Here is a 288,358-nt window from a genome sequence, read left to right on the forward strand (position 1 = left end):
CTGCTCCTGCCTCCCACTGCTGACCCTCTAGGAGCTCGCCAGGGCCACGTTATTGCTTCTGCTGAGAAATGATTACACCTTTATCACTGTGGTGGAACAGAGTGCCTCCAGCGCTCAAGGTCTGCTTTTATAAGAGAAGCAGAGGGTGGTTTAATGTTAGCAAAACAGCCCGGTGCACTCACAGAAAAACCCTCCGTGCAGTTGAAGATGATGCACTAATTACACACAGGCCTCAGCAACGTGGTCTTCTCCTGGCTCTTCAGGGTGTGGTGTTTGCATTTTTCTCACCCTCAGGACCAGTATTTGCATCAATGCAGTCTCCCCAGAAACAAGTGTGTGTGTGTGTGTGTGTGTGTGTGTGTGTACACACAAACACCATAAACTCAGAGGCTGCAGAGTAAGCACTGAAATATCTTCACAGGAGTTCTCTCTCTGAATCTACAATAATTCTACAACTCTAGCATGCACTAGATTTATCAGCATGCACTTGTTTATATGATTTTGTTTTTCAAGTCCCAGGCCCCTTTCTTACATGTGTTGCCTGTCCATATAAGACATTTAAGACTGGGCTGTCCTTGGGAACAGGGTCTGTGACTCCCCTGTCAGGCTAGAGGCACCCTGAAGGCAAGGGCTGTATCTGCCATCAGATTGGAGGCCCTCTGAGGGCGAGAGCTGCACCTCATCCTTAAGGATCCTCCACTCTCAGTGCTGGGTACAAGGCTATGGGCCCAGACACAGTTCTAACCTCATGCAGGGGGATGGGTGGTTTTCCAGCATGCTCAGTTGAGAGGTCAGATTGACAAGTTATTCTCATCTGCTCCTTTGGCAGCCAAGAGTGGATGTGTCACCCACACACTTTGGGACACGAGAAAGAAAAACAGAAGAAGGGAGGTACAGCAAGGGGAATGGGGGCATGGCATCCTCAGACCAAACATCAATTCCCTACCTCTAGGCTTCACTGCCTCTGGACTCCATGTCAGCCCAAAACTGATTTTATCCCCCGGCCAGAGCCCACCCCCTCCCTCTCCCCTGGGTTGGATCTAAAAGCACACACTATCTGGCATCTTTCCCTTGATTCACCATTAATCCTGCAACCCAGAAAACCCTTCCAAGGCACGGATGAGACATTCCTTTTTTCAAAATCCTTATGATTTTCACACACTAAAAGGCTGATGAGGGCAAAGAGTGTGTCTTTCTCATTTATTATTTCATCTCCCAGCACTTACCACCAAGCCAGGCCATGGTATATGCTTAAAAATTTTAATGCAAATAAATGAATGTAATTTTCAGGAAGGACTGCAGGTAGATCTCCTCCTTCTGAGACCTCATTCACCCCTAGGAAAACACTTCAATCCCGTCTTTGCGCTCAGACTCTTGTTGGAGAAAACCAATGTTCTGGGTCTTAGGGCTAGAGGGCGGTGTTCACCTATTGGTACAATCTGGAGTGTGTGTGTGTGCACATGTGTGTGTGTGTGCACGTGTGTGCGCATGCTGGTTTGTTGATGCTGATAACTGGACATTAATAAGCCCTGGCTCCAGAGAGAATTCTAGATGTCCCTCAAAACAACTTAGCTCATCTTCCCATGAGCACCCTGCTTCTTAATCATGCCCAGGAAATGTTATTACGCATACATACTACTGAACAACCAGGTTTATTTGAAGATTTAAGGTTTTTTTTTATCCAGTAAACTTTATTTATATATAACAACAGTACAAATTGTGTCCTTGGCTTGCAAAATAGGAGTGTTTCATATTTACAATAGGTACACAATAATATATTAGAATAACAAAAAAACCCCATTTTATTGGGACATTTTAAATACGTAATTTTCTTACAGTTTTTATTCCACAACACCTATAAAAACAACAAAGCCAGACAGCTATCATTCTATCTTCTTAAAAATATATATAATACAGATTCCAGTGTGTCAAGAAGAGTGGGTTTGGGTAGGAGAAGTTGAGGGGAGAGGCAGGTGGGCTCAGGTCCCTAGTCTCGTGGTATAAAGAGCTTGTCCCTCCCTCCCTGACACACTTGGGAACATCTGCTCTGTAGGGGGATCTACGTTCCATTATGTTCTCCACCTGTAGTGCCAACGTGGAGAGCACACGAGGCCAAAGTCAGGGCCTTGACTGAAATGCAGATGATGCCTCCCAACTCCCTTGCGGCGAGGACAGGAGACGAGGGCTGCACTGCAGAAAGGATAGAGGGGAGAGTCCCTGTAGGGTGAGGGGAATGCAATGGGCGTGTCCACGAAAGGCCCAGAATCTCCAGTTTGCTGACGGGGCTGAGGCCCTGTCTCCCAGGACCTCCCTAAGAGCAAGGGTGAAACTTTATCTTTCATCCCTGGCATCACTGAGCCCCAGATGCTAAAACTTCACTCTTGGGGAAACCAGAAGAAAGGAAAGAGACAAGGAAGAGAGACGGGGGTGATGAAGAGGAGGCCGCCATTTTCTCAAAGCTTGTTCCGGAGGCAAGGCACCAGAAGGCCCTGAACTTTACCTCCCAAGTCCCCCCATGGGACCTGCTTCCACAGCCCTGTGTCGACCAAACTCCTCTGCATTTTCTCATCCATGAAGCCCCCACCCCCAAGTCTCAGTGCTTTCCTGCCTGTGGCCAGGCCCCAGGAGCCTCAGGCAGGACACAGGCTGAGAACAGTGGCCTCCCCCGAGGGCAGCTGCGGGCTCAGTATTTACTGGCTGCAGGTTAGTGGGGACAGGTGTGGCAACGGGGATGCACCTGGAGACTGATCAGCCAGAGGCTGTCAAACACTGTCTGTGCTGCCCAGACCATCGTCGTCCACCTCATCCGCCCATCGCTTCTGCCTCAAGCTCAGCAGGGCCAGGGGCTTCAACTGCTATTTCTCATCCTCGTTTGGTAGAAATAAAGGAAGGTCAGGAGCTCAAGCAGCAGGGGAAGTGCCACCAGGACAGATGGCAGCAGTGGGAATGAGAAAGGCTCTCGTGGCTGGAGGACTGTCCCCAGAACGAGGTAAGGCAGCTGAGTTGGTCAGCTTTCTTCCTTCTTCTAGCTCCCTTTTCATCAAAACTTGTGCCCTCTGCAGGTCTGGGAGGAGAGCTGTGCAGGCTAAGTTGGTGGCAGGAACCAGCAGCCTGAAGAATGTCAGTGTGCTAGAAGAAGGCCCTTCTTGATCTTGTTCACCTGGAGCAGGGCCTAGCAAACAGCGCTGGCCCAGGAACATTCCCTGAAGGAGCAAGTATAGGACATAGCTCCCTCCTGCGAGTGAGGTTCCCAGCGGATCCGTGCCGCCAATGACCGAACCTTCCGCCCGTGGTGGATCAGGGATGGTTCTGAGAGATGCGCTGTGGGGGGCAGTAGGAGGGCAAGCACAGAAGCACCTGTGGCCCTGGTGAGGGTGGGACGCAGCAGCAGGCCAGCTGGAGGGACTCACGCCACCATGACGGACAGCTTGTCCCTCTGTCTTGCCAAGCACATGTCTGGGGTGCTTCTCCTTTCCCTTTTCCAGAGAATTGTCTCTTGTGCAGATCAGTGAAACAAAAAGGAGCCGGATCAGCCTTCGAGAGAGAAGTCCCCCTATGCCTCCCTCCAAGATGGATGGAGGGGAGGAGCTGTGATTTTAATACTTCATGTGGGGGAGGGGCTGTGATTTTAATACTTACTCCTTACACAAGGTCAAAATAGCTTCACATCGGAGAACGGTGAGGAGAGAGGGCAACTTACTCCCTCTCCTCCCATCCCGCAGGGCATGGACTCTTGGTGACTCAAAGCCAAGCAAGGCTCTCCAAGCTTTCACCCTCACGGCCTGACTTGAGTCCATTTGAGTTTTCCTTTATCTTAATTCCTTTCTTAGGGATGTCCCTGTGCCACATCCTTTGCCAGCCCACATTCCCCAGCTCTCTCATGGAATCCTGAGAAATGTGGTCAAGCTTCTGTCAGCTCTGGTGCCTCTCCTCTCCACTGTCCAAGAGGCCATCCCCCCCCCATCATTCTCCCACTCCCCAAAAACCTTCAAGGAAGCATCCCCTGGGGTGGTGAATGGTCACCAAAAGTACCTGCTGGGAGACACCCGGGTAGATGCATAGAGGTCAGGGTCGGTTACGATGCAGCTGAGATGTCTTTCACTTCTTGGTGGAGCAAAGCCTGGGGTGCCAGTCTGAGCAATAGTTTGATCAGAAAACCTTCATTCAGAGCTCAGAAGGCTGGGCTGCACTTTTTTGTGGGTAGCACAACGTCTCCTGCTGACATTCCTCTTGCTCGTATCTCCTTGCCTTTCATCTCCGTAAATCACGGGCTCTGAGCTGATAAGCTTTGGGTACTATGAAGGGCAAACACTTTGGCTTAGTGCAGAAGGCCAGTCATTAGTATTTCTTTCAGGCTATTAACAGGGCCCAGAGAAATTTTAACAGATGTGGATTATCAGAAGAAAGTGGCCTTGGCATGGCTGGTTGTGAATTATAATGAAAACAGCGAGTTTCCTGAGTATTTTGCTGAATGCTTTTCTCTTCCCATTTGTCAGCTGCATTCAGGCAAGAAACCGGAGCTGAGGCGACCAGGCGATGTCTGTTGTGCGGTTAGCACAGCGATCCAAAGCCACGCGGCAGTGATGGAAGCCAGCCCTCAGAGCTCCCCCTCCCCCAGCCCTTTCCTGGCAATCCAACGTGGTCAGCAGAGCCTTTGGAAATTGGAAGTGTTTGGAGGTAAGTCAGGGCACAGAGAAGCTGGGGCCCAGAGTTAATTACAGAGGAAGTGACCCTGGTCTGGTCTCTCTGGGGGTAGCTGGTCCTGTTTCCCAGCGTTGCAGCCCATTGTAAAGTAGAAGGTAGGAAGGGGAGGCTGGTCCTCTCCTGCTGCCCCCCTTTCCATCTCTTTGTCTTTCTCTTGTCCTCCTTCCCACTCACTCCGATGCTGCCTGCAGAGAAGCTGGGGCTGGCTGCTTGGATCCTTGCCAGGGTGGGAGGCCTGGAAACTCTGGTGGCTGTCGGGTCTCCAGGGTCCTGCACCACCGGAGGCGCCTTCCTCTGGGTGCCTCCCACTGCCTTCCATGGGGCCTCAGGACCAGGGCGTGGAACTTTGGTCTCTTTATTTGGAAACTACACGCAGGACAGTTGGTCATCCATGGATTTAGGTGTTAGCAGGAGAGAGAGAAACCCAGTGAGAAGCTGCCCACTTGTCCTTCAAACATGTCCTTTCATAAGGACATGAGAAGCAGAAAGAGAAGCAGAAGAAGACATAACATGGAGACGCTACAGTCATCTCTACTGAGGCCAGTGCTCAGGCGGTCAGAAGCTTCCGCATACAGGTGAAGGGTTGTTTCCCCTCTCTAGGCACGAGAGAATAAAAGAAAGAAAGCACAACAATAAATACTGCAGCTTCTTGAATCTATGCTCTTCAAGTATTGCTTGCTGTAAACAGTGTTTGATTTTTGTTTTCTTTTTAATTGCAAGAAACCACTGGCGGATTGAAGCGGAATCCAAAGCCAAACACCCATGTCCCCCGATCAGCTCCCAAATGGAACCTCCTGGAGGCCCAGCCCATGCACCTGCAGGGTCTTTCCCCAGCGTGCCTGCTTTATGACAGTGACGGATGTAAGGCAGAGCTGCCCAGTGTCCTTGGGGAGGCCAGGTGTCTGATCTGGGAGAGGGCCCCCTTTCCCCCACTTCTGGGAGTAACTTTAGAGAAACCAAAGGAAAAGTACCAAAATCATCTCCTCATTTGTTGAGGTTTGGGTTTAAATAAAACAAAACAACCAAACAGTAGCAAAAAGCATTGGTACTCTATGGACACAGATGTCCTCTGGAGACGAGAATATACAGGTGTGCGCGTGTAAAGCTCAGTTTCCAGTCAGCCAGGTGGAGCCGCGCGATGGCTTTGCCATTTGCGCAAAGTCCCGTCCTTCCCCAGATCTCGTGGCTCCCGGCATCATTCCAGGTCTCACTGGCCTCTCTTTTTGCGAAGTGTTTGGCATCAACTTGTGCTCACTCTTCTCCTCCTCACTTTAAAAAAAAAAAATTCAAGGGCAAGGAAACAATCATTCTTCCCTCCACTTTCTCTCAGCATCTCTCTGTAGGCTTTTCCTGGCATTGGGAACCAGGAGTTATACGAGGAAGGAGGCACGGGGGTAAAAGAAAGAAGGGGGACAGAAAGCAGAATTGAATGAGAGTTGGACGGGATGAACAGGGAGGCTTTTTGTTTTGTTTTATTTCTGGTTTTCCTTTTTCTTAAAAAAAATTAAATAAAGTTCTCATTATTTCCCCAATATACATGGAATGAGTTTTCATGCAAAGCAGCAGTCACAGAGGCAGAGCCGTGCCCAGGCGTGCCTCTCAGCTTGAAGAACCACCTTCTCCGGGCCCCGCGTTGTCCCTCTCGTCCTCGCCGCGGGGGTGGGTGGAGGATGCCCCCGGTCTCTCCCTGCAGGAACTGACTGTGACGGAACTTGGCTGGCGTGGGGAGAGGGGCCCTCCCCTCTCCCCGGGATGGGGTCTCAGGGGACAGCAAGCTTGGGGGCCTGATCCCCGTCACTTGTCCTTCCTTCTGAGATGCCCAGTGTGACAGCCTTCACGGGTCCCTTTTCCCAGGAACAGGAGGCTCCATCTCTCAGCTCTCGATGGACATGGCGTTTATGAGCTGTTCCACCTTGTATGCCAGCCGCTGTCGCCGGGCCTGCTCGTCCTGCTCCAGGGCCCCAATGAGCTAGGAACAAAAGCAAAGGTGGGGCAGACTCAGCATTCGGCATGGAAGAGGCCGTTCTCCAGAGTCCTTCACCCTTCTATCTGCCTTTCCATTCTGCCCCAGTGAATATAACCTTAAATGATGTAAATGATTAACTGAACATATGTATGCTCTATGTACGTGTGTGTATATGTATGTGTATATCTAAAGCATTAAAAACGACATTTGGCATGTAGGACGTGCTATGTGTTAGTTACTATTACTATGACTACATTCAGGTGCAACGTTAATGCATGACTTGTGAATTCTCTGGACCTGTCCTCTTTGAACTGAAAAACAATTACATTATTAAATAAAAGTGTTATTTATTGCATTAACAATGAGGGCAAGACAACGGAAGGCGTAAGAAAGCACTAGATGAATCAGGAGAGGATAGGCTGCCTTCTAAAGGAACGGTGATGACTTTCTGACTCCACGAATGTGTTTTTTGAATTCCCTTCCATTGCAGTTATTTAAGGATGGAGCCTCGCTTCCTGTTTAACCTGCTTTGCCCCGTGTGCGGGTTCCCGTCCCTTCCAGGGCCCTGTCTCACCTCTTCGCTGTACTTGCTGACGTAGGAGTAGATCTCATTGAGGGCACTTAGCATGTTGAACTCCACGGCGTGCAGCCGGGACTGCTCGGCGAGGTAGGCGTTCATGTCCTGGTCACTGATGGCGGGGAGCTTGGCAATGTCTGCGTAGTATCTGTCGTAGAGAGGATAGGCTCCCTGGTGAGGACTTGGCAAATATGTGCCTACATCCACCCTGGCCCCAGGACCCTTGAGAGCATGGGTGTCCCCAGTTGCTTCTGCTTCCTTATTTCTCTTCTGATGACGCTTCCTCTGCCCTCTTCCCTCCAGCTGAGTTTGGGGCCTGGGGACTGGTTCTCCCTAAGGCCAGACTCTGCAGCGTCCCCCAGAGTAGTTAAAAAGCCCAGATTCTGACCAGACTCCTTGTAGCCAAATTCCAGCTCTGCTATCTGCTAGCTGTGTGACCTTGGGTAAGTCACTTTGCCTCTCTGTGCTTCAGTTTCCTCATCAGTAAAATGGGGATGATAATAATACCTACTTCCCAACTCTGTGGGGTATTTTAGTGAGATGATACTTACATCTTTATCACAGTGCTGGGTGCTTCACATGTGCTCAGTGAACGGTAATTAGAATGCTAATGATCTGACCTGAAGGGTACAAAGCTTCCATTTCTTCCCCCAGCAGGAACTTTGGACAAGGGAGAAAAAGGTGAGCATGGGGTCCCGAAGGTACCACAAACATGGTCTTGAGTCCTTGGTCAGTGAAGCCCAGGGGAGGGAATGGAGCAAGCATTCAGGGCCACTGGCCTGTCCTGAGGGTGCTACTGACCTTTCCACCCAGCTCTTGTAGCTGGGGATGTCCTTGGCATAGAGTAGCTTGTTGGAAGGGGAGTCCTTGCCCAGCCGGTGCTCTGATGTTGAGCAAGAGTCCATGAAGGTCTGGGCCACCACAGAGAGGCAGGCGTCTGTGATGCTGCCCTTGTGGATGTCAAATACAAACTGGGGGTTCTTGATCACATTCACCCAGAAGCGCAGAGGGAGGCTGTAGGAAACAGCAGAGCAGGGTCTAAGGGCTGCACTTGGCCATGCCCCAGGCTGTCCACTAACATTCCTCCCTCCCCGACAAATGCAAAATTCTCTCTCGAAGGGTAAGAGAATGAAGTCACAGAAAACTGGTCCAGCTAGGGTGGCTAATTTAGCCTAAGCAGTTACTGACGCTGGGAGAAAAGGAGAGGCATCCTTGTGTCCTAATGCGGCACTGACCCTGTTCTCTAACAACCGAGAGATGGGCGTGTGTGGCTTCCTTCCCTCCTAGAGGTCTTTTCCAAAGGCCTCTGTGCCCCCAGGGAAGCCCAAGTACAGAGGGCTACACAGTTTTCTCAGCGCTTCAAACAAAGCCCCCAGGCTCCCGGAGTCCCCCTTCCAGTGCCCGTGGCCATTGTCCGGAAGGACGCAGCGGCAGCCCCAGCACGGCCTCTGAGCGGGCACAAAGGGCACCACCTGTGCTCCCCGCCCAGCCTGGCTGCCCAGCCCGGCTGCCCAGCTGCTTCCCAGGGCCGGCCCAGCCTGGCTGGGCTGAGGAATGGGCTCCCCTGGGGGCAGCTCTTTCACGACTCTCCCCAGGGCTTTCTCGGATCTGGGCAGGGGCAGAGGGGGCAGAGGAAGCCATTGTTGGCACGCTGGGAATGGCTCACTGGGGCTCTGAGTTTTTCCCACCCCAAGAGGAACTGATCAGTCGTCAGGAGAGTTCTTTCTGCAGCTCGGGAATTCATAATCAGAGGAGAATGCGTTATCTCTGCTCCTTAGGTCGTAAGGAGGATAAGCCCATTTACTCCCCTTCAAAACCAGAACAGCTGCTGTTTCTGCTGCCTTTTCCAACTTGGCCCTCTCCTCCAGCTGCCTGCAGGCCCTTAACTCTTTTGGCTCCTCTGTGGAGTGAGCCCTGTCCTCTGGCTTGTCCTTCGGGCCTGAGATGTTTCAGTCATCCCTCCTACCTCCCCTCTCTCCTTCATCTTCTCTTGACTCTCCTGGACCCTAAACTTTCCCAAATGTCTCAGTTCATGCCAAGTCTTGGGAACGATCAGCTGTGCCCCTCCAAGCCCTTCCATTATGATTTCTGCTTATCTTTCTGAGTGCAACGGGATCACTCACTTTCCTTAGACCTGCAGGGAGCGGCCTGGGCTCAGAGGTGACTCCTCTCTTCCACCCTCCCCTTCCCCTGGCAGCTCTGGAAGCTTCTAATATTCTTTCCTTGGACATTAGGTATCTGAGGTCTGGCTAAGGGGACTCTCCCCACCACAGCTTCAGGGTAGGGCATTTTTATGACTTGGGCCTGGCCAGAAATAGAAGGCACAGAGATGGGGATAATCCAGAACTTTCTCTTGATTTCCTTGAAATTGCCACTCCCAGCACTGGGCTGAGGATCCTCCAAAGCCCAGGGAACAGCCATGGCCCCGGCCCTGGGAATGCAGGCAAGAGGCCTGTCCCAGTGACTTGCCCCGGGGGGCTCCTCGCCCCACGACCACCAGAGCCACTTCATTTCACTCCACTGTGATCAAAGCAGCAGACTCTGGAGGGCTTGGCAACCACAACACCCCGGAAAGGAAGGGGAATATATGGGGCTTGGGGTTGGGTTTTTCCAAAGTGTTTTGCTGGTTGCTAGGACTTTTGATTCCCAAATAACAGCCGGGGCCCATCTGTGCCGGCTCTGTTTTCTGAGGAGATGGCTGACTCCAGACAGCTGTGTGGGCTGTCTGCCCAACCCAAATGCCTGGACCTCCTCTCTCCCCTCTCCGTGCTCTTTCCTGAAGGAAGGTTTTTACCCCGGCTCTTGGCCAGGCCCTGTCTGACCCTGAAAGCCAGTCTTTGGCTTGGTCCAGGTTCAAAACCCAGGAGAGAAAAGTCTTGTGCAAAGAGCCCGTGGAAGCTGTTTCTCCCACTGCTGGGTCTGGCTGCGGAGGTTACTGTAGGGGAGAGAGTCACGCCTGCAGGACATCCTGCCTGCTGCTTCCTGAAAGCCACGGCGCCAGGGTAATCGCTTGGCCTTAAGGGATCGCATTTGCAATGACATCCTCGTAGTTGGTGGGCTCAAGTCTACGGCAGGTGCACGCTCTCTCCCAGCACTGGCCAGTTTCCCCAGGGATCTAAGTTTAATTCAGGGCCTCCCCGTTTCAGGAAGTGCCTGAGATTCTGCTGTGCTCAGAATGCCCCACAATGCCTGGCTGTGAAGCTCGGCCACTAGGTCTCAGACATGGTTCTTGGTGTAGGTTCCTCCAGCTCCCTTCCTGAGAATCAGAAGTCAGGGAGGAGGAGGCACATCCCGGAGAAGGGTCTCAGCCTGAAAGGGCAGAGCTCAAGTGTGCGTGTGTCCTGGTGTGGGCTCTATGCCAGGCAGGCCCCACTTGGCGCCTGGGGACCACGTCGGCTCTGTGGAGCATGTGTTTGTCCTAGGAGCCTTGGGTTACGCAGCCACAGCAGAAAACGGGCTCCCCCCTTCTCCCCGGTCCCTGCTGGTCTCCACCCCCCACAGCTGTGGCCTCACCAGGCTGCAGCTCCCCCCTGGGCTCCCCAAGGGGTTACCAGTTGCTCTTCCAGGTGTGCCGCACATCTGTGTCATGGATGCTGTGTCTGTCTGCCTGCTCATCCAGGAAATCAAACATGTACTTGATGGCCAGGGGGAGAGCGCTGCCCCGGTGCACAGTGCTGAACAAGGTCTCAAACAAGTCGTCCACGAACTTCTGCAGGGTGCCCTGGGGGAGGGGCAGTGGGAGAGTATGAGGTGGGGGAGGGGGGCAGGCAGCAGACGGGCAGACCAGATGGTGCCTTGGACGGATCCTGCCTTGGAAATTTGTCTGCAACGCCAGGCTGTGCAGACAGTGTGGCCAGGGTGGGGGTGGGGCGGGGGATTGCTGGGGAGGTGGGAAGGACTGAATGGGCTGCAGATTCCTGGAAAAAACCTCCTCCAACCTGCAGCCACATGCCGCATTTATGCTTGTGTCCATGGTAGGCGGTTGTGGGCATGGGGGGTTTGATTGAAGACAGCAAGTGCTCTGAGCCCAGGCTTCCCACGCAGAATGAAGGGCACAGGCTGGTAAGAGAGGGTGTGTAAAGAACAAGCCGGAGGACTGGGGCCCTTCCGGCAGCAGCAGGGCAGGACCGCAGAGAGTCTCATAGGAAGGTGTGAGTGTTAGTGGTCTGGGATAAGTGGTGTCTGGGGTGGGGACTGGGCAGAAGGTCCAGCTCCAAGAACACTTAGACACAGCCCTGATCACAGGGCCTTGGAGGGTATCTGGGACATGGACAAGGGTGGGCCTGGGGCCCACAGTTTGCACGTTCAAGAAACACCTCTGAAGGTCAAGAAAATGTCCAACCTTCTGGTGTCTTTTTGTTGGTCTCTTATTAGCATATGAAGCAAAGCAAAACTTGAGACTCGTGATCTGATGGTGTATTTCTGTGGCACTTCAGGGATCAAGGCTGAGATGCCACGGTATTAGAATTGCAGCCACATTTTTGTGGGGTCAGTGGGGGACAGTCCTGGCAAACACGGGCTGTATGACTGCCAGGCTTACAGGCATTCTCTCCTCTGCTAGGGAGGCCAGAAGACAGCTTTAGCTCACAGCTTGCAGCACTGCTGCTGCCTCGCTTCCATCAGCATTTGGGGGTAGATGAGATGGGACAGGGAAGAGGAAGCCTTCTCTTGCATTAGTAGAAGGACTAGGCCTTTATGCTTTTCTTCCCACTGTGGCCAGAAAGTGGGTAGAAAAGGCACTAATGGAGGAAGCTGGCATATCTGTCCACCTAATAACAATAAAACCCCCCAATGTCTTCCTAAGGGGTGTGGGGCTCAGAGGTGAGAGTGCCAGTCCTCTGAGGAGTAGTGGTGGTCCTATGGAGTGAGTTAGGAGGAAAGATATCACTGTGATTTATGCCAAAGGGTAGAGAAGAGTGGTGGCCTGATCTCCTGGGAAGCCTGCCCCAGGACCTGGCCCCGCTTGTCCAAAGGCATTCCCTTGAAGGATGATGTCTTTCTTATGCTGTAGGCCGGGGCAGTGGGGTTGAGGGGGAAGGACACACCTCTCTGAGGAGCCCTCCCTGGACAGGGCAGAGCAAGAATTACCTTGGTGGCCAGTAGCCGGGTCAGGTAGATCTCGGACACCATCTTGCTGCCCCGGTCACCCTCCTTCTGGTCCCCATGGTCGTGGTTCTTCACCAGATGCCACACCTTGACCCCACTCTCCAGGTCTGGAGTGATCATGGGGGCCCGAGACCTCAGGCTGTCGGGACTGCCTGTGTACCTGAAGGAGGAGTCTGAGGAGAAGGGGGCAGTGGAGGCCTGTGAGCGACTAATTGCATCATCCTTGCTTGTAGAATCCTTCTAGAATCCCTGCCCGCCTGCTGCACTTACTCAGAATGAACCAGTTTCATTTGGAAGGGGACCCTTGGGGTTTCATATTGATGGGTGATTTTAGCGATCCTTGGTTGGCATGAGGATAGCCTGAAATCTTTTTGTAGAAAGAGGATCTAGAAATTCTGTGAGCTGGATGGCCCTTGGGAATTCAGGAGTCCCTCATTCCCTGATGCTTCCAGCAAAGAACAATCAATAGGTAAAATGTCAACCAGATATTCTCATGGGGGCTTTGATAAAAGTCTGGATACTAAGGGCTGTGAGTGGAAATGCTCCCTCTCGGGAGTTGATGGGTTCCTTCTTACTTGGGGCCCAAAATATAGAATTGCCTGAGCCTCTTTTGGGGCTGCTGGCTTCAGTCCTGAGGTGTCCTTTAGCTGGACAGCCCAAAGCCTAGTGCTACACAGAACCAGAGGAAACAGAGTAAGAGAGAGTGAAACACCACAACCTCATTGTCCAGAGGGCCCTGGGGGTCTTAGCACTCCTCAGGGGTGGAAGGCCTAGGATGGCCAATTGATTGCCCAAACTGGGACATAACTGAGAGCTAAAGGGGACACGGTTAACAATTCAGTCAAGACAATAAGCATAAACTGGGACTGGGTTATGTGACCTTCCCATCCAGGAGCCTCCTTGGGTCTGGGCCCTACTAACTCCTTCATCAGACCTGGGCTATCAAAGGAAAGGCGCAGGGTGCCACCTGCTGCCACAGCTCTGAGGAGGCAGGCTTCTCTGAGGATGACTGGTCCAGGGAGAAAGGGAAGCCTTTGATCGCAGGCTGGCAGCAGCATGGACCTCCTGCTGTCAGAAGGAACCGTGAATAGCCCCTGGGGGTCACAGAAGACTCCACTGGCTGCCCAGGTTATCTTTCCGGTCCTCACCGTATCTGCTGATGGACGTCCGGGAGATGCTGGCAGAGGCAGGGATGTTGTAGGAAGAGGTCTGTTTGGGGACCAGAGCCACCACGGATCTGTCTGATACCTGAGAAGGGTATGAGAGATACGGTTCAGGTGAATGTTGGTATCTCGGGGAATGAAATTGTCAAGTATTTCTAGAAAGTTGTGGAATAGGTATGGGTAGAGTATAAGGAGATCAGGAATGCTAGAAATAACAATTCCTGCTTTTCAATATGGTCGCTACGTGCTACCTGTGGCATTGGGCTCTTGCAATCCGATAAGTCCAAAGTGAGATGCCCTGTGCCTGAGCTCAGGTGTGCTATAAATGTACAGTACACACTGGATTTCAATGACATAGTATGAATAAAAGCATATAGTGTCTCATTAATAATGTTTATGTGGATTACATGTTTAAATGGCAATTATTGTAGATCAGTTGTGTTCAATAAAACATTGTTAACATTACATCCATTCTGCTTATTTCTACTTTTTAAATGTGACTAGTGAAAAATGGAAAGTTGTACGTGTGGCTTGCACTGTATTTCTATTAGAGGGAGCTGGGGTAACCCAGCCTGCCTTGAGCTTTGTGAGTTACATACAACTCTGCCCATTTTAGAGATGAGGAAGTGAAGCACTGAGAAGCTAAGCAACACCTTCAAGGGCGCACACTTGACACATGATAGAGCCAAAACTTGTCGCCCGGTCTGTCAGGCTCCAGAGCGCATGTGCTCCTCATTGCATCCTAATTTGAGATTTCACTTCAAGACACACTGGTCTGAAGCCCATTTTCCCTTTTAGTTCTGATGTCTTTCTGGCCTGGGTCCTATAACGGCCCAGCCACATTAAGGAGCCTCCCGAGAGGGCAGCTGCTCTTGGGGAGTCACGGAGAAAGAAGGTGTCTTGCCTGTCCTCTGCGAGGGTGCCCAGATTCAGTACCCAGCCTGCGATGAAAGGGCTGATAAATGAGGAGCCATATTGAAGACATTTGGGGCCATTTTGATTTAAGATTACCCTCCATCCAATAAAAACGGAGAATCCTCAGAATTGTGGCGATCCAATTAAACCTCTAACGCAGAGGGAATAAAACAGCTATAATAATGTTATGGGCCATAAAACATTCCTATTAAACCATTTTTTATTTTAACAATTTTTATGAACTTTATAAGTTTGATTTATAGCTGCACCAGTCGTAAAACCATCTTTCTGGGTCTTAAATTGTCAGTCCCTCTCTCCCACCAAAAAAGAATTAAATGTTGGGAAGTCAAACTATAAATGAAAATTAGTGCTAACGAGATTCCCTGATAGCCAGTTTTAGTAGTGATGTTTAATTTCACCCTCCCTATAAATCTGCAGGAGCCGGGAAGTTTTTAAAAATCTCTTTGTTAATTAAGATTATGCAGATTTTTCTCCTGTAGGGGCTCCAAGGACCTTTGACTCCTGGGAGGGTAACAAGAGGGCAATGCTTTGACTTGATGGCATAAAGCTGCAGGGTCCAGGGCTCTTCACAGCATCTGGAAGATGCCAATGCATAGTTACTTCCCGGCTGGGGCAGCTCCCCCGACCGCAGGCAGCTTGCACCATCAGCACCAGGTCTGAAACGGAGGAAGAATTCTCCACTTCGGTCTTTCAGGAACTCTCTTTGCAACTGACAACCTACAAATGATACTTGAAAGAAAGCCTGGCAGGGGCAAGGGTTTATTCTCCCAGGGAGAAAAAATTATGTTATCATTTACGGCTTGTTGTCATCTAAAGGGAGATTCACAAGGTGACTGGAATGACCACAGTTCAAGTCAATTCTAGGTCTCATCACTAAATCTCTCTTGTCCTTACTCTCCATCTTTCTCCTAACCAACAGGTGATGCAAATCTGTGGTCAAGATGCCTGGCTGGGTCTGACCTTGCCTGTGCACTTAATAGCGACACGACTTCAGGAAAGTCACTTAACCTCTCCGTGCCTTGGTTGTCTCATTTGTCAAAGGGGATAAAAGTCATGTCTAGGTTTATTGTGAGGATTAAAGGCATCAGGATACATAAAGGCCGGGAGCAGTGCCTGGTGCCCGGTGACAGTAAACGCTGGGGTCACCGCTGCTACCATCACCATCACCATCACCATCTCCCATAGGGAAGAATAATCCCTGTGGACCCCTGTCACTCAGGGCTAGCCTGTGGGACGTGCCTTGCACAAAGTAAAGCTCCGTAAATATTTGAGGAATGAATGAATACATGAATGGTAAATGACACCGGGGAATTGAAAGTGCTTTGTATGATGAGCACTGTAAGAACAGAAGATTCCATTCTTCTGATTGGGAGTCATAGGAGAGACAGCCCAGGAACAAGCATTAGGGCAGCAAAGACAGAGAAGAGCAGCCCCATTCCTGCCCTTGAGAAACTTACAGTTTGGGGGCATAAGGCTCATTTCTTTTGCACTTTCTTCTTCGGTTCTAGTTGGGTCATTAAAACTCTTCTACAGGATGCATAAAGCCCAGTGTGAAGTTGAGGGGTGGGGTGGGGGTGGGATCAGCAGAGTGATTATAGCTGCTATGGAGTGGTACATAGATCCTGGTGTACCTCATCTGTGGTTTCTAATACTTCCAACCACCTTCACAATTTGGGGTTGTATCTCCACTGACTGATGAGGAGCCCAAGGTTCAGAGACATTAAAGTCACGTCACCAGTGAGCAGGGAAGCAGGGGTTTACATGGAGCTCATAAACTCTTTTTCTTTCCCACTATACCACACTTACTCCATTTAGGGTGGGGGTCCAGGCAGAGCGTCAGCACGGGGAATGCAGGCCAGTAAGGGGATGGAGCCTGGAAGGGGGCATTTGGGGTTTCCCCAGTGCCCCTCTGCTTCCTCTGTGCCCCGAGAGGCTCCCAGCCCGCCTCCTGGTCGTTGGCAACTCAGTGCCAGTGTGTCAGCCCCTCCGCACCCTCCTCACATGAAGCAGGGACAGAGGATGATGTTATTAACCAGGCAATCCCACAGGGTCCTGCTGCCCGCCGCGCTTCCTCTGGTTGGTTTAATTTCCCTCGCTGTCTCTCATTTCCAGCTTCTCTTTTAGTAGTAGTATCATTATTTTTTGAATCCCAACCAGCCTACCTGTGTTTAATCTTACAGAGACCCCCAGCTGTGAGCGGTTACCATGGGAAGCAAGGTGGGTGAGAGCAGGTACCTCTCGGATCTTCTGTTCTTTTGCTGGGATTCTTTTTGACTGTTCATGCAATGTGTCTGCCGGTGTGCTAAACACTCTACCTACTCTATTCAATTTATTCCTCACAGCTTTATTGGGCAGGGATCACCAGTAACTCCATTTTACAGATGAGAAGAATGAGAGCTTAAGCAACTTCCCCAAGGACACCAGCTAGCAAGTGGCAGAAGGTAAGACCCAAGTCCCTGCTTTGTTGCAGGTGAGATGTGTCAGCCGTATTAGAAAGACGTCAAAGAGAAAGTGGCAAACGCCTATCAGCTGTGCTTGAAAGATGCAGTTTTGCTGCAGGTGAAGAGCTACACTCTGTACAGGATAAGCATATCCCGCCCTGCCCCACACCGGTTAAGTCAGTTCCTTAGGACATCTGGACACTCATGTTTTTGACACCTTCTCCAAGTCATGTTAATCAGCAGCCGCGGCTGAGAAGCACTGCTCTAGACGCAGGGAGGAGGTGGAGTGGGGAGATGAGAAAACCCTTTTAGGATTCTGAGGGCCTTACAGCAAACCTTAGAGGGAGGGGCGTTCTGGGAGGACAGGGGTCCCCGGAGCAAAGCCCCGCCCTCACCTGATAGTGCATCAGCGTGTTCAGCCGCTTCCAGTCACCCTCGATCTTGGTGGTGATGTCCTCGTCCTGCAGCACGACCCGGGCGATCCGGCCTTGGCGCCACTCTGGGTGGAAGGTGGTGCAGTAGCAGCGTGAGGGGTGGCTGCCGGGACTGCCCCGGCGTGCGTCCTCTAGGGGCCCGGCAACACCAGCTCCCTCAAGCTGATGCAGTGATGGCGCTTAAGGTGTCTAGGGGCTCTGTGGGGTCAAGGCTGGGAGAAGCGTGGGCCTCCCCAGAGGTGGCCACATCTGAGCAGGCAGTGCCTGGAGAAGTATTTCGCCTGGCCCCTCACCTGGGCAGGACCCAGGCATGCCCGCAGGAGGGGCCGTCTGCCAGGGCGGGGTGGGCGGTGGTGCTTCCCAGCTTCCCATCCTGCCCCACAGCCCAAATGCCCTCCTGGACGCCACCCCCACACTCCAAGGCCAGGCCTCCTACCCAAGTCCATGTCAACCGCCCTCGGCCGCTGGGAGTAGGGCACGTTCTTGTAGACGGCATCGAGGATCTTCTCCTTGACCTGCGTGATGGTGTCACAGTTCAACACCTTCACTGGTATCTCTGGACTGTTCTCATTGTCAGGGTTGACGCAGTTCAGGATCTACAAGTGGCGATAAAGGGGCAGCAAGATGCGAGTTGAAGGAGCCATTTGGGAGAGGGAGTGAGGCCTCGGGACCTTCTCTTACCCAGGCTCCCCCTCCTCACAGGAGAAACGGGTGCCTCTGTCTGTGTCTCAGTGTCTCTCCCCTTCCAGCTGTCTGCCAAGGACAGCCTGAGTCCTTCTGCCCACCCCTGTTTCTCAGAGAACCAGGACTCTACTTTCCAGCCCCCGCTGGCTGTCATCCCGGGTGGAGGCATCCTAGGAGTTTAGGGATGGCTCCGGGTGTTTCAAGCGCTGGCCTCCCACTTCCCCGAAGCCTCTATATTAGCAATCAGCAGACTTCTTCCCTGTAATGCTAATTTCCCCATACCTAATGGTGGGTCATCTAGGGTAAACAGAGGTATTGCGAGTTCTTTAGGCCCACCCAATGAGCTGGGGGAGGAGGGGCCCAGGCTGGCGTACCCTCCCTTGGGGCACTTGGCGTGTCACCTGGACTGGCCCCCAGGCTGGCCTCTAGCCTCTTTATTGACCCCTCAGAAAATGGCTTGTGGTCAGAGGGCGGAATGCAGATCAGAGGCAGGAGGTCCGTGCTGCCCCCCGGGCTTCCCGCCTCCTTACCAGGGTCTTGTACTCGATCTGTTGCCGGATGAGCTTGTCCTCGCTCAGGGAGTAGCGGGCCTCACCCGTGATGGCATCGATGGGGCCCTTCTCCATCTGCTGCTTGATGGCACAGTACAGCATGAAGAGCGGCTCCCCTGCACACTCCTGTGGGCACAGGCAGGGTGTGGGCAGCGGGGTACCAGCCTCCTTCCCTCCCTCTCCTGACCGTGCTCCTAGGCCCGTTTGGCTTTGGGGTACCCGGCCAGGTAAGTTCCTGCTCCTAAGGGAGAGTCCCCATGCAGCCCTAATGGCCAGGCTCAGAGGGGCAGCTCCCCATCCTGCTCTCAACTCTCAGTCCCTGTCCCACTCCCGGTCTCACCTTCAGGAATTTGTGCAGGAGGAAGGCAAACCAATTGGTCAGCATCTTCTCAGCCACGGACTCTGTCCTGGGGAGGCAGAAGGAATGAGGGGCGGTCCTTTACGGAGGGGTCTTCAGGGGGGTGCCTAGCTTGTTGTGTGGGCCAGGGCTCAAGAGAACAAGGGCATGAAAGAACCCAGGGGTGGGAGCCAGGACACTGTGTCCTGTCCCAACTCCACCAGTCACGAGAAGTGAGACCTTGGCCCAGAGCCTTCTTTCTGGGCGTCAATTTCCTGGAAAAATAAAGTGGTACTATGGGTCTGCAAACACAGGTGCCAAGGGCCATTGCCCCAGGGCTATAAAGGACTGGTTATCCCTACCCTCTTCTGGCCTCGGGTGATAAATGGAGTTTCTCCATCCATCTGAGATTTCCTGCATGTCTGAATACTTTATTTGAATATTCAGAAGGTCCCTGGTACCTGCCCCTCCAAACACTCAGAGTCAGATTGCCTGGCTTCAAATCTGCCACACACTGGCTGTGTGATCTTGAGTAAGTCATTTCTCCTCTCCGGGTTCAGTTTCCCCATCTCTAAATAAGGAGGATAATAATCACCACCACCACCACCATCATCATCCTCTGTCCCACAGGGTTACTGTCAAGGCTGAATGAGTCAATACAGGAAAAGTGCTGAGAGTAGCACTTGATACCCGCCAGCTGTGATCACTGCTGTCACGTGGGGTCGTGGATCCCAGCCCCTCAGGTAGTGAGCAGTGCACAGAAGCGTTTAGCTGACAGGGGATCGGCTTCTGTAAGCACTGCCCCTTCGCCCCGCCCTCCATCCCAGGCTGCAGATCTGGGGACCTGGGAAGGAACAAAGTGGCTGTGACAGACCCTCAGTGATGGGGATGCAGGAGGGGTATTTTAACTCCCTGCACGTGGTGCAAATTATACCCTCTGGTTGCAGTAAATCCCAGGCATTTGCCAGGGCTGCTCAGCAATCTGGGCCTGGGAGAGAGTGCCAAAGGCAGAAGAAATTGTAGCTTTCTCCCCTGGCCCCTCCCAGCTCCCTCTCTCTGCATTGTGCCTGAGATTAGCTCTAATTTAAATACAACAGTTCTTAATGAGAGTTTCTAATGCTCAGATTGGCAGAATGGGGGCTCTGTACTCATAAAACAAAGCCTTCTTCCTCCTTCCTCACCTCACGTGGAATCTGGAAGCCTGAGACCTTGCAGAGGAGAAGGTTACGGAGAAGGCAGTGAAATGGAGGTGGCATATTACAAGCTCTACTGCCAGCAGAGCTCCAAAGCTGTGCTGGGCTCCCAGGGGCCTCCAGAGAGGGTGGGCTCAGGAATGCAGGCCAAGGTCTCTGACCCTCTTCCCTGCCAGGAAAACGGCAACCAAGGAGGGCATCGTGGAGGATGCTGGTGATTCCGATCCAGGAAGCTGGGCGCTGATGGGACAGGCAGCACCGTATCTCTAGTCGGGCGTGGGCCAGCAGAGCTCCTGTGATGATGGGAATGGCCTCTTATCTGTGCTTCCAGTATGCTGGCCACTACACGGCGACTGAGCACTTGGGATGGGGCTAGTGCAATGGAGGAACTGAATTTTACATTTTCATTTTAATTAATGGTGACTTGTGCTACTGTGTTGGACAGTAAAACTCAAGATACATAGGGAGGGAGAGAGACTTTTTGAGACAGGTGTTATTAGTGTCATTTTGTTCACGAGGAAACTAAACATCAGAGAGGCCACATCACTGGCCCAAGATCACACAACTAGCCGGTAGCAGAGCTGGGGTGCAAGGTGCGATGCGCCGGGGCCTGTGCTTCCGCACCACGCTCGGCACCTGCAGACATGGCACAGCCGCCTGGACTGGAGGGAGATGAGACTCTGCACTGGGAGCTGCGGGGACGTAGGCCTGCCCGGGGAGGGGCGCCCTCTCATGGGACCTGCTCTAACCAGCCCTGCCCCCTTCATGTCCCTGTTCAGACGCCTCCCCGCCCCGGCGAGGGTCAGACCTCCGGAGAAGCAGCTTGGGGTGGTTCTTGTTCTCCAGGTTCTTATCGATGAGGTCGGAGAGCAGCTGCTTGAGGACATCGGTGGCGTACTCCAGGCGGCCCTGCAGGCCGGTCATGATGAGTGAGGCCACGTTGCCACGGTCCCGCATGGAGAAGCTGCGCTGCAGCTCCAGGGTGCGGATGAAGGTCAGCAGGAACACCTTGTTGTTGAGGAGCTGGGCAAAGAGCTTCAGGGCCTTCTCCACGTGCTGCTGCCCGTTGCCCTGCACCTGGGGTGGGTGTGATGGGCGTGGCCTCAGAGGACAAGCTTCTGGCTCCCCCTGAGGGTCTTAGCTGATGACCATACCAGCTATAGGACCTTCTCCATGACACCTATAATCACCCCACCCTCAGTGATGTAGGAATAGCTGGTCTCTGAGGTCTGTAGTCTGCTCTGACTTCCCACTGGGTTGAGAGGGTTGGGCTTCAGGTAGAGACCTCAGAGATGATGCTATTCATCTGATTTTCCCAAGGGTACAACACAATAGGAGATACCCCATCAGACTAGCTTGGTTTACTAGTCTCCCCTTAATCTCCTCTGCTCTGATTTATTATCTTTGGTAAAACAAACCAAGAAATGAACAAACAAACCCCACAGAATCATAGGTCTTTCCTTAAGCCACCTTAAATCCATTTGGAAATGAGGCAGAATCTTAATTAATTCAGTCATTAATTAAAAAATGACAATCAGCCTTCCCCTGGAATCATCCCAAAGAGGCTGGGTGCCCCCTCTGGCTGTGATTTTCCTGGTCGGAAATATCCCCGTTGTGGTGATGCTTCTTCAAGCTATTTCTCCTCCTCACTCCTGACCTTTCTCCGAGCTACTGGGCCCCATCGGCATTTCCTAGGAAACCCAGGCCCTGCGTCCCCACTGGGTGGCTGGGTGAGGGAGGCAGGTGTTACCTCCAGCTCACGCAGGACGGGATGGTCTTCAATGCCGGGGAACAGGACTCGCATAGCATAGGTCCGATAGTCCAGGTAGGGGATTCCTGATCGGTCCAGGTCGCTGGTCAGCTCGTTGATGTCTGTCTGGAGCTCGGCAAAAGCTATGAAAGTGCAGCGGAGACGGGGAAGCTCAGGAGTGGAATCCAGGCAGGGGAGGGGAAAGGCGGGAGAAGTTTGTGAAGGATGAGGGAAGGGCTGGGTGTAGAGACAGGGGGGTTATAGGGGCGTATCACCAGGGGTGGTGAGATATCTCCAGTTTGCCTTTCTTAGGTGGTGGGCCTATGGGTGATTTTTATACTATTCCCTCCTCTATGCTTATCCTTCAATTTGAATTTTCTTTCTATGCATTGTAAGTATAGTTAAAACAAAGGAAGCACACATGTCTTGGGTCATGCAGGTGATACGGGTGCTAGAAGCAGGTGAGAGACGGTGGTTGAACAGATCAAAGAAAGGCCAGAATAGGCAGCTTTGCTCCCCCTTTCCAAGCAAGAGAATAAATCAAGATGCAAAAATCTTGTGGGGAAATGAAAATCAAAACCACCAAGGGATACCATTTCATACGCATTAGGGTGGCTATTATGAAAAAAAAAATGGAAAAAGTGTTGGCTAGGATGTGGAAAACTGGACCCCTCATATCTTGCTGGAGGGAATGTAAATTGGTACAGCTGCTCTGGAAACCAGTTTGGTGATTCCTCAAAAAACTAAACATAGAATTACCAAATGACCTAGCAATTCTTCTCCTACATATATACCTAAAAGAACTGAAAGCAGGGACTTGAACAGATACTTGTACACTCATGTTCATAACAGCTTTATTCATGATACCGAAAGCTGGAAACAACCCACATGTCCACTGACAGATAAATGGATAAACAAAATGTGGTTTATACACCCAAAGGACTATTATTCAGCCTTAAAAAGGAATGAAATTCTGTCACATGCTACAACATGGATGAACCTTGAAGACATGATGCTAAGTGAAATAAACCAGACACAGAAGGAAGAATACTGTATGATGCCACTTAAATGAGGTTCCTAGAGGAGTCAAATTCATAGAGACAGAAAGTAGAATGTGGTCGCCAAGGGCCAAGGGGAGAGGCGGGTGAGGGATTATTGTTTCCTGAGCACAGAGCTTCAGCTGGGGAAGATGAGAAAGTTCTGGAGATGGATGGTGGTTATGGTCACATAATATTATGAATGTACTTAATGCCTCTGAATCAGACAAGGGGAGACGATTAGGGTGTAGAGATAAGAAAGTTAAAATGGTAAATTATATGTTATATATATTTTAACACACACACACGAGAACACCACCAAAGCCAGTCTTAGGGCGTCCTGACTGCCAGGCTCTTGGCCAAACAGGGGTTTCCCCTTGGTGGCAGGTGTGTCTCCTGATGCCCTCCTCCCTTCTCCTCAGCCCTGGCACCAGGAGGAGCCGTGGCCCACTTTTCCCCAGCCCAGATCTTCCGTTTCATTCAGCAGAGGGCTTGTTCTGATCTTGAAGTTTGCAGCAAAAGGAGAAATGTTTCGATTCCTAATTGAGATGTTTACCCAGAGAGTCTGCTGGGTCCTCAGCCTGAGGGGACACCAGGTACACTAGTCACCCGGCAGCTGCAGTTTCTTGGGAGATGGAAGAAACACAGTCTCCACCATCACAGCCTGGGATGCCCTGCAAGTGGCCTTCAGAGGCTCAGCCTTCAGCACTGGCTGAAAACACACCCTGGGGGAGGGGATGGGGCGGGGCAGGGGGGGGCTGGATGTGCTGTCGCCTTTCTTGCTGTTCAGAGGGCAGCCAGGGAAAAGGAGCTGTCACTCCCATGTGGGGATCGGATCTAGAGTCTGAGGCAACAGGGCCCAGGAGGCTCTGATTGTGGGGAGACTGAGGCCCTGGGAAGGAGAGGAAGGCGGCCAGATTGTGGGAAAGGTCAGGGCACAGGGGGACAGAGTAATGGGATCAGGTCCGGGGCCTTACTGTGGGCATTTTAAAGGCAAAGGACGTTTAAGAGAAAACAGAGGTCAAAGTGGAGCAGGATGGCTTGGGGTGGAAGAGATGGGAACGCAGATGAGAGCTGTTTTAGGGAGGGTGGCTACTAAGGCTGGTGAGGAGAGAGGCTCCAGAAGCAAGGGAGTGCCTCCACTTACCTTCCTTACACTCCAGGGCCACACGGGACTCCAGGTTGTCCATCTGCATTTGGAGCCGCTTGAGAGTGAGGTCGTTCTCGCGAGACTTGCGCTTGTAGGCGATGAGGACTATGATCACGATGATCAGCAGGAGGCTGCCCCCCGCCGCGATGCTGACGATGGCTGGCAGGGTCAGCAGGCTGTCTGAGACGACACTCACCGAGCCGGGCGAGAACACCATGCCACCCACGTGGACCTGCGCGTGGCACACACACAGACGCTGGAGAGCCCTGGGGTGCCGCCGAATCCTTCTCGTTTCAGAAAGGACACGAGAGACCACAACCACACAGTGCAGTCTGGGTACAAAACAACTTCCTGCTTATCATCTGCCTTTCTTTTCTTGTGTTCTTAGCGTCTACCCATTTTAATATAGGACTTTAAGATGAGGAGATGTGAAGAAGGTTGAAGACCCTTTCCTTATGGCGGATTATACATGCAAGGTGAGGCGTGAAGGAGTGATAAGAAGAGGGTTCACTCACCATGACTTTGTGCTGCCCGGTGAGGTTTGGAGGCTCGCAGAGGAGCTGCGTCTCGGATACAGTGACAGCGCACGGGGTCTCTCCAATCAGCACTGTGTAGTTGAGTTTGGCACCTCCAGAGGCAGGAGGGCAGAGGTTTTTGCCCTGTAGATAACAGTAATCTTAATAGGGATAACTGACACACATGCACGGAAGTTAACTGCTTATTTAAAGAGAGATTAAAGAGGCGGGGTAAGGGCAGAAATGCAAAAACCAATGAGTGACTCCATGGTGAGTTTTTGGAGAGGACTTCTAACAGCCACAATTTAGAGAGGAAAAAAAGAAAACAAAGGGAGGAGAGAATGAAAGGGAGGAAGAGAGTGGTAAAGAGAGAGGAAAGGGAGACCAAACAGTAAACAAGTGAAAGTTTGAGGGAGGACACAGGGAACAGAAGTGAAAGCAGTGGAGTAACACACACTTGGATGGATGGTACCCGGGAACTGTGACCGCTTCATATTTGAGGGCAGTTATTATGGCCACGCATGGGGTCAATAAAGGACACGGTTGCTTCCAATGCTCATCAGGACTTTTTGGTCCCAAAGCTCACAAGAACACACAGAAATACTCTCCAGTGTTCCTTGAGAACCCCAAGTGCAAGATATGTCAATTGATGAATCTATATCTATAACCAAGCTCCCTTCCCAGGGAGACGACAGCCATGTGAGCCCATGTGCATCAAAGGGAGGCCAGGCCAGGAGAGGGGTGCTCCGACCATCCCTGCCCATGGCAGGCAGCTCCTACCTTCAGAATGATGGGGGATCCCGGCTTTTGATCCAAGACCCCAGTAGGGCTGAGCAGCTCAAAGGTTGGGTTGGGGTAGTAGATGAACTTGGTGTCATTGTAAATCAGCAAGGACTGGACATTGTTAAAGACGAATCCAAACTCGTCCGGCCGTTCCACGGTGTCCAGGCCGGGTCGGTAGTCCGTGGTCAGGGAGGGTGCCAGGCAGGTCAGGGTGGTGGTGTTCACAACTTTACACACCTAAAGGGCCCAAGAGCGCAGCGTTCAGACAGCCAGCAGGCGATGCTGGGGGGCGCACTGCCCCCCCCCCCCCCCCCGTTTGGTTTGGCCGGGCTCCAGTGGGCTACTTGCTTGAGGAAAAGGGCTGTGAGATTGTCTTTTGTTTTGTTTTGTTTTGTTTGGCAGGGAGGGGTGCATTTTAACTTCATTCATTCATTCATTCACCAACACTGAGTGAGCATGTACTTTGTGCCAAGCACGGTGCCAGGCATTGGGCCATCAGTGAAACAGTCACAGGCTATGGGGGAGACAAACGATGCAACAAGCATTACAGTGCAGTCCTGGGTGAGGGCCTGGAGCACAGGAGGGGCCCCAGCACTGTTAAATGCATGGATGGAGGTGAGAAATGTCCGGGTGGGGAAGTTCAAGGCCCTGTGGGGGCGTCTGTGTGTGTGCATGTGTGCGTGTATGCATGGCCTGAGGCAGGGTGAGGGTGACTCACGGGAGCTTTCCTTTGGAAGAGATGAATGAAATTTAATCTGAAGGATGTATAGGACTTACCCAGACAGGGAGGATGGTAAGGGATCAAGTGCCAGGCAGAGAGAACAGCAGCAAAGGCCTGGGGTGATGGAGCATGGATGTTTGAGGGAAAGATAGGACTGAAGCAGTGTCCTGCGTGCCTGTGTGTGTGTGTGTGTGTGTGTGTTTGTGTATATGTGATGGGAAGCAGGAAGTTGTGAGATGAGCACACGGTAGGTATTCAGTTGATGTTTATCGAAAACAGTGATGGTTGAAAAGGATCCTTCACCTCCTTAAATGTTCTAGCCACGATCTCTCTCTTCTCCGAGTGCCCCCTAACTCTCCACGGGGTGGGGGTGGTGGGGTGGTGGTATAACCGTGGTATTGACACTGAGTTCATAATGTCCTTTCTTCCTTGGTGGACTCTCATCTCCCAACGAAAATCCTAGCTGAGCTGTCCCTGCTTGGCAAGCGTCGTGCCATTCTCTCCTCGGGGGGTTTCATTTGGGTGCTGCCTAAGGCAGCAGCTAGACTGAAGAAACTGCTTCAGGATCCACGTGTGGTCTGCGAAGAAAACCCGGACCCCTCCCCACCTCCTCCTGTCTCGCCCTGCATGGCTGTGTTGGCTTTGGGAGTCATGGTGTCCCAGCAACAGCCAAGGGCATCTGTGAGAACCCTGCTCAAGGACACGCTGTCCTGGCCAGTCCACACGTGTTGTGTGTCTGGCCAGCACACACATACCCGGGCTTCATGTTCGGAAAACAAGACCGTGTGTGAAATTACAAAAAAGCTGACACTTGCACAGAGGTTATGTCAGAGCTCCAAGGCTTAACCCTCCTTTTCCAGAGGGAGTTTAAGAGTTTAAATCCAACAGCTCGCTGAGGGCTTCGTGCTGTGTTGGAGGTCAGTACCCATCCCCTCCCTTTTCCGCTCACCCTTCAGCAGCCCCTTTCACATACCAGCTGGGGACAGCCTGGCATGAGGAAAACGGGGGTGCGGTCCAACAGGTAGAGTTGAGCTGGGGAGTCCTCTGCTGGGCTCCGTGGGGCAGACCCCCAGCCTGAGCACTGCTAACCTGCCTGCCCCATCTTCCTCCCCACTCACTCCAGTGCCCCTGGACAGGACTCCTCTGTGAATTGAGCACATCACCCCCAGACAAACGGCCTCTGTTTGCTCTCTGCTCAGCGCTGCATCGGCACTTTGTCTGCCAAACATTCCTTTGGGTTTTGCGGCCTTCGCTTTGGCCCTTCTCACTGGGGCTGCTTCCAAACCCAAAGGCAGGGGTAGTCCCCAGGGGCTGAGGATGACGTGGGGCCCAAGCAGGGCTGCAGGGGCAACATGGTTCTTTCCCACCACTTTTGAAAGAGAGGGCATCCGGCAAGTTTATGGGCTTTCCATTCTGGGGCCAGGCTTGGTGGAAACTTGCACACCCAGGCCTTTCTTCCACGCTGCCAGCCTGCACACTACAGGCAGGACCTGTCGGGGCTCAGGGCCCCCAGTTCTCGAGAAGAAGGAGTTGCTTCTTAACTCCCTGAAACACTGAGGTCCTAGTGGGTGGGCTGGGGGAACTGCTAGGGGGATTCCTGCCTGGGGTTGCCAACAGAGCCTGGCGAGGGCAGAGGGTGCCCAGGACCCAAGACTTCTCAGAAGGATGCCAGGTGTGGCCTTCTCAGCCCAGTCTTCTCTTTGAATAGCTTCCTGGGGACTAATGCTGCAGTCTTTGGAGGTTGACCTTGTCAGTCAAGTACTCATCTTCCAAAATTCCCTCTGTACTAGACTAACCATGTTTTTTATTTTCTATATTCTGCTGCTTTGACCTCTGGGGCCTTGCTGGCCCTGGAGGGACTGCCCCTCCCCAGGCTGTCCAGTTCCTAGAGAGAGCAAACAAATGGAGGTGGTCTGTGAGCCGCTGGGAACTCTGAGCCTCAGTCTGGACACGGAGTCGGGGCATGGCCTCTTTTGCTCATGGATCAAGCTCTACATTGGGATGTGGAGTCATGTGCTCTCCTAGCCCAAAGAACTGTGCGCATGGTGGGCACTGGAGGTGTGATACAGGTGTCCCCACGTCTCTGGCATGATGGAATGTCAAGCCCACCAGCATTTCACATGGTCTAGTTATGAAGAGTCAGATGTTTGGGATCTAGCTTTGCCCTGCCACCAGTCACCTTCATGACTGGGGGCAAGTCATTACTCCTTTCTGGCCTTAGTTTTCTGAGCTATATAGTGAGAAGTTTGGACCAGATGATCCCTGAGACCTTTCCAGATCTAGCCTTCTGGCAGCCTGTCACTTTGTGTATTTCTGCGTTTCCTAGGGAAGCCTCAAGCATGCTGGGACTGTGTCAGGGATAAGAGGGTAGATTCAACACCATCTTCCCCATCTCCATCTCAGCCTCGTCGATCCCCAGAAGGTCAAAGCAGTAATAATAGTAATTCATATGAAAAATAATGGCCATAATAGCATCTCCTGGACTATAATTATGAATACAACATTGTTTCAGAAAATATTGACTGAAAAGAGGAAGATGCAGCCAGTAGAACAAACTAAAAAATTTATAACAACATAGCAGACATTCTGCTCTTAACAATAGAGAACTTTTTTAACATTACAAAAATCCATAGTGGAAAAAAAATTAAATGACATGGCTCTGCACAGAGGAGTAAAGTGAAATGTTCCACTTGATCATCTTAGCAACCAAGATGGAATTATCTGCAGTGACTAATGTTTATCAGGTGCCAGCCTAGTTGCAGTTTACAAATCTGCAAGGCAAGTCTTATTAGCAGCATTTCTAGCCGGGGAAGGGAGGATCAGAGAGGGTAAATGACTTAATGATGGTTGTACAGCTAGTAGATGGCAGTGTCTTGCTTCTGATTCGTAAATGTCTGAGCCTCTAGCCAGAATTTCTTCCCCCTCTCACACGGACTCTTATCAGACCTCAAAGTGAACATGGCATAAAACAGGGGGCCTTCTGCACCATATCTTAAGCTCAGAAGCCAGTACGTTTATACACTCATTACATCACCTTCTGACAGGAAATCATTATACTGTAATTATAAAAAACATTGTAAGGCCCAGGCGTTCGGGACCATGATTCTGGACTCTGCTCTGGTGGTTGAATGGCCCAGTGCCTAACACAGACCTCATCCCATGGCAAAACACAGACCAGGCGGACCCGTGGTTACTCACATTGACAGATTCTTTGCCGTTAAACTTGACTCGGATCCTTGGCTCCTGAATGACATCCAGGTTGAAGCCTGTGATGGTCAGGGGTGTGTGGCCACTGGAAACAAGCAGAGGCTGGATTAGGTAAAAACCCTTTGAAGCTTCTACCACCTGTCACCCTGGGATCCTTGCAGGAGACGCACTTGGGCGGAAGGGATCAGGCTGCATGGCTGCTGGCCGCATCCCCGCCCTCTCTGTCTCACCTGGTGATGCTCCACTCGGGCTCAATGCGCTGCACCCGCGGGTCATCTATGTATTCGAACTGCAGGTTGTTATCCACGCGGGCTCGGTCGACACTCACGGAGACAGGGACGGGCCCCAGCCCGTTGGACGACGGGGGGGAGACACACACGATCTCGTTCATTGACCGCCTACAGGGAGACCGCAGGAGGGCTATGAGCAAAGACATGGGCCAGAGGGGCAGCCTCTGGCCTGAGAAGAGGTTCTCCCCAGTTGAAGGGTGTGGCCCAGGAATGTTCCTCTGTCCTTTTATACTCTAGACTAGGGAAGATCCCTTAGCAGGGTGGATCAGTGCCTCTTTTTACCTGAGATTGGGAGGGAGCCAATTGGAGAAGGGGATTAGAGGAAATGGGACAGGGGCAGGGCTCCTTGGGCACATGACTATTTAGCCAGTGCTTAGAGTCTGGTCAGTCAGTTAATAAACTGAGCACCTACTATGCAGAGAAACGAATATACAGTCCCGGCCCTCGGGCAGTTTATGGTCCAAGGAGGAGATTTACTGGGCAAGTTGGGTTCTCATCCAGGGATCCTTTCAAAATTCTCTCTGGATTCTTTACATCCCCAGAGTCTCACTGGAATATCTGACAAGCAGTAGGTGTTCAATTTTTTACACACAAGAGATGCCCTGAGGATGAGTCTGTGCTTGGGGAGGAGAGAAGCCCTGCTTCTCAAGTCACCATACTTGATCCTGACCGTGACTGAGAGCTCCTGGCATCCTCCCTCATCAGCAGTTCTCATGGGCCTCACTTCCAAGTATTTTTAGAAGTATTTAGCTCCTATGATACTCATGATACAAACTGACTAGTGGTATATATTTCTCTCCGCAACTGGAACGGTGTTTGGGCCCAGGACATGACACATAACATGGAGATGACGGGGCAGGCACACGTGTGAACATGCACAGGAACATGAGTGCCCAGGCCTCACACGTACAGTCTCCTAGTGCTCCTTCGAGCCCATCTCACCCATAGAACTCGCAGGTCTGGTTGCCCAGGTAAACGGCCACACTGCTCCCAGCCCCGAGGTAATGGCCCGTGATGGTCACCATGGTGCCTCCGGACTCTGGCCCTCGGATGGGACTGAGTGACAGCACGGAAGGGTTCTTTGGGAGGAAGCAGAGAAATGATCACAGCTCAGGTTCTGCCCAAAGGAGAGACCCAGGCTAGACTTAAAGACAGAAGGAGGGACTGTGTCCACACTCAGGGTGAACCCCTTCTAATCCCCAACATGCTCTGCCTACCCTGGAGCTGAGACCCTTTCTAAGAAGAGGGTGTGGGCATATCTGGGGAAGGCAGAAGGGCCACATTTTGCAATTAATTAACTCCCTGGGGAGTCTTATGTTCATAGCACTGATGGGAAGGCAGAGATGACACTGACTAATCTCTCAATTAGTTTACAGATTGAGAACAATTTGAAAATGCTTCTCTATCTGGAGTGTGTACTGATGTTTTTGGCATAAAATCAATAGGACTGAATAAAGCATCCCTGCCTGGATTGGACCACCAAGAGGCTCCTTTAATGGCCCAGGCACAAGTCCTTCTGCCCCTCCTTAAGTATGAGAAGGGCCCGGCAGGGGGCCTGGTGCAGAGACTTGTCAGTAAATGTTAGGTGTGGCTTCCCAGACCTCCACCAGGAGGATGGCCCACTGTTGGCTGGGATTTTCTAGTAAGCTCACTAAATTGTAAAGTTAAGCCTGAAGCCTAAAAGAAATGCCATCTGGCCTAAAATTCATCAGAAAGAAACTGCTCCTGCCTAGCGCGCAGCCAAGTGAAGGGGAAAGTGCATTTAACTGAACACCTACACAGGCATGAACCCTAGCCCGCGTTAGTCACTCACTAGCGATGTCAGGAGAGGAGGGTGGGCTACGTGACATCAAAAGCCCTCCCAGCTCTAATACTCTACAGCTCTCTCTCCATCTAGTCTTTCTGGGTTTGCTTCTCACACAAGACCCTGTCTGTCCCACACAGGAGATGGGGTAGGTGGGCTGCAGGTGTAGGCCATGGTACTTGCTCATCTGAGAAAAGACTGGTATAGGGAAAGGTGGAGACGCTGAGATAAGAAGGCAGAGACTGGAAAACCCAAAACAAGTAGTAAAATGCTTTAGAGAGAAGAGAATTTTGTGGTCAAATAATTTTTCGATACTCATAGCAAGGCTGGTTTGACCCCCTCCGCTGGTGTTAACACTTTTTAATGAAGACCTTGATATGGCAATGTTGGTCAGGCGTCAGAAAAGGGCCTTCAGGGGTCCCAGAAAGGGGTTATTCGGTAGGAGGAAAGAAAGCCTTGTGATTCCACCACCTGTTGCCTGGGTCTGAAGAAGTGTTTTCAGGGCTGAGTGTGTGTGTGTGTGCATGTAACCACACCAACACACAGAATAGCTCGCTCCTGCATCCTACTCCCATGGTCCCGCACACAGACACGCATCCCTGCAGGATTTCAAATGGCTCCTCTAAACTCCCTCTTACAACATCTTTGGCAAAAAAGGAAGCGTGTGGATAAATATAGACCTCTTTAATCAGGTCCCTGAGGCGATCTGTCCCCATTAGGCTGGAACCAGACACAGATATCGCATTGGCGGGACAAAAGGCAGCCCCTCCCCACCCCACGTCCAGGGTCCACTTTCTCATGAAGGCCTAGTTTTGCTTATTGAAAGTGCTCACCTGTGGCTCTCTGGGACTCCAAAGTCTCCAAAGCATGGCTGGTCCTGCATGCAACCCACCAGGGAAAGACAGGCTTTCCCTTTTCTGGTCTCCTACTCTGTCTGTGAGAAGCCTGGAGGCGCCCACTTGGGAAGGCGGGAGGGTGGGACTCCCCTGGGAGAAGTCTGGAGCAGAAATGCAGCCTTGCTAGGAGTCTGTAGCCCAGCACGACACCCAATACTCACCACAAACGTGTACTGTTGATGGGACTTGGTCATGAACTCTGGCTTACACTCGCCAATGCACAGGCGCACGGGCCCAGAGGTGGTCCCCACAAGGGCATGGCCCATCTCACAGACGATCCTGAGGAGAAAGCAAACCTTCCTGTGAGAGACCTGGGGACAGCTGGCATTCCTGCCCCTGCTGGTTCACCCCATCACAGTCACAGTGAATGACGCATCAGTCTTACGAAAGGGCAAGATCAAGACTCAGCTTGCTCAACCATGTGGCTGTGTGACCTTGGGTAAAGTACTTTCCCTCTGAGCTTTAGTGTCTCATCGGTACAGTGAGAGGTTGGATGAGCTCATCTCTAATGTCCTCGAAACGCTAGGCTGTCCATTTCTATGAACAAGCCTGTAGTCTCTGGTTCCCAGTGCAGGGCTTCACCCTGGGTATCGACCCAACATTTGTAGAATAAACCTAATGTCCAACAGAGAGATCTAGGGGCAGTAATTTAGTGCTCTTTCTTGTGTGACAAGCCAACACTGTAATGCTCCCGAAAAGAGGGAGTGAGGACTGATTTGCCAAGCTGATTCAATTGTGGTTTGTTTCCTGCAGTGAGGGACAGATAATCTGGCGAGATAGAGAGTTCCCCAAACCAGAGCTCCTAGCTGAATGGGAGGAGTGGCATCCAATGGCAGCAGGTGAAGGGATGGGAGGTGGATGAGTTCATTAGGACAGCAATCGACCTCAGACTCCCACTTAATCAAGAGGCTGAGCGCACGGAGCTGGTGGGTCAGGCAGTGAACCAGCCGTGGGGTTAAAAGTCACGTCTCACATCAACAGGAGAGCTGGAGGGAAGAGGGGGTGCGGCGCTCTCTCTCACGATGTGCAGATCAATACCCTCAGTGAGGCTTCCCTGGTGCCTGAGATAAGTTACAACAAGCACATTTACAGAATGGTTGCCTTAGCCACAGCAGCCTCTAGGAAGAGTGGAGGATGTGGGAGGAACTGAAGAAATCAGATTCTTGGGGGGACCTCTTGCCTGGAATTCTAAGGTATGGGGTGGGTGGAAAAGGGCCCCACCAGGCTCAGCCAAAGGGAACCCAGGGGACAGATGGAAGGATTTTCTTTTCTTCCCAGCGCCATTTAAGAGTTCAGAGCAGTCTGGTGCCCTTGGTAGGCTGGCTTAGTGGGGAGTCAGAAAAACAGACCCCTCTCCACTAATCCCCAGCATTATCCAGGCACGGTGGGGAAGATCCGTGTTTAACCGAGCGATGCTTATCTCAACAGCTTCTCTAGGAAGGAAGGTAACTAAACAGAGATTTCATTTCAATGTAATAAAACTTGCATTAAACAAATACACAGCGTGCTCACACATGCGGCGTGCCACCGATCTCCAGCTCCTTCATAACAGTTAATCCCAAATAAGTACTTTTACTCCTGGTGAATATTTACTTGACATGCAATAACTGTCTTATTATGTTTAGCATATTAGGTTCGACAAGAAAGTACTGCGTGCACGTCAAAGGATGTTCTCCCTTCCCTTTCTCTGTGAATAAATAAATTAATTATGAACCCACGGTCCAGAAGATGGTGATGATTAATTAGTATCTTACACGTAACTGTCTCCTTAAACCTCATTAGTGGAGCATTTGAGAAGCTTAACTTAAGGTACTGCGAGGGGTTATTTCCATGCTGCTACCTGCTTGGAGTAACAACTCTCCCATCCTGCTTGCTGGGCCCCAGCGCCTACTACTGTTTGGGGTCCCTGCCCTCCTGTCAGGGTGCCCTGAGCTCTCAAGCAACATCGGAGGATTTTCAGCTCTCTACTGGGATTGTGGGGGATGAAGAAGAGGAGTGAGCAGATAAGTCCCTTTCTCTCTCTTCTAATCAGTGCTTTCTGGTCCCTCCCTCACCCCTCTTGGCCACTGTGCTGGAGCCAACCTTGAGAAGAAAAGCAGGAGGAGATCACGGCAGGCTTGAAGTCATGGAGAGGAAACGTGAGAACACGTGAAGGTCATGGGCATATTTACTCCTCTTGGGGCCTGTCTAGGAGAGGAGAATGCCTCGAATGGCCAGTTCAGCTGTCCCTGTAGGGAGTTACCAATGGGCTGGGGCCTCTTGGCACACTGTCTTTTCTAGAATATTGTCTTGCTCAGGGTTCAGGCCCAAAAGATGAGCTTTGCATATCAAGCGCCTGGGAGAGGAGGGATGGCACTGCCCAAGTGTCTAAGGTTGAGTGCCTGCAGCTGGCTCTGAATGTCCCGCCTGGAAGGGCATGATGCAGGGGCCCCGGGGCTGGGCTGCAGGGAGGGCCCAAAGCTGGACCGTGGGTTCCCTTCCTCGGCACTGCAGCCGACTCCTCTCCCCACTGGTGGAATGGGGTTCTGCTTCATCCAGTGAGTGGGAGGGGGCAGCCGTGGGCTGTAGAAGGGTCTGGGTTGGTAAGTCGAAGAACTGGGTGAGAGTCTTAGGAACTCAGACCACATTGTGGAAGAATGCTAATGACCTCTAACTCTTCCTTTTTATTCCTGGGACCCAGTGCTCACAGTGAAGGATGGAGAGGCCTCCTTGAGTGTATTTGTTATAAGCATTTGTCTGAGCTTGAGGAGATAGGGAGTTAAAGGAAGAAGCAAGGGCAGCTCCAGGGAGCAGACAGGGTTTTATTGAGGAATGAGGGTCAGGCCAAAGCAGATTCTGCACCTCAACAATAACAAAAGCTAAAATTTACTGAGCTGCATGTGGCAGGCACTGTACCAGACAGGATCTTGTGTCATCCTCAGGCATCCTACAGGGTGTGTCTTACTGTCTCCAATTTTATAGACAAGGAAGCCAAGGCTCAGAGGTGCTGAGTGACTCATCTGTGGCCACAGTGCTGGGAAGTGGTGCAGCCATGACTCAGATCCAGGTCAACCTGGCTCCAAAGTTCACGCCTCTGACCACTCCACTCCACTCCACTGCCCCTACAATCAGTGGAATGCTCTCTGTGTCTTTTGTGGAAGGGACAGGGTGGACATGGGGGCAGTGCTGGAGTGGAGTTGAGGTTACTGGTGGTGGGAGTGGGGGCGGAGGATGGTGAGGTAGGGTAGACCCAGCTGGGTTCCTAAGGCTCTGAGACGTAACCACCTGCACCCCTCCCTCCCTGGTTGGAGATGACCACAGGCAGGGCTGTGGGCACCACTTCCTTCTTCAGGCATTACAAGTCAGCAAAGTTCCTGTGGTTTAACTTCTGGGGGCCTCCTGCCTCCCTGCCTCCTCTCAGCATCCCTGGTAGCTTAGGCTCCCTGTGTATTATCAGGAGACAACAGCTGGGGATGCTTACAGTTTCTTCTTGTAAAATGAGGAGTTGGACTAAATAACTATCTAACAGTTATTTAGCTTCAACATTTGAAGGCTTGACCCCTCCTGGTGGACAGGGGGCTTCTGAATTCACATTAGTGCCACCAATAAGCTTTCTAATAGAGGGAGTTGCATAGAGGGGCATAGAAGTTATTGTTTCTGACATCCTAAGGACCACAGAATGATTGTAGAGATCTATTTCTACACACCAATTTACCAGGTGAGACATTTGAGGATCACGGAACAAAGGGACTTACCCAAAGTCACACAGTTCATCAACAGCTGAGCTCCTGGCACCCAGCCCAGTGCCCTCACCCCACACTGCACCACCCCCCATAGCCTGCCATAGAGGGTGCCTTTCTCCCCATGAGTGTGCATCCCTGGGGTGGGGAGCACATGCGTCAAGACATGGCTGAGCTCACAGGTTCAGCAGATGAGAGGAAGGACCCAAGCTGAGTCCATCTCCCACAGAGCCCCTGTCCCAGGAAGGGCTGAGCTGCAGCCTCCACCTGCATCTCATCACCCAGGAAACGTCCCGCGATGGAATCATCCGGCCCTCCACAGACCTGCGGGGTGTTGATTGCAGGACTAAGCGGGCCCTTCAACCAACATTAACCTAATTGCTGAGTGATAGATGGCGTGGCACAAGCATATGGTGAGTCATTACCGTGCCCGCTAATCCTGCCCGTGCCTGGGACTCTGCACCGGGCCCATTTAGCCAAGTTCATCTCTCACAGACATCTGTAATGACTGCCTGCTGCTCACTGCCCGGGACGGAGGCTTTCATGATGGTAGCAGACCCTGAAACCTCGAGAGCAGTAACGAGCCTGGCACGGCAGGAAACCAGGGCTGCGTGCAGCCGAGGTGTGGAGCATGCCCGCCGTCTCCTGCCTGCTCCGTGCCCGAGGAGACAACAGGGGCTGGTTTTCCAGGATGACTACTGGCTTCGGCAAGGGCCCCTGGCAGCCATTCGCCTCCCCAGGCTCCTTTTGTATCCTCACTTCCTGTTTTTCTTGGAACTTTCTTCCCTGGGGCCCTGGGTAAGTGTGATGCGTTTGATTTTAAAGACAGAACAATATTTCTTCACGTTCCTATGGCACGTTACAGCCTCCACGTTTTCATCTTACTAAATTCTCCCCCAAAAGCCGTGCAGTAGGAACCATGATTTCCGTTAGGCCAGTGAAGGTTGGAGAGACTGAACAGTTTGCTAAGGTCTCAGGGCTGGCAGGTGCAGGAGGCAGGGCTTAGAAGACCTTTGGATCCCAAATCTCATATGATTTCCATGTCCAGCTGCCCAAGAACTTGCACTTCTCAATTCAAAGCCTTACCCTTCAGTCCCCCACCCCCCAAACCCTTTCCTTTGGAGTCCTGTGGCATCACACCAAGTTGGAGACTTGGCCTGTGTCTCCGGCCCAAGGCAGGTCCTTGAGGCCAAGGAAGACTTGGGGGTCCGTGTGATTGTCTAGCTGGGTGTGGCAGGGCGCTGGGCTCTGTAAAGCCATCTGAGCGTGAGGACCTCTGCAGGCTCCTGCCCGACACCTTTCCCCTCCTCTCCTGGCTCAGAAGCGCTACTTATATCACTTCCCCTTTTCCTGTTCATCATCTCCTTCCTGTAGACCCAGCCAGTCTTCCCCCACTATTCACTCTTTGAAGGGAGAAGGCTGTCAGTGAAGGGTCAGGTCTGCAGGATCTGAAGGTCTGCAGGATCAGGCAGCTCCTTCTTCTCCCCTGCTGGGAGACCCCGAAGTCGGGGAACTCACCCCTCTGACCCTGCCCTGGCTACACTGGAATCATGGCCCCTGATCCAGAAAGCCACAGGCTGATGGATCATGGAATTTTCAGGCCACTCTTCCCCAAGAGTCTTGCCCATGGCTGTTAAGGAATGGAAAGAGGCCTGAACCAAAAGTTAGGAGACTTGAGTTCCAACTCTGCTGCGGCCACTTCTGCACTGAGTGAACGGGGGAAGTCATTTCACTTCCCAAGTCTTTCACTCTCTCTTACTTTATAAAATGGTGATGACAATGTCTACCTCTCAGAGTCCTTACCAACTAAAAGCAAGAGAATGGATGAGAAAGTATAAATGCTGATGAAAGATTTGCCAGTGCCATTTTTCTGGTTGTTACCTAAAGGCTGGCTCTGGGGAGGCTGCAAGGGGTGGAGCCAAAGGAGGGAAACCCTGCTCATGGTCACGCTCCCAGGACCCCCTGCAGGGCTGTGTGCCCAGTGGAACCAGGGTGACTTGACCCAACTTCACATGATAAATCATGCGGAAGGATCGGACTGCTCCCCTCCCTTTCTCCACAGGATGGGAAGCATCACTCCTTCTATCCTCCCGCCTCCAGCAGCCCCCCAGCTTCAAGCCCACCTCCTGCCCACCAACTCCACAGTGGCTGCCACTGCCAAATGAACACCCCAAATTGGAACATAGGTCACTCCCGGAGCCCCGTTCGCCTGTCCACCGCTACATGCCTATTTTCTAATTTCCAGCTGACATTTCCCTTAGTGAAATAAATGAATTTGCTCCGGTGGAGGCCCTGCTCGGGTTAAGCTGCTGTCAGAGCCCCGTGAGCCAAACAAATTGTTGCCCACAGCCCACAGAGCAGGATGCATTCCAATGGGGGCTGGCGGGGGGAAAGGCAGGGGAGATGGAGTCAGAGAATGGACTGGCTGGGAAAGTGGCTCAGTAAGCCAGTGGGCAGGTGAAGACCAACTGCGGGGCAGCATTGCACCAGGAGCCCTGATGCCAGAGGAGCCAGGAAACTGGGAGTCTAACAGAATAGGCTGCTCTAAGAGTGGAGGTGGGCTAGGAGAGAGTCCTGGAAAGGCTTCCGGGAGCGGGGTCCATGGGAGGAGGGAGATGGGAGACAGATCCTGGAGAAGTCCCAGGGAAGGGAGAGGGGAGAGTCCCCCCAAGCTCCGGGGCGGGGAAGAGGGTGGGCCAGAGTGGGCTGGACTCACTGCTCAGCGATGATGTAATCCCCCGGCAGGGGTGTGCAGGGCACCCCAGCCACCTGCACGTGGTGGGCAATCTCGGAGAAGTCCAGGCCCAGGTTCACGCCATGGATGGTCACTCGAGTGCCTCCTTCAGGAGGTCCGGACACTGTCAAAATCTGCAGGAGGGAAATGGGTTGAGGAAACCTGGCTGGTCACGGAAGCAGGGGCTGTGGCACCCGTTTCCCTCCCCACAGGAAGGCTTCGGGATGCCTGGAATCTGGGGGAGCTGAGTGTGTTTCCTCCACTTTTCAACTTACCTAGGATCCCAACATCATCATGTTGTACCTGCTTCATCGGTTCTTATTCATTCATTCAGCCACTTACAAAAAAGAAATTATCAGCAAGTCCTGGCTCAAGACAGTACTTTAATTCACTAGTTGCCTGATGGCAGTCAAGTCACAGAATCTCCCTGAACCTCCGTTCTTCTTAGTTGGGAAGGAGGGTAATCATCTCTAACTAACCTCACCCTGGAAGCTCCCAAACGGAGGGTGTCTGGGAGCATTTTGTAAACTTGAAAGGGCTTCGTAACTGCCATGTGCGATGATTGCCACACCTGACTGCCAGCCTCTGTAGACTTTACAAAGATGAACGGAACAGGAAATTTGCCCTCAAGGAAATTAGTAGTCAAGGAGGAGGAGATAAGGAGGCCATAAATAAGTCTGAGGCAGTGTACACAGTGATAAGGTAGATTCGAAGGAAAAGCTGTGGGAGCTCAGAGGAGTCCCAGATTAGGGACTGCTGTGTGTGTGTGTGGGGGGGGGGGGAGGGGGGGGTGGTGGTGACCAAAGACAGAAAGTATATTTGACATTGTTCCGGAAAAAAAAAAAAAAAAAAAAAATCCTGTGACACGTGCTAGTACCAAAGAGAAACAGCTTTCTGATTTTCCAAATGTTGCTGGCTTCCCAGCAGCAAGGATCATTTATTTATTCTTTTCTTAATTCAGTCACCAAATGCTGACTGTCTGATTTTTTTCTGACCCACCAGGAAAAGGAACTGCAGAATCAGACTCTCCTAAGCTGTACATTTCTGTCTGGGAATGGATCAGGCTCCAGGAAAACTGCAGCTCTTTGGGATCCAACAGATCCCAGGGAATTAGTTCCTACTTTCAGGTCCATAGTTATCCAAAATAGGAGGAAATTAGACATGAACCCAACTGTAGGCAGGAGCATAGAATTTCATAACTGGAAGGAGACTCGGGGAGACTTATTCTATAATCATCACACAACCTGTATACATAGTTATAAGAAAAAGTCCAGGGTTCTTTTCGCTACACCATTAGAAAGGCAAGACAAGAAGGGAGAGGGAGAGGGAGAGTCAAGGAGGGCTGGTCAAGGCCAAGAGTCCACCAGAATCTTCCAGATGGGGCCTCTGGGCAGAGATGAGAGGTGAGTACAGGTGAAAACGCTATTAAAGGCTCAAGAGACTCTTCCCCACTGCTCTCTTCCAGTGATGGGAGCACCATGAATATGGCCACCAACTCAGCCATGAATGCCCAGGTGATAGCAGACAGAGAAGAGATGATGGTGGGGATGAGGCCCAGGGACAGGCCTCCTCCCTCACTGCCCGCTGACTCCTGGGCTCTCATTTGTTGGCTACACAGCCAGGTCAGACACCCACTCCAAGCTCCTGATCTCCCACCCTCTTCTGCAGACCGTGGATGGTGCAGCTCCTTCCCTCCTTCTGGTCCAGGCCAAGAACTCCCTCATCGGGGGCTCATTTCACCCAAATCACCTTGTGTGTGGCTCTGACTCCCTTCTCTGGGAATAATGTATCCCACCTTATGAATAAAGATAAACAAGATTCACGAGATGCATCAAGGAGGGGGGCACTCAGAGGCGTCTCTGTGCACTGGGCCTTGTGGGGACTGGGCGCAGGGGGGCGGGAAGCAGGACAGTTTGGAGAGAAGGGATCTGGCATGAAGACCCGGTAGCCCCGTAGCTTTTCTGCCCCTGGGGATTCTGAAAATAACCGACACTACGTCTTGGCTGTTCCACTCTCCCCTGGTGCCACTTCCTCAGGTCCCCGGGCCTCCTGGGCTCTGGGAGGTGGATACTTGTAATGAGGAACAGGAAAGGGGTGGCCTCCCTGCCCCTGCAGGAGAGAGTCAGGAGGAAGGAAGTAGCTTTGAGCAAATCTGAGCGCCCGGTTCTCCACTGATTGCTTGGAATGAGCATCACTGGCTCCCCTCCCCTCCTCCAGCCACCTGGATGCCAGAAACCCACCTACTGAAAACCCTGACAGAACTGCGGTGATCGGCTTGCTCTCCTTCCATCTCTTTTATTTTTAAAAATACATTCTCTTGTTCTCTGCGGTTAATTACAACCTTTCAGAAAAACTGTGAAGTGAAATCTTTCTGGAAAGCCTAAAAATATTTCCGTCTTGCAGGTAGTGTGTGGGGATTGTACTGGAGGTATTCAGCGGTGTTGGCAGGTCCACAGGGCAGCCTCCTCCTGCTGGAAAGTCTCTGCAGTGTCCCTTTCTGACATTTGAGGGTCTGGGCAGAGACATGGTCATGGCACTTGGGGGGCTGTGGGGTCCGCTTGAGAGCACAGAGCTGCCCAGAAGCATAAGCCAGCTTATACTATTTAGAGAAGAAAGACTTAAAAACACAATATTAGTGGGACTTCCCTGGTGGTCCAGTGGTTAAGAATCCATCCTGCAATGCAGGGGACGCTGGTTCAATCCCTGGTCGGGGAACTAAGATCCCACATGCCGTGGGGCAACTAAGCCCACGTGTCTCACAACTACTGAGCACGTGAGCCACAACCAGAGAGCCTGCACGCCTCAACTACAGAGCCCACATGCTCTGGAGCCTGTGTGCCGCAACTAGAGAAGTCCGCGCACCGCAACGAAGAGCTGGCTCGCTGCAACATTAAGATCCCGCGAGCCGCAACTAAGACCCGACGCAGCCAAAAATAAAATTAATTAATTAATTAAAAAATATTAGCAAGCATCATAATCTTGGTACGAAGACACATGTCAAAGAGATGGGTAGTTTGGGGTGTGGAGATATCAGTCTGATCCCTTCTAATCCGGCTAACAGGTGCTGGAATCCAAACTGGGAGAATTAGCATCCTCACGGGTACTGGAAAGTGCCTGGGGAATGCTGGGTCCATGTGGGTCTTCCCCACACAGCGCACCCTACGTGCTGGGCCACCAGCAGCTGGGGAAGTGGTGAAGGAGTTTGGGGGTCAAAGCACTCAGCAGCCACCCCGCCCTCGGGCTTCCATGGCACACAGTTTCCTCTTTCTTACTTAAGACAAAACTAATGTATAGAGGTCTGGATTTCCAAAACATAGATGAGGTGGTGAGCACTTGATTTGCATGAGGATTCCCAAGGTCTCCATCTGATGCCTTCCAAATCTATAGCGTTGGCTCAGACCTCTCTCCTGAGCTCCATATGCATGTGTCCAATTGCTCCCGGACATCTCGCCTTCCACATGTATGTCCCTCACGCAACTCAAATTTCACCATGTCTAAAAATGAACTCTTAATTCTCCCTCCTTCCACCCCAACCTGATTATCCTCCCAGATCCTCTTTCAAGGTTAATGGGACCACCGTGCACCCAGCCAGGAATCTTGCAAGCATCTCTGACTGTTTCCTTTCCCTCCTCTGCCATGTATGACAAATACAGGGACCATGGGTTCTTACTGCCAGGTGTCTTTTGAACCTGTGCCCCGCTCTGGTTCCAGAGTAGGTGATGAGCAGGGCTGCATCACCTCTCACCCACACTAACTGCAAAGGCCCCTGTCTTCCTCCATGAGATCTGACTTCCTCACATGGCCCAGTGGCCTTTATGAACACATACCTGATTTGGTTACGAGTCCCTTGCTCTAAAAACCTTCAGTGGCTCTGACCACTGTCCAGACAAAGTCCCTAATTCCTGGCCTGGCCCTCCACATTCTGATCTTTGTTACTTCACATCTGCCATCTTACACTACGTCCTCCACGTGCTACCTGGATCCCGGTGGTTCCTAAACACACAACGCTTTTCAAAGATCTCTGCGCCTTCGCCCATGTCATTTGCTCCCCCCACAGCTTAAAGATGAGAGAGAATCAAGGTGGAGGTCTGGGCTCCGCATGCATGCAAAGGAACAGAGGAAGGAGTCCTGTGAGACACACCCCCTGCCACGTGACAGCTTCCGGGTGGCTCTGAGATTATCAGCGTTCACCAGAGCCCTGTCCGTGTGGCGGTAAAATCACGGGCAGCCTGCTTTCCTCATTTCTCTCCTGGACCAAGAATTGAAGAGAGGTTCTAGAAGGGAGGCCTGAAGGAAAAGAATTTATCCTCCAGAGAGGGTGTGAAGAGTATTCTTCAGGACACCACTTCAGACCAGGCAGCGCTCCACCCTGGAGACTGCCTCCAAGGCTCTCTCTTCAAAGCAGTGTTAGATGGCAGGGCACCCAGAAAGCTTGGTTCTCTTGGGAGCCAAGTCTGGCCTCTCCACGTGGGTCTATAAAGAGGCAAACTGGTGGAGTCCCAGACTACTTCTTGCAGAACTCCCAGGAAGGCCTTCCAGATCTGGAAGGAGTTGTGGGGCCACAGGGGAGGGGAGAGCTAACCTCCCGCAGAGGTAGGGATGAAAGGGCAGCGTGCAGTTATAGAGGTTCCCCTGCAGACAGAGGGGAAACTGAGATATGGCCAGGATGGCAGCCGGATCCACACATCTCAGCTTCTAGGTTCAGATGGCCCTCAGGCTGCTGGCTACTCGGGGTGTGAAGGGGAGACCTTCTGATACTTGAGCAGTGTCTGTAGCGGCAAGAGAGTAAGTTCTCAAGTGAGACAGACTTGAATCTGAATTCCAGCTCAGACACTTATGAGCTAGGTGGCCTTCAATCTCAATGTCCTTACCAGAAAACAGGTAACAATGCTTGCCTCACAGGTATGTTGTGAAGGTGAAGTAAGACAACATTTGGAAAGTCCCTGATACGATGGTGGTTTTGAGAGCAGGTCTTGATAACTGGTAGTTTCCTTCTTTGCACTCCTCTTGTACCTGTGCCTTCTCAGATCACAGAAACATGGGATGGTGGTGTTGGAGGCAGCTTAGAGGTGACAGGCATCTTCCTATTTATCTGGAAGGAGGACACACAGTCCAGGGAACTCACAACTTAGGTGGTGGATGGTGGGGTGACCCAAGGCAGAGAGAGTCACTTGTGGGTTGGAGTGAAGCCTGAGCTTGGACCGGGCGTGGCTGTGCTGCCCAGGGCAGGGCTTGGCTTTGGTGTACTCTGGGCTCCACACAGAAGTATATTCTGAGCCAGACATCCCCCTTTTACCCAGAATAAATCTGAGAGGACACTGGCCATGTCTAAAACGGTCTTCATTCTCCCCTTCCTCCCTTCTCGCCGCTTCCTTGCCCCCAGCTATTAGCCCTTCTGGGGTTGGCGTGGCATTTCCCAGTGAACTCAACAGATTCTTTCAGGAAAGTAATTCTGAATGAGACACCCACGCAAACAAATGGTTTCACAGTTTGGGGTGTGTGTGAGTGTGCGTGTGAGTGTGTAGTCGGGGTGTGGAGAGAGGGGGAAGGGAGCTGAAAACCTGTGAAATCAGCTGGGAAGATCTTTAGGTATTGACTAATTTCAGCCCCCCTGCTTTTCAACACACAGTGTGGACCAGAAATCTACCTACATTCTCCTCTGTGGACCTCAGAAAGGAGAGCCAGAAGTAGAGGATGTGGGAGAGAAAAGCCCAAAAGCCGCTGCTGAGTAGGGGTGCAGGGGGGTGACTGAGGGTCTCCCCTAAGTTCTGTGCTGACTCTCACTGTGTGCTTCCCCTTGCTCCCCTCCCAGAGCTCCGGTTCTGCTCTCTCACATACTACACAAGCTCCCCGGGGGAGCTGAGGGTCCCCATGGCTATAGCGTCTAAAGCCCAAGTGCATTTGACCTGTGGTTTCCTCTGCCAGTCAAGCGTGACATTGACAAATGCTTACCCCTCTTGCAAGGCTCTGCTAATGACACCTCCCCAGAAAGTCTTTCTCTAACCTCCTCGGGCAGATTTAGGAGCCCCTTCGCCTACACCTCCGCTGCCATTGGTGAATACCCCCAAGACGGCAATGGCCACCTTGGACTGCAACTGGGTCATTTCTCAATAAGGCAATAGCTATCTTGCGACAGGGACTACCTCACTTTTCTTAGTAACCTGATACTTAGCACACTTCCTGGGACAGAGCAACTGTCAAGAAATATCTCCAGTTCTCTATTACTGGGAAACACTAGTCTCAAGCAGATTCTAGTACAAACTGTGCTCTCGACCACCGCAAGAATGGAGATGCCTACGTGTCGCCTAGGAGTGATGTAGTATTTTCACATCGGAAGCATCAAGAAGTTCTTCCTGTAATCTCTCTAATTTTAATTTAAGCCAATTTCTGCTGTGATTTCTCATCGAATGGAGGTCTGAACAGCTGCCTCCTCATCAAAACTCTTTCAGATGCTGAAGACAGACAGCAATTAAGTCTCCCCTGGTCTGCGCTTCTGCAATTGTTAGCCTTTTGTTGGAAGTTCTTGTTTTCCAGGCCCTTTGATCATTTTAGATGCTTTTCTTTGGACCCTCAGATATGCATGCATCCTCCGAGAGGGTGGGGACCCCAAGCAGGCTTGTGGCTTGAGCAAGGTCTGTTGATTTGCTGCAAGGAAGGCCTGGGCCAACAACTTCCACCAGCCAGGCTGGCCCTGGGCAAATCCCAGAGGGAGGGTGAGCCCTTGTCTTTCCCATGTGCTTTTTTTATTCCCTGGAATTCTTTCCCCTGTTTTAGGCACCTCTCACTCTACTACTTCCCTAAAGAACCCTTTATTTGCATCTTAATGGGACATTAAGTTGTTATTACCTTAAGAGTATTGGCTTTTTGACTGGTTGTAGAATTAAAAGTTTATCTATTTGCAGGATTCAGAAGGAACATGTGGGAAACACATTAGGGCAGAGGGCTCAGTCCAGCAGCCCCTAAGCCCTGTCCCATAAGAGTCACAGACCATGTCTGGATAAAGGTGGCTGGTTCCAGTCCAGGCCATGCCCCTCATCTGCTCACCTTAAGCTTGGGTGAGTAGGCCAGTAGGATGTGGGATGAGGCTGGTACGTGCTGATGGGAGGGGACTGACCAGGAGACTCCTGTCTCCTGCTGGGTCCTCTCAAAGCCACCTGGAGCCCCTGATTTGGGAGCCACTGCCCCACTTCCTCAGACCTCGGACCTGCCAGCAGCACAGCCCAACTAAGCTTGCCACACGCCTGAGCACCCCAGCCAAATCTGTATTCCTGCCAGGCTGTGTCATGTTTGTTTTCTACCGTGGGTGCCGTGACCTGGAAAACAGCCGCCGTGATGCTGCACTCGCCCTGATTTTTGCAGCCGCTAATTGAACAGTTCGGAGGGAACTGTGCCACAAAGCCGCCCAAGGGCGAGAACAGATGCAGCCGATTAATTACAGCTGGGGAGCTCCGAAGGGCTGCACTAGGGAGCAGAGCGGGAGGTGCTGGAGGCCCAGGGGCTTGGCAGCCTGGGGAGTGCCGGGTGGGCCATTCCTGGACTCGGACAGAGCCTTGCAGGGATGGAGTTGGGGCCTCCTACAGATAGATGTTTAAGGGGTCAGAGGAGAACCCCTTCATGGTGGGAGCCTGACAAAGCCTAGCTCCCATCCTAGGGACCCTGTCTTGCTCCGCTTATACCTCCTGCCTAGTAGATACGATGGGAGAGAAGACAGAAACGGGCATCAGGTCCAGGTTACTGAAGATTCTAATAATGATGGCTATCATTTTTATTTTCATTTATTAAGTATGTATCACGAGCCAGGTATTGTGCCAAGGGCCTTATATATTTTATCTCAGGGCTCACAAAACACTATGAAGGAAGTACTATTATTATTCTCATTTTACAGATGGGGAATAGTCTCCCAGAGAGGTTGAGTAACTTGCTCAAGGTTACACAGTGAGTGGTCTATCTAACCTGTGCCTCTAGCCTCCACACCACACCACCTGAGTTACCATCCTCCTGCCCTGGGACAGTCCTAAGGTCATTAGCCATGAGAACTCATTCCCCAGCTTGCTCATGGGTCCCTCTGCGTAGTCCCCCAGCCCCTCTTCCACGGCTAAGGCCATAGTTGCTGCTTTCCAAGGAGCTCTGCAGTTGCCTTTGCTGGGACCACCATTCCTCTGAACTTCTCAGCTTCCACCCTGTGCCTCTCTGACCCTGCCCCTGTGAATGCCCACTCCCCTAGGCCTGCCCCTAGGTCATCTCTCCCTGTGCATCTCAGTCTCCCCAAATGATGCTCAAGGTGGGGACTACTGGCTTCCTTCCCATCTCCACAGCAGGCTTAATGATGAGCTTGGTGCCCACACCATTCTGTCCTCCAGCCCTGTGGACTGAGAGTTCTGTTTGTCTAAGTGAGCCCAGCAGAGAGATGAAGGATGCCATGTGAGTCAAATATGGGAGTTCTAGAGCCCAGTAACTGAGGGTTAACCCCTAGTTCTAAAACTTACTGGCACTATGACTTTAAGAAAGGTATCACACTTCACAGTGCCTTGGTTTCCTCATCTGTAAAGTGGGGCTAATGATAATAGCTTCCACCTCATAAACGTTGTTGTAAGGTCTAAATGAGATAACACACATAAGGTGCTAAGTTAGCAGTGCTAGGTGCCAGGTAAGCATTCAGTGAATGTTAGCTATCATTTTCCTCATTACTATTTTATGATTAAGAAATGTGGACAGAAGCCAGGCCATTTGAGGTCCAGAGAAAAAGTGGCTTCTTTTTTATAAGCGCCCCATGTGGTTGGAGCCTCTGTGTTTGTTCTTGGTGGAGGTCAGGGCAGGGGCAGAGAGCCGACCTGCGGAGGGGAGGTGCTGGGTGTGGTGACTGCCTGGCATGGTGCTGGCTGCCTCTCTGATGGGCCTGTGCAGTTCTTGCCATGTCCCCAGCAGGCTGTCAGCACCATAGACTGTGTTCTTAAGAGGAGATGGGAGAGACTGACATCAGAGCCTCCCAGTGCAGCCAAAGGAGGGGGTCCCGGAGTAGTTGCCCCAGGGTGGAGCATCCCCAACTGATGGTCACACTTTGTATGAAAAGCTCCTGTGTCTGAGATCGGGGTCAGGAGGCTTCTGCCCCAAGAAAGGCCCCTTAATCAGGACAGGCCAGTGAGGACAACCGTGGGTATGTAGACAGCTAATCCTCTCCTGACTAATCCATTTACTCCTTTCCTGTTGCTTAGAGTTTTCCTGGCTTTAGAGGGCAGTGATGCCAACTTTGTGCCTGTAAGTTTTGATCCCAGCCTGGCTCCCAAAGGCACCTGGATGCTGGATCCAAGATGGCAAAGGGCAAATTGTCACATTCTTCTCCAACTTTTTGTGTGCGTGTGTGTATGTGTGCATGCGTGCGTGAGCAAGCGTGTGCACACTCTTCACAGTAGGCTAGAGCCCAGCTGACGAGCTCTGCAGGAATCTACAGCATCGGCGACACCCGCTCTCCTACCCGGCATGAATCCTTGCTGGCTCTGTCTTAGCTGATAGTACATTCAAAACCTAATTGTTATCTCAGCAGAGTAACTCCATTATTCATCCTGACACCATCCCCCGTTAGCTGTTTGTTGTAGTGATGTTATATTAATGAGGCCTGCAAATAAATGAACGGGAGATCAGAGGGCCAACTTGTTTCTCAGGAAAGCTGGCTGACTTATTTATTTATTTGTTGGGAACTCTGCAGCGAGTCGCTCTGGCCCTGGGCAGGTGGCTCCTGGCTTTTCTTGCTGAGATTCGGTGAAGCCTTATAGATAAATCCTTGTCAGTGTTCAGCTTTCTAAACAGTTTCATAAATGCATTTGCATCTGAGAGAATCCAGGAAAAAAATCTACTTTAAAACATTTGGTATACATACTACTATATATAAAATAGATAACTAATAAGGACCTACTGTATAGTACAGGGAACTCTACCCAGTACTCTGTAATGGCCTATATGGGAAAAGAATCTAAAAAAGAGTGGATATGTGTATATGCATAACTGATTCACTTTGCTGTACAGCAGAAACTAACACATTATAAATCGACTATACCCCAATAAAAATAAAATAAAATAAAATTTGGGCAAATGGAGAGCAAGAGGATGCAACAGCAATGGATCATCTCAAACTACCATCGCATCAACAATTATTTATACTTGGGTTTGGAGGCCAGTGATGGAGGTTTTCTACAACTGGTTTTCTTTCCAGTTACATGTACCTAAAATAATGTTAAACAGAATCCATATTCCCTAACTGTGGACAAGTGAGGCGTGTGGGAAGCTACTGAAGTTGACAAACTTACACAGTAAAAGCTACAAGGTGGTCAATGGAGAGACAACTATAAAACCAGTACTCCTAGGACCTGGTATCAGTGTGGCCTTACTGGGCAAGCGGCAGGGAACTTCAGAAACACACAGGAGCGCTTCTTGGTACCCAAATGGTGTAGGTTCCTGGTCACTCCCTGAGGACCCCAACACTGGGGATTCATCTCTTGCATCCCAAGCCTGCTTTGCCTTTACTTCACCCTGATCTCTGTTCTCAGCTGCAGGCACGAACCATCTGGGCCCCATCCTCTGGGCTCTCCCATCAGGCTAAGATGCTTGTAAGAGCAACTTGCACTGTAACTATCATCCCATTGATAGACACAACTAGAAACCAACCAAACCAAGCCTGATAGCTTTAAGAAACACATGTAACTAAAGTAACACATCCCCTGGACAGGCAAGAAGTGATTGCCCTAAGCTTAAAAGTGTCCTCAAGTGCTCTTCCATTTTTCTCCCCCACTCATAGGAATAAGTGTGGACTTAATCATCTTTAGGAAGACAGGGGGAGGTAATTTTAAGACTTCAAAGAGTAGCCAATGTTCTCAGTTTGTCTGGCATCTCCTGAGACCTTCCAAGGGGATTCAGATCCTGGGCACAGATGATCTGGTGGTGGGGTGAGGTGGGAAAGTGTATAGCCAGGGAGTACTACTCCATCCCTCTGACCAAGAGAAGTAGTGTCAAAAAGCGAGGGAAGTCAGAAGGCCCTGGTTTTGAATTTGTTTTGTCACTAACCAGATGTGTGACTTTGGGCAAATTATTTACTCTCCTGAGCACTGTTTCCCCAGCTCTTAAATGAAGATAATTACAGCCATCTTGCAGGACTGTAGGGAAGACTAGGTATGTGGAATACATGGGTTCTGGCATATAGTAGCACCTTGTTAAAGAAAAGCTATTATTATTGAGGCTGCCAGAACTAAGAATGTGGCTCATCTGTTTATTTCCTTGGCTTGAGGTTGGTGTCCTCGTTAGGTGTGGAGGCCTTGGTCCCTGTTGTGGTCCTCTTTCCTAATAGGAGACAGCTACAAAGAGCTTAGACTAGAAATCTCTGTCCGAGGCCCTTTCAAAGAAGCAGAGCAGCCTGCAAGCAAGCAGGTTCCAGCCTCTTCCAGGTGGCCAATGTTCAGGGATAGGCTGGTTGTATCCCCCCGCTGCCCCACCCAGGACTGATTTATCCATGTGATAACTTCCAACCTGAGCATGGATGAATCAATTCCTTAGAACCTGGCATCTCCTCCTTTTGCTCAGAATGTTCTGTTGTGGGTTGAATTTTATCCCCCACAAATTTATCTATTGAATCCCTAACTCCCGTTACCTCAGACTAAGACTTTATTTGGAGATAGGTTCTTTATAGAGATAATCAAGTTAAAATGAGGTCATTAGTGTGGGCCTTAATCAAATATGACTGGGATTCTTACTTTTAAAAAAAACTTGGAGACAGACATGTACACAGGGAGAACACCATGTGGGCACAAAGGCTGAGATTAGGGAGTTGCTCCCATAGCCAAGGAACACCAAAGATTGCCCCAAACCACCAGAAGCCAAGAGAAAGTCACGGAAGAGATCCTCCTCACAGCCCTCAGAATGAATCAACCCACTGACACCTGGATGTCAGACTTCTAGCCCTCAGAACTGTGGCAAGTAAACTTCTGTTGTTTAAGCCTCCCAGCGGTGCTTTGTAACTGCAACCCTAGCAGACCAATACACTCACTCTGAGTGGAGACTTCTGTCATGTGAGCTGCAAAGCCCCTTGGCCCTTACATTGCTCTTCCCAAGAACATGTTCCATCTCTCTCCCCTTTCTGCTGGATGCTGCCCACTCACAGTTTCTTGGGGAATGTTTTCTCTGGGTTTTCCTTTCTCTCTAGGGGATGGCACCTAATGTTCTCCACTCTGATGTCCCAGCAGGTCCTGAAGCACATGCAGGGAAGAACAGAAATGTGGCTGCCCTGCATCTCACAGGCTTTCCAAACCTCTGCACATCGTCTTCTGTTCTGGGGGTTGAACAGGTGACACAAATGCAGACGCCAGGGATGACAGCTGGAATGGGAACAGCCTGGGATGCCTCCCACGGGGGACAGCGTCATTATCACACCAAGGGCTGGCTGAGAAGGAGCAGACGGTGAGTCCTGAGGGGGTCCTAACCTGAGTTGATGCAAACTGGGAAATTCAATCGGCTGTAAGACTTGTCCTACATGGAGCTGCCATAAGAGATGGGTCTCTAGGGGAGGGCTCGGTTTCCATGGAGACAGTTGGGTTAGGAGGGGTTAAGGAAGAACACAGCTGTTCATCCCACTGAGCTTGAGCTCACTCCTTTTCCTAAAGTAGAATTCCTTTGAGGTCACCTCATTGATTTCCCTGCCCTTGGGCAGGACAGCACCCCTCCAGTCCCCACCGGTTTCCAGCATTGGACATTCTGCTGCTCCCAACAGCTGTCACAGGCCATCAGAGAATCCTCTCCCTCGGGAAAGATCTTTGTAGTCAATGGCTTCTGTCTGCATGTGGGCATGCACTGAGGGGGCTACACATTTTGAGGATAAGAAAAAGCCAGAGACAAGAGGGAGGTATGTATGAAAGGGCACAGAGCTCATACAATCCCGATTTTTAAGAAAAATAAGATCTATGTCAACATCAAGGAATTAGCCAAGAAAGCTGAGGTAAAGAAAATGAGTTGATTCTTCTTAAAAGTTACTTTTAACAAATTACGCAATTTTGGTAACAAATGCCACAGAAATGAGGTTGTGTTCTTCTCAGCACATTCTACAGAGAGGTGCCTGACGTCGATTCTTCCCGTAACCGGTGATGCTAAGGTTAATCACTTGGTACCTTAACCACTTAACCGCTGTCGACCAGGTTTCTTCACTGTAAAGGGTACATGAGAGCACTTTGTACTATTTTTCTTGTAATTAATACATGTCTTGTGGGGAGATAGCTTGAGGCTATGTAAATATTCAATTTCTCATCATACTTTCATTTGCTAATTTTAGCATTCATTGGTTATTCTTGCCTGAAACAATTATTGCTGTGAATTTTGCCAAGTGGTGATTTTCTATTTCCCTAAGCCCTTCTACATTTATGAGGTTGGAATTCTAGTATAAAGAGGAGCTTCCTCTCTCCCACATTGTTTATTTATTTATATCAATAAGGACCATAGATTCTTATACTATTCTCTTGTGTATAGTCCATTAGTATGATTATTTATTTTCTTGCTTACATTGCCCCATATTTGGCCATTGGGGCCAAATCAAGTTGGCTCCTGTGTCCTTTGGACATGTACCCTGCAGTTATTTTAGTGTTCCTTGATAAAAATACACAATCTGAATTTAATCATGAAGAAATACCAGACAAATCCCAATTGAGGGACATTTTACAAAATAAAGGTCCTCGGCTCTCCACAGTATCAAGGTCATGAAAGACAAAGATTGGGGATTAGAGGACTGAGGAACCATGACAATGGAATGTCACATGTGATCCTGGATGGGAGCCTGGACTAGAAAAAGGACATCAGTGGGACGACTGGCAAATGTGAATAAGACATGTATATTAGATAGCTTTATTCTATCACTGTTAATTTCCTGATTTTGATAATTGTACTGTGGTTATGTAAGATGTTAATTTTGGAGAATCTGGGTGAAGGGTATATGAAAGTTCTTTGTACTATTTTTGTACCTTTTTAAAAGTCTGAAATTATTTCAAACATGAAAAGTTAAAAAGTGAAAACTGACGTTTTTAAGGAGAGGAGGGTAGGTTGGGGGTGGGAGGTACAGGATGAAAGTGAGTAAGACATCCCAGCCCTGCCTCCTCCCACCCACGTGTCCTGTCCAGAATGCTGTCCCCCAGGTGGCTGGGGATGCTGTGTGGGTTTGTCTCTCTCCCACGATACTCTTCCTTTCTCCACAGCCTCTGCTTGAAAAACATCAACAGGAGACCTCCAACTCCTGCTGCTACGTTCACTGGGAAAATCAATTACAGCCTAATTACCTCAGGGGGTTAATTAGCATCGTGTAGCCTGGGTGTCCGCGGCAAACGGAGCAGCCTGTCCGTCCCTACTCAGTGAGCAGGGGTGGAGGAGGCAGAGGTTTCCCAGGGAGAAGCCTGCCTTCTGGCTGGACTGGGGCCTCCGCCAGTCAGAGAGATGACAGGGCTGGGGCAGCAGCCGGGTTGTCAGAGGGGAGAGGGGCTGATGGAAGCAAGTCCCTGCCTGATTTAAGCTCCCCTGTACCACAAGTGCAGAGGCAGCGAGATGGACACCTGCAGCAGCAAGAAGAATTACAGAACAGGGCAAGTTCACAAGGCAGCCATTGCTGGAAATCACTCGAATCAGGGAGAAGGCACGGAGCCTTGAGCAGCTCAGGGAGCTAGCTGTCTCAGGGCAGAGGCTGAGACACCTCCAGCAGTCCCAGAAAACACTTTCCCGGTGAGATAAAGACACAGGACAGAGTCAGTAGGCACCACCACTGGCCACAGCCAAGAAAAAAAATGGGCCAAGAAAAATAAAAGAAGTCCAGTCTTTGAGGGAGAGTGTCTGCACCCTTATAACATCTTCCTACCAGGATGAAAGGACCTGGATGGAGGGAGATGCTCTCCTACAGCACCACGCTGTCCTTGGGGTACACTGCCATGTGGACGGATGGCATCTATCTGGTCCGTATCCACTAGGAAGTCTGGATGTAAAGGAAGGGGAAACCCACTTCTTGTTTTATATTACTTGGGCAAATCATAGAGACTTTAAAAATGTTTTTATAATTAAATATATCTGAGTTGAAATACTTGCTCTGCCACTAAGCTGTGTGAACTTGGACAACTCCACTGCTCAAAGTCTTATTTTCTTCATCTGTAAAATGGAGGTGAGAATACTTACTTCTCATGGTGGTTGTGAGGATTAAATGACACAGTGCCAAGCACATCAGACAAATATTTGCCCCCTCTTCAAATAACTCATCTGTAGGTTAACAACACTCGTTTGATCTTGAAGCTTTTATTCTTTTTCTACTTAGATCTGAAGCTTCAAAATGATCATGGGGATACTCCAGAAGTTTCCCAATACTCTGTGACAAAGGCTTTCTTTGGCCAGTGGGGAAAATGAGGCAGGGAAAGGGACAGTGCATCTGCTCAGGGAAGAGGCAGGAAAGGAGCAACCCCTCCTAATTTTTTTCTTTCTTTTCTTTTTTTAATTTTCTGGCTGAACCACATAGCTTGTGGGATGTGAGTTCCCTGACCAGGAACTGAACCCAGTCCACAGCAGTGAAAGCCCGAGTCTTAACCGCTGGACCACCAGGGAATTCCCCCCTCCTGCTTTCTTAAACGTGCAAATCACAGTGGTACTTGCCCTGGCCGATATTCCTAGTCACCATAAAGAACGTGCAATTAGTTTCAAAGCTCAAGAGACAGTGGGTGAATAGGGAGCTGTAGAGTGATGCGCACATAATGCAACCAAAGTTAAACACAACTATTCCTCTCCCGGCCCATCCAGACCCCAAGCAGCTGCACATTCAGTCACGTCATCTATTCATCTTCCTTTGCAATTGACTATTCAGGAAATATCATTTTTTTCCCAGGATAATTAATTACCTATTTTTTTCCATTAAAATGCACAAACTGGGACAGAGAGGAAACCCAGGGAAATGGCACAGTGTCTAAGGCAGTGCCTGCCTTCACTCTCTCCTTCCGTTTTCAACTTTGCAACTCTGAGCTAATTGCAGCTCCTAAAATCACATTTCTGCTGAGAAAAGCTCAACCTGTTTTCTGAAATGTTCACGCACCATGCAGCCGATTTCTCATCCCCACCTGGCTCAGCCGACCTGGCAGGGAGGCCAGGCTGGCTCTGCCTCCTTAGTGCACACATGCACACACACACGCACATGCGTGCATGGATGTGAGGACACACTTTCATATGCTTATCACTTACGCCCGGACACGGGCCCTCGAGACACCCAAAAGAGGCTTTATACACCCTCACATTAAACTCACTCTATGCTAAGGATTCTTCCATAAAGGCTCAACTCCCACTGCCCTGGGGTCAGCTCCCGGCCATCCTGTCCTTCTCTGGGAACTTGGGGGACTCACCTCGGTGATTTGAGGGTTGGAGCACTTAACATTGTGGCTGGACCAGTCAAGCCAGGGGCTGGAGGGGCTGCTACAGTGCTGCTGGAGGGTGCATCTGCGCTCACCGCTGCACCAGCCACACTCAAACTTCCGGTCGGCCTTGAGGCAGAGGCCACAGCTCTCCCGCTGGGCTGCACACTTGTAGAGGTGGACTGCAAAGAGAGGGGGAGCCGTCACAGATGAGGTTGGAAAGGACTCCTCACAATTTGCCCCTTTCTTGCAGGCGTGGGAGAAACTGCCCCCATCCATGGATAACACCAATGGTAACCATTATCCTTGCAGGAATAATTGATGGGGAATTAATAATAAATTGAGCCTCGGTAGTCGTTTAAAGGCACTACAGAAAGTATTATTATTTAAGAGTTCTGGCTCTAGATTAAATTGGATCAGGGCTTTAATTGTGGCTTCACCACCTCCTAGCAATGCGACAAAGAACTTACCTGCTTTGAACATTCAGTACCTAATCTATAACATGGGGATAGTCATTGTTTTTTGCGTGGTTTGAATGAGATGTACATTCAGTGCTTAGCACACTGCCCATAACATAGCTGATGTTCTACATTTGCTTGTTATCTTTTGTTTGTACTCAAACTATATTCTTATGCTGCTGCTTCTCTTTCTGTCACATATGGCCCTTGTTGAAAGAGGTAGGGACTGATTTCCCCATTCCAGGCGAAAATGAAGCTCAAGGAGAGATGCAATGACTCTTGGAGTTTACTAAGGTTAGTGCCCCAAGCTGGGATTCTGCAGATCCAACTCGCTGTGCTGCTAGCACACAGGTCCTGGGAGGAGAGAGGCACACAGGGGGCTGGCTGGGTCTGGGAGAGGGATCAGCTGGGGCTTCAAGAAAAGCCACATGCCTGGCAGAGCGAAGGCAGAGCTGATGAAGAAAGAGGGTTGACCCAGTCCTGGTCACGGCCCTGCGGATGGAGAGGATATCCCCAGAGGGGACAAACTGGCTACTTAACAGGTCACTTTTGGAGTCTGCAAATGCTTTTGCTTTTGTCTCTTACTGTCTTAGAAGCTCTAGACAGGCCAGTTGGCAGAACTGTATTGTGAGCCCGACGCTTGGTTGTTGTCTGCTGGTGTTTTTAATTCAGAGTCCCAAGTGGAATTCTTCAGAAGCAGAATACTCAGGAAGTCATTTTTCAACTCTTCTGGTCAAGCAGACATAAGCTCTCAGGCCTGGGTGGTATGCCTCTGGATGTCAGGTGGTTGCCCCAGGGTAGGGGTAATTTTTATGCTTCCATGGGTCCCATTTTATTCCTCTGTTCTGCCAAGCATTCCTCAGTCTCAGCTGCAAGGATTATATTGAAACATCCTCACGCCTATGGCTTCTCACGGCAGAGGGCAGGAAATGGGAATCTTAAAATGAACAAGTCCACGTTGTGCATTTACTAATATGCACAAGTGGTCCTCATCTAATTTCTCACTTGACCCTTATGATGACCCTGAGAGGTGGGCATCCTTTCTCCCATTTCTCAGATAATGAACTTGGGACATAGAGAGGAGCAGTAATTAGTCTGACTTCACTTAGCTTTTGGTGAAAGAGCCAGGATTTGAATCCCGGTTTGTTGGACTCTAGAATCTGAGTCTTTAAGCACAGTGGCCTCCTCCACCCAACACAGTGCGTAGTCTCCAGGAACAGCTGGGCTCTGGGTTGGAGGTGAGTGTGAGGACACCATGGCCCATGCATTCAAAGAGCTGCTTAAAAGTTGTCGGGCACCACAAGGGAGGGCTCTGATGCGACAGCTTGGATGTGGCCATTTTTTCTCTAAGCTCCAGGTGCAAAGGCAACTTCTGGGAACTAAGCCCAGATCCCCAGCAGGGGAAATGTCTACCTCTCAGCACTGAGAAAATTTGGCGTGGGTATGAGGGGAAATAGAAAAAAAACTCCCAGCCGAAGTAGTACCAATTTTCACGGCAGCATCCGGGACAGGGACTGTAGCATCTGGAAGAGATGCTGAAGCACTTGCAGGTCCTCCTGTGGCCTCGGTCCCTCTCTCTGGGGTGACCCTCAGGCTGAGGGACAGCCTTGTGATAACCCTGGCTACTTGAAATGTGGTGAAATATGACTCATGATGGGGGGGAGGTGACAGGGTTCTAGGGGAGGAACCACTCGGAGGAGGGACAATATTGTTAAGCATGTGAGCTCCAAAATTAGACTGTTTTGGTTCAAATTCTGGCTCTTACTCTTTGACTCTTGGTCCATTACTTTCTTTTTCCAGCTTCATTGATATGTAACTGACAAAAAAATTGTACGATATTTAAAGTGTACACCATGGTGATTTGACACACATACGAAGAGTGAAAAAGGTTCCTCCCATCTAGCTAATTAGCACATCTATCACTCCCCCATATACATATGTTAAGAACATTTAAGTTCTGCTCTCAGCAAATTTCAATTATGTTATACAGTGTTATCAACTATAGCCACCATGTTATACATTAGGCCCTCAGACCTTATTCATCTTCTAGCTGGAAGTTTGTACCCTTTCAACAACCTTTCCCAATTTCTCCAACCCGCCACCCCCTCACCCCCACCCGGCCCTGGCAACCACTTTTCTACTCTGTTTCTGTGAGTTGGACACTTTTTTTCAGATTCCACATATAAGTTATACTACACAGTCTTTGTCTTAAAAACATAGAACGCTTTGTGAGTTTGCATCATCTTTTTTTTTTAATTTTTATTTTATTTTATTTTTTTTTGGGGGGGTACATCAGGTTCAATCATCTGTTTTTATGCATCATCTTTGTGCAGGGGTCATGCTGATTGCTGCATCATTCCGATTTTAGTGTATATGTTGCCAAAGCGAGCAGTCTTGGCTACCTCTTAACTTCTTTCAGTCTCAGTTTCCTTATCTATAAAATGAAGATGATACTAGTCCGTACCTCTCAGAGTTGTTGTGATGATTAGGAAAATAATCTCAAATAAATCACTTAGTGACGGCCTAGCCAGAGTGCTCATCAAACTGGAGTCACTTCTGTCATTCTTGAGAGCTGGGAGGAATGCTGTACTGGGGGCAGCCTACCTTACTTAGCAGGACCTCCACAAGGGTTTGCAGGATATGAATGAAGTGTCCTCACGTAGGCCCCCTCTTGCATCAGCCCTCCCTCCTGAGCTTCCTTGCAACAGCTGTGCCCTCGAGTCAGCACGCTGGTCCCTCCCACCCACCTCAGGACCCGGGAGCAGACTTACAAACCTTATGTGTGCAGTGACTGGGGCCAAGGACAGGGGAACCAGAACCTGATTGGAAATAATATCTCCATTTCCAGGGAAACTGGCAGGACATTCCTGCCTGCTGCTCTCCTGGTCAGGTTCCACAGACACTTCAAAGTCTCCGGGAGCCAAAGGAAAATGAGATGAGCCGGCAGCCGCCCGGCGGATGCTCTGGTTGTAATAAAACAGGGTTCCCAACAGGACTCCTTTGATGGCGCCAAATGTTGCTTTAGGATCCTCTGAAGAGTTCCGCTGACAGAGGGAGTGTATTATTCATGGCACAGTGGCCGGCTGGCTCTGATCCCTCTAGCCCTAGTCCTTCCCGGGGTCGCAGAGAGATCAAAACTCTACACGGAAGTAGCTGCTTACCTTTCAGGTCCTGAGGGTTGTCGATGATGAAATTGCCATTCCACACCACGGCGAAGTCCACGGCCAGGTTGCTGATGTCCATTCCGTCATACTGGTACTGAGGGGAGGGGGCAGATGCACGTGCTCGTGAGACTTTCTAACAGAGGGAGTCAGGGATGCTGCCGGCATCTCAGGGGACCAGGAAAGAAACCAGGGACTCTGGTTCCCTCTGGGCTGAGAAAGGAGCAGAGGGAGAAACAGGAACCCCATGCACTGCTCACATTATCCTTCTGGTGCCTTCCCCCAACTCCCAGTCACTAATGCCAGCAGGATCCAGCTCAAACCCCTTAGTTGGCATTCAATACCTCCTATAATCCAATCCAAGCTTAGTTCTCCAATCTTTTTGTCCACTGGTCTTCTCCAGAAATCTTTGAAGCACCTGTCTCCAAACACATCCGCCCAAGCCACTCTCTGCATCTGTTCAGTTCCTGTCTCATAAGAATTCCTCCCTCTCCTGACAGCCTCCATCCTTCACCACCACCTAGCCTAGGTCAGACTCACCTTCTCTGCCATCCCTCCCAGCCCTCCCCATCCTCTCTGCCCCTGGTGTTTCTGTCTTTAATCCAGCACTTTCCAGGAGCTGCTTTGCATCTTTTCACGTGAAAGTCTAGTCTCTTTAGAAAGTCCACATACCGCTCTGTAAACCCCACAGAGCCCTGAGCACAGCACGTGCGTAACATATAGGGGAACATATAGGGGTGCCTCGGTTGGTTGGCCGGACCCTGCAGTGGCCCTTTCTTTCTGCACGTGAGCTGTACTTCGGTCAACAGTCTACTAGGGGACAGATCAGCTCTACCACGGAAGGCCCCCAAGCTGTGGCTGCGAGTGGACTTTCTCCCATGCTGATCCCACCGGGGACTCTCAAACCCTCAGACACATCAGAAACAGCCCCTCTGGGGGCCCAGCCCCTGAACCGCTGTGGGAATGCCCTCCGCGGGGACTGCCCAGCCCGGCCACTGAGCTCTCGGGGCCTGTCGCTGTCAGCCCTCCTGCCCCCAGCCCTTCCTGCTCCTTCCTCCTTTTGCTGTGCTCCATTGCCCTCTCATCTCCCACCTTCCCCGGATGCTTGGCGGCCTTCCACCGATTACAAATTCCATCAAGCGCGCAGGACCCGGGAATCTGACAGCTCCCTGATAAGAGGCCCAGGTTCTCTTTATCTCTCCCCGTTGAATTACCTTCCCGCAGCACCTCTGTCACACCCCCCACCCCCCATCGCCCAGCTGACCCCCCACAGCTGCAGACAGGGAGTTGGCAAATGAAAAGATCTTCTCTGGGCTAGTAGTATCATTAAACACCTCGTGCTTTCTGTCTGGCATTCGGGATGGGTTTAACCCTCGCCGATCTTGGAGTTCACGGCTTCCTCCTCCTCCCTCCCCCCCTCCTCTCGTGCCCTTCTGCTTTCCCTGGCCTCTTCTGCAGCTTTCCTCCCGTGTGGTGCCCTGCCCCCCCCGTGTATCCACTCCCTGAATGGGGACAGGGTTTGGGGTCAAGTTGACTGACGTTGGCTAATGTTTCACCAAAGCCAAGAAGTACTCTTTCAATTCAGAAGGAGCACAAAGCTGTCAGCTTATGCCACAAGGGTCCTCACAGCCCTCCACTGCCTCTGTCATCACCAACCTGCTCTGCCCTGCTCAGGGACCCTGGGGCCTGCACGCTCTTCCTGGGGACGTGGGTCAGCCTGTGGACCCGGGTCAGCTTGTAGACCTGGCAGCTTCTGAAAGCTGGGGCAGGCCAGGCTGAGGCCCTGGCTCAGGTGTGAGGGAAAGCCCTGCCCCAGGCTAGCCTGGGCCCCGTCTCCTCACCGAGCTGTTCTGGCACTGGACGCTGGAGCTGTTGAAGCGCAGGGCGGGGACCCGGTGGACGGCCCCCTGGATGTTGAGCACGCACTCATAGCCTCTCTGGCCAGACTGAGGCTGGGGCAGGTTCCGAGCCTTGAGGGTGATCGGCTTTACTTCCCCGACGGGTATCAGGATCTCTTCCGTGGGCACCAGCTGGGGACAGTCCTGGGGAGCAAGCAGAGAGCCTCCGTCTGGTCTGTCCTGGCTCACACCTCCCTACTCCCCAAGCACGGGTGGGGGACAGGCCCTCGATGCCAGGCCAGACCCTCTTGCATCCAGGTGGGTGGCCCACGAGGATGTACCTCATTTAAGGGGCATGTGGAGTCAGCAGGGAACATGAAAGCTATCTCTTAGCTCCCGAGCTTTGATATCGTCCTCCCCATCCCACAAGTCTCCTGTATCTGGTGCGCGTGTTACCATTTAGGAATTAATTTTCAAGCCCCGGTGTGGTGGGTTGTGGATTTTATCTCCCGAGACCCAGGATGAAAGATGCTCCATGCGTCCCAGGCCCCAGCCTGGACCCCCCACCTCTGGGCTTCATCTGTCCCCTGGCTCCAGCTCCCCACCCCCCTGCACTGCCTGTGCCGGAGGCGATCTCTTATCAGCAGCTTCAGCGGCCCAGCGCCAGCGGAGCAGCCTTTCCAGGAGGTGGATCAAGCCCTCCGAGCAAAGCTCTACACACTTGCTCTGGCTTTTTATCTCACTTCATTACCAGGCCCTGCGTGAAGACCCTGTTGCTTTGGCAGACAAAACAGAAAAAAGAAAGTCTTGGTGGCGAGGGGCTGTGGGAAGGACCATGAGAGAGGGAAGAAGTGGGGCGGAGAGTGATGTTCTCCACCAGAGGTGAAATGACCACCTCCGCACAGCTCCACCCCCTGCCCACTTGCTCCCTGTCTGGGAAGACATTGTCCAGTGGCCTCTAGCAAGGAGGACACGCAGCTTCCTCCATATGCACTCACGTCCTGTCTCCAGGGATCAACTGGGGCAAGTCCTGAAGGAGGTGCCTCTTCACTTGTCCCCTTCCCCTCATTGGGGGTGGTGGTGGTGGTTCTCAGAAGGAGCTTTGGGGAAGGTATGGAGGACGGTATGTTGCTACCTTGCAGAGGGTGCTACTGGCATTTAGTGCGGGGGTGGGGAGCGGGGGGGGGCAGAATGCTGAACTTCCTCAAGGTGTGGGATAGTCTGGAACAATAGATGGTCCCTCTCCTAACGTCAGAGGCAGTCCCTGCTAAGAAGCCTTTGGTACCAGGGATGTTGAACAATGGACGGCCTTAGCCATGGGCTTCTCGCTACATGTGGGTTTAGGCAGGGGCCTCAGGAACAAGCCCTTCATGGTTCTGCCCTGCCTCCCCCTTACCCTGTAATTATTGGGAGTCACAGTTCAGCCATACCGTGGAGTAATTTAAGGTTAGTCCTGAGGGGACTTCTCCCTCACTCATCAACCTCTGGTCCTTTGGAGTTGCTTTTGTCTCCACCAGAAACACTCCCCTGCTACCCCCGTAATATTCCTCCTGGCCCCCGACTCAGCCCTCTTAGCGATTACCTCTTAATTAGCCTTCAAATTCAACCCTGCTGCTCCCTCTTTAGAAAGCTGTCCCTGAGCCTTTCCCTGCACTGGCCCTCAGAATGGGTACGGATACTCTCCCCAAACACATTTAGCCCTCAGAACTGCAGTTTCTTGCTGACTTGTCTTCCTCACTGGTCTGTGAGCCTTGAGGTTTAGCCTGCACCTTATTTGCCTCCATACCCCCGGACTTTATCTCAGTTCCCGACATGCAGTGGACACTTGGTCATTGCTTGTGGAAAATAAGAAACTAAAGCAACAGACAAAACGATCTCAAACTTTCCTTTTGGTTCCAACTTCCTAAATTCTTTAGAGATGAGAGTAAAGCCCTGTCTTCTGGACATCTAGAGACTTGAACAGGAGTTTGATTCCCAAAGCTGGGGCTGGAAATGGTCATTGTTTCTGGAGTTACAGTATTACTAAACTGGTATATCCATATCTATTAAGGAATTCTGATGATCTATGAAAAGCTGGGTACAGGAGAAATTTACTGCAGAAACTTATCTAGGAGGGCCTGGCGGAACCTCCAGGGTCACGGTGCCATCCCTCAGTGACTGCATGTGAGGACATCAAGCAGGCAAGGTTTCCACAGGAGACAGGACCAGGCAACCCCAGAACAGATGGGTCCCTATTCAGAAGCCAGTCACTCAAGCTGCCAACTCATAAACTTGCTCTTTACTGCACTTTTACTTTCATTCCCCGTGGGCACTCTTGACAGAGTCTTTCATATATTTATAGCCAAGAAAAAAAAATGAACACCACTTTACGGAAACCCAGGCATCCCAAGGAAAAGGAGATACTATTTCCTGTTAGTGGATAAAAAATCCCCATTGAGTCTAATAAATTAGAATTTTAATTTAGACTAGAAATAAGGCTAAGGTATAACGAGGGGTGTGTGTGTGTGTGTATGTGTGTATACCTGTAAGAGACAGAGGGAGAGGATAGATATTTAGAATCAGAACTAGCTGATATATTGTAAAGGATGACCAATTGATTTTCAACTCTAATGAGCTCAGAGAACAAATTCGAATTTCATGAGCAGGGTCTTAAAGATGTACTTTTGGGAGTGTGATGTCTTAGGCTAGTAAACAAGATTGTAGAATCCTTTAAACTATGACAAAAATATATGTATGCATGTGTATATACACAAATACACACCCACACACCCATACACACCCTCATCTTTTGGGCTGGGCTGTCTGGCCCAGCCTGGAAGTTGGAGAATCATAAGCAGACTTTATGAGTACTTTTATGACTTTTTAAAAGAGATTCTAAAATGTCAGAAAAAATTCCTGTGGTCTGCTGTTTCAGACTTTTTGGGACTAAATTGAAGGATGATGATTAGCAGCTTTCCGAATGCCTAAACAGGGTTCCAAGATTGCCCCTGGAGAAAAGAATATCTTAGGCTTTGCTCTTTTTTTTCCTGCTGTTTCTCTCAGGCTAGATGGAATTGCATCCCTCCTTCCATTCTCTAGGGCAAAGGAAAGACGTGGCTGGTGCCTAGGTACACTCTCTTCTTCCTAGGAAATAGGGGAATATACAGACCCTTTGGGTTGTGAGATGGTTCTGGTGAATATCTAGAGGGAGCAGAGAGTCTTAGGCAGAAATGGCAGTGGTGAGGGATGAAGGCAGGTACAGGAGAGCCAACAGCCCAAAGCATTGCCAAGTTGTTGGAACTTCAATACCTCTGGGGCTTGAGGAAGGTGATGGGTTTCATTAGATGCAATAAGGTCGCTTCCAACCTGTTTGCTCCTGTGAGTACACGCATGCTCCCCGCCCCCCCCCACACAGATGCACACAGCTCCTGTCCTAAGAACAAGCGAGCAAATAATCATGCTATGCTTTTTCTGCAGAATGTGAAGACTGTTGTGAGCATTGTTAATATACCCATTGCTCCTGCATAATCCACTCGGTCTCCCGAATGACCTGTGTAGGTTATCTTACTCCTCCCTCTGCCTCTAGGTCAACTGGCAGCAGGATCCCCCTCCTTGACAGCAATATGAGTTTCTATCAAGATGAGCAGCTGTCCTGTTTGGGAACATCGTAGGGGGAGGGGTGGGCTGGGCAGGAGGAGACAAGACCAGAGGGAGGGCAGGACCCTAGCACAGCAGCCCTATGTACGAAACTTTGGGCCACATGGTCCACTCTGTTTAGCTGTGCTTCACCAGCTTTCAGCGCTGGGGACCCTTCAGACCTCAGAAACGACTTCTCCCATGTGGAAATGACATTATCTTCACCCACTGGACTTCAAAGAGAGAGAGCAGCCAGCATCCTGGGAAGCTAATCGGATTTATTTGGTTCTATCTTTCCTCTGGGACAGGGCGTAAAGAAGATATTTATGTATCTACATCTCACTAGGCCTGGTTTAGCCATGGAGGGAGATGAGCTTTTAAAGCTGAAAGCCATACACATTCCTGCGCACAACCTCTTGCAAACACCATGTCACAGCTTGATCCAGCCCAGGGAGGCGCAGATTCCTGGGACCCTGTCAGAGATCCGCTGCACTCTGAGTGAGAGAAAGGTCTGGCTTGTTACCTTAAAAGAGCTCGAGAGATGGTTCAATTGACATTCAACCTCCTCATCTCTAAAATCGGGCCAGTAATACCTAACAGCCCTAGATTGCAGGCAAGAGGGACGTGAAGGTCTGTTGTCAGTGGTAATAAACTGGATTAAACATGTTAACATCACTATTGCATATTTCTTGCGTGTGGACATGAACGCAGGATTGGAGGACTTCAGCTTATTTAGCACCAGCTTGGGAACACTGAATCATGACTTCTGCGCTTCTGTGAGGATCACAGGAAAATTGTTTAAACTCATCAGTGTATTCATCTATAATAGAATCCACTTGATAGAGTAGTTAAAATTAAATGAGATAAAAATGTCTATGTTTAATGTTGTATATATAATAGGCACTCAATAAATGTTAACTACTAATATTTTTATTTTGAGTTGCATGCTCTAGCACAGTGGTTCTTGGTCATCGGGACTAAGCATGGGACTGGTCCATCAGCCCTCTGGAAAGAAGTAGGCAGAGGTACCTCATGTGCTGGCCACCTGTGTATCTGGAAGTGGCACTACTGACCTGTCTTCCATGGGCAGTTTCTCCATCTGTGGGGAGGGATTTGTGCAGGTCCCTCCACACCCCGAACCCTCATGACCAAAGCGCAGGGCCAGGTTGAGGTCAGGCCCACAAGTATGGCTGTGGCCATGCAGACAGACAAGTGAACCAGCCCTGATTTTTTGGAGAAAGCATCCTATACTCAGCCTTTTTGGATGCTTGAGTTCTCTGTAGCCTTGGGCAAAAACCCCTAAATTTTTAGCATCTTGGTTACTACATCTGTCAAATATGAATTATGTGAAACTGCAGGTCTGTTGTGAGAACGAGTTGAGACGCCATATGTCAGTGGTTCTCAATCTTCAGCCTAATCTGGGATGGGGCCCAAGAATTTGAATTTCTAACAAGTTCCCAAGTGATGTTAATGCCCCCATCCCCCACCCTCCTGTCGCATGCGAGAGAAATGCAAATGTGTAACACATTAATGTTGCTGTACACAGCACTGGGGACAATCATTATGCATTGTTCCTAGGAAGTAGATAGATGGAACATTTTGATTCAAAGTTGGGGCGGGGGGGCTTACTGGAAGTGTAAAAGAGATATTCTAGGAACCCCAGAGAGGCACCTAAGGGATTTCCAGTCCCCAGAAGAAGCTGAGGACGTCAGGCCTATCTGAGTAAGGGGAACCTCACTCAAGCTGGACACATGCACCTTTGCTGTTCCCCACATTTTCAGGAACGGGGCTCCCTCAAACGCAGAGCTTTGGACAGGAGAGAGCAGGGTCTGGGAGCTGTTTGCTGGGAAGGAACGTCTGAGTGGCCGTGGCCCTGGCAACCTCCTGGGAACCTGCACCCTATTTCCTTTCCTGAGTAAAGTCAGGAGCATGGGGTCTGGGCCTCCCTCATCGAGAGCCAACCCCTGGGGCCCTGCGGGCTGGTGCCTGTCAGCAGGGCAAGGAGGAGGTGACAGAGACAAAGGCATCTCTCTCACCTCAAGGAACAGACACTAAGGAGAGGAAATGAAAAAGGAGATGGGAAGCCTCTGGCTTTCCCCCAGGGCTCTTTTGGTATAATTTAATCCTGATTTGGGATGGCAACACGTTCTCCCAGGCCCAGCTCTCTGGAATTCTTGAGTCACCCGTGGCTGAGAGGGAGCTGTGTTCGAGTGACTTCTGAAGGGCAAGAGGGAGGCGGCATGATTCCAGTTAGCCCTCTGGGCCTCTGTCCTCTGACCTCCACGCGGGGCAGAGTTCCTGGTCTCGCTCTGTCTGACACCCCTTCTGCCCTCACGCCTGCTGCCCGGCAGGTCCCGTCAGCCTTGGCTTCAGGTTTCTCTTTGCCCAAAGGGAGCAGGGCCAGGAGAAAATGAAGCAGCTGCTCTTTCCTGTCTGGATCTGCACGTCACCCTCTCTCTCTGCATTCTGTGGTCCTCCTTGTTTTATTAACAAACTTAGGAGGATAGACGTGGCCAGTAAGAAGGTCAGTTTCTGAGACCATTTACCGTGATCTTTCACTGCCCAGCCTTTGCCTCTGTGCAGCCCTGCTGTGGCCTTCTTGCCTCCCTTGGCCGTTCTACTGATACCCAAGCTGGGTTCAACCCCCTCTCCCACCGTATCCTCGGCTCATGGGTCCTTTCCTCTGGGTGAGAAACTGGCCTGAACGTGGTCTCATCCTCTTGCAGAATCCCAGGGCTGGGATTATTTTCTGGTGTCCACTAAGACCAGTGTGGTGCTTTCTGGTCAGCTACATCAAAGCATACCGACTGGCTAGAGGAAAAGGCTTCCCTGAAAGGTTTTCAGGGCACTAGATAACCAGTTCCATCCTGCGGAGGCACCTGTGGTTGGGTCTGCCTTAAACACCGTCTGTGGGCACCATCTGTGTGTCTCTCAAGACAGACAGATTCCATTTTTTTCTGGCTGAATATAACACATTGTTTCGGAAGTTAAAAAGAATTCAAGGCCGTGTGTGTGTGTGTGTGTGTGTGTGTGTGTGTGAGAGAGAGAGAGAGAGAGAGAGAGAAACCTTCCAAGGCCTACTTTCTTCTTAAATTAAAATTTCTAAAACATTTAGCTTTATTGAGGTATAATTGACAAATAAAATTGTAAGGTATTTAAAGTGTACATCATTGTGATGTGTATATCAAAGCCTACTTTCTGGGGTTTATTTGTGGAAGCAGCCAGCACTTCTACACAGATTAGGAGACAGAAGAGACTCTATTTCTTGAAATCTTAGACAAGCAGCTCCAAGGAACACTTCCTATCCATGGCATTTGGGTAAAATGGTCACTGGTTCCTCTGTGCTTTCACACATACATGCTACAGACTTTTGCTAAAAAAGGCACTGAAGACTTAAAGATAAGATGTAACCTTTGCCTTTAAGGAGCTTGAGGTCTAGTGCAGGAGGGAGACACATAAAGGCCATAGCAGTATCTGCAAATGCTACACTGTCACTTATTTACATTTACGGATTTCCTAATGGTGGAATGAGAGGGGAACGTATGTTTACGTACACGTGCATTTGTGAGAATACATAAGGTCTCTGTAGTTGTTCAAACCCAACTACTGGTTACCCTGAGGCATGAAAAACATTAGACACGAGAAAGGGACACTGACCCAGCAGGCTTCGTTGTCCTAAGGCCTGCTGTGAATTTGTCAGAAAGTCAACCTCAAGAAAACATCATTGGGTGGGATATTCATTGGAAAGAGAAGCAATTTGCTATTTCACTGTGTTGATAATAAAGGTGGGTCCGGCTTTAGGGATCGACTATATAATAAAATGGGACTTTCAGCAAGCCCTGGTTCTTTTCACCAGCTGACTGCCTCTCTCTTCTATAAGGCCACCCACTCAGTTGTACATCAGAGTCAAAGAATCATTGAATTTTAGACTAGGAAGGAAGGTTGGCATGAAAGAGTGGTTGAGAGTGAATGTTCTATTGAACTAGACTATATCTGCAGCCAAGCAAAGGGCTTAGATTCAAAGAACAAACGCCATTCACTACACTCTTCTAGACCATGGAGTCTGTTTGGTTGGATACGTTTCCTTTAAGCTTTCAGTCTCAACCCTCAGGTCCCCTCAAGCTTTTGAATGCATACAATCTTAAGAGTCTAGCAAATACGACACACTTCTTCTCTGGGGTATTTGCTGCCACTGTTTTTTAGCTTTACAATACCAGGGCTTTCTAACATCTCTGGGAAGAAGATCAACATGGGCCAGGACATCCAACATGGCCAAGCTGCTGCATTAACAGCAAGGACCACTCAGATTCATCGGGGATGTTTCCATGCCAGACTGAGCCCTGCTTACCTCTGACACGTTGATCCGGCCCTCCTGGAAGGAGCAGGTGGTGGGGTCGTGAGTACAGAGGTTTCGGTATTTGCACCAATGGCAGCGGAAGGCGCTGTTGACACAAGACAGGCACCTGCAAGGACAGAGACAGTAAGAGGCAAAGAGAAGGGAGCAGACAGGGAAGGTAAGAGTGCCAGGTAACCCATGTGTCGTGAAGGAAGTCTGTTATCCTAATCTCACTCTCAAGGGGTAGACTGGTGGGGCATCCCCAGCACTGAGAATGGTGGCTTCTCCCTCTAAGATGTTCATGGGATCAGAAAAGTAAAAGAAAAATGTGTCCAGAGTGGGAATAATGTACCTTAGAAAGCAGTGTTGTACTAGATCTGGTCTGTATCAGCTCATGACAGCCAAATATTCATATTTTCAGGAATTCTGAAAGTGGGTTGTTGTCCATGGAGGGAGTATTTATGGTATAGACATTGGAAAAATGCCACATAATAAGTTTTTCCCCTGATTTCTGATAGTTGAACATTTGCCAGCATACCACTCCTTATAAGACAGAATCACCCAAAGAGCGTGGGTATAGAAACTGGGCAGATTTGGTTCCACTTTTGCCTCTGCCACTGACACTAGGGATGCCCTGAGTAAGTCACTTTACCTTCTGAATCAGAATTTCTCCATCTGCCTGTACTGAAACTTTTCTGACTACTCCATGGGGTTGTTTTGTGTCAAACGAGATAATGTATAGGACGTGGTTTTGAAAACTACAATGCTAAATGTATTATTTTCAAGTGCTTAAATCACCTGTTATTTCAAGCTCTTAAGTTACATTTGAGTGTCACCTATTGGTTCATATCACCTGTGTTTCTGAGTTTGGGGGGAGCAAATGGTATTAAATGATAACTTTGTCCTACTCTCCAAGTAGCCAGGCATAGGTAGCAACAGGCTGTGTCTGGCTCCTGCCTTTCTCACTAGGGTGAGTACTTCTTTCCCCTTGGTTTCCCCTGGAGGCTATCTACTGTCAGGGAAATGGGTTCTGCAGGCGGGGTGGTTCTTCCTGCTACTTGCCAGATCCCCTAGTCTAGCCTCTCACAACTAGACCAACCTGGAAGGGCCACGGCCAGGTCTGCAATCTGGCGCCACCTGGTGGGGGCTCTGATGGCGTTTGGGCAGATGGGGCTTGATCCAGGGGTTGGGTTGATCCACAGCGCATAGGGTGCTTTAGCCCATCTACATTTCTTCCCCATGCCAAATATTTTTATCCCCTTCTAGATATGCCCATAGTTAGTTTGTTCCAGAACGTAGGCCAGATGGATTAGCTCTTGCTAACATTTTATGATTCAGCAAGTAAATCATGAAAATGGACCAAGGACGATGAGATCAGAGTTCTAGAACAGGCTCGTCCACTGGTTAATTTTGTGACCTTCGTTGCAGCACGTATCCCCTGTGGGCCTCAGTTTACCATAATAAAAGGAAAGAATTGAACCTGACTCTGTGATTTTTAACTATGAATGCCAGGCGTAAAGAAGGGTAAGATAGTGTTTTGCAATAAAATGGAATCTTTACTATCAAAGATACCTGCTTTTTTTTTTTTTTTTTCTGCTAAAACTTGCTGCCTGTGACAGCATCTCCATTGCCATGGCAATCCATAGTTGAAAGTGGTGACATCACACTGAGGTGCCATGGAGATGAGGATTCTTCACAATGTATTCCATCACTGCTGTGTTGTAGGAAGTTCACTTTCTGAGATGCTTGCATTTCCCCCCAAAAAAATGGTTAGCTGGGATAGGGGGCAATTTTATTCATTTCAGCTTCAGCCATATACTGCCCTGTCTTGGCTCCTCCCAGGCCATTTTTATCCTTTGTTCTGTCTTTCTCAGCACATCTATTGATTTGGCCAAATTGGGCTCAGCTATGTCTCCTTCCTTAGCTACTGTGGAGACCCTAGAACTCCAGAAGAGGATTCGAATCATGAAAATCAAGATCAGAAAAGAGGAGACTAAGGAGGCTCATTTGTCTATTTTAACAGCAGAAGGGTCCTTTAGGGCTTAGCTGCAAATAGACCCTCTTCCCCTGCACTGCTGGTCCCACAGCCTGGACCCTCAGACTTGATACTGCTGGAGTCCTCAGGTTGTTTCTGCCCTGGGCAACAGGAAGGAGGGGTCAGTAGCATATTTTCAGGTACCGCTCCCTCTGGCATGGAGCTGTTGCTTGATCTCTCTTCTTGAGGAACAACCAGGGTCACATGGCCCTTATGTGGCCCTATTATAGAGACCTATGTTTCCTTCTTTCTAAATCAAATGATGCATGAGTTTCCAGATGGTATGGAAGGTGTCTAAGTTTCACTTTGAGAGAGGACCAGCAGAAACTAAGTATAGGTCTCTCTCTCCTCCACTCCTGGCCCTGCTCTTTACTTATGAAATGCTCCCAGCTTCCTGCGCATCTGTAGGATCTCACAGCCATGGGTACTCAATTGACAGGCATTTTGTTGCTGGAGATGGCTGCGGAGGCCACCTGGGCTGCACTTAAGCTCGTCTGAGGGTTGGTGGTTTTGTCTGGTTTTCCCTTTCTCCTTGAAAAGTTGAAGCCTCCATTTGGACCACAGCATAGTTTAAAGCTTCCTTTCTCCCTCCCAGCCTGAATCCTCATCTCTGAGTCCCTCCTCATGTGGTCATGGATGATGTGTCCAAGCTCCACTGGTTGTCAATCTCCATGTTCAAATCCACCACCAATTGGTGTAAATGGAGAACTTTTCTTCTGATTCCTGGGCCATGACCTTTGTTTTTACTTCAAACCCTCTTATGACTCTTAACTTGAGAGTTGAAGAGGGTGTGTTGCAAGGGAGACTGAATGAGACCAGAGGCTGTGGAGAGTGAATGCCATTCAGTTTAATATAACTGAATAAATGCAATATAACTGAAGAGTAACTGCTATGGAGAGCTTCCTCTGTTCCAGACCATGTGCCAGGTCCAAGCGGGAGACTGTGAGGTGAATACAATATGATTCTTGTCCCAAGGGAACTTAGGAAAACCCCACATCCATATCCAGACCCAGGGCAAGACTCCTTCTGGCCTGGCCCAGCCGTTACCCCTTGCTCACTAATCTCCGCTGACCTCATCTCTAAAGAAGGACGTTGGTCTAGGTGATCTTCCAGCTTTAACACTGAACAATTACAAGTGCTGAGACAGACGTGCTTACAGTTGGTGGGCGCTGCAGTTGTAGAACTTGAACTCGGTGCTGACGAATATCTTTCCTGTCTCCTTGGATCTCAGCTGCAGCTCTAGCCCAAACCAGTCTGGAAAAAGGGAAGAAAGGAGAGGGTTACAAATCAGGGAGTGCAGTGGAGAGGCTGAGGGTAAATCATTCAGCCACTCCAGGGCTCCCTGGGGCACTGATGGTAGACAGAACCTTCCTGAATCTTCTTCCAAGAGAGTCCCTTTCATCCTGATGATGACCAGTCCATCACTGAGACTGAGGCACCCCTAGCTCCCTGCTTAGGGAGGAGGTAGTGGATCAGACCCCACAGAGATTCCTGCCTTGGTCAAATATGTTCAGTTACTGAAAGACTGTCAGAAATATCAGGTCACTAATATAAAATAAAATAAAAAAAAAAAGAAATGACAGGTCAAAACCCCTAAAAGCCCCCATTTCTATGGAGAGAGAGCCCACTGAAAATCACTGGCTGAAGCCACTGACATTCCTCGAAGGGAAGGGAAGCCTGAAAAAAGTCTTTACACACTGTGCAGGCTTAACCCAAATGGGAGCAAGGGATTTCCCTCTTCCTGAATTTTGCTTTGGGGCATGACAGTTTGCTTTCAAACTCAAACAAGTTTATAAGCCATATCAGTGTCTGGCATAAGGAGATGTAGTCATCAACTGCCAGTCAGTCTGTGCTGGTACTTGCCACCCTGTCCCCTGGGTCCTCTTCTCTTGGCCACCCTGGTTGGGCAGCCCCTAACACATGATTCTCAAGGCAGACACTTCTTACCTTGATCCAGAGGGATGACAGGGACATCCTTGGGCCCCGGTGAGATGCAGGTGACCTGGCTCCCGGATACCTGTCCCTCTACCTCTGTCAGGTTCCCAAAGGCACAGGAGATGCCCGCAGACAGATCAGGAGCATCACTCACAACCAGGCTGAGCTGTGGGAGCAAAGGGATGATGCTGTAGCACTAGCCCTCGGGGCTCAGGAGACCTGGGCTCCAGGCCTGGCCCTGCCATTGCCCATCTGCTCACTCATCTCCCGTGACCTCATCTATACAGAGGATGCTGGTCCAGGTGACCTTCTAGCTTTGACACTGAGCAATTACAGTAGCACTGTGAGGGGTGTGCAGGGCCAATGGTCTTTAGTGTTGATATTAATTTTTCAGTCTTGTCCAGCATTAGAAAGCACTCGGGGGAGGGAGAAGGACACTAGGGAGAAAGGTCCCCAAAACCATCTCAGACATAGCTCATTTTGACACGAAATCATGCAAACTTGAAAGCCAGTCATGAGCTGAGCCCTTCACAAATAAGCCTTAGCTCTGGCTCATGGGAGAACACGTATCATGTCTGGAGGTTTGTAAGGAGTTTACCGGGTTGGCGAAAGACAGTGGTCTCCTCCCCCTGGCTGTCCTTCAGGGGCTGCTTACCAAGGTGGTGGGTTTCCTAGAGTTTCTATTTTCTGTTCCTCTCTGGCTCTCTGCCCCCTGACAGCTCCCCTGAGTAGGGCAGTCACCTCACAAGGAGCTTAGGGGATCAGAGAAAGGCAGGAAGTGGACACTAACTGCTCAGATGATGTCTGCTGTTTCCTAGGGTTCCAGTGATCTAGGTCAGTGGTTTCCAGGCTTTTCAAGTTTGAACACCCCCCTTTGAATGGTAAAAATATCACAAACTGTCAGGAGAATCTGTTGATTGAGAAATCATTTAATGGCAAAACGCTGCTCTGAATTCAGTGCACTTAGAAATGGATTTGTTCTAAATAACCACAATATAATATCTAAGTGGTGTTGGAAACAAAAGGTGAGAAATGTGACTCCCAGTGGGGAGCGCTCATGGGGGTTCACAGGACAACACCCTGTGGGCTGCAAGTGGCGAGTCCCAGCAGAGGGCGGTCTCCCTTTGCCATCCCACCTGGCAGGGATGTCTGAGGCACAGTGGCTATCACCTCGCCTTTCCATACATTTGTTTGCTGCTGACTCTCTGCCCCAGTTTCGTTTCCATGGGGCTGAGAGACTTAGGTACAAACTCTGCTGTTTGTTCCCTCAGCTCTGTGGGAGCCAAAACCTCCTGGTGGGGATGAATGAACGCAAGCCTTGGAAGGTTCATTAACTAATTAACATTCGTGAACGCTCATAAAACCTCCAGAATGAAATAATCATGCAGGGCCTGAGCACATGAAGTATGTGGGGTTGCACCTCGACAGGTGGTTAAGGACTATTGTATTCTCTTTAATAGTCTCTCTAAGCACACACTGTGAATTAAGTCAGTCTCTCTGTCTGTCTGTGTCTCTCTCACATACAAGCACAAAGGCAACTCCAGGTTTCTGTGAGAGACTGTATCAAGTCGATGATTAAAATACAGCATCTACCAAAGAAGGGCATTGGGTTGCATTATGTTGTAGCTGTTTGTTACTAAATGCAAAATGTAGATTTACAAAACAGATCAATAGGTAATGAATCTGCAGCAGGTATGGAGAATGATTGGGCCCTTTAAGATAGGAGTTACCATAGTTTTCCTACAAGTACAACGTTTCCTCGGAGCATTGAAAGTATAATCCATTTACATTGTGCAAGTGTGAAAGGAACACACCCACACTTAGGCGAGCCCTGTGCCCTCCGCAGTCTACCGCCCCAACCTTCCTCATGGGTTTACTCACCCGCTGGCTGTGCTCAGACACGGAGATGCTGCTGGGATGCACCTCGAGGCTCATGCACTGGCTGATGCTGGCAGCAAATCGATTAGGTTCCCAGGCCCGCTGACACTTGTCCCTGCGGGAGCACCTGCCACAAACACAGATTCACAAGAGGTGAGGCTTCTGAGACCTATCTGTTTGGCTTCATCATTGCCTGAAGGTAGGTGAGAGGGCTTTGTTGCTCTGAGGTCTGTGTCCATGTCTTCTCATGACAACTTTTACTTATCCCAGAGGGCTTGGTGACTCCCAGATGGTCTCTACTGCAGTTAAAGACAGACTAAGAGAAGTGGGATCAACCCCCAACATGAGAGATGTGGTTTAGATGTTAAAAATAGCTCTAGATAGACAGCATCTTTACAGGAAGCTCAGTGAGGGAGGGAGGGAGGTTGGGGACATGAGAAGTAGCAGGTAAGAGGCTAAGAATGTGAACTTTGGAGCCAGGTTGCTTGGGTTCTAACTCCAGATCTATGGCTTACTAGCTGTGGCCCCTTGGACAAGTTCCTGAATCTCTCCACACCTCAGTTCCCCCAACTGTAGAATGCTGAGGCCAGTGATAATATGCTACCTCATAGGCTTGGTGTAAGCATTAAATGAGTTAGTATTTAGAAAATGGCCTGTGCTTAGCCCTTCTGAGAACAATATTAGTGATGATGGCTATGAATATTACTATTCTTCTCCAGGGATATTTAAAAACCTGGACAGGGTCTTAGCTGTGTGAGACTGCGTGCAGGGTCTTAGCTGTGTGAGACAGTGTGCATGTGCTCTTGTGGCTGGATTCATGGCTCTTTGAAGGCAGGGACCATGTTTTATTCATTGAGATAGTCTACCTGTCACATGGTATAGTTTCAATAAATGTTTGTGGTGTGAAACAGAGAGAAAGACAGGGAGTCCCTGGCAGGGTTGCCTCTGTCAGAAAGCGTGTGTGGCCGCTTCTCTTCACATCTTCATCTCTGGTTCTTGGCTCCTCTGCCCACAGCAGCAGGTGGGCACCGTGACACCTGCACGCGGGGGTGTCTGGTGGCCACTTAAGTCACATGGGAACACACTCCAGGGCTGGTTTTTCTCCAACCAAAGAGCCACCAGGGACACTACAAGATTCCATAGTCAGGCAGAGATTCCCACCCGAGCTCCCCCCAAAGTCCCTCCCCCCTCTTCCTTTCCAGGCACATAATGGATCTAAATATGAATGCTGTCAAAGAAAAGAATTATTGCGGTTTAAGTGAATCCTTAAGATAGCTCTAAAGTGAGCTCTTGACTGGAGCCTTTATCTCATTGACTCACTGAAATGGCTCTTTTTTATCATACTATTTATGGCAACAGCCCTAACAGAGATAAATAGGCTCTGAGACAATAACACACTTGCAAGAGCAAGGCATACAGAAGAGACAGGAAGGTTTCAAATCCCCCCGGACCCAGAGGCTCTTGAGCAATCTCCCTCAGCCCTCTGCCTCCATTAGAATCCAGTGTGCGGGCCTGGGAGCTGGAGGGGGGCCGTCCACTCCTTCCCAATACCTAGGCTGGCTGATGGCGGCAGGTGGGAGGGGCCCTGCGGGAGGGCTGGTGAAGGTGAGAGGGACCAGAAGAAGAGACACCTCTGGGTATACCCAGGAAAAAGCTTGTTTCCCACATGCTCTTGGCAGGCAGAGCTGCTGGAAGGACAGGTGTTCCCTTGTAGGTGATGACAGGGAAGGAACTAAGAGGGCAGAGGAAATCTGAGACCATTCTGATGTGGCCCAGTCATTCTAGTAGCCCCAGCTGACCTGGCCCAGGCAGATGACGGGGTGGTCTGGGGCCTCCGGGAGACTCGGACATTGTGGCTAGATTGGCAGGGAGGAGCAGAGAGTGGGTGCTACAGCCGGACTTGCCCACCTCACAATGAGAGGGCAGGTAGCCCCGGGCACTGCGTGGAGCTGGGGGTGGCTGTCAGGTTCTGTGGAGGAAGAAATCCTCTTGAAAAGAGAAATGCTGCTGGCTGTCTGGCCAGGCTCCCTGAAGGGAACCCAACGGTAGCCACCTTTGCCATTCCGGGGGTGTAGTCGGGGCAGAGTCAGGATCTTTACCACTTGTCTGACCTAAATGGTGATTCACTGTCCGGGTTCTGCTGAGAGCATTTCTGGCAAAACTTTCGAGGAGTCCCTCACCTCCAAATCTAAGCAGGGAACTCAGCATCTGTGGGCTCCAATCCAGTCCGGATTTTGCATCTGTGAGGCGCCCGCTTCCCTCCCTCCCTCCATAGCCCTCCCAACACCTGCTGCAGAGGCTGGAAGCCAAGAGCTATTGTGCAGGACCCTGAACTCTGGCCCTCTGCCTCCGCCTCCACCCTAAACCCAGCGCATTTCAGGGGGATGCTTTGTGGGCTGGCATGGAGCCCTGGGGTTTCCAGCTCCGCTGGGGAACAGAATTCCTAGCCAGCTCCTGCCTTTGGAGTTTTTACCCTCTTCTCTCGCTCTGGGACTCTTCAAATTAGGAAGTTTAAGTGTGATTTTGCATTTCTATTGAGCTGGTATTCAATGGCAGGGGATGTATCTGAATAAGGATGTGAGGCCAGTTGGAGTGAGATGCAGACTTCTTGGAATCAGGAATTAATGAGGCCAGAAAGGTCCTCCCAAGGGTTCCGAGTCCACAATAATTATTTTGACTTGTGTAGCTTATCCTGAGCTTCCTTATTGCCAAAGCGTTTATTATTTCATTTAATCCTCACAATTCACCTGTGAGGTAAGCATTAACCCTATTTAGTGATGGGGAAATGGAGGCCCAATGTTGCCAGTGGACCATCCCCGGTCGGTCACACCAGCAGCTAACTGGAGTCCAAACCTCCCAACTCTAGTGCGAACTTCAGGAAGGAGGTGCCTCATTCAAGCTACACTGAGGAGGTCTTGGGAAACCTAGAGATGCTACAACTTCCCTTGTGAGTTTTTCCAACACCACTACCCTTCCCTGTAGAAAAGATACAGACTTCAAGGCAGCCGGCTGGGGGGTGGAAGGGGCGGGGGTCAGATTTTGGAGGTGAAATGAAAGACAGAGGCATTGCACTTGGAAAGAAGGCCCACCCATGGCCTCTTTTCCTCTTCCTGCTCTCAGCGCTCCAACCATGATGAGAATTACTGCTCAGAAGAGGGAAATTCCTCTCTCCCTGCAAACTGATGTCACATCCCTCACCAACACTCCCAGGAAAGTACCCGGTTTTCTGCATGCCAGGCTTTTCTCCAGAATATGTCAAACTTACATGTTGTGCAGAGCACACCAGCCACAGTGAGGGTCCCCCGAACTCAGGCACTCCCCACACGTCGTGTACTGTTCACAGGATTCCACAGGGACCCTGGTGATCTGACCGAGAAGGAAAAGAGAGCAGGTTAGATCAGGGAGTGATGCCTCGCCGAGGTGTGTTCAGACTCAACTGCACCTAACCACACTTGCGCTGTCACCACCCCTAAAGAGGTGACAATGGGAGCTGAATCGGTGGCCTCAGTGTTCTCATCTGTTTGCCTGCAAGAGGCAGATACAGCTAACAGGCCCCAGGCTTCTTGCCTTCACCAGTGGTGGAAGCAGATCCTCCAGCTTCTCTTTGCCTGCACTAAAGTCCTAGGGAGAGCTGGGCCTGTGCCTGGCAAAGGCTGAAAATGGTTAACTCTGTTGAAAGGCTATTGAGTGCCACCAGCTCGTCTCTGAAGAGCTTTCAGCTGGGCTTGGGCTGAGACATCCTGCTTGCACAGAAAGCATTTAAAAGGGGAGAGAAGGAGAAACTTTTCCTATCAAATAATATTCATTGAATGGCACAGTCTTTTTACATCCAACCAAACATACCACCTGGATCCAATTATCCCATTCTCTGATGCCTGCATTCAGTTTCTCTAGTAAATCTCCCATCCTTTGAAAAGTCTGGCTAAATGGGAACAGAAATGAGCTGCCTGTCTGATTCTGTCTTGTTGGGAAAGTGGGAACGTGCAGATCAAGCCCCTGCCCTCCACAGGATGCAGCCTTCTCCTGGCTTCCAGGTGGGGCCCTGCAGGGACATGAGACGGGCCTGTTTGGTCATTACTCACCCTTACCTGCCTGGTGAGTGTGACAGTAAGGCCAGGTAAAGGGTCACAAGATTGACGTCTTGCATTTGGTTTGTCCTAGGTATCTATTGATGGCTGGGGCTGGAGGCTGCTGGGCTGCAAACACATTTGCTGGGCTGGGAATGGGATATCATTTGTTAGGGCAGAGAGGTCCCCCACCAACTGGGTGTGTGAACTCAAGTGGAAACACAACCTGTGGTCCAGCAGCACAGTGTTCCACCTCTGGCAGGGGGACAAAGGATCTGATGGAGATGCCTTCACAGCATCCTCCTGAGAGGCTCAGGATGGAGTCTAACACTGCTCACCCAGCAACTGTTCATCAGATGTCACTGTGACAAGGCTCCGGTGCTGCGTGATAGAGAAACAGCAGCGAACAGGACACAGATCCTGCCCAAGCAGAGCGCGCAGCCCAGTGGGAGTTGGTAATTACAAACTGAGACCTGCTCTACAGTGTGCTGAACATCCATCGCAGCTGATAGGTGTGTGCCCTGGGGGCCTTGGCAGCTTAAAGGAGGGCTGCCCAGCACATGCTGTCTGGAGGAAGCGGCCAGCCGAGTAAGGGTGAGTCGGGGTAAGAGTGGGCCTGATGCAGACGCCTGGAAGGGCATTCTTAGCTGAGAGATTATCTTGAGCAAAAGCAATCACAGCGAAGTTCAGCCTAACTCCACTGTTCAGTGTACACCGGACGGGCAGGCTGAGAGAGGAGGCTGGTGGCATGTGACTGGGGACCAGACAACGAAAGGTCTTGGGTACCAGCCCCAGGAGCCTTCCTCCTCCCTGTTGGGTGCACCCCACCCCCACTCATTCTCCCCCCACCCCCACATCATAACACTTATTCTGAATTACCAAGCTTTTCTTGGAGTGACATGATCAGCTTTAAGCATCCCTAGTAATTAAAATATGAAGTGCAGAGAGCACAAATGTAAAATCTTGCAAATTCAGTTAAAAATCCGATATTCTAAATGGAGGTTGGGGGATAGCTGGTTTGAAATAGCTCATGCATAATAGGTCTGAGGGTTGAGTTGACTGTGTCCAGTATGACCTGACAGGGTGATGTCACAGCTGAAGAGGCTACTTCGATCACGGGTTGCATTAATGGACGGGTGTCAGGATGGAGATGACCTGAGTTCCTAGCTCAGGTCTCTGCAACCTGCCCCAAGAGGAGTGTTGCTCAACAAGAGAGCCTTTCCAGAAGGGTGGTCATGATGGGGTGGGACCCAGATGTGGCATCTGAGGTACAGCTGATAGACCTACATGTTTATTTAGCTCAAAGAAGATGAATCTCACGGTGGCCACGGAAGCTGTCTGCCACTGTTTGAAGGGCAGCAGTGTGACTGCAATAAGACTCATGGGGGAAAAGTTTCAGGAAAGCTCAACCTAAGGTTGTCCAATAATGCAACAGACCTGGCTTCCAGCAGGGCCTCCCTTCTGTGGGGCACGTGAGGAGAGTCAAGGTGACGTGTCTGGGAGGCTGTGGAAGGTATTTCTGCCCCCAGAGGAAGGCTGCCCTAGTCCTTGTAACTGTGACATTCAGGATTCTGTTTCCCACAGTTTACCTAACTCTTCCCTGAGACTGTTCATGATTTCTGTCCTGAATGACTCGGACAGTTCAAAGGTAGCATCCAGCCACGCCACTAGCCACTGATATCAAACCGCCTCAAGGAGCAACTGCCGACCCCTGACTCATGGCCTGTGATTCCTACCAGAAGCACCTTTTCAGCAGGTGCCTGCCAGACGCTCTCCCAGAGTGTGTCTCCCATGCCTGGGACTCTCATCTCAGTCCTTCAGGACATCTGTGACCCCAGTGGCCCAGGGGGCTTCCGCCAGCCCCCTCCAACCCGCCCTCAGAGGCCTGAGAGCCGAAGCCCAGTGCCCAGCCTCCCTTTCCTGGGTTTCGGGCTCCGTGTGAGTGATGTCTGCATCTGGCTGGAAATTAAAACAACTGTCTGCATTGCATTCGGCCCGTCTGTCAAAACACAGCCCGGCTCTCAGCAGCTGGGGAAGCGGGCCCTGAATGGGAGCAGTGTCTCCAGCAACAAAGCCCACTTTCACGCCAAGTGCCGCGGAGATAGTGAGAAGCCTGTTCTTCTCCAAACATGAAACCAACAGCACAACTATTTTTCCTGTTTCCTGGGCCCTCCTGGTGGGAATTTTTTTTTTAATACACTGAGTTGAAGAGCAAAGTGAAACAGGAAACTTATAAGGGGGGGAGGGTCCTACAACTTGAATTATCTCTCCTTGAAGATCTAATAGCCATATACAAACCAGAGGAAAGAAATGTCACAGGGACTGGAGGGAGGCCCTCGAAGTCAGGTGTTTCCACAGGCACTCTGTCTTTTCTATAATCATGTGTTTCTATATTCATTCATCAACCCATATTCATCGATCATGGCCTACAGAAAGGCCAGTGCTGGGCACTTAAGGGGAATAAAATCAACAGCAGCATTAAAACACAGCCATCACCTTCCAGTTGCCAACAGACTAGCAATAAAAACAAGAAAAGTGATGTGTATTTTAAGAGAGGTAAAGGGAAAGAGGGCTGAGGGAATTCAGAGCAAAGAAAGTACCACTTTGTCTGCGCCATCCAATGCGTGGGCCCATATGGCTACCAGCACCTGGAATGGGGCTGATTGGAATGGAGACGTGCTCTAAGGACAACTGGATGTTGAAGGTTGAGCACAGAAAACAAGAATGTAAGATAACACATTAATAATTCTTATTGACAGGTGCTGAAAGTATAAAAAAATAGTAAATATTGGAGTAAATAAAATCTATAATTAATTTCAACTGTCTCTTCTAATTTTCTAAAATGCGGCTGCTGGAAAAGTTAAAAGTACATGCATAGTTGTGTGGCTGGTGCTTTGCGGCTGGTGCTTTGCTATCGTCGGAGAGTGCTGCTCTAAATGGGAGTCCCAAGAAGGCCTTGTGAGGGATGTGGCCTGGGTCTGGGTCTTCAAGGGTGAATGATAGTTATACAGATGAAGAGCATCCCAGGTGGAAAGAACCACATGAGCAAACACAGGAAAGCAGAGTTTCTTCAGCAAACCTTGCATGAGGGTTAAGAGCGGTGGGTATAAATCTGGAAAGGCAGGTTTGGGATAACTTGGGAAGGACAGAGAAGGCCACAGAGCTGGAACACATGACGTCTGTAAGCTCTCTGGCTTGTCACTCCTTGGCCAAAAGAATGTCCTCCATGAAGAGGTGGCCTAGGTCCTCGAACCAACACCCCTGGCATTACCTGTGAGCCTAAGAGACATAAAAGTCCAGAGTCCACTGAGTCAGAAACTCTGGGATGGGGCGGGGCCTGAGAAGTGGTTCCAACAAGCTCTCCAGCCGATTCTCCTGAGAACCACTGGTAAACGTGACCTCAAGTCTCGGGAAATCTTTTTAAATGTCAGGCCCTGGGGCTAGGAAGAAACAGAATCAAACTCTGCCTTGGGGCTACAGAAGGAACTAGACTGATTCAGGGGGAGGAGAGATGGAAGTTAGTCTGGGGACTGCTTTATGGCTGGGGAGAAATTGGTTCTAATGTCTCTGAGTCTACAGAGGTCCTGAAGGGCCAAGTTCTGGGGTCAGGGGCCACTTCACTCTCCACCAGGCGACGGGCGGGCACTTGCTCCAGGACCTGGTGGGTGGGGGAGGATGGGGCTGCAGTGGGTGTTGTCTCGGGAAGCTCAAGAAGGAAAGGGAGCTTCTCCTGGAGAGTGTCCACCACGTCAGGCGGCGCTTTGTCAGGGCTGACTCAGAGTTTAATGGGACACTCGATGACACTTTAATTAGTGTTTGTTTATTATGATTGTGCTTTAATTATGCCCGAGGCGTCCCACCCCCTCTGCTCTGAGGGCTGGGATCTCAGGGTGGCTGGGTCGGCAAACGAGGGTGGCGATGGGGAGCCTCCAGTTGCGGACAGGGACGGCCTCCTCCCTCCCTCCTCCACCACCCCCTCCCCAGGACCACGGGGCCGCTTCACACTGGGCGCCCCCCAGAACGCTCTGCATTCTTCTCTGCTTGATCTTATGTCTTGTAATTACACCTCTAATGAATATAACTGTCCTATTAAGTCATTTACGTAAGAAATACTCTTCATTAAAGGTGACTCATTCTGTGTTCTTGGCTCCTCCGGCCCTGGGGCCCCACGTCTCCAGTGCCTCACTTGGCCTGAGTCTGTGGACTTGACATACGCGGGAAGGGCTCAGCAGGGGTGCGGAGTTCCGAGCTCCCGGCTCACTCCCCTTTCATCACACTGGCCAGCCCACGGGGTGCGGGGCCCAGCACAGCACGGGGTGTGATTATCGTCGGCTGTGGGGACAAGTCACCGAGGGGACTGCTGGAACCAGCCTCCTTCCTGAAGATCTGGAAGGACGAGGCACACCAGTGGGGCTCGGACCATCCGGGGTGAGGCCCGGAAGGCCTCTGTGGCCCTGGTGGTTACTATCAGCCTGGAGAGTTACTACCATCAGGGGCCAACCCCTCACTCCTCAGAGAAGAGCTGCCCAACGGTGGAGGGCGGGACAGAAGCCCTTTGGCGAGTAAACCTGGGGAGAGATAATCAAGGCTACGTCTCTGCCACCCTGCGTGAACGTCTAGAAGGAGCTACCTGGTTCTGAGACTCCGGGGGAGTCTATCAGAGAAACATGTGAGTTGAGAGCAGCACAACACAGAGGATTCTGACCATGGGTTGTGCCTGGGTCCCACGTGGTCCTTCAGTATTTACAGAACATTAATGTTGTATAAAGCATCGGGCCACAATCTTTGTCCTTTAGTTGAGGACAAAACCAAGGAAACAGGACCATCTTAATATGGTAGAATAGATGCCACAATAGAGGTATAATTAATGGACAGTTGTGGCTCGAAGGACAGCGTGGATGTTCTCCTCAGGGGGCTTTCACACAGGCACTCTGTTCTAGAGGATGCAGGGTTCCTTTGCAATCATGCAAGAGAGAGACAGAGAGAGGGAAGGAATAAGGGAAAGCCGTTGCCCAGGCTGGTGGGGCCCCTCGGGGACTGAGCATTTAATCCCCTGCTTCCCTGGAATCTGCTCCCCACTGCCAGATGGTACACCTGTCCCCACACGTGTCCCCTGCCTCCTGACACAAGGAAAGAAACAGTGACTTCTCAGTGGCTAAAAGCCAGGTGGTGGGGGTGGGAGGGGACACACACAGCCTGGGCAGAAGCATGCAGTTGGCCCGAGCTACAGTCTCTTGGTCCCCAGGGCCCGGGGCAAAGTGCACAGCAGCTGAAACACAACTGGCTCCCCAAACCTCTCTCCTTTCCTTTGTACCTTCTCTTGGTGGTCTCCCCCCACCAGCGCAACCTTTCTCCCCTCGGAGTTTGTAGGGTCTCAGACCCACTTGCTCCTCTTTTTCCCAAATCAGCTCTGTTTTCAAGAAGCGATCTGACGCTCATTTACACTCACAGCTGAAGGCAGACGGAAGGGAGGCCCTGCCAGGGCTGCTGTGGGCTGAGCTCCTTGGCACAGTGATGCCGGGAGAGGGTTTTAGTACTTTCTGAGTGCTTTCACAGCCCTTATCTCATTTGATCTGCACAGCTCCCTGGGGAGGAAGAGAGGCTAGGGGTTGTTATATAGTATGAGCTCCATTTGCTCCACCAGGAAATAGAGGCGCCCAAAGGGCTGGCTTAACCCTGGCTCAGTCTCACAGTGAGTGGAGGTGGCCAGCTGCAGGATGTCCTCTGTGGCCTGTGCTGGTGACATATTAGGGCTCTTTTTGAGGAGAGGAGAGACAGGAGGCTCAGGAGTCCCTTCCAGGAGATAGAGGCTGAGGCCAAAGCAGCATTCAGGATGCAGGAAGCAACCAGAGGGTAGGGGAGGCTCTCGTTTCTCTGACTCCACTGCTCTCAGGAGCTGGCCGGCATCCAGCAGCTGTTACCTGCTGGCATGGGTGGGGGGGGCTGTTGCTCTTCACAGGATTACCCCAGATCTTGTCAGCCCCATGGTGAACAGGCACAACTGGCACTGAGAGGCCTGAGAGCTTAGGGCTCTGCCTTCCCTCTCACCAGATGGGGCCAGGCTTCAGTGCCCTCACAGGGAGAGGAACGTGGGCAGATGGTCAGGGAGGCCTAGCCCACCCTCTAGCCCTGGCCAGATCCTCTCAGGCACCCGAGCCAAAGCAGACCCTTTGGGGACAGGCCAGGCTCCCCTGTCTCCTGACATGCCTCGTACTAAAGCCCCTTTGGCTCAGCAAGACTCCATAGAATAATGCCTGCATCCTCCCTTCTGTCCTTTACAGGCAAAGAGCTGGTTGTCGATTGGATGCCTGAAGTGGCATCTTAATCTAATTCTCCCCTGTTGGGTGTGGGCCGGGGCAGCAATGACATGCCCTCTTTTTCTTCCTTTTGGCAGTGCCAAGTGGCATGCCGCAGCATCTTAGCTCCCCGACCAGGGATTGAACCAGTGTCCCTTGCAGTGGACGTGTGGAGTCCTAACCACTGGACTGCCAGGGAAGTCCCTGAGATCCCCTCTTTGTCTTCAGATCTGCTCCCCAGGAATGGGGAGAGGAAGTGATGGGGACTCCTGCTGATGGCTGTTCCCGGCTGGCACCACCTTCCTCTGAGTGGGCAGGTGACTGAGCTTGTCCAAGGGAATGAAGCAGCAGGAACAATAATAATAGGGCAATTTATCCCACACCTGCTGCACACCAGACACTTTCCCTACGTTACCGCACCTAATCCTTATACCAGCTTTGCTGGCGAGGGACTAGGCCCACCTTACTTGCTAGAAAACTGAGTCTAGGGTTAAATACCCTGCCCAAGTTGCATGCCTTGTAGGTGGCATAAACAGAACTGGAGTCCAGGTTTGTCCAGCTCCCAGGCCAAGGTGGTGAGGAGGAGGCAGAGGCAGCAGTAAGGGAAGGCCCCTCTCCTGGGGCTGCCTCCAAGGGCTGGCTGGCAGGGTCACCTTTCTTTCTCCTGGACGTCAGGGCCCAACCACTGTAGTCACTCTCCTGACCACTGCCTGCCTCTTGCTCACTCTTCTCTGTTTGCTGACAGGGATTCAAGCTGGTGAATCTGGAGCCAGACAACACAAGGGGTGATGTGAGAGGCTGAGGAGGGAGATGGGTTGGTGGGGATGAGGATGCCCTGCTAGATTTTTTTTCAAACCTGCCAGGACCAGAACAATAATGGAGACGGCTCGGAGCAGGCCCTACACTCTCCATCCTGAGCCTCCTTGGAATGTCACAGGCCCTCCATCCGCACAGTGTGGGGCAGTGCAGGTGGCAGGAGCTTCCTGTCCTGGTCTTGTTAGCTGTTCTCTATGAGGCTTTGAGTTGCTTAACCTCATCAAACCTCTACTTCCTTATTTCAAAAATGGGGACAGCAATACCCATCTCACCTGGCCTGCCTCCTCATCAGGGAGCAGGGCACCTCTGAGCTCCTATTTTCAGCTTCAGTCTTTCCTGCAAATCAACTTCCCAGTAATTAATGTGAAGAACTCACTATTGTTTGTTCTCAGGGTTAGGTCCAGTTCTTTAAAAATCAATAGTCATGGGTGAGATCCCCTTAAGTCCTCATATAGTAAACACCAACCCAGCCCCCTGCCTGTCCTCTGAGCTGTGAAAGTCACATGATCAATATCATTAAGAAGAAGGAGGCACCAACCCCCAGAAAACCAGCTGGAGGTTCTGGAGCTTATGATTGCAACCAAAGCAGCATGCAACCTTCTGACCAGAAGCTGACCCTGGGGCTGTCTCCTAAGAACTCCTGACGATCTGGAGACCTGAGGGTGGAGTGAAGTTCAAATAGAAAATCTATTTTTAATGACTTGGGGGAGAAGAGTGGAGTGGCTGAGTAATTCGGAGTAATTAAAGCTATCTATCACTCCGAGACTGGGAGCCAAAGTTGGTTGAACTTTTCAATGATATTTTTTTCCTTCTCATTCATAAAACCCAGCAGAGGGTCACGCAGGAGTCAAAAAGGAAAGGATGACAGGGAAAGAAATTTCTGACCCCGAACAGTGGAATTCATCCTATTGATCAGCACTTAGGTAATGATGGCCCCTTCTGAATCCTTTTGGTAGAGACCATATTTATTTTGTCCTGGTTAAGAAGTTGGATTTTGAAGGAGACAGTCCTCAGTTCCAAATCCAGCTACTATGATTATCAACTGTATGACATTAATAAATGGTCCTTATTGTCCTCCTTGTACCTCAGTTTCCTCCTCTGTAAAATGCTGACAATGATATTAGCTTCGCAAGGTTGTTATGAGGTTTAAGTGACATCTGTACACAAAATGTCTTGCACACAGTTGGTGCATAATAGTGGTAGTTGTCATGCTCAGTCTCTCTGTGCAGATCCACTGAAGGTGGCAGAGTTTGCAGTGGAAGCCCTTGCCCAGGCTTTGCACTCCAGTGTGCGGTGACCTTGAGCAAGCCACCTCGCCTCTTTGGGCTGAGACTACTGATCTATTATATGGGGGAGAATTATGTCTGCATAACCACTCAGGCTGCTGTCCTTACTCATGCCATAATCCCTACTGGAGGCTGAAGAACACTGAAACTCAGGATCCTTGGCTGAAAAAAGTCAAAATGGGCTTAGTCTCTGAAGGAAGAAGGTGGAACTTGGGCAAGGAAGAAGTATAAAGAAGGAGGAAAGCAGATATTCCACATCACACTTTCTCACGCAGGACTCCTGGGCCAGAAATGCTCAGGAGGTAGAAGTAAGGCCCTTTCTGGTTCTGATTTTTGGAAGGATCTACAAAGAAGCAGAGATGCTGGTACTATGTTGTCTCCATGACAACGGTGGATTTATTCAGCTAGGGAAAGCAGGTGGGGTAGGAAATAGGGGATGAGAGGATTTGGGAAAGAGGGCCTAAGAAACAGCTAAAACAGATCTCTCACCTGGAAACCAGATGCCTGGGATTAGCCAGGGCCCACAAAGCTCCCTATAGGGCCAACATCAACTGGTCTACCCCAGAGGGGAAAAGTGATGATGGCAAGGGGATGGAGTAACAAGCAGGGATGTCTCTTCACCTGCTCATTGCCGTTCATTCATTCATACTTCTATTTCTCCAGACTTTTCCAGTGGGACCCCTGGATGCACAGAGCCCAAGGGTAGCCTTACCACATGGAGCTTGATTTATCTGAGAGCTGGCATGTGCCTAATATGCCCTGGTTTCTGGGCCCCACCCCTCAACCTCTGGCTCCCCTGCCTTCCAGTCACCAGGAGAGCAAGACAAGAGGGTGTGGAGCTCCTGTTAATCCCAAATTCTCTTTGAAGCGTCTACGGCCCATAAGCTCTAAAAGGTGGGGTTTGGGGAGGGAATCATCAGGGCCCATGAAGAGGCTGGTCAGAGATCTGCAGTAAGAACACCTTTGCTCTTGCCTGGGTAGGAGGTGGGGCTAACTTCAGTGTTGTTTGAGAAGAGGACTCAGGGAGTCCTCTAAGAGGGAAAGCGGGGCCCTTAGGACACCACTGCTCCTCAAGGGGGTCGTAACGAGCTCCCTTTAGCAGAATTCCTGGCATCACCTCCCGACCAAGCTCCATTTTCTGCCTCCTGGTGCCCGACTGCACTTCTGCCTCTGATGTTGGCACTCAGGGTTGTTGATACGAGCTGGTAAGGTCTTGGGGACTCCTTGTGTGCTAATTTTCCACCCTCAATACCTTCCCTGGAATCTGCTTCTGGGGTATTGAAGAGACCCTCCACCCACTCTCCCTCCCCCCCCACCCCGGGGCCAATGTTGAAGTTCCCAGGTCATCTTGATGTAGGGAGAGCAATCCTACCAAATAGTAAAAGCTGGACTCGGACCTGGTCAAATCCAGCTGCCCAGGCCCCTCTTCAATACAACTCCATCAACAGCTGTGCACATAGCTGATCCCACAGATGCTGGATCTGAGATGGGCCTCCCCCTCTCTGCCTAAGCTGTGGTACAATTCTGAGTAGACAGGAAGCCACTGGATCCCTGTGCGGAGAATACTGGTCTCCAGCGGACCCACGGAGTGCTTGTTCTCCATCATCTTGCAGCTTGCCTTTCTAACCATCTGAGACGAAGCCCTCTTGTCCTCCCTGACACATCCGATTTTAGAATACTCTCTCTGATTTTTCTTAGTATGCTAAGTGACTAGCTCCCCTGGGAAGGACAGAGCAGCTTCTTGTCACTCACAGCTTCCTAGGACAAATTAGTAGGTGAGTGGATGAGTGTGTGTGAGAGACAGAGAGGTGGAGGATATATTAAATCTCTGCCTATGGAAAAAAGTCTCCCATAGTTTTTAAATTTTAAATTAAATTAATTTAAATTAAATTAAATCAATTTTTAAATTTTAAATTAAAAATGTTTACTTTCCTTTCAGTATAGAGCTCACTTATTCATTCATGCCATTTATTCATTTAACCTTGGCAAGGTGGTGTGAGGCAGGGAGGCTCCTGTGCTTTGCTGATCCTGGGCTTCAGTGCTGCTTTGGAAACCCATAGAGACTGGCCGATTGGATAGAGATCATTCCCTTGAGGCAGCGATGGCTACAGAGCCACAGTGCTCTGCCCCGGGGGCTGGATGGTACAGGTAGATTGGCCTGGCCTTGGGCCGCAACACTCATGCAGACTTGCTTTATAACCGGATGGACATCCATGTGGTGCAAATACACTTGGTGCTTACAATCCGTCCATCTGTCTGTTCATTGCTTCACTTGTGCATTCATCCATCTGCCTACGAATCCTTCCTTCGTTCATCTACTCACTTATTCAGCAGGCCAGGTATCAAGTCCTGTGCTGTGCTGTGACAAATCTGAGTTAGTCATGGCCTTACAGTGCCCTCCAGAAGCATCCCCTCTTATGTGAAAGATGTCACATAAGCAGTTCAACGGGGAGTGATCACTTTGGGCTGAAGGGGCCTGGAAGGCGTCACCATGTGTAGTAGGCCTGGAAAATGTGGTCATATTTTGAGAGGCAGGAATGGAGGAAGGACTGTCTGTGAGGAGAGAAAAGCATGAGCAGAAGACAGACACGAGGAGCGACAGGAAGAAGCCCGGGAATGGGTGTGTGGGCGAGGTGGCCCGTCAGAAAAGTGATCCGGGGGTAAGTCACGGAGGGCCAGGGGGGTGGGAACAGAAGAGAAAGGAGGAAAAGTGGTTTTGCATTTCTTCTCTCATGGTGTGTCCCAGGTCTGTCCCTGCCATGACGTGCCTGCTGCCGCATTCCGCTGGCCCCAGCGGAGGCCCCCATCCTCACAGCGGGATGGTAGCTGACGGCCCATTGGTCTCCCTTCTCTTCTTTCCACACTACATGTGTTCTGTACACCTCATTTTTTCTTTTCTTCAAAAAGGTGTAGTGGTTGACGGCATGGTCCTAGAATCAAGCTGCCTGGGTCCAAATCCCAGCCCTTGTGCTTATTCACTGTGTGACCTTTGGCTAGTTGCTCAGCTCTGAGCCTCATTTGTTGATTTGCAAAATGTTGACAATAGCACGTACTTCTGTAAGATTTCTATCTGCAGGGACTTCCCTAGTGGCGCAGTGGTTAAGAATCCGCCTGCCAATGCAGGGGACATGGGTTCGATCCCTGCTCCAGGAAGATCCCACATGCCGCAGAGCAACTAAGTCCGTGCGCCACAACCATTGAGCCCATGTGCCACAACTACTGAAGCCCACGCACCTAGAGCCCATGCTCCGCAACAAGAGAAGCCACGGCAGTGAGGAGCCTGCGCACCACAATGAAGAGTAGCCCCTGCTCACCGCAACTACAGAAAGCCCGCGTGCAGCAACAAAGACCCAATGCAGCATAAATAAATAAGTTAATTAACTAACTAAAAAAAAGATTTCTATCTGCAGATGAGGAAGAAATGGAGGCACAGAGAGTCTTGGTGAATTTGTTGAAAGTCATACAGCCGGTAAGTGGTAGAGCAGGAATTTGAACCTAGGTAGGTTGGCTGCAGAACCTCCCCACTAATTGCCTCTTAGGCATAAAGGGTGGCATGGGTGAGAAAGCACTTAGCACAGTGCCTGAGATATAGCTGTTAGTTACTATTAATACATTAAGGACTGGCTATATATTCTGTGTAGGCAAGAAGTTCAAAGATGAACAGACACGGCCCTGATCCTGAAGTAGTCACAGTGCTGTCAGGAAGACAGATGGACCCCTAAATCATAACAAGACAGCACTAAGACAGAGATGTGGTAAAGCTACAAGAGCAAAGAGGAAGGACAAATCAGGGAAGGCTTCCCAGAGGCAGTGTTTTGTAATGATGGTCTCAACTAAAAAAAAAAAACAAACAAAAAACAATACCTCCCCCCACAAAAAACCAACATTTGAAAACAACAAGAAAAAACTTGTTCTTGGATGAAGTTTATAATCCAAACATCCCAGCCCAATGTTTCAGCCTTTTAACCTCTGTTCCCCACCTGGGCTGAACTTCCCACTCTAGACTCTTCAGCCAGAGTGAATCCCACCCCTGGCAGGCTGGCTTCCTCTCCTGCTCTGCATGGTTCTGCCTCCTTAATTTTCTTTGCTCACACATTCCTGCTAATCAGAATGTCCTTCCCCTTCCTGCACGTGTAAATCCCTGCTCGAGGCAGCCCTCTTCCATCAACCTCCAAGACCCCTCTCTCTGAATCTAGAATTGCCCAATTGGCAGGACTCAAACATACTTTTTAAACTCTTCTGAAGTCTCTATCTTTTTAGGTTATTCACAGGGCTCTGTTTTTTTTTTTTTAATTTCTTCATTTGAGATATCCCTGTATGTTCCAACTCCAGTTTCTTACATAAAATAGGTCTATAAATACCTGCTGTGAAGCTAATCACACTTACCCAGTGATCCAGGTTTTATTTTAAGCTCCTTAAGTAAATGTACTAAGAACTATGCAAAGACTCTCTAGGTGTGGCTGAGGCTCCTAGCATTCTGCTGGGATCCATTAGGTGACGTGAAGGCTTTTTTTTTTTTTTTTTTTAATAGACTTAATGTTTATAACCCAGCAGAGGTGCATGGTGTCATGGAAAGGACACAACTGTTACTGTCAGAAGAACTTGGCTCAGCCACACCACGTACTCAGCTGTGTTGGGTAAGCCACTTAACCTCTCCGAGCTTCAGTTTCCACATCTGTAAATATTAATGGATGTCAAAATTAAAGCATCCACCAAGGCACCGAGATACAACGAATGATGCCTGCGAAAGTACGGTGGCCAACTTTCATGTGAGATTTCAGAGTAGATTCTTAAGATCCACATTCATGATTTTTCTACCCTTTGTTTTGCATCCCCTGACCCAAATCAATGCAATGAAAGGGTCAAACATGTGACAAAAGGATTTCGTGAGATGTTTGGAGGAGGACCTTGGGATGCTGTAACCTGGCCACCCTTCAACAGGACCACTTAGGAAGCATGGTGCAGCCTCTGGACTGCAAGGGTCAGAGTGGACAGGAAAAGTCAGGAGGCAGGAAATCCAGTGGGTAGGGTGGCAAGCTTTTAGGAGACAGAATGAAGGCAGGACCGTGGGAGGTCACTGAGCTCCCTGGTGACAGTGGCAGGCTGAGGACATGCAAGAGCTTCCTTGGATCAGATCCACATGTGGACACCTCAGGAGGGACAGTTGGCTTGGTAGCATTTTATGACCTGTCCAAGAGCACTCCTGGAGGTGGGGCTAAGTTACTAGTGTGAGTATCTTCACATGGAGGGAACTGCTAGATAATCAGGGTGGAGGGGAGAGTGGCAGGACAAGAGGAGGCACCGCCTGCCTGATGGGAGCGGCAGCTAAAGCAGCTCAGCAGAGGGGTGTCAAGGGCCCAGGGAGGACTCAGCCCCAAAAGAGTCAGAAATGTCAGCCTGCTTGGAGAGCGTGAGCCTGACTTGTGACAATTCCGGTTCAAGAGAGAAGCATCTCCCTGACCCTTCCCCTCCTCTTCTTCTACAGAGGTCAGTAACAATACCTCGAGTGGGGTAAGACAGGTGACAGAAAGAGAGGAAACATGCCCTCCCACGTCCCACCCCTGCAAGTGGGGAGTTGGCAGCAGGCCCAGGCTAGGGGTTTCAGGGAGAAAGATCCGGGCTCAGTCAAGTCCAGAGCTTTACTTCCGGTCTGGAACTGGGCATTATACTTCTGAATGGAGACTGTGTTTGAGATGTGAAGGACTTTTTATTATCCAAGAGTGAACTGATGAGCTATGCAGCCTGCCCCAGACATAGGTAAAGGCGTGGTGGAAGAGAAAATAAAGCTGCGATTTGATTTTCTCTCCAGTATGCTGACTGGGTGTGAGAACGCTAACAACTGCCATTCCTAACTCACTTGTTGTCACGAGGGTCACGAGGAGTGAGAGCCATAGCAGTGCATTGTTCAGGATCAAGTTTATTGCACAAGTGCAGAGGAAATATTGGTGTTATTTCCGGGGGTAGACTGATAACTTACTGATAACATGATTTTTTTTTTTTTTTTTTTTTTTTTAAAGAAAACTCTGGGACTTCCTAGGTGGCTCAGTGGTAAAGAATCTGCCTGCCAATGCAGGGGACACGGGTTCGAGCCCTGCCCTGGGAAGATTCCACATGCCACGGAGCAACTAAACCCGTGCGCCACAACTATTGAGCCTGTGCTCTGGAACCCGTGAGCCACAACTACTGAGCCCATGTGCCACAACTATTGAAGCCCACATGCCTAGTGCCCGTGCTCCACAACAAGAGAAGTCATTACAATGAGGAGCCTGCGCACCACAATGAAGAGTAGCCCCCACTTGCAGCAACTAGAGAAAGCCCGTGTGCAGCAACGAAGACCCAATGCAGCCAATAAATAAATAAAATAAATTTAAAAAAAAAGAAAAAAAAAAAGAAAACTCTGCATGTCAACTCTCAGATGATCCAGCAGACAATTCTTTCTGAAATTCTGGTGTCCTTGCATGGAGTGAACAGGTGTGAGGTCTCTTTTTTAACTCAAGTGGTTCATGGGTCAAAAGAATTTGTGAACAGCCACAACGAGAAGCCTCTCAACCCGTTTGCTTCTGTCCTCCTGGGGATGTAAGTGTGATCATTAAATAAGGCATCCAAAGCTGGTCTAAGGAAGACAGGGATGTGGTGAGGAATTGGCTCCTGGTTAGAAGCCCCCTGGGTGCTCCTGCCTCCCCCACCCCAGCGCCCAGCCCTGCCTGAGCCATTAATGCAGATGGGAGTTTGCAGTCTCCCCTTGCCTGGAGAGTGGTGGCAAGGGACTGTTCATATCTTTACCTTCCTGACTTCTTTCTGTTCCCGGCCTCCTTCAATGGAGGCCTCAAATGTAACCAATGTCACAGAGCCTCTGGGGACAGAAAGGGGTGGAGGGGGAGGTGGGGAGATAGAAGAGAGACAAAAGATTCTTTTCCTTTTTTAAAAAAACAGGTGCTTAAGAAATTAATTAGAGCAAATAATCACCGAGTTGTCTGAGTCTCTATTTTATTTGGTGCAGGCCGGGTCTGATGGAAAAAAGGGGAAATTTAAATAATTTTGGAGTTATAACTGATGTAATTAGGTGCTCAGTGAACACTTAGCATCGAGCTGTGCTTATTAAAATTACTGTTTTAATCAGAACATTGGCGGAGAATCATTAATAATACAATGGCTTGATTCCCTGGAACTCTAATTAGACCTGGACTTTTAACCACCTGAGCGTAATCTGGCTCCGTCTGGATACGCACCACGGGTGACGCATTATCATTTCAGGGCATGCGGGGATGAGCATCAATACTGCTATTTAGTGACTGCCTGAATGCTTTATTTTGGAGTGTGAGAGTGCGTTGAGGGGGTGCCAATGCTGAAAGGTGGAGATGGAAGTGGAGGGGGTCAGCCAGGGACACTTTTCCCACTGCTGCAGGTTAGACACGCCTCATACATTGTTCTGCAGAGGCACAACCAAGCCACGCCATAGACCCAGCTAAAGGCCATTGCGCGGGATGCTCTGCCTGCATCCACGCGGGCCTGTCCCTCATCCAAACCAAACACGCATCCGGAGGGGTACAGCTGTAGTCCCTGCCAAGCCACCACACATCAGAAACCTAATCGATGGTTTCCTAAGTGATAACTAAATGTTAATTTGGTGAAGGGCTGGGGTCACTTCTTCATTTTCCTGTCTAGTACTTTGAGTCACCCTAAGAGAGAAACCAGGAGACAGTCTAAATTTGTCCAGAACTTTCTAACCTTTAGGGACCTTTTGCAGGTAACCAGGACCAGAGCAGGAGGGAGGCTGAGTGGATGAGTTCTGTCCCCTGAGATGCCCGGCTGAGCTGGCGTCTCAGGACCGGGGTCGACGCCCTGACTCACGGCTCTGAACACAGAACTTTGGATTCTCTGCTCCTTCAGCTGGTAGCTCAGTGTGTCAACAACACTGACCTGGCCCCCAGTGAGACCAAGTCCTTGGACAGATGTCACAGGGGTGGCCGAAAGCAAAGGGAACGCAAACACAAGCATGCTCTCCACTCTCCTAGAGCTTGCTAACTCGTTGGAAAGACATAACAAAGATGTGAAAAAAAGGTTCAGGACACTTCAAAGGTAGATACTGAGACGTGAAAATGAAGCTGGAGTCAGACGAGGGCATGTGGGTTAAGTTGTGATCGGAGTGCGGTGGGCTTCCTCGGGGGAGTTAAGGCCTTCTGAAAGAAGGCTGTGGGGGCGAGGTTCATCTGGTGAGGTGTGGGCAAGGGAGGCAGCACTCTGCGTCCCTCCATAGGCATTCCTCTGGCTGCTGCTGGGGGCTTTGGGATAACAGGATTGAACTCTCTGAGGCTCCCTTTCCTGGCTACCTCCAGCCAACACAGCCCTTTGTGCAATTTGGCAAAGGTGTCCCCTCTAGGTGCGTGGCTTGGTAAGATGAGTGAGGACTTGGTTTCAGTCCCACTTGGCCCTCAGCCAGATGCCTTTGTGCAATACACAACCTGAACCATCATATCTAGTGGCCCCGATGCCCAACGTCTGTACGGAAGTAGGGAGCCGAGATGTGTAGTGTGGGTCGATCAGAGTTTTACCCAGATGACCCAGAGACAGAATATCTTAAGGTGTTAAGCCCTGTACCTCTTATAAGCCCTTTGGCGGGGTCCAGAGAAGGTGGGAGTCAAGTGTGAGTTGAAGAACAAAGAAGGCTCCATGGATGAGGTGGGACTTGAGGAGGGGGAGGGTGTCGTGTCCTGGGCAGGAAAACATCATGAGCCAAAGCAGAGAGAATGAGCTTTGGAGTGTGTTCTCGGGACAGCAAAGGACACAACAGAGGATATCCCCTTTAGATGTCTTTAGATTCCCTGGGAGTAGACCTTATGCGTATGAATTAAACAAAGCAAAACAACTCTAGGCCTCCCTTAAGAAAGAATAGTTCAATGGAAGAATTTTTCTATACAGCCAGCCATTCAGGTAGGAAGGGAGATCACCATCACTGGGGAGCTCGAAGCAGGAGTTCAAGGTCTCTGATGAGTGAGAGGCTCCCCTCCAAATGCAAGCCTGCCTTAGGGGAGAGAGCCTGGGGGAGGGGAGAACAGCCTTTGTCCTCTGGAAACAAATGGTTAGGCCTCAACTCAAGAATTTGTGTGCGTCTGGAAAGAAGGATATGGTGAATGATAGCCCCCTGTCACACACATACCCCCTCACTCCACAAATGCATACCCTGATGAAAACACACTCAAGAACACAAACACCCATTCATATCATCCACTCACATTCCACACCAACACACTGACAGCACACACACTTCACACGTACTCCCACCACATGCTCACACACAGATTCACGTCACATACACTCATGACATACAGACATCCCCATCACCCCCTCGCTCCCTCCCACCCCCGCCTGCACCCAATTGTGAGAAGAAAAGAGCCATCGGGAGCTGTCTCCCTCCGGCTCCTAGTGAAGAAGGATTAGGGCTGCCTGAAATTAAACAGAGGAGTTAAAAATGACAAGCAGACTTCTAAATAGGATTAGAGTCTTAATGAAAACCATAATGAATGGAAGCGCCACACAGATATCACCCATAAATGGCCATAAATATCAGACCAACAGATGAGATCTCAGATACGGCAGCTTCGCACCCCATCAAATGACTTCTATTATAATCCATCAATAAATAACCAAGCTCAGACTCATAGTTAAGGTCTTTTCTTGCTTTGGAGAACAGGCTCTGAGGCCAGAGAGACCTGGGTTTGAATTCTGGTGTTGCGCCTTGGCCAGCTTGGGTATGTTCCTCTGCTGGCTTGAGTCTCAGTTTCTTCATCTATAAAATGTGAATAATTATCCCCTTAATGGGGATGTTGTGCAGATTAAATTAAGTCCTGGACAGCTATAATCATTTATCATTTACAAACAATTTATTATTAGAGTTACGATTAATGTTCACTGTGATCTCTTGGTCCCGCCCCTTTCAGCTTCCTGGGGTCAAGGAAAGCCCATTGGCTAGCGGGATCAGTAGCGAGAGAAAGAAAAAGAAGAGGGGAAACAGAAGGAATAGGCAAGAGCAGGAGACCAAGGCAGGAGAAGAGTAGGGAGAAGGAGGGAAGGAAGAGAAAGTGAGAGGAAGGACAGCAGACCCCGCGGATGCCACCCACCGGCATCACCCATGGCAGCCATACCTTCTCAGGTGGTGGTGACCAGGGGGAGGAGAGGTTAGGGGCAGCCACCAATTATGGCCCTGGCCTCCTGTGATGTTTCCTTAAGTAACAGCTTTATGGAGATATAATTCACATACCATAAAACTCACCCACATAAAGTGTACAAGCAATGGTTTTCGGTATATTCAGAGTTGTGCCACCATGACCACAATCAATTTTAGGACATTTTCCTCACCCCTCAAAAGAAACTCTACACCCAGTAGCAGTCACTCCCCATTCTACTTGCCCTTGAACCTTTCCAGGCCTAGCAAACCACCAATCAGCTCTCTCTCTCTATGGATTTTCCTATTGTAGACATTTCACATACATGGGACAATATGTGGTCTTTTGTGGCTGGCTTCTTTCACTTAGCATTATGTTTCAAGATCCATCCACGTTGTAGCAGGTATTAGTAACTTCCTAAATTTCGTAATTCAAAGCCCAGAAGGTGGAGGAGCAGAGCTTCACATGCACACACATAAGCAAGTATCATAATGGGGACTGTGTAATTGTTCATCCCCAGAAACCTCACTGAATCAAGATGAGTCACTAGTTAAACAAACTTAAGAGATCAGGCAGTTGGAATCTTTATTTTTACCACTGAAGAGACCAAAATGTGGTGAAATGATACATTTTTTTGAGTGTGTGTTTTTTGCACACCCATACCCTTCTTACAGAGAAAGGAAAACAAAAGAGGCTCCAAATGTAAGAGTCTCTTGTCTGTGGTTTTATGGTTTAAATTTAATGTTAAGAGACAAATGAGAGTCTCTTGGCATTCTGTCCATATGCCTCTCTCTTACCTCTTAAAAGTGACAATTCCCAACTCTATTTTTACCATGTAGAAGAATGACTCTCCTCTAATGGTTATCTGTCATTGTTTATGTTTCAAGTAATTTTATATGTTAAGACTGCAGCCTTAGGATGCAGGAAAGCTACACCTCTGGGCCAAAGGTATCCCTGAGGTAGGAGGGGCTTATAAGTTGGATTAAAAAGATGAGGCTATTCATTGGAGTCAGGAAATGTCAATCACCTTTGTTCTATAACTGATGTGAGATATGTCCCTGAGGGATGACAGGGCATCTATTCCATTCGGTTGACCCCAGAGACAGAAAATATTTAAAGACTAAATTGTGTGTGAAGCTTCAGTCTCTGTACCAATGCCTATCATCATTACACCATGGCCACTAGATGTTAGTCTAGGGCCACAGGTAAAGAAACTGAACTTCATGCAAAATAGAACCAGACATACCATGGACTAATATATGTGCATCAGGAAAGCTCAACAAAGGAGGGTTATGTGAGGCCTTCTTTCTTTCCTATAAATTCCAATATTGATTTAGCTTGAATTACGGGGAGAGGAAATGGTCTACAGCCAGGCCAAGGTAGAGGTACAAGTGTCCCTAGATGCCAGACAAGGTGGCCGTGGTAGTGGCCACAGCCAGAGAAGCTGGGAAGAACTCAGATAATGAGGAGTGGGCTATGAAGTTCAGGTATAACTACTGGTCACTTCCTATCTGGGCTATTCAGTGACCAGTATCACTGGCGACCTCAATGGATACTGTGAGAGTCGCGGAACCAAATTCATTTTTAGAACTACATTCATTTAAAAGCGGAACCATATACCAAATGGTCTGTTGTGTAGGGCCCTGTTTCATGAAATAAAATGATACAGTGTTGCTACTCTAAAAAGGTCAAGCATCGTTTATTGACAATGCTCAAAGAATCTCATTAAATCTGGGAGCATGAGGACAGAACCAACTAATATCAAACATGTGAAGTGATTTGCATGGTGCTAAGGACTGCCCTGGGGCCAGATTCACACTTTAGGTCGCCTGTGGCTGCTGCCCAGAAGCCCTGGGCTCCTTGGAGGGCTGCTACCTCGTGTCCAGCATCTTTCATTCCATCTAGCATAGGGGAAGCACGGGTCACATTTACTCAGGCCTACAGTTCCTTCCTTTATTGGAATTTACTTCCTAGCCCATCCTTGGCAAACAAATAGGTAATCCCAGGTGAAGGAAATAGGATTCTGGAAAAAGTGAGGGGACTAGACTTTTCTCCATTAATCTGGGCATGCTCCAATTTGCACTAAGAGCATGCATTTGCATGTTGGATTCCAGAGGCCCCAACTGTAAGAATATTAGATAAAATAAAATTAATTATTGTAATCCTCTGTGATCATATTCAAACCCAATATTCTCAGCCTGGCACACAGCATAGGTTTGCCTGCCTGCTTCCCTCCGTGCTTTCCTATTAAAATTATTTTCTCAAACGCGGATCGAGTTCTGGCTGTGCCATCGGCACTGGGAGGGTACAGAGTACCTCTCACCTGCATCGCGTCTGCTAGTAGCCTAAAGCCTAATGCGGGAGGCACTAAATAGACAGACATGCCCCAGGTACGTGGTTTTTACCATAAAGTTAGAGAAGCTCAGAGAGCCGAATTCATTCTGAGTGGGGTGAATTGTGACCATCTTGAGTTCCGCTGGGGGCATGTGGATCAAGCACACAATAAAGGTGGCAGCAAGCCGATACTCTCGTCTTTCTAGAAGTTCAAAACATCTGCATGGTTCTTTAGTCTATACTCTGTTTCCCCTGCTTCTACGGAGGCTGTTAATGAAAAAGACAGCTCCTTGAGATGAGATGGCTGGAGGCTGAGCCCAGCAGGCCATCGAGACTTGGGAAAGGCCCACGACTGTGGGTAACGGCTGGGTGGGCTTGAGACGATGCGTGTGGCCAGGCCGCGGCAGACTGCAGGATGCCAGCTTAGCCCGACTTCCTGCAGAAATCTGCTGGGCCTTGGCAAGCAATCATGACACCAAGCAGTGGTTTGGTTCCTTCTGGCTTCTCCTTGAGCCGAGGCTTTTCCTGTGGTTCTGGAGATGGGATCAATCATAACATATGGGGGCTTCCTTTTCTTGGAGAACACAAACAGACTCCCCGCATACCAGTCTTCAGTGGCTAGTAAGCTGATGACCGCCCAGCAGTGCCAGGGCTCATCTAGGACAATTCAAGATCTTTTTAAAAAGCTACTGTTTTTTGACTGTTTGCTGTGTGTCAGGCTCTGTGCTCAGGGCTGTACATACCCCATCTTGTTTAACCCCTGCAACACCTGATAAGCAGAGTCTCTCATTACAGACAATTTATCTAAGAGGAAACTGAAGGTTTAATAAGATTAGATAGTCTGGGGTAGGTCAATATAGTAAGAGGTGGAGCCAGGATTCCAGATGTGCTTAACATGGAGCCCGCCCTTCCCCCACAATGCTCAGCCTTTCAACAGCAAGCAGGTAGCATGGAGTGTGTTCGGAGTCTGCAGCATCCATCTGCCTGCCCGGCCTTCCTGGGGAGCCACAGGCTCTGCTTTCACTCTCTCCCCTGCGACTCCCCTCCCCTTCCTACTGCCAGCGCACTCCTGGAAGGAGACTCATGAGAAGAGATGCAGGCACACTGTGTCCTGGGCCCAGGGACAGGTGACCTTTCCAATTCAGCACCTTTATAAATCTTACCTAATGAAGTTAAGGGGAAAAAAGAATTAATGAATAAATGAAGGTTAAATCACTCCCTGCAGAAAATTGATGCTGACAGCGAGGGCCAAGAAGAGAGCTTCGAAAGGAGGGAGTTCACTTGCACAAGAGGGTTTTAAAATTCCTCTCCCCCAATTCAAGGGAGCTGTAAGGCTGGCCAGTTCTTAGATGGACACTGAAGGCTTTGGAAAGTCCAAGGCAGATGGCCTGAAGGTGATGGAGTAAGAAAGCCATACTCTACCTCGGATCATTTTTCCCAGAAGCCAATTTGCATATGATATATACACTTGTGCATGTGCACACACTTTGTCTCTCTCTCTCTCTGTGTCTCTCTGTCTCTGTCTCTGTCTCTCTCTCTCTCACACACACACACACACACACACACACACACACACACAGAGGCATGCTGTATATACAGTTAACTCCTGCAGCCCATCAAGATACAGGTAGTTTGGGTCTGCCTGGCTTATTCCCGGCCTTCTGGGACTTCTGTGTCGCGTCTTCCTGTCAGCACTCTATTGTTATCCATCTCTGTCTCTTTGTCACCTCTACAGTTGTCACCACCCCCAACTACTGCCTCCAGGGTTGCACAACTCAGCCCCACTGGCTCAGAGGGGCTCTAGGTGAACGTGTAGCTGGCTTCAGGAAGGAAGGAGAAAGAAAAGCTGAAAGGGATGTGGGCCATGGCATCCAGGCCAGAAGCCTGTGCAGGGGGTGGCAGAGGTTGAAAGAAAATGGATGAAAAAAAAAGGAGATACCTAGTAAAGCTCAAAGGGCAAAATCTGGGATGAGGAATTGGGAGAAATTTATGTTCTTCTAGGCAGTGCTGCTGACTTTACTGAGAACTCTGGGGCAGGTCACTTACTGGCCGAAATCTCAGTTTAGTTCCACAGTGAAATCGGGATGGAAGAGGAGGTCGGTAGGAGAGGATCACAGCAGAAATCCTCCCTGGTGGGAGCACTGAGCAGGAACCATGAAGAATTCTGGTTCTTCCTCCTCTCTGTGCCCCACAGGTTTTTAAGACTCAGATCATGAAGACAGGGAGGCTCAGAGGGCCCAGTGTAGCTTGCCCGTCCGGAGTGTGATGAGGCCCAAGAGGCAGGAAGGCAGTGCTGGGCTGATGGAGGGATGGGGATGTTGAGGGTGGGCTGGAGGGTTGGGGCGGGGGGTGGGGGTGGTGGGGAGGCAGAGAGAGCCAAGAGCTGACTAGATCAACCAGCAAATAAAAGGTCACAATGATTTTTCCAGGCACCCAGGGAGAAGCAGACAGAGAGTTCTGCTGACGGCAGGAGCTGACAATTGGCAAATGAGCCTCTGTAGTTATCTGTTTCCCTTCCTTCTTCTTGTCTCATAAGACAGAGGCTAGAAATAGATGCAACTGGCAGATGACTTAAGGATGAAAAACGAGCAACATGTTAGCTGGAGTGGTGGGGGGCGCTCAGTGGCAGAGAAACAGGAAGCTCAGCAGTGAACCACAGGGAAGGCGCAGGGCTTAGCTGGAGCTGCTTCCAGGGTTTGGCCCTTGCTCTGCCCCAGGCACTCTGCAGGGATTCGTCATTGAATCTTCTCAGCAACCTTCCAAGGCAGGTATTGCTGTTCTCCCCACTTTTCAGAAGGTAAAACTGAGGCTTAGAGAGCATAAGCCAGGCCCTACTGAAGAATGGCAGAGCCAAGAATACAGGCCTGTCTCCAAAGATAAGCTCTTTATATTATCCTACAATGCCTCCTTTCCATATACCCTTTTCTCTCTTTCCTTGTCTCCCTTCTTCCCCTTTCTCTCTTCCAAACCTTCAGCAAGTGTTTATTGAGCCCCCAGAAAGCGCCAAACACTGTAACATCTCTTTGGGAGACAGAAGTAGCCCCCGACAAGGTCTCTGCCACCAAGAGTGTTGCTGATCAAATGGATGGAATGGGCACGCGCTCCTTTCCTTTCCTATAAACGTGAGCTGGGCAGAGGCCTTCCCTGCCGTACGGGGGGAGAGGTGGCCTGATCACAAGGGCTGCAGCGGTGAGCTCTGCCCAGGGCTGCCATCTTTCTTCTTGACTGTGCTGCTCAGCTCCACACCTGTGCAGGTGGAGGAGGAACACCGAGAGGTGGGAGCAGGCTTGTTTCCTCGCAAGCTCTGTGGTGCAGCAGCAGGGCTGGGGGAGCTTTTGGCACCTCCTTTTTGGACTGAGGCTCCTTTCTTCTTGGTGGTGGTAGGTGGGTTGAGTCCACCTGAAAGCTGCTCGGCTGTGTGCTGTGGATATTCTGCGAGGACGGATGCTCCTAAGTCTTGCCTTCAGCTCCAACAATATCAGATTTGGGGGAATAGTCCCTGAAAAAGGCTGATCTCTTTCATGCATCCATGCTTTTCTTTACTTGAGAAGTGCCCCTTTGCTTTTTTTTTTTTTAATTGAAATATAGTTGATTTACAACGTTGTGTTAGTTTCGGGGATACAGTAAAGTGATTCAGTTATACATATATATGTATTCTTTTTCAGACTCCTTTTGCTTTTTATTTCACTCAGTGAACCTCCTTTCATAAAATACCTAGAGCATCACCCCCTCCAGGAAGCCTTCCTCAACTCACAGGCTCTGTCAGGTAGCACCCTCTCACGCATTCCCAGTGCTCCGCACGCTGTATTATAAATCCATTGTCCCATATGCATGTATATGTCCTATATCTGCATGTGTGATTTTGTGAGGGCGAGTTCTGTGCTCACAATAGGTCCTCAAAGGTTGTTGATGAATTACTTCGTGGCTGAGTGTCTAAGACATTGTTCTCTGCTGTGTCCATTTTTCCCTTTCCAATCTTCCTTCCGCCTGACTCTCATCTTTATCCATCTCCCTCTTCCCATCATTAAACATTACTTGAGGGATGGAGACTGAACCCAGACTGTTTGCTAAGCCACCAACAGCTGATGACACAGCCAGTTCTCCCTCCACCTGGTGCAAATTTCAAACCCTGTTGGCGGAGGTGGGGAGGGGGTATAACCAGGAGCAGGAGTGAGGAAGGTTACTCCAGGTGGAGTGGTGAAGGCTTGAGGAATTGAACCATGGGGCATGCAAAACTATGAAGTTAGAATGTGGCTGAGACGCTGGGTCGCTGAGCTGGGCAGGCTACGTACGGCAAGATCAAAGGGCCAGCTGGAAAAACGCAGTGAGCGAAGCTGTGAAAATAGCAAGCCCCGAGGAGAAAGAGCACGGACCCGCTTCTCCTCCAGTGAGAACAGCCCTGCTCTGTTGCACGAAAGAGCCCTGTTAGCATAGATACCCTTCCACACTCCAGAACACAACGCAATGCTTATTCTTACCCATTCATACCCATGCACTTCTGTCTCACAAGTACACACACCCCCAGATCCAGGTCAGCCTCCAAGGGCTGTGCACATAGCTACTGTCTGAAACGTATTCACGGCTACAAAGAATGTACCAAATGTCACGGCCTCAGGGGGGCATTCAAATACATTTTATGGATGGGGAAACTGAGGCTCCAGTCAGTCTTAACGTAGATGCACTCCTAAGACTCTTTGAGGATTAACTGAAGGCAGGATCTGAACTTACCACTCCCCCATCACTCTCCCATCACCCCTCTGCCATCCCGCCACCCCCTCTACCCCCATCAACTTTCTGGCAGTTCAAAGTTGGATTCTAAATTTTGTCCCTTGGACCAGCCCCAGAATGAAAACATGTCTGACAGGCAGCATGTGTGAGCAGCTGGTCAGAGCTCCTGGGCAGTGAGGAAACCCACTCTCCAATATTTCTGTAAACTAGCATGGGGGTCATTTCTGGCTGAGCAGCTCAGAGACTTTTCTCTGGAGAAATCCACTAGTGATCAGTTTCCCACGTCATGGGAATGCGGTGTTCAAGGAACCTCTCTGGATAAAAGGCCCTCCTGCATGGGCACTAGGACCCCCACCCACGCAGGAAGGAGCCTCAAATGTCTTAATGTCCAGCACCGACCTCCCCACTCTCTTTGGGGGAGATCCTTTAGTATGGGCCATGCACCTCAGAACCTTAAATTGTGCTTCTTTCCAAGGGTTTGCTGACTCCCCTCTCCTCCCTCCCGTTTCCCTAACACCCGGTGCATCTCTTGGCACCTCCAAAGCTGTATCTTCACATCACAGCAACTGTCCTAGTCATCAGTGGATGGAAATAACTTTTCACGACGGCTCCTCTGATGTTGCCATCTTTTGTGTTGATCAAAACAACAGAACAATTCAGACTCTCGGCGTCTGATTGAAGCCTAATTGGAAATCCAAAGTGGCACTAAATGTTACGGTCTAAATAAAACACATTCAATTATGGAAACAACATGGGGAGTGTGAGGCAGAGCTCTGGTAAGGAGCTAAAAAGCAGGCTGCAGGGTTCTGGGGCGTTACTATGGGGCCCCCACATTTGGGTGGATGAGACTCAAGATGGCAACACAGAAGGCTTTCTTGAGCCCAAGAACCCCTGAGTGGGGCCAGTAAGAAAGCCTATACCTGTTTGCCTGGTTCACACTTGGAGTTGCACTTAAGAGGCTGAGTCGGCTTTGTGCAATGCCTCTCACGCGTCCTGCACCTGCCCTCCTTGCAAAGGTGTCCTGCCAGACGGGCTGCACTGTGGATGGTGGTGGAGAGTGCAGGGGAGTCCTGACATCACCCACTGGGCACCCTGAATGGGTCTCCTTGGTGGTGGGGGGATGGCAGGCAGAGCAGGAGCTTTGCAACCACAGGGACCTGCAGCTCTGCCCAGACTCTGCCTCCCAGGAGGCCTGTGGCTGGCCTTGCTCTGGTCACTAAATCTTACCACCCTTGACTCGCTCTCGTGTCACACAGGGGTGATGATACCTGTCTTTTGAGATTGCTGCAAGGAGCTGAGATCGTGCTTGCGAGGCGCCTGACCTGCTGCACAGGACAAACAGCAGCTTCCTGGGGTGGGTGCCCTCTCTCCCTCCACTCTGACCACCAGAGACACTTCCTGTGACTGGACATGTCAGGCCCGGGCAGGGCTCACTTTCCTTTACTGGTTTTCTAAACAAAACAGTGCACTGCTCCAGTGTCCTTGAGGGTGTGAAGTGAGGAGTTGTGAGAGTCTGAACTGGCCTGGAGCCTTGAGAGCTGCGGGTGGAGAGGGAGCAGGAGGGGTGGGCCGTCTGCATTCGTGCGGCAGCCAGGGGGCGCCGTCTCAGGAAGACGTGTAACAAGGCTTGGGCTTCAGAAGGTGGGGGAGGATCCCTGGCTCTGCTGCTGGCCAGCTTGGGGGCCCTGGGCAAATGACTTAGCCAGATTGAATTTCAATTTTCTTATCTGCAAAAAAAAAGGCAAGGACAATACTACTTATCCCAGGAGATTGTTGTATTAGCTGAAGTCATGTTTGCAAACTAAAAGAAGGAAAACATGACCTAAATGTTAGTTAGATTTCAACACATCTTAAATTAAGTAGAGCTGAGAGGCAAGGCAGGGTGGTTAAGTTTCTTTTCTAGGTGTGGCTATATGTGGAGCATGATTTGAAGGGCTTCGACAGGCGATTGCGCATGGCGGCACAACCATAAAAATATAATTACTACTACTATCATTTATTAAGTAGGTAATATGTGCCAGGTACTTTTCAGAGTGCTTTTTAATGTACTAATTCACTTAATTTAATCCTCATGCAAATGTCATAATTATCCCTATTTTATAGATGAGGAAAGTGAAGCACAGAGAGGTGAAGTAACTTGCCTAAGGTCACACAGCATTAAGTGGTGGAAACAGGACTTGAACCCAGGCAGGCAGGCAAGCAGGCAGCCTCTAGAGCCAATGCTCTAGAGGTGGCCAAGTGGCCAGGAAACTGTCCATTATCAATCACTATCTACTTCTTTGCACTCTGGCTTGGTAGATACTCTGGTCTCAAGGTCTCAAAAGCTACTCTCCCCTTCAGGTTTCTTGTCCTCATCTATAAAAGGAAGAACTGCCCTTCACTAGACAGCTTCTCTGAAGCTCAACCAGTATCAGGGAGAGGGTGAGTCCTCTGAGTGACCCCAAGTATGGAGGGACAAGGACACGGCTCTCCATGGTTGGTATGAGTTACTTCAGTCACTAAGCACATTGTATATCTCTGCTATAGCACTGCTCACTTTATATTGTAATTTATCTATACATCATTCTTCCCCACCAGAATGTGGCCTCCCTCAGGGCAGGGATTATATTTTATTTATCTCCACACAAAAGCACACTAAACAGTGCTGTTGTTGCATTGTAAAGAGCAGAAAGAAATCAAGAAGGTACCTATCTTCAGGGCAGCCCTATTTATAAGATCTTTTGCTGGAATATTACTTAGAAAGACTGCCTTGTCTATATCTGCATATGCAAATTGCAAATAACTTGTCAGTGGACAGCTCTATGCATTATACATGGTAGACACTTAATGGTCTGTTGAATGAATGAGTCTACGTATGCAAATGAGATGCAAATCTTTCCCTATTTTAATTTGACCCTTGGGAACATCTTCAGGGACTCCCTTGGGTTCGGGTTGTTTTAATGTTTTTTAATTGAAAGTCTTTTAACACAACCAGTTTTCTATCTTGCCTGTGCTGAGTGAAGCTGTTGTCAAGTTGGGACAAGAATGCTGGGCTGGACCAGGTTAATGAGGATTAATTCTGGCTCTTCTGGTAATTCAGAGGATGATCTAGGAAGCGATTCCCCTCTCTGGGCATCATTTTCCTCATCTTTATAATAGGGGGAGGGGCTGGTCCTAGGAACGTCATTCTGGGCAATCAGAGTGTCGATATTCAGCAGTCCTACCCAGAGAGAGAAATCACATCCCTTGCCAAGGATCAGAGTCTCCAGCCCCGCTGCCCATGTAGAGAAATGAGTTTTTTTGGCACTAGTTCTCCCAGCCTGGGTGTTGTGTTCAATCATTTCTTTCCAAACCAAAGGATTTTAAAATAAGAGGCTGGCGTTTTCTCTCTTAAATACAACAAGCCAAGCGTCTGATTCATAGGGTAGGTTTGCATTTCCTTTCCCTCATGTGAAAATATTTATAAAAAATGCTCCAATGAGAATATTAATAGCCAGGGAATCAGCTCCGTGTCAGCCTCTTTGTTCCCTGATGTTTGAATTGGGGAGAAAGAAAAAGGGACAAAAAAATCAAACCCAGGCTTGGAGTGGTCACCGGTCCCCGGGCCCCCTCCTCTAGGAGGCAGGATTCCACCCCTCCTTTGGGAAGGACAAGAGATGTGCGCTCAGCTCCTGGGCCACACTGAGGTCCTTAACCAGAAACACATGTGCATCAAAGGCCTGGATTGAGAGTGACACATTTGAAAACAAAAGTACAGCAGAAATTCGCTTATCCTCACTTTCCTAATCCGCAAACTCTGTAATTCTCCCCAAAGTCCCTCAGGCTCTGCTCCAGCCCTTGCCTCCTGGAATTCTCCCCTGCCCGTGGCTCAGCCCAGGCCTCCCAGCCCAGGCAGAAGGGAGGGCTCCTATTACTGAGACCTCAACCGCCTTGTAAAAATACACCTTGGCACGTTCTGCCTGCACCCTGGGAAGCCTTATCGCCAGGACTAAACAAATGTGCACAATCAAAATAATAGTCTGAGATGTCAAAATAAATGAGCAGGGGACATCTGGAAGTATGGCTCCCCACATTTTTTTCTTCCTCTTCCCCAAGTCTTCAGATGCCTAGGGGCTTGGCAGTTCAGTGGCTTTGGCCACAGGTGAGAGACTTACTACCCTTACATCACAATAGGCCCTTTGAAAATGCTTCTTATTTTTGGCCCTAGGTCCAGGTTTATAGTTGACAGGCCCTCCCCCAAACCAAGGAAACCAAAATTCCTTCTCTGGTGAAGTCGACTGGACACTGCTGGGGTGGCATGCTAGAGGCGTCTGGTCTGTCTTTCCAGCCCTCTTCCCACCCCACATAGGGTCTTAACCCAGTGCAAGGAGCTAGGGGGCAGGGGTGTCTCTCCTGCACTTGAGACCTTCAGAGAAGGATGGCTTCTAATCTTTCTGGATAGTTTTGATTGCTAATAACTCCAGGCCAAAGTTCTTCTTGTCCCAACACTCTGAAATTACTTAAGGCAGGGTGGTTAAAAAGTCACTTTCCTGTCCTCCATAGGCGTGAAGTCCTACTGCTCTGCATGAAAAAATGGGATCACCCAGGAGAACCGTCTTCTGAGTGGGCCAATGCAACATTGCACAGGAAGACTGCCGGGGACAGCCCTTTAAAATTACATGCCATCGTCTGGACAGTTTCCAGGTAGTGTGATCCTGTTCCTGATGGATTCCCTCAAAGGCTTCCCAGAAGCACTTTCAGAGCCACCTTTGATGTGGGTCTCATTTAGGACTTAATGCAACCTTCAGTCTATCAACAGCCAGCTTTAAAGCTACTGGCACTTCACTGTGAGTTTAGGGAAATCAAACCTGTTCTGGTGACTCTGGTCTCAGGTGTTGGGTGTTACACAAGACTGAAAGGGCAGCTAGCCTGCTCCATGCCCTATGGGCCTCATACTTCCCATCTGGGGTCAGGATAGGTGAGCTTTGAAGTCCTTACCAGCTCTGATGCTCTATGTTCATAACCTGGGAGACAGGAAGCCACGTATTTATCTTCCCAGTGCCTTGTTTCTCAAAGCATGGTCATGGGCTGCACACGTCAGAATCCGCTGGGGTGATGGGCAGTAGAGAGGTGAAGAGGCAGGTAGAAGAGAGAACCATATGACTTCTAAGGCTAAGTCGTAAAAAAGGCAATAATGTTTCTACCTTATTTGTGGGAATACTCACTCGTGGAGCCCTGAGTGGCCATGCCTGCCATGAGCTGCCACGAGCTGCCACGCTCAGGACGTCTGACCATCTCGAGGCTACCATGCTGTGAGGAAGCCCAAGACACAGGGAGAGGCCGTGTCTAAGGCTCCCTGGCTGACAGTCCCAGCTGATTACAGCCTTTCAGTTCCCAGCTGCCAGACACGTGAGAGGACGTGCTTCCAGATCATTCTCGTCCCAGTCATTCCAGTCACGCCAAGCCATTCATGTCATCCCAGCAGAAGCCCTAATCCAGATGTTGCAGAGAAGGGAAAAGCCCTCTTCAGTGCCCCTGTCTTGAACTCGTGACTTACATAGTTTGTGAGCATGTGAAAGTGGTTGTTTTATGCCCCTCAGTTTTGAAGTGGGTTGTCACATAGCAACAAATAACCAGAATGTGTGCTGATAACTGACATACACATGGGCATTTGGAATTGGGGTCTGAGTGTCCGCTCCTTGGAGAATGGCAGCCCCATCTACTGCAATGAGCTTGAGACTTGGTTTATTCCGTTGGAGAGGCCAGACATGGAAAGGCCCAAGGATAGCCCCTTTCTGGCCCAGTGTACACATACGCAGCCAGGCAGGGGCCTGGAGGCTTGGGGGATAACCAAGGCTCAGGGTCCCCCTCCTTCTCTCCACAGAGGCCTAGAATACTGGCCTCCCGGGCCTCACACATGAGCCCAGGGCTGCCTCCGCCTGTATCAAGGGGAGCAGGACTGTTTAGTCTGCTGGTCACATTCCTGGATTTTAAAAATAAATAGCAGATTATGAGCCGCTCAGCCGGATGCAGTCACTCGGCCAAGCCAGAGGCTTCTGCAGTGTCCCTTGGGAGCGTGCAGCAGGAATGTCAGGTTGGAGGTATCTGCCTGAGACTGGGATCTCTGTCTCAGCCATAATTTATAGTGGAGATGCTTCTAGCCCTCTCTGGGGTCTCAGAAGTTCTAACAATTCTACTAATAACAGTATGAGAATGAGAATAATCATTACCAGTTATTGAAAGTACTGACTGTGTGTCAGACACGGTGCTAGGTAATTTATATATAGTCTCTCAATCCTCACAGCAATCACCATCATTAGGCCCATTATACAGATGAAGAAACTGAGGTGTAGAAAAGTGAAATAACTTTCTCAAAGCCATATGTCTAGTAAGTGGCAATAGATGGCGTGCAAGGTGGTCTGACTCCAATGCTCCTGCTCTTAGTCACAGATAGACAGCAGCATCCCATGCCCTCACCACCCTAAACACATACACACCCACCCACCGCCAGCCGTCCTGCTTTTCCCAAGGCCTTTTCCAGCCTGCGCGGAGCCATTCTCCACTCTGACTCCCTTTTTCCATTTCACCCTTCGCTGGATCATTTTATGCCTCTCTTCCCTCTGCTAATTCAAACTAATTAAAGTATAAAATAGGATAATTGCTTCCATGCCCATACTTTTTTCCCATCCACCCCAAGTACAGAGTTAGATTCCCTTTCTGGGAGTGGCCAGCCTGACAAGTTGGGTGGAAACTGGGGCTATCACGTTTCTTTTCATCTTATGACTTGGTTTTTCACTTGGCTCACCGCCTGATTTTCCCTGGTCCCACTGTCTGATTTCCATTAGACATTGAGGATGTGGCAGCGACTTGACGTCCCTCCCATAACATCTGTCGGTCGGTTTGCTGTCGAGGAAGCTGGGGCGGACTCTCTAGGGAAGAAGCAGGCATCCTCTCTGTGGAGCACCTGGGCAATTAGTGGGATTGGGGAATTGGTTCCCAAATGTCCCCTTGGGACTGGCCGGCCTTGGATCTATTAACAGTACATTAACATCGACTTGCTAGGCAGTGTCACTAACGACCCAACACTTACTAGCCCTATTTCTTAATTACATTTAATTAACTAAGAGAGAGAGAGAGCACACATGAGCCTATGTTGGATTGTTCTCCCTCTGTGGGGAGATGAAAACATCTCTAGGCAGAACTAGAGGCCAGAGACTTGGTCCTAGGCATCAGGGACACTAGAGGTGCCACGATGTGGGGGATAGGGAGGAGAACAGGGAGATAAGAGCTGGGGACACAGTGAAGGCAGGGATGGGAGTAGGCTGCTCAGAGATTTACTACAAAGGGAGATGGTGGGAAACCCCATTCCCACGATGCCTTATAAGGTCTTAGGTCTTTTAGGGAACTCCAAAGTCTTAAATCAGCACCTCAAAACATGAATCCTCTTATCCACAGCTGCCAGCATTTCTACCCCTGCTGCAGTGTTTCCCCTTCGGGGAAGAAGCTCATATGAGCATGCACGGCCTCATAAAACTCTCACTCAGAAAGTTCTTTCGGTCTAACCTCAAGGCTGTTTCCTGTGCTTTTGGTGTGGTCTTCTGGAAATGAAGAACAGTCCCAATTCCAAGACCCTAGACAAGTCTCTTGAAAGTCTGAAAGAGCTTCTAGAGTTAGATGTATTATCTCAATCCTTCAAGGTGAGGAAACTGAGTCCCTGAGAAGTTCAGGGTCTAGGTCACCCAGCTGGTTAGAGGTGAGCCAGAACGAGAACACAGGCCTCCTGGCTCGGCTCAGGCCTGCCAGCTACACGGCCACTTAGCTTCCTCCTCATCACCACTCACAGTCACCATCCTCCTGGGCAAGGGATTGTAAAGGCTGAGGTGGTACGGAGTCCAGACGATGGGTATTTGCAGTGTGTGGGGGGCGTGAAAGGAATTCCCCGTTTGCTGTCTCAGCCGAGCCTCCCGTCGACCCCTGGGAAACACACGGAGGTGACGTGACTTGTCTAAGGCCACCCGGTTATAAAGTGTTGAGAGCTTCGGACCTCGGAGACGATCCTGCTATCAGATGCAACGCCTCAGTTTCATAAAGGAGGAAACCAAAGCTGTGTGTGGGGGGGTCATATGTCTAGTTAGAGCAAAAGCTGAACGAGAACCCACGTCGACTGACTTCATTTACATTGACTGTTCTCTTGCCACACGTTCAGCTGTATCCTTTAAGAGGTCCGAGCTGTCTGTGAAGACTCCGTACTCATAGCTGCTCAGCCTCAGACAGATGGCCCTCCTGAGTTGTTCTTAGCCCTCATCCCTGGACCTAGCCCCTGGTGAAATCACCCGGCTACCTACTGCTACCGTGTGACAGGCCTCCAAGCTCTACCACCAATCCCCCTCCGACTCTGCCTGCTGAGCACAGCTTCACCAGGCATAGGGATCTCCCTTGACTAATATGCCCGCTGAGCACAGCTTCACCAGGCATAGGGATCTCCCTTGACTAATATCTCACCTGATTCAAGACAGCTGCATGACATTAAACCCAAATTCTTCCTATATCTGCTCAGCGTGACTGGCTACTACTGAGCCCTTCTGCTTGGTGCCAACTGACAGGAACCAGGCAGCAGATGCAGATGAGACAGAAGGAGGAGTTATTTAGAAATAAGCTATGTGGACACTTGGTTTGGCCAGAGCTGATGCTCTCAGAGATGACATCAGATATGGTTTCAAGAGGTCACTGTATTCCCTGAAGGCTACTTATCAGCCTCCAGCCCTCTCCTTTGGTCACATTTTGAATTCAATTTCAGAAAGCATCTCATTTGCGTAAAAGATATGCAGCCCAAATATGTGCCTTGGCATCTTCTCAATTCCACTGAGGTCTCACTGGTCACTTCTATTTGCTGTTTCTGCGTTTCTACTTCATGGGGTTCAGAGAACGCAAGAAAGAATTTTCATCTAGAGTTACCAGCCTGGTCCTCAGTCAGGGAGGGTCTATTGGATGGCTCTGACCATCCTTTTATGCACCTGTCTAGATGGCCATCTATCCACCCATCCTTCTATCTGTCGATATTTCTGCAGAAGCATCTGGAATGGTGTTCACCAAATGTTAACATGGTGTTACATTTGGTGGTGTGGGGTTTGGGAACTTGTTATCCTTTTCTGTATGTATTGTTTGAATTTGTATGGTGCCCATCTACCATTTTTGGTTAAGAAATAACCTTTCATCTTATAAACAAAGGAAAATAGGAAGGAAAGGCAGAGCATATATAGCCTCTAATCTGATGATAAAGATTTCCTTGTTTAGATTGTAAGCAATTTAAGGGTAGTGACCAAGTCCTGTTCATTTTGATGTTTTTCCAGTACACTGTTCCCAATAAATACATGCTCAGTAATTTTTCTTTTAGGGTTAGAAGTTCTCATCTGGATCTCTTTATGCCTCAACCACGGGGGCTACATGAAAGAAGGTAAAAAGACAGGTGGGTTCAAGAGGATCTGGATGTAATTTGCATACAATTAGCATGCAATTTGTGTCATCTCTTCTCAAGAAATAATTTTCAAGAGCTGCATCCCTGCTTCCCTTATGCTATCATGTGCCCATTCTCCTCTTCCTCCCTCCTCTCATCCCTTGTCCTTGATTCAGAATTCACATACACAAAAACGAAGGAGAGAAAGAGAACTCTGGGTAGGGCGAACCTGATGGCAGACACCTGGAATCTCTGCAGAGTATTTTGAGAATGACACCCGGGCAGGGAGGCACCTTGAGAACGCTCGCTGATCCTACAGCACAGCATCCTTGTACAGCCTAAGTCAGTGTCCTCAGCACCAAGACAGATTCACAGTCCTTTCCCCCTTTTTTTGGCCTTTATCTTACTTCCCATGTTCATGTCAATGCCAAGACCACCATGCCTGCTGACCAACTGTTGACCCACTGACTGGATGAATGGAAGGAGCCAGCTTTTCCTAAGGACTAAACTTTGCTTTCTGCACCTCCATCAATGTGGTGAATCCTGTCTTCCCCTTCTCTTGTCCTTCACCATGGCTCTCCCTGCATTTGCCTTCTCTCTGCTCCCACATATTCAGATCAAATATAACCCAAGGGAATAACATTTCATCCAAGAGGGTGGGGAACCCACTCAGGTGTTACCCAGCAAGGGATAGCAATCTCTTTCTCAGGCCTCCCCATCTCTGCAGGCAGAGCTGCAGCTTCCCAGAGCTGGCCAGCTTCTACCTTGCATCAGTCTAAGACTCAGGCCAAGATTTTTATCTCCTTCTGAGGCCCTATCTTGGGTCTGTGTCTCCCAGGACTGAGTCCAGCCTGGAGGCCTGGATTATTTACACCTCTTTGGCTCCCTTGAGCAGCAGACTCTGTGGGCCTGGGAGCAGTAAATCTACCTCCTAATCACACCAAGCTGCTCCGTGCAGTCTGGCCCGTTCTTGCAGGGCTGTTCATCACGCGCTGAGACAGGGTCTGTGGCCTAGAGAGAAGCTCCGGGAAGCGGCTGGCCCCAATAGCTTCCCTCTGACTCCCTGCAAAAGCTTCCTAGGACCCCTGAGTAGCAGGCCCAGGGGTCTCTCTTGTTTGATGGAACAGCTTCTGAACAAAGGTCACGGGTTATCTGTTCCTCCTGGGCTTTGGAAAGGAGGGATTGGTGTTACCACTCACCTGTCTCTCAGACATGATGTACAGGTAGCGCTGATCAATGGAGAAGGCCATGTCCCGGAGGATGGGGCTTCCATCTTTGAGCACGGAGACCATCTCATATTGGACCCCACCATGGGGGGGACCATCGGCTCGAATCTGCAAAAGAAACAAGGACATCCTCAGCATCTGTACTCAGAGGTCCCTTGTGGGTTACCTGCCTGAGGCTAGAGCAGGTAGTTTATAGAAGATAATCCCCACATCCTGCCCCAAGTGCTATCCTGAAGCAGGCTAGGTTATAGGGAAGACAGAGGTGCTTCTTAATTCAAACAGCCCAGTTTCCGCCAAGAGGAATCCTTTTTCCAAGCAGTCTGAGTGTGCTGGTCTGGGACTTCTGATGGTGGGTTTATTTGTGTGTGCCTATATGTTTTTAGGTGTGATCTGAATATCCCTATACGGTTATTCTTGTGTGTGTATACATATATTTACAGCACTACGTGATGGATGTGTGTGCAAATGTGCACTTATGCACCCTTATTTGTGTTTGGGGTAGGAGAATCACCACTTTCACACAGTGTTTCTGCCTCAGGCAGGTAAGGGAGGATGGTAGGACCAGCACACAAACCATCAAAAAGCCGGTCATCGAGAAATTCAAGATTTTAGGATCTCAGGAAGGTCCTTCTGCCCCCAAATATATCCCCCAAATGTGTGCAAATCCACCAGGTGATTTTGGTGAGCCAGGAATCCCTGAGAACAGAAATCTGAGAAGCAGTCTCAGAGCCCGTCCCAGGATAAGAAGTCAGGAAGGACCTGGAGGTCATTTAGTCTGGTGCTTCTCAGCCCTGGATGTACATTAGAATCATCTGGGAGTTTAAAAAAAAAAAAAATATGGCTGGATCCACTCATCAGAAACTCTGTGCTTGGGGCCTTGGCATCGTCTTTGGGTTTCAAACCTCCCCAGGTGACGCTACTGAGCAGCCAGGATCTAAAAAGCACAGATGTAGCCCAGTGGTTTTCAAACCAGCATGCCCTGAGAACCACCTGGAGGGACTGGGAAAATGCACCCCTGGACCCACTCCAGAGTTTCTGATTTGGTGGGAATGAGGCCCGAGAATTTTTACTTCTAATAAGTTTCCAGCTGATGTGGATGCTGCTGTTCTGGGGGTTTGAGAGGCATTCCTCTAGTCTAAGCTCTGCACAGAATTCGGAGACTCAGCAGAGAGAGGTCTCTGAGGTCATACGAAAAGGTGATGGCAGGCAGTCCATAGTTTGAACGTGCTCCCACCACTAGGTTTCCCGTTCCCAACACAGCAGCTAACTGTTGACCAGTATTACTGACCCTGGCTCGTTTCTTTGTCCTTTGCATCTAAACCCCTCTAGCTCAAGCCCACTTCCCCCATGAAGCCTTCCCCAGTCTCTCCACTACACTCATTGCTCCTTACCCTGATGGCATTTTTTCCACCAGACATTTTGTCCTGGGATTATAATCAATTGACTTGTTCATTGTATATGTACTAGCTAACGCGTATCGACTACCTACTTAACTTATTCTCTAATTGCCTCACATGTGCGTAAGTCTGCCAACATTTTGAAGGCAGGAATGTTTTCTATTTCTCTGAGGACTAGCCTCTGAGGACTAGAATGGGGCTGGGAACATAACTGGTGATGGATAAAAGGGAATGCTTGAGAAATGCTTGTTGAAAGGACATGAACTATGAACCAACTGATAAAGTATCATGTGCTCTTTAGTGCTAAATCAAAGCGAGGTCAAAAGACAATTTTCTCCAGACAATTTTAAGATGAAGTCTTTCTCTCCTATTCCCTTTGATTTCTTTCTTGGACTTCTAACCATCTCCTTCTCTCTGCCCATTTCTTCCACCCCACTGAGAGCTCCTGAGAGCAAGGACTGTGACTTTTTCATTGTAAGGGCTAAGTTTGGTGCCTGATGCCACAATAAACATGCAAGGATGGATGAATGGATACATGTTTAGTTTTTACTGGCCATGTAGAGAGGGTCAAGAGCATTTTTTATTGCAGAGTTGGGAGGGTAGGACCAGTGCTTATCTTCAAATTTTTCTACCCTGCTGAGAATTTGTGTACTTGAGGGGCCTGAGCCAGGGCGTGGTCTCTGCCTTGTGAGTTGGGCAGGATTGGAGTGGGTGAGAAGCAGACCACGAGCCCATTGTGGGGTGGGGCACAGTGGTTCTGGAGTTCCTAGTGGCAGAAACAGCACGTTCATGCCTGAGACCCTGGGCCTAGACCCCAGGTGTGGGAACACTAGAGCAGGGCCAAGAGTCAGAGGTACCAGGTTCTCCTTGTCCGTTTTGATGGGTGACTTGGGGACCTCTGGCTTAAAGATGAGGAGGTGACCTCAATGGAACTAAAGAAACTCTGTCTCAGGCATTCCTACCCCAGTAACTCCCCTGTGGGTTGGGCTCTCCCTTTCCCCTAAGCTCCTCTTTTGACCTTTTTTCTGCCTAGCTAGGGGCTTCCTGCTGTTCTAAGCTGTTGCCTTGGCAACTGTCACTAAAGCCCCTCCTTCCAGGTGAAGGGTCAGGGGGCCATTTAATTCATCCTCATAGGGCGGAGGACAGCGATGATGGTGTGGAACTGAGGCTACTGCCCTCCACCCTGGAGCAAATCTCATGATGGACTCAAGCAGAGGGGACAAGGGCCTCAGTCTGGGAAAATGCCCCACAATTAAAATAGTTCCCCTTAACCTGCAGAACAGCATTCTCCCTCAAATGCACAGATCTAAAATTTCCATGAGATCCTTCTAGAAACACAGTAGCTTTTAATCACAAAAGTTCTCAGGCTATTGCAGGAGGTAGGGGAGATGTGACAGTCACGACTTCTGGTTGGCTTAACCTCAATATTCTGTCTCCATAAAATGGGAGAGTTCAAGTTCTGCTTCCTCCTCTGAATGGGAAATGTCCCAGTGCCTCTCACCACCCTCCTTGTGACCGCTGCTCCTCTTCAGGGATCTTTAAGTGTCTTCCAGGCACTGGCTCAGCCCCAGGAGCTGCAGAACTATCCTCCTACCCCAGGGCCGGCTGGCCCAGGATCTCCCCACCTGGGGAGGCCAGTTAACTCTCTGCTAGGTGAAGCAACCTCCTCCCCAAGAGCCTGGGCACACAAAATCAGAAGGAAGAACACCGTGTCTGGCCCTCCCTCTGTGGTCCCCAGGACTAGGTGGTACCCATGGCCAGGCTGGAGCTGAATTGAACCAAAGATAATTTATCATCACATACTCTGCTACCTCCCAGTTAGGACTAATCCCAGCCATTAACTTTTTTCTGAATAAGAGATCTGAACAGGTTTTTTGTTTTTTTGTTTTTTTTGTCTACAATCGCAATCTTTCAATAAACAAGTTGAAGCCAGAATCAAACCTAACTCTCAAACATCAGAACTGAAACTAAAACAGAACAGAAAATGTTCTTGGTACTGAACCTGAACGAAGCTATCCTATTTCATTCAGTCTAAATCCCTGGAGAGGAGAGGAGGCTTGCCCGAGAACTCTGTGCCTCCCCACTTACTCCCTCATCCTGTGCTATCTGCCTTGAGCTGGTACAGCTCTCCAAAATAGCAACGGGAGGACAAAAAAGATGGAGAAGGGGGTCAGGAAGCCGGGGGTTAAAGGGAATGAGGTGGGGGCAGGGCTGGCAGGCAGAAGGCAGGGGAGGCCAACTGGGCAGCAGAGGTCTTTCCCTTCCCTAATTCCCTTTGCTCCTTCCGGGCAACACACCAAAGTGGGACTCAGGGTTCCCAGGTTTCTGCTCTGACTGTGTGCTTGTCTGGGCTTGATTTCTGCCTAATGGTACACTTTAAGGTCAGTTACCTCATCTCCCCGAGCCTCAGTTTTCCTCTCTCAATAACAGAAAAGAGCAATCTGCTCATAGGAGAATCACAGACTTATGAAAACTGCCGGAGCTGTAGGGCTTCAGCCCATCTCATCCAAGCTCTTCCATTCATGGATACAGCTAGTCAGGGGTGGACCTGGGGCTCCCACCAGCTCCAGCTGGTGTGGTCCAGAGGAAAGCACACGGCTGATGAAGAGAGTGCCCTGGGACAGGGGCAGGCCCTACTGTAATTCAAGCACATGAGTCCCCATCTTCCTCCGTCTTGGAAGTTCTGAGTTTCAATGTTGTCCTCCATCCTTGCCAGACACAGGATGGTGGTGGTGGAGACTGTGACAAAGTCCCAAACAAAAGTGGGATTTTAAAATGCAACAGATTGAGTCTATTCTGTGGTGTCCCACAAAGTGAGCTCTCTTCTTCTTATAAGCTTGTATCTCCAGGGCCAGGTTTCAATGACCGCAAGGACAACAATACACTGAAATGGGCCATGAATTCAATCCAAGAGAAGGGCATTATCAGACCACGTTGTACAGGTCCCAGCCAGGCATCCAACCAGTAGAGGAGGAGTGCGGAGAAGGGTCAGAGGAGGGAGGTGACGCAGATGGGTAAAGCCAGTCCCTTCAACCTGTCTTTCTAGTTGGGCTCCCCCTCTCCTGGGAGAGCATGACCTCAGTGGACACGCAGAGCTAGTGGAGTCATTTTGCTTGGACAAACCTCAGAAGATGGGATAAGAAGGACAGTGTGCTACAATGGAGGGTGACAGTCTCTACAGAGACAAGCAAAAGACAAAATGTGTCTAAACCATCGCACAAGGAGATTTAGGCTAGCTCTAGTAGGAGTTCCTGTCGTGAACAGAGTGGGTGACCACAGGAGTCTGTACCCTCCTTCTCGGGAGAGTTTTGAACACAGGATGACTTCTTTTTCTTCATGGTTAAATGTGGCCCTGCCTGAAGGCAGTTAGGATGATCTTGGTGAATTTCCAAAGGGCCCTGCTGGCCTAAAGAATTTAATAGCTACCACTTCTATTGCTTTTACAATGTGCTGGGTGCTGTTGAAAGTACTTAACAAAAATGAATTCATTTAATCCTTGCGAGGATCACTGAGGTAAACATTATCTTTATTCCCATTGTACAGATAGGAAATTGGAGGCAGGGAGGGTTACATGACTTTCCCAAAATCACACAGCAAAAGGGTGGCGGAACGGGGTTTCCCACATAGAGCCCAATTTGTCGGCCACTCTGTGCCTCTCCTAAGAAATAATAATGGGTGAACACAGCCGTTCACTGCAGCCGAGAACAGAGTAGGTCGGTAGATGAGAGTCCAAATCCTCTCTTTAGCCGCTCTTCCTCTTTCAGACTCCAAGGTCAAAGTGGGACAATCACCTATCTCCCAGAGGCAACAATAAACTCAGAGTCTAATTTGGGGGGACCATGCTGGGAGGCTGAAAGGCAGTCTATCAGGGCTGGCTCTGGGGCAGGAGGATGTGAGGTGAAATCCAGGGGAGATTTACTGTCTGGTCCTCCTGGTGGGAGGGGCCTCTTTGAAATGAGAATGAAATAGTAATACTATTAGTCGTAGCTTTCCTTTCAATCACAGCTAGGTCTGTACAGAAATTAATGACAGCCTCTTTACTTGAATATCCAATTCAAATCAGCATATCCAATTAACTAACTTACCTGCAGGCCCCTCCAAACTCTTTTTCTTATGCATCAATTTCTTCCCTAGTTAGTCCTAAGTTATGGAGGTTTTGCTTGGGATCTGACACTATAATATCACTTTATTATTATTATTATTATTATTATTGTTATTATTAGCAGCAGCAGCAGTAGTAGTAGTAGTAGTAGTTTTTTGCAAGAGCTGCTGAAGAGCAATAGAATTGGGAATCTTCTTGGGCTTCTCAGTAGGAAATAGATTGGTTTGAGAGGCATCACCACGCAGAGGGAGGTACTAATTTGTGTCTGCAGGGCAGGGATCTAATCCCAGCTTTCTCACTAATTGGCTATGTGACTTCAGGCAAGTCACTTCACTTGTTTGTGTAATAGTTTCCGTAGCTGCCAAATAAGGGTGGTAACTTCTGTCCTCAGAGCTCAAACAGGATGTTGTGAGAATGACATGAGTAATCGATGATGAATTTCGGTACTGTCCAGTATTCATTCAGGACATGCCTCTTGTGAAGCAGGCCTGTGTTAAGAGCTGGGGACACTTCGAGAAAGGATCCCCTTAGGAAGCCCCAGGAATGGGGAAACGGACAGTCCAGTCACTCCTCACACACACTTGGGCTCCCCGTGGAAGAGGAGGTCTGCATGGGGATCCCAGGGAGGCCGGCATGGAGGGCAGGGCAGCACCTCCCCTGGACTAAGTGGAGAGCTTCCTGGAGGAGGTGATATCTAAACTGAAAGGCAGGAGGGGAAGGAAATGTGAGTTCTTTGGAAACTTTAAAGTGTGGTATAAATATAAAAGTGTGATTGTTATACCCAAGCCCAGATCTCTTAGGAACTTGTTTTGTCAGACCTGAGTGTTTGGAGAGGGTGAGGTTTTTGACAAGTAGTCATTGAGGGCTCAACAACAATTTCAGCAGCTCTCGTCACTCTGTGTCTTAAAATTCCCTTTGGAGGAGGCCTTTATTATTTGATTTTTATCTCTGCCTCAGGATTCTGGGCTTGCGTAGTATATGAGGATTTGTGTGTGTGTTTGTGTGTGTACACTTTGAGACCTTTAATGAGGGGAAAGGTGGAGAAGGCCTGGTGCTGCTCACACTGAACTTGGGAGTGAGTTAATGAGCAAGCGTATCTGCAGCTGTGCATTTAATGCCGCGAGGGCGAGGATTCATGCTGAAGTTTATTTTTGTAGAGTTTCATGACCCGAATTATTTATAGATTGAAGTCTTTGGTAAATTCAGTCTCTGAGATTCATCCTCCCTCTATCCTGCACACACTACACATGCGTGCGCGCGCACAAACACACACACACACACACACACACACAAGCAGCAGCAGCGACTTCCAGGGTGCCTCTGGCTCATGCCTTCCCCTCCTCAATCCCCGAGCGGTGCAAATGTTAACTAACCGCGCAGAGTCACACTCCAGTGGGCTGCGGCTCTCTGGAGGACAGCTGGGAGCCTGCCCCTAAATGCTTGGATAATTGGAGAGGAACACGGGAGCCTGGAAAACTTGGCCTGTAGGTTGCACAGAGCCAGGAGAGATGAGGAAGAGGGGAGCTAAGGTCAAGGACCCTTCCTGTCCACGAGAAGGAAGCAGGTCACTAAGATGTGCTAAACTTTGAGAATTCCGGATGCCCTAAACTTTGTTTGTGCACACACACACATCCTCCTACACACATGCAGATGCTTCCAGCACTGGTCCCCAGTGAGTTGTCGGTCCATCACGGGGGCTTTGACACTGGAGATTGACATTTCCATGTATAATTATTTCTATTTCTGTGCATGTTAGGAATCTGCCCTAGATATTAAGCTGGAGGTGGATGGGCTAGCAGAGGGGGGCACAGAGCTAGAGGCTCCTGGATTTCGGAAGGCCAGGCCATGGAGGGCTTTCTCCTGGAATGGAGGGAGGGGGTCCCGAGAGGAACCACTTGTCTCTGGACTTCTGCCTCTTGGGAGAGTCTGAGAGTTCTGACTCAGGAGGATTAGGGAGGTAGTAAATAGTAAGCATGTACTCTGAGTGGGGGTGAGGTTGGGGAGGTTGGCTGGAGTGGGATTCTCTTCTAAATCATGGCTTCTTTGCTCCCTATCAGCCGTGGGTAGATGGCCAAGCAATCCCCATCCTGAGGCCCACAGAACCACGAGGAGCAGCCTCTCTTCACCCCTTCCTGGGTGAAGGACAAACTGCCCTTCACAAGGGCACCAGCTCCTGTCTCAGGGGCCTCTCTCTTTACAACTCAGGGGAGAGGGACATCAAGGCCCAGAAGTACCAGCATCCAATCTCTTGGTTCTCGCTCTGCCAGAGAGGGCTTGGAGCTCCAAGGCCCAGGAAGGGACAAGAGCTTATAGAGGAGAACGACACAGGGTAGTTCCGGAGCACAGGGCTCTGACCCTAGACCAGCCCCACCTTTCAAGGCCGCTCCAGCTCAAGAGTTGGGCAGCTCAGGGGCACCGGGAACAAGACGAAGCTGCCAGGAGTAGAGGAAGCACTTGATTGTTCTGGGAAACAATAAGATAAACACAAGCGAGGGACAGCAGAAGCATTAAGCAGCCTCAGATGAAATCAAATCACGCAGCAGCAAAGCCATAATTCACCGAGCGCACAGAGTTGGGGGAGCGTAGAGGGGTAGCAGGAGGAATTCATAAAGAATAATGAGCGTCTCCTGCTAAATCGGAATCTCTGTTTACCCAAAGCTCTAGCAATGTTGGACTCACAGAATCTCCATTCAAGGCATCACTTTCAGGTCACTGGCCTGGGGATGCCCTGGCCATGTCGGGATAGATTCCAACCGCTTAGGTTTTTTGAACTGGGACTGATTTAGAACCAAACTTTAGGGTCCACGTGGAGGCAATGCAGCCTTCACCAAGCTCTGGAATAGGATGTGGTGAAGATGAGGCATATTGACATATGCTCGAGCTTAACTACTACCTTGGAAAATGTCCAAGGGGAGCTAGGGAGGCAGAGGAAACTAGCACTTCCTGGAAATGGATATACATAGGGCTTTTGAATCGCTTATCTTCCTTTACCAATTAGTTCAACATATTTACAGAACATCGACTGAGCATGACAACCAGTGTGCAAAAAGTTGGAGATACAAACATGAATAATCTAGAAAACTCTACGTGGTAGGCCTTCCCATCTCACAGAAAAAGAAACGTAAAGTATCTAGAGCAGCATCACACAGCTAGGAAGCTGCCAAGCAGAACTCCAAGCTGAGGCTGCCTGACTGCAAAGCCTGTACTCGGTCTCTTTCACTCTGCCTCCCTCTGGGGCCTCGGTTTTCCCTAAGTCAAACAAGAGGACAATGCCTGCACTGGGACTAAAAATTACATCTAAAAAGTGCTGGTGTCCCTGGAGATAAGTCTTGGAGAACAAAATAGATCATGTAGCTGTCTCCTCCAGTGTGACAAAGAAGGCCACCTGCAGCTGGAAAAAGAGCAAAGGATGAGGTGTTGGAGAAGGTTATTACCCTCTTTAATTAACTCATTCTTTTCAATGGCCTAAAATTGCACTGCATTTGATAATCTGGAACAGTAATCTCTTGCTTTCATTACCACTGAGGATGGCATTTTGGGCTGGAAGGATGGGAAGGGAGGTCTAAGCTCGTGAGCACAGCTATCTGACACTGGGCTTGTGCCTGAATGCAGGAGACTCCCTGAGATTTTAAAAGGAAAAGTCATTTTAAAAAAATGCATGTGGGCTTCTTAGGTGGCGCAGTAGCTGAGAATCCGCCTGCCAATACAGGGGACACGGGTTCGATCCCTGCTCCAGGAGGATACCACATGCCGCGGAGCAACTAAGCCCGTGCACCACAACTATTAAGCCTGCGCTTTAGAGCTTGTGAGCCACAACTATTGAGCCCATGTGCCGCAACTACTGAAGCCCATGCGCTAGAGCCCATGCTCCATAACAAGAGAAGCCATGACAATGAGGAGCCCTCACACCACAAGGAAGAGTGGCCCCCACCCACCGCAACTAAAGAAAGCCCGCGTGTAGCATCAAAGACCCAACACAGTCAATAAATAAATAAATAAAATTAAAAAAAAAAAAAAAACGCATGTGGCATGCGTCTACCATGGTGCAGAAAATGCACGGTAACTGAGAGAAACACATGCATGTCACTGCATTTCCCTTCCCATTGCTAACAGGCTAGGTCCGAGTCTTTACTGCCTCTTATCTATGTTACTGCAATAACCTGAGAAATCTCCCTGCCTCCAGCATATTCCTGCTCTAATCTATTCTACCAAACACTGCCAGATTAATCTTCTTAAAACACTTATTTGATCCTGCCTTTTCTGTATGCAAAATCCTTAAATTTCAGGTGTTCATAATTTTCTTTCTCTTGCTTATCTCGGTCTCCCATTTTTTTTTTAATGATGAACATACACTACTTTTGGAAGGTGAAAAAAAGGAAATCGTTGCATGAATCCATGCACACACACACAAAATACCTTTATTTGTCCCTATGGATAATTTAGAAAAGTTCACGTCTCAATTTATCATTCAGGCGTCTAGCTAACACGGCCTACTCACCATTTTCCAATTATGTCCCCCGGTTCCTGGTCTTTACACCTTTGCTTGACAATTTATTTTACCTCCTAGTTCCTAACCATCCTTCAAGGCCCAACCGCAATGCCACCTCCCCCATGAAGCCTGTATTGGCTCCTCCATTGAACTCCCACGGTGCCTAGTCTGACTCTTGGCAGTTACTTGTGAACACATGCAGTTATCTTTCCTAAGACTGGTCGTCTCTACTCCATATGCCTTACTGTACTGGGTACTACTGTGTACAGAGTAGGACCTCCAAAACACATGCTGGGGCTTCCCTGATGGTGCAGTGGTTAAGAATCCACCTGACAATGCAGGGGACACGGGTTCGATCCCTGGGCTAGGAAGATCCCACACGCTGCCGAGCAACTAAGCCCCTGCGCCACAACTACTAAGTCTGCGCTCTGGAGCCCACGAGCCACAACTACTGAGCCCATGCACCACAACTACTGAAGCCCACGTGCCTAGGGCCCGTGCTTTGCAACAAGAGAAGTCACTGCAATGAGAAATCCACACACCACAAGGAAGAGTAGCCCCCATTTGCCACAACTAGAGAAAGCCCGTGCGCAGCAACGAAGACCTAACACAGCCAAAAATAAATAAATAATAAATAAGTGATAATAAAACAAATCTTGAAAATAACACATGCTGATGAAACGGATGGATTCTTGTCGCTGCAACCAGGCAGGAGTGGAACATAACTCACAGCCCACACTCATTTAACCCCTATTATTGTTGGATATCATGCCAAAGACTTTATACACGTCTTCTCATTTAATTCTCACAACAACCCCATTATTGCATGTTATAGATGAGAAACTGAGGCACATTGGGGTGAGGTAACTTCCTCAAGGTCACAGAGCTGGTAGGTAGGGAGCCGGAACTCAATTCTCTTGGGCCTCTGTTCGCCTATCCCTAGAAAAGAATGTGGAAAGGAGAGAATCTTGTTCCATACGTCCCCCTGCCCCCTGCAACCAAATCTTCTGGAACCAGGCACACAAACACACTATACACATTGGCGTCTGTTGAAATGATCTTTTCGGCTCTCACTGGACTGGTAAGAGCTCTTAGGAGGAAAGCACTATAAACACTCAAGGTGCTTCTCTGAAAAGAACTCCAGGGCTACTCAGCTGGAGCTCTGCTGGCTCAAAGGCAGATGAAGAGCAAGGGTTAAGGTCACAAAGATGGGGTCAGAGTTGGGGTCTGAGAAACAGGGTCAGAGGAGGGAAGGGAAGTGAGGCCAGAAAGCCTCTAGCCCTGAAATCTGGGGTGGCCAGTGCAGCACAGGGCTGCCCTGTAGACTTTGGCATGTCTGACTTCCTGGAAGACAGAGCCCAAGGACAGAACAGACAGCTGAGGGAGGGTCTAGCTCTTTTAAAAGATCCTGTTTGAATAGCTGTCGTCTTCACACCTTTCCCCATCTCCCCTCCCAGGAGAGGGACTTTAATAATGAGCTGCTTCATGACAACAGGCCCCTAATTAATTCATTGCTATTCTTCTGAGGCCAGATCATTTTAATCAAGGTGGGATGGGGTGGGGGTGGTGAGCAAGGATTGTCTCACCTGCTCGATCTGCCACGGACTCTAGCCGCACGCTCGGGCATCGCTGCTCAGAGACCCTTCCCTTCCCGGTCACCAATTTCTCTTTGGCTGGACACCTGCTTCTCCTCGATGCCTGCCCCCTCCTGCGCTGACGCCCCACAGCTGCCGGGCACAGCGCCAGCATGCATCCCCTGCTGGTGCCTGGGTACAACAGTGCAGCAGGTGCCAGGAGCTCACGGGAGGTGGCGCGGGGGAGTGAAGGAGGGAAGCAGAGCAGACCTCGTACCTCCCTTTCTCTGAGCATTAGCAGAACATCCAGTGGGCTCAAGGGTCAGCAAAGTGTAGCCCCTGCTCTTCTTTTCCAGCCCCTGCCATCCGTCTGACCCCTGAGAAGGTACCACTACCCATGGTGCTATGAGCTCCTGGACTCTGGGCAACCACACGCCACGGCACCTAAGGAGCGGCTGCATTTCTACAGCCGATGGAATTCTTTGTATGAGGATGTGAACAGGTGACAGGGATCAAGATGGCAGGGAACTGTCCTAGGGACAATATGAAGCAAAATTAAAAAAATCCCCCGCCCCCCCACCAAAGGCAGATCACACTTGGAGATGACGGAAATTAAAGAGCACATAGGTCTCATCTCTATGAAGAGGGCAGCCTCTTTGTATGTTATGAAGAGGGCAGCCTCTTTGTAGGTTTTTTGGTTTCCTTTCTAGATCTTTCAAGCCCCACACTTCAGTCTTCCCTTCTGATAGGTGTTGACTGTCCAGTCAGGGCTGATGTCTTAACTCGCTGGGGGCGGAGAGCACACAGAGACATTCAGCCAAGGGAGTTAATTCTCACTTTCTTCATCTGTAAAACTGGCAAAAAACAATACAGCCTACATGACAAGGCTGTGGTGGGAACAGATTAGATAAGGAATGTGAAAGCATTTGGAATGCTGGAAAGGGCTGCACGGAGGTGAATTTTTGACTGGTTTACTCTTGATCCACAGACTTGGGTGGGACCAGACTAAGGAGGAACACTGGGCAGGGAGGGAATTCTTCAGAGGTCCACTGGGGCCATCGGTCACCCCCACTCTCAGTCCTTTCCAAGGGAGCAGCTGCAGAAGGAGGAGGGGGCGTGGAGGGAGTGGCAGGAACAGCAGGGGCCCTTTGCATTGTGGGGGTTTGCAGCCTGCTTTCGAAGGCAGTCTCTCTGAGTGAGAAGCGATGGTTTTGCTACGGTCGCCACAGGACCTGTGCTGGGGACACAGAGTGTGGAGGCCACCGAGCCCAAAAGGATGGCAGCGTTCTGATTCAGACCCTTTCTACTTTGTGAAAAAGAGAAAAGTGAGGGGGAGGCTCCAGGCTTTTCCCCACAGAGACGAGGCTGCCCGGGGCAAACCTCCTCACTTCTAATCTGCTCCTTAAAAAGAACTAGAAGGAGCTGCAGCTTAGCTTTTGTGTAAAGTACTAAAGCATCCCCCTCTCTGCCCCTCCCACACCCCCACTCCTCTCTATTTTCTTCTCTTAAAAAGAGCGCTCCACCTCTCCAGGGACTGGAATCATTAACTGAACAGCACTTTGCCTCTCACAGCTTTTGACAATTTGGCAGTGAGCTGGAAAGTACCTGAGAGACTGCAGAAAAAAGCAGAGGGGGAGAGGGTGGGCAAAAGGGGTGTGTCTGAAGGATCAGTCTGGTGCGTGCCTGGCCCCTGACCTAACGCCGGGATGCTCTGGATCTGCCTCTCTCCTCCGGGACAGCTCTGTGGCTCAAGGGAGCTCTGGGTGCCCGGCTGTCAGGCAGGTGTGGCAGGGTGGGTAGGGGAGCAACACGTGGCTTGCTGGCCTCACCCCCTTGGCTGTCACCTAGAGGCTGCCTGGGGCTGGCTGGCATCCAATTTAGACAAGGGATGCCTCAAAGAGAAGCAGGAGGTGATGCCACTCACCCCGCTTGACACCTGAACCTGACTGTGAGGAGTGGAGGAGGGGCCCCTGAGGGTGAGGTACGGGGAGATCACGGGGCTGGGCAGGGAAGGATGGGCCTTCCTTATAAGGAGAGATGGACCTTCCTTTGCTGAAAGGCCAAGTCCTGGGCATTTCTGAAAAGGAATGAAAACTGGTGAGGGAGAGGAGGGCCATGGGTTTCCCATCAAGTTGTGACAGAAACAGCAGTGAGGGAGAGAATTCTGGGGCCTCCTGAGGGAGAACGTAGGTTAGAGCACCTGCAGGACTGCTCTGGACAGTCCCAACCATTAGCAAGCTGATGACTTTGAGGGCATTTCTCAGAAGGGGTGATGGGTTCCCAGCCACCCTGGCGAGGACCGGAGGACTCCCGAGTCTCCTTACCTTGTTCATAGTTAGGAATGTCACCTTCTTCAGTGACCCTGGAATAGAGTGCAGCTGCCACTAATTGAGCACATTCTACATGTTGGATGTGGCACTAAGTGCCTTACACAAAGTACCTCTTTAATCCCCCAAACCCATTTCACTGATGAAGAAACAGGGGCTCAGAGAGGTCAGGTAACTTGCCTCAGGTCACACAGCCAGTAAGTGGTAGAGAGATTGGAGCCTGGGTCACTTTGATTCTACAATCTTTTATCAAGCTGCATACCTCCCCAACGTGCATTCACCTTTGCCTTGTGTGTGACGTTAACATCTTACTGTCTATCATTTTAAGGCTCTTATTCTGCTGTCTGAGCCCCTACAGAAGTGCCCACAAAAATTATAAATTCCCAGCTGTAGAAGCTGAATCTATATAGTTCATTTTATTCAACTTTTAGCAGAGTGTCAAGCTCAAAGGGGGTGCTTAAAAAGTGCATTCTATCCTTGAATCAATTTAGAGCTCCAGAAAGCCACAAACTTGGACCACAAAAGCTTAACTAGCCATTTTCACTTTCCTCAACGGCCTTATCTACTTGCTTCTTATTGCTGGTTACTCCACAAGAGTAATTCATTGAATGATAATTGTTACATGGATATCACAGCCTTGGCACTTTAGTGGAAGTTAATATAAGAAATTACCATATAAAAGATGCCTCTGATTTTGATGTCAAATTTTGTCCTGGTAGGAAGAAGAAGAAAACAAGAAAGGGTCTGAGAAAATATTTGAAGAGGTTATAGTGGAAAACTTCCCCAACATGGGAAAGGAAATAATTCACCAAGTCCAAGAAGCACAGAGAGTCCCATACAGAATAAACCCAAGGAGAAATACACCAAGACACATATTAATCAAACTAACGACAATTAAACACAAAGAAAAAATATTAAAAGCAGCAAGAGAAAAGCAACAAACAACATATAAGGGAAAACCCATCAGGATAACAGCTGACCTTTCTACAGAAACTCTGCAGGCCAGAAGGGAATGGCAGGATATACTGAAAGTCCTGAAAGAGAGAAACCTACAGCCAAGAATACTCTACCCAGCAAGAATCTCATTCAGATTCGAGGGAGAAATCAAAAGCTTTCCAGACAAGCAAAAGTTAAGAGAATTCAGCACCACCAAACCAGCCTTACAACAAGTGCTAAAGGAACTTCTCTAAGTAGGAAACACAAGAAAAGGAAAACACCTACAAATACAAACCCAAAACAATTAAGAAAATGGTAATTGGAACACACATGTCAATAATCACTTTAAATGTAAATGGATTAAATGCTCCAACCAAAAGACACAGACTGGCTGAATGGATACAAAAACAAGACCCTTCTATATGCTGCCTACAAGAAACCCACTTCAGACCAAGGGATACATATAGACTGAAAGTGAAGGGATGGAAAAAGATATTCCATGCAAATGGAAGTCAAAAGAAAGCTGGAGTAGCAATCCTCATATCAGACAAATTAGACTTGAAAGTAAAGACTATTAAAAGAGACAAAGAAGGGCACTACATAATGATCAAGGGATCCATCCAAGAAGAACATATCACAATGGTAAATATCTATGCCCCCAACATAGGAGCACCTCAATACATAAGGCAAATGCTAACAGCTATAAAAGGGGACATCGACAGTAACACAATTATAGTGGGAGACTTGAACACCCCACTTACATCAATGGACAGATCATCCAAACAGAAAATAAATAAAGACACACAAGCTTTAAATGACACATTAGACCATCTCGACTTAATTGATATTTATAGGACATTCCATCCAAAAACGACAGACTACACTTTCTTCTCAAGTGCACACGGAACATTTTCCAGGATAGATCACATCTTGGGTCACAAATCAAACCTCAGCAAATTCAAGAAAATTGAAATCATATCAAGCATCTTCTCAGACCACAACGCCATGAGACTAGATATCAATTACAAGAAAAAAACTGCAAAAAATACAAACACATGGAGGCTAAACAATTCACTCTTAAACAACCAAGGAATCACTAAAGAAATCAAAGAGGAAATCAAAAAATATCTAGAAACAAATGACAACGAAAACACAACAACCCAAAACCTATGGGACACAGCAAAAGCAGTTCTAAGAGGGAAGTTTATAGCAATACAGTCCTACCTTAAGAAACAAGAAAATGATCGAATAAACAACCTAACCTTACACCTCAAACAACTAGAGAAAGAAGAACAAAGAAACCCCCAAGTGAGCAGAAGGAAAGAAATCATAAAGATCAGAGCAGAAATAAATGAAAAAGAAAGGAAAGAAACCATAAGAAAAATAAATAAAACTAAAAGCTGGTTCTTTGAGAAGATTAACAAAATTGATAAACCATTAGCCAGACTCATCAAGAAAAAAAGGGAGAAGATGCAAATCAACAGACTTAGAAATGAAAAAGGAGAAGTCACAACGGACACCTCAGAAATACAAAACATCATGAGAGACTACTACAAGCAACTATATGCCAATCAATTGGATAACCTGGAAGAAATGGATACATTCTTAGAAAAATACAATCTTCCAAGACTGAACCAGGAAGAAATAGAAACCATGAACAGACCAATCACAAGTACAGAAATTGAGGCAGTGATTAAAAATCTCCCAACACACAAAAGCCCAGGACCAGATGGATTCACAGGCGAATTCTATCAAACATTTCGAGAAGAGTTAACACCTATCCTTCTCAAACTCTTCCAAAATATTGCAGAAGGCGGAGCACTCCCAAACTCATTCTACGAGGCTACCATCACCCTGATACCAAAACCAGGCAAAGATGTCACAAAAAAAGAAAACTACAGACCAATATCACTGATGAATATAGATGCAAAAATCCTCAACAAAATACTAGGTAACAGACTGCAACAGCACATTAAAAAAATCATACACCACGATCAAGTGGGGTTTATCCCTGGGATGCAAGGATTCTTCAATATACGCAAATCAATCAATGTGATACATCATATCAACAAATTGAAGGATAAAAACCATATGATCATTTCAATAGATGCAGAAAAAGCTTTTGACAAAGTTCAACATCCATTTATGATAAAAGCTCTCCAGAAAATGGGCATAGAAGGAAATTACCTCAACATAATAAAAGCCATATATGACAAACCAAAAGCCAACATTGTTCTCAATGGAGAAAAACTGGAAGAATTCCCTCTAAGAACAGGAACAAGACAAGGGTGTCCACTCTCACCACTGTTATTCAACATAGTTTTGGAAGTGTTAGCCACAGCAATCAGAGAAGAAAAAGAAATTAAAGGAATCCAAATTGGAAAAGAAGAAGTAAAATTAGCACTCTTTGCAGATGACATGATATTATATATAGAAAACCCTAAAGACTCTACCAGAAAACTGCTAGCACTCATTGATGAGTTTAGTAAAGTAGCAGGATACAAAATTAACGCACAGAAATCTCTTGCATTCCTATACACTAACAACGGAAGAGCAGAAAGAGAAATTAAGGAAATTCTCCCATTCACCATTGCAACAAAAAGAATAAAATACCTAGGAATAAACCTGCCTAAGGAGGCAAAAGATCTGTATGCAGAAAACTTTAAGATATTGATGAAAGAAATCAAAGACGACACAAACAGATGGAGGGACATACCATGTTCCTGGATTGGAAGAATCAACATCGTGAAAATGACTGTACTACCCAAAGCAATTTACAGATTCAATGCAATCCCGATCAAATTACCAATGGCATTTTTCACAGAACTAGAGCAAGAAATCTTACGATTTGTATGGAAACGCAAAAGACCCCGAATAGCCAAAGCAATCTTGAGAAGGAAAAATGGAGTTGGTGGAATCAGGCTTCCTGACTTCAAACTATACTATAAGGCCATAGTGATCAAGACAGTATGGTACTGGCACAAAAATAGAAAGGAAGATCAATGGAATAGAATAGAGAACTCAGAAGTAAGCCCAAACACATATGGGCACCTTATCTTTGACAAAGGAGGCACGAGTATACAATGGAAAAAAGACAGCCTCTTCAATAAGTGGTGCTGGGAAAATTGGACAGCAACATGGAAAAGAATGAAATTAGAACACTTCCTAACACCATACACAAAAATAAACTCCAAATGGATTAAAGACCTACATGTAAGGCCAGACACTATCAAACTCCTAGAGGAAAACATAGGCAGAACACTCTTTGACATACATCAAAGCAACATCCTTTTTGACCCACCTCCTAGAATCATGGAAATAAAATCAAGAATAAACGAATGGGACCTCATGAAACTTAAAAGCTTTTGCACAGCAAAAGAAACCATAAACAAGACTAAAAGGCAACCCTCAGAATGGGAAAAAATAATTACCTATGAAACAACGGACAAAGGATTAACCTCCAAAATATACAAGCAGCTCATGCAGCTTCATACCAAAAAAGCAAATAACCCAATCCACAAATGGGCAGAAGACCTTAATAGACATTTCTCCAAAGAAGACATACAGATGGCCAACAAACACATGAAAAGATGCTCAACATCACTCATCATCAGAGAAATGCAAGTCAAAGCCACAATGAGGTATCACCTCACACCAATCAGAATGGCCATCATCACAAAGTCTGGAAACAACAAATGTTGGAGAGGGTGTGGAGAAAAGGGAACTCTCCTGCACTGTTGGTGGGACTGTAAGTTGGTACAGCCACTATGGAAAACAATTTGGAGGTTCCTTAAAAAACTACAAATAGAACTACCATATGATCCAGTAATCCCACTCCTGGGCATATACCCAAAGAAAACCATAATCCCAAAAGAAACTTGTACCATAATGTTTATTGCAGCACTCTTTACAATAGCCAGGGCATGGAAGCAACCGAAATGCCCATCAACAAATGAATGGATACAGAAGATGTGGCATATATATACAATGGAATATTACTCAGCTATAAAAAGGGATTAGATGGAGCTATATGTCATGAGGTGGATAGAACTACAATCTGTCATACAGAGTGAAGTAAGTCAGAAAGAGAAGGACAAATATTGTATGCTAACTCACATATACGGAATCTGAAAATGGTACTGATGAACTCAGTGACAAGAACAAGGAAGCAGATACAGAGAATGGACTGGAGAACTTGAGGTATGGGAGGGGGCGGGGGGTGAAGGGGAAACTGAGAAGAAGCGAGAGAGTAGCACAGACATATATATACTACCAACTGTAAAATAGTCAGTGGGAAGTTGTTGTATAACAAAGGGAGTCCAACTCGAGGATGGAAGATGCCTTAGAGGACTGGGGCAGGGAGGGTGGGGGGGACTCGAGGGGGGGACATCAAGGAAGGGAGGGAATATGGGGATATGTGTATAAAAACAGTTGATTGAACCTGGTGTACCCCCCAAAAAAAATAAATAAATAAAAAGGAAAAAAAAAATTTTTGTCCTGGTTTCTGTACAAGTGTTCACATGATTAAATCACTTATAGAATGTAATGTCTAAGAATTGCCTCTCCTGAAAAAATAGGTATACTTCTATTGGAGACTAAGAACTTCTAGTTCATCTCATTTCCCTTTTTGATTTGGCTGCCAGGATACTCAGGCCAAATTTGAGGCTGGGTGCTGCTGCCTATACTGGCTTTATTCTCAGCATATTTATTTCTGCTCCCCTCCTATGGCTTGAACTTTCTAGTTTCATGCTGGTTTTCACTACATATGTTTTCCAAATCTTTTATAAGTCAACTAATTCCTCATTTGGAAAGAAGTGGGATAGAAATACATATAAATAATTATGCCGTGCACTCATATATTTGTACTGCGCAAATTTGCATTCTGTTATCTGTTGCCTTGATGTATTCTCAGGTCTTTGCACTGTGTGCTCATATCCTTTATCCTTTGTCTCTGTGGGCACAGCTGGCCAGGGAGTGTTTCTGGACTATTCCCAGGATGGTTTAAGTGTATGTGAGGTGTTGGAAGAGAGGGAAGAAGTGAGCAGATTATCACTCACAAGTTAGAGCCAGAGGTCAATTTACATTCCGCTGGGCTAATGAAAACCTATAGATCAGCTATGCACCTGGCCCGTAATACTCCTCCTTAACTATTCATAAAATGGAAAAATGAATGAATTAGTTAATGAATGAATGCTTCTCTGAGCCAGGGGATTCTTCTCCTAGGAGAAGAAGGCAAGGACTGGCAGGAAGCCCCATCTTCAGGCCACAGAAGAGACTCAAGATCACTAGGAGCCCAATGGAGTCCATGCTCCCCGCCCCACCCTTGTCCCCCTGCATTTGTCACCTGTGCTGTGTGCGGCAAAACTGGGTCAGTGTGCTGGCCACTAGAAGCAGGAGAGTGGGAAGAGGGAAAGAAGGAAGGCGGGACGGAGGCCTGCTTTTGTGGCCTTTCCCTTCTTCCCCCCTTGAAAGGGAACGTGATGGAAATGCGAGCCTCAGGAACTGCGGGACTCTCTACCGTGTCTGCTGTGCCTAGCGATCTCCTATCACCTCCCATGTGCCCATCTCTTTCTCCCTCTCTTCCTTATGTTTCTCCTGTTAATTGCAGTTTCTCTGCGTGTCTCTTATCTCTCTTTCTCTGTGCAGTCTCTCTGCCTCTGTCCCTGTCTCTCTGTAACACACATACACATCTCTCTCCCCGACCCCTAAGAGAGAATCTCTTGGAGGCCTCCTTCTACCCTCATCTCAAGGACTTGAGAGACATCCAAGAGCAGAAGACACCAGGCCAGAGCACAGGGTGCTCCCACTTTCCAAGCTGACCTGGCTTCAAACCTGGACTTCAATTCTAATCCCAGTGGCTTTGCCCACATCAGTTGGGCTAATTTTTTCCTGTAATTAAATGGGAGCCCCCCCCCCATCTCTAATCCCAGATAATTAGCTCTCTGATTGCCAGTGCTGGGCAGGAAACCTCATGTTTGGAGAGGGATTTTGGACAGACGGATTAGGCAAACACTATGCAGGAAGCTGTACTGGGAAAACAGGCTGTTCTCAAAGTTTGTTGTGAAAAGAGATTTGTGGTGGGCAAAGGGCCTGGCTCCCTCCAGGTGGTCTGAGCTGGCTCTGACCCCGTCAGGTTCTCCAGCAAATGGATAACTTTTCTCAGCTTTCAGGATCCTCCCTATGGCGGGCTCTGTTTCCAGCCCACCAGGCCGAGGGTATTCGGGGGGTGGGGGTATTCCTTCCTGCTCATGGAGAGGAGTGCGTGTCCCTGCACGAGAGAGGAGGGAGAGCCCCACAGGTGTCCACCCCCATGTGCTGCATGGGTGGTGATCAAAGGTTAATCAATATGGTGGATGACAATAAGGCTGCTGTGACTCCTACTGACCCAGGGGGTAGGGAAGAGGCCAGGAAAATGGAGAAGTAAATCTCCCTTCTACAGGCTTTGGGAGGACACCTCAGAGGGGCAGAGGACAGGGCCCCGGGGGGTCAGAGTCTCCCAGCTGAGGCTGGCACTCATTGCTGAAACTGCCATTGTATTATCTCCTCTGCAGAGAGTGTGCTCAGGCGATGACATTGTGCTGCTTCTGTCATCCAAATTTTCCTCCACGACCCTCATGGTGTCCTATGAGACAAGGGGAAACTGAGTCCCTCAGAAAGCAAATGACTCCCTCAAGATCAAAAGCAAACTGCCACAGCAGAGCCGAGGATAAAGGGTGAGGCTTCAGGCAGCTGGCTGTCCCTGCTCTGTGCGTAATGCCGTGTCTCCCAGCTCTGGGACCCCTCCGCTGCTATAGTCTGGACATTTGGGCATCCTGGAGTGATGAGAGACTTGGGACACCAAGAAGATTCAGGACTCTGACAGCCAAGGGCTGGGCGGATTCTGAAAGCCCAATGCTGCTTGGATACCCAACCAGACATCTTCCTGACGTGGAAGGGGGCTGGCACTCTCAGGGCCCTGGGATGACCTCGGTGTGGGCCAAGCTCTGAGGTGCCTTCTCCTTTCTTCTGTGCTGCTGGGAGCCTTGAGGTTCGCTCACTCTGGTTCTGAGAGGAACTGATGCGGGGGGCTGGTGTGTGTGGGACCTGTGCTTTCAGAACGGGGAGGGGGCAGCACAGGCCTGGGGGCTGGCACCTGGGGCGTTTGCCCAGCCTGCTGGCTAAGGCGCCTGGCCCTGTTTCCCCAGGGTGGCTTTCTCCAATGAGCTCAGGGCGTGGGGGAGGGAGGGAGGCAGGCAGGCCGTGGATGGATTCCAGATGGGCTATCAGGTTTGCCCACAGTCGGCTCTGAGGCTCCTCTGGTCTCCGCAGCTCCCTCAGCTCTGATTCAGCTGCACAGCAAAAGCCCGCTCTGGAATGCCAGTGAAACACAACCTGCCTCTCCCACCAGCCTCCCCCTCACTCCCTCTGCAAGAGATAGCGCTTTCCTTCTCTACCCCTCCTCTCCTTCCTTAGAGCAAACCCCCCTAGAAGTAGAAAGGGTTAGAGCTGGGAATTTGGCTGATGGCTGGGCCTCCAGCTCTGGCTCTCTGACCTATTTCCCCCTGGGAAGAAGTAGGTGTATAAGGTTCTGGGTTCAAGTTCTGGATATTTGAGAACAAGTTGCCTGTGTGGGGGACCTGGGGCTAGAGGGCAGAAACTCCTGTTTCTCTCTGATTGTCAGATCTGTCTAGCTGGCTGTGACCCAGGCATGGGAGGGAAGAACGGAGAAGCCAGAACCAGGGGGAACAAGGCAGTCAGACCTCATTGTGCTGTTGCCTGGCTCCCAGACCAACAACGGCTTCTCATTCAATCCACTCAGCAGCCTGGGGGAAAGAAAATCTCTCTTTATCTCCATCCTACAGACCAATATACTGAGGCTCTGAGAGATCTGGAGCCAAGATCTGACCACAGACATTTCTGAAGACCTTCTATGTGCCAAGGACAGTGCTTATGCTTTGGGGATATGGAAACAAATGCAACACAGATCATGCCATAGAAGCTGCTGTTTTCTTTATGTCACATAACTAATAGATTAATTATTCTCATAGAGGGCCCACAGGGTCTCAATAATATAATAGACTTTCACACACCCTCACCCATTCACCGCTGCTTAAACAAGAAGATCAAGTTCACTTCTGTCTTGCAGAGAGAGGAAGTATCACTATTACAGGTGGCATGAGGGGATTATGTTGGCACTTCCTGCCTGCCTCAGTTTCCCTTTTGGTGTCAAGGTTCTGCTCTATGGCGACTTCATTTTGAAGCTTCTGGAACCTTCCATCGTGGCCTCCTCCATCCGGGGCTGGCACTCTTTATTTCCCAGGTCTGCCTTGTGTCGTTTGTAATGACTGGCAGGATCGAGGTGATGCTACCCTGTCAGGGTTGATTAGTTGGGCTGAAATTTGCATTTTGCTTCTGAAACCCAGTTTGGGATCCACTGGCAGAAAGTAGCAGGGCTCCAGCTTCAGTAGAGAAAGCCCCTGAGGCCAGGCATTTGAATTAACCACAGAAGCCTTTTCTCCCCTTGCCCTCCACTTCCTCAAGCCCCTTCCTCACCTTTCCCCTCACACCACAAGGCTGGTTAACTGCAGCAAAGGGCTCTCTGAACATGCTGCCAGAAGAAAAGGCTTTTTTTTTCTTCTTCAAAGAAGATGCAAAGCTCCCTCCAGCCTCTCTGGAGAATCGGTGAGGGAACAGGCTGTCTCAAAATGCCATTAAAACATCTCTCAAATTAAAAACAGCCCTGGAATGTGCAACCTCATGAGAATGGTTCAGTGATGCACGAAAGGTGGTCTTTTACTACCTGAGTGCAGATACGTGTCAAAGGTGCTGGCACAGGCTCAGGTCCCTGGCCCTGTCCCGGGACACACAGCTATCGCAGGGCAAGATACTTCGCCTCCCCGAGCTCCCGGTCTCACCCTTATGAATAACAAAAATACAATTGTTCTCTTTCTCCTCCCTCCTTAATTGCAGAGAGAAGTGACCCTGTTATTCGCAGAGATAACGATCTTGGTTCTCATCATATGCCATCTTCTGAGCCTCCCCCACTGCCCTTGCTCTCCCCACAGCCATGGTGCTATTTTAAGTTGAGGCTTCCAGCCAAAATCTGTACTTTATTAATTACACGTCAACTACTCTGCGTACTATTTAATGCGTTTTCCAGATTGTATCAAATCCACAGTGAAGGGAGGAGTCTGAGTGAAGCCTGGGTGCCTGGCAGGGTGGGTACTGGGAGGGGGTGGGATCGGGGGCCGGACTGTGTCTGCTTGACTGGGTCCTCCTGTCCTCTCCTCTCCACTCTTGGAGTCTCTGTTAAGGCCAAGCCCCAACCTGGCTCGCCGCTCCCTATTTAAAGCACACGCAGCACCCTGACTGGAAGGTAGGAAACCCTGCCTCATTAGGAAGGGCCAAAGGGCTTAGGACAACAGAGATCCATTAGCGGCGAGGATACGAGGCTGAGGGGCCATCTGAAAGGGTGGCTCAGTGATATGCAAGAGAGGGCTGGAGATGACACTGACCATCTGTTCTCCAAAGGGGAGATAGAAATAGCATTTGCGTTGGCGCAGGAAAGCCTGAGTTAGACGCGGATCTCACACTCCTGACCGCTAGCTTCCTGCGGCTGCTGCTGACTGGCTGTGTGATTTGAGCAGGTCCTTCAGCTCATCTGGGCCTCAGTTTACTGATAAGGAAAACTAACATTGACTCCCAGTGACCGCTGTGGTCCTTTCTAGCTTGAGCCTCTTGCCCTTCTTTCTAGAAGTTACGAGAGACTACGGGAGAAGCAGAATCTCTTTGGAGGAATATGAAGATGAATTCTGTGTGCTTCTTGACCTCCAGAAATTCACAATTGGGCGAGAAGGGCAGATATGGATAACAGAGGAAATAAAAGCAAGAGCAAGCAGGCCCCTTGCTGTGTGCTTTTCCTGTGACAACAACTAAAGGCCCTCAACAACCTGGGGTGAGACAGGTACCACTACTCACCTGTACTGCTGATTAGAAAAAATAAGGTACAGAGAGGTTAAGTTGCTTGACCAAAGTCACACTAGCAAATGGACAGACCAAGTTTTGAACCCAGATAGTCCCACCCCAAAGTCTGTGACAGCCATCACTGTGGCTCTCAGAGAAAGCAGTATTAGTAACTCACATAGCAAGCCGTCTTTGCTCACTGTTGTTTGTCATCAGTGGTAAGGACTCAACAGACTGAATGGGAAAATCCAGGAAGGCTTCACTGAGGAGGTGAAATCTGAATTGTGGGCCAAGAAGGGCACTGAGGAAAGAGTGAGCGGATTGGCAAAACCGGAGCCAAGGGGTGTGAGTGTGGCAGAGGTGGGGAAGGGATGTGATGTGTTCCTGGTGGTGGGATGCCAGGACCTTACTCAGGAGTCGGAGCTGTATCCTAAAGGCTGTGGGGAGCTATGAAAAGGGTTAAAGAATGTGGCCACTAACTTAAGGAAGGGGGCACAGGAGCCAGCGCAAGTTCAGGGCAGACGGAAAAGCCTCAGCTGGACTGGGGCAGGGAGAGGGAGAGGAGGGCAGGAGGGGTGCCTGGAGAAGACACACAGACTAACTGTATGTGGGCAGCGAGGGAGAGTGAGGAGTGAAGGCGTCGAGGGGAGCACGGGGAGCACACCTGTGCCTGGACTGGCTGCTGAAGAATGTGGGTGGCGGGGGAGGGGTTTCTAAACTGCGCCCCAGGGCTGAAGCAGGGAGGCTGATGAAGCATTTCAGGTTCAGCTCACACCTCACTTCCCCAGGGAAGCCTCTTCTCACCCCCACCCCGACCCCCAATAGCTCTAGTTACCTAGTTATAAGTTCTCACCTGCCTATGGGACATCGTACATCCCTTTAAACACTGGTCATCACTGTAACAAGCAGTAACTCTTGCAGTTACTTGGTGGTGTCCTTTTTCCCACCTGCGCTTTGTTCAGTCCTGTGCAGAGCACAGCACGGGGTACGGTGATGCTCAGTAAATACTAGCTCAATGAATTGAGCTCTGCCTCTGGGCTGCATGCCCTTCTCCCACCCTTGGATGTCAGCATTGCAGTGTCTCATCACCAATTTCCCAGGGTCTGAGCCTCCCGCAGGGCACAGGGCAGCAGAGGTATTCATGTGTTCACCTGTCCACTCTCCCCGCACTGATGGGTTCTGACACCTCTGGACAGTGTTGCCCGGTGGCCATAATGAACAGTTTAGCATGGAAACTGGCCTTAGCAGGAGGGGCTGGTATGTGCGTGATTGGTTATAGAGGACTTGGCTAGGGGACACCTTCAGCCCGCAAGCTTCCATTGAAGACATCTTCCCTTCCCAGGCCAGCCCCTCCCAGACAATTGGCTTCTGTCCCTTCTGTGGTCTGCCAAACTCCTCTGCTCCATCACTACCAAATTCTACCTGAGGAGGGTCAGAGGGAGGAGACGAGAGTTCTGCCCGCTCCGCCAAATCCTTTTCCGGACTCTGGAGTTAGTTCCTCGTCCCCCCGCCCCATCCAAAGGTAAGGAGTACGTGGCTCTTCCTCCCCTTCCTTCCCGTGGTGTGGTGTCTTCCTTTGAGGGTCAGTTCCAGACATCTTCTAAGAAATGTTTTCTTCCCAAATTGCTATGGGATTTTGAGAGGAAAGGGGAAACAAGGGCATCTGATCCTCATTCTTAGAAGTGGGATAATTTGGCTCCTCTATACACAAGGGAAGGGACCATCCCTGGAAACTTCTAAGAAGGGGGAACACAAACTCCTTCTGGGCCCCCGCTGGAGCTTCCTTCGCCTGGGCCCCGAGCCAGCCTGCCTCGCCCTCAGAGTGTCCGTCGTCTGGCAGGGGTGGCTGGGGAGGGCGCTCCTCGGGACATACTTAGCAGGCACTGCCTGATGCTAGCGGCACTAATGGATTCTGTTATCTCGCCGGGACCCTTGTCTGCAGATCAGCAAAGCGGAAGGAGGTGGCAGGTTAAAAATACTCTGTTAGCAAAGAGGCTTAGGTGGGGGCCAGCCATGGGAATTACAATCATGAGAGGTCTCCAGGACAGGAAGTCAGGAATGGAACCAAATGTGCTGGGCCTCAGCCTCTCTTTTACCTCCAATTTGAATTTGCAAAGGAGTGTGGAGACGGAGGGATTCATTTTGCCTCTTTTATGAGGACCGGACAGCCCTGTGTTGGTGGTCTATTGCAGCCACTCGGCCCTCTCTGCTTGGGGTGATGGGTGCCCAGGCTCTGATTCATTTTATAGCGCACATTCTCTTACCCAGGAGAAGGAACCGAGTCCTGGATGGGAGAGCATAATAATATCCTACGTTTATAGAATGTTTTTATTGCTTCTGAAGTATTTCCACATACAGTACCTCACTGCAACCTCACAACATGCCTGCAAGGTGAGTATTATTATCCCAATTTTATTTATGGGGAAACAAAGCTCTGTGAGTTTATGAGACTTGCCCAAGGTCATGTATCTAGGAAGTGGCAGAGCGCGCACTTGAATGAGGGTTTTCAGATTTCCAGTCCAGGACTGGATTTTGGAATTCCATCCTTGCATCCTTTTTTCTCTCAACTGTTGTGCTTGCAACCTTTTTCCTCTCAACTGTTGTGCTCCCGTAAAGCTCCTATCAGGGAAAAACCCACCGGGCTCTCCCCATCAGCCCAGGGCAAGCTCTCTTTAATTTCATTTGTCTAAAAAGCCCACAGACCGGGGTGCCTCTACTAGGTTCAGGGCCGGTCTAGCACTAGGCTTGTCTCGGGGGCTTTTCTCACTCCCGTGGGACCCAGAGGGGCATCCCTCCTGCATCTCAGGATTGCAGAGTCCCAGTACTACACGCAGCCCCAAGCCTCCAGGTGAGACTTCATCCTCCACATGGGCCAGGGCACCTGGGTCTCATTTTTTGACCAAAGAGAACAAATGTTCCACAGTTTCCATTGGCAAACTGACTCAGTGCTGACTATACTCCTCTCTCCCACTCAGAAACTTCCCCCTAAGGGCTCACTTCCTGCTGCAGCTGAGGGCTATTTATGCCATACAGATAAACTGTGGGTCACTTCCCATGAGAAGGTAGGTCCCACCTCCAGTGGTCCAAGGAGACAGGACCCTGCAGAGGTACCCCATCTCCACCACCCCAGGAAAGGGCAGATTACATTTCTCACATTTAACACATGATGCAGAAAGAAATCAACCCCAAATAGCAAGATTTTGGAAGAGAGAGAAAAGAAATCTCAACTGATTGGAAACTCTCACAGAAATGCCAGCAGCTGGTCACCTGAGTGCCACCCCCAGTCACACCTTCTTTGGGTGAGGTCTCTGGCTTGGGTAGCTGCCCTAAGAGCTAATACTAGGTTGGCTGGAAGTAAAGCTGCTAGCTGGTCACCAGGCTCTGTCCACTGAGGTGGGAGCAGGGACTCCAAAGACAAAGGAGACAGGCCCACAGACCTGCTGGGACTTCCCTAAGATCTGATGAGGACAGAACACATTACTTAAAATAATGCTTGAATGCCTGCTATGCATAGCACAATGCTAGGCACAGAAGGCTGCCTGTGGTCTGGGCTTTGCCTCCAGCAGCTTGCACCGGGAGGGAGTCATACAGATAACTTGGAAGATTAGTGACAAATGCAGGGGCAGTGCTTTGGAAAATGTTCTGGAAGTTCAAAAGAATGAGATAAGGTTCATAGGGTAGGGGGAGAGGAAAGGGAAATCAACAAACCTGCAAAGCGGTACAATAATGAAATTTGCAAAGAACACAAAATGAGGATTTCATGCATTGACATAATAATTCACCAAAGACAGGAAGGGGCATAGATCTGGAGGAGAATGAGGGATACACACTGGCAGGAATTTAGGAGAAAGGGTCTCTCTCCTTCCAGCTTCTAAGTGAATGGATTCCTAACCCCTGGCTTCAGTTCCTCACACCTTACCTGGCTCACTCTTCCTCCTCGCCCCCAAACCGCTCAATTCCCAGCATGATGGGATTCTGTGCAACTCAGCACCTGAGTGAGTCTGCACCTGGGGCTACAGAATGGGAGAGGGAGTTCCCAAAATAGAGAGCAGAGCTTGGGGCTACATTGGCATGTCAATTCGCTGATTCCCCGAGTCTCTAGGTCGCTGGGGACTGGCATCAACTAGGCAAAGGAAATCCACACATGATTTCCAAGCTTCACTTACTTCTGTCAGTTTTAACCCTTTTTGCTCTCTCTTCGACCAGAGCTCCTGATGGAGGCTGCCCTGACGGTGGAGAATTTCCTAGAGCTTCTGGAAGAAAAGGGCTTAGAGGAAGACAGGAACAAGAAGCGAGAGGAAGGCACCAGGAAAATAGCTGGTGTCCTCTCTCCCCCACCCCACCCCCCCAACAGCAAAGTGAGCGACGAATGCATTAATTAACCAAGTAGGTTTGAGCGGACTCCATTGCACCTCATTGTCTGCAGCTGCCATTCCCTGGAGGCGCCATGATATACTCAGCGCACGCTATATAACTAAATATCAACACATGTGTCCCCTGCCCAGCGCTGGGATGCATATTCACTGTGTCAGTGAGAACCGGAATGGCCCTACCGATGAGGAGCCCACAGAGGTAGGAGGGGGCGAGGCACACGAGCCCCAGAGCTGAAGGGCATAAGTCCCCAGCCCCCTCTCTTCTCACTTCCCCACCACCTGCCCCCCACATCGTGCCCCCAGAAGGGCATCTCAGGGCCCCTGGTGGAAACTTCTTGCCAGACCACAGGCCAAAGCGCCATCAGCTTCCCGCTTCTCCAATGTGAGGCAGCCGCCGCAGCCCGCACGTGGTAGATAATGACTATGTTTTCGCTTAATAGAAATTGTGGTTATTTAGCAGCCCAAATACCAATTCCCTACTGAGATCCCCGTCGTTGACGCCCTACACACATACACAGACTCGGCAGATACAAACACCAGCACCTGCCTGCTGCCCCGGCCCCACTTGCCCCCCTCAATCCATATCAGAATTACTCTCTGGCTTTGGGGACCCGGCATAATTAGTGCTGATTCGGGTGACAGAGTGAACTTGCTATATGGATGCTCTTTGGCGGAACCAAAAGGGCAGGGCTTTAGAGTCAGAAGGCCTGGGATCAAATCCTGGTGTTGCTATCCTTGGGCAAGTGACCTAAACCTTTGGAGCCTTGATTTTTTTTTAATGGAAAGTGGGCACAGTGACACCTACATTGCTGGTGAGGATTAAAAGGTATAATTCATATGAAATGTCAGTGCTTCTCTGTCTCCTTTCCCCTCTTCACACATAGCCGTCTCTGGATGGGGTGTGGAGGCACACGTCCCAGAGGAGAGGAATGGACCACAGGGATGGAAAAATGCCTCACATTCAGAATTCTGACTTTAAAACAGGTCACCAGAACCCATCAGGCTCTTCGCTTGTTTGTTCACTAGTGTATCCCCACCCCCTAGAACAGTGATCAACATACAGTAGGAAATACTGAACAAATAAATGAATGACACACTTTCTCTTAGTCAATCCTCATGACAACCCCACACAGTGGATTATATTGTCACAATTTTGCAAAAGAATAAACAGGCTCAGAGAGTTTGAGTGCCTTGTCCAAGGCACAACAGCTAGCTTGGGGGAAAAAAAAAAACCTCAGATGTCTGATTCAAGTGCTATTTCTGGTGCTTTTATCAGGCTCTCAATGCTTGGGAAGTTTCTGTTTTATGAAAAAGGGAAAATAAAGACAGAAAGAAGATAAAGTACATGTGGTTTTAAAGAATGACAGGCACTGTCTCTGAGAGGCTAATTGGCCCCAATGCAGTTCTTAATTGGCCATCTTGGGCCTGGTTACGGCATCTGAAGAAGTCCCAGTTTCAACCAGGACATGGGGCCAGGCAAAGAGGACCTCTCAGCAGGCACAAGAGGCGGGATGTCTGCAAAGCAGAAGGCTGGACCCCTCCACGATCATGGACTTTAGACTCCACCTCCTGTATTCATTCCAAAAGGTACTCAGCCCCTTCAGCGGTTTTCTATTAGGCTGAACTGATCATCAGCCCATCTTGCACTCTTTAGAGTGAACTCCCTGGAGAGGGTCCTGACTGTCCTCACTCTGGCCAAATTATTAGACATGGAACAGCTGGGCTGGGTAGAGGCAGGCCCCTCCCCACACTGCGCTCCCCTGTGTGCTGTAGAGAGAGTTGGAGGAAAGAAGAGGCTGACCTTTGGGAGTCATGGGCAGACGGGAGTGACAGGCCACATGCTCCAGATGCAGACATGACACAGACTAAAAAGCTGATAAACAAGTGCACATGAATGGAGTGACAAGACACAGGGAGGGTGCACATGGGTTATAGATGATCGGCAAAATCTTGGGCCATCAGCCTTGTGTGCTGATAAAACTGAAACTCAACATGAATATTTCTCTGTCACCTACAGGGGACTGGATCTCAAATGGCCCCAGCCCCAGGGCAGATTGGTGCTCCATCCAAAAGGATATTTTGGGTTTATCTGGCCCTGCCTGGAAATAAGCCAGAGCCCCTCTCCTAGAAAATTTGCTCTCGAGTGACCGCTGACTTGTGGGCAAGCGGTCAAGGGGCTTGGGGCACCAAGGAGTCAGAGAGACTTGGAGGTAACATTGGGGTTCACAGGGGCAGAATCTGGGGGGTGAGAGAGGAAGAAGAACAGAAAGAGCATGTTCAACAGGTGAGAAAGGGGACTTAGGTCAGCAGAGGAGGGACTGAAACCCACAATGCTGTGAAAACTGGATTTCAGCCTTGCTTTTGGCACTTGCTTTGAGCAAGTCACCTCCCTTTTACATACTTGAGTTTCTTTACCTCCCAAAATGAAGGGCTAGGATGGATGAACTCTAAAATCTTTACTATTTAAAAAAAAACTTCTAAAATTCCAGACTTATTACTCCCTCCCCAAATGTCTGGACTTTTCTGGTCACAGCCAACCACGGAAACCAGGATGTGCAGGAACTTCTCCAGCTCGGTGTGGGGTGCCCCCTGCCTCGCTTATTAGCGATTCACCACCTCTTCTCACTCCCCAGCCCCCGCTTCATTTCCCCACATGCAGATGGCTTTGTTTTCCAAACCTGATAGATGCTGACAGGTATATTGTCTCAGCATCACCAGACTGCCAGAGGCTGCTTAAGTCAAATGATTTTCTTTCCCCTAATAACTTAGAGGAATTTTTTTTTTCTCCTAAAAGGCAAAAAAAAAAAAAAAAAAAAAAAAAAGGTCTTTTTTAAATGCTTTTTTTTACCTTAAAGAGACAGAGTGTCATTTATCTTCCTCCCTAGCCCTAAGTCAAATGAAAGGAACGTTAAACAAAGACCAGCCTGCCTTAGAGCAGTCATTTGTGACTGGAGGCTGGGGAGAAGGAGGGTAGGCCTTGGGGACCATCCCCAGAGAGTGGTGACTGACAGGCTGAGGGGAAGCGGGGGCGGGGTAGGATCTGAGCCACAGCCAGGAGGAGAACCACAGCCACCCACAGAGGCAGGGGAGCAGGAGGCTGGATGGGGTTGGATGCCTGCCAGACGGGGGTAGGGGGCTGGCTAGCAGGCAACAGCTGTCTGTGCGGTGCTCATAACAGAGCTAGCTGAGCCAAAGACACGAAGATGGAGTGATTCTGGTGTGGCCAAAGGCAAATAGGTTTCGGGATACGATGCTGTGACCCCAACATTATTTTGGCCTTTGGAACAGACCTGGACACTGATGAAAATTGTCTACAATTCGTATTGCTTTTAATGAACAATGGACCATGATTGGGGATCCTCCAACCAACAAGTTCTTTAAGCCGCTCCTGGGTGAAAAATATCCTGCAGCATGAAGCTAAATAAAATACAGTCTTTGCTCTCAAGAACCCCAGGATCTAATGAAGAGGACAATACGGGGAAAGAAAAATAACAGGGAGCAATGGCAGTAAGCAAATGCCTGATAGAGATGATAGTCGTGCCAGAAGTTCAGGGATCAGTTCGGGCTGAGGAGGGAAGGCTTCCTGGAGGGGGTGTCATTCTCAGGGATACGGTAATGGGTGGTACTATCTCAATATGGGACACAATCTGAATGCAGGAATGAACAAAGAGACAGAGATTAAAGGAACATAGGTAAATCTGCTTTGCACTTGACAAACTAGGAAAGAGGCAAACTGTCCATATTGAAAAAGAGGGGTGATGGGGTGGAAGCGAGGAGGCTGCCATGCACTGGCAGTGCCACTCTTTGAGCCTAAAGGACTATTAAGAGTTAAGGATGCTGGGAATGGGAGGGGGTGCTTTCGGTCAGACTTAATGGTAATCATAACGGCAATCATTTCTATCGAATACTTACTACTGCCAAACACTATTCCAAATGTTTTGTATGCACCATCTCATTTACTCTTCAAAATAAAATTAGGAGGTAGTTCCCCATTTTAGAGGGGAGAAGACTGAGGCGTGGAGAGTTTGAGGAACTTGCCTAAATGACCTAACTTTCTCTTTAAACTTTAATTTCTTACACTATTAAATGATGATAATAATAGCTCCCACCTAATAGGATGATGTTGTGAGGATTAAATAAGAAAATGCATGGGAAGCACTTAGCACGGCACAGAGCTGGTACTCAGTCAATTTCAGCACAATTAACATCGTGATCACGGTTCTGAGAGAGAGGAGCACGTCATGTTCACAGACCTATGTGAAAGCCTCTGTTAACTCATGGAGTAATATTTTTTAGCTGGGGAAGTTATAATTGGAAAGGTAGGTGGGATCATATTATGAAAGGCCTGGGATGCCTTTGTGAAAGGGTATGTTCTGTTCTTCCCTCTATTTCTAGCTCTCTACTTTGCTACTACCTTGAAAAAAAAACCCCAAAAAACCTCCTAAGTACTTGCAACTTAGGGCTGCCCTTCTTTTCCCGTTTATGATGCCTCTGCCTGCTAGATGCCCACAGCACTGCCCGCATCTGCAGGTGACACCCAGAGCTCACAAGGGTCTGATCTCAGCCTGGGCAGGCTGAGCAGAGCACATGTCCTGACACTTATCTCACTGCTGGGGAGCTGAGGTTCTGAGTTCTTGGGTGGCAACTATCCCAAGGAAGCTGCCTTCTCTTTCTAAAAGATCCTGGAGGGAAGAGAGTGCTGATCTCATCATGTCCTTGCTGAGTACTGAGTCCACTGCCTCTTTGAGCAGAAAGGAGGGCTGGACTTCTGCCTTCCCTGAAGTCCCCTTAGGACCTGCACAAAGCTGCTCATTGTGTTTAGGGGACACTTTCCCCAGTATGAGGAGAAAGGGGCAACTGAGTTGCTCTGGGGCTGTCCGGCTGTAGACGATGGGTCCCTCCAGTACCTTCTAAGAAATGTGGCCAATTAGCTTGAGGCCGTGGAAAAAGCCCAGGCCTAGGAGGGAGAAGACTAACAGCTGGGTGGCCCTGAGCAAGTCCCTGCCCTCTCTGGGCTGGAGCTGCCTCCTGGGCACGTCGGAGGGCAGTGGGGGGCAGTGGTGGAGAGTGAAGCCTGGAGCCCTTCTCACTGGGTTTGACTCCAGCCTGTACCACGAAGGAGCTGCATGACCTAGGGCAAGGTACTTAACTCTTATGAGCTGAGTTTCCTCATTTGTAAAATGGGCAGGTGCAGGATTATGAAGTAACACATACACAGCACTCAGAACGCAACCTGGCACAGGAAGCACCAGAGGTGTTTACTAGGACTGCTGCTGTCCCTACTGCTGCACTGAGGCTGTTGGATGAGTGAGCCTTTTCAAGGGCACTAAAAAGTCTGTGGTTCTCTTTCCCGGCACGGTGCGCACCATTTAGTTTCAGACTTAACTAGCATTTGCTGAGCTCTTACTACATGTGAATATATTATCATACTTAATCCTCACAACAAGTCCTGTGAGTCCTGTGTCCTTTGCTCGTTAAGAAGTGAGAAAATCAAAGCTCAGAGAACTTAAGTGAAGTTCTTAAGGTCACACAGCTAGCACATGGCAGAGCCAGGATTCACGTGCGGTCCCACCTAATCCTCTTTCCACTCTCTCTGCGGGGGGACAAAGGATCCGTCCTTTGGTACCAAGCTGTTGCATCTGGCCAAGATTTGAGGGCAAGGCTCTAGTTCCAGGCAGATCCAGTTCTGGGCCTAAGTGGTATGCTGAGCCCGTCTCAAGGGCGAGTAGGAGATTTGCCAATGAAAATGTTATCAGCCGAAGCAGCATGAGTCAGCCATACTGGGGTTGAGATTGAGGGGAACTAAAATTAATCCTCTCATTACAGGCCTGATCTGCAGAGGGATGGGCAGCACTGAGCCAGGAAGAAGAACTCGCAGCAACATCTGCTGCTGTAATCTCGACTTTCATTTCCTCTGTCCTGCCTGGGGATGCTACATAGGACTGTGCCGGGCTGCCAAGATGTGATGTGTGTACAGACACACACACCCAGGCACATACTCACACCAGGAATAGACTTAGGAGCCCAAGAAGGCAAATCCTTGGAGGGAAGAGAAGTCAGTGGAATATTGGCTTATGTCAAACCCAATCTGAGGACGGTATCGGGGTCAGAGGCCAGAGTCTTGGCATCACGATGAATTTGGTCTCTGCAGATATGTCCAGGGTTTGCCTGGTAGTGGAGGGGCCCTGCCCACCGACTGGCCTCCGCTCCATGAGTGAGAGGGTCTTCCGAATGTAGGAAGGAGGGGAGTGGGGACTTGATAAGGCCTGGTGGCATAAGGTTGTGGGCTGACTGGGGGCTGGGAGAGAAGCGCTAACTCTTCAGAGAGCCTGTTTTCTCGTTCTATTCTTGCAGGGCACCTGGGGGAGGCAGGGAGGAACACAGAAGGTAGAGTCATAAGGAGACTCAGCGGGTGGGGGTGGGAGGAGGTGAGGGCTGCTGGGGGAGGGAAGAAAGCACTGTCAAACTCTCTGGTTGGTCATCAGCCAGATGTGGAGACCATATGGAGGAGACGGGCCGGAGGTGGGATGGGGAGGAGAAGAGGACAAAATGCGGGGAGGGGTGGCTGAGAAGGGCAGAGGAGGCAGGTAAAGAAGGCAGCTCCCCTAGACCGACCCACCCAGTGATGCCATCAGAGTGAGAAGTGGGGGGCACTGCCACGCCTCCCGCTAAGCTGGATAGTATGCCAGGACCGTGGCCACTGCCAGGCACTCCCGCTGAAGGCTCTATGGGCTCCCTCGGCTTTAAGTTTCCACCACGACACAAGCCCCATAGTACACTCCTTACTCTGCGCTAGCCCCTGTGCCTCCTCTCAGTTTTTTAAAAATTTTAATTTATTTAGGCTGCATTGGGTCTTCTTTGCTGCACATGGGCTTTCTCTAGTTGTGGTGAATGGGGGCTACTCTTCGTTGTGGCATGGACTTCTCATTGCAGTGGCTTCTCTTGTTGCAGAGCAGAGGCACCAGGTGTGTGGGCTTCAGTAGTTGTGGCACAGGGCTCAGGAACTGTGGCACACGGGCTTAGTTGCTCCATGGCATGTGGGATCTTCCCTGGACCAGGGAACGAACCTGTGTCCCCTGCATTGGCAGGCGGATTCTTAACCACTGCACCACCAGGGAAGTCCCTCCTCTCATTGTTTATACCTTCAGGTTCACTGTTGCAAAGTGACAACACTGCCAAGACTACAGCAGTGGACCCAGGAGAAATCCCCTAAAGGAAATGACTTGGTGTTTCCTGGTCTCCCTCAACATCTTTGGGATGCCAGGGGAATTGGATTTGGCTCCTGTTGATCTGACACCTCCCTGATGCTGGGAACTGTGGCCTGGCCTGGCCAATTGCTGTTCTGGGGGGAGCTGGGTCAGTGGGGAGCCAGCTGTGGTTGGAACTTTGCATACTGGCAACTCTGTAGGAGCTCCCAGACTCCTTAGAAAACAGAAGTCAGCAGCATATCCACCAGCCCTCCAGCAGTGAGCAGCCTGGCTGATCCTGCAGAAATCTTTGGGAGGAGGTGTATGATGAGAGAGGGAATACCTAGAAACCCTGGACCTGAAGAGGACTTGCAAACCAGACTGAGGGATGATGGGAAAGAAGGCTAAGGGGGGCCTTCCCTGGTGGTGCAGTGGTTAAGAATCCGCCTGCCAATGCAGGGGACACGGGTTCGAGCCCTGGGCCAGGAAGATTCCATATGCCTCAGAGCAATGTGGAAGCCCATGCACCACAACTACTGAGCCTGTGCTCTACAGCCTGCAAGCCACAACTACTGAGACTGCATGCCACAACTACTGAAGCCCACGCGCCTAGGGCCCATGCTCTGCAACAAGAGAAGCCACCAAAATGAGAAGCCTGCACACTGCAACGAAGAGTAGCGCCCACTTGCCACAACTAGAGAAAGCCCTCCTGCAGCAACAAAGACCCAACGCAGCCAATAGATAAAAAAAAAAAAAAAAAAAAGGCTAAGGGGAGGGAGTTGGGGGAGGACGGGGATGTGCTAGGTCAAGGACAAATGTGGGTCTTCCACCCAGGTCCACTCATCCCAGAGCAGCATCTGACAGTGAACATGGACTCAGCTGTGGAATATGGCCAGTTGCTGGGCAAGTAGAGCCATTCCTTCTTGGAGAAAGTGCCTCCTTCCTTTCCCATTGGACATCCCCAGGGCTGGTGTATCTGCCACCCTGGAATTCTCTGAATGGGAGGTACAAAGGCTCCAGCAACCAAGTAGGAAAGGAGAGAGGCTACCTGGCCTGAAGGAATAGAAAGACGTATGATTATCTCTGAAAGATCCTATCAGGGTGGAAAAGGCCTAACTTTGCTTGTGTCCCTTAAAATTCTAGGCAGCCTGATGAGGACTATATCCTCCTGCTTGAGTCTGTTCTCTGCTGGGAGGTCTGGGGCCAGCTGGCTCCACCCCAGTGGCCACTGCTCTCCTGGAAGTGGGCTGGAAATCAGGAAAGGTTATCCACAGTCCCAGTGGGGAACGGGAGCTACAACTTGAAGTCCTGGGGAGCAGAGGTCAGGCTGGAGACATAGGAAAAGAAAGGCAGTGTTCCTAAGAAAGAGCCTAAGAGAACCTGACAGCTCGAGACAGAGGACCCTACAGTTCAAAAGATAGTTAATAGGTACCCAGGGACCCATCGAGATGGTTATAGGGTTGGACACGGGTTGGCCCCCCACTGCGTGGTATCTTCGGGGTTTCGTTTGAAGTGAATTGATAGATGGCTCAAATCCGTTCCTGTCTGAAGCAACCAGCCTTATGTACCCTCCTTCTATCTCATATTTATCTGGTGCTTTCCAGTTTACAAAATGCCTCCAAAGTCAGGTCTGATCTCAGGCCACAACAGCTCTGCTGAATAAATGGGTCAGGAATTATTGCCATTTCACAGGTGAGAAAATGGAGGTCGAAGGATGTTGCCTCTGGTATTAGTTCCCATCAGCATTTCTGATCAGATGAGAAGAGGCAGTTTAGATAGACCTGACAAAGCCTTTTAAATGCAGTGGAGGTGAGCGCTGCAGAGGGAGTCCACATGACTTCTAGTTAACTCTGGGGCCCTCCATCTCCATGGGTGTGAGTAGGAGGGAGGGCTGTGACCCCTAGAGTCCTTGAATTATGTGTGTATCCAAGTGTACCCTTACCTGCCGGAGCAGGCACCTCGGTCAACATAAGCATAGGCTTTAAGGCTATACAACAGCATGACTTGGGGTCATGGAAAATAACACCCAATGATGATTGGTGACAAGGTCACAATTAGGTTGATACCAATCGGCAAAGCCTTGAGAAGCATGGGAACGATCAGCTAGAAAAAAACCCTGAAGTGCTAAATAGACAAAGGATGTTGTGCAGGTAGACAGAAGGTGCTAGGAAAGTGATTTGTTCAGGGAAATGTGAGTGACCGAGGGAGCAGGGGGAGGTTAGCTCTTTATGGATCTGGAATGCAGCCCACGGTGGATCCAAGGTAATACAACTGATTATGTCCCTGACTTGCTCAAAGACCTTGTATGGCTCCCCCTTCATCACCAGACTCCAATCCCTGAGCACGCCATTCAAGATGGCGCACCGCCTCGCCCCAGGCTGCTTCTGCAGCAGCTCGCCCTCTCCTTCTTCCTCCTTCCTCCTTGAGCCCCTAGAGCACTGAGCCAATCATACTCCCTGGAATTGCAGTGCTCATGCCCACAGTGCCTTTGCACAGACTGTTGTGGCTGCTGCTAGGCAGTGGCCGTTAGCCTCTTCTCCAGCTCAGAGCTCCTTCTTATATTTGTAAGCTGAGCTCGAATGCCCATTCTTCTTTGATGCCTTTCCCAAGCCAAGCCATTCATTCTCCTTGCTTCAGGTACTCAGCACGTGTTACATATTTCTGTCTTGGTAAACACTATCCTATGCCATTCCTTCCATCGGTTGACATAAGACAAAATGTGGCATTCATCTTTGTATCCTCCCTACCTAACCCACTCAGAATCCAGCATGGTGCCTACCCTGTAACAGTTACTCAGGGGTTGAGGATTGGTTAGGAGTACAGATTCCAAAACCATACTGCCTGGTTTGAATCCCTGCTCTGCCTCTGATGAACCTTAAGTCAACTCATAACCTTAACTTCTCTGTGCCGCAGCTACTCTTTTATAAAATGGGGCTAATAATTACAGATACCTCATAGGCCCATTATGAGGATTAAAGGAGTTAGTATATGCAGAGCTTTAGGACAGTGTCTCTTAGTAAGCACTGTGTAAGCATTTACTATAATGATTATTATCTTTTGAATGAATGAAGAAACAGCATGGAATTAACAAGCTGGTCACATTTTCCCCTAGTGACCTCAGAAGAACTTAGAAAGAGTATAGTCTAGTGTAGAGGTGGAAATAAAGCTCTGATGACGTGAAACATGGAATTACAATCAGCAGAAGCGTAATCAATGGGCTGCAGAACTGGACCTGTGGTACTCAAAGTGTGGTCTCCACACCAGTGGCATCAGCCCCACCTAGAACTTGTTAGAAATGCAAATTCTCAGCCCCCTAAACCCCCAACCCAGAGCTTCTGAATCAGAGGGCGCGGCAGTGGGGACTCCAATGCCTGCTCGAGTTTGAAAACCACTGGGTTGGATTTTGCCCACCTCTTACGATCCAGGTATAGTGTGTGCCCTGAGATTTCAACTCTGTTGTTGCAAAACAAGTTTGGGGCCTTACCCTGAGGACCAGAGCAAATATCAGGGAGCAAACCCTCCTGCTGATGGGAGACCACGTGCAATGAATCCAGCCTGGTCTCTGCCCGGCAGGAGCCCACCGAGTGTCAACTTCCACCCTCTTCCTTCCTTTTCCTACAGAGAAGGAGTCCTAAAGGGGTGAAAGAGAAACAGCCCTGCTCCCAGGGCACAGCTTCTGGAGAACCCCTGAGCTCTGCAGTGGAGGGGAGGGGAGGGCTACAGCACAGAACTGTGGGAACCTCACTTTGGGAATGTGTGCAGACAGCGGGCACCCGGGGTACCTGTTTCTCATGGGCGTGGGGACAGGGTGCACAGGGACCCTGCCACTCTCTGCTGAGCCTGAAGCTCAGCTTGAGGAACAGGCAGGAAAGAATGAGGGAGGAGAGCTTGGCTGAGGCCCAGCATTCCCAACGAAGGTTCGCACCCTGAGTCCGGCTGGCCCCGGCCTCCCCCAGAGGAAGGCCCGAAATGCCAAATGAAGGAACAAATCTCCAGGGGGTGGGGACGGGGGTGTTGCCTGCCTCTGCCTTCTCTCCAAGGGGCCCTTATGTGTGAGAGCTAGCAGAGCTCCCTTACCTCACACTGCACCTGGGCCCTCGGTCCCCTGGCTGGGAACCCAATTTTGAGGGTATTGAATGAGGCACAATGTAAACACCTGCCTCCACGAAGATGGGAAGAGAAAAGAGTTCAAGTGACTCACCCCTTAAATATACCCAATTTAGGATGATGTAGGGCCGGTGGTTTGCAAAGTGTGGTCCCCACGAGAGCGTCAGCACCATCTGGGAACGTGCCAAAATCAGCATCTGGGACATGCACATTCTCAGGCGCCATCCCCTGTCCATGAAATCTGAAACTCTGGGGACGGGGCTCAGCAATCTGTATTCTAACTAGCTCTCCAGGTGATACTGGTGCATGTTCAAGTCTGAGAATCACTGGTTTAGGGCCTGTATTGAATCTTGTTCTTGTATGGAAGGAGAGAGACCTGTGCCACCCCACAGCAGAGGGGCCCCCCTCTTGCCCTGGCAGCTAACCCTGCCATGCAGTGTCCCCACAAGGATGAAGATGTGCTGGACCGGGGCCAGGGAGAGTCTCAGGTGACAGGACAGGAGAGAGGCCCTGTGGGTGGTAAGGAGGGAGGAGAGAGGCGGGGAGGCTGCCACAACTCATTTTCCCTTAACATAAAAGCCCAGAGGAGGCCTAAGCCTCCCTGCCATTGAAACTGGTAAATTACAGGATGATGATGGTGATATTACCAATAATGATGATAATAGCACCAATAATGAGAGGTCAGACAGGCACTTTCCCGTCTTCGGTCAAGGGGTAAGGTTGCAGAGTTGGTACATTTGCTTCTGAGTTAGAGGAAAACCTGGATTCCAGCCAGCTCCATTTCCATGCCAGGGGGTGCAGCGGAGCTCCTAGCCCTGTGTCTTCTCTCCCTTCTGCTGGATCCTCCCTCCTGCCAGTCAACTCCTGTTCCTGGTACAGGAGTCTGGTCCCGTGTAGGTAGGTGCGGGGCTGGGGACACGGCCAAGAGGCAGGAGGTACCTGCCTTCCACCTCTAGCAGACCAGCCCCAGGGCACAGACAAGATGCCAGCCCTCGAGGTCAGGGGACAGCCCTGAGGACGGCAGCAGGAGCGGTTCACCCTGGATGCTGCCTGCATTGGGAAGATGAGGGCCCTGGGCTCTGCTGGCCTCCGTGTCTCTCTCTCAGGCAAACCACAAAGAAACTAAAGGCAGAAACCATGCATGTTGGTTGGGGTAGAAGGAAAATCCATAAATACTTTGAGCTAGAGCCTTAGAGGTTTTCTCCTCCCTCTCCGCCCCAGAGAAACAAGACAGCAGAGATTCAGAAACTCAAGGAGAGAAAAGGTCATCTGGTAGCAATCTCCTTCCATCATAGTCCCCGACACCCGCCCAACCCATCTTTCTTATTCTTCAAGATTTCTCAGGATGAAATATTTCCCTAAATGCTACAGCGTTTCTAGGAGGATCAAAGGGAGCAACTAAATGCCCAAGCCCTCCATCTCTTCCCTCTTGCTGCCTGCCACCCCGCCCCCACGCTCAGGCTTCAAACACAGGAGGAAATTAGCACGAGGACCCCTGTCATCGCAAGCAGTGACTTGTGAACATGTGCTCGGGTTATTTCTCCTCCACTACAAGGGGTCTGGGGCAGCTCACAGGGGGCTTGTATTTTTTTTTTTTTTCAGAACTGTGTGTATGTTAAAGTCATTAAGGTTTGAAAAGCGGTGGTGGGTAGGGGAGTAAAGGCCATTATATGGGAAGAGAAGAAAAATGACCTGTCTTCAGGCTGTCAGTGGAGGAAACGCCTCTGCTTCAAGGAGGGGGAGACGGGCTGGGTTCAGGGGTCTGAGTGGGCACCTCTACGCGTGGACGACTGCGAGCAGGAGGAGAAGGCAGAGAAGAGGGGTCATCGCTCAGTCCGTGCCTTGGCCGTGGCAGTGGCCAGTCACCATGTACGTGTTAAAGAGCCACCTACAAAGAAGACAGCTGGGAGACGACAGGATCAGAAGAGCCGACACTGACCCAGCCCTTCAGTGCTACGCTGTGCACTCTGCATCTATTTTCATGGGGCATCCACGTGCAGACAAAGAGGCACTAGTAACATCCCCATTTCACAGAGGAGAGACCCGAGAGTCACCGTGGTTAGGGACCTTGCCCAAAGTCACACAGTTAGCCAGTGCTGGACAAAGCAATGAATACGCAGGCCTCGCAACACCATTGCCCTGTCTCTGGAGACTTGGCTCCAATTAAGACAAGCTCGTAGTAGGGAGTTCCTGCCCCTCAGAAGTATTTGTTGCCACTGCCCCGAACTCCAAAGCAGCCAAAGGAAGCTGGGGTGGAAGACATCTAAGCTGGGAGAAAGAATGGTAATGGCTATAGCCCTGGCCAGGTCAAGTTTTTGGTGTCTCCTTTCCACCTAGGTTGGAGGAGGGCTGCTGGGGGCTGGCTCCTCTGGACTCCCAGACGCCTAGCCTCCCACGTTCCCCCAGCACTCGCCTGGCAGGAAAACTCTAGCCTCCAGGCCCTGAGCCTGCCCCCTCTTCCTTCCTTTCAGACCTTATTTTGCCCGCATAGGAGACAGATTTGCAGGGTGGTTCTCTGGAGCCACAGGGCGATGTTGAAAGCTACCAGGAGCACTGCAGAAGCTGCATCCTTGCTGGTGCTCTGAGGATCCTCCCACCCTCCCCTCGACTGAGCCTTTCTCTCACTGAGCAGTCCCTACACGGAGACTCTGTGGTCCTCCCAGGCATTTTTGTCCCCTCCCCAGGCTGAGGGGGGTGGGGGCAGGAGGAGTGCAGGGGAAGGCTGTGAATGTTATCTAATCCTTCCCCCAGGTAGCCAGGCCCTGAAGGGTGAGTCCCGGTTCCCCAGAGCACATGCTCCAAATCACCGCTCAGGTGACAGCTTTTGTTTTCCTTGTGAGGGAAGTTCTGGAAGGATGAAAGTCCGATCCCACTGGTTGCTCCACAGGCCTCCTTTGCCAAAACATACTGTGAAACGACCCCTGACCTCGCCCTCATACTTTCTCTGCTCTACCTCCCATCAGCCCTGTTTGCCTCCCTCCTCCCTAGGGAGGGTTAGACAGCTCAGTAATTTAGGGATCACTAGCAAGAAAGGTGCAGAGGTCAGAAGTCAGTGAGGGGCTGGGAGGGGAATTTTACCCCTGCTCTCTGGCCAGATCCCCTCCTCCTGGAACCACCTCCTCCCCCCATCTGTAGAACAGCCCCTGTGCACCCAGGCAGAAAGAGACAGGGTCTGGGCATGGGAGGTGGTAGTATACCAATAGATAGGAAGAGAATGTGTATTTTAAAATCACCTCCTGAAAAACAACTTTCAAGATTCAAATGTACCCCTCCAACGTTCTTGCTTGGAAACTTAGCTAGGAAAGGAAATGCTACATTCCCCAGAGAACGAACCGATTTAGGAAGTTCTATTACCTCACTCTGACTCCTCCCTGCTCCAGTTGCTACACAAACAAAAGCGAATTTACTAATATCTGTCCTCTCTCCCCCACCAAGGCCTGTTCAGTCTAGCTCAGTGCTCAGCTCAGCTCCAAAGCGCAGAATTGGAGAGACAGCGAGTGACTCAAACCCAAATGAAGAGCTGGCTCATCTCTTTTCCTTGAGAAATCAGAGCCACCAAAAGAACCACAAGAGAGTGTTACTGCAATGCCATAGCTACTAAAAGACCCTTGCTTGGCCCACAGGAATGGAGTTTTTTGGAAATGACGTTCATGGAAGGTTAGCTCAAGAAGGGCCTTCCCATGCAAGCTCCTTATTTTGCAGAAAGGGAAACAGAAGGGTATCTGCTGTCGTTCTGCTGGTTGGTAGCAAAACGAGGGCTTTTCTGCTGTCCTCTGCAGGTGGGAGAAAGAGAAGAGGCTCGCAGAGCTGCCTTCCAGCTGAGCTGAGATTTCCAGGGGTCTGCATCCTGGACTTCTGGGTTGCCGCTCTCCAAGGAGAATCCGCTGCTGGGCGATGAATGAATGCAACTTCACAGGATGGTCAGCTCTCTGGCTGGGGGAGCCAACAGAGGCCAAAGGGCTGGGATCAGAAGAAGGAAGACTTCCCTCTTGCTGGGCTCTCTCCACATGTGGGATCCAGCCGGGGCTGCCAACCTCCTGGCCCAGAAAGAGGGCTTTTCCCCTCTTCCTGTTGTGTACCGGAGGAACTGGGAAGATTGAAGGCAGGGAGGACGGTGGAATTTATTCAGTCTGGAATGCGGAATGAAAGCTCTTCTGGGGCTTCTTCCCCTTCCAGGGGTGAGGTCAGAAGAATAAAGGTCACAGATGGACCAGCCACATGTGTTCTTATGTGCGTGGGAGGCAGGGAGGGGGTGGGGCACCAGGATTTGACGACTCTGACAGGGCAGAAGAGGCCCATGGCTTATAAACCAGACAAGGTTCATCCTGAATCCGGAGGGAGGGCAGTGAGAGGCCAACAAGTCACGTTCTTGAATGTCACTAACATTTCATTTCACCCACACTCTGCCTTCCTGTCTCCTTTTTCCTCTTTCCCTCTTAACCTCCCTCAGCAGGGGATGGGGAGAGAGGATGCCGGAAAAGAGGTCTGCAGGGCCTCTCTGACTCTGCTGACCAACAGCGGCCAAGAGCTGCTGCTGACAGAAAAGAAATGAAGGGGCAGAGATGGAGGGCGAGCAGATGTCTGCAGCTGCAGCACCGCTCTGCATGGTGCCCCCAGCCCCGCAGCCTCCGAGGGTACCACGCTGTGGATAGGGAGCCGAGCCAGGTGCAGTGGAGGGCCAGGGTGGTTCTGGGGAGGGGGGCAGGGCTGGGCCCGTCCTGTTTATTCCATCCCTCGGTTTCTTTTGCCTGCGGAACAGATCATAGAGAGAAGTGTATCTCGTGCTTTAGGCTGAAAATTTAGCTCACTCTGGGGCTGATGGAAAATCAACCATACTGTGGCATCTTACAAAACTGCCCCCTTATAATTGGGACTGAGAGATGGAGGATGCTCTTTTAGGCTTTTAAGGTGTCCCAGACTTATCTAAGTTGTTTCCACTTCATATTCTAAAACCGCACCATCTGGTAGAATAGCCACTGGCCACATGGAGCTTTTCAACTGAAATTAATTAAAATTCAGGACAATCAGAAATTCAGTTTTTCAGGTCCACTAGTGTATGGCTAGTGGCTACTGTACTGGACGACAGAGATAAAAATTTCCCTTATCACAGAAAGTTCTTTTAGAAAATGCTACTCTAGAAAGTCTCTGACTTGACTCTAACTTTCATTCTTGATTTCTCCAGATGTTCACATGCTGACCTGCTCCTTAGGAATGCAGAATGCCTGGCCTTAAGGACCGGTGTGGGGTGGGGTGAGACAGGGAGGAGGAAAGGTGTAAGAATGTCATAACTATTACGTTCTTTTTGCCAACCTGTATGCCTTCTTTAGACCTGGAGTCTCTTTGCTAGTACTAAGCTATTCAATTTGCCTGGGGAGGAGCGGTGCTGGGTGTCTGCAGCAGAGGAGGAATTCAGGTGGCAGCTACAGCCAAATGGGTTTTGCAATAATATCCTGCCTCCCATCCCCACCTGCTGTTTCATAAACATGTCAGGGAAGGTATAGCAAGAGCAATCCTAGATAAGGTGGGTGTAGTGCTATTAGCCTGACTTACTCATCACAGCCCCAGGCCTCCAATGGGGCGGGTATGGGCAGAGATGGGGACGGGGGACACAGGCTAGACGTGAGGCAAGTGGTTATGCTTCAATCAGTTTTGAGAGTTGCTGACATGATGGAGATGGGAAGAGAGATGCAGAGCCAGATACTGGGCACGCCCAGCTAACCCTCCTACCCCATGCACTCATGGCCCGGGCTGCCTCACCCACTCTGGGAGTCCCTTGAGGAAGAGAAGTTGGGAAGAGAGCATGTGTGCGCGGGCATGCACACACACACACAGACACACCACACACATATCTCCCCCCACCACACATGCACAGACACACACACACACACACACACGGCACACGTACCATATACACCCCCTGCACCACACAGGCATGCATGCTCACATGCTCACGTACACACACACCACACATGCACACACACACATAAACGCACCACACACACCTCACATATATACCACACATACAGCATGTAGTTCCAGGGAGATTCTGGAAAGAACCTTCAGCCCAGCTTCTCAGTAAGCCTCAGCCGTTCCTCCAGGCTCCAAGGGGCCAGCCGAGCAGGCAAGCTTCCCAATGCCTCTAAAATCAGGGTCTGGGCCCCTCCAAGGCCGACAGTCCAATTAAGCTTTGTTACCACAGGTGGAAAGCAAATGAATTCGGAGCATTCCTTCCCTTCTTTGGGGCATCAGCCCTCAGTCCCCCCGCCCCCAGCACCCCTGCACTTTCCCATATGGCCTCGCCTCTCACACTCTGCTCTGAAGATTAGGTTACTCCGGGATCGCAGAGCCCAGATAGATCTCCTTCCAAGGTGTCCTCTAGACAGCAGGAACCTGCCTGAATAGTTTAAAGGAAAACTCTGGACTCAGAGGCTGGGGCTCCATCAGGGAGCCTCTCTCTCTTGCCCTTGGAGGTGGGCCCCTGGGTACCTCCCATGATGCTCGTGTTTCCTTCTCCCAGGGCCCGGAAGAGCGGTAGGGAGATCCTTGTGCTCTCCTCTTTTTCCAGAAGCACCTCCTCCCTGCAGAGCTAACTGGCATGACTGGCATAAATATATCCATATATCTCTCTATAAATACACTCATCTTTTAGCTATATATATCTTTTCTTCTAAAGACTTGGCAAGAATTCCCTAGAAGTCCTTTCCATGACACAATAGAAAACCAGCAGAGTCATCAGTTTGATCGTTCCCACAAATACAGCATTGGGTTGACCTTTGCAAAGCTCCCTTGAACTCTGCTTCCAGTAACTCAACCCCTTCAGCCCTCACCAGCCCCCAAACCCCTGGCAACCACAAAATACAACTCTGTTTCCTGAAGCTGCCACTTTCTTCCTGGTTGGCCTCTGTCTGAAAGCAAAAAAAAATCCATCACTTTTGACCTATCATCTTAAAAAAAAATAATAGGCTTTGTATCTGAGCTCCAGCTGGCAGCAGGAGACAATGAGCCAGGCAGCAGGATCCCATGGCCCTTAGAGACAGTGTTGTTAAGAATGGGGTGCTGCTGATTTCCATGCGGGCTAGACCTCTGTGGGCAGGATGGTGGGGCCTGATGAGTAGGCATCTATCCAGTCTTAACAACCACTGGGGCAGTAAGCAAAGACGTGGCGGGTCTCCGTTAGATGGCTCCTTGGATAAACAGGAGAAACTCCAGGGCACAAGCACAGAGCAGGAAAAGCTGCCCAGGTAATGACTTTCGAGGGAGTTATCATTAGGCACAGATTCTGAGAACCCTATCTTCATCACCCTGCATCAGCATTTGCTGGAAGGAGATGGGAGGGAGTGATGGGCGGGAGGAGGGAACAGCTGGCTCTTCCATCTTTTTATTTCCCCTTCACTGTTAAAGGCTGTGGTGGGTGGAGACAGCCCCTGTGACTTTTCTTTGAGATATTAAGAACCTAGCCACATGTTGACACCACATTTAATCCTGAAACAGGTTTTCTTTTCTTGATTTTCAAAGTGGGGGTTGGAAGAGGGGATTCATAAGTAGAGAGCAGAAAATACCAAGGAATAGGAGAATCAACAGAGACATGCAGGAAAGGTAATTTGGCAAAAAAAGCCAAAAAACCCCAAAGCCCCAAACTCACAACTACATCTCCTATAGCCTTTCTTGTTTAGTATTCTTTTTTTTTTTTTTTAAAGTTGGGTTGTTATCCTTGCACCAGAGAATGCCAGCAGGTGTTGCTGGCAGCTGTTTAATGACAGTGTCAAGAATGTCTTTCAGGAAGGTAGGCTTGGAGGCAGGAGGCAGTGATGAAGAAAATGGGGTGGGGGGGGGAGGAGTAGGTGGCCACACATCTGCAGAGAGGTAGCTAAGCAATGGAGTGCTGCTCTGGGAATTGCAATGTTATTTTGTACAAAATTCTTCCTGTAGGAAGTAAGGGGGAGGGACAAGAGACATATTTCAGTGTTTTGTGGACTCAAGAATTTTGAGCTGGAATTACCAGCAGCTCATGGTGTTTTTGGGCAAATACTTTAGCTCCTCTCCTCCTCATCTTCCACTTTCTTCTTTATTGTGACTGAGTCTCCTGAGGATGAAATAAAAGCACCTGGAGTCCCTTGGAGCGGGATCCCAGCAGGCCCCCCAGGGGGATGAGCCCTGCAATTATTCCACCTCTGGAAAAGCTAATGGCTCCCATCCTGGCAAAGGCGTGTCACAGACCAGCAAGAGGGAGATGTTTCTGTGACCCAGCTGATCTCGGTTCTGTAGTGAGCCAGAGAGACCGTGGGAGGCTGGAATCGGAAGACAATGGGTAGCAGCCTTCACAACAAATGCATTCCTCGTGAACGCTCGAAATCTGAAATTCTCTCCTGCTCTGTGCTCAAGCTTAGTTCCCTACAGCCAACCTCGCGAAGACAAATCTGAAAACCAAGTCAAAACTCTTCCTTGGAGAGACCATGACAGCCAGAGCTGTGGAAAGACATCCTCAGGGACTTCAGCCCTTCCTGAACGGTCGATTCCCTTCCTGCTGGGACAGTGACCAAGGTCTGGGGAAAGTTTCTGGCATTTTTGTTCTCCACCTGCAGGGCATTACCAGACAGCGTATTCCTGGGGTATAACCTGTGGATGTCAGCTTCCCTCTAGGGCCTTGCTCATTCTGTACTCTTTTTCTTTTTTTTCTAATGGGAGGAGTGGTCTTTAACCTACCATCACACATGTAACATATGCAATTGATGCGGAGGAGGGCATGGCTTTGGGGCAGCAGTTAAAGCCACAATTGTAATTGCCCCGGTCACAAGACATATGGTCAGGCTATGACGGTGACTAGCAACAGAACTGTCACAGAGTGTCTGAAGCTGCTAATAAGATGTGGAGGTCAGGTGGGGAACGAGTGAGAGCACTGACCCTAACATTTGCTTTCCAAATGCTTTCACACATATTATTTCATTAAATCTCTCCCTTAGTCCTTCAAACTAGGAACCAGAATTATCAATGTCTCCATTTTAGATATAAGGGAACAGGGTAACGTCCTCAAGGCCAACAGCTATAGAGCCAGGGCTGGAGCCCAGGTTACTTGATGTCTGATTAGGTAGGATACAAGGAAGAACCCAGCAAGGGAACCGAGGCATCACGGGGGTTGTGAGCTTTGAACCACAAAAGTAGGACTTATTAGATGGAGCTATATGTAATGAGGTGGATAGAACTACAGTCTGTCATACAGAGTGAAGTAAGTCAGAAAGAGAAGGACAAATATTGTATGCTAACTCACATATACGGAATCTAAAAATGGTACTGATGAACTCAGTGACAAGAACAAGGACGCAGATACAGAGAATGGACTGGAGAACTCGCGGTATGGGAGGGGGCGGGGGGTGAAGGGGAAACTGAGACGAAGCGAGAGAGTAGCACAGACATATATATACTACCAACTGTAAAATAGATAGTCAGTGGGAAGTTGTTGTATAACAAAGGGAGTCCAACTCGAGGATGGAAGATGCCTTAGAGGACTGGGGCGGGGAGGGTGGGGGGGACTCGAGGGGGGGTGAGTCAAGGAAGGGAGGGAATACGGGGATATGTGTATAAAAACAGATGATTGAACCTGGTGTACCCCCAAAAAAATTAAAAAAAAATAAAAAAATTACTAATGATTGAAAAAAAAAAAACAAAAACAGATGATTGAACTTGGTGTACCCCCCCCCCAAAAAAAAAAGTAGGACTTATGTCGAGGCTCCAGGGCTCACTGACTGAACAATCTATTGGGACCTGTTTACCCCATCTTCCAAATGGAAATAAGAATAACTACCTCTCGAACTGCTATCAGAACTAAATGAGATGGGAAATGAGAAAGTACACTGCATACTGTGATGCCTAATGGTGGGTCTTTCTGACCCTGTGGTTCAGGAGGTCACCAAAGATCAGACAACAGAGAGATAAGGAAGCTCCTCTTCTGAGGGTCCTTAGAGCAGTGTTCATGCCCTCCTGCTCCAGGTGGGTGCCCAAGAGGGGAGGGTGGGCTGTGTTCAGGTGGCAAAAGATCTAGTCCATGGTAGGCGGTCAATTAATGGGTTTCCCTTCTGTCTCTATCCATTCTAGTAAATCCTCTATGTGCGAAGCTGGAGAAGGACAAAAGGACGGTGGTGAGGACAGCCATTAGGACAAGGCCCTTGAGGATTCCTCCTAGCCTCGGAAATGATGTCAGAGTGCATCTTTAAAAAGGGTCAACTGGCACCACTGCTTACTCTTCCATGCCACTCTGTGGGCCTCTGCTGAGTTGAGGGGTAAATAGGAAATACGGATGACTCTCACTCACTCACATGTTGTGCCAGGGGAGGTCGTGGTGGCTGTGGGCTGTCACCTGACTCACTTCAGAGGCAGGGCAAGATGGGGGTCTTGTGGTCAATTTGGGGACCTGGGCTGATCTATACACACGGGCCTCAGAGAAGACACAGAGCAGGCAGAGAGGCCCACCAGGAGGATGCAGTGACTACACCTCTCCATCTGTTTGTACCCCTGGAAGAAGGCAACCTGGGGCTGAGGTGGAAGATGCAGATACTGGCTTGCATTTCCTAAGGACTCACCCTTTGGCAAGCACAGCGCTAAAAGCTGAACACTGCCTGACCTCATTTAATTTTGAAAGCACCCTTCCAGATAGGTATCATCATTCTCATTTCGCAGATGAAGAAACCAGAGCTCAGTAAGGCTAACTAATTTTCCCAATATTGTCTACCTAGTAGGTGGCAAAGATTTGAACCAAGATGGTCTGATACCAAAGTCCACATTCTTCCCATGACACATGCTAGCCGCATCCAAATGGCCCACTAGTCAGGAGCTACAGATAAAATGCCACACCTCCTACAGTAGGCACTAAATCAGCACAAGGAGACGCTGGAGGCTGGCAGAGAGCAGATCTTTATCAAGACACTTCAGGAGCAGGAGAAATATTTCCGCCCTTCTCCGAGCCAAAGGATTGGCTGTGTTTATAAGATGAGACACATTTTGAGGGGAGGGGAAGGAGGGTGTAGTCTCAAGCTAAAATCACCACCCACACCAAAATAAACCTGAAGGCAAACTGGGGCCTCAAGGATTTTGTTCAATTGCTTATGTGTGTGTCTGGGAGCATGTGAGTATGTGTGGGGGAGAAGGGCGGGAGGAGGCAGGTAAGGAAAAGCAGTATCTTTGTCATACCCAGTAGCATTTGTCAACTCCGCTTTCCTCCCCAAACTTACGCTTCTCCCTCGCTTACTTATTTCCTGTTTTCTCTTTCTTGCTCTGGAGCAGAGAGCTAGCATGGTTTAGTGGATGAGCACAGACTTCGGGTGGCTTTGCTCTCCAAATCCACCACCTACTGAGTTGTCCAATAAATACATATGACATGAATGAATGGGGAAGTAATTTCACCTCCCTGAGCCTTGGTTTTCTTATCTGAAAAGATACATAGTCCTAGTCCCTGTGTTGCAGGGCTGTTGGGAGGATTAAATAAAGCAACGTGCTTAGTACAGTGGCTGGCACAGAGTTGATGACCAATAAATGTTTGTTGCTTTGCTCAGTTTCTCAGCCTCAGCACTACAGCATTCAGGGCAGGACCATTCTTTCTCGTGAGGGCTGTTCTGTGCCTTATAGGATGATTAGCAGCATCGCTGGCCTTTATCCACTAGATGCCAGTAGCACCTCCTGCCCCAGACACAGCAATCAAAAATGTCTCCGGGCTTTGCCAGATGTCCACAGAACTGCCCCAGTTGAAAGATACTGGCTTAATGTAACTAATGATGATATTAGCAACAAGTAATATATTTGAAAGCGCATAGTAGGGACTGATAGCAATATTCATTTTTTTCAAATGAGTGAATGTTTGAATGAACACGCTAAGTAATCGTGGGTGTAGTTCTGCATCTTCAAACCCTTGGTGGCAGGAGATGTACAGTCTATTAAGTTCTGGACTCTAGAAGGTTGATGGAATCACAGAGGGGACTGGGCAGGGCACCACTCGCTCCATCTGGGTGTCTCTGCTGCCAGCAGGCTTTTGGCGCAGACCTGGTACCTACTGGGATTTGCAGATGGAGCACTGACAGGTGTGTGAGGCTGTGAGCTAAGTGAGGCTGAAGGAATTTTCCCCTCTGGGAAAGGGCAGTCCCCAAGGAATCTAGCAGCAATTGAGGGCTTGAATTTCTGTGTATGAGGTGTGATTGCCTGAATCATGTGCACTCCCCAAAGAATCTCATCCTTTGCTAGGAACTCCTGAAGTCCTACCTGACTTGGAGGACACACCTGCAAGCCCCTTTTGACTCCCATAAAGAAGATGCCTTACGATTGGGACAGAGAGATGACTCCTGTCCTGGGAGTTCTCCCTTCCTCCCCCCACCCACTTTCCCCTTCTTCTTTCTTTCTTTTTAAACATGTATTAGATGTCTGCTATACTAGTTGGTCCTACAGACACAGAGATGATAAACGCAGCCCCTATCCCCAAATTGCTGAGCGTGCTGAAGGGCGGAGAAGAGAAAAAGGGTGATGGCAATACATACAATGATAACAGGTAACATTTACTGAGCCCTTATCCTATTTTGCATGCTGATCTCTGTGCTTCACCTGTATTGGCTCATTTACATGTAACTCACAACAAGCCTGTGAGGCAGAAACTATTATTATTTCTAGTTTGCAGATGAGGAAATAGGCACAGAGAGGTGAAGTGATTCTTTCTATGTCACCCAGGTACTAAGGGACAGACTCAGGATTGGAAGCTAGGGCACCTTGGCTCTTGGGCCTGAGTTCCTCTTAACTGCTGTGCTCCCTGCTCTGACAGCCATGGGATGGGGTGCTATGAAGCACACAAAGGGGACCTCCTGGAGGAGGTGATGCCATAGTGAAGATGAGAAGGTGTTAGGTGGGTAGGACAACATATACAAAGCCCTGAGGTGAGAAGGCCAGGGAGACGCATCCAGGTTCTAAAAGCAATTCTTAGGCTCCCCGTGTGCACCCCCGCCCCAACCTCACGTTTGGGTTAGAGCCGTGAATTCAGCTATCAGGACTCCTGCCTCTGGCCTGGGCTGGTTCTCTGGACACTCACCCGGAGCTGCCCATTTGGCCTCCTGTGCTAGTCTTTGATGTCTGATTTGCCTTTACAGCCAAGACCGAGGCTGATACGCTGTCTCCTGCCTGTGTGCTCTTCAAGGATCCTCTCCTCCCTTAGGCCTGATCTAGTCTCTGTGCTTCGGCCCTCGCTCACCTCTTGGCCTTGATCTTTGTTCTTTCTGTCTCACCTTGTTCTGCTGCCACTTACCCCAGGTTTGGGAGTGGGAGTTTGTGTATGTGCGTGTGAGTGTGTACTTGTGTATACGTGTGCGTATATGTATCCATACGTACGTGTCTAATACGTGCAAGGGTACGTGTGTGTGCTGGTAGGTGGTGAGTATGGGGTATGCATGCCTGTTACAAGGGGTACACACCACCTGATGGTCAGCTAGGCCCAACATTTCATCATCGGTCATTTAAATCTGTTTTTTTTAAACAACAAAGGAATTGTACTCATAACCCTGATGCATATAAAATAGATGAGAGCAAGATGCTTTGATTGAAGGAGGATGGAATTGGGGGATTGGAGTGGTCACCCTAGAGCTCAAAGGCACACTGTCTAAAAACCATTAGATGCAGTCAAAATTTTAGGGTCATAGACAGCTTTGAGAATGTGATGAAAGCAATGGGCCCTCTACACAAAAATTATAGACATCAAATGTTTGCATAACATTTTTGGGGGGTAGATCATGAACCCCCCTGAATCCAGGAATACTGGTTAAAAATCCTGTGCATTCAACTTCTGCCATATCCTCCTATTGGGCCTCCCCGCCCTTCTGACTTTGCGAGGGAGAGTTATAGGATGTTGGCGGTTGCAGCACAGTGAATGATGAAACCCAAAGCAAGTCCTGGCATTGCTTCGTTTGCTCAAGGAGAGGAGAGGCCCAGGGTTTGGAAAGCACAACCTTCTTGTACTCAAATTCCTATGACAAGGGCACGGCTGTTAGCATTGCTCCCACATGGCCAGCCTGAGGTGGCTTGGGTGTCAGAGATGATTGTTGCCTCAGTGTCCACACTAGCTGAATGCCCGTGAGCTCCCATATCTAGAATGGACAAAGGGTGGGCATCCAGGGTCCGATCATAGTGTCATCGCTGGGTGATGCTGGGCAAATCACTTGACTCCTCTGGGCCAGTTTCCTCATCCATAAGATCACAGCCCATGGGGTTGTTAGGATTACCAGACGAGCTCAAAATGGGTGCTATATACATGAAAGCTCTTTACATACCTCAAACCATTAAGTGAGTTTAAGGGGGTTCTTAGTATCTTGGCCTTCAGAGAATGACTGGGAGATTGACACCAAGACAGCTGCCTTCCAGGCCAGGAACCAGGGAGGAGAATGGAAATCACTTTTACCTAAAAGGGGCAAATTGAGGCCCAAGATACAAAATGATCTGTCCAGGGTCATCTATCAATAACTCCTGTGGTCTCGGGGGGAGCTCACAGCTTAGGGCACTTGGCTCTGGACAATCCCAGCAGCATCCAGGGGTCCTGGAGTCATCTGCTCCCTCTGTTAAGGCTCCCATCCCTCATCCAAGGAAAGAGACTCTGGAACAGCCTCTTGCCACAGCTCCCCTGGCCCTTTGTGCTCAGGTTGGGGCTCTTGTCTATTATGAGATGCAAATCGACGTCCAAGTTCACAGTGAGGTAAAAATGAGAAGGTTCTTCATCGGGTCTGCCTGCTGTTAATGAGCTGATCTGGGGGAAAAGACTGAGTGAAAATGAACAATCACTACCCAGAGTCACCGGAGTGCTCCGTGCAGCCGGCCCGATGTATGTGTTTTATGCGGCGCTCAGGCTGCCGGTGCCTGGGGCCCGCAGGCAGGTTTATGAGATTAAAGCCCAGTGCCCGATAAATAATTTAGCAGCTTACTGCAAAAAAACATACACGCAGTATAATAGCTACTATCTCCAGCAGCCTGATGTGTACAGACATTTTAAATGCACATCACTTTCATCTACTTGTTTCCATTTGATGTGGGGTCCAAAACCAAAGAAGGAGGAGAAAAAGAACATCACCTCCACCCTCTGTCCACGTCCTGCCACTAAGATGGGGTTGATGCAAAAGAAAATTCTTCAATGCACTAATTATTCAGGGCTTTGCTGGCTGTTCTTCCCCACACCCACCTCCTTCTATCTCTGCTCTATTCTTTGCTTGCGGTGGCTGTTTGTGTGTGCAGAAAGAATCTGCAATCTCCACTAGACCTATTATTCATTCAGAATTTGGTTTTCTTCTCCCAGGGGTGCCTTTTATGGAGCAAAGCTGGCTCCAGGTGCTGGCACCTGCAGCGTCACAAGTGACTTGCTTGTGGGTGCAGCTCAAAGCCGAAATAAATAAATATCACCGCCACGACCACCAGAATCCTGGCTGAAGTTTTAATGAGGCAGAAGTTAGCAGTGACTGATTGGTAAGACTTGATCTTGGGCATGAGGGAGGGGAAGAGGATTGGAGAGGGGAGGAGGAAGAGGTTGGGGTGGGTGTCAAAGAGAGAGAGGGTGGGAGAAGGCAGAGACACTTGCAGGCAGTGGCTCCAAGATCTAGAAGCATCAATGAGACATGAGTGGCACAGAGTAATCTATGTAGCAACATGAGCTGGCAGCAGAAAATGATGCCAAAGGGAACCATCCTCTTCTTATTGGAAAGTTTACTGGTTCTGATCACAGTTCAGGGACAAGTGGCTTCAGTGGGAATGAGGGAAAGTGTGGTAGGATTTCCCTCTAGCTTTTGCAGAAAATTGGGAGGGTGGCATCCACTTCTGCATCCATCCCTTAATTCTCCTTCTGTGGGTCGCATCTACCCCAGACCCACTGGCCACTGGGCTTGTACAGTCACCCCCGAGCTTACCCCAGCCTCCCTACTTTTTGTGCCTCCTTGGCCTTGGATGCATTTACTGCCAGTGGCTGTGGTTTATCTCCCGTTGTTTATGGCCTGGGACAGGTTGCCTACAAATAGCTCCCCAAAGAGTGGAGAAATGCAGGCATCGGCCATTCTGTGAAGCTCTTTCCAGAAATGAAAAGGACAGTCATAAAGTGTTGCGTGGCGGTGGGGGCGGGTAACATGCATCATAAAAAGTGTAATGGACTGATGCTAATACACAGACTGCCTGCAGCCCAGGGGTGTCTGCTGAGCTCTGACATAACTACTGGGGAGGCACCAAGGAGACAGAGTTTTTATTTCTTTGATTTGATGGTGGGGGGAGGTTGGGCATATTTTTTCCTCTATTTCTCTGACTGTGGCCATTCCTCTAGGTATACCACCACTCTATCTAAGACTAAAGCTACTCAGTGTTATATGGCTTCCAGAGCTGTTAGACTCTTGGAAAGACTGGAGGTGCAGGAACATTTGTAAGTGCATCACATTGCCTCAGAGGGTGAGTCCACTTGGGGGTGTTGTTTGCATCATCAAAGATCTTGCAAGTGATATGAGATCAGAATGGGGTGAGCGTAACCGTGCTGGACGTGTGCTTGGATGCATATATGAGTAACTAGGTACTTGCCCAACATCAGGCAAATTTCCAAAATGTGTTCTCTGCTTGGTGAGAACCAAAAAACAGCAACCCCAACAATAACCCAACACAAATCTCTATCCCCTCTTAACTTTAGGCATAAAGAGTAAAACAGCTGTTTGTTAATTAGTGGCAAATTCAGGTACTTCAGGACTGAACCAAGCACACTGTTTTCCAGGGTTTCCTACATTCTCTGGCTAAAGCTGGCCATTGGCCCACTGCTATCTATCCACACATTTGCCTTGAGGTATGGCCGTACACAGAATGGGTAAATGTACAGTGGAGGTGTGGGCAGAAGGCAGAAGTGAATAAGAATCCTGTATGAAAAGAGCCTCCATTCCAGGTGATGCTAAGGGGCCCTTGCCCTTTTCTCTCTCTCTCTCTCTCTCTTTTTTTTTTTTTGTACTTTGAGGTGCTCAGCACCTAGGAGTTGTGCTGGAGCTCTGGGCCCTGGATGAGTTCACCTAGAACCCTGGGCTACTTGAGAATAAAGGGAAACAGCAGAAACTCTGGTGCCTATGGTGGGGCAAGGAGCCCCTGTTCAGCCTTTTAGTGTGTGCAAGAAAAACACTGAAGGCATTTGGAATTCATGTCGCAGTTCACTATTTGTTTGGAAGAATTAATTTTCCATGTGCTATCCCTGAGAATAAGTGGGCATAAAGAGGTATTCTTCTGAATGCCGTGGGTACCAAGAGCTACCGCCTTTTGTCCTCTGCATCTGGGTATATTTGAGAGGAGAAAGAGGAAGGGAAGTGGGGTATCTTATTAGGTGTAGAAGCCCTGTGATAAGCAATTTAGATACTTCTTTAACCTCATTATAATCCTTATGACGTAGATATTATTATCCCTGTCCTAAAGATGAGAACTCTCATATCTGAGTTTCCAAGAGGTTATATAACTTTGATAAGATCACAACCTTAATAAATAGTAGGGTTGGACTTGAACTCAAACCATTGTCTTCTCACAAGGACTTAAAAATATGAAAGGAAAAAAGAATCAATAAATGGTGATTTAGAGGAAAACTTATTTTCAGGTCTGAAGGTCAGAAGAGCAGGGACTAATGCATCCCTTATGCCGACGGGTGCCTATTATCATTCCCAGTGATAAGGGGGGTGGCATGTCACCACATGTGCTATTGTTGAAAAAGGATTAGAGGACTCTTGCGTGCACGATGATGCGTGACTACTCAGAGGGTGAATGGGGAGTCTCCAGTGCTGACCTGGGGACCTGATGATAATATAAGACTGGCCTCCCCAGTAAATAAATTAGCTGCAGATTTACCTGGGAAAGCATCTCATCGTGAGAGGGAGCTCGTCCTTTCCCACCAGGTACAGCGGTGGGCTCTTTTATGTGTGCAGTTAACTGGTGCTCTCTGGATGGGAGCCCTTGGAATCAGTTGTGAGTGGGGGTCTTGCCCAACCATCGACCTAGATGAGGACAATTGGGACTATCGATAGGGGTAGGCTCAGGTCCTTTCAATCGAGCTTGGGGCATACCCAGACGCTCCTCTTCCCTCAGTTGGCTCATAGCCACCTGAAAGTCTGAGCAAGAAAGCACCAGAGTGTCTGGCCTCTTAGCCTAAGGTGAAGGTTAGACTTCAAGAAGACCTTCCTGACTCTGAGCTGTCTGAGGCTGGGCCATGAGCAACCAAATTGGCTCTGGAATATCCTTTCCTAAAGAATTCAAAGAGCTGGAGAGATACCTAATTGCTGCCCACAGCACTGGGCAGGGGGGAACCTTCCCTCCAACATCACCTTTGCTTGCTGGCATTTTAGTGAAGGTCCAATACAAATATAGAATGTATAATTTTCACATCATTCTTGGCAAATCCCAGGTGCGCCCCATTAGCAGAGTTCCAAGGATGCCATTTTCTATCAAGAAAAAGACACGCCGCATCGTAGTGCTTAGCTCAGGGCCCTATTAATAGCAATTCTAATTATATGGCTGCAAATTTAATTCATAGCAATGATTAGTGTCAGAATCAAAGGCATCAGGCATCAATATTGATGGAATTGCATAAGCTCCATAAACAGAGAACAAGCATTCGGGCCCATCCCCCCAGCAGTGGTTTGCTGTTAACTATTGCATTCAATGTCTCTTCCACGTTTGCCAGATCAAAATGACTCCATTTCTCAATGTCCTCTTCCCCCACGAAACCTTTGCCCGGCCAGCTCTGAATGGGTATGACTGGCACACAAAAGATCCCAGACAGCGTCTTTGAAGGAGAGCCTGGGGGCTCCGAGCGATGCACGGGTGATGGGCCCAGGCCCCATGCTTTATACAGCAGCTCTTGGCCTTGTCAGTAACACTCCTTTGTCTCCCCTTCAGAAAGCTCACGGCAGACAATGATGCCTGCAGAAAGGGGAGTCAGCTGGGGACTGTGTGTGGCACAAAGGCTGCCACCCCATCCATTGTGGCCTGGGCTGAGATGGGTGGGAAGGGGAGGAGGACGCCTGAGGGGAGTGACACAAGGCAGCGTGTGCCGAGGTGACAGCCGCCATGTCCCGGGTTTCCAGGGCATCTTTGCTGGAAAGAGTGCAAAGTTAGTCCTCTCACTCTTCTCTCCTGCATCTTCTTGCAGCTCCCTGTAGGGCAGGTGGTGGGTTACAGAGGGACCAACAGATTCTTAGAGAAGGGCGACAGAATGCTCAGAGCTAGTGGTTCACAAAGCCCAGGTCTGGAGTCAGAGAGATCTAGATTCCAATCCCAGCTCTCCACTTAGTGGCACTGTGACTCTGGCAATTTACCTAACTTTGTTGAGCCTCAGTTTGCTCATATGGAAAATGGACATAATATTAATTCTTATCTTACGAGGTTATTGTGAGGCTTAACTAAAAAAACACCAAGCTCAGGGCTTAGCACATAGTGAGTTCTTAATTTACAATAGGCCCACCCCCTGCAAAAAAAAAAAAAAAAAAGCAGCATGCCTAAAAGAAGGATTAATTAAGCCTTGAGGTTCCCAATTCTGTATTCTTCTGACTTGTCAGAACTTAGCCCCAAGGCAAGCATTTTGTGGGTAAGCAGGCCTCTTTGCTGGCCAGGCTCTAGAAAGATCCTCACATCACGTACAGTGAGGGCTCAGGGATGCGGGCCACCCCAGAGCACGGTCCCTGCATAGCTAGGCCTGGGAAAGGAAGCTCAGCTAGACTCAGCTAAAATGATCCTCAGACCAATTTTAGGTTCTGCTTAGGGAACGCTTGCATGCTAGGGAGAGGCAGAGGTCAGCCTGAGGTTTTGTACAGAGGGAACATTCTTCCATATGATATAGAGAGAAGGGCCCCCAAATTGAAATCTAAAAACCTGGATTTTAGTCTTGTCTCTGTTACTAAGAACCTGGGTGATTTTATGCAGATCACTTAACCTTTCTAGGCCTTAGCTGTCTTATCCACTAAATAGAACAATAAACATCTCACCTGTCTAGAGTCTGTCAGCTGGACTGGTTTTCTGAGGTTCTTTCCAGCGATAAAAATCAGGGAAACATTCCTGACCTTGTTTTGATGGAGTCCACTTTCCCCCTGGGGGAGGGCTGTGACCCCTCTGCAGGGTCTGGACACTATGGCCTCTCCTCCTGCCCTGACTATACTGTCCCCATCCCCTGAACGCGGAAGTGTGAGAATTCCTGATTTGTTACCAAAGCCTACTGATACTATTGCTCCTTCCAGGTTAGGTGGGGACACCCGGCTGGTGGCAGTATCCTATGAAATCCAATGAGGTATTGGAGAGTGATGGCTGATTGGGACAATCCCAGAGGCACCAGCTCCTAAACTTCAAGCCTAGAGATGTTTCTGGAGGCTGAGGCCAGGAGAGCGACAGAATCCCAGAAGAAACTTCAAGGACAGAATTTCAGGGTAACTTTCACCACCTTGCATCTCCATATATTTCCTGCTTCCCTGGATACATGATAGCCAGAAGAAAAGACGTTCAAGTAGCTGCAAGCTTTTAGCTGCATCATTGTTGGACTATACAGGTGACCAAGGTGTGTGCTGCACCATCTCCACCTGAAATATTTATAGCTCTGGTTCCAGTCTTCCTTTGATTTACCCTGTGACCCTGAGCAATCTGTAATAATCCATAATCTCTCTGAATTTCAGTATTATCATCTGCAACACAGCACAGAAATATCTCAATCCTTCCTACCTATCCTAAAATGTTATGGGATTCATGGCTAATAGAAACCAAAGGAATCTGGGTCCTTGGAAGAAAAGCATGGTGATGGTATAGGAGTGGTAGCAGTAATATTAGTGAGGGTCACACTTGTAGTAACAGTGGTAACAGCATCAAAGGATGCCATTTATTAAGCACCTCCTATGCACCGGGCTCTATATTAGGTGCTTTACTTCCCCTGTGTTTGATGTGCATAGCAATCTTGCAAGGTACCATTGGTGGATCAGTTGAGGAAACTGGGGTCTGCTCAAGATCACACAGTTCAACTAAGGCAGAGCTGTGCAACCCTAGGATATTATGGTTGGCTTGGGAGCATGCAAAGGGCAGAGAATGGCCCCATTTCAGTTAATTTTGCAAAGCTATAGGAGCGGAACCAACCTCCACTTCCCCCAGTCCCGCCGTGAGGAGGGGTCAGTACATATTTTTTGGTGATATGGGAGTCGGAAAGCTCTCACTGGTGACTAATGCAGCTGGATGCCAGTGTCCAGCAGGATTAGATTAGTTCGGCTCAGCTGGTCTAGTCTTGTAAGTGTTTTTTTTTTCCCATGACTCAGGGCTGGGGGCAGGGGGCAGGATTCTCTTCCTCCATCTGACCTTGCAAACATGTCACTAAAAAGGAGGCTGATCTGACAGTTCCACTACCCCAGGGAGCCGGAGAAGTGGGCTTCGGGAGAAGCCTCAAAGATGTTGGTAATAATAATGGAAGCACTTTTGTTGCCAAGCACCAGAGTAAGTATTTTTCATACATGATTTCACTTAGTCCTTAAAACAACTATGTACGATGTTTATTACTCTCCACTCCATAGAAGAAAAAAATTGAGGCTCGCAAGTTAAGTAACAATAGTAGTGATATTTAAATGCATATAAGCTCAGCACCCCGCTTTACATAAACTATTTCATTATGCTCTATTTTTTTCATTAGCACTACTTATCCTCTAAATATACTGTATATTGTGCTTTCTCATTATTTTCTCATCTGTCTTCCCACATTAAGATATAATCTTCCCTAAGGCAGGCGATGTCCACAGTTTTGTTCACTACTGTATTCACAGCACACGGCGCATAGTAGGTATTCAATACATTTTCATTCAAGAATGAATGATTTCATTTAATCCCCATTACAATCTCATGAGGCAGATATAACTGTCTTCATTTTACATACGAGGAAACTGAAGCTCAGAGGTCACACAGCTAACAGATAGGAGTCAGGACTGCATCCTGTAAGCTCATATGCTTTGTTATGCAAACAGGTTCCTACATGAAGGCAAGAGGAGAGGACTAGCTGGTCTTTGCAGGTCCTGTCCAACCTTGAGATCTATGTCCATGCTCTGTATCGATCACAAGCAGGCAAGGCTCAATGGCCTAAAAGGATGTGCATCTATGTGGTCTGTATTGCCCTAAAGATGAGAGTTTTGTAAACATTAGCGCCTTGGCCTCTTAAACATTCTGTAGGGCCTTTTTGGGTCACCTGGATTTTGTGGACTCGAATCATGCCCTGGTGCTTCACCTGCCCTGAGATAAAGCCTGGAGATCCAAAGGCTCCCTCTTGGAGTGCAAAGCACTCTGCTGAGTCCCCAGCCTGACTCCTCATAGGGATTGTCCAAGACTGAAGCACACAAGAAGCCGCACAAAAGGTGCAAAAAAAAAAATGAATCTTTAGTTTCTCCCTTTCGGAATGGCTCTGGGAGATCACAGCCTCTTCTCTGGGGTCAGCTGGGGCTCTGGATAGAAACCCACACCCCCCCTTCTCCACCTGTCACAGTCAAGCAGGGGTATGCCGTGGCCTGGGGGCTGGGCTGTTGGGGGATTCTGTAAATATGCCCCCTTCCCTGTGCCAACCAAATGCTGCCTTTCCCAGCTTTCAGAAGACCAGTTCTTGGGACCCAAGAGGCCTATAAAACAACAAAACAAACAGCGAGTTTGGCGGCAGGAGCCCGGGCAGGGAGCCAAACTCATTACTAGGGATGTGGTGGTGAGCTCCGAGCCACTACCCTACCTCCTCCTCTGGGGCAGAGGGAGACGGCGTCTGCTCCCCACGACCCCAGTCCCCCGCGCTGCTGAGACACCACAGGGCGTCAGAGCATTGGCACAGTGGTCACTGGTCCCAGGAAAGCCACTAGGTCTCCTAGAATGAGACCCACAGCCCTGGCTGTTTACCCGATCCAGGGTTCACACTGAGAGACGAGTGAATCATTTCCACTCTGAGGAATGAGTGGCTATTGTTTGGTGGCGTTGGCACAGAGAGAAAGGCATGTTTCTCAGCTTTTCATCCAACTGGGCTTTCCGTCCACCAAGACGACTCCACCCCGTGAGGGAGTCAAGTAACAGGTCAGGAACTTCTGTGTGTGTTTTGGGAGGACGTATGAATGCCAGTGGCAGTTTTGCCAGTGGAAGGGCCATGTAATCTTGGGCAAGGTATTTAATGTAACATGCCGGTAGCTCAGTTTTGCACATCTGTAAAATGGAGTGGAGAGGCAGGGAACAAGCACCATACCTAGTTGAAGTATCTGTGGAGGATGGAAAGGACCACGGAGAGGTATCTTATAAATAATCAGCGTTATCAAGTAACTGAGCAATAACCCCAGGGCCTGGGAGAGTTAATACTTTGGTGCTCCCGATGGATCCTTTCCAGCGCCTAAGCTGCTACAGCAAGAAGCTTACAGTTTTCCTGGCTTGGCTCAGTAAATCGTCTGTGAGCTCACAAAGAGAAGAATAGGACTGGGAAGGGACGTCAGGCAGGGTTTCCTGTGGGCTGCGGACTGGAGACCTTGGGTTGGTACGTCCCACAGGGAAAGGCAGAAAGAATTTTCTTCAAGAATTTCACAGGCATTTCAGTGGCTGCCTTAGCTAATGGGAAAGGAGGTGGTGCCAAAAGAGGCCACGGCCCTCCCCAGACCTTGAAAAGGCTGAGTCTCTGTGGATTTGCAAACAAGGTCCAGGAGTCCGTCCAATAAAGAGAGGGCTGGCGGGAGGGTGGCGGGGGGAGTGGTTACCTGGGCCTCTGTACCTGCCTCCCTGCTGCAGGCAAGCCCGCCTCTGATGCGGGCCGGGCAGAGGGCCGGCCCTGCTCGCCCGGGGGTGTGCAGGGAACACTGTTAATGTGGCTCCCTTCTCCCACCTTGGCTGACATTTCTAAGAGCACCACCCCACCCTCTTCCAAAAGCTGTTAACCAGAAAACAAACTCTTTTCCTGTCACAGCGGCTCTCTTGTTTCCTCACCCCACCGCCACCACCAGACGCCACCACCGCCACCCTCCCCCTCCCCCACCCCCGCGGACCAATCCACCACATCCTAACTTCCTTCCTTTGCAAACCAGCCACGTCAACAGGAGTCACTCTTGGTGTCTGGTTCTATTCCAATCCGTGCAAATAGGTGTCTGGCCTGGGCGAGGTACCCAATACATTTGAGATAAATTTCATGAGCATCTGATGTGTGAGAAACATTGGCTCTGGCAGTGGGGATGGGTGACATATACGAAAAAGAGAGTCCCTGTCCTCCAGGACCTGTGAATCTCAAGAGAAGTGGACACGTTAGCAGCTGCTCCCATGTCAGATGCTACTGGAACAAAGCAGTCGGGTGGTGGTCTGAGGAGGCTGGAAGGGACAAGGTGAGGGACATGTCATCAGGCCTTGAGCAGCAGGAGAGGTTTCTGGGATTGGAGAGACCAGAGAGCCAGCACTTCCTGCTGCTGTGGGGCCCTGGGGTCGAGGGGCCAGAGGAGGCCTAAAGAAATGGGAAGCCAGGGCTGAGGTAGCAGTTTTAGCAGCTGCAAGTGGAGGGAAGGAGCAAATGGGACTTTGTTCCAAACCCTAGAGGGTCCTGCCTCCTGGTCCTGGTGTCTTCTGCCATCTCAGCTCAGTCCCTTCCCTCCTATGCCCTATGACCTGCCTCCTGGATCCCTGCCCTCAACCTGGGATGTTGTATTAAATGCATCTGCATTCCCTGTGGCCACTGCTCTTCCTTGTCTGCTTTGGTATAAGCTCTGGGCATCTCTCCTCTGGCCTCCCACAGCCTGTCCTTGGCCAGGAGGGATGTCGGCACAGTCAACCGTGCCCAGTCCCAGGAGGCCCTGCTTTCCCTCCTCTGCCTCTTGCCCCATGTCTGCTGGCCCTCATCCTCTGGGCCCTGCCTTGCCCTGTCTGGGCCAAGCACCTCCCTGGTGACTCTCAGGGGCTTTCTGAGGGCCAGCACGAACTCAGCCATGATTTCAAACACAGCCGGGGTGCGTTGGTCTCCCCAGCTCTGCTCCCCTTCTCTGCCCTCCATTATTTCCCACGCTTACTGAGGGAGTCAGAGAAATAGTGGAGGCCTAAGTGGAAAGGCCGTGTGCTTGGTGCAGGCACCCCTCCACAGTGTCCCCGAGCAGTGACCACCCAGTCTCTGCCTGAGCACTTCCACTGACGGGGAGCTCATTCCCTCTTGAGTTCAACTCTTTCCCTTGTGGGACAGTTTGGCTGAAAGAAGCTTCTTCCTTATATTAAGTGGAAAACTATTTTCCTGGAACTCCTGCCTGCTGGCCCTCTTCTGCCCTCTGGGGCCACATTGGGTAAGTTTAATTCATCTTGCACAGCTTAGTGGAGAAGTGTGATTATGAAACCAGGTGATCAAGGTTCAAGCCCTGGCTCTGTCATTTACTTGCCATATGGTTCTTGGACACGTTTCTTTACCTTTTCTGGCCTCTATTTCCTCATCAGCAAAGTGGAGGTGATCATAGCACCTACCCCATTGAGTTACATAAAGATTAGATGAGTTAGTAGATAAAAAGCTCTTAGAATACCACCTGACACATGACAAGTGCTCAGTAAATCACAGTATGTGAAGAAAGCTGTTTTGTCTCCTCCTTCACTCTTCTTCCCTTGGGTTAACATCCTTTTAAAAATATTCTCCATAGAGCATGACTCCTACATCCTTCCAGCCCTTGTTGATCTGGTACTTTAGTTGGCTTAAGCCCTCTTACAATGTTATCTCCAGTGGAAAGTGCAGCCACCACTTCTCATGACCTGGACATTGTTCTTCTGTTTGTGCGGTGAAGACTAATTAACGTTGCTAACGCTGGGTCACACAGTTGGCGCACAAGGTTAGGGAAAATCCCGAGAACCTTTTCACTTGATCCTCTTAAGGCTCGAAGCCTCACGGCACTCTATCTCTCGGCTTCCACCTCACCAAGTCCCCCAAGAACTGCTGTGCACTCTAGACTCTAGAAGATACAAAGCACTGGCATGTGCTTTGTATCTTCTCAACGCAGCACCCAAGGTCTAGAAGGCCCTTCTCTCCCATCCCCAATTCATCACTTTATCTGTCTCATTCATTCTCAAAGCAAAGCCTGGTAAGCTTCCTCCTCCATGAAGCCCTCCAGTTTAATCACACTGTTGCAGCTGATTTCTCTGGAATTGTTCCATCCCTGCAACGAATCCTGGTTTGTCTTCTTATCACCTCTGATATGCTGGTCCTTAGCCTATGCAAGTATTACACTTCTTGGTTCTCAGGTCTCGTCCTTATTCTGCCTGTGCCCTCTGCATGTTTGTGGCTCAGAAGGCAGTGGCCCCATCTGCACTCTTCTCTGTGTGTCTAGCAGAGGGCAGGGTATGAGCAAGCATGTGACACAGCACAGAACAGCACCTCATGGTCCTGCCACTTCTAGGGAGTCTCTGCTTCCTCTAAACGTCCCCACTCAGGGACATCCTTTTCCTACAGGCTGCCGTGGACAAAGGATGCCTGGTCAGGCTGGGAAGAAGTGACTGGTTCTGACGCACCCTGTTTCCCTCCCCTCTCCAAACCCTTGACTAATTTCTTTTTTTTTCTTTATTTTCCTTCCTGTGTTGAAAGAGCTATGGGGCCTGGACTATGGTAGGGTTTCCTGGGGACATTCCATAAATTCCTCACGGGCCGTTTCTCTGGGTACATGGGAGGCCAGTGGGAGCTCGGCATTAGTATCAGGTGCCTCAAAAGCTTGTGGCTGGAAAGGAAGGGTGAGCTGCCCAGAGGAGAAGGAAGGGTATTATGAGCTCATAGAAACAGCCAAAGAATGGCGAAGTCAAGAGTGAGAAGCAGCAGCCAACTTGCAGGTGGGAACAAGCTGTGGGCAGCCACGCCCCCAGCCTTGCCCTTGAACCCTCTGACTTGCTTCCATAGTGACTTGTCTGCTGGGGTTCTGAGAGGGCTAAGAGAACTTGGCTACCTTGAGTGCATGGCTTGGAAAGATGTCCCAAGCGGCTGTCTACGTGCACAAGATGCACAGAGACATGGGAAGGTCTGCACAGGGCCCTTTGAGCCTGGCTGGGTGTTTCTTCCTTTATTCAGTCCTTGTCCATCAATTTGGCAAACATTTATTCCCCAATGCAGATCCTAACGCTGGATGAACCCTGTAGCAAGCCTGAACCAGAAGACTGTTCTCAGCCTCCACCCCCGGGCTCCATGGCTGCTTCTTTAAGTAAAAGGGGTGCCAAATTGGGTGTAAGGGCAAGAGGCAACTTGTCCTCATCTCTAAGCTTGGACAAGTCACTTTTTTTCTCTAGGCCTCAATTTTCCTGCCAAATAACACAAGCATTGGGCTAGCTGATCTCTAAGGTTCCTCGGAGAATGGTTCTGTTTTTCAAGACTGTTTTGGGGTCCATCCCAGGTGGGAACATTTGGTAAAAGGATGAGGCAGGAAGAAGGAAATAAGAATAAAGCATGACACCTGCCTTTAACAGAATTCTCAAGAGAATAAAGGAGACAGAATCACAGGAATGATTCAGAACAGTGACTGAAGGTGGAGGAAGGATGGGGAAGGAGCTGAGCACCAGCCTGGCTGTGGCTACTGCTGGCCCTAGAAAGCCTTTGTGCAACTGAGAAAGAGGTGGTCTCTAGAGCACAGATGAACTAGTAGGGGAGCCCCTAATAGCAGTAGGGGGATGTTTATACCCTAGGGCACATGGCTTGACAAGGAGAGCTCTGGTTGGATTTCAGCTCCAATATGCCCATTGGCCCAAAGTCCCTGGGTAAAATCTACCCAACTGTATAGATAACCCTGCAGAAGGGTAGCCAGCCTCAGGGGTCCAATTTGAACCCTGTCTTGATAGAATATACTACTTCTTAAAAATTGAAGTAGAGTTGATTTACAGTGTTGTGTTAGTTTCAGGTGTACAGCGAAGTGATTTAGTTTTAAATATATATCTACATATTCTTTTTCAGATTCTTTTCCAGAATATAGAACTTTCCAGAATATTCAGTGGAATCGCAGAAGGCACCTCCTTCCCTCCCCACTTTTGGGAAAGCGAATGCAGGGATCCACTCACCCTCACCGTCCTGTGCCTAAACCAAGCCAGGGCCCACGTTCCAGGCAGAGTGCAGGGCACAGGGCAGGTACAGGGAAGCACCTCTCCACAGAGTGAGAAAAGGGGCAAAGGGCTTTGGTATCACAAGAAAGAAGAGGTCTATTAGGTTCAGCACCTCCACCTCTACCTAGACCAGTTTTTCTCACCTCCTTTGGCAGCAACTCAGAACAAGCAGGAGATGGAAATTCTTCCTCAGGCTCCCTCCCTGCCACCTCCCGTCCACATTCCCAAACAACATCTTCCCCAAGGCACTACACAGATTAGGAGGAAAGAGCCACAGGGCTGATGTCAACATCAAAGGGTGAGATGCAGTGAGGTCTGGCCTGTGCCTTGATCCACAGGTGGTGGGACTGGGGAAAAGTGACAGGAGGGGGAGCTTGGGAAAAGGGGATTAGCAGGGACCGGAAAGAACGTGACTGCTGTAATCCCACATAATGAACCAGACTGTGCTCCATCTCGACACCCTGAGCATGCTAGACAAGCAGGTACAAGCTGCTGGCCTTAGCCTGCCACGCAGGAGGCTCCCCGTGCTGTCAGCCCCAGAGGCCCATGCCCTCCCACGGGCAGAGGTGCCCAGGGCAGGCACGGGATAAGATGTCTACTTCCTCCTGGCAGCGCAGGTCTTGGGGGTGGGGATAAAAGGGTGGGGAAGAATCTGCGATTGCAGGGAGAGGAAAGACAGGAGAGCGGTCTCTTACCCAGGCACCATATACCATCCCAGAGCTGAAGCACCATCGGCTGAGAACTGAAACCCATAATGTGCTTCAAGCAGCTGCTCTGGACTCAACAAAGACTTCTGATCAGTACAATCAACTCTGCAGGCTCTGGGGAGGGATCTGTGATGTGGGTGGTTCATCATGTAGATAATCAAAAAAATCAGTTCGACTTGATTTGGAGATAGTGGTGTTTTGTGTTTTTTGTTTTTCTCCTTTAGGCAGATGCATCTTCCTAATTCCTTGGAGTTTAGATGATATTGAAATATGTTTACATTCCCTAGACACTCACTGACCAATGGCTGGAAGAAGCAGCTAGAAGATTAGCCACAAATTAACCCCTACCAACGCGCCCCCCACCCCCCGCATCTAACTGTCCTACCCCCAGGAAATGGAGTTGCCTCTCGTTAAATCTCCATCAACAGCAACCTTCCAGAAGAGGCTCTCAGCCGAGGAGTCAAACGGCATTGGGGCGTCCAGGCTCACAGACCCTTACCTTTTTCAGCTTGCCACTCTTCGTCCCCACAAATACCACGCTGTAGCCGTTGTAAACATAAGAGGCCACCGAGGTCATGCGGTCCCGGCTCGTGGTGTACAGGGTCAGGCCCTCCACTGGAACTGAGCCTCCAAGCGGCTGGTTGATGTCCAGCCCACAGAAGTTGTCATCGATGGGCACCGGCTGGAGAGAAGGGGAGGGACCTGGGGTGAGTAGCAGAGGAGGCAGGGCCGAGTCGCCCTACACCAGCCCGCCCACCGTGGCCACCAGCCCCAGGACACCAGACCTCAGAGACGTTCAGGCATGGAGTCCAGGAGCCAAACATCTCATGGCTGACCCATGAACCCCGCGCTGGCTCCTGTGAAGCCAGAGAGAGGAACTTCTCCCTCACCTGCTATCACCCACGCACTTCTCTGCCAAGACAACCAGCGATAAAAGCGGATTGCTCAAACTCATTTCCTGGTCACTTAAATGTCCCTGTGGACCATGCCATTTGTGGGACCTTTCTATTTAGACAGTAGAGATTCAGGCTAGAGGCAACATCACAGGATTCCTACCAGCCCGGAAGGGGTTCCTCATTTGTTTCCAGGATGGCAAAGGCCTGCCTTTGGGCATAAGGAATTTTCAGTCACTCCACTTTCACCACATCCCCTACTGGGGATAGACTGAAAAGGGTTATCATAACGCTGAACAGTGCCTTAACCTTTGGAAAAGTTACTTTGTCTACGTGAATTTCAGTTTCCTCACGTGTCATACTACCTGCCCACCTCTGTGAGAGAATCATTGGGGAGAAAAGGAAATAACTCACGCAAAGAGATTCGTTAGGTTGTACAGTGATTTTCATCATTGCCCATTAAAGGTCTTCGATGATGTTTGGGTAGATTCTGGGGGTGATGGCCTTCCTGTTAGCAGTGTTTTGTAGGGAGTGGGGGTGTGCTTGTATAAAGAGTATCTGTCATTCAATAAAAATTTTTTTAAATTAAGAATTAAAAATAAAGTCTCTTTGCTGTCAGGAGACTGGGGCTGAAAGGAGATCACCTTGAGCAAGTGAAAAAATAGCTGGACGGAAAGAATTCTAGTCTCTGTTCTTCCTCTATGAGGCTATGTGGTCTTGAACCAGTAACATCCTCTTTAGGGGTTGTTAAATTAGTGATTTCTAAGATCATTCAGTTGAAAAAAAAAAAAAAAAAAAAAAACAACTGTATGCTTCCTGAGGCCAGGGGCTGCATTCTCTGCACACTGTCTAGCCCAAGGCTGGGCTTTGACGGCTCCTCTGAAACACCCCGGATCCTCTGAAACTGCCCAGAATCCTCCAAAACACCCTGGTTGATCGTACAACAGGAAATCCTGTGGCAAAGGTAACAGACTCTGGGTGTGAAGGAGCCCTGAGCCCTGTGGCAGCTGCTCCCTCCGGGTCTGGAAAGGCATCCCTGAGGAGGAAGGAAGTGATGGGCATGGGAAGCGCAGAAAGCAACAGCTTGTTCCCTTCACCCTCCTCCTCTAGCCCACACCAGGGAAGAGCAGGCGGATGTGTCACTCTCTGACAGCTTCATTCCCTTGGAAGAACGGGTTTATAAGCTACATGTGATTTTTTGGTAAACCAGGAACTTCTCTTCCATTCCCTGTTCAAATCCAAAGAGAACAGAGACTTGTACCTTGTGATTCCATGGTGTTTTGTAGAGAGCTGCTGCTCCTACAAGGGAGTGGTAGTGATACCTGTGTGTGTGTGTGTGTGTGTGTGTGTGTGTGTGTGTGTGTGCGCGCGCGCGCGCACGTGCGCGCGTACACGCGCGCATGTGCGTGTTTATTCTTTAGTAAAGGAAACTCACTTTTAGGCTAAGGATGACCTTGAACTCTGGATTATATGCAGCTCCACACAGCAGAAGGGACAAGCTTCTCAGGAAGGGAGTGAAGCAATGATATGCTAGAGCCAGCTCATGAGGGACGCCTGTACATCTCTCTCTGCATTTAGTGGCATCACATCAGTGGCTTGAAATCATCCATGGTGGGAGTATTTACACCATGGAAATTGGCAAATTCTTCTAATCAAGATCCCCCATCCCCACCCCTTCCCTACCATTACCATTGCTTGTATATACCCATTTGTTTAAGATTCATCAGCACATCGCTGGAGCCAATGATGGAAATTTCAGGCTCCCTAGAAAAGTAGGTCAGAGAAATCAGCTACCACTTTTTACATTTTCTACTTCTCTTTCTCATCCCTACACCATAAGCACAAGTGCCCTGGTAAAGAATCAGGAAATCTAGATTGTAGTCCTGTCTCTACCACTAGCCAGCCATGTGATCTTGATATACCAGATATCCACTTTGAGTCTGAGTGTTCTCATCTGTAAAGGGAAAAGGATCAGACCAGGTAATCGTCAAGCTGCCTTTCAGCTCTGAAAGTTCTTGATTTCATGGCTTCGGTTTCTTTCCCATTCTCTCCAGGGACTGGTAAGGTTGCAGAGCCTGGGCTCAGGCATAATCCAAGCCAGCTTCTAAGAAATGATAATAGAAGCCAAAAACTTGCCAGTGATTTTGAATTTCTCCACATCCCTCCTGAGTCTAGAATCTCCAAACTGTGAGGAAAATGATTTGTTCTGAGCCTAAGCCCCTGAGATTGGCTCACGTTTCTTTCTCTCTTCTCTAAGTTGTCACATATTCCCAAACATCTGCTTGCCCCTTTACTTTTGCTCCTAAAGGGAGAGACTGGAGTGTGGCTTTCCTTAGAAGCAGCATGGCTAAATGCAAAGAGTTTGGACTCAGAAGTCATATGGGCTAAACTGAATTCAAATCTCTTGTGGTGTCATTTATGGCTGTATGGATGTAAGCAATATTGTTAGTTTTTGTGAGTCTTTGTTTTTCCATCTGTCAAATGGGAGATGATAATCCTTGCTTTATAGGGTCATACTGAGGATCAGTGAGATAACCCTTAAATTGCCCGTCACAGCATTTAGGACACAGCTGCTATTCAATGAGTGATGGTCCCCTTCCTCATTTGTTTTCTGGGAACAGAGCTCAAATCATTTATCTGAGAGTTCCATGTTAGTCTAGAGATCACGTTAAAATTAAGCCTCAGGACCTCAGCTACTCTCACTCATCCTTAACCCCCTGTGAGGCCACCAAAATGTCTCTGGGTGCCCAGGTCTGGGACTCCTTGGATTACAGAGGCTTTAAAGGGCCCCTCCTGTTGCAGCAACCCCCCCCCCCCCCCCGCCGCCCTCTGGCTATCAAGGCTGCAGCAGAAGAGTGTGATGATCAAGGGTGGGGGGTGTTAAGTGAGGGGCTGTTTTTTGTGAGGTCCTGATCCCACCTGCTGTCACCTCTCTCCGAGTGCCTTTGAGGCCCTTTGGTTACTAGCCCGGGCTTGTCTCTCTGCAAACCAGTGGAGCCCCACAAGGGTGTCGGCTCTTCCTCTTCCCTCTGGCTCAGAAGCAGGCAGGAATCAGCAGTTTCCTCCTGACAAGGCCCCCTCTGGGCAGTGGGAACCAGACTGGACTCTGCAAGGGGTTAACCCTTGCATTTCCTCTCCACTTCTCTTGATGATTGGGGCCATAAGTTACAGAATTTCAGTGCTGTAAAGAACTTTGGAGAATATCTAGTTCAACCTCCTCATTTTATAAAGCTAAAATAATAGCAAATAATTTGTTCTTTAATTAATTAATATTCATCACTATAGCTGTCATTTATTAAATGCTTATTACGTGTCAGATATTGTGCTAATACATACTTTTTCTATTTGAGCCTCATAATAACCATAAAAAGAGACTACTATTATTTCTTTTTTAAAAATGAAAAATATACAGCTCAGATCAGGTACATAACTTGCCCAAAGTCACACAGTTTTAAGTGGAAGGAGTGATTTTTAAATAGAAATCTGCTGGAATTTCAAGCCTATGGCCTTCACTACTGTCCTAGTATACCAAGCAACTGACGCTCAGAACAAAAGCATAGCTTAGGCATGATTTGTTTTCTTACTTTCAGAAGTGGTTTTTGGTCCCAAAAGCAGACAGCCATATGGGTCACCTGGTCTGAGATTATTCCCCAGGCTGCAGATCCAGTGTCCACAGCACTTTGCACAGAAATCTATCTTAGCATTTGTCACAATGCATGACAGTTAACTAGTAATGGTCAACCTAACACACCAGGCATGGTATTAATCTTGCCACATAGTATCTGATCACCCCATGAGGCAGGCATTATGATTTCCATTTCAAAGATAACAATGTAGAGATATTTACTCCTGCAGCCAGAAAGCAGCACAGATGGAATTTGAACACTGAATCCCAAACTCTTAGGCACTACATTACACTGCCAGCTATTTTTATCTCTTGCTCTCTCTCCTAGTAGATTATGAGATATCTGAGAGTCGTGATCATGTCTTTTTATGTTTGCATCCCCAGCTGGGCCCTTGGAAGATCTTCAATAGCCTCTTGTTAAATGGATGGATGGAGGGAGGGATGGACAGATAGGTGGATCACGGCGACTACCTAGATGGCAGCATCTTGACCCTCTGACAGGACAGTGCTCGCCACCGACTTTCTTGTCTCTGCCTTCCTCAGGTCTAAACCCTGAACTCCCCTCCCTCCCCTCTTTTCCCTCTACCCAGGCTCCTGATTCTTCTTCCCCTTCAATCTATCAGTCAAGCTAGACTCCCTTCCCTCTCCTCCAGCTTACACATCTACCTGCCTACTTTACCGCCTCACTTGCTTGCACAGTGGACTACAGGGCCCTGCAAGTGTAAGATCTGGTCCCTATTACCTCTGACCCACCTCATCTCGAACCACTCTTTCTGCCACATGCTCTGGTCCAGCTGCAGTGGCCTCCTCACCCTTCCTCACACACTCCAGGCATGCCCTGCATTTTCTGAGGAAGTAGATGAAGCCCCCGTTGCTCCCTCCCTCTCTCTGGAATGCTTTCCCCAGATACTCAGATGGCTGACTCTCTTCATTCTTTGCTCAAATGCTGCTTTCTCAATGAACCAATCCTCTTAGGTACTGCCTCTCCCCATTCCATGCTTTATTTTTTTTTTTCCCTATAGCATCTGTCACCACTTGAAAGACTACATGTTTTATGTATTTATTTGTCTTGCCTCACTAATGAAAGCTCCATGAGGGCAGGTAGCTGTGTTGTACGGTTCACCGCTGAAGCCCCCGGTGCCTACAATAGTGGCTGGTGGGGTCGAGGCACTTGATTATATATTTGGAATGACTCCGCGGATCAACAAACATGCCTCAAGTGTCTGGTATCATCAGACTCTGTGTTATCGGGGACCACCTGGTAACGTGAGCCTGAACAGCTCTCTCATTTCAGGCCATGGTGGTGTGGGAGCAGGGTGTGTAACGGGGTGTGCAATGCTGGATCCCGCATCAGGGATAGAACAGGTGGGTCCTCCTTACCGCCTTGGTGCACTGCACGTCCTTCCCCAGCAGCCAGTTGAGCTCCAGGTTGCCCTCGCCCTGGTAGCAGGACTGCAGGCGCTCTTTGATCTGCAAGTTGATGGCCCGGATGGGGAAGGCACAGAGGGCGGAGTCATCCGGCGGGTGGTGATACTGCTTCTGCCCTTTGGAGAAGATGGCGAAGAGCACGTCATCCTGGCTGCTGATGTTGAAGGCCTGGGTCAGGGAGTCCCCGGGCTTGGCGAGGTAAGCGGCCTGCAGGAGGCGGTATTCCACCCCGGCCCGCGTGCAGCCGAAGGGCAGGGACACGTAGGAGTGGAACTTGGGGTCGTCCTTGCAGAGCCTCACGATGCGCGAGGTGTAGAAGAGGTCTCCGGCTGAGTTGATGGCCACGCCCTCGGGGGTCTCGGGCTGGACCGTGAGGAAGTAGACGAAGCCCCCGCTGGCGAAGCCGTAGATGTAGAAGATGTCAAAGTGGGCGACCAGGGCCAGGGTGTCGGAGGGGATCTTGATGAGCGAGGAGACGAAGTCGCTGTGGAGCTCGTAGTCGAGCATGGCGGAGGACTCGGGGTCGCGGGGCAGCTTGCGGCTGGACAGGGTGGGGAAGTAGTCCTGCTTGCCATCCACGGCCGTGCCGATGAAGAGCTTGCCGTCCTCGCCCTCGGAGCGCACGATCACCCCGTACATCGTCCCCGTCTTGTTGACGCTGGACAGGTAGTGCTCCTTCTTGTGGGACGGCTCCACCAGGATGAAGAGGTCGTCCAGCCGCAGCAGCTTGCAGACCCCCTGGTACAGACTGCCGCAGGCCAGCAGCCGGTTCTCGGAGTAGTCGATGATGAGCAGCTTGTTGACGTTGTTGGTGAGGGTGAGCACCTCGCTGCAGGGCTGCACGATGAGCGGAGGGTAGCAGGACTTGTTGTCCTCCTCTGGCCCCGTCTTGTGAGCCACCTGGATGGTCAGGTTGCCCGTCAGCTTGTACACGCGGTTGATGGCCCCCACGTACACCGCCCCGGTCCCGCGGTGCACGGTCAAGTGGTTGAAGGTCCAGTCCCGGTTCTCGGAGTGGAAGGTGCTGAACTGGGGCATGCCGGCCGCCCGGGGAGCCAGCAGCACGCAGACAGCGGAGAGCAGGACCACAGGCCAGCCATCCACCTCTGAGGCCCGCAGCCAGGGCCTCCTCTGTTCCATTCTGAGCCGGGTGGGGACCAGGAGACAGAGCCTCTGAGCTCTTGTGTACTCCGCCTTACTGGCTGGACCCTCACATGGTTCTGGAAAACACAAGGCAGAGCAGTCAGACGGAGAATAAATCCCTGGAGGAGTGAACAGGATTGCTTGACCCAGGTCCCAATGCCGACTAGCTCTGTGAGCCTCTTCCTTCTGTATTTCAGTTTTTCTATTTTTAACCTACTTTCCCTCTCTTTAGGATGTTCAGGGAATCCTATTATCTATTTTGGTCTCCAGCCTTTACGCTGTAAAATGCTTTTTTTTTTTTTTTACTTTACAAAGCATCTCTATTTCTGTCCTCTTCAGATATCATTTTTATCTCTCAGAGAGGTTAAAAGACTGAGTTTACCCAGCCAGTTGATCCCAGTGCCGGGACTAAAGCCAGACTTCCCCATCCAGTTGCTGGGTCTGTCCTCCCGCTCTCTCCCAGTCCGGTGGAAATCTCTCCTGTCTTGTGAAAGCTGGTTAGGAAGGCCCTCTCCCAGGCTCTGCCGGTCAGCTATTCTGAGTCTGTTATCGCAAATAAAATTGCTTCTTATTTCAGACTTCCATGCCCTCACACTGCTAGTTTCCTTACTCTTTTGTGCTCTGTCCCCCATAGGGCAGGAGGAGAGCTGGTCATCCTAAATAGCAGTGCCTCTTGCTGCCCCTAGCCTTGTCCTCCCCAGAAAGAAGAATCCCTGATTATTAACTGTTAAAATTTGTTCAGAGAGTGAGATACACTGTGACGAATAGGACTGGGATTCACATAGGTGCTGTTTAGGAGCCTTAAGGGTCCCAGGGAGAAGGATGAACAACCCCCCACCCCTCCTCTTTGAGACAGGAGGATGTCAGTCACTGCTTCTCCAGTAAGTGGGATGCCAGGTCCTGAGGAAACTGCTTCCACTTCAGCTTCTCTGCAGGTGGAATATGGGAGGAGCCGGTCTCCTTACTAGATGAGTCCAGCTTCAGCCACCAGGGCAAGGGTTCTGGGTTTGGGTGATGTGGAGAGGAGCAAAGGGAGGCGAGTTGGAGGTCAGTCTCACTGCAGTCACTCCTGGGGCTTCATGACTGTTTAAAGCCCACGTGGTCAACCTCAGGCTGCCTGCCCCAGCCCGGTCAGTCTCCTGGCCCGATTTCTTTGCTCCCTCCCTGCTGTCCCAACCCCCAGGCGCCACAGCTTTTCCTCCTTATTCCAGGGAAGCTGCCCAGAGGGGCAAGGTGGGGCTCCTGCAAGAGCTACTCTAGACTCCTAGGCAGAGGGTAGAGAGTGGAGCCTGTCCCATCTCTCTGCCAGCGCTGCTCCTGACTTTTATGGAGAGGGAGGGATTGTGGTAGCAGCTGTGGCAGCAGGTAGCAGCAGGAGGCAATGGACTGTCTAGCAGAGATCTTTTTCTCCAGCTGGACAAACTGTCCGGCAACCTTCTCAGACAAGTCCAGACAGAGCTCTGGGCGATGAGGCAGCAGGCGTGGCAACACTCAAGCCAAGGATGAAGAACTTGCTCTAAGGCGGCTTAGGACAGTCCTGTGTCCTTTCACCCTCCCCCCCCCCCCCCCCCCCACTCCCAACCTGGCTAGACTGGGCTGGAAGTAGAACAGATCCCACATGTGGGAGCCACATGGTTTTTGCTCTGTATCTTTAGAAACTCTCCCTTGTTCTCCTCACTGTGCCTCCCACGCCTGACAGCTACCTGACTGCTCTCCTCCAACCGGACTCGGCTGGGGTGTTGTTCTGGGATGACTCATCCGGCTCCGGGCTTCCTTGGAAAGAGGAAGGCAACAGCGGCATGAGGCCCAGGCTGACCTCAGCGACTCTGACACAGCCCTTCCGGCCCCACGCGCTCACTGCTCACCGGCAAAGCCTCCCAACAGACAGAGCTTTCGGTTTGAAAGTCAGAAGTTATTTTTAGCTATGTCCTGGGGCCGGTAGCAGGACGTGAATTCCTCAAGAGGAGCTGCGGAAAGGAAATAACAGCATCCTCACATTCCCCAGCTGGACAGGGAACTGCAGGAGGTCAGGCTATGCATGCCCCCGTCTCTAGGCAGGAAAGCTCCTTTGCCTACAGGTGGAGGGCTGTGTGTCCCCGTGGAGCCACGAGGATTATAATCGTCACCATGATGCACTTTGGGTTTTGCCTCCTTTTACACAGTGCTCTCTGAGACACTCTGGCATTGAGTCTGTGGGCAGTGCACCCCTGCCTCCCCCACAACATACACACACATGCATGCTTAGCCCATGGGCGGAGGAAGAAGGTCCTGGTAGCAGAGGTGATACCAAAGGACACAGTGTGAGGTTAAGATCAACTGTCTTACCTCCCTGCCTGATACCCTCCAGAGACACACTTTGAACAGTGAGTGGCTTTTGTTGTTAGGCAGAATTTGGGAAGAACTTTGGGACCTTGGGCAGGTCCAGTCTCATCCCCCTTTCTGGTAGGATGGGATAATTACAGCACCAGCCCCTCGGGTTGTCATCAGAGTAAATGAGATAATGCGGGGAAACCTCTTAGCATGGGAGCTGGCACTCAGTGAATGCTTAACTTATGTAGTTATTATTGTCGCTGAAGCCTCCCCAGGAGACTGCACTTTAGGAATCCCGCCAGACCTCCTGACTTCTCGTATTCTTCCTTTCCGTGGGAATGAACACTGTGGGTAGACCTTTGATCCCCAGCCTTTCCTGACTCAGTGAAGGGGCCCGAACTGGGAGCATGCATCAGAGGAAAGGGGAGAGATCCAAGGTGATCCTCTCCAGCACACTACTGCACGAGTCCCAACACAGCCTCTCTGCAGCCTGTAGGGAGCCTGGTGGAGGTACAGGATCCTGAGAGTTGACGTATGAATGGGTAAATTGGCCTGGAGGCTAGAAGGCATGGAGTCATGGGGCAGGAGGAAGAGTGGGGGACTTGGGGAGCCCTGGATTCAAATCCTGCCTGTGTCACCATTGAGTTGTGTGGCTTTAGACTGCTCTAGCATCAACCTGAGCCTATTTCTTGATCTTAAAATAAAGGATGTTAGAGTTAGCCAGTTTGTAAGATTTCTTCATTCAGACAAAATGATGCTTGAGGCGTGCCTGCTTCAGCTTCTAGAGTCTCTGACTGCAGTAGCAGCTGAGGTTCTTCTGTTCTGCCTGGTAAGCCTGGTTAAGTCCAGAGTTCTCAACAGACCACTAATTGGGCTATTTTTCCTCTCACCCCTCAATCAACATCTACTCTGGGACAGACTACTCCTGGTGACCAGCCACGCACGTTCATTCTGTGGTGCTCACGGGTCGCCCACTTGGGAGCAGTAGGCACTAGTGCATCAGGGTCAAGAGGAGATGTAGCTTCCTGCAGCACAGGGGTGGCAGGGGAGGCTTGCATTCCACCTTGGAATTCATGAGGACAACTGACTTCAACAGCGAGTTGAGAGCCCTTGTCTTTCCATGCCAAGGCTGATGTTATCAGGTAGCTCTTCCAAAGCGGGACCTGGCTAGCAAGGATCAAGCCTCCTGTCTGAATTTCGAGTAAGGGGTAAGGGCACCCACCTCTGTACCTCTGCTGAGAGGCAGTGTGGTGTCATGGGTAGACTCATGAGCTCTGAACTTAGATGCTTGGATTCAGAGGCAATAATAGCTGTATAAACGTGGTCAAGGTACTTAGCCATTCTCTGATGCTATCTCACTATTTATATATAATGAGATTAGCACTAGCATCTACCTCATAGGATTATTATGATGAAGTCATTTAATACATATAAAGCACTTAGAACAATGCCTGGCCCATTATAAGTGTTTGAGATACATTAGCCTTTATTAGTAGTAATTTATTTGTCAATATTCCCAGCTCTTCCTCTCCATCCATTCTATGGTCTGTCTTAGAATGAATTTTCCATCCCTAACTTGGCAGAAGCCAGTGAACACATGCCTATAACTTTGTAGCCCTAACATTTCCTCCTAACCCCAGTTTTCTCCTAGTATCAACTTCAGGGGTTTTCTCAGTGATGCTTCCTTCTTGCTGTCCCTTCTCCTCTCTCTGTCTAGTTTGTGAAGTCACTGTGTCACATGCATTATCAAGAGCCAAACTTGCTGAGTGGCTGTCATCCTATCAGTTTCCCTCTCCCCCCACCCCAAGTCTCAAAGCAGGACGTGCTGCCCTGGGATGCTCGCCCTATCAGTGAGGCACTCAGAGCACTCCTGATGCCAGGGAGAGGCCACCTTTGCCTCTTTGGGAGGCAAGTGTCACTAAATATTTTATTTGGAGGGCCTGGTGACACCATCTCCCTGATCAGGATTCAGGAGGCAGGTGTTGCTGACAGCTTCTGAAGGCATCTAATACTTTCCTGATCAACTGCTGCAGGCGTCAGGGGCAAAGCGGGGAGGAAACGACAATCAGGCATTTCCAGCTCAGCTCAGTGCAGGATTCTCTTCTCCCTGCGACCCGCTCTGTTGCCTTTTTTAGGACATCTGGGGGCATATGACTCTATGCTTACTTGGTCTCCCTTAATGCAAAAGGAAGGAGGAAGAGGTAGGAAGAGGAGTTAGGATTGGGATACAATTTTGCTAAATTGAATAAAAGTTCATGATTGTAGAGCTCCCACTCGCGGACACTCCGTCATCAGTATCTCCATCACTCTATCGTCACCGTCACCACCATCATCACCACTACCTGAACTGATTTCACCAGCACCATCCTGGCTATGACAGTTTTCATAACGATAACAGTAAGAGATGCCTGTTATTACAACTGCACTACTAGGTGGCTCACATAACCAGGCTCCTGAGGAGCCAGGCTCCACATGGTAAGTATGACAACAAGGGCTGTGTACTATTCACTATAGCCAAGACATGGAAGCAACCAAAGTGTCCATCAACAGATGAATGGATAAAGATGTGGTACATACATACAATGAAATATTACTCAGCCATAAAAAAGAATGAAATATTGCCACTTGCATCAACATGGGTGGACCTAGAGAATATCATACTAAGTGAAGTGAGTCAGAGAAAGACAAATATTACATGATATCACTTATATGTAGAGTCTAAAAAAGAAAAACAAATGAATCCATATATAAAACAGACAATTACAGACATAGAAAACAAATTTATGGTTACTATAAGGAAAAGGGAGGGGGAGAGGGATGAATTAGGAGTATGGGATTAACAGATACACACTGCTATATATAAAACAGGATTTACTGTATAATACAGTGAATGATACTCAATACCTTTTAATAATATATAATGGAAAAGAATCTGAAACATATATATACATATATATATAACTAAATCACTTTGTTGTATACCTGAAACTAACACAATATTAGAAATCAACTATAGTTCAATAAAACAAACAAACAAAAAACAAGGGCTGTGAAATCAGGGGAGTTAGCAGCTGTTCCTGGACTTAACCCTAACCTCTTCCCTCTCCCAGGGCATGCAGAAGTCCATCTTCTCCCCCAGCTCTCCCTTCTAATTAGTGGCATGTTTAAAGCAGGAATTCAAGGCCAAATGCTGAAGCAGACTAAAAGATTACTCCAATCTACTTCTCTTTTTAGAAGTGAACAAACCAAGGCACACAGAAAGAAAACAAATTATCCAAGGTGACCTAACATGACTCAGGGGCAGACTACCATCAGGACCTTAATCTTGAGACCACAGGTCCAGTGCTTCCTCTGCTATAGGCAAAAATGTCCTGGAAGTCAGTTATGTTCTGCCTTGAGGTTGCCCTGCTTTGGGGAAAGAAGTTGCCTTTTGATCATGGCGGCCCCATGATGGGCAGAAGTGAGCCTGGCACTGAGCCTGGCCAGGGAGTTAATATGCAGGGCAGACTCAAGGATGCACAGATTAAGGGGCAGGGGGAGTGAAAGGGACACCAAAATGGCTCCCTTCTGTGTCAGGGGAATGACCTCCTCCAGGCCCGGGAAGGTCCAGGCAGTCATCACACAGGAATGGCACCTATACTGTGACTTGAGGGCTAAGGTGTTCAGTACCATATCCCTCTAGGTTGCAGACAACCTCCTAGACAGGTCAGATGTAATCTAAGCACAGGCAGCTTCTTTTTCTCAAAGAGTTAGAAATGCAGCAGAAGGGACTAGAGTGAGATATGCACGGGGACATCCTATCTAGAGAGGTCCCTGGGGCATCCAGCCAAGGACATTATGGAATTTTCTGACAGTGAATTTTCCTGACAGCTGCTTAGGAATACGTTTACCCAAAGGCAGGAGATTGGTCCCAATGACCCCAGGAGGCTGCCTTTGGTGTAGGATTTCTATGAATTAAAGTCTACGAGGATAAAATGTCTAAATGTACAACTCTGGGGCCCCGGCTCGTCCCCTGTGGATGGAATGATCCTGAAGGACCCGTTCTCATGTCACCTGCCTGGTTGTACACACAAACATTCCTAGTGTCACTCTGTCGAACAGCGACCTCAGAGGTAGTCCAGGCACGATGGGGTAGCACAAGGTGAGCGTGAGGCCCCGGGTAATGCCGACAGCTGAAAGGCCTCAATTAGAGTGAAAGGAGTTATCTGGTATTTAAATAATTATTAGATGGAAGGAGTAATCATGGGTTTGAGCTGATTTTTTCCCCACTGTCACCCTGATGGCGTCTATAATATTATTATTCAAATGCCCATGATTCTCATTGAGAAGAGACCATGAAAGAGGAGAGAGTGGAGGAGAGGGGGTGGTGGGCAGGGAGGGGGTGGGAGAGAGACTCATTTAATCTCCATGTGACAGGGCTGCAGGAGGTACGATTCGTCTTTTTCTTATTTCAGCTGTCACTCAAGCACAGACACCCAAGATTGTTATTAGCGTATTTTATGCACGCGATTTAAAGGGAAATGGGGAGGGGGAGCGGAGAGAGGGAGAATTTCCTACAGAAAATAACGGGACCAAAGGAACAATTTAGATGTCACTGCTGTACCAGCTGCGTTTGCTTCATTAATCAAATGTCATTTTTTTCCCCAGACTCTGTGCTGTTATGTGAAGCTAAGTGGCTACACCTCGCCCCAGAGCGAGAGAGAAGGGAGATGAGGGGAGACAGAAGAGGAAAACGGGCCTCTGCCTACATGGCCTCTTGGCATCTTTTCTGAGAAAGTGAAATCGATGATACTGTGCCCCCCCCACCGCACCGTGTGTGTCAAGGCAGCTTTTGGTAACAACATCTACGCACAACATCTAAGCCGTCACTTCTCTCACCATGAGAATAGAGATCCCCTGCTTGACCTTCTATGCAATTTTTTTTCCCACAGGTGGCTAAATCAGATCCAATCTCCAATAATCAAGGAGTAAGAGAAGGAAATTTGGGGAGGCCCGAATGTTGATTGGCAGTAAGGGACGAACCCATATTCCAGGTGGTGAGAGGGCTGCTAACCGAGCCACAGCGTGGGGCTCTCTGCTCTGGCAGAGGGAGGGAGCAAGGCCCTTGCATCCATGTGAGTGCACGACAGGGATGGGCTCTCTGCCTCTCAGATGACGGGTGGGCAAGGCAGGGCGCAGGGGAAGTCAGGGGCAGGGTCCTGGCACGAAAGGCAGGATCACAGCTGCACCCCTGCTCTTGTGCGCCTTCCAAATGTTTATGTTGAAGCCTTAACCTCTGCTACCTCAGAACATGGCTATATTTGGAGACAGGGTCTTTATAGGGCTAATCAAATTAAAATGAGATAATTAGGGTGGGCCCTAATCCAAATGTACCAGTGTCTTTATAAAAAGGGGACATTTGGACACAGAGACAGATAGGCACGGAGAGAAGACACGTGAAGAGACATTGGGCCATCTGCGAGCCAAGGAGAGAGGCCTGGGACGGACCCTTCCCTCACAACCATGAGAAGGAACCAACCCTGTCCACACCTTGACTTCTGGCCTCCAGACTGTGAGGCAATTAACTCCTGGTGTTTAAGCCACCCAGCTTGTGGTACTTAGTGACAGCACCCTAGCAAACTAATGTAGTTGGAAGGAGTGATGCACTCCACCACCCCAGCCTGGGAATCGTTCCTTTAAAGAAAAGGCTGTTTGTGGCAAGGGGGTGGGTAGAAACTATCCCAGGGCCAACACACTTTCGAGATGCAGATCTCCTAACATCTCTGTGAGAATCAAAGGCAGCAAAACATGCTTCCTCTTTCACCCAGCTAAACACAGCGGCCCGAGAACACACTTGTTCTGCCTCTCGCAGCTTTGGCTCCGGTGGGATTAGAACTGGGATTTGTCAGCCTCTCACCTCTCCTGCTTGTCCTGCAGACAGGTCCTTTCCATTTTGCCTCCCCTGCCCTCTTCTGCTCCTGCCCAGAAGAGCCCAAATGTCACTTGCGAGACCAAGGACATTAGGGGATATTTTGTGACTCCCAGGAAGCCATCTCCCTCCATTCCCATCTCCCATTCAGCTTCTCTTCTGGCCTGTCTGGGACCACTGCCTCTTCACACCAGGGAGGTTTTTCTGTTGCTTTTTTTCCCCAGGTCTCCCAGTGGGCCCTGCTCAAGCCCTGGAAACCACACCAGCTCTCCCAGGGCCTTAGCAAAACATTCAGTGTTTGTCCTCTCCTCTCACAGGCTATAAAAGTTTGGAGTTGTCTTCCTGAATTATGAAGGGTTCCAAAGACAGGCACTTATTTGAAGGGTTGCAGAGGGGAGGGGCTGGGCTCCTTTCTGGGGTGCTGGCTGGGCTGGCTTGGCCAAGTCAAAACAAGATTCATTACCCTGGGGCCGAGAGCAGGGAGATACACCGCCTGACCCTGCAGACCTGCCCCATATGTCACGGGCCTGTCAGAAATCTCCCAGAATTCCCTTTATGATCTAAAGGTCGCCACCCGGGCAGCGCGGAGAGGGCCCGTGGTATAAACTAAACTACAAGAGCAATCAATTTCAAGCAGCTGCCGGCTCTCCCCTCCCCCTTCCGTGGGCTCTGCCCTCTTCAACCCCCTCTGGGGGATGGCGCAACCTAGCCTTGCCATGACCACCTCACCCCTGGGGCAGAAAGAATTTCTGTGACTTAGCAGGGCTCTGGGACCCCAAGCTGCGGGCACAGGGAGCAAGCCTACCCTCTGCACTATGGGGCCCCTAGAAAGGTCACCCCACTGGTCCCCTGACTCTAGCCAGACCGTACCCACACTATCCGAGTGATGGGGTTGCTCTGCTGGTAGGCACTCTGGGATTAAAGGACAGGAAGAGGAATTTTCAGGCTCCTTCCAATGTCTGGCAAAGGAATAAAAGTAGGGAACTAGCTTTGCTAAATCAAGCCCAAATTCATGTTAGGAGACCTCATACCCAAAAGGCCATGAATAGCATAATGATAGCAATTTCCATTTGTTTTTTATGACAAAAATAATAAAGAGGAGCAGCTATTATTATTATTATTTATTAACCACCTGCTACATGGCATACTACTAGCTTCTTTGCATAGGCAATGGGTAATTTTGTGATTGTTCTACAAGAAGGGTATTATTCTCCCCATTTCACAGATGAAAAAATGTAATCTCAGGAAGGTCGAGTAACTAGCATCATTCTGCCAGGAAGCAGAATGTTCTCACACCCATGCTTTCTCCACTCTTCCAGATCATCCAGATATTTAGAATTTATTTTCAGCCAAACCCTCTTGTCCCTGGTCTGGGAGGTCTCATGAGAATATTAAGTAGGACCTGGCAAGTACTTTACTTTAAAGGTCAAGACTTGACGTTCCCATTTTACTTTGGTAATGGAGCAAGACTGAGGGTGGGGGTAGGCAGGGCTGAGTTATCTGTTATGAGGTGGAGTCCAGACGTGTTTTGTGGCAAGAGGTTTCCTGGCTGGCAGTCACCTTTCAGAGAAATTCCAAATGATCTTTCCAAGGATCCTGGAAGTGTCTCTCCTGCCTTCTCATCCATGTTTACTGTACAAGGAAGAGCCAGGGACACTGAGATAGAAATGGGGCAGGAGAGCAGGACAGAGGGTAAAACGTGTCCAACTAAGGGGTTAAATAAATTACAGTTACTCCACATACTGGCATATTACACTGCCATTAACTGATATTTTCAAAGAATAGTGACACTGTTTCAATTCCCATCGATTGGGGGGCGGGGTGGGGGGGGGGAGAGGAAAAAGAGAGGGAGTGGAAAAAAACAAAGCCCTAGGCATTCATCTCAGCTCTCAGGCAGTGAATTGGCCCTAAATGCCATTTACTTTCCAGGAAGCTGTCCTGTCTTTCTCCTCTTGGAGAAGAATTTTAATGGCCCCCAGGAGTCCCCAGGTGAGAGCACTTCCTAGTTCTCTTGCAGACCCTCCTTCTTTCTGTCCCATGGCAGTCACTGAAAGGCTCCAGGGACAAGGGGCACTCCCCGTTGCTGCTGCCTTGTCCTTGTGTCAGGGAAAGCAGCCATTAGTGTCAGATCAAGGTGCATTTTTTAGTGCTGTTACCGTAAGTTGAGATTTCCCAAAGTTCAAAAGAGTGGTCCTCTTCATCACCAAGTCTGGTGTTGCCACCTTGAAAATGTGCATGCAAGATAGTCAAGTAGCCATCCAGGCCTTCTACTGCGATGGACCCTGGTGAAGGCCGCTGGCACCTAAGATTCAGCCGCAGATATTCTGCAAACTGTGTCTTGTACTGCTTCATTTCTTGCGTGTCAGAAAACTAACTTTGACAAACTTTGCCAGGCATAGGACCAAAGTATGACATCCACCTACAGAAACACCTTCCTTGGCTCCCTGCTGTTGCTCAGACAGACTCAGGACTGCTAAGTGCCCAAGTTCAACTCCTCCCAAGGTGGCTCTCCTGTCTTTCTCTGGCCTCCCTTCCTACCTCTTCTGAGTGACTCCACTTCTAACAAACTGGTTCATTTGCTAAGAAGTCCCCAATACACCTCACACGGTTTTATCTCTGTGGTCCCCTCTCCCTGGAATGCCCATCTACACTTTCTTCTTTGCCAATCCAAACCCTGTCCATCCTTCAAAATCTCAGGAAGCGTAGGCCCTCCCCACCCCCAAAGTCAATTAAAAATTGCTGTTTATAGCACACATTGCATTGCAGTGTTGGCCCTCTTTTTGATGTGACCGTGTCCTATCTTCCCATTGAAGTGGAGGCTCTTTGAGGGCATCTTTGGCATCCTTTGCAGCGGTAGCACGATGCCTTTTATTCAGTGCTGCACTCAGTCTGAATCGTGGTGAGCAGAGGAGAGGGAAGGGGGGATGCTCATATGTTTTTCTCACCTGCTCGGCTGCTCTAGCCAAGGCTGAACTAACATACTTGGCTCAATGATTTGTCATAACTGATCTCTGGGAGGTAGTGAAGAAGGGAGTGAACTATTTGGGAAGGATCCTGGCTGTTGTTCATCTTGAGCTACTGAGTAAAGAGCAAATGTCACTGGCTAAGTGGATAAGGTGAAGAGAAGGATGGAGAAGAGTGGGAAGATGCCATCTCTCCTTTGAAGAATGCCGCATGCAGACAGGGCTGCTGCAGGAAAAGTCTTGGCAAGAGAGCTCCAAAGCCATGAATCATATACTATCATCGATCACATAAAAAGTACATAATCATAAATGGCCAACGGACAACATAAAGTGATCAAGAGCAGAGTGGGTGGGGTGAGATTCCCTCAGGAAGGTTTCGGAGCAGGGCTGTCCTATGAGGAGGTCAAACTCACCATGACACGTTGCCAGGCAGCAGATGCAGAGGAAAGTATGGGCTTTGGAGGCAGACCTGGGCGCAAGTCTTGCTCTACCACTTACTAGTTTAGTGACCTTGAACATGTTATTTAACCTTCTGAGGTCTTAGTTTCCTCAACTATAAAAGGACACCTCACAGGATTTTGGTGAGAACTGATGAGAAAACGGATGTGAAAGTGTTTTGTAAACTCCATAGTTTTGAATAAACACCAATTACTCTTGTTTCTGTTTTTGGAGAAACACTGTACGAGGGCATCATCTTGGCAACCATTGTTGCCCTGGATGGTGGCAACAACAAGTGAGGTTCTGTTTCAGCCAGGTGATGGGGTGGGTCTTGTGCGCGGAGTGTAGGGACCCAGCTCCCAACTCCCCACACCCAGGCCTCTGGGGAGGAACTGGGTGCTGCTGGTCCCTACTAGCCATTCCTCCAGGCCCCTGGGCCCCATGATGCCCAGGGCCCCACCCCCTCCTCTCAGGGCCCTCAGAGTGATTTAAGGGCCATTTCTGCCATTCTGGGTGATTCATCCAAGCGCCCTTGGCAGGAAAGCGGAAGGAGAGGAGGAGAGAGGAAAGCTGACCCATAGGAGGAGGAGGAGATGCTGAGAACTGTTTGCAGGAGCTGAGCTCCACATTTTTGGGGGGGCTCTTCCCATACTGGGTCTGGTCAGCACATTGGATGAAATTCCCCTCCTGTATCTTCCCTGCCTCTCCTCCTTTCCCCAGGCTTTTCTGAACCAACAGTCTGCCTTCGAATAAAAAGCTGTAACTCCTTTTTACCAGGAATCTTCTTAAGCAGGCTGTGTCCCCGCCCTGTACCTTCCCACCTTCAGTTTCTATTATTTTTCTGTCTTTGTCTGAGACTCTGAGCTGTGAGCTGTCAAGCAGCCTCTTTTAAGTAACAGGCGCATTCACACTCACGCACACACGGAGCGAGGGAACTGCGGTGGCGCTAGATAAAAGGGACACGTGGAGACTGCGGGGCGGCTGGCACTCCGGGCAGAGCCCTGTCCACTTACAGGGCTTGTCTGTGCCCAAATGCACACACATCGGCCTGAAGGACCCTTAGCACCTGGGTGAGCAGGGAGGGGAGAAGAGACTTCTGAGGCCCTTGCGGCCTTAATGAAGGCGGCGGCGAGGGAAAGTGAAGGGCACAATTAGGCGGAGGCTGACACCGGGAGAAGAATGTGCTGGCGGAAAGGGGGGAAACGCAGGCCGGTGCAGCGTGGGGCCACCTGGGCGGGAGATGAGAAGACTTTTCTTCCAGCGAGGATCTGGCCCCTGATGATGAATGGGGTGTGAGAGAGGAGCCTGGAACAGGGTAAACAGCCAGGAGGGAAGCAGGAGGGAGGGAGGCGGGAGGAGAAAGAATGTAGAGGTCAAAGAGCAAAGAAAATGCTCCTGGAGTGATTGATTCAAGATCCAACATGCTGTCCAGCATGTGCTCACGGACACGCTCGGCCCCGCCTCCCTCCCCGCGGCCCCGCCCCTCCCGCGGCCCCGCCCCTCCCGCGGCCCCGCCTCCCTCCCCGCGGCCCCGCCTCTCCCCCCGCGGCCCCGCCTCCCCTCCCGCGGCCCCTACCAGGTGCGAGCAAGTCGGCTTCCCCCAGACCAATGCCGCACCCTCTGGAAAACCTTCCTTCTGATGTTTTGTCCTGAGTCTCCAAGGGACCCCGCTGTGGTATAAACTTGCATTTGTGCAGCGATCTTATAGTTGACTAAGAATTTCACATAAGTGACCCCATTTATTTACCCCCCACGCAAGCTTGTGAGGGAGAATACGGCATCAGCATCACCACTTAACAGGTGCGGAGACTTAAGTACACTTGAGGTGAAATATTTTGGAGAAGGTGCCTGATGCGAAAGTGGGCCTTGGGTTTGGGGCTCCTGGAGTTACACCTGTGTCCCTTCTGTTCTGCTGCCTGGAGTTGTAGGTGCCACCAAGTGATATCAGGAAGGCGAGACCCCTGACTCCGCAGATGAGTCTCCCTGCAAGCAGGCCAGGCTCTGGCTATACCCGGGATATACTGTCACCACTCCTTCTGAATGGGGCGCAGTGTAAGGAGCTCAAGTCAAGCTTGAGTTCTTGGGGACACCCTGCAAGAGGAGAAGAGGCGTGGCTGGGAGATTGTGGCCCTTCACAAATGCCACCTGACTCCTGCCCAGCCCTGGGGAGGGGCTGAGGAATGGAGATGGCCCAAGGGCTGGCACAGGTGATGGCAGATGGAAAGAATCCAGAAGCGGGGCTTTGTAGGGAGAGGCTGGGGTTCCCAAATCCCCTCCCCACCCAACCTGACTCCCCTTCTGAAGCCCTTGTTTCCACCGTCCCTGTAGCTGGCCTGAGATTGCAGGCAGCTCTTACCTGCCTCTGACTGGCTCTTCCCAGTCTCCTCCCAGCTCTCTACCCTGGCTCTGCGGCGCTAGGATCCCCAGCCCTGGCAGATCACTGATTAATTCAGGGCTGTTTAATAACCCTTCTATTTCGATGAAACAAGCTGTCTCGTTTCCTTTATTTTTAACACCGACTTTCGTTTCTTTGCTAAGCATCTTACTGTCATTTAAATTTCTCTGTCTCCAACCAAGCTGATAATAGACTGGAGTGAGCAGCTGCTTCCGTCCTGTTTATGACAATGATTAGAAGTTAGAGCTGTGCAGGCAGAGAGCTGACCAAGTCTCAGTGCACGCGGGTCTGTCCCTGCTTGTAGACAGAGTGCTCATTTAAACATGATTAGGACAATTCTGGCTCCAGGGGAGGCCAGGGCTTATCCAAGCCCAGCCTCCCTGGCACCCCGCTCTGAGGGGAGTCTGGGGGTGAAGGTGTGAGAACCAGCTCTGTTTACTGCGGAATTTAGGCCGGCAGCTGCGGGTCGTTCTCACGGACCTGATGCTCAACCTCACTTCTCAAAAGAGCCTTTTCCTCCATTGAATGCACTCAGCAGCAAACAGAAAGACTCAAGTTTCAAGGACTGGGATGTGGGTGGGGATTTCAGCCATCACCTCTTATACCTTCCTGCTCCATATAGAAATCTCTTCTTGAGACCTAGTCATCATCTTCCTCTCCTTGAATTCCCCAAATGAGGTAGCGCTCATTCCCTCCCTAGCAGGCCCCTTCTGGGTTGTATAGCTCTGGTTAATCTCCCTCCTGTGTCCCTGCAGCACAGCTCGTATGACCATTATTGGTGTGCCTCCCCTTTGTCCCCTGCCATGCTGGAGGCTCCTCAAGAGCCAGGACAGCCACTTGCCTCCCTCCCATGATACCTGCCACATAGTAGATATTCAATAAACATCTGTTCAAAGTAAATCATGTTGCCCCAACTTCAAACTCCTTGCGAGTAATGTACCTTTCTTCTGCCTGGGCAGGCTCCCGGTGAAGCGGCCTCTTTTTCTCTACCTGGACAAAGTGTTCTGCCTCTTCCTGTCCTCAGGCCTCAAATGGCTGCATCCTCAGGAGCCAGGGCCCCGCTTTTTCCTCCAGGCCCAGAGTGACTACACAGCTGGTGGAAACCTTGGCCAAGGAGGCTGGGGGCTTGTGGCAGAAGCCAATCAGGTGGCCTGGATTAGGTCCTCTGCATCCACATGCTACCTCCCATCTCCTCTGGGTCAGCCACAGCTGCCTGAGAAAGCTTGCAGGTGCGTGGCGGGCAAACCCTGGCTGGCCCGAGCTCCCGCCTCCCGCTCCGGCAGCCTCCCAGCCAGCACAGCCTGCAGGCAGCTGCTGGGGTCATTGTCTCACCCTCTTCAAGTTGGGAATGCTGAGTCTATAGAGACCGCCACACAAACAGTGCCCACACTGCCTCCGGGGAAGGAGGGGCGCCTGGGCCTTGCCAGGGCCATTGACTCTGCAAATAGCAAGGCCTGCTGTGGATGCAAGAAAGCTGGTTGGAGCTATTTAAGGGGGGGGGGGGGGAGGGGGCTTTCTACACACACTGCCCAGAGCCACGGAGAGGCTTCGGGGTGTCCTAGGGCCGGTGGACTGGCAGAGCAGGGGAGAGGTCAGTTCTTGGGAGGCCTCCTCAAACCCAAGGGGGAGAGATGAGGACATTGCTGGGCACAGGGTCAGGGAACAAGAGACTGGAAAGAAAAGGTCCTACGTGGGCAGATGGAGAGAGTGTGCTGGGCTGGGCTGGGGCAGACAGACCTCCTCATAAGTGCACAGCGTGCCTGGGGCCACTTCACTCTGTGACACAGCGCAATCCACTCTCCCAGTCTGGACTCAGCTTCCTCATCGATTATGTGGGCCTGGGTAAAAGCTGCTATCAAATACTCAGAGATATTTCTCAAGTATGCTACATATATTGAATAACACCTATTCATTTGCAGTTCAAACTGTTTTCTTCATAACATTCTGGAAAAGAAACTCAAGGCACCTCGTTGCACTCATTTCCCACCTGTGGCTCTTGGACAGTGCTGTTGATGGCACAGGGCTCATAGCCACCTTCCCACGCTCTGCGCTCCAAAGGGACGAGCTCTGTGCTGCAGCTGGTAGGGCCAGCGGGGGAGCTTCTTGGGCTAGCGGAAGACAGCTGGTGCTTCTCCCCAGACATCCTGCTATGTTCTGCCCAGGGATCAGCGCTAGCCTAGGACCTAATCCCTGAGCCCCAGGGTCTAGCTTGGGCTCTGGGCCCTAGCTCCTGCTGATGCCTTTCATGCTGTGTCTATCCCATTCATATCCATGCTCCTAGGAGCTCTCTCTGCAGAGAGATATAAGCCGATTGCAGGCCCGCAGCTAGGGGCCCATGAGCTCCACCCCTTGCCCTGCCATGGGAGGCTGACTCCCAGAAAAGTGCCAGCTTACCCGTTCTGTGGCAGTGTCATTCATCTCTCCTCTTAGACTTGAAGGCATCAAAGACCCAAGGGTAGGAAATTCAGAATTCAAACTCCAGCCCCACTGGTTAGTGGTAACCCCTAGCCATGCATGTGGACCCAGTGCCAGGATCACCATTGGTTTTCCTCTCAGGTTCCAGTCTCCACTGAGTCTTTAGCCCTTCATCTATTTTTATAGACAAAAACCTTTAGCACACAGATTTTCTTTAAATAAAATCTTATTTTTCTCAGAAAGTTCCAAACAAATTCAGAGAAAGAGAGAGAGGAGGAAAACATGCTAGCTTGGCTGTATTCCTACTCTAAATTTTAGAATAATTTTGCACGTTTGCAACAATTATTTTTCCAAATCCCCTAACACTATCTTCCCATGCCCGGCTCCAGAAACAAAGGCAAGTGAGGGCACCTGGGGAGTCCCAGAAAGCATTCATTCCCACCGTACAGATGAAGAAACTGAGGTGCTGGGTGAGGGGCAGGAGGCAATTCTCCCAGAGTGTCTGGTGGCTCCCTCTTATCTCCCTCCTGGACCTGGGAGCAAATGGAGGATGAGCACTGGTCAACAGGTGAGAAAGCTTTTAGGAAGAGGGAAGAGCTACAAGTGTGAAGGAAGGCCCTTTGTTCCCACACATTGGGACCCTAATCTGACACCAGACTCCTCCTGACCATCTGTTCTGACCCTCTTGGTCGGATTCAGCCTCCTGCAGGAGGGTGCGGCCTGTGACTTCCCAGCTTCACAAGTGGTTCAGATGGTTTTCTCTAAGCCTCTCACAGCTGGATTCTTGGGTCTAGAACCTGAAGGGCTTCACACCCTGGGGGTCACTCGGAGTGGGGCGTTAGACTTGAATTTTGTTAATTTCCGGTAAACCTCAGGGGGTGTTTGCCTAACAGAAACTTTAGTGGTGTGGGTTTTAATTTCACAGAGAGTCAAGGGACTTGCCAGCAAGGTCTGGGCGCCTGGAGTGAGGGTAGAGGACCAGTCTTCTCAGGGGATTGTGAAACCCTGACCACCTCTCTCCTGGAAAACATCACCACCTGCCAGTGTGGAGCGGGGACCCAGACCCAGCAGTGCTGGCTGACCCAGAGGATCTCAGGTCTGGGCACAGGGGAGGAACCTGGCCCTCCTGTCTGGCTTTGGCCAGGGCTCCCGCTGAGAACATCCAAGTTCAGAAAACAGGCTCTTCTCTCTCAGGTATGTTTGTAGCTCAGGAGAAAAAAAATGGGAAGCTGGGGGAGCAGTCAGGGGAGGTAGGAGGTCAGAGGCCAACGTAATATTTACCCAGCCCAGCTGAGGCCTTTCGCTTTCATGAAGCAGGAAACCACTTCAAAGCGGCAACATCCCCTCTTGTCACTTCTGTCTGCCTGCTGGTCCTCCCTGCCTCTACAGGGCAGGCAGGGCTTTCTCATCCACCCCTTCCTCTCCTCCTGAACCTTCCACCCTCCATCCCTTAAAGGGAGGAGTCCTCTGCCCTGCCTCCTGCTCAGAGAAGTGCCATACCTGTCCATGTTGCAGAGCAATTATGAAACCTGGGTTCCCTGACATCCTAAGCCATTTTGTCCTTGGATATCTCTTGGCTACTCTGTGTCAGTCATCTACCACTTGGGGACGTGGGGGAGGCACTGGGGTTTCAGATCCTCATCCAAAGTCCCATTCCACAACCAGAACAGAAAGTAGAAACTGAGGCTAGGAAAAGGCCCTGGAGACTAGAGTCTAGTGGTTCTTTACATTTGGCGGGGGAGTCACAAACTCCTTCTCTTCAGAAATATATATACATACACGTGCATACACATATACGTATTTCTTAGAAGCACAGACTTCTAAAGGTTTCAAAGGCCTCTTAAAGCTCAAGCATACACCCTGGTTCTGTCCACCGCCGTGCCGGGTCTCCCCTGCACCAAATTTGACTCAAACATTTCAAGGTGCAAGCAGAACACTACCCTCCATCATAGGATTAGAGAAAGTTTTCAAGTTGAGGTGAAATCTGCCTCCCTTTAACCTTCCTCCGTTAATCCTTCTCTGCCTTCTCTGTGGACAGAAGCTTTAAAAGAGAGTCCAGGAGGCAAACATATGGCAGAAATGGCTCGTGGAAGGGGCTCTCCTGCTCAGCCACGGTGAGAGGGAAAATCCAAATACTTTTTCTCTTGGGTCTGTTCCTTCTAATGGGCTCCTTCAGATAAAAGCGGGTGCGCTAACAGCAGGATTCTGGACGCTTCAATGTGAACACAGATAAGTAATAACATTTCCTGATGAAGCACAGTGGCGTCCACGCTGCCAACTCCAGGGGACCGGAAAGGGATGCAATTTACATAGAATACATGGTGAAAAGCCCTTGGGAGGGTGCTACATGGAGATCTTGCTCTAGGATGTTGCCTAATAGAAAACAACGGTAGTGGTGTCATTGTAAAATCCAGGGAGGAGGATGAGGGAAGAAAAAATAGTTGGGGCTTGTTCTAAGAGGCTGAGGAACAGGAGAGCATTAAATAGTCATTCTTGACGGGGAACTGTGAACTTGTTGGGCACCTGAGCCTCTCTCCTGGAAACCTATACCTTCCATCGACTAGAGCAAAATCTTCCAGGAGCTCCACTTCCTCTGACCCCCAAGATACTGTTAACTCCATTCTGCCTTATGTTAAAGTTCTGTGAGGGTACGCGGCTTACGTAATTCTCCCTCCCTCCAGCATGCTGTTAAGTGTCCTAAAGGTAGGATCTGTTCCCTTTCCATCGTGGTACTGAATACTACGACACGTTCCTAACACTTCATAAGTGATGGATTTCTGCTTGTTTAAACCCAGAGGGATTCCAGTTCCTACTTTCAGTGTCTTCCTGTTTTGGTTCCGTTCCAACATGAAGATTAAACGTGGAGGTGTTGTTTAGTTGCTCTACACCTCCTTCTTCTATCCCTCCATACCCAAACAAGAAACTAAGGTGGGAAGGGAGGCTTGCACATACAAAAATACGAAAAGTTTAACTCCGCAGACGCGCAGAGAAGCAGTGAAGGTACTTTTGGTCAGGGCCTCCCTCCTCTCTCTCAAAGCTTCAGAAAGAACACATGTTTGGGGAGGGGTGGGGGTGGCGGAGGAGGGCACAGAGGAGAGGGGTTCATTCACCAGCTACTCACTCTGAGCCCCAGGATCCCTCGCCCCCTTCCTGCTCAAAGACAAGTTGAACTTTGCAAGGGCAACTCCATTGCCTTTTATCTCTCATACCGAAAGTAATTTTAGCCAAGGAAAAGCAGGATTAGACTTTCATAACATGATACATTTACCCTGTTTTCCTCCTTTCTTTGCTCTCTCCTCCCTCCCCTCCCCCTTTGACCCCAGGTAAATCTGAGCCAAAGGGAAGCCAAGATTAAATATCAGAGGACGGTATCAGATCTGAAGAGTTGCTTCTTTCCGGCCCGCTGCCCATCCCCAAACTTCAATATTTTTCCCTACGCCTGTTAGACAGTTATTATCTCCTCAGAGGAGAAAAGCCTCTGGACTCTGTTCTCTCCATATTGTCCTCTGCTGAAATGAAAGGGGGAATTAGAATTCAGAGAAAGGCTCCCACAGAGAGTATGCAGACAGATTAAATCAGTGATACAACGTTGACATGTGTTCAGTTCCTGAAAGGTCTCTTTTAAAAAGTCTCCTCAGGAGCAGTTTTGCCACCACCTGAGAGTGTTTTGAAAATTCCCATTTAGGGAGCTGGGAGAAGAGGAGGCCTGTGAAGGCACCTTGGGGATGGGCCAACAAATTCTATTGCTGGTAAAGAAAGGCAAGAGCCTCTCAGTGGGCCAGGCCAGCCCAGTGGCTGGGAATACTTGAGAATGGCTGCCCCCCTCCTGCCTCCCACGCCAGACACATCCTGCCTGGGAGGCAGGCCTCACCCTGGGCTGCTCACCACACTGGGCCCCACCTCTTAATGCTGCAGGCGCCTTTCCCCGTTCCCCTGCAACCAGACGGGGCCCAGAGGTCCAACTGGTGATAGGACCCTACCAGTTGTGGTCTCTGTGTAGTGACAGCTGGGAGTTTCTAATATATCTTAACTATTTTTTCTTCTCAAAAAAAAAAAAAAAAAAAAAAAGCACAGAAGCCACTGTTTAGGGCCAAACCTGGTTTTCAAGAGTCCCCTCTAGTGGAGATAACCTGCTACTTCAGTTTCCCAATTCAGCCCAGAGGAGCCTCCCCTTAGGGCCTGGGAAGACCAGAAGAGCCCCCCCCCCCACCCCAGGCCTGGACTGTTCCTCCTCAATTGCTTTCCAGGTCTGCTCTCGCTCTCCCAGCTCTGTTAATACTGTCAGTCTCTCCCATCTTTATCTGCCTTTTCTGTCCCTCTGGCTCTTTCCGCCTATCTGTGACTGTTTCTGCATCTTGACTTGGGTTTTGCCACGTGCGCCTTTGGTACTGTATCTTGGTTTGCATCTCTGGTCCATCTGCTGGTTTTGTTTGTTTGTTTGTTTTTTCCTGAAGTTCAGGGCTGCAGGTCTGAGGAGCCGGAAATACTCTGACAAGGCCTTAGAGCAAGTGGCCTGTCTCAGAGGGCCAAGGCAGGGACCCTAATGGAAATCAAGCGTTCAGGGAGGAAAGGGAACTTTGGCCAAAACCCCTCTTCACCTCCATCCCCAAGTAACCTCAGGCCTCCTGAGGTGATGTGTAGGTTTGAAGTAGTCTATAACCTGAGCTCGGAGCTCTGGCTTTGGAGTCCTATGTGAACCCAGCTCGCCCCCTCCATCTCCTCTCCCCACCATCCTGCCTGCATCCCCTTAGGACATGCATGCTGTCAGGCAAACAACTGGCAAAGCCTGGGTGAAGGGACAGCTGGCAGGGGATGGGAGGAGGGCGCCAGAGCCAGGGCAGAGGGAGAGAAAAGGGTGAGCAGGGGCCAGGACTGACCCAGGGGCCGAAAGGGAGAGGGGAGACACATGGAATGTCCTGCAGCAGGGAGAGGGGGGCACAGCGATCACTTGCGGTCCTCTTGGTTTTCTAGAGATATCCTTCCACCCAAGCAGGAGACAGGGCCAGACCAGCGCAGGGGTTAATGGTTAACCAACTGTGGGAGCAGAAGCCTGGGCACTGCTGGGGCCTTTTCTTTCCTCTCTCCCCCTCCCTTCCTCTTCTTCCTTTATACTTTCCTGGTAGGGACCTGCTCCCCAACAAAGAACTTTCTGGCCTCTATTTCTGCCCTTGAATCCCAGATGGAACAGTAGAGTTTCCATATGCCCAAAGGCCAGGGAATGGGGCCCCAGAGAGCCTGAAGGCTAAGCTGGGGAGAAAGGGGGTGTCCTGTTCTTACCATCCATCCCTCCCAGCCCTTGGGGTCAGCTGTTTGACCCCCTGGAAGAACTGCCTTTCTCTGTCTCCACAGGGCTCACCTTTAGAAATGACCAGGCAAGAAAGGGATGTACCCCCACCCCTCATTTATTCTAATCAGGCATGAAATCTTTGTAACTAAGTGAAAAAAACGGTTTCCCATAAGGGAATCAATTCTATTCATTATTGTTGGAACCGAGCATCTGTGAAGGGAAGAAATATTCACTTATAATGAATTGATAACAGACTGGCCCTGGGTGAGGGTGGTAGTGCTGGGGACGGGGTGTGCGCACAAGCTGTAAACCTACAGCACCTCAAAGCCTGCTTCTGCCGGTTTCCCTGTAGACAATCCTGACTTGTTTGTAGTTAATGGACTGTAGTAACATAATGCTCTGGTCTCTTTATGATCAGAATGGAGGTGGGGTGGGGGCTTGGCTTGGAGCTCCTTGCCTTTCCCCGTGAGGTGATGGACAGAGTGTACGGGGCCCCAGTCTGCGTGTGTGGAGACAGCTGTGTGGCAATGCAGGGAGACAGCTGTGTGTGTGTGGCGGGGGTGTCGCTCCTGGAGATAGAAATCTCCTCCCCCCACACCAAACCCCATATCTTGGAGAGGCAGCCGTAGCAAAGGAGGCAGGGTAGAGACTATAAAACCCCCAAACAGTGACAACTCCAGTGCCATAAATATTTCATGGCACCTGAACTGGCGAGTGAAGGCTGCTGCCAGCTGCTGCCTTGTATATTTAACTGTGTCACTGGTTTCCCGTCCTGCTCATGTGTATCCTTGTAACATGCCCATGAAATAAAGATGAACGAAATAGCCAGAAGTATTTGGAGATGGGAAAGGGGAATGGCAGAGAAATGGCTGTTCTTCGAGGGATTTCTTTTTAACCTCATTTTAAGTGTAGACTCCACTACAACAGATGGCGAACTTTTACATTCACCACGCCTGTAGCTTTTGATGGTCAAGAGGTTAGAGGGGGAATGTTCCCTGGCCCTCTGGGAACAGGAGTAGGTATTCAGAGCAGCTCTAAGAGCAGGGCCACCAGTCTTGTAATGACATGATTTCTTTGGGGTGATGGACATGGGACACCAGCATTTACTCTTCAGTTAGACTGTGGCTGAAAGGCCAACCAGCCCCCCCACCCTGCTCCAAGTTATAAGGGAGCCCTGTCCTTATGTCCTGTCAAAGAGAAGGGCCAGGTGGGATCCTCTCGCCAGACCTGTGGTCCTGGGTGGAGGGGACCTTCCCGCACTCCACCACCTCCCATCCCGCTGCTCCTCGGCAGCATCTCCACTGCACAGCGCTCCAAATGTCATTTCCATTTAACTGCTTTGCAAGCCAATTTGCCCCATCCTAATGCAATTTGCTGAGGACAGTGAGGGAGCAGAGAGGGCAGTCTGCACTGCCCTCCTTTTATCAGCGGGTCCCTGAAGAGGGTCGGCTGGAGGGCTGAGGGGAACCGCTCTTTCAGGTAATGCTGGCAGCGAGGGCAGGTTCTGGGATGAGGAAGGGTTGGGGTGAAAGCAGAGGTGCCAGGTGGAAAAAGAGAAAAGCAAAGCAACCTCACTAGGGTACCTTGACAGATTGCTCTGTCTCCCTGGTTCCCTATTTTCCCTCCTGACCACACCCCCAGCCCCCATGCCAAGGAGGGGAGATCACAGGGAATTGGTTCAAAAGGTGCTAGATGAGGGGAGGGGGAGTTAATGGATTCTTTTCTCTTCTTGCTGGGAGGTCAGAGGAGAGAGGGCTGCCAGCAACTGCTGGAGCATGCTGGGGTGACTGCACAGAAGTTGTGCACTTCAGTTAGGAATAGCTGAATTCCTCCAGCCAGAGCTATCTCTTCCCCAGGCTCTGTCGCTCTGTTGAAGGCCCCAGAATCTAAAGCCTGCCCAGAGGGAAGAGTGAAGTTTCAAGGTCTGGGAAAGAAGCCCAGCAAGGCAGGAGCCTGCTATTGTGTGCGGACTGGTTGGGGGAGGCGGGTCATGGAGGAGCTGAACCTGACTCCCAGCTCCCAGAACGTCCAGCCCTGCCCAGCCCAGATACTCAACTTGATCTGCCACTCATGACCCTTGTCCACTGTGCTCATGGACAGAATGAAGGGGATGAATGGGTCCCCAAATTTCCATAGGTTCCTCCAAGCTGCTGGGTCCCCAGGCCACTGCCTCAAACTGGTCCTGCCTTATGTCCCTTGTATACCCACTACTAGGATATGCCACTGTTACCTTAGGAACTTAGATCCCTACAGGAGACCTGATCCTATTTCCATCGCCCACTTCATGGGGCTCTCCTTTCTAGACGCACCTGACTTTGAACCCCAAGTCTTTTACTCCCACCTCCCCCATGATCTCCATCCCTTCCAGCTGAGTTTGAGTACTTAGCTCCTCCTAGGGCAAGGGTCACACCAAACATGTGGACATTCGTCGGGGACCTGGGGTGGCAGTGTCTGGATGACTCCTTGGCCATCCAGACCATGATTAACATATTTATAAAGACTACTTGTGAGATGGATAAAAAGGGCTAGAATTTTCTAAGATCCCTACAACACTTGTGGGGTGGGGCAAGAAGAAGCCCGAGGAGGGAAATATTCTAAAATGGCTTATAAGGAGTCTCTGGGACCCTGGATAAGCTCCTCCTTCAGCCCCCAACCCTCTCCTGCGGCTGGAACCAGGGGATGGTGCTGATGGGTGCTTCACCAAGAGGGCCCATAGAAGGGGGTAGGGAGCACTTCTCCCATTCGGTGCCTTGGAATCGTTCCCTTAGCCTCTGGAAGCCGCGCATATGAGGCATTCCGCTTTGATCCCCAAGTCCCCCGCTCCTAAGGAACCAGCCAGCGGCCTCCCGGGACTCCGGCACCAGAGAGAACGCCCCCAAATCGAGCTCCGGCCACAGTGGCCCAGGCTCTCCTGCCCATGCGGTGCTCGGAGGCCCGCTTTGGGCTGCAGCCCTCCGGACAGCCCCGCTGCCCCGGTGCTCCCCACGCCGCAGCTTGCCGGCAGGTGCGCGGTGGAGGCGCGCCGCGGAGCGCCGCTCGCCAGCAGCCCGGCCCGGAAGCGGGGCGCCGGCGGGGAAGCCCGGGCGGGAGGCGGCGGCAGCGAGTCAGCCGGCACACGCGCGCGCGCCGCGCTCCGGCCCGCGAAAGTGGCCGACCCCGCGCGGGGACTCGCCGGCCGCAGCCGAGCCCAGGCGCTCCCGGCCGGGACCCCGCGGAGGCGGGCGCGGGGGGAGCCGCGGCGGGCGCGAGCGCGCTTCGGGCGGCCGGGCGATGGGCGCCGCGGACTCCGAGCGCCCGACCCCGGGCGCCGCTTACCCAGCTCGGAGACGTCGGTCTGTCCTTCCGTCCCCGGTCCGGCCGCTTCGGCCGCCGCCTGCCGAGGCAGGCGCGCTGCCCCTCTCGCTGCCAGCAGCTCGCGATCACGGGGACGACCAAATCCACATGGAGTCCAAATTCATTAAAATCCACGTCAAGCCACCAGCCACTTATCTGTATTCCTGAAGTGGCCCCTCGGTCTCCGGCCCGCGCGCCCCTCCGTCCTCCGCCGCCCCGTGGCAGCCCCGCCGGGCGCTGTCGCCGGCTCGCGGGGGGAACCGGGAGGCGCCGAGGGGGCGTGGGGGGGGTGGCTGGCGGTGCCTCTCCTTGGGAAGCGGCAGAGCCCCGGCTGTCTTCAGATTTTTCCAGCGCGACTTTCCGGGCTCCTCTGACATCAGCAATCGCGGCGCTTCCTTCCCTTCTTGCTCCCGGGTTCGTTCACAGTCCCATTTCCTCCGGGAACCTGGCTCTCCAGATCTATTTCGAGGTTTGCTTCGCTTGCTCCGGCGCCCGCGCGCCCCAGCGCTCGCGAGCTCGCGGGGTCTCTCTCTGGATCGCCTGCCCTCTCGGCTACAGAATTCCCAGCAACTGCGCTCAGCTGCCCTCCCGCTCCAGTCTGGCGCGGACGCCGCTCCTACGGTCAGCTTCTGCTCCCGCGGCGGCGGCGGCGGCAGCGGCAGCGGCGGAGCCCTCAGCGCCGGCCTCCCTATATTACCATGCAGCTCATTATCATAGAGGCCTCGCGCGTTAACCCCCTCCCTGCCGGCCGCGCCCGCCCGGGCTGGGGCCGCGCCCGCCGGTGGCACCGCCCGCCGCAGCCAGCCCCCTGCCCCCTCCCCCGCCCGCCCGGACTTCCTCCTTCGCCAGCTGTCAACAAAGGAGAATCAGGTTGGGCATCGGGAGGCCGCCCCGCTGCCTCCCTGTCCCCAGCTCAGTCCGGACCCACCGGCCACCTTAAGTGGCCAAAGCGGGCAACGCACATCCTGCTGGGGCCTGGGGATTCGGGTGGAGACCTGGAGAGCCCGGCCGGCAGTGCCCCCGGTGCGGGGAGCTCAGGACGCAGGCAGAGTGGGTGAGGGCAGTGGGGACGTGGGCTCCTCCTCCCTGAGCATCACCTGTCACCTTGCACAGCCTGCCCACCTCCCTCTGCGTCCTTAATTTGAGGGGTGAGTGGGGAGGAACCGGCCTTGGCTGATGAGGTGAAGAAGGGGTTCTCGGAATTTGTGCAAACAAATTTCCTCTGCTCGTGAATTTCGAAAAGCCAACAAGCTGTCAAATGAGGTTTGAAGTTGTTATTAATTATAATTTTTATAATGCAAAGAAGAGCCTTGCTCTGAATCGCAAGCTTCCAGCTCTGTTAGGGGTCCTGGGCATCTGGCAAGCGGGGCAGGCGGGGACCAGTGGGGAGCTTTCTACATCCAGACCTAGAGAGCCTGCCTGGCAGCGGAATCAGAGAGGTGGCGGCAAAATAACTTAATAGCCTAGGTGAGAGGTGCCTGGATTCCGGAGGGCAATGTCTAGGTGCCTTTACGACCATTGCTTCCATGTCCTGTAGAATCTCAGTATCCCCGCAGCCGCCGCACGCGGCTTTGCGAAACAGGCCTGCAAGCTAGACCCCAGCGAGTTCGCAGAATCTGCGTAGTCCCTGCTCGCGATTAGAGCACACGCGAGTTTACTCAACACAGCCAAGTATTCTGATAAGCTCCCTCTACTGCCCTCTCGTGGCCACAGTCCTCAGTGGTATTAAATAGAAAAAAAAAAAAAAATCATCCCGGAAACCCTAAAGGGAGTCGCACTGAATTCTCAGAGCAGCAGGGGCCTTAAGGAAAAAAAAAAAAAAAAAAAGAAGGAGGGGCGGGGAGTAAATGTAGACTCCTCACCGGTTGTCTTGTGCAATCACCCATTCAATGCAGTATTGGGGGAAAATGTAAGATTTACTTCATCCACAGAAATTAGCTAATTCTTCAAAAGTTCCTTCCCCGGTTGTTAATTAGCTGAAATTTGTCTTCTTGTGACTTTCACTGTTTATTCCTTGTTGTGTCCTGTGCAGCCACAAAGAATCTGTCTAGGTTGTCTTTCCTCATCCTTACCTGCTCTTATCTTTGAACTTTTTTAGCCTTTATTGTTGGCACCCCTCCAGGCAGTTATCATGTTACCCCATATTATTATTATTCATTTCTCTTTATAATTTGATCTTGTCTCCTCATCCAGACAGTCTTGTCTATCGTCTTATCTTGGGTTAGACGGAATATAAACCACAATTTATTAAGGGATATGATTTGAAGAAGATGCTAGGAGATTTTGGAACGTTTCTCTTATTTGTTTGATACATGAGCATGGGTCTGGCCAGCTCCATTCAAGACAGGCAATAGTAGGGTTGGAAATACCTAACTGATAAAGCTTGAAGCTGAAAATTAAGACCTTCTGGTTCTCAATCAAGTGCTGCATGACCCTGGAGGAGGCTATATCTCTTGCCTATGCCTTAATTTAATCACATCTTGGGACGATTTTAATACAATTTAAATAATTTTCTAATACCACCTCTCCTACGTGTGGTCCAGAAATCAACCCTAGGATGAAGAGCAAGGAAGATAAAACGAAACAGACTCCTCCACTCACCTCATCTTTCATCCCAGCCTTCCCTCCCCTTTGCAAACAAATAGTGAAGAGAGGGTGGGAGACAGAGAGAAGACAGGTAGGAGAACATGTTGCAGGCAGCCTGACAGAATGTCACCCAGTTTGCATATTGCCAATGAACTCAGGCCTGAGGTCTGAGTCCTATGAGATTATGGGAGTGATTGCAGTCAGCATGACAATGTCAAGAACACTACCAGGTCTACTGGGAGGCACCCTGTTAAGTACCCTTAACATCTCTGGGCCTTGTTTTGTCCATCTGCAAAATGGGAATTTCTACCTTCAATCTTCAGAGAGTTATGGGAGTTAAAATAGAAATATGTAGAAATGTTAGAAGAATTAATAGTATCATTAAAATGGAAATATTTGTTCATATTTTTAGTCCTAATAGGCTAAAACAAATGTGGATCTTATTAATTAAGCACATAATTATAACAATATATCTTGGGAATAAAAAAAGAACAGCTCGGGTTCATGGTGTGTATTTAGATATAACATCCTCTGAGGCAATGGCAATATACATGTGCCTTTGATCTTCAAAGGTGCTCCAATAATCACATCCTTTTGATCAGTGGGTATCCATTCTTTCATTCCACAAACATTATTTATTAAGAGTGACTTTATTAGATTTCTTAAATGGAATTGTATATAGTACATGATTATCTCTTTCACACATATTTTTAGAGAAATTATGGTAATAATCATGCTAATAGGCTCTATGTCCTCAGACCTGTCTGTGTCTTTCTGGGACCTGAGTTTTCTGGTGTCTGTCTGTTTTTTGATGTCCTCTTTATCATCCTGTCCAGCTGATATCAAACTCAGGGCCCCTGGGGACTCATCAAGCCTCTGCCAGTGCCTTGTAGTTCATTCTCATTTCCATCAGGAGGAATGGCCACAGCCCAGCACAGTTCTGTGCAAGTGGTGAGTATTTAATAAATATTTATCAAATGGATGGATGGATGGATGGATGGATGGATGGATAGGGGAGATGTTTATCTTATGCCAAATCCTCATCTTTGGAAAACTGTAACAAGCTCAACAAGGATCTCCTCCACCCCAACCCACCTACCTCCACTGGTCATGGTACCTGGAGCCTCACCCCCACAAGGCATCTGTGGCTGCTGCATTGTTATCCTGGGCCTCAGGCCTCTTCTTCGCTTGTCACTAGGTGGTTAACTTGGGAAAGAGGATAAGAAAAATGGGAGAGAACAGGGCAATGGCACACTCTGGAATGGAGCTGAATTTTTCCTGGGAAAAATAAGTACTTCTTCTGCAGAGGCAGGTCTGGCTGAGCAGGCCTCCTCAGGCCTGCAAAATCAAGCCTGAGACTTTGGGGCGAATAGGCCCAAATGGGCAACCAGCCGGTCCCCAGGGGACGTCCTCTCTCTGTCACAGCAGCAGCTCCAGCCCCACAAATAGATGCCAGTACAGTAGCCCCTCGGATCACAGGAGGTATTTTTGGTGCTGGAAGGCAGCCACACTTTGGCAGGCTTTCAGCATTAAGTCTGCTCCCTTTCAGAGGTTGGGAGGGTGGCAAATCGACAGTGTTTAGAATGGGAATGCTGCCTGCGAGTGTGCCCGCGCATATATTTAGGGTGCCTTGAGTGCCATGGGGGCTGGGCTGGGGGGCGCTGTGTGCCTGGAGCTGTGGGCAGGAGGCCAGTGTCAGTGGGTGATCTTCGGGTGGTGCATGGTTGTTACCAGGCTTGCATCTATCTCCCAAAGCTGAGACCACTGATGCCTCTAAGAGGCATATCCTCTTCCATTTGCCCTGACCCTGAGCCTTCCACATTTCAAGGCAAGCCCATGTTTCCCTGTGGGTGGGCACATCTGCCTCCCATCCCCTACCTCACCTTTATCCAGCAGACGCAGGCACAGTGTCAGGCAGGTACAGTGCAGAAGCGGCAGCCTCCTCCACCCCCACAGGGTGGGAAACAAAGGGATTGGTCTGATGGCCAGACCTGAGTGTGTGGGCCAAGCCCCATGAATGCAGGGAGAGGCGACTGGGTTGCCAGAGTGGCAGGCCTCTGGCTGGGCAGTGGGGACATGGCCCCAGGGCACCTGCTCCAGGATTCTCAGTGCCATTCATAAAGATGTCACCCTGTTCTCTCCTCCCCTCTCATCCCTTCACAAAGCCCACCTCCCTGTGTACTTTAAACAGTAGCAAGCCTGTTAAGACTCCAAATTGAACAAGGTGGGATTTCACTCCTTTCTCACTAAACCTCCCACAAGCGGAGCTTATGTGCCTGTATCCGTCGCCTTCTTTCCCTAACCCTCCCTCCCTCTCTCCATCCATCTAGAATGCTGCTCTGGGAGGAGAATATTCTCTGGGAGGGTCTCAGCTCAGGGGCATGACCTTTGCTCCTGCTCTGTGCGTGGCACTGAAGGTCTGAAAAAGGGTCTTCCTCCCTTATTTTTTCTAAGAGATTCCAAAAAAGAAAACACGCTACCCATTAGGTCACCCAGGTGGTATGTGGTATAATCAAAATTTGAACCTAAGCTTATCTGACGTCCATTTTCTCTAGTTTTGTCCTCTTCTGAGGAAGAAAAAGTGATGAAAGTGTGGGAACCCATTCTTCACATGCCAGGACACGGGGGGCACCGGGCTGCATTCCTCTTCATAGCATTGAACCGGCCAGTAACCCAGAGCCCCTGTAACAGGAGGGCTCCTGCAGAGCCCTCATCACAAGTCCAGCAAAGCAACACTGAGCTTCAGTTCTACTGAAGGTCAGGAGTGTCATTTTCTCTTACAGAGGAGAGCATGTTGCAATTGTTATCATGATGATTATAAACAATGATACTAATGAGCTCAATTCTCCCCCACTTCATAGGGTGTGTGTGTTTAACAATGAGACTTGGCCCCCGAGGAAAGAAGTTGCCAACACATGCAGATCTCCACTAGCTTATGTCACCTCTGCCTGCACAGCACCACATGCGTGGCCCCGCCTGCCTCCCAAAATAATGGGATAATTGGGTGAAACATGCGTCACCCCCACCCCATAGAGAGAGCACGTCAGCTGGTCTTTGTGGAATCTACGGGGAGCAGGCCGAGCCAAACACCAGTGTCTGCCTTATCCTTGATTGCATCTGTGCCCTACAAACCCCAACAGCGTTGAACTTACATCTCCTCCTAATTAGGGGAGAAAGGAAGACAAGAATGATAGCAGAAGAATTTCTTCCTGCCTCTGACGGCAAGCTCTTCGGGGACAGAACGTTAAGCTCTCCCTCTGCCTGCCCGCCGCGTTCTCTCTCCTGACCTATACCTGGAGAACCTAACACAGTGCCAGGCCCTCCCTGGGACCAGAGCCTGTGTGTGATGTGAGTGATGAACAGGGGCTGGGTGGAAAAGCCAGACCCTGCCTGGGGGCTTGTCTCTGTCTGCTGGTCTGCTGTGAGGCAGTGCAGAGCAGTGGCTGGTGGGGGGCGGCTGCAGTCTGGGAGGCCTCAAGCCAGACATGTGGGGGCTGGTCCAGGGCCCTTCAGAGGGGAGGGTGGGGGGTGGGGGTGGGGGGATGGGGATTTGCCCAGAGGAGGCTGATGGAGAGTAAAGTGCATTGTCCACGTTGCTTAAATAAATCAAATATCCTGGCATCCCGATGCAAAGGCCAGTGCTTGCTTCAATGCTGTAAATTTAGGGCAGGGTGTGAACTACTGGGGTCTAAATAGAAAAAGTCAGAAATAGCACAAGTCTTGGCCGGCAGGAGTCAACGGTGTGATCACCAACATCATGAAACAACTAATGACCACCAGGAAAAAAAACACTTTAATGTTGTTTTCTGTATTCTGAATTTTGAATTCCTAGAAAGTAAGATCCACACATTCCCCTCATAGTCAGGTTAATATTAAGTTCATTTTTATTCCTTTTACACACTCTTGCTAGTTATTCTGGATGGTGTATGAGATGGTAAGGAAAGATCGAGAACGAAAGTAATTCTATTTCTGTCCTTCTTTTTCTTTTTATTTATTTATTTATTTATTTATTTTATTGTCTGTGTTGGGTCTTTTTTGCTGTACGCAAGCTTTCTTTAGTTGCGGTGAGTGGGGGCTACTCTTTGTTGTGGTGTACGGGCTCCTCATGGCCGTGGCTTCTCTTGCTGCGGAGCACAGACTCTAGGAAAGTGGGCTTCAGTAGTTGCAGCACATGGGCTCAATAGTTGTGGCTCACAAGCTCTAAAGTGCAGGCTCAGTAGTTGTGGTGCACGGGCTTAGTTGCTCCATGGCATGTGGGATCTTCCTGGAGCAGGGATCGAACCCGTGTCCCCTGCATTGGCAGGCAGATTCTTAACCACTGCACCACCTAGGAAGCCCTGTCCTTCTCTTCTGACTCTCCTCCTCTTTCTCTCTGGGGTCACAACACTGATTTTTGTTTATTTGTTTTTGAGTATTTTTTCTCGAATGGCTTCTAATCACTCAGAATCAATATTTGAATGACAAGACTATTATTTCCACCAAAAAACAAAGGTTGGACCCCCTCGCCCTTGGATGACAGGTGATCTGGGTTCTAACCCTGCCTCTGCTATTCCCTGGCCTCACACAAGTCTCCTCTCTCCTTTTGGCCTTGGTTTCTGCATCTGTAAGAAGCAGGAATTAGGGACTTCCCTGGTGGTGCAGTGGTTAAGAATCTGCCTGCCAATACAGGGCACATGGGTTCAATCCTTGATCGGGGAAGATCCCACATGCCGTGGAGCAACTAAGCCCGTCCACCACAACTACTGAGCCCACATGCTGCAACTACTGAAGACCGCATGCCTAGAGCCCATGCTCTGCAACAAGAGAGGCCACTGCACTGAGAAGTCCCTGCTCGCCACAACTAGAGAAAAGCCTGCATGAAGCAACAAAGACCCAACGCAGCCAAAAAAAAAGAAAGAAAGAAAGAAAAAGAAGCAGAAATTAAGCTCCATGTTCCCCTCTTTCCCTCACTGCCATCCTGTCCTGTCATCACTCCAGCTGTCTCCTTGGAGAATGGAGCAAGGACATTGGACACTAAGAAGCCTTCTTGCAATGGCTAAGAAAGCCCAGGGCCTGAGACATCGCCAAGGTGTATGATACAGGAACAGAGCTGAAAAGTAGGATTTTGCCTTTGAATTGTCTCGAGTTGGATGATTTCTCTCTCTGCCTGCCTTTGATAAACTCTTCTGTTCAGGGCTCTGCTGTTATGAATCTTTCTGAGTCATGGGTGGCTCCAGCCCCTTGGATCCACTCAGCTGATAAGATTTCCTGATGTTTCCAAGGCCAGGACTATGGGATGATCAGGTATCATAGATTTACTTTACCACCTCTCCTCTTCCTGTGCCCACCTCGCTCTCCAGCCCCCTCTCCTCCTTGTGGGATTCTTATCTTGTGTGGTTCCACAAGGTCCTGGGATGACAGCAAATCCCAGCCCTGTCTACCACCCAGGCCTCCTGGAGAAGCTGGATAGACCAAAGCCTTCTGTGGTCTCTCGGGGCATCGTCCCCCCCTGGTGGAATGATGGGGAACTTTCCTGGCTAGGGAAAAGCTGGGCAGCCTGGCAGCTGTACCTCTGCTCTGCAGTTTCCCGTGTGCCTAATAATTATTACCCTGTGTTAATCACGACAATGGAAGAATTGCAGGCCGTTATTTTGAAATGATCGGCTCCAGTCAATGACTACTTATGACAGCAAAGGGGAAACATCAGCTCCGGGGAGCCCCCATGTAAATGGGGAGTTGAATGAAAGATCAGAAATAATGGAACATGTATTTAGTTCCATTTTCCTCCCTAAAAGGGCCCTGTCAGAGTAATTTCCCCTTCCGTGCACTATACCTCGCCATTATTTACAATATCTTCTTGGAAGAATAAAGCAACACTGCCCTCCCCCATCTCCCCCTCCCCCCACCCTCCCTGTCCCCGCCCCCCATCAATTGTGTCTCTTTCTGGAGTTTGGCAAACACAGCGACTTCTTCCTGCTGTGCTTTCAGTGGAGCTGAAATGAATGTGGCTCTGGTTATTTTATTTTTCCTCTTAATCATTCTTTTTCTTTTTTGCTGGAGAGCATTTTCACACAGCACAATCACAGAGGAACAGAATGTCCTGATGTTTTGGTGAACAGCATGCATTGCTTTGCTTTTTCCTTCCCTTGGATAAAAATAACACCCCATAACTATAATATCAGAGGACTTACAGGCCATCTTTCAAGGTTCTTCATAACATTGCCCTACCCTCTATGCTCTATCTTATTTCTAACAACCTCTGTCCACCCACCCAGGCATACTGGTTCCTTCTGGGTCCCTTGAAATTGCTAAGCCCGTTTTCTCCCCGTGCTTCTGCCCATGTTCTTCCAGCCATCTGGAATGTACTGTTTCCCTTCTGCACTTCCCAGAGCCTGACAATCTTTAGGACATTCTCAAGACCCATCTATGTAAAGATATCTTTTCCAACCTCTTCTAAGGGCACTTTATGCTCACAAAGGGTTAATAATTTGTAAACTTGTTTCTATCCATTCTGAGCTTGGCCTAGAGAAGTCACTGGATACATGTTTGCTGAATTATTTCCCCTAGTGGTTTTTGCCATTTATACCAATTTCCCAGAAGGTAAAGATGTTCAGAAAGCTTAAGTCACTAGTGGATTACATGTCCAGTTATGTGGCAGAGAAGATACTGGAAACTGGATGTTTTCTTTCCAAGCCCAGGATACTTTCCATTTTGCTGCACTACATCCCTGCTGCAATCTCCTCTGACCTCTCCTGTTACTTACCAGTGCACTTACCTTCAGCACTTCACTATTTTCATCAGGTTGCAAAGTCCTCCTGGGCAGAGGCCAGGCCTTATATTTCTCTTGTACCTTAGCTTGGAAGTGGAAGTTTTTAATCAATCTCCTGTAACCCCTTCACACCCAGCTTTTCTCCAGTCTGTCAAAACTGGCTAAATAAACATCACAGAGCCAAACTTTGGAAGGCCTTGGTTCCAATGCTGGGGTTTTCTATGGACCTGCATTGACAAACACCCGTGGTCTGTGTTCCTCTGTCAGCCCTGCTCCACTGACGTGGGTCTCTCTTTCCTACATAGGACATGATGACACAGGGAATGTCAGGAGGCCGAATATCTCCTCCTTTGAAACATTAGAGATGCCTTAGATTCACTATTACTGGTTCTACCAGCAGGGACAGTCCTCTCTAACCCTGTTGACTGATGAGCTTGGAAAAGACCCTTTGACAGAAGAACATGCCAAATTGCTTTGCAATTTCTCCAGCCACCTCATCCCAGGACCTGTGACTCACCTCTGTGCTTCTGACGAGCTTCAAAGTCAAACTAATGCTCACTTCTCCTAATGCAGTAATATTTAACAGTTACTATTAATAATTAATGTAATGATGTGTATAGCAAGTCACCATTGGCATAGTTTTCAAGTACATTAGAAACAGGTGGACATATACTAGAAAGATAGCGGGGTTCAATTGCAGTTGCTTCAGAGTGGGCTTGGTTCCTGGCTCTGCCACTGTCTCCTCTGTGGTCTTAGCAAAGTTCCTTAACATCTTTCTAACTTCAACCCCCTCAATGGTAAAACAGGAAAAGAATATGGACATCACAGAGTTGTCATGAGAATTAAATGTCTTGTAAACCACAGAGTCTGGCACAGGAAAAACTGCTGCTTACAGGGCAGTTATTCCGTGTCAACCCTTGTCTGTCACCAATGGGCAGTGTGGCCTTGGGGAAGTCAGGTAGCCTCATTTTCCTCCTCTGTGAAGTGAGAAGCATGGGGTCCTGATACATTTTGGCCTTCAGAATGACACAGAAAATAGGGAAGAAGTCAGGCAACATCCCTGTTTTCCAATGAGGTAGAAGAGGTTTAGGCTTTGTCCAAGGGGTGCAGCTGATAAATGAAGAAGCCAAGTTGAAGGCAAGGTCTCTGAGTCCAGCTCCATGCACTGTTCATGGAGATGTGTGGGTTCCCCTACAAGTTTCTGGAAGATGCCTTATCCTTTGAGCATATGCCATCTTTACTTTTGGCCATGATCTCCCCAGAGGAGAATACTGGTGTCTGCCTCTAAGAACGCGGGCATTGCTTTGGAACCATCTGTCCCAAGTGACTCAGTCTAGGCGCTCACAGTGACCCTGAAACTGAGCCCACTGTGCTTTGTCTCCCCTTCTCCTCCTCCCCCCGCTGCCTGGGGAGATTCTGCCTCTAATGGCATTAGTGTGTGCTGGCTGCGATGTTGATTGGATCATCTTAATTGTTTGGGATTGAATGTGTTCCTGAGTCAGGAATCCCACTTGACAGCCCTGGGTACTGGGGTCTGTTTCCTGTCCCCAAGAGCCAGCACGAAGTACGCAGCTGTTAATCATGGGAGGGGCAGGGAAGGAGCGCATGTGTGAGAGAATTTCACACTACAACAAAGTCCAACCCTTTTTTGAGGAAAAGGGAGTCAGGTGAGGCCCTCTCGACAGGAATTACAATGGCTTTCACGTTTCCTTCCTCCTCATTTACAGCCAGGCTTCCTTCTTGCTCATGATAGGACTATTTGGAAATCAGTTCAGAGAGATGCTTCTGTATAAACTCCCAACAATGAAACCCTCACAAAATTAGGACTATAGCCTATTGCAGCTGGAAGAGACCCTCCAGAGCATTTAGTCTTACCCTGTATTAGTTTCCTAAGGCTGCCATAACAAAGGACCACAAACTGGGTGGTTTAAAGTAGCAGTTTATCCTCTCATGGTGGCTGGAGTCCAGAAGTTGGAAATCAAGGTTGCAGCAGGGCTATGGCTTCTTCTGAAGGCCTAGGGAAGAATCCTTCCTTGCCTCTTCTAGCTTCTGGTTGTTGTCCACAATCCACGGCATTGCTTACTTTGTAGCTACATCACTCCACTTTCTGCCTCTGTCTTCACACGGCCATCGATCCTCTCCGTGTGTGTATTCATACTGCCTTCTTATGAGGATACCAGTCATTGGATTTAGGCCCACCCGAATCCGGTATGACTTCATCTTAACTTGAATACATCTGCCAAAACCTTACTTTTAAATAAGGTCACAATTAGAGGTACTAGGGGTTAGGACTTGAACATATCTTTTGGGGGGACACAATTAAGCTCCACTGCACCCTCTATAAAAATATCTCCTACGTCAACTCAGTAAGTGGTCATTCTTTATCTCTTTGTATCCATCCAATGATAAGGCGTTCACCACCTTATAACTTTTAAGAGGTCTAGAATACATTATTAATACTCTTGGTACCTGTTATAATTTTACAGTCCTTTTAGCCTGGAAGATTCTTAAATTCCAGTGTAAAGTTTCCTTTTGAACTTTAATCCAGTGAAAGTAATGATTTTTTCCAAAAGCCTTGAGCAGAAGGCTTTTCTCTACCACTGACCTCTGTTCCAATGGCACCATAGGGAACAGCTGGGAGGCTCCCATCCCACAGCACAGTTTTCTGTGCATCCCAGTGAGAGAAAGAGACCCAGAATTATCACAATGAAATACTCATGATTAGCATCCCTATAGGACTTTTGCCTTCAAAGCCCCCTTTCCTGGCACACATCCAAGTTCACCAGCAGGCTTGCCCACACCCTCTGGTTTCCTTCATCCCTCATAACCTCAGTCTTGTGACCTGAATAGACTTTTTTGCCTTGCTTCACACTGTGGAAGCCAAGGAGGCCAGAGTGAGCCCCGGAGAGTATATTGGGACAGGCGATTGTGTTTGCGTACCTGCATGTGTATGCATGTGCGTGTGTGTGTGCGTGCACACGCTGCCTGTGATTGAAAAGGATCTGTTGGGTTTAATTGATGCATACAATTGCTGTGATGACTCCCTCCCTAGAGCTTTCCAAAATAGCCAGATGTACCAAGCGGACCACCTCCAGGTTTTGCCTTTGGTTCAAACTGCAGGCGGGGGACAGGGAATGGTGAGGATTATGGAGACCGGCACAATGGAAGAAAAACCTAAGCCCTGTTTCTATAGAGCTCAGCCGCCATCCCTTTCCACCAGGACACCAATTAGACTATCTCTGGCCTATAGAGCCCTGGGGATAAAAGTGAAAAGGCAGACTTGGAGGAAGCAGACTGTGCTGCTACTTCTGGGGGCCCCCTGCCCCCAGCCATCCCACCCACCCACTGCCTCTTTTCACTGCTAGATGATCAAGAAAAATCAAATGAGAGAGCTCATTTAAAGCTATTGTAAAAGGAGGAGATAATCCTTTCTTGAGCCGCTCCCTCTCTTCCTCTCAGCTCACATTGGGTGTGACCTCCTGGACACAGGTCTGGCAATGGCTTTGTCACTGAAGCTTAGACAAGTGGAATAGTCTGAGTCTTGCCTTCTACATAGTTGCAGAAATGTGACATCAGCCCGTTTGGCTGAGACTAGATGTCAATAAGCCTAACTTAGCTTCATTCATATCATAAAGCATGAATGCATTGACTATTAACTGGGTGGCAAAAGATCTGGCAAGACTGTGGATGCAGTAAGGAAATTAAAAAGCCTGATCAGCTGGGAAGGAAAGAGATTTGGCTCCTAGTCCGAGCGCTGCCTTTGTCTCTCTGACTCAGGCCACAGCTTTCTCACCTTAGGGATTGGATTAGATCCCTAAAAATCCCTTCTGGCTCTCAAGTCCTGCCTGGGGATGGAAGTACCCTTGGAGGGATGAGAAGACGTGTATCATCTCTGCCCTTGAGTAATCCTAGGCTTGGGAAAGGGAAGCAACTGTTTTCCTAATGATGACAGAGCTCTGGGCCAGAAGATCGTGAAGCCAGTTTCATCCTAGGTGTTGACAAACTGTGTGACCTTAAAAAGTAATTAACCTTTATATGCAACCAATTCTCTTTCAAAGACATAAACCCACCGTCCACAGTTCTTTAAGTTTTCTCTGGAGGAAATCTTCAGGGTAAATGAAATGACTAGCTAAGTTTTTCTCTCGGCTTTGTTGACACAAAATTGCACGATCTAAAACACCGGAGGGGAGAGAAACACCCAATGCACGTGTTTGTATGCGCTCCATTGGGGCATTTATGTGGAGGGGCTGTTGGTAAATGGCTCTCAAACTGGCTGTATAACAGAATCATGCTTTATTATTTAATTCAGATTCTTGGTGATCACTTCTGGAGATTCTGATTCAGTGGGTCTTGGGTAGAACTTGGCAACCTGTACCTATGAAAAAGCTGAAAAAGCTATATGGGTAATTTGGATGCTTATCCAGGGCTAAGAGGTGCTGATTTATGCATTCAACTTAACAAATTTTCATTGAGGCTGTGGCTGTATGCAATATAAAAAAAGATGTAAGGGTTGGGCGGGTCTTGGCTTTCTAGGAAATCCTAACAATTTTTGCTACAAGAAAGGCAGATGTGAATGCAATGAACTGTAATCAGGTAAAACTCAGGCACCAGCCAATTAGAATAGAGAGGTGAACCATCAGAATGGAGGCTAACTGTAAACAGAATGGCCATGCCAGTATATTGTTAGGCAGGTGATACTTCTGGCTGTAATAAATTTGATGAGTACTCAGTTTTTGGTGCTGAGGCCTCAGAGGAGTAATACTGGAGCTAAGTCTTGAAGAATGAGGAAGATACAGATATATCCCTGTGTTTGCTTAGATTAAAGTAATTATAGAAGGATAAACCAATGAAGGATAAATTGTGAAAATAACGTTTACCTTTAGAAGAAGGAAGGGAATAGAGTGAAGGGGACTAGAATAAGTACTAGATTTCTTTGAAAATACCATGTTTTATAGATTTCTCTTGGAAACTATGTAAATATTTTTTACATAATTTATAAATGCAACACAAAAGAGCAATTCCTAAAAATTTAGCAAGCAAATGAAATTTAAAAAAGAGAACTTAAATGTACATCCAGTTGGAGCATAACTACACCAAGAAAATATTTCAAGTAACTTAAAAATGTATGTTTTTTATAACCCCAGTGGGTTATGCCCTAAGAATAAAAATAACTACAAAATAACAAAATAACAAAATCTTAAGCTATGTTTACCAGTCATATTGTTGGCGGTAGTGTTGGTATTGTTCTTCCAAAGTTGTAGCATAAGTGAAGTTGTATGTTGTATACATACATTATGTGTATGTGTTGTATGTGAGTAATTATATAAACGTAATTGAGAATAGGGATTTTTATGATGGGAGAAAAGAGATACAGATGTGAGATCAATGAAGCAAAGTAAAATACTTTGGTTTTGCATTTGTATTGGAAATATTACAAACTCAAGAGCTTTATTGTCTTTTAAAAATACATGTTTATTGTCTCTGTCTATTGAAAAGACATAAAAATAATGAAAAATTCAGTAGCGCAGGGCACTTGTAGCTCCCAGATTATGTTTTCTAAGTACCATTTTCTCTTAAAAGGAAACAGGACTTCTTGAAGAAATACCTGATTCCAGATCCAGAGCAGGAAATATGCATGATGAACCTAGAAGATCTTGTCATACCAGAAAGCAAACTAAATATCAAACTACTGATGTCCTGTCAAAAGGACTCAGGAGCCTCCTAGAATAGATACTCACTGACCAGAGATGGGATAGTTTAAGCACAAGAAAGGATAGTAACCATGAAGGATTGAAATTCGCAACAAATATATTCACATCTGTGAGTTCATAGTGATGCCTCTATTGATCAATAGGACCTATCTCATTATATTTCAAATGACAAGTAAAAGGAAAAAAAATCAAATACCTATTCTGCTTCTCATATGTGATCTATGTTTCAGGGCTATCAAATAGATGAGAGGAAATTTCTCTTTAGAAAAATATTATGACTAACAAATAAAGAAGGAATCACAGAATTGGAATGTCACCATTTTTGCAGCCCTTTATTAGGGTTGCCAGATTTAGCAAATAAAAACATAGAACCCCACTTAAATATAAATTTCAGATTAAAAAAAACAATTGCCTAGTACAAGTACATTTGAGATAAACTTACACTCAAAATCATTATTTATCTGAAATTCAAATGTAACTGGACATCCGGCATTTTGGTAGGCAACCTGACCATGAATTAATAAATCTAGACAGTGATCATTAATAATGCTAACATCATCACATAAGAACCAACCAGACGTTGTGAACCTCCTGATAGAAATACATACCACAGCCCATGAAGTAGTCTTGTCAAATTATTGAACTTGAATTACTGAAGTAGCCTTGTCAAATTATTAAAGCCTGAAGATCTAACTATCAATGTACAGGGAATACAGAGGGACAGAGGGACGTGTTAAATGATATGTAACCAGCAAAAATCAGGACTGTCAGAAACTCCGTGCAACAAATGGCCTAATCTTATGACTAAAAAGTTGCAAGGGGAAATATAGTGAAAAAGAAGAACTGAAGGAGGAACATATAAATTAAAAGAGACTTAAGAGACCTATCAACCGATTGTAATGTGTGGACCTGTTTTTCATATCATTTCCAACAGAGAGCAAGCAGGCAATGATTGATATTTGATATTATAGAATGATTTTATATTTTGGGGGGCGGAATGTGATAATGCTATTATGGTTGTTAATTTTTAAGGAGTTCCTCCCCAGTATGTATCTTTTTAAAGATACATAATGAAATCTTTAAATATGATTTGCTTCAAAATAATCAGGGCTAGGGGTGAAGTGGGTGGGGTGTAGTTGCAGCTAGATGGGTCATTCATTATACTATTTTGATACATGAAGGCTCATTATACTGATACATATATACACAGCTTTTGTATACACAGTATATACAATTATTTATAATAAAAATTTTTTTAAAAGTGGGGAGTATCTCTGTTGGTTGATCAGTGGAATAGGAATATTCTAGGTGCTTTACTCATATAAGCTCACAAATAGCAAATGAGGTAGGTATTATCATTATCCTTATTTTACAGATGAGGGTCTGAGGCACAGACATGTCAAGTGAGTTCCCCAAAGTCACTTAGGAATAAATGGTGGGGCCAGGGTTTGAACTCAGGGAGCCTAACTCCAAGCAGTCTAAGCCCATGATCTTAAGCAGCAGTTATCTCCTAAACTGGTAAAGTTGGTCCATCTGTCTTGGAATCTGATTACCACAGGGATGATGCATCCTGTGCAGTCCTGCACCTCGAGCTATGCTGTTGGCAGTGACCGTCTTGTCATTGGAGGTTTCTGTGTTGTGAGGCATTCTAGCATGAGATGGACCAGCTGACTAAATGGATTTTAAGAGCATGTCTAATTATAAGATTTTATGATTCTAAGCAGTGTTCTCTCCCACTAGCGTGACGGTCCTGAGAGTGTGATGTGGCAATGCTTCATCTCCAGGAGCTATGATGGCCACTAGGAGAGAAATCAGTAACCCAGGATGAGACAGCACAGGGAAGGGAATTCACAGAGCCTAGAATTTCTCAAGAAGGGCCCTTCTCTCCCTTATCCAGCCCCTGCCCTGCAGAAGATTGTCTGAGGAACCTCATACCCTCTGTTTTCCAGGTCAAATGATTGGTTTGAATATTTGCAAAATGCTGTCCTCAGCTTCTGGGTGTAAACCTTGTTCCTTTCACGAAGACCCACTACACTCCCCAAGGAGATAGACAGTGCCTTCAAATGCCCTGTTTTCCAACACTGCAGTTCTTCCAAGTTGGACCAAACCTTCCCCAAACTGTAATCTTCCCAGGAGCTGGAATTTGAATGTCTCCTCTTGAAGAATACAGCTACACTTCTCTATACCCTAGATCTTCCTTTTCTTTGAAGTACCCCTTGCTCTTCTGCCTTACAAACTTCTTTGAGTAGAAGAATTTGGGCATCACCTCCAGAGGAGCTGAGCAGATGGTTTCAAAGGGCTCTGAAGCTTTGCAGGTGCACTGGCTTTATCAGCTATAGGAAGCAGAGATGAGTTCATGTGCAAGGCTGCTTCTTTTTTTTTTTTTCTCCATTGAGGACAACCTCATAGATTGGCTGACACATACGTACTATTTTTCATAACTCAGAACTATCTTTGGAGCTGCCAAGACTCAATTCCAATTCTCTGTTTGGATAAGATGGAGGTTTCAAAGGAAAGTTTTCCTTGGCAAAATGTATGTCTTGGCTGGAACAATCCAATGATGAAAATACCCAAGACCAAAGGCGAGGCAGGGCTGCTTCCAATTACTGGAGTTGAGCTTGTTGGGAAGAGGCCTCGTGACATGACTTGGATTGGGAGCAGACAGTGTTTCAATTGGCAAGCCAGGAGAAAAAGAGATCATTTCTCTGCTATTTGGTGGACTTTCCCAATTATGGGAAGGTAATTCAAGTCTTTGGTGATTTTGGAAGTCTTTGCACTGGAAAATTCCCATTGATTTTTGGTATTTGGCTTATTCTGGAGCATTGAGAGTGGTCTGGAGGGAGAAGAGTCTCAGTTTTCTGGGGGCTTGAAAGGAATTTCCAGGCAAGTGGCACTGGCAGAAGGGTTGCCTGGGACTTGTCCAGATGTCTCCAAAGCAGGCTCTGGCTTTTCATGTGACTTGAACTCATTACCAACAAAAGAAGAGATGCTTGGGCTTCTGGCAAAGAGCAAGTCCGAAATCTCTTCAAGTTTGAAAACCCAAAGAAGCTTAAGTAAAGTCAATAGAAAAGGAACTCGGAGGTGGAGAAGGTGGGGGAAGAACAGTATTTCTCCCTTTTTGAGCTGGAAGCTGGGACTGGAGGAACAACTATTTTGAGTTGCTGCCTGGGGATTTTACAGGGTGATAACCCTGCTCACTCTGAGTCTGGAAGTTTAGATAAGGCCCCAAGCTTAGGATTCCTGCTCCAAGTTCCCACTTGGCTTTTCCTGGGTCACCTTTTAAAATAAACACTTAGAGTTGAGCCCATGAAAAGTTAGTGACCTCTAACTCAAACATCGTATAAATAATAGGTGCTTGCTACCCAGCTGTCTATTTTCTGCTCGCCTGCCTGTGACCTGTGACCTGGGTTGCAGGGATGAAAGATTGCCCTTGCCTCGTCTCATTTTGTGCCCCCCTCCCCATTTCTGGTATCTGAAGTAACAAATTTTGTCACTTTACTTCCTTTGTGTGGGTTTACTGAAAATTGCACCTTCAATCAAAAGGACCACAGAGTTATCACTGCCTCAAAGTGGGAGCTCTGATGCTGAGGGTGCTACTTGCTGACCACATGTAGGTGGCTTGCACATCCTCCTTCAGCAGGTCATAGGTGCATTTATTTTATTTTATTTTATTTTATCATTTCATTTCACTTTATGATTGAGGTGACATTGACTTATAATATTATATAAATTTCATGTGTACATTATATTTTGGCTTTTGCGTAGCCTACAGTGTGCTCATTACCAAAAATTTAGTTTCCATCCATCAACATAGAATTGACTCCCTTTCTCCATTTCATACTCCTGCCATCACATCTCCCCTCTCCCCGTGGCCTTTTTTCTCTGGTAACCACCAATCTGCTCCCTGAATCTATGTGTTTTTGGTTTGTTTTATTTGTTTGTTTATTTATTTATTTACTATTCCACATATGAGTGAAATCACATGGTATTTGTCTTTCTCTATCTGACTTACTCACTTGGAGTAATACCCTCAAGTTTCCTCCACATTGTCACAAATGACCAGATTCCACCTTTTTTTATGGCTGAGTGGTATTCCATTGTATGTATAGAATACATCTTCTTTATCCATTCATCCATTGATGGGCACTTAAGCTATTTCCATACTTTGGCTATTGTAAATAATGCTGTGATCAACATTTTTTTTAAATTAATGTTTTCATATTCTTCAGATGAATAACCAGATGTGGAATTGCTGGATCATATGGTTGTCATATTCTTAATTTTTGGAGGAAACTTCACACTGTTTTCCATAGTGGGTGCACCAATTTACAACTCCACCAATAGTGCATGAGGGTTCCCTCGCCAACACTTGTTATTTTGATCACAGCCAGTCTAATATTTGTGAGGTGATATAGCATTGTGGTTTTGATTTGCATTTCCCTGATGATTCATGATACTGAACATTTTTTCATGTGTCTCTTGGCCATTTGTATGTCTTCTTTGGAAAAATGTCTCTTCAGAGCCTCTGCTCTGTTTTTAATTGTATTGTTGGTTTTTTTGTTGTTGAGTTCCATATTTTTTATTTAATACACGAGCTCCAGCTTCTGAACACACAATGCCATGAAATTTTTCTGCTTTGCTGGTGGTCCTCTGTCACTGATAAGGGAGCTGATGTGCTGTGTCTAGAGAACTCATGTCATGAAAGCCAAAGGGGGTGGCCCTTGCCCTTTGATCCTTGACACCACACTGTGCTCTCTTCTGAACTTCACACTTGCTCAGATATCTGAATGGAGAGGAGATGAGAAACCTTGGGCTAACATAAGTAGTTCCCATTTTTAAAGTTTTATTTCTTCTTTTAATCTGCAAACAGCTGCATATGGTTGAACAGCTGCATACACTCTCCCATGCAGGCCCCCATCTCCTTCAAAAGCCACAGACCTCCCACACCGGTCTAGACCTGTGGGTCTTCTAATTGCCATCCGTCTGACCCTGGACAGGCCTCAGCTATCTGAGGTAGCCATCTCAGCTATCGAGGAGGATGCAATACTTTTGTGCTTTGGAGCCCCCTTCCCAGTGGGTGAAAGTATACCGAATGAACACATGAATGGTTACCTTTAATAAAATCTAAGATATACCTTTGGTAGACAGTACATATGAAGAACACATTTCCCCTGGTTCCCTTGCAAATGGAAAATGTCCAGGTGAGTGGTCCTGACCATTTTCACATGGGCCATGAATGGCTTGGTTATCAATGGGATCACAGTTCCCAGTTCTGCCCTTGGCGCAGCGGCTACTTAATCAACATTCCCAATGGAGATTTCATCCCAGCCTCTGCCATCTAGATGAGAAAATAGAAGGGGCCTTCTGTCTGCCCCTCTCCAGAGACCAGACTTTCTTGCAGCCAGAGGGGTGGGAGGGCAGAGAATCACTGATGCAGAGTTGCTGGAATCCATCTTACCATGACAGCCCCACCCACAACACTCCGTCCCTGGCCTACCTTCTCCGCAACCCCCTGAGGCTTTCTGCAGCAGGAGGGGGAGAGTGTCTGTGAGGGATCCAACACTAGCAGGGTTGAGCAACTTCAAGTTTAATTTCCTGAAAGGACACAAGAAACAGCAGCTTTGTGGTGACAAAGCACTCCCCCTGAGAAAGAACCTGAGGTCCTTTTGATACAGATGGGAGGGTGAGAGGGCAGCAGGTCAGGCTCTTCTCAACTCCTGTGAAGAGCCCAGCCATCCTGACACGTTTCCTTCCTCCCCATCCCAGACAAGGGCTTAGAAACCAAAGGTATCTTCCATGCCCTTTGACCTTTCTCCTTACTCTTCTTCTTTAAGATCCAGCCACCTGAAATCTTTGAACATGCTTGTTTGGGATGTGTGCACTCCCACTTTGGAAGCTTAGCCAGGTTGATTTACACATTTGGAATGTCCCTGCATTCCATTTTGCCAAAGTGTGCCCTTCCCCTGTTCTGAAATCTCGCTATATTTCATTTGCTTTTGGAGCTCAGATCACTCTTTCACATTTGCATCTGCATTAGGGCTCAATTTGTTATGATATCATAAAAGAAATCAGAGCTCAGGGTGGCCTTGGAGATTATCTAATATGCTCCTTTGGGAAAACTGAAGCCCAGAGAGGGGAAGGAACTTGTACAATCATGCGATGGGGGAGTGGTAGGCCCTACTTACAACTCAGGGTTTGCATCACTTGGTCCAGGACTCTTTCTTCTGTGTGAACTTGTCTTGCTTCTCCTTTTCATGCATTTGACCCATCTTCTCCATCCATCTGTAAGCTTTCTGAGGGCAGTGACCTCTCTTTTTTCTTTTCCAGGCTTCCCAGTGCCTACCACAACCAATACCTCACACTCTGGGCACATTATATGTTTTTAGAAATTATCTATGTTATTTCATTCCATCCTCATAAAGATACTCTCCAATAGCAGCAGAGGTAGAATGGATCCCCTTTAACAGATGATGAAACTTGGATGCAGAAAATTCAACGGCTTGTTCACGGACACCTTGGTATACCAGCTCGCATGGGACAACAGAAGACCCTGACACAAAATAATGATGCAGGCTGTGAAATGGATTGTTACCTAACAAGACCTGTAGCCAAAGGGAACGCTGATGCTCAGGAAGATGATGGGGCTCTCATGGATCAGTGCACGGTCTGAGATTTCCCTGTCGTTCTCCACTTGCTGGATGCCTGATTCTGTTGTACTATGCTTTAAAAATGGCAGTGCTCAGAGGCATGGCTGGGTCAGGAAGAGGGGCGTGCCATTAGCACTGATTATGGAACAAACTCTAGCTCTTCCCTCCCAGCATCCCCACTCTCACCCCACACCATGTGCTTGCCTTGTGCAGATTTCCGGAGGGTTCCTAAGGAATGCTGTATCCCAGACAGTTGAGGCTCTTCTCCCCCCACCTCCACTCCCCGTTTGCACTGGGGGAAATGCAGTCACATCATTTGCATTTATCACGGAGAATATACCGCCTTGTCTGTAGCCTTTAGTCTGACTGAATTGCTTTTCTGCTTCATGAGACACACAGCGCAGCAGCCTAGCTCTCCCCTCCCCTCCTCACTTCACCAGCGTCGGGCCGTAACCCACTTTGCTCTCCCTCACATTTATCATATTGATCGTATAAGAAATAGATCATAAGCAGAATGAAATTACCGAATGCAATGATCTGGGGCATCCTATGGACCAGATCAATCTTGGGGCAGCCAGGAAAAAATGTCCCTTGCTGTGACGTTTTCCAAAGTTGATTTTCATTGCAAATAGAAATTTCCATCAGCTGAGGCACCCTGGAGGGGAAAGTCTGCTGTGCCAACAAGGGGAGGGTGCGTGTGTGTGTGTGTGTGTGTGTGTGAAAATGAGAAAGAGAGAAAAAGAAAGAGAAAATAGAAGTTTGATAAGCCTCATAAGGCTCATTCATTAGGAAGGAGACTTCCTTAGCTAGAACTCATTTGAGATGGATGTTTGAGGCTCTAGTTGTAACAATATCCATCTTCTCTTGCCTAGTCCAAACTGTTCTTCTTGAGTGTGGATTGGGGGGGTGGGTATGGAAAAAGATAAAACTCTTTCACGTTCAGAAGACCATCAAGGACCCTTTCTAATCTCCCGTGAATGCCTGGGTTGAGAGCCGCCTGTCTTTGTCACCCTGGCCTCAGTCTGTGAATTTGCAATGTCAGTGGGGGACTGGAGTTTTAGCAGCACAGTTTATATAGGACAGTGAGGGGTTTGTTTATAAACTGCTTCTTGAAAACATAAGCTTGAAGTTTCCCCCACCTCCCTCCCCCCGACCTGAGGCTCCAGACATGACCTCTGTCATAATAAGAACTTTCTCCCCCTCTGGAGACAAGGTTGGTGAGTTCAGCTGAGACTGGAAATCCAAGTGAACAAGGTCCCTGGCAGCCTGCCACCAGCTCAGACTGAAGCAGAAACCCACAGTGGGAATGTGGTCTGAGGCCCCGGTCACCCCCTTCCCACTGTGAAATCCATCCCCAGACACTGAGACTCAGTGCTATTGGCTTTGGCAACATTCGTCATGCCAATAAACTCATTGAAATTGAAGAAGCCAGAGGGGAGAAGGAGAGCAGGGAATAGAAATGGGAGAGGAGGGAGCGAGGCAGGAGGGTGTGCAGAGAACAGCAGGGAAGAGAAGCTGCCCCAAGCTCTCCTATAAGCTTAATGGCAGAGACGTCATGGATGCCAAGCATCTGAGTTCATGGAGAAGCCAAGGCTTAGCCGTGAACAGACCGCCTCCCAACTCCAAGCCATCTTCCTCTGCTCCCTGTCTCTGCTCAAACTTCTACACTCATGGAAATATCTCTGGAAACCTTCCCATGGGGCAAATGGCCAAGAAAATGCACATACGTGCACACACACACACATGCATGCACTCACACACACTTCTATCAGTGAGCCGATAAAAAAGAAAATACCGCAAAATATACCCACCAGGACGATGGGGAAATATACCAGCCGCTCAGAACATGTTGAAGCTGGAGGAGACCGGGACTGGTTTGAAGAGCGCAAACACTGGACAGAGCCAGACTCCCGCTAGCACCATCCCTCCCCTATCCCAAGTCTGCTTGGGTGCTACATCCTGCCCTGGGACTAGCTCCCGGATTTTCAAAGTTTCCTAGAGTTACAAATGCTTCTAAGAATCCATCTGGGCTAGCTCAGTATTATTTTTCCCAGATAGAAGACTGCTTCTCTGGATCTCGAAGACCCCAGAAATGGTGAAAGCCATGTTTCACAGCCCTCATAGCAGGGAAGTCCCTTCATTAGCTGACAGTGCAGCCTCGGCTGTTTCCTCATTTCTCCCAGGATTGGGCACAACCTTGCAACATGAGCACATCAGAGCCCTGAAAGTACTTGATGAGGGGAGACTGCCAGGCTGCACTCTGGCTCCTTTGGACAAAACAGCTCCTATTTCCCTAACTTCCTCCCCAGCCTGTCAATTTCAAAGACTGTCTTTCCTTCCCATCAGTCCTGTACTATTCTTCTGGTTACTTTCTTGCCTCTTGCTTGAGATATTTTTTCATGACCAGTGGAGACCTGGTTTGTCTATTACCTAAGCCTGTCTCTTCCCTCACCTGCCTTCCTCTCCCTCCTAGAGATCAAATATACAAAAAGATAAGAGCATCTGCTAGGTGCTAGGAGGGGAGAGAGAACCACTGGAGGAAATTTATACTAATTTTAAGTTAGTCAAAGTGAGGGCATGCTAGAGAGGATGGCAGAGATGGAGACCGCACAGAGCTGTGACTGCAGTTTTCCATCAGTGATGCAAGGCTGTCGGAAGTTTCCAAGACCTTGGCTTTTTTGAAAGCTGGGTTGGGTTTGGTTGGATCAGATTTTTAGAAGAAGATATTAAACATAGGTAAAAACCATAATTTGAATTTAGGAAGGGGCTGTTTACTTTTCAAAAAGAATTTATTGCATCATCGCAGATTATTTTGTTGATTCCCCATCAATGTCGTCATCTCTATTTCTACTTGTCCCAAGGCTGCTCAGAACTGTGGGTTTCTCTGTGCAACCCCATCCTGGCTCCTGATATGCATGGAAAAGCAATGCCTCTTGGCAAGCGGTGGATTCCTGGATATTTGCTGGCAAACACCATCATGTTACAGAGGGAGGGAAGCATGCTATGCAGGGATTTGGAGAACATGTGTCATGTATAAGCAGACAACTGGATGTAGTGTTTGCTGGGTTTGTGCCAGTTGAGAAAAGCTACGTGGACTCAGAGACTAAAAGGCATGAAGGGACAGGGGTGGAGTGGGGTGCAGGAATGTTCCCCAATGGCTCCACAGGAAGCTTTTTGATCAGCTGGAGGTTAATTTGAGACAAAAGGCTAGTACTGTGAGCATGAGATTCCCGCCCTGTCCTGGACCTGATAGATCCATTCCCTTAATGAAATGCACACAGTTTATTTTACCAACTCTAATTATGTGAAGAATGAGTGTCAGATTTCTTTATCCTCTGCTGGCCCTGAATCCAGGCCAACCTCACAAGTCTTACGAGCAGTGAGGCTAATGGAGCTTTTATTCCAATGAGTTGAGAGCCAACCCACCTTTGTAGAGAGAAGAATAATAAAAAAAAAAAAAAAAAAAGGAGAAAGAAATACTTAATGTTTGTCTGGTGGATGAAAAATTTCACAAGATAAATTAAAGTGTTTTCTGGCTGAACGGAGAAACCGGGGCAGGATGGTGGAGATAATTTTCCCAGGACTCAAAATGATTTATCTTATCTCTGTGTTCTTTAGACAAGAGGTTCCATTTATTTAGTCATTTATTTTATTAGTTTTCTGAAGATATCCCTCTCGGACCTCCCCCCCACCACCCAAAGACACAGCACTTGGCACAGGGAGCTTGGGATTGGGAAGGAGACTGGATTCAGCCTGCCACTCATCCAGTCATTGATTCCTTCATTTAACAGTTGTGCTGGGGACCAGGCCACGGGCTGGAGAGACAGCAGTGCTCAGATGGAGATGGTCCCTGTCCTCACCAAAATGCAATCTAATGGGAGACATAGACTCAGAGGCAAGCAAATGTCATTCTCTGTGATAAATGCTTTGCCATCAGAACTCTCTCTACCTCTTACATGCCCCAATAATGTGCTTGGAGAAGACCTAGAGAGACCATCCAGTTCAGCAGTTTTCCAAAGGGGTGATTGTGCTCCCCACGAGACAATGTCTGGAGATATTTTTGTTGTCATACTGGGAGAGGGGTATTGCTGGTATGTAATGGATTGAGGCCAGGGCTGCTGCTAAACATCCCATGATGCACAGAAAAACTCCCTACAGTGAAGAATCATCCAGCCCAAAACGTCAAGAGGGCCACCATTGACATACTCTGCCCTAGTCCATCCTCTTGCCTTAAGACAGTCCTTTGCTGTTTTCCATACTGGAAACCATGCTGCTTCTCTCACACTTCCCTGTGTTATGTGGCTGGTCACTTCTCAGGCACTGCTGTACAAGCCTGGGAGAGGGAATTTCCCTCTGTTCTGCTCTTATAATTGAAGAAAGAACTATATTTTAAAAGTAGCACTCATGAGTAAAATTATGTGAGGGGGTAGAAAAAGCTTTAGGAGAACATCGCAACCTCGGAGTGAGGTAGATGAAAAAATACAATCCTGCCTGGGTGCTTCCCGTGCCTTTTTTGTGGGGCTTTCTACCATACACCCAGGACCTCTCACTTGTAGAGTTCTTGGCAGTAGAAGTAATTCGGGATGAAGTTGAGTCCTTAAATAGCTTCCCTTTTTCATGCCCCAACCATTATCTGAGTGTTTGTAAAAGGACTGCCAAGGCTTTCTCTTCGGATTTTCATGTAACTGTATGTTACGTACCATGGAGTTATTTTTGAGCAATTAAGGCTCCCCATGCCAGGTTTTCTCACCATCTACCAAAGGCATAAAGAGGGGGCCTTGTGTCTGGCTTTCCTGGGGAAGCAGATGGCACTTCGAGTACTGGCAGGAGACAGGTGTGAAGTTTCAGGGGCTGGAGGGCTTGTCTGGCGTCCTATGCAAATCTGGCTCGATTTTACATCCCTCCCAGGAGCTACAACCAAATGGAGCCTGCTCTTATATCTGTGTGTGTGTGTGTGTGTGTGTGTGTGTGTGAGAGAGAGAGAGAGAGAGAGAGAGAGAGAGAAAGAGGTTATTTGTGAAGGAGGTGTGTCTGTATGTGTATGGGGTGATTGAGATCAACTATGCATTTTGTAGGTGAGGACAAAATAATTCTTAGGTACCAAGGAAAGTTGTTACCTTATCCTGATCTAAACTGTACAAAAAAGAGACGGATAAATCCCTCAGGGTAAGCTCTCTGGGAGGACAGTGTGCAATTCTCCCTTTAACTTGATCAGCTTCTGAGTCTGCTCCCAAGTGCTGCACTGGCCAGAGTTTTCTTACTTCCTAATGCACAGAGATGAAGTCTCCCTTTCTGGCAGGATGCTGAGACCTTTGAATGACTAGCTTAGCTGCCGAGAGTCACAAAGAGGCTCAGCTGAGCAGTGCTGATGAATTCTTACACGTAGATCATAGGTTAACCAGAGTTGCAACTAGTGATTTGTGTTAATTGGCTTCTCTTGGATTTTATGTACAGTATTCATCTTTAGGGAGGGCACTGTATGAAGGTGACCACATGCCAAAGCTTTTTCAAGAACAACCCCAGTTTTAAAGGTTTTTTTCCTTATATTTTCCAAAGTACACTCATACTTGTCAAACCATATGTCCAATTTTTATATTAAAAAATATGTTCCCTGTAACTATCCGATTATCTATTTTGCCATGGAAACACTCTCTAGTCCCTGATAACCCAGAAACCAGAACAAAGCTTTACTTCTACAGACTTCACAGTTTCAGTTCCACCTCCACCCAAGCACACTAATCCAGAGATGTCAAGATGCAGGAGAACTTGAATGTAATTAGCAAGGTAACATCAACTTGCATTTCCTCTTTTCAAAGAGAAAGATTGTCCACACCACTATTCATTCTTGCCTCTAATGATTAGGGTTTACTTGTTTTCACTCGAATGCACTTCCATGGCAAGGATGGGTTACTCATGACCCCCTGCTAGTGAATACACATTACCATTTGGGCTGGACAAGGGAATATGAGTGGCTCAGTGGTAACCCAACCACATGGTTTGGTCAATACCATACATTTGCAATAAAAATCACTGCATGTCGCTGAGTAGCAATGCATTCTCCTTGAGGGGCTTTCAGGGAAGATAGAAAATATGTGTTATGAACAAAAGGAGTACCGTATTTGTTGGGACTGAGCCAGAATGCAGTTAGGCAGAAGTCACCACACAGACAGGCCTGTTGGTCCTCTCACCAGGGGTGGGGATGCCACATCAGTCAGTGTTCAACATCTAGTTGAGTACTTGGCATTGAAGGCCCTCAGAGATAACTGCACAGAGACTCAGTTCCAGGTGCTCAGTTAGAGTGTAGACCACAGAGGCAGCAAAGGCCTTCCTCATCGTTTAAGAATAGAATGAACACTATTTTCCTTGCAGGTCTCAGGAAAGACAGCAGAGACCTAATCAGATCAATTCACACCTCAGAAGCCTTCAATGGTCCATGCTGCCAGCACCATCCAATTGAAAGTCCTTGGCTTTGGCAATTTATAGCCCCTCATGCTCTGATCCTCAAAACCTCTGGCAATATTGCTTCCTACTATGTTCCCTTACTTGCACCCTGTTAAGCCGTGTGGGGGTATTCTCCATGCCCTGATAGGTCCCAAGCACAATGATTCCCATGGAACTCTGCCCCAATTCACAATTTCTTATTGAAGTTCATGTATTTAGATTTGATACCAAGACTGAGAGCAGGGGCTGGCACTGGGGATCAAGTTTGAAAGTAAATATTAAAGACTGTGAGATGTTGCTGGTAAAAAAAAATAAGGTGTTACTGGGTGGTATCATCTAGGCACTGTTCTAAACATTCAATATTCATGCTCTCATTTTATATCTTAAGTTTTCACAATTACTGAGTGAGTTAGCTTTGCTCCAGGCATGTTTTAGTGGACAGGCATCTTCCCCAGTTCCAAAAAAAGAGGAACCCAAACCCATATACATTGCTTTTGGACTTCCTTATTGACTTTTACTGCTCTTGGGAGAGTGTACTAGTCCTGTCTCAGTTGTTCCTTGGTGTGGAAATCATGACAGTGACAGGGGTTCTGCATAGAGACCTAGGTGGTCACCCCCAAAAGTGGCCCTAATGGCATCCTTCCAAGCCCAGCTCAACTCACACTACTGCACCAGGGGTTCAGATCCTCTTCAAGTGGAACTAAATCCTCTCTTCCCTTAATCCTACAGCATCTCCAGCACTTGTTACAGCTTCCTTAACTTCTCTGTGGGTTTATCTGATCTTCTTGACTGACAGCTCTAGGTGGACAGGAGCCATATATGTTTATTCAGGTTTGTACACCCTGAACATTGCTCATCACATAGGAGGCCTTAGCACATAAATTAAATTTAACTGACTTGTACAGACAGTTGAGAAGACTCCAGGTCATGTCATTGTGGTAGATGTTTGACCTTGGTTCCAGGAGACGACGTGTGTGTGTGTGTGTGTGTGTGTGTGTGTGTGTGTGTGTGTGTGTATGCATGTTTAGGAGAGAGGCCCCTACTGGAAGAGGGATTTGGAGTGAAGCTTTATGGAGATAAAAACAACTACAGCTGGGCCACTTTTCAGAGAGCTTGGGACTTTGCTTACGGCAAAGACAATTCCAGATTGAAATGTACGCCTTCTCTTTCCTCAGCCACGGTCCTCCTCGTAGGGGCCTCCAAGTTTGATCACTCTCAGTACAGAGTCATCTGAGGGTCTGCCACCACAGGGTTAGGACTGGAGATGTAGCGGATGCTCCTCCCAGCATCCCCTGTCCCTCCTCTGCCCTCTTGAGAGCTTCTCTCCCCTCTATTTCTATGTTTTTGTCCCTGCCAACTCCATCAACTCTTCACTTCTCTGACTTTTCTCAAGGACTCTTGGAGCAGCAATACTGTGGGGTCCCTGGGACTTTAGATCCTAAAATGAGTTGTAACTGTTCAGCATGCCTCTGCCTGGTGAGCTCTGGAGGGGTTCATATAGCTGGGATAGTGCAAGTGGGCCAGGGATGGAGTTTGGATCCAGAATAGATGGGATGCTTCCTCTTCTCTTGGGCACAATTGTCATTCATTTAACATCTCAAAGGTTACATATCTTTATTGAAAACTTTCATATCAAGCACAGTGCTAAAATCTGGGGCAATAGAGCCAAGACATTGTCCCTGTCCTGGAGGAGCCCTTAAGAGGAGAGTGATGCAGAAACAAGTAACGGCAAAACAAGTTCAATAGTCAAGGTGCGGATTGAGAGCACAAAGGAGGGAGGGAGATGGAGCGGAGAAGGTCTGTTTGGTACCTGAACCTGAAATAGATGCATTTCATGTCCATGAATGGGACAGTGATGATATGCAGTCAGGATGAGGAAAAGAATGTAGCATGAAAAGAGAAGTATTTATTGACTGGGACATAAAGAATGCTGAGGGGCTGGGTCAGGCAGCAGAGATGAGAAGGCTAAATCCTGGCTGTGGAATCCAGGGCCTGAGTTCAAACCTAACCTTTCCATGTCCCAGCTGTGAGCCTTGCACACTTCCTTGTATTTTACTTACTACTGCATTTATAACATGCGGACAGTAATGCCCTCTCTACAGGGTTGATGTGGGAGTAGAATTAGGGTATGCATGTAAATGCACTCTGGAATCTGTAAAGTGATATGCACATGGTAGGTATTATTTTTATATTGTGGGAAGGGAGAGCAGAGAATAAAGCTATGAAGTTGAAGATAGGTAGATCCTGCAGAGTGAGGAATGGTGGGTTCTAGTAGGAGGAGTTTGTGATTAATGTGGATGCTGATGTCTCACAGATGTAATGAGCCTGCGGAGCACACCACACATACACATCAGCCTCGCCTCGGTCTGGAGCGTTCAGAGTTTCCATGCTATAAAGTCGGCAGGGTGGCTGTTGACAGTTTAAAAAATGGCTGCCCAGCTTTGAGATTGAGTAGCTGTTGAAAAGTAAAATATCATTTGATTTTTGCTGTCAGAAAGAGTTAGACTAGGAGAAATTTTCTGTAAAACACATGTGCAATTTGGGGACAGTTTGTCATCATTGTGGCTTCAGGTTTTTACATGGTTTGCTCTTGTCATATTGATGTACAAATTCAAGTTTAGTCCTGACGTTCAGAACGAAGAGAAGCATAATTGTGTGTCATCCTCTTTATTAAACTTGTTTCCTGATGGAATGGAGAGCTTGTTACTATTGATTTAAATGTGTTCAGGTATTATTGACAATAGTAAGTGAAGATACACTCATGAACATGATTTTATTCTAGGGTCCCACTTTCCCTAGAAGGGCCTCTCTGAGCCAAGCGGGGTGTGTGGGGTGGCTGTTGTCAGGCAGAGGAGCTCAGCTCCCAAGCAGAACCAGGTGGCAGGCAGCTCCGGGAGACCAGAGCCAGGAAGAGGGAAGAAAAGCCTGAATTGCAGGCAGGTAAAGAAGCAAACCGAGGGGCTATGGGCACTTTAAATCTGTAATGGGAAATGAATTGGGAGGTACAAAGTGGGAGGATGCACTTTGCCTTTGGTTGCAGAGTGTGAAACATGCAAAGGAAAATAGATCTAAGGGGACTAAGGATTACGGCTGTGAGGAATAGAAGAAATATGGGAGTCTGCTCTTCTTTGGAGCTTCTGCATATGTTGGGGTGAACCCAACTGCCTGGGATACAGGGGTGAATATCCAATTCTAGAAGTATTTGAAATCCCTCCACTAGAGGTGTATTCCCTTCCGTCAGCATTCATTCAGCCAGCATTTCTTGAGCATCTATTATGTGGCAGGCATTATCCTAGATATTTTGGAATACATCAGTGATGAAAAAACTCAAAAACTCCTGCTCTCATAGAGTTTGCATTCTAGCTGGATAGGACAATAAAGGAAAAGAAACAATAAAAATAATGTCCGTAAAGTATGCAGTATGCTATAAAATGACAAGATCTATGGAAGAAGAAAATACGGTATAGGGTACAGGGGATTTGGGGAGAGGACAGGCATGGGGAGTGATATAGGGGCCCGTATCCAGTCAAAAAGAATAGTCAGGGCAAGGACCATAAAATGGGAGATTCAGTAAGGAGACCATTTGCTGGAGGGGCAAGAATGGGAAACCAAGAGGTCAGAAAGGCTGGGGGTGGGCATGGCACATTGCAAAGGGGCTTGTAGGTCACTGTAATAGGGACTTTGGCTTTTACTTTGAGGTTAAACATTGACCAGTTGGAGCATATTTTCTTAAGTGCAAATGCCTGTAGGACAAAAACATACCTTGGTTTACCAATCTGTCAGATAACATATAGCTTTGTTGAAGGATGGAACTAGAATACTCAGGCCTTCCTCCCTGTACTAAAATGATGAAGATGGCACAGATAGGCAACCATGGAATACCTAAATCCATATTCATCTAGCTCACCTGCATACATATCTCTGGATGAGAATGTGTTGAAGCCCTATTTAAATTTCTTTTCTTTCTTGGTTTGCATATGGCAAGATCCTGACTGATGGAATGTTAGAGTTGTCCTCTTGGGGCTGTTGCCTTCTTTCCTCTCCCTTTCTGGTAGGGTAGCCTCAGGAGGGCCCTGGGAGGGTAGGGGGAGAGAGAGGGAGCATCGGAGGAGGAAACTAGCATCCCAGCCTCTGCCAGTCCCAGGAGTGGAGTGGGGAGCGCCACTTGTCTCTTCCTTGGCTAGAGATGAGCTTTCTCTCCGCAGCAGGAAGGGAGAGACACAGACAAATGAAAGCCTTGGGTCTGCTGTTTGCTTTCAAGGAGTTGTGTGCGGTAGCCTGTCAGGAAATGCTTTCTTCTACAGGTTGGTCTGGAAAGACAGAAAGTCATCTTGGGTTGGAAGACCTGGAAGCCTGGAGGAGGGTGGCGATTGAATTTCCAAATGTTAATGATGGGATAACTCATTCTTGACCCAAGTCTGAGAAAATATTTTTCTTTTCAAAGAATGTGTTGGAAGTCTCTGGCTTTGCTTATCTGATGTTGTTGTAAGGACAGAAAATGTCAGCTTCATGTGTGTCTTTAGGAAGTCCTGGGAAATAAAATGAAATACTCTGAATCAAAGTTAAAGGTTCCAAGTCAAGGGCAAGAGTTTTCATCTTGCTCCTCTCTTCCTGGCCAGGTAGGACTGAACTCCTCCAGGCTGGGGAGTGAGAGCTGAGTGTGTGTGTGTGTGTGTGTGTGTGTGTGTGTGTGTGTGCGTGTGTGTTCATGTGTGTGAACCATGAACTTTTTTTGGTAGTCATCTTCCAAACTTCCACAGGCTCCTTCACTGGGAAGGCTTTCCTATATCCAAACAAAATTTCTCTTGGTTATAACCCCTAACAAACACAGTCTCTACTGAAATAAATACCAAACAGTAGCTTCAGCCTTCCTTCAGAGGGATCTGGCTTCATTACATGGAGTTGAGAGAGATACACACTGTTATTTGAGGCACATTGATCCCATGTATTTCCTCTGTGACCTATTATAGTGCCCCAAATAGCATGACAAGCAACTCATTTCATTGCTCATTGAAGCCTCATTAAGAGACAGGCTATTAAAATGTAAATATCTCCAAGATAGGGAGCTGCAGGTAATGCTTTTTGATTCTATTATGACAGCTAGTTGAGGTTGATAAGATCCTTTAGGAATAAGTGTTTTGAAATTCTACAAACCTGTGTTTGAATCTTGGCTCCACCATTTAAGAGCTGTGTGACCTTGGCAACTTCTTTAACATCTCTGTATTATCTTCTGAAAAAATTGAGAGGAAATACCAGTCTTCAGTTTTGCCTAAGAATTAAATGAAGAAAAGGATATAAAATGTTTTATCCAATGCTTGAAACATAATAAATATCAATAGATGAGTATTATGATTAAGTGCTCTGGACAGAATTTAGGATGACTGGGGCAGGAATATTAGAAACAGTTAAAAAAAAATCTCAAGGAAGAAAGACCTCCAGAAAACTCTGCCACTTCCTCAGCTGATTCTATGCGAGACCCTTTCTGGAAGCTGTTTGCAGGAAAATGAATGAGCAGAGAAGGAAGTATTCAATGTTGTGTTTCCTCTAAACCCCTCAACTACTTTTTCCCTGATCATTTTCTTTTTCCTTTCTCTCCACTTTATCATGAATTTCTTTACCTACTACCCAGGGCACAGTAAAAAGAGAAACTTGGCTCTCAGCTCCAGACTCCCATCACGTGGGCGGTGGGGTAACCAGATGCCATTCCGAGTGCTGCATCAGAGCTGGTGAGACTTGGGCATCATGGCCCTGGCACAGTCCAGACTCCATTGTGCCAAGGCTCATGCTGCGCGATCACACCACTTCCTCTTCTGAAGTCTGCTGCATCTACAGATTTAGGAACCAGCTTGATGGAAGGGAGTGGGCACTGGGGAGTTTTGGAGCATCAATCCATGCATGCCATCTGTAGCTAGCTTTATATAGTGCAGGGGAAAGGGACAGATCAGGATAGAATGGTTGGCTTTGTTTACTTCAGTGGGAGGGAGGGGGACAGGAGGAGTGGGGATGCTGAAATTGCCTGGGAGTAGGTGATGACAATTCTTTTCCCCCACTATTTTGCTCCTCCACTACTTTGAAACAAATTAGCCTGTGTTTCTCTGGAGGGCAAAGCAGAGATAGTCACATCTGGTGATCTGATGGTCATAGGAGATAGAGATGCCAGCATGAAGTTGTGGATTCTGAGACAACAGAAAAGGTTGCTATTATTGCTGGGTAAGAGAGAGAAAGATAAAGAGGCAGATGCCAGTATTGGAGGTCATCGGTTTAACCTCTGTCCCTACAGGTATGAAACGAATCCAGGTAGGTGGAGAACCCTTGGCTGGTGGTCTCTATTCTTCATGTAGTATAGGAAAAGGGCTGTAATCTATAGGGATGCCTTTCAAGGGGATATATTTTCTCTTTAGTCTTAGGACCATAGAATCTCAGCTCTACAAATAAAAGTGTTAATTCTCTGCCAAACAGGAGATAACTACTCTGCCTTTTTGTGAAGAGAGAACTCAAGATAGAGTTCCAGGAACAAGCTTGAAATCCAGTGGATAGAACCGAGCATTACATCCATCCTTAAAACTCAGCTCTTAAGTCTCCTTTTCTGTATGTTTTTTGTTTCCACCACTGAAGATACCAATCACACCCCCCTCATCTTCAGGCCTGGCTGCACACCTCTATCATTGTACATGGGTCTCTGATTTGTGCCTGTTTCTATATATGTCTTCCCTGCTGGACTGTGGGATCTTAAGGGCAAGGTCTATCTTATTCATCATTGCATCCTCTGTGTCTAGTTCTGTGCCTAAAGAAAGGCAGATAGTCATTGTCCCAAGAGTTTCCCAGGATCGGGGTGGGGGGCACCCAGGCAAGAAAGACCCTCCATTAAAGCATGGAGTACCTCTTACTGACATCTCAGTCTTTCCAGAACATTCTCTCTCTATATAGATACGGAGTCAGAATTGTTGCTAGTAAATGATCCAATGATGGCTCTTCTGGGGGATTATTTTGAAGTTGGAGGGTACTTCTGGTCTCTACAATATAACCCTCACCAGAACCCAGCATGGAGGGAAGCTGACCTGGACTGGAAAAATTCAAAGTTCGATTTATCCTCGAAGGTGATCAATTTATTCTTGCAACATCCCAAACCTACTTTGAGAAAGAAAAGGGCAACATATTAAAAATCAATGGAAAAGCTTCCCATGCTCTGTCTTGTTTCTAGGGAGGATGTTACTTTTCTTCAGAAGACTACTTTCCTGACATTTCTCTTATTTCCAGGAAGATTAGTGAATCTCTAAGCTCTGGCATGTGCCTCCTGTTTTAGCAGGCTTCCAGAGGAGATAATTATACTTAAAGTACAGCCCGATACCTAGATCAGTATAGGTAAAACTGTTCTCTTCTTTACCAGACTTGCTCCTTCTGGGACCATCAATTTCTGTGCCTGGTTGTGAGGAGACTTGTGGTTCTATCCAGGAAGAATAAATTATATCAGCTTGCAATGACTCCCTTTGGGCCTTTTGGTATGAACTTGCTGCTTAGCCAGTATGGTATAAGAAGTTGGTGTTAGTGTGAAGAGAATATGTTCAGATCTCAGTACCTTCACCTACCCCAGCTGATCCTGGGCAAACCCCTTAACTTCTCTAGACCTCAATTTCCTGTTTCTACAAAACATCAGGAGCAAGTACTATACTACCTTGCAGTAATATTGGGGGGTTAAATTTGGTTCTTCCCATAAAACTGGCATGTGCTCTGATGAACGGAGAGGAGGTACTTGGTGTTGTGTTGGAGGCAGTGTGCTCTGGTGTACTGTGCATGGGTTTTGGATTCAGCCATCAGTTCAAATTCCAGCTCTCCCCTACTTATTAGCTTGGTATGCCAAGGAACTTCCCTGTGCTTCACTTTCTTTGGCTTTGAAATGAGGATGAGTAATACATACCTCTATGAATTGGTGTGAGGCTTAATGGTGGCAGCACATGCCTTCAATTGCTGTTTATTTCAAGTACCATTCCACTTGCACCTGTCACTTGAACTTGAATTTCACTAACTCCTTAGATTATAACTCACTCTGTTTAGTTCAGAATATCCACAGTTTCAGTTTTAAGAGATAATTTATCAACAATCTTCAGGGCATTTGACTGAGTTCTTCCTGTATTCTTTTAAAAAGCACATTTTCTTGGACTCACTACTCTTCCATAGTCTAAATTCACAGACTTTATGAATCACCGGGATCTCAAACTCAAATGCCTATAGATGCCAGGCGATAATAAAAATGTGTGAATTAACCACGTATAAGACATTAGGGAATAGTGAGAACTGTGGAAGACAAAAGTATCTGTCCATCCAAAGACTTTCAAAGTTAAATTAAATAAACAAACAATTAGTGAAATACTTTGCAAGACAAGGTAGCCTGATTTGGCTCTAAGGATGCTGGCTTGAGACTCATATTCTACTGCTTTCAACCATCTGGGTCAACCCCATTGTTGTAAAGGATATGGAGTGATGGAGAAGCCTACACTCTGCTGGTGGGCAGGGAATTTGGCACAATCGTTTTATAATACAGTTTGACATTATTCTGTAAAGTTAAACATTTGCTTCCTCTATTTTCTCGAAATTGCACTGCTGATAATACCCAAGAGATACATGCATAAGAGTAGCCATAGCAGCACTCTTCAGTAGCAAAAATGTAAACAACTCAAGTACCCACTGAGGGAGAAGTGGGTGAGTAGACTGTTATACAGTCCGTCATCTAGTGGAACACTATCTGGCAGGCAAAAGGAATATTCTGCAGTTCCACGAAACAACAAGAATGACATTTAGCCATATAAAATCAAGTTAAAAACGTCAGACACAAAGATATTATGTTGTGTGATGCCCACTTCATAAAGTTGAAAAAACTAAAATAAAAAAGATGCTTCTTATAATGAGGTGGATAGACCTAGAGACTGTCATACAGAGTGAAGTAAGCCAGAAAGAGAAAAACATATACCATATGCTAACTCATATATATGGAATCTAAAAAAATGGTACAGATGAACCCAGTGACAGGGAAAGAATAAAGATGCAGATGCAGAGAATGGACTGGAGGACACGGGGTTGTGGGGGAGTGAAGGGGAAGCTGGGACGAAGTCAGAGAGTAGCATAGACATAGATACACTACCAACAGTAAAAGAGATAGCTAGTGGGAAATTGCTGTATAACAAAGGGAGATCAACTCAATGATGGGTGATGCTTTAGAGGGCCACGACAGGGAAGGTGGGAGCGAGTCACGGGAGGGAGGGGATATGGGGATATATGTATAAATATAGCTGATTCACTTTGGTGTACCTCAAAAACTGGTACAAGAGTGTACAGCAATTATATTCCAATAAAGAGCTTTGAAAAAAAAAGATGCATTTTTAACTGGTGTACCCCCCCCCAAAAAAAAAAAAAAAAAAAAAAAAAAGATGCATCTTTGAAATACATATAAAGGAAAGAGGATGGAAGATGCCTTAGAGGACTGGGGCGGGGAGGGTGGGGAGGACTCGAGGCCGGGGGGAGTCAAGGAAGGGAGGGAATACGGGGATATGTGTATAAAAACAGATGATTGAACTTGGTGTACCCCCCAAAAAATAATAAATAAAGGAAAGAGATGGCTTCCTTTAGCATGGTGCCACAGGGTGTGGGGTGGGGGAGGGGATGGGGTGGGGAAAGACCACAACACCATCAAGTACTGAAAATACAAGTCTGCATCAAGGTTCTAATTTTTGCTTTGTTTGTGAGTACATGGCTGCTTGCTACATTATTTAAAGATAAAACAAAAGGTAAAATATGCTTCATGTCTTTCAGAATGTTGTCAGAAACAAATGAGTACTTTAATGTAAAAATGCTTTCTAAACTCTAGCATGCAACAAAAATGCAAGGGGTTGTTATGATAAAGGGATCATGAACATTGATAGCTTATTGCTAAATTCCCAGGGTATAGTGAATTATCCATTTGGTAGATGGTATGTCTTTGGGTAATTTGTGATATCAGACTCATTTCTTCCAACTTCTTGCCATTTTCTCCCCTCACTCTCTTGGTTAGTGTATATGCTCCCAGGGAACAGGAACATGTATGCAATCAGCAAAAACAAGGTCAAATTATAAAAGCAAACCTCACATGTAATTGCACATGCCCCATTCCTCTGCACATACGTACATACAGGTACACGCGCACACACGCGTGCACACACACGCACACACGTGCACACACACACATCTATACCACAGTGGCATGCACCCTGAACCAACTAGAAATGACTTCTGGGTCATCTGTTGATTTGAGTTATTGGTACCATTCTTTTGTCTGATAGAGCAGGTGATAATCATTTTCAGAGTAATTAACTATAGATTCTGTTCCCTTGTTTTTTCCTTGATTGTGATAAAATGGCCTTGCAAATAGTTATATATAAAAATATTTAAACTAAAGGGGCAGACTTTAGGTGAGAGAGAGAGGCATTTGTTAACTATCTATTAGGCATCTGCCATGTGCCAGGCACTGTGTTAGGGGCTGGGGAGATGGACATGGATATTCCCAGCCTCTGCCCTAGGGCAGCTCACAGACAAAGGGATAACTAACTCAAAAGGTGGTGACATATCCTGGCTAAGGGGTTTCCTCAGTGTCCAGCAACAGCACTGACAGGGAAACCTCATTCAGCCTGACAGTGAGGGAAGGCATCCTGGAGAAGGTGATATCTGGATATGGAGGAACTGAAGTTGGAAAGTTGAAAGGGATGGATGGGCAATTTGCAATATATTCTGCACCTTGGGAAAAAGAGAAAAGAGAGAGAGTATAGCTGTTGGGGTCCAGTGGGAAACTTCTGATGGATGGAATGTAGTGTGTGTGTGTCTGTGTGTCTGTGTGTGTGTGTGTGTGTGTTGGGGGGTAGGAAGGGATGAAGCTGGTGAGAGAGGCAGGAGCCAGTTCATGAATGGTCTTATTACAAAGCCTTTGGATTTTATCCTAAAGTCAACGGGGAGTCATTTAAGGATTTAACCAGGGAAGTGACATAAGCAGATTTAAGTTTTAGAAAAATCAGTCTGGCAACAGTATTGAATTTTAGGGGAAGGGGCCAGAGGCAGTGAGACCGTTAGGGGATGGTTTCTCTATTCTTTTCAAAACATTACTGCTCCTTTGGGTCATGCAGTAGGGGCAACCAGACGATTCTGCGGGGAAACATCTTTTTTTTTTCTTTGCTTAAAATATCAGGTATGAGTAGCTGGGCGTTGAACAGTAGAGTTCAATTTTTTCACTGCTTTGCAAACTTGGATACGTTCTTCTTCTGCGGACTTCAGTTTTCTCTTCTATTAAATAAGGAAAGGCATTTGCAATGCTGCTTCTTTCTTCTGGAATGAATAAGATGACAGTTGTTCCTGATGGTCTCTGAGTTTTTTAGAGAATGGACTCACCCACATGCCATTTATTATTCATATTCTGGAGAAAAATTCAACATTGTGCTAAAAAAGGGAAGACTTGTGGGGACGCTTTACTCCCCTAGCCAGGTCACAGAGTCACTCTTTTCTGCCTGCTTCTCTGGACAGCCTCTGCTCCTGGCTCTGAGAACTGTGGGTCCCCGGTGCTTTGTGAAGTTGTATCTCTCCTTTTTAATGAGACTGATGGTTAATTAATGAATCTTTGGCCTTAGTAAGTAAAACAAGTTTGGGAAGAGATTATTCTGCTCCACGAGTCCCTGGAACGTTGATCAGGGGACAAGAGCCTGACTTGGCTCTTTAGGTGGCTTTACACTGTTGGAAAGGAACTGCTCACTGTGATCTTTTGCCCAAATGCCTGATTTTGTGAGGTTGGCCTCATTTACAGCGGCTGTGGTACCCACCAGTTTTCCTAGTCAGAGGGGACTTCCTGGTCATATCCAAGCTCGCCAGCTGTGCTGGTAGCCATGGAAACCAGACACCTCAGGGTGCTTCCCAAATTCTATTATGTGGCACAAACTCCATCTCACTGGGATAGTTTAGACAAAGTTTCCATGGAAGCAAGAAAATAGACAGGATGACTCCAGATCATCCTGGTAGCCTAAGGATCCTGTGTTTGAATGCTTTGGAATCAAAATAATAGAGTGATTGGTACAGAAGACTGGTTTTCAGAGAAAACACATCTAATATTTATGGAGTAGTAACCAGACTCGATTCTAAGCAGTTTACTTACATTAACTCATTCAGTCCTTACAACAACCCTGTTGTGGTCTGTGCTTTACAAGTTAGGAAACTAAGGGACAGGGACTTCCTAGTTGGCACAGTGGTTGGGAATTGACCTGCCAATGCAGGGGACACGGGTTCTATCCCTGCTCCAGGAAGATCCCGCATGTCGCAGAGCAGCTATGCCCATGCACCACAACTATTGAGCATGTGCTCTAGAGCCCGTGAGCCACACTATTGAGACTGTGTACCACAACTACTGAAGCCCATGCGCCTAGAGCCTGTGCTCCGCAACAAGAGAAGCCACCGCAATGAGGAGACTATGCACCACAATGAAGAGTAGCCCCCGCTCGCCAAGCATTGAGGACCCAACACAGCCAATAAATAAATAACTAAATAAATAAATAAATTTAAAAATACAAAAAAATTAAAAAAAGAAACTAAGGGACAGAAAAGATAAATGACTTGTCCAAGGCTACTGAGCCAGGATATGCCAGAGCTGGGTATAAGCAATCTCTCCTCTGCATTCGTTGCTGCTGCATGACACTGCTTCTTGTATACTACTATAGAGCTCAGACCTCGAAAAGACCTCAAAATATCATTTGGCCCAGTCCCCTGTCTCCAGACAGTTAAGGGTTGATTGTGTGTTTTCCCCTTCCCTTTTTACTTACAGAGTAGCAAAGACCTAAGAGGTTAAGCTGTTTATCAAAACATGGTAATATGAAATGCGTGAATGGACGGGAGCCCCAGCTCTAAAGGTCAGAAGACCCCCACTCCCTGCTGCTGGCTCTCCCCCTTTTATCACAGGGCAAAAAAAACACACCCTTCTGTTCTCTCCTCAACAATCCTGCTTTTCCTCCCACCTGAGATTCCACTTCATTTTCTCTGATTTATGAAGGTGGGTCACTCAGGCCCAGCTCTGAGTTTTTATTTTGTTTTAAAGAAAAGTTTTTAAAGACCTACATCTCCCCCTTTACGGCTAATTGGCTTTGACTAGTACACAAAGGAGCAGCGTTCTGTGATTCCCTCTAGGCTCACGACCCGGCCTCTGTGAGGCAGCAGCCCGGCCTCACATGCCAGCGTCCAGCCATCCAGCCTGAGGGGCCTGCTTGGAGAGGGGACGTGGGGTACTCGAGTGGGGGGAGTGAACCTGAGTTAGGATGGTCAAATTTTTACCACCCGCTCATCTATTTGTGCTGCAAATCAGAGATAGGTTCTGATGAGTTCAGAGACATCCAGGATTGAGACAGAGTTATTTTTCTTTCTGTTAATTCAAGGCAGCTAAGGAATACTCTTTCTATAGATAATTGCAAGACTGCCTCTGCTCTCCAAGTTTTTCTCAACTTTACCCTTGGCTTCCCTACACACACACACACACACACACACACACACACACACATACAGCATGTGCTCATCCTGACACCCTGATCTATTACTCATTCCTCACTGATGGGGTAAGGTAGATCTGAAGTGGTTGGCAAGCCCATCTTCCAGGGTTGTGTACCCAACACTGCATCACTGACTTTCTCCAGGTGATGCCAGCCCAGGAACCCAGAAGCTCATGGTGCCGGGAGGCTGCAGGTCCAGGTGGTGGGCCATCCAGATCCTTGGCTCTCTCTCCTCTCTGCTGTGGCCTGCCTTGGGTCACGGTCATCAACACAAGAGAAGAGCAGGAGACACTCAGGCTGGTTAACTGTGCTTCTCACACAGGGGCATCTCTATTTTATGAAGCTGAACCAAATTCACATTCACAAAGAAGAGCTTTAAGTACAGAAAAATTGTGGTAGTAGGGCACAAATATGCCCTCTTACTCATCCCCACACCTAATCCATTAGCAAGTCCTATCAGTTCCAGCTCCAGAATAGCTCTTAAATCCATCTACTTTCTTCCACCTCCCCTGCCCCGACCATCATCTCCCACGTGGGTGACTGCGATAATTTTCTCATTGGTCTCCCTTCCAGCATTCTGGTACCCCACACTGGAGCAAAGTGACCTTTTTCATAAAGCAAATCAAGTCACTCCTCTGCTTAAAAAGCTACCTTTGCTCTTAGAATAGAAAAGACTTCCTCAGCATGACACCAAAAGCCCCATGTCATCCTGCATTGTCCTGGCTTCTGCTCTCAAGTATCTCACCCCATGTGCTCCTCCCATTACCCTGCAGCCACGTGGCCTCCTGTCAGGTCCCTGCACAGGCCCAGCTTGCTCCTGTTTCAGAGGCCTTGTACTTGCCCTTCCCTCTTCCTGGTACCCTCTTCTACTCCAGCGTCTGCCTGGGTACCTCTGTCATTTCCCTTAGGCACCTCACTGCCTCCCTCACGTGTGAACTTGATTTCCTGCTTGATAACACTCCTCACAGGAAAAATGAATTTGTTTCTGACTCCAGCAATGAGCATGATTAATGCGTTCTCTTCTCAGTTCAGGACCTCGATTTACATCCTTTCCTGCTGAGCTCGATCAGGAAAGGTTGCATTCTGGATCTGTGCTGAAACAAATCTCTTCACACATAAACAGTCAATTATTTCCTGTGCCTCGAGGTCTCCAAGCTGAATGGAGCATCCCCTTACAGTGCTGGGTCTGGGTCCGCATGATGGTGTCTTGTACCATCAACCACCGAGGGGAGAGCTTGAATTTGCTCTTCTCTGTCATCGCCCACAGATCTTAAATGGATTTTTTCCTGTCACAACAGGTCCTTAGGTTGTGGCCTTTTCTTTTTCTTTTTTTTAAGCTCTTTATTGGAATATAATTGCTTTACACTGTTGTGCCAATTTTTGAGGTACACCAAAGTAAATCAGCTGTATTTATACATATATCCCCATATCCCCTCCCTCCTGCGACTCCCTCCCCCTCTCCCAATCCCAGCCCTCTAAGTCATCAACCATCATCGAATTGGTCTTCCTATATTATGCAGGAACTTCCCACAAGCTATCTATTTTACATTTGGTGGTGTATATATGTCAATGCTACTCTCTCACTTCATCCCAGCTTCCCGTTTGCCCCCGATGCTGGCCCACCCCGTGCTGTGTCCTGAAGTCCGTTCTCTACATCTGCATCTTTATTCTTGTCCTGTCACTGGGTTCATCAGTACCATTTTTTTAGATTCCATATATATGAGTTAGCATATGGTATTTGTTTTTCTCTTTCTGGCTTACTTCGCTCTGTATGACAGACACTAGGTTCATCCATCTCACTACAAATAACTCAATTTCATTCTTTTTTATTGCTGAGTAATATTCCATTGTGTATGTGTGCCACATCTTCTTTATCCATTCATCTATTGATGGGCACTTAGGTTGCTTCCACATCCTGGCTATTGTAAACAGTGGTGCAATGAACATTATGGTACATGTTTCTTTTTGGATTATGGTTTTCTCTGGGTATATGCCCAGGGTTGGGATTGCTGGGTCATATGGTAGTTCTATTTGTAGTTTTTTAAGGAAACTCCATAGTGTTTTCCATAGTGGCTGTACCAACTTAAATTTCCACCAACAATTCAGGAGGGTTCCCTTTTCTCCACAACCTCTCCAGCATTTATTGTTTCTAGATTTTTTGATGGTGGCCATGCTGATGGGTGTGAGGTGATACCTCCTTGTGGCTTTGACTTGCATTTCTCTAGTGATTAGTGATGTTGAGCAGCTTTTCATGTGTTTGTTAGCCATCTGCATGTCTTCTGTGGAGAAATGTTTATTTAGGTCTTCTGCCCATTTGTGGATTGGGTTATTTGCTTTTTTGATATTAACCTGCAAGAGCTGCTTGTATATTTTGGAGGTTAATCCTTTGTCAGTTGCTTTGTTGGCAAACATTTTCTCCCATTCTGAGGGTTGTCTTCTTGTCTCGTTTATTGTTTCTTTTGCTGTGCAAAAGCTTTTTTTTTCATTAGGTCCCATTTGTTTATTCTTGATTTTATTTCCATTATTCTAGAAGGTGGGCCAAAAAGGATCTTGCTTTAATTTATGTCATAGACTGTTCTGCCTATGTTTTCCTCTAGGAGTTTTACAGTGTCTGGCCTTACATTTAGGTATTTAATCCATTTTGAGTTCATTTTTTTGTATGGTATTAGGAAGTGTTCTAATTTCTTTCTTTTACATGTTGCTGTCCAATTCCCCCAGCACCATTTAGTAAAGAGGCTGGCTTTTTTCCATTGTATAATCTTGCCTCCTTTATCAAAGATAAGGTGCCCATATGTGATGGATTTATCTCTGGGCTCTCTGTTGTGTTCCATTGATTTATATTTCTGTTTTTGTGCCAGTACCATACTGTCTTGATCACTGTAGCGTTGTAGTGTAGTTTGAAGTCAGGGAGCCTGATTCCCCAGCTCCGTCTTTCCTTCTCAGGATTGCTTTGGCTATTTGGGGTTTTTTGTGTTTCCATACTAATCAAAAGATTTCTTGTTCTAGTTCTGTGAAAAATGCCATTGGTAATTTGATTGGCATTGCGTTGAATCTGTAAATTGCTTTGGGTAGTACAGTCATTTTCACGATGTTGATTCTTCCAATCCAAGAACATGGTATGTCTCTCCATCTATTTATATCATCTTTGATTTCTTTCATCAGTGTCATCAGTATTTTATTCTTTTTGTTGCAGTGGTAAATGGGAGTGTTTCCTTAATTTCTCTTTCTGCTCTTTCATTGTTAGTGTATTAGGAATGCAAGAGATTTCTGTGCATTAATTTTGTATCCTGCTATTTTACTAAATTCATTGATTAGTGCTAGCAGTTTTCTGGTAGAATCTTTAGGGTTTTCTATGTATAATATCATGTCATCTGCAAAGATTGACAGTTTTACTTCTTCTTTTCCAATTTGGATTCCTTTTATTTCATTTTCTTCTCTGATTGCTGTGGCTAAAACTTCCAAAACTATGTTGAATAATAGTGGTGAGAGTGAGCACCCTCTCTTGTTCCTCTCCTTAGAGGGAACACATTCAGTTTTTCACCATTTAGAATGATTTGGCTGTTGGTTTGTCATATATGGCTTTTATCATGTTAAGGTAACTTCCTTCTATGCCCACTTTCTGGAGAGTTTATATCATAAGTGGATGTTGAACTTTGTCAAAAGCTTTTTCTGCATCTATTGAGATGATCATATGGTTTTTATCCTTCAATTTGTTGATATGATGTATCACATTGATTGATTTGCGTATATTGAAGAATCTTTGCATTCCAGGGATAAACCCCACTTGATCATGATGTATGATCTTTTTAATGTGCTGTTGGATTCTGTTTGCTTGTATTCTGCTGAGGATTTTTGCATCTATATTCATCAGTGATATTGGCTTGTAATTTTCTTTCTTTGTGACATCTTTGTCTGATTTTGGTCTCAGGGTGATGGTGGCCTCGTAGAATGAGTTTGGGAGTGTTCCTCCTTCTGCTATATTTTGGAAGAGTTTGAGAAGGATAAGTGTTAGCTCTTCTCTAAATGTTTGATAGAATTCGCCTGTGAAGCCATCTGGCCCTGGGCTTTTGTTTGTTGGGAGATTTTGAATCACATGCTCAATTTCAGTGCTTGTGATTGGTCTGTTCATATTCTATTTCTTCCTGGTTCAGTCTAGGAAGATTGTACTTTTCTAAGAATTTATCCATTTCTTTCAGGTTATCCAATTTATTGTCATAGAGTTGCTTGTAGTAGTCTCTCATGATCTTTTGTATTTCTGTGGTGTCTGTTGTTACTTTTCCTTTTTCATTTCTAATTCTGTTGATTTGTTTCCTCCCTTTTTTTCCTGATGAGTCTGGCTAATGGTTTATTGATTTTATTTATCTTCTCAGAGAACCAGCTTATAGTTTTATTGATCTTTGCTATTGTTTCTATCATTTCTTTTTCATTTATTTCTGATTTGATCTCTATGATTTCTTTCCATCTGCTCACTTTGGGGTTTTTTTGTTCTTTCTTTAATTGTTTTAGGTGTAAGTTTAGGTTGTTTATTCAAAATTTTTCTTGTTTCTTGAAGTAGGATTGTATTGCTATAAACTTCCCTCTTAGAACTGCTTTTGCTGCATCCCATAGGTTTTGGGTCATCACTATTTCATTGTCTTTTTATTTATTTATTTATTTATTATTTTTTGGGGGTTCACCAAGTTCAATCATCTGTTTTTATATACATATCCCCATATTCCCTCCCTCCCTCAACTCCCCCCCCAACCTCCCCGTCCCAGTCCTCTAAGGCATCTTCCATCCTCGAGTTGGACTCCCTTTGTTTTACAACAACTTCCCACTGACTATCTATTTAACAGTTGGTACTGTATATATGTCTGTACTACTCTCTCACTTCATTTCAGCTTCCCCTTCACCCCCCGTCCCCCCCAAACCTCGAGTTCTCCAGTTGATTCTCTGCATCTGCGTCCTTGTTCTTGTCTTGTCACTGAGTTCATCAGTACCATTTTTAAATTCCGTATATGTGAGTTAGCATACAATATTTGTCTTTCTCTTTCTGACTTACTTCACTCTGTATGACAGACTCTAGGTCTATCCACCTCATTACATATAGCTGCATCTCATCCCTTTTTATAGCTGAGTAATATTCCATTGTATATATATGCCACATCTTCTGTATCCATTCATTTGTTGATGGGCATTTTGGTTGCTTCCATGTCCTGGCTATTGTAAATGGTGCTGCAATTAACATTATGGTACATGTTTCTTTTGGGATTATGGTTTTCTTTGGGTATATGCCCAGTAGCGGGATTACTGGATCATATGGTAGTTCTATTTGTAGTTTTTTAAGGAACCTCCAAATTGTTTTCCATAGTGGCTGTACCAACTTACATTCCCACCAACAGTGCAGGAGAGTTCCCTTTTCTCCACACCCTCTCCAACATTTGTTGTTTCCAGATGTTGTGATGATGGCCATTCTGATTGGTGTGAGGTGCTACCTCATTGTGGCTTTGACTTGCATTTCTCTGATGATTAGTGATGTGGAGCATCTTTTCATGTGTTTGTTAGCCATCTGTATGTCTTCTTTGGAGAAGTGTCTATTTAGGTCTTCCGCCCATTTGTGGATTGGGTTATTTGCTTTTTTGATATTAACCTGCATGAGCTGCTTGTATATTTTGGAGGTTAATCCTTTGTCCGTTGTTTCATAGGCAACTATTTTTTCCCATTCTGAGGGCTGCCTTTTAGTCTTGTTTATGGTTTCTTTTGCTGTGCAAAAGATTTTAAGTTTCATGAGGTCCCATTTGTTTATTCTTGATTTTATTTCCATGATTCTAGGAGGTGGGTCCAAAAGGATCTTGCTTTGATGGATGTCATAGAGTGTTCTGCCTATGTTTTCCTCTAGGAGTTTGATAGTGTCTGGCCTTACATGTAGGTCTTTAATCCATTTTGAGTTTATTTTTGTGTATGGTGTTAGGAAGTGTTCTAATTTCATTCTTTGACATGTAGCTGTCCAATTTTCCCAGCACCACTTATTGAAGAGGCTGTCTTTTTTCCATTGTATATTCGTGCCTCCTTTGTCAAAGATAAGGTGCCCATATGTGTTTGGGCTTACTTCTGAGTTCTCTATTCTATTCCATTGATCTTCCTTTCTATTTTTGTGCCAGTACCATACTGTCTTGATCACTATGGCCTTGTAGTATAGTTTGAAGTCAGGAAGCCTGATTCCACCAACTCCATTTTTCCTTCTCAAGATTGCTTTGGCTATTCGGGGTCTTTTGCGTTTCCATACAAATCATAAGATTTCTTGCTCTATTTCTGTGAAAAATGCCATTGGTAATTTGATTGGGATTGCATTGAATCTGTAAATTGCTTTGGGTAGTACAGTCATTTTCACGATGTTGATTCTTCCAATCCAGGAACATGGTATGTCCCTCCATCTGTTTTTGTCATTGATTTCTTTCATCAGTGTCTTAAAGTTTTCTGCGTATAGATCTTTTGCCTCCTTAGGCAGGTTTATTCCTAGGTATTTTATTCTTTTTGTTGCAATGGTGAATGGGAGAGTTTCCTTAATTTCTCTTTCTGCTCTTCTGTTATTAGTGTATAGGAATGCAAGTGATTTCTGTGCATTAATTTTGTATCCTGCTGCTTTACTAAACTCATCAATTAGTGCTAGCAGTTTTCTGGTAGGGTCTTTAGGGTTTTCTATATATAATACCATGTCATCTGCAAAGAGTGACAATTTTATTTCTTCTTTTCCAATTTGTATTCCTTTTATTTTTCTTCTCTGATTGCTGTGGCTAAAACTTCCAAAACTATGTTGAATAATAATGGTGAGAGTGGACACCCTTGTCTTGTTCCTGTTCTTAGAGGGAATTCTTTCAGTTTTTCACCATTTAGAACGATGTTGGCTTTTGGTTTCTCATATATGGCTCTTATTATATTGAGGTAATTTCCTTCTATGCCCATTTTCTGGAGAGCTTTTATCATAAATGGATGTTGAACTTTGTCAAAAGCTTTTTCTGCATCTATTGAGATGATCATATGGTTTTTATCCTTCAATTTGTTGATATGATGTATCATGTTGATTGATTTGCTTATACTGAAGAATCCTTGCATCCCAGGGATAAACCCCACTTGATCGTGGTGTATGATTTTTTTAATGTGCTGTTGGATTCTGTTAGTTAGTATTTTGTTGAGGATTTTTGCATCTATATTCACCAGTGATATTGGTCTGTAATTTTCTTTTTTTGTGACATCTTTGCCTGGTTTTGGTATTTTTTTTTAGGTATTTTTTGATTTCCTCTTTGATTTCTTCAGTGAATTCTTGGTTGTTTAATAATGTGTTGTTTAGCCTCCATGTGTTTGTATTTTTTACAGTTTTTTCCCCATAATTGATATCTAGTCTCATGGTGTTGTGGTCCGAAAAGATGCTTGATATGATTTCAATTTCCTTGAATTTACTGAGGCTTGATTTATGCCCCAAGATGTGATCTATCCTGGAGAATGTTCCATGTTCACTTGAGAAGAAAGTGTATTCTGTAGTTTTTGGATGGAATGTCTTATAAATATCATTTAAGTTAAGATGGTCTAATGTCTCATTTAGAGCTTGTGTTTCCTTATTTATTTTCTGTTTGGATGATCAGTCCATTGGTGAATGTGGAGTGTTAAAGTCTCCTACTGTTATTGTGTTGCTGTCAATTTCCCCTTTCATGGCTGTTAGCTTTTGCCTTATGTATTGAGGTACTCCTACGTTGTGTACATAGATATTTACAATTGTTATATCTTCTCCTTGGATTGATCCCTTGATCATTATGGAGTGTCCTTCCTTGTCTCTTGTAATAGTCTTTACTTTCAAGTCTAATTTGTCTGATATGAGTATTGCTACCCCAGCTTTCTTTTGACTTCCATTTACATGAAATATCTTTTTCTATCCCCTTACTTTCAGTCTGTATGTGTCCATAGGTCTGAAGTGGGTTTCTTGTAGACAGCATATATAAGGGTCTTGTTTTTGTATCCATTCAGCCAGTCTGTGTCTTTTGGTTGGAGCATTTAATCCATTTACTTTTAAGGTGATTATTGACATATATGTTCCTATTACCATTTTCTTAATTGTTTTAGCTGTGTTTTGTATGTCTTTTTCTTGTCTTGTGTTACTGCCTAGAGGAATTCTTTTAGCAATTGTTGTAAGGCTGATTTGGTAGTGCTGAATTATCTTCACTTTTGCTTGTCTGTAAAGCTTTTGATTTCTCCTCCAAATCTGAATGAGAGTCTTGCTAGGTAGAGTATTCTTGGCTGTCGGTTTTTCTCTTTCAAGACTTTAATTTTCTCCTGCCACTCCCTTCTGGTCTGCAGAATTTCTGCAGAGAGATCAACTGTTATCCTTATGGGTTTTCCCTTATATGTTTTTTGTTACTTTTCTCTTGCTGCTTTCCTATTTTTCTTTGTGTTTAATTTTCGTTAGTTTGATTAATATGTGCCTTGGTGTGTTTCTCCTTGGGTTTATTCTGTATGGGACTCTCTCCACTTCTTGGATTTGGTTTACTATTTCCTTTCCCATGTAGGGGAAGTTTCCCACTATAATCTCCTCAAATATTTTCTCAGACCCTTTCTTTTTTTATTCTTCTTCTGGGACACGAATGATTCTAATCTTGGTACTGTTAATATTAACCCCAATTTCTCTGAGACTGTCTTCCATTCTTTTTATTCTTTTTTTCTTTTTCCTGCTCTGTGGCAGTTACTTCCCCCATTCTATCTTCCAACTCACTTACTTGTTCTTCTGTCTCAGTTATCCTGCTGTTTATATAATCTGGAGTATTTTTAATTTCAGAGATTGTGTTGTTCTTACAGTTTGTTTGCTCTTTAGTTCTTCTAGGTCCTTATTACATGTTTCTTGTATTTTCTCTATTTTGTTTTTGAGGTTTTGGATCATCTTTACTATCATTACTCTGAATTCTTTTTCAGGCAATTTTCCAATTTTTCTTCATTTATTTGGTCTTGTGGATATTTACCTTGCTCCTTTGCCTGCAAGGCGTTTCTTTGTTTTCTCATTTTGTCTAATTTATCATATTTGTTGTCTCCTTTCCCTATGCTGCCTAGTAGAAATTCCTCTTATTTCTGTTCTGTTTGGCTTGAAGCACCAGGCACTGGAGCTTGCTGGCCTTTGGTTGGATTTGGAGCTTGGTGTTGAGAATGAGAACTCTGGGGGATTACTTGCTGATTAATATTCCATGGAGTCAGGAGTTCTCTGGTGGTCCAATGTCCTGTACTCTGCTCTGCTGTCTCAGAGGTCCAGATTTGACCCCTGGCTGGGGCACCAAGACCCTGGAAGCTGCATGGCATAGAGTAAAAAGGGAAGTAAAAGGAGAACAAAGAAAAAAAGGAAGAAAAAAGGGAAGAAAGAGAAAGGACAGACAGATCCCCAAGATTGGTGGTAAAAGCAACTCTAACCAGTCAAAATCACACAAGGAGATGTGCACACTTGCACTTGCTGAAAGAGAAGAGGAAAAGAAACCAATGAGATGAGAAAATGACGCAGCAAAGAAAAGAAAGATGAGTGTAATCATACCAATCACAAGCAAATCCACATACACATATATACAGTAAAAATTTAACTAACAAATACCTAAAACCAGAAACAAAATAAGCATACTAAAAAGTCCTCCAATATTTCTAGGTCTTGCTCTGCCCCTGCTGTGGAGAGGGCTGTGGAGAGCTCAGACTGTGATCTGGTAATAGTCCTGTGTGTATTTGTCCCCACAGTTCCCAGTTGTCCCCTATGTCTACAGTCTCTATTGTAGAAACACTCATCTATTCAGGTAATCCACAGATTCAGGTTCTTTCAAGCCTATTGTGGGCATTAAATCTGCTCCTCTTGTGGCTGTTTCTCTTTCTCTTCTTTGGTGCTGCAGGCCTTGGGATTCAGTTTGGGTTTTAGTCCCTACTTTGCATGTGGGTTGCTCTTAGGAGTCAGTTCCTTGCCCAGGGAAGAGGGGGTGAAAGAGGGTGATTGGGGCTCACTTGCAACTTCAGGTCAGGGGTAGGGAGGAATATGACAGTCTAACTGAAATCTGCAGGATTGCTTGCAGTAGCAGAGGTCAGCATGAGCCTGAGGTGTGCTGTGGCTTCTCCCAGTGAAGTTGGTCCTGATCACAGGACCCTTGGTGTTGGTGGGCTTCCCCTGCTGCTAGGAGCCTGTGGCCAATGACCTGCCTTACACACAGGACTCTTGGCAGCTGTGGGTGGGTGGGCCATGGGCTGGTGGCGTCATGGCGGGGGCGGGGTAGCGGGGTGGCAGGCAGGTGAGCAAGTGTTCGGCAGGACCCAGTGGTGCGCGGGGCAGGCAGGGGCATGAGATGGTGGGCTTTCTGATACAGCAGGTGCAAGTTGCACCACTTCGCATCATGTGAGTTTGCAAAGAGGGAATTTCCTCCCAAGTACTCTGAAACAAAAGCCCCCTGCCTCTCCATCTGGCCCAGGATTTCCCCCAAGCTCCCTATCTTGCTGGTGCACCTGCCCCCCAGGCTGTTCTCATGCAGGCAGCCTCTGCTCTCTCCCTGGGGTCTGTTCTCCAAAGCCCAAGCCTCCGCGCCCAGCCCCCCACCTCCTCTGCAGGTGAGCAGATTAGCTTCTCTGGCTGGGGAGTGTTGCCTGATTCCTCTGTGTGGGGATCTCTCCACTTTGCCCTCAGCAGACCTGCTGTTGCTCTCTCTTCTGGGGGCTCCAAGGCTCCCCCTGTCCTTCCCTGCCAGTGAGGGGGCTCCCTCTTGTGTGGGAGCCTTCCCCACTCACAGCCATCTCCCAGAAGGGCCAGTCTCCTCAGAACTCTTTGTCTCTCATTTTCCCTTCTTTCCTTTGAGCTACCTGATGACATGGAATTTCTCTTGCCTCTTTGGCAGCCTGAGGTCTCCTGCCAGCATTTGGAAGGTGTTCTCCAAGAGCCACTCCCCAAGTAGGTGTGTTTTTGATGTATTTGTATAGAGGAAGGTGATTGCCACGTCCTACTCCTCTGCCATCTTTTTTCCAGTCCCTGTGGCCTTTTCTTTAGCCTACCACTTGTACTGTGTTAACACACATAGTTGGTTTGCATACAGAAGTATCTAAATCATAAAACACATGAGATTCAAGGAGCTTATAGGAATGTAATGGGACATTCCAGCAAGATGTGATCTCAGAGATTTAGACCAATCTCATAATTTGTTGTGATGTTGTATTTCAGTCTGGAGTTAGACTGTCTGGATTTAAATTCCAGATGAGTCCTCTTGCGAAACTTGCTTAGTTTCTCTGAATCTTAGTTTCCTCATCTGTAAAATGGGAATGATAATAGTAATTACCTCACAGGGCTATTGCAAGGATTAAATAACATAATATGTCTGGTTCAGAGCAGTCTTCACATTTTTATCTACTATCACCACGGCTATAGAAGGGGAAACAGAATGAAAATCACCAAAAATCATTCTGTTAATTGGAGACATGACTGTTAGAATATAAGCTCCCTTAGAGCAGAAACAGTCTGTTGTGTTATTTCTCCACATCAGTTTCAACATCGGAAGAATGAATATAAAAGCACTACTCACCCCAGTAGAGTGTTCTAATATTTAAAGTACCCAACAAATATGAGTTACTTAGGATGGTACTTAACACAAATCAATCACTCCAAATTTTATTACTACTAACATTATTATTATATTGTTTGGTTATTTTTTATTATTTCAATTGCTATTTTAAGTTTTTCTAGAACTTAGCACATGGCTTAAGGTCTGGTAGGCTCTCAATGAATTTGCAATGAATGAAAAGATGAACCAGAGAATCCAGGTCTCCTGACCCCCAGTTCCAGATCTTTCTTCCGCATCATGTGGCCTCATGCCTTCCAATACGGTGCTGCCCTATGGTCAAGTTAGCTTTACTTAGGGTTAAAATATTACTTAGCCACCCCGGACCTCCCAGGCATTTCCCCTGCTCCTATTGGCTAGCTCAAAATCAAACCTCTATACATATATCCCCATATCCTCTCCCAATTAACTGTACATAAGTACTGTAATTGATAAAGTTGTTTTTCAGAGGGTACAGGTTAACGTTTCTAATACTGCCATACCTGTATACTTATGCAGTTGAATAATTAAGTAAATAAAAGGTGGATGGTGAGAAAAAAAAACCTTTGCCTTTAAAATATACCCCCTTCAGCTTCTGGTAGAAAACTAAACTGGTGGCCATCTTCTTCACCCCTGCCTACTTCCCTCTGGCTTCTCCTAGGAAATCCCATTTGCTCTCCATTCTCTTTTGTGCATATCATCAGAAGCTGTTGGTTGATTCTGATACATAATTATTAAAACTCCTGTCTTTTTTTTTTTGCCTCCCTCTAGCTGACCCCATACCAGGAAGCTCTCTGCTCCATCTCTCCTTCAGGTACTGCTGGATGGAGGGTATCACTCCATCTAGGCTGTTCTAGCCAGTGCTGATGAAGCTCTAGATTTCCCAGACACTCACCTGAATCCTCACTGTTTCCTCTGTGTGTCCTTATTTCTCTAACCACGTACCTATTGGCTTCATAATTTCTCCCCACGGCATCACTCTATCCAAGCTCTCTCTCTCTGCACTGTCCCCCAAGCCTAAATATCACTTTCCCCCCAAATTCACAGTATGCCATGTGCATGGAAAAAAGGCAATCCCCATCTGGCTCTTGGAATTTTTCAGAGATTTTCACTCAAAACATTTAAATGACTTAAAATCCCATTATTCACAATCACTTTAGGTAGGGGGAGAATTTTACTATTCAGTTCTTTCATCCTTTCTTACCTTCTACTCTTGCTATTCAAAGTGTGCTCTGAGGACCAGCAACAGTGACATTATTTGGGAGCTTGCAAAATCTCAGCCTGACTCCAGACCTACTGCATCAGAATCTGTATTCCAACGAGACCTCAGTACTCATATGGTTATAACTGAATCACTTTGCTGTACACCTGTAACTAACACATCATTGTTAACCAACTATACTCCAATATAAAATAAAAATTTAAAAAAAATGAAAAAAGTAAAGTGCTGAGTGAGAAAAAAAAAAAAAAGACCTTAGTTGAGTCATATGCATGATAAAGTTTTCAAAGTGCTGCTCCACCAGGTTTCTCACACTTCAGTCTAAATGAGATTCCCCGGGGTCCTTGAACTAAAAAGGGGGACCTGAAGGTGGCCATTCTAGGACTCTGGCTGTTAGTTGAGTAAATTAATCCTGTATATCTCGATTAATGAGTGAAATTACTGTGGCTTCCCTGAGATCTTTATTAAACACCTATTTTTGTATGGGTTCAATGTTCTGCTGAGTTGTTTTCTGCAAGATAGATACAGGCATACTGCATGTTATTGTACTTTACTGATATTGCACTTTTACAAATTGAAGGTTTGTGGCAACTCTGCATTGTCAGATGATGGTTAGCATTTTTTAGTAATAAATATTTTTTAATTAAGGTACATACATTGTTTTTTTAGACATAATGTTATTGCACACTTAATAGACCACAGTATAGTGTAAACATAACTTTTATATGCACTAGGAAATCAAAAATTTGTATGACTCTCTCTATGTGATATTCACTTTATTGTGGTGGTGGGAACCAAATTGGCAATATCTCTGAATTATGCTTATAATATCAAATAATGTGACCAACTCCTTACCTTTTTTTTTTTCTTGAAAGTCTATCACAAAGCTTGAAGGTATGAAGGAGGTCCTACTTCCAGATTTTTGGATTTGACAGACAGACTCCAGACCCCTAGGATTCCTGCCTCCTGGTATTCACATGTTTGTGTAACTCCCTTACCCTGAGTATGGGTAAGACTTGCAAATTCCTTCTAACCAATAGATTACAGCAAAAGTGATGGGATGTCCAATTTTGTAATCACAAAGCACATAAAGTGATTACTTTACATTATATAAGACTCTGTCTTGATATCAGACTGTAAATTCTCTCCTTGCTGACCTGATGAATAAGTGGCCATGTTGAGGAAACCTAGGCAGCAAGGAACTGCTAGCAGCCTTTAGGAACTATAGCCAACAGCCAGCAAAAAACAGCTGCAAGGAATGGAATGCTGCCCAAACCACGGGAGCAAGGAAGCAGATTCTTCCTCAACTGAGCCTCCGGATGAGAACACAGCCCTGGCTGACATCTTGTTAGACCCTAAGCATAGGACCCAGCTGAGTCATGCTCAGACTCCTGACATGCAGAAATTGTGAGACAATACTTATGTGTTGTTCCAGCCATAGATAACTAATACTCTTGTAATGGCTACTAAGTTGACCTGTATGGAGGCACTCCATGAGTTGGCTTAGCAGAAAACAGCAACCAGTGGGAGTGAGGGTGCCAGCACTGGTGTGAACTGCACGCAGTTTGTCATCTCCATAGTGGCTTTCCTGAGATGAATGAGATTGGTATGGCCAGAATAGAGGTGACAGTTCCCTTAACTTCCTCACCGACTATTCCATCCGTCCTTCCATACCACCTCAGTTTCTCCACCTCTAACAGCAATCAAACCTGAAGTTTCCACTTGGGTTAATGGAACCAAGGTGATAAGTCGTGCATAACAACATTTAATTAATATCCATAATGTGTTTAGAGACTGGGATAAAAACTGCTACATAAGTGAAAAGTGTTTTTTTTTTTCAATTAATTTTTTCACGTGGCACACATCATTTCTCTAAACCTGTCAGATGTGTTAGCTTTCTTCTGAAATCCGCTGATTCAGGCTTTCTTGGAAAACCAAACAAAAGGAGATACACGGAGATGTAAACACATTTTCCATCCACGAAATAAATGGAGTTTAGAGCAAAGAGGTTATCTTTCTTAACCCTGTGAAGACCACACAAGATGAAATCTCCCTCTGCCTGGGAATGCCCGGCCCTTGCATGTGGACATGTGTGTGTACGTGAAAGAAAACTTGATCAATAATTCATTCTGAAATGCTTCCTCTTTCTTGGCACTCCCCTTGCACATCCTTTCAAGAATACTCTAGTCACTGTGGTATGTATATTTAATTGGTTCCAAGACAAGACGTTCACCTTGAAAGCAAGTGGCTTTCAGGAGTGAAGGTCAGAGGAAGGAGAGCAGAGTGGTGTTTGTTTTCAGCTCTGCCTAGATTCTCCACAATGAAAGAACAGACGCTGCATGTGATTCCTCTCTGGTAGGGCTGTGGAGCTGTGACCTGGCTTAAAAAAAATTACATATGGAATCCGCTTTTCCAGTGGGAAAGGTTAAGTGGCTGCTTAATGCCAGGCTTTGTAATGGATATTTTAGACAGGAGCATACTTACTCCTATCCGATCTTTTGTCACCGTCTCTCCAGTTGATGAAGAAGACTGAGTAGGTCCCTGCCTCCTTCCCACAGTCCCCTAGCATGTTCTGCAATGAGGAGAGGAGACAACTTAAAATTCAAGCTTTCCATAAATAGTTTTTTAGCTCCCATAGTTACCTTAGAACTTCAGGGTGGTATTTTATATCATGAGTAAAATTTTAATGATACACAGACACAAAGGGAGAAATAGGCTGGTAGATGTGGGGAAGGAGATGTGGGGGAGAGGGAGCAACTGACATACTCCTGCACATTCTCATCTGCCTGAGGAATGCTTTCCAGTTGCAACTATCACCCATTTCCAGCCCAACCTCTGACTGTTCCCCTGCCTAGAAGGCAAAGCCAACTCTGTGTTCTCACAGCATCTACAACTGCAAATTGCAGAATCCCCTTCCTTACTTTCAGACTCAGAGTTTCAACTGAAACAAAACAAATATAAAGGCATCAAAAAGAAGCCAGCCTTCACAGGTCTCATGCAGATTCCTGCCTGTATCCCTGCTGGAGTCCTTTAGGCTGTGGTCACATCCTGAACCGTCTGTGTGGCAAGGCTTTTGTAAGATTCTGTGTGGAATGAGAGAGAAGGGGATGGCAGGGAAAGGGAGAAAGGCTTCTGGTATGACAATGTCCTATCCAAACTGTAGTCTGTTAATGCAGTAGCTAAATTTTGTTCACAAAAATGACACATCTCAGATAAGAAGGAATAGCCAGACGCCAGGGAGTATCTCCCTTTATATGTTTCAGATTAGAAAACTAAACCTCATTTCCTCACCTTTACATGTTTCCCTCTATAAGAATTTGCACCATGAGAAGTTTTGCAAGTTTTCTCAAAGAGTAATCTACTAGAGGGTATTTATTGAGCATGAGTTGCTTATTCCAAATTGTGTGAGGTGTTTTGTAAAAGAGAAGCACGTGGTACAGTCCACAGCATGGAATCCAGTTCCTACCCCACAGGAGTTGGGAGTGTTGGAGAAAACAAGACTCACACAAGGGAAATTAGGATGAGGTATAAGACAGAACAGAGTGGAGACTAATAAGATGATGTATTTTCTCACTCTAGTTGTTTGAGAGGTTCTAGGAAGGAAAGAGGAAGAGAGCTGGCAGAGCTAGGGGAGCCTGTGGAGAAGGGAGAACAGGAAGACGTACCAGGGTTCATCCCGCCCTCACTCCCTGGAGTCGAGCTGCAGGCTCACTGGGGTAATGTTTTTTCTTTATTCTACCTCCACATTTTGTCTTTGCTGCTCTCATCCTCTGCTTCCAAACACATTTGGACTCGTAGTTGCTAGTAATTTTAAGCAAGTCACTTCCATTGTCTGGGCAGTTTTGTCCATCTGTAAAAACAAGGGGATTAACTGATTTCCAAATCCAACAGGTTGCAAGTCTCAGAAAGAAGAACCAGGTCAAGAAGAAAGAGACCAACTTGAACACTCTAGAAAGTCTACTTCTTCCTGAAAACTTTACTTCCTCTAAACACTGACAGCATCCCCTCCCCTCCCTCTCCTTTCTGCCTTCTTCCTCCTTCTTCTCTCTCTGAGTGGTCAGCACTGGTGACTTAAAGCTTGGCTCGGCTCTGAAATGTGGGGAGAGGTGTGGTGAGTCTAGGGTTACAGAAAACTCAAAATTAAGAATCACGCCAACTCTATCTGAGTTGTCTCTGTCACTGACTAGCTCTGTGACCCTGGGCAAGTCTGGACTCTGTTTCTTCTAGAATCCAGATGGCCCTGAGTTCTCCAGCCTCCCCTTTAGGATTTATGATGAGCACCAGACCCCTTTTCCACCCACCTATAGAACAGCAAGCTTTCGACCAGCTTCCCCTGCCCACAGCTTCGAAGGGAGGTTTATCTGAGGAATGGCTGCATTGTCCACAAGCCCACCCTGGTGGACCCTCATCAACTCCACATGGATTTTGCTCTGGATCTCTGCTATGTTGATCCTTCGTACCATCTTGTAATTGGTTTGTTTCTCCAGACTGCTCTCTCTCAGGCTGACACATTGAACAAACTGAGGTTTGAGGGTAACAGAAGGAAATTATAACCGAGAATAGAAATGTTTAGAACAGGCTACTAAGCAACTTGGCTTCTACTGTTGCACAGCACTCTCACTCTCCCTGCCCTCATCTCCCTGTCCCTCTCTGTCTCTCTCTCTGTGTTTCTCTGTGTCTTTCTTTCTCTCTTTTTGTCTCTGTCTCTGTCTTCCATCATGTCACAGGGCCAGACGCCGGCCCACCACACGAGTGCCTTTGTCCATATTCTACACTGAGATCCAGGCCCCTTGGACTTCTCAGAGGCTTTGAGGGGAAACAAACAAGAAATTGATCTCCCCACCCTCTCACCAACACCACAGGAAACAGTATAGAAGTACAAATCTCCCCATAGTGAAAGCAGAGTTTGACATTATTTGCAGAACAGATGAAGTTTTCCTGGTTCCAAGCATCACCACTGGCTTCCTCTGTGTGTAACTAAGAATTTAACAAAGTGTCCACTTCTTACCATCAAGCAGATTTCAGCTTCCCAAATATGATATGTAAATACCTAAATTTTGTCTAACAGGAATAATTTCTTACAGCATTGAAATATTAATTTCCTCTGCTTCTGACCATCAGTGATACAGATATATTGGGGTCCTTTCACAGACCACCCCCTCAATGGCTGTACATCATCCTCCAAAGAGCTTTCCAGCTATGACAGCCTATAAACTCTTTGTTTCTGAGTCTATCTTTCAGTCTGTCTTTGGTTGAGCTTTGTTTCCTAAGGCATATAGGGAAGTGACAGAGGATGCTTACTTGTGAGGCACTACTGGTCACTGTGCCCAGGATCAGCCTAAATGACATGCAGATGTCCAGGTGGCCACTGGTGACCATGCATTCATGGTCATAGTGGTGGAGGCCTTGGGTGTTCTCTTCCCCATCCCTTGCCTGCTTTCATTTTCTTTACATCTTTACCTATTCTTGGAGCAGTCAATCTTAGCCTGTATTTGCAGCCCCAGCAGGGAGCCCATTTCCATTGAAGAGAGGACTCCTTTAATAAATCTAGCTCATTTGTGCAGGAGTAGTGCAGCCATTGATTAGAGGACTGATTGGAGCTGTGACTTTCCTTAGGAAGAAAATTAAGAAAACAGATTAAAGGCAAATGATGGGCGGCTTTGTCTTCTTGGGAAGGGATGGGGGGTGATTCTCCTTATATCCTGTCTCACCTCTGCTGACTCAGGTTTGAAATATCTTGCAAGATGCATTAACTCCTTCAGGTCACTGTGCTGGCATCCTACCTGGTAGAGGATCACAGAATCTCAGAGGTGAAAAAGATGTTGGCCAAGTCCTCTATTTGATAGATCAAAGACCAGATGGAGAAAAAGAAGTGAGTGGCTTTGGTAAGGGTAGTCCTCCTGAGCTGTGGGCAGCTCTTCCAACATGGTTCCACTCTTACTTCCTTTCTGAAACTTTCTCTTTGTGTCCTTTATTCCACCATCTTTGCGGTCCTCACTCACTCAGGCACTGGTTCATCCTCTCTTTTGGCTCACATGATGAGAGTGCCTTTTATTTTTGAGCACTTTGTGGACACTTGGAAGCCTCAGGAAGCCTCTACAGTTGTTCTGCAGTTGTATTTGTTTCTACCAGATTTAACTATAAGGTAATGAGATAAATGAAAAGTAGATGTTAGATGTCTAGTCATGTTGCATTGTGAGTTTCTAGACAGAAAGCGGCTACGAGCATTTGACCTGGTGTTCCCTGAGTCTGACAGAGCTTGGCACTTCTAGGTGCTCCAAGGACATTTGTCAACAGGCTGACTAAATGAATGAACTGTATAGATATGAGTTTGGCCATTTAAGGTCGTCTTATCAGGAGCTCTACAATGATGGTAATTATTCTTGCTCCCATTATAATGACTTTTAAGTTCCATTATAAGAACCATCTTCAGATTTAATTTACTAATCACTCCACATCTTTTATATTTAAAACAAACTGTTTTAAAAACTTACATTTAGATTTTATGGCCTAGAGAACATTTTCACTTATACCATTATCTTTTGGTCTTCATAAAAATCCTATGAAGAAATTGTTATCATTGCTGTTTTACAGATGAGGACACTGAGGCTGAGCAAGGTTATGGACTTGCCTAAAGTCACAGGAGTGGTAAGTATTTAAGCAAAGAACAATCCAGATCTTCTGACACAGAATCCTGAGCCCTTTAGACTATACCACCTTGCCTTCCCATACCCAAAACTAGTGTCCCAGGCTTGTTTCCCGTCTTTATTCTCCAGAGCTATAAAAGGCTTTTGGATGTAATCAAAATTGCATATCAATTCATACTTAGAGAATGAAGAATTGCTACTGTCAACATTATCCTGAATTTGCTAGAGCCCCTGATATCATTCTGAGGGATGAGTTAGTTCTGAAAAAGAGTCTTTTGAATAATGGTGGCTCTATTGTTATAAAAGTGTAGCATCCCAACTTCATGTATTATTTTTCGTAAGTGTAAGTATATGTGTGTGTGTGTGTGTGTGTGTGTGTGTGTGTGTGTATGTGTGTGTCTTTTCTTTGGTTAGTTTGGGAACTCTGAGAAACAAAGAATAGGGACTTTGCTAATGTACCATACTTCAGACCTTTATTTTCTATTAACCCATTTAATCCTCACATCACTGAAAATAAGTTAACTGAGATTCAGGGAGTCTATGGGAGAACCCAGATCTCCCAACTCCCAGTCCACAGCTCTTTCCTTTGTGATGTATCTCATGTCTAACAACCCAGTCTTTATTCCCACCAGAGAGTCAGTGGGAAAATAGAAGGAAGGCAGAAATCCTAATTGCATCTACCTGCTAGTATTAGATATAGACCCTGTTCCCCAGTTTGACCAGGATGCCTGAATCCTATTTGCCTTCCGCTAATGATGCTGGGGCTGGTGCAGAGCCTGTGTGTGTGTGAGAGAGGAGTGAGAGGGAACAAGTTACTCTGATTCTGTTTATATTGGAAAAAGCTTCAATGCTTGAGAGTAATCTGTATCTCAGCTCTTTTTACTTTGCAAATAGAATAAAAGCTTCCCTGCTTGTGCATCAGAGAGATGGGAACCAGCGGGGAGGAAAGGGGACAGGGAAGTAGAGGGTGGAGATGCATTTTTATACAGGCAGAAAGGTCCATGAGACTTGGATTCTAGACTTGCTTCTGTCACTATTCATGTGTGATCATGTGCAGACCGCTTTTCCTCTCTGGGCTAGTTTCACTGTCTGTAAAGTTCTAGACTAGAACCAGGGCTCTCATATTGGCAGCCAGCTGGCAGAATTTGACCTAAGGACATTGTTTTTTTAAAGCAAAGTGTTTTAAAAATTAAATTTAGGCTGGTCTCATATTGCCCAGTTTACAGACCATACTACCCTTTGCTAGATGTTACTTGCCCATTTATACAGGCTTTGAGATAGACAGTTGGACTTGTTCCCTTAGAATGCCCTAATGTTATTTGATTCTATCCATATACTCAGCGTGTTCATAATAGAATCTCTTTTTTCCTTTTTTATTTAAAAAAATTTTTTTTAGAAGTGTACAATCCAGTGGCTTTTAGTACATTTACAAAGTTTTCCTTTTTAAAATTTTTTTTTAATTTAATTTTTATTTTATATTGGAGTATAGTTGATTTACAATGCTGTGTTATTTTCAGGTGTACAGTATAGTGATTGAGTTATACATATATCTATTCTTTTTCAGATTCTTTTCCCACATAGGTTATTACAGAATCTTGAGTAGAGTTCTCTGTGCTATACAGTAGGTCCTTGTTGAGTACTTATTTTATATATAGTAGTAACAGAATCTTGATGAACATAATTGTAAGACGTAGCACAGTGTCTTGGCTAAGTGCTTGGGCTCCACAGCCAGTGTGTCTGCATTTTTATCCTTGCTGTACCATTTACCAGCACATCACTAGTCTACTCTGTTGCCTCCATTTCCTCATCTGCATAATGGACATAATCCTGTGAAGGCTACATAAATCAGTTTCCCTAAAGTGCTCAGAACACTGCCAGGCACATCTTAAGTGGTCAGTGGCAGTTAGCTGTCACTCTGATTATTATTAGGCCTTTTTTAAATGAAATATTTACACAATCTTGTCTTGAGTAGCAAATCATCTTAAAATGTTTGACTAAAATTTCCAGGATAAGACTGAGTGCCCGATATTATGAAATGTGTGTTTATGAAATACAAGGGCCAGACACACAGGACCATTACGGAAAGCTAGTCATGTAAATAAATATGAAACCAACTGGTTTCCGGAATTCTTTTTATCTACTAACTTTCCTTTGCCCGTGACTCATTCAATCCCCAAGACGCTGGGAAAAGCTGAGTATATGGCCCTCTCCCAGGCCTGCTGGCTGACTTCCTGAGTGCCCGTTTCTTCTTTCCATGAGGAACTGAAACCCCCATTTCTCCTGGCCTCAGGTGTTGGTTTTGTCTTTGTGGCTGGCCTGGCCCTGAGAATTCTGGTGTCACTCGCACTGGAACAGCAGGTGAGGGGAGAATACTTACAGAGAAAACTCATCAAACATAACAAGTAGCTCCCTATCCATTTTTCATGTGGCGTGAAATAAAAGTAGATAAGATCAGGAAAGGAAGGCGAAAATGATGTGTGTGAACCCTCTCTGCGTGTCACTGCGTCCCTCTCTGGGCTTCAATAATAAATAAGTATGTTTGTTTAAGCACTTTGCTGATCACTAATTCTAAACTTCAGACATATTTATAACCCTGTTAATATGGTTAGACACTGTAATGTGTGTGGAATCGGATGACTGAGCAACGGTTCTGGGAATCCTTGCTTCCAGCCCTAGTCCCCTAAAAGCCAAAGCCAAGGCAGCACTAGCCCTTTTTGAAAGCAGGAAAGGAGCAAGTGGGTGGGTGTGTGAGTCTGGCGTTTGTAGAAATTCTCCCTTTGACACCTTTGGTGCTTAAGCAGAGGGGCTGACAGAGAGTCCTGGGCACAGTGACAGGCAACCAATTAGCCTCACAGGGAAGAACCACAGCCCTCGAGAAAAGGGAAAGAGAAAAAGGAAGGGAGAAAGGGAGGTAAGAACTCCCGGGTAGCTGACTGCAGCTTTCAGCAGAAGTAACCTGCAGCTGGCTGCGCAGCTGCCTCTGCCTGTGCTCCTCTCTCAGGAAAGGCCACAGGCTGCCTGACTCCTGAGCTCCTTCTGGAGCTGGGTGTTGGATGGAGTGCTCAGAACAAAGCCTTGCCTTACAGGGGTCTGTGTCTCCTGGGTCTTCCAAGGTTGGGAACCTGGAGTTTCCTCTCCTTGATCACCTTCGCTGAGCGGCTTGTGCTTTGCAATCTATAGGTGATCAATAGTGTGTGCATGAGGGTGGTGGTGGCCTCCCAGCTCCTTGCCTCCTGTTTCCTGTTTACGTAGAAGGTCTTCTGTTTCCCATGGGGGTGCTACTGGCATTTTGGGTGGGACCATTCTTGGTGAAAGGCGCTGTCCCGCACATTGTAGAAAGTTTAGCAACCCTCACTCCTGCCCACTGAATGCTGATCATATCCCCTCTCATTTTCAAATGCCTCCCACCTCCCTGGGAAATTTAGTGATGATTGAAAAGACTCAAAACCATAGATAGAGTAACATGTCCTCTACACCTCACTCTCTCCTCTCCAGGGTGGAGAGCAGTGATGTTTTCCATTAGTAAATTTGGGTGGAAGAAACCAAGCTCAGCTCTCTGTTTGCATTTCTGTCTCCTCTCTCCTGAGCAGGAACCTTCATGGGAGGCCAGAGGTTGTCCTGCACACCCTCTTCCTGGGTGGGTAAGTTGCATAGTTCAGGGATGAAGTTGTTAGCAAACCACTTGGGGGAAAGTCTTGCTTGCTTGCTACTCATCAGAGAGGAAGGTGACATTTTGTTCTCCATCTGTCTGTTTTTGGAGGCTTCTGTCTTCCAAATTTGAGAAGAGGGAGCAAGAGGTGTTACTTTCCAAGCACCTAGAAACTCAATAAATATACATCGGATGTTGGTCTGCATCCTCTTTCCCAATTTTCTGCCTGAGCCTGTTGTTCATCACCTGGTTCATAGGAGAATGGCCAGAGGGACAACTGTCTATGGAAAAGGAGCAGCTCACTATCCTTGGCCCCACTGCCATTGAGGAGGGACTCTTTAAGACAGGTGTAGGACAGTTCAGTGTTGGGTACAAGTGATTCAGGCTGAGCGTAGCTCCTACCCCACTCAGACTTGGGAACTCTGAATCTCCTTGCAGACTCTCCGTGACTGCAGGAACAGGAGCAGCTGGGGTTTAGTCAGGTCAAAGCCTCATTTCCTCATTCTGAAGGTGAATGCAAAAGCGGGCTCTTCAACCAACATAGTACACAGACCTGCTGGAGTGAGGAAAGCCAGGCTCCTTCTGAGTCCTCAGTGGGTGTCCCCTGATCACCCTAGTGCACATGTCACATTGCCCCACTCACAGGGTATGCAGCTGGGTGGGGCAGGGAGGCCTGAGTGGGGCTGGAGAGGTATTGGGTGTTGCCAGGCAACAGCTCCAGAAGAGCTCTGTTCAGTCAGGGGTAGGAAAGCAATGCCACCAGGGGTGCTCTCTAGAAGCACAGCCTGAGTTGGGGATCCTTGTTCAAATGATTTTTCCCCAGCTTGATTGAGATATACTTGACATATAATGTGTGTAAGTTTAAGGTGTACAAAGTGTTGATTAGATACACCTGTATATTGCAATATAATTACCACTGTGGTGTTAGCTAACACCTCCATCACATCACATAATTATCATCTCTTTTTTGTGGTGAGAGCATTTAAGATCTCCTCTCTTAGCAACTTTCAAGTATATAGTAAAGTATTGTTATCTATAATCACAATGCTGTACATTAGATCCCCAGGAATTATTCATCTTCTAACTGGAAGTCTGTACCCTTGACCAACATTTTCTCTTTTTCCCTACCCCCCAGGTTTTGGTAACTGCTGTTCTACTCCCTGTTCCTACAAGTTCAGCTTTTCTGGATTCCGTGTGTAAGTGAGAACATACAATATTTGTCTTTCTCTGTCTGGCTTATTTCACAGCATAATGACTTCATGTTCCATCCATGTCATTGAAAATGGCAGGATGTCCTTTCTCATGGCTAAATAATATTCCATTGTATGTATACACCTCATTTTTGGAGAAGTGCCCTTGAGGGAAGGATCGTGAGGGAAGCAGGATGGGGCAGAGGGAAAAGGTTAAGAAGAATATGTCCTCTGGACACTTGCTTTGGTTCTAATCATCAGGGAAGCTTTGAAGCACAAATTGCATACAAAACATGGCCTCCCAAGGCAAGGCTCTGGGGTTGTGTACCTCTGGAGGTGGTGGGAAATGGTAGGCTCAGAGATTGTGATACTCTTGCTTAACTAAAAGCAGTTCTGCAGAGAAGGGATCTGTGAGTTGATATCCAGCCAGTGCACAGCAGCTGGGATGGCTATAACTACAGATAAAAGCATCTGCGTGGACACAAATAGTATCCACTCTATGGAGGTCACAGCAGTGTTAACAGCTGTGGCTCAGACCAGAGTGTGTTGTCACATCAGGCAGCCTCAGGAAGAGGGCCAAAGGTTCCTTTTGGTGGAGCTGTAAACTGGATATAGTTGTGTTTCTTATCAAGAGTAGCCAGGCATTTCTCATTCAGACATAGTACTTGCACCTAAACCCAAATCATGGACTTATAAGTAAATTTGATGGTCTTGTTTGTAACTTAAATTCCATAGGTTTTACCCAAGACAGAGATAGCTGATGACTCCCAGGAGAAGAATCTTAAAAGCTAGCCTGGAGAATACAGACCCCACAAGGTAGATCTTCCCTAGAATCCTCACTAACATGAACTAACCCATCTTTTGTGTTTACCTAACCAACATAGATGCCAGGCTGAAATTGTATGAGAAACCCATTTAATTGTGTCTGCTGTGCTAGATCTGTGATATTTTGCAGATATCCTCTGCAACCCAATCAGGTTCTCTGAGGGAGTCAGGGCTTCTGTGCCCAATGTTATCTTCTATAAGGATCATGTTGCAATTCCATCTTTCTCCACTTCCCTTTTATTTGTTTTTAGAGATAAGTTAATGGTAATGGTATTTTTTGGACCAGGCTGAATAAAAATTTGAAGTTCGCTTTTCATTTTTTCAAACAGTGTACTCACTACCTCCACTGGCTCCCTTCTCTCTTTCAGTGCATTAGAGCTCCCCGAGCTTTTTTGCTGTTTCCATTCCACCTCTACCCCCAGTAGCTGTGTTGCCCTCTCATCCATTAGCTGCCTTATACAAGGTTTCCACTTATCCTATTAAAGCTGCTCTGTCTTCTGTCCCATTCCCTTAGGGTCCTACTTTCTGCTAATGTGATGATATGTGGCAGTGTATTTGCATTTGGACAAGACCAACTCCCAAATAAAATGCTCCCTTAGTCGCATGTTCAGTACTCTTGCCTTGGTTCACATTCTGTGAAATGTGGCTGTGGACAAGAGATAGGCAAATGTATTTGCTTTGCAAATATAAATCGAATAAACATACATATAAACATAAATTTACATTGCTCAGGAAAGGAAAGAGGAAAAGGAAATGTGTGTGTGTGTGTGTGTGTGTGTGCGCGCGGGTGTGTTGGGTGAGAAAGGAAACTAGAGCCCAGTGTCTGGATGGAGATGTCTGATGGGGGAACCTACACAAGAATAAGGAAGAACAGGAGACTGAGATGTGAAATGTGAGAAAGTTTACTAGACAAACCGGAAAGATTTGTGTTATGGATATCATTTCAATAAAGGAAAAAGCATGACTTTGGAATAAAATAAAATAGGGACAGCATTTTCAGTTTACCACATAGGGGTGGTGTGATCTTGGGCAAATGATTTAACTTCGCTCAGTCTCTGTGTTATCTTGTATATCAAAGGGATACTGATAATCACTTTGTGGTTTATTAGGCAATTGGATGAGATGATGTATGTGAAACACTCAGAAGAGTGACTGACACACAGAAGGGACTAACTAAATGCTGTTTTTCTCCTCTCTCTTCCCCAGTTAAGTTTGAGTCACAATAACTGTGGTTTTTAAAAAAGGAGTTATAGAGCTAGTTAAAGAAATACTGAATGTGAAAACCAGAGAGGACTCATCGATCTATAGTATCAGAGTGTTGAGGAAAAACTAACTTCTGCCTGAGATTGGGGTTGTTTTGGGAACTGCCATTAAAGCGTTGCTCCTTAAGAAAAGAGCTAGGTGTATTAAGAGGGAAACAGAGTGGAGCTAATGTCAGACGAGAGTTAACTGGCAAAGCTGGTGTCTGTGGCTGAGAAAGACAATGAACTCCAGAGATTGGGTGCATGAGTGTTGGAATCAGACCAATTTTTTTCAAATCTCCGCTTGACAGCTAGTTGCTGTTATGGCCTCATTCCTAATCTATGTCTCAGTTTGCTTATCTACAAAATGGGGACAACTGACATTCCTATCCTGTAGACTGTTGTAAAAGATAAATGAATAATATACATCCTACTCATGTGTTGCCTGGCACATTCCAAATGCTAAACTATAAGCTGTTGTTATTATCTGCAATATACGTGTGCATTGATGAACCCTGTGCTGTGGCATCAGGCCGTAGAATGATTTATTCATCACAACCTGCTGGGTGAGTATGTGGCCAGCTAAAGAATCATCAAAGAGTGAGAGTTCTAGACTTGAGGGTCTGGAGTGGGAACAGGGATCAGAAAACATGGGTGGTAGAAAGGTAGATGAGTAATGAATCCTGCTTTGGACAGCCAGTGTCTATCTAGCCACGTATTTATGTATTGATTCAACAAGTATTGTTGCATTCATATTTGTGTGAGGTGCTGGCGATACAGCAAATAAGAAAGTTGTGATCCTGAGGGAGAAAGGAAAAGTAAGTTGATCAGAGCCATAAGGGGCATTAAGGAAAAATCAGGGTGATGTTAGAAGAAAAGATGAAGAAAATCTTTCTTCAGAAGAGACATAAACAGAGCCTTGAAGGATAAGTGGGAGTTAGCCAGACAAAGTCTGGGGGAAGGGGAAACATCATATGCAAAGGCTCTGAGGCAGGAAAGACCCTGGTGGATTGGAGGGAACTAGGGCCAACTTGCACGGAACAGAGTGAAGGAGGGAGATGTGTGAAAATACAGCAGGTGAGGCAGGCATGGCCAGACCCTGTCAGGTCCTGCAGACAACATTAAAGATTTTAGATGTATTTCTAAGAACCACAAGGAGCTAATGAAAGGTTGACAGGAAAAGATAATGCTCTCTAGTTAGCTTTATTTATATGGTCCGATTTATTTCAGTCAATATGTTGAATGTTGTCCCAGGAGGTCCAGTCCCCTAATCTGTCGTAGAGGGGACAGAGGTCAAGGTCTTCACCACTGATTCCCACTGATGCCAAGCCTTGGGCGTCATGGGCAATATGGTCAATAACGCAGTTGGTGGGAGACTCTTATCCTCAGGATTAGATGTGGATGGTCCCCTGTGACAGGGGGCAGAGTTCAGACAAGGGGCAGGGGGCAGATGGAAATTGATCTGAGCTGGGAAGTCCTCGTGTCTCTATACACAAAGGTCTAAAATGATCCTGGAGAGTATTTTGAATCCATGAAGAAAATGCATCAGAAGGATAGCCAGCAATTGTTAAAAAGCTTCCTCTCTATCCATAATTTGATTTTGAATGACCGCCCCGTGGTAAGAGGTGTGCACTTATTCAATAACAGATTTAAAGAGTAATTAGCCATCATCTGTTCAACTACTTCTTTTGACAGATAGTAATAACAATCCCAATGTTTTGGAATAATTACTATATCCCAGCCATGGTAGTAACTGCTTTATATACATCATTTTATTTAATTTTCACAGCAATCTTGCAAAATAATTGTTATTAAGCCCTTTCATAGATGAAAAAACTAAGGACTAAATCAATTAAATAATTTGAGAAGAAATAGCTCATAAATAGTGGAGCTAGACTTAAATTCAGGTTTAGCTAGTTCTTTGGGTCTTCTTGCCATACTGCTTCCCAGATGAAGAAGAGGAAATCGAGAGATTAAGGCACTTAGAGGAAATGGAAACTTGAACCTAGACCACATTAAAAAAAAAATCAAAAGAAACAGGTGAACTTGATTTTAATTGTATATTTTATTTGTCCCAATATTTCTAACATATCATTTCAATGTGGGATCAATATAATAATTATGAACACAACATTTTACATTCATTTCTCATACTTACTCTTCAAACCCAGTATCTATTTATACACTTAACACATAAGACAATGGCCTGGTCACATTTCAAGGGCTTGGCACTTGGTAGCCTCTTTGTAAACTCTCTCTCTCTGATTCCTAAACTTCGATCACAAAATACTGAGGATATCTACTTCAAAATCTTTTTAATTATCCACATGAAATTCAGGAAACTTAACATGTGCAATTTACAAATTTGTTTCCATTTTGCTTTGTTATGCATTTTATAAGTCAGGGGAAGCATATTTTCTTACCTAATTACATTCCATAGATCATAATTCAGAAATGAATTTTCCTTTTCTGACTCATGGACAGAGGAGACCCTAAAGCATCTTGAATGGCAGGCTGAATCCAGTCTGGGGAAACAGAGGGGCACGTTGCTTCTTCATTGACATCAAGAGATGATGGCACACCTGCCAATGAGGACAGATAAGCACTCAGCTGTGTGTGCACCAAGAGTTCATTGGTTTTATGGATCTTATTGTCAGAACAATTGGAAAGAGGCAGCTAATTTATTTGGGAGGGAGATCTGTTTCCAAGTGGAAGATAGAATGAACAGATAATGTCACCTTTATTAGATGATTGGGCTTTTTTTTTTTTAGCTTTTAAAATTATAGCGGAAAGTCAAGATGGGGGTTGGCTTAGATTGGAAACTGAGCTTGAAAACATTAGTTTGGTCTTTCTGTCCAAATTTCTCTGGGCAGCACTGCTCATCACCCTTCATTCCCTCATTCTTCTTCAGTTTCTCTCCTTTTTGGAACCGCCTCCACTTCATTTGCGAGCTGATTTCATGATGGGGCAGAAATGCCAATCAATCGTTTGGTCTTCAGTAGGAGAGCATCCCCAATCTACATTAGCCTGCTGGGCTGACTTCCAGAGCATCATCTCCTACACATGAATTATTGCCGAAACATTACTGCTGTCAGCACATTCTGCTCTATACAACGTCCTATTATTATTTTTTTGGTGGACAACACTGAAATTTTAAAGAGTTCAGTTTTGCTTAAGTAATGTGAATTTGGTGCCTCTGGAAACAACTTTTTCCCTCATCAGTGAGAATCCACCCACAACCACGGTTGGGCTTAAATGCAAGTAGGGAGTAGGGTCTGCAAATGGAGACCTGGAGACAGCTTTGATTTGTTTTCCCCTTTCTGATTTCATCCACTTCCCACCATTGCTTCTCTTTTCCTTTATTGTCAACAGCAAAACGAGGCTTCTGGTCTCCTGATGTTTAGGTAACGGAGTAGAAGTGGTGGGAACTGGGGATAAATCAGCTTGACATCGGCAAGGTCGTGGAGTGTTGCTTAGGTCTTCTCTCACCAAGGAACTCATGTGCCGAGGACCACTGAGTACAGCCGGGCTGTCTCTGTGATTCATTTGGACTCTGCACTATGATGGGGGTAATAGATCTAGCTTGGAATCTCACAAACAGAATTAGTTGGTTTTTGTCTCTTTTAAAACACTGTCACAAAATGGGTCATTTATCATTCTGGACTCTGTTTGTGTGTGTTTGAACAGAGACTTTGGGGAGCATAGGGTCAGAGTTGAAATTCACTTGCCAATTCGGGCAGGGGATGTCTGTTAAATCAGGTGGGTTAGCCCAAGTCTAGTTATCCCCGACCAAAGAGAGCAGCGTTGCCTGATGGCCAAATCCAGCTATATGGAAAAGAACTAAGATATCAGAGGTTTTTAAAAAAAAAAAAAAAAAAAAAAGAGAGAGAGAGAAACTTTCAAATTCCAGGCAAAACATTGGAAACCAGTAGAGGTACTAAAGCTCAGAGATGGAACCAGGAAGTAAAAGCAGGGACATGGGTGTGGGTGCCAGTAATGAGGACTTTGGTTGCTGAGGCAATCCTTGGCCTTGATACTGGGCTTTTCATACCTCCCTGTGTGGGCAGGAACCAAGGTTAACTAGTTTAGGACGTGGAGGAAGATGCAGTGAGAATAACCGCCTCAGGCAAACTGAGGAGGTGGAAAGAGAAATGACTCTTGTTGCTGGTGTTTGCTTCCATTTGCATTCTGCTGCTACCACCCAGAGGGCTGAGGATTTTAACATTAAATACAACTCTGGGTACCATGGCCCTTCCCCATAATTTCTCTCTGAAATCCCACATATGTAGTGTTTTACCGTGAATATGCTTAGACAAATGTTTGGGTTACAGAAACACTTTCTCATAG

General features: G+C 48.3%; 1 protein-coding gene and 1 long non-coding RNA gene across 3 annotated transcripts; one reads left to right on the plus strand and one right to left on the minus strand.

Moving 5' to 3' along the window:
* Positions 1–3,294: 3,294 nt before the first annotated feature.
* Positions 3,295–216,119, minus strand: PLXNA2 (plexin A2). 2 transcript variants are annotated; one of them, XM_057725989.1, is made up of 32 exons: positions 215,988–216,119; positions 189,766–191,033; positions 184,367–184,549; positions 114,650–114,784; positions 77,614–77,714; positions 74,352–74,475; positions 72,483–72,636; positions 71,693–71,789; positions 68,513–68,627; positions 60,553–60,753; positions 58,712–58,808; positions 55,084–55,274; positions 38,681–38,832; positions 32,407–32,524; positions 30,488–30,624; positions 29,486–29,653; positions 29,247–29,340; positions 25,325–25,564; positions 24,545–24,688; positions 24,027–24,261; positions 21,843–21,985; positions 20,901–21,169; positions 18,903–18,969; positions 18,542–18,688; positions 17,764–17,923; positions 17,289–17,392; positions 13,502–13,601; positions 12,336–12,526; positions 10,799–10,968; positions 8,049–8,261; positions 7,245–7,395; positions 3,295–6,673 (listed from the first exon to the last, which is right to left on the minus strand). In XM_057725989.1, the coding sequence occupies exons 2-32, from the start codon at positions 190,951–190,953 to the stop codon at positions 6,578–6,580; spliced, it is 5,685 nt and encodes a 1,894-aa protein (XP_057581972.1). In that variant the 5' UTR covers positions 190,954–191,033; positions 215,988–216,119; the 3' UTR covers positions 3,295–6,577. The 2 variants fall into 2 exon arrangements, with proteins under 2 accessions (XP_057581972.1, XP_057581973.1); XM_057725990.1 differs by lacking the exons at positions 3,295–6,673; positions 7,245–7,395; positions 8,049–8,261; ... (16 more) ...; positions 38,681–38,832; positions 55,084–55,274 and adding an exon at positions 57,836–57,984.
* A 921-nt stretch (positions 216,120–217,040) lies between these two features.
* On the plus strand, positions 217,041–222,089 carry LOC130850334 (uncharacterized). Its single transcript, XR_009052869.1, has 3 exons — positions 217,041–217,268; positions 219,428–219,542; positions 221,453–222,089. It is a non-coding gene; the product is annotated as an uncharacterized LOC130850334 (long non-coding RNA).
* The last annotated feature ends 66,269 nt before the right edge of the window (positions 222,090–288,358 follow it).

This window comes from Hippopotamus amphibius, chromosome 3 (assembly GCF_030028045.1).
Source record: "Hippopotamus amphibius kiboko isolate mHipAmp2 chromosome 3, mHipAmp2.hap2, whole genome shotgun sequence".
In the NCBI taxonomy this organism is placed as follows: domain Eukaryota; kingdom Metazoa; phylum Chordata; class Mammalia; order Artiodactyla; family Hippopotamidae; genus Hippopotamus; species Hippopotamus amphibius.

What these genes read in the sequence shown, in the direction of transcription:
- PLXNA2 (XM_057725989.1), bottom strand. Translation starts at nt 190,953, where the DNA reads ATGGAACAGAGGAGGCCCTGGCTGCGGGCCTCAGAGGTGGATGGCTGG. An exon ending in ACATCATGTCTGAGAGACAG is followed by an intron (nt 77,715 to 114,649) that starts GTGAGTGGTAAC and finishes CTTCTCGGTCAG; the next exon opens with ATCACCAGGGTCCCTGTGGA. An exon ending in ACACGCTGATGCACTATCAG is followed by an intron (nt 13,602 to 17,288) that starts GTGAGGGCGGGG and finishes TACCCTTCTCAG; the next exon opens with GTATCAGACAGATCCGTGGT.